Source organism: Myotis nattereri (assembly GCF_964212035.1).
Source record: "Myotis nattereri genome assembly, chromosome: 1".
In the NCBI taxonomy this organism is placed as follows: domain Eukaryota; kingdom Metazoa; phylum Chordata; class Mammalia; order Chiroptera; family Vespertilionidae; genus Myotis; species Myotis nattereri.
In genome coordinates, this window is record NC_138075.1 from 45,281,581 (window position 1) to 45,529,172 (window position 247,592).

At 47.9% G+C, this 247,592-nt stretch overlaps 4 protein-coding genes and 1 long non-coding RNA gene across 6 annotated transcripts; 3 read left to right on the forward strand and 2 right to left on the reverse strand.

Moving 5' to 3' along the window:
* Positions 1–4,063: 4,063 nt before the first annotated feature.
* SMAD6 (SMAD family member 6) lies at positions 4,064–83,107 on the reverse strand. 2 transcript variants are annotated; one of them, XM_081089336.1, is made up of 4 exons: positions 81,480–83,107; positions 73,221–73,277; positions 69,482–69,559; positions 4,064–5,027 (listed from the first exon to the last, which is right to left on the reverse strand). In XM_081089336.1, the coding sequence occupies exons 1-4, from the start codon at positions 82,291–82,293 to the stop codon at positions 4,486–4,488; spliced, it is 1,491 nt and encodes a 496-aa protein (XP_080945462.1). In that variant the 5' UTR covers positions 82,294–83,107; the 3' UTR covers positions 4,064–4,485. The 2 variants fall into 2 exon arrangements, with proteins under 2 accessions (XP_080945462.1, XP_080945463.1); XM_081089337.1 differs by lacking the exon at positions 73,221–73,277.
* A 1,443-nt stretch (positions 83,108–84,550) lies between these two features.
* LOC308519504 lies at positions 84,551–197,499 on the forward strand. Its single transcript, XR_013995995.1, has 4 exons — positions 84,551–84,964; positions 137,658–137,829; positions 195,810–195,917; positions 196,532–197,499. It is a non-coding gene; the product is annotated as an uncharacterized lncRNA (long non-coding RNA).
* Positions 197,500–202,032: 4,533 nt separating this feature from the next.
* Positions 202,033–214,924, forward strand: LCTL (lactase like; the record flags this gene model as incomplete). The annotated part of the gene is made up of 13 exons (XM_081091533.1): positions 202,033–202,162; positions 202,522–202,685; positions 203,365–203,452; positions 203,717–203,826; positions 205,257–205,385; positions 205,488–205,583; positions 206,779–206,833; positions 206,925–207,086; positions 210,300–210,574; positions 211,086–211,212; positions 211,396–211,595; positions 212,420–212,483; positions 214,809–214,924. The coding sequence occupies exons 1-13, from the start codon at positions 202,045–202,047 to the stop codon at positions 214,922–214,924; spliced, it is 1,704 nt and encodes a 567-aa protein (XP_080947659.1). The 5' UTR covers positions 202,033–202,044.
* ZWILCH (zwilch kinetochore protein) lies at positions 214,563–240,677 on the reverse strand. The gene is made up of 15 exons (XM_081091510.1): positions 240,480–240,677; positions 239,874–239,944; positions 239,404–239,559; positions 237,917–237,988; positions 232,562–232,655; positions 231,993–232,042; positions 231,084–231,189; positions 230,487–230,566; positions 228,193–228,349; positions 227,640–227,668; positions 224,561–224,697; positions 221,878–221,973; positions 220,365–220,477; positions 216,129–216,249; positions 214,563–215,056 (listed from the first exon to the last, which is right to left on the reverse strand). The coding sequence occupies exons 1-14, from the start codon at positions 240,655–240,657 to the stop codon at positions 216,155–216,157; spliced, it is 1,434 nt and encodes a 477-aa protein (XP_080947636.1). The 5' UTR covers positions 240,658–240,677; the 3' UTR covers positions 214,563–215,056; positions 216,129–216,154.
* On the forward strand, positions 222,401–224,509 carry LOC308519516 (eukaryotic initiation factor 4A-I-like). The gene has a single exon (XM_081091523.1). The coding sequence runs from the start codon at positions 223,120–223,122 to the stop codon at positions 224,338–224,340; it is 1,221 nt and encodes a 406-aa protein (XP_080947649.1). The 5' UTR covers positions 222,401–223,119; the 3' UTR covers positions 224,341–224,509.
* Positions 240,678–247,592: the final 6,915 nt, after the last annotated feature.

Sequence of the window (247,592 nt, forward strand, 5' to 3'; positions counted from 1 at the left end):
GTGTCACAGACTGGGAACATCCCAGTGGATCACCGTTCTACTTTCCCCCTGAGGAAACGGAGGATTTCACAGGTAAGGCAATTGCCCAAATTCATCAGCTTTTTTCACCTCCCTGAGCTGCCTGTCAGGCCCCCAAACAGTGAGCACTCCTGAACACTTCCTACATGCCAGTTCTGAGTGCGTAACATGCTGAGTTCATTTAATCTTCCCAAGAACCTCAGAGGTAGATGCTCTTATTTTGTTCAGATGAGGAAACTGCGGCACCGAGAGGTTACATAACCTAACGTGCCTAAGATCACATAGCTGGCCAGTGGCAAAGTCAGGATTATCATCAGGCAGCTGCAGCCAGAGGTGGCCAGAACGTTTAAGCCCCCTGAAATGTGCGTGGGGGACAGGAGAGGCGAAGGGGTGTATGTGCACGTCCTCCAGAGCACCGGAGGAATCTGTGCCCAGACAGAGGAAGCACCCAGACCGGAAATCCCGAGAGCTAAGCTTTAGGTCCAGCTCTGCCCTAAACTTGCTCTGTGACCTTGGGCTACTCACACCCCTCTCTGGGCCTAGAGTTTTCTCACATGAGGCATAAACACAGATCTGCAGAGTCCCCTCTCCTAGCTATGCTTCTCCCTAACCCCTCCACTCCCACATCCCAGACACTCCAGGAGACTAAGGCGGGGGCGGGGCTGGAGATGGGGTGCACTGTGGAATGGAGAGGAGGTGATGGGCTAATCCTTCTCCAAAAACCTAGTCAATTGCAGAATATCCTGCCTTCCCCCCCGCCCCCCCGCCCCCACCCCGACTCTAGGCCTGAGTTTGCGTTTGGGACAGTAAGCCCCACCCACATTGCTTCCCAGAGCCTGCAGGGACCAGGCTGCACAACACTCCCGAGGCCAGGCCTTGCTTAGAAAGTGTCTCCTTCGGAGCCCGAGTCACCAGCTATGTGGGTGCTACCAGGGCCGCCAAGCCTGGGCGAGGGGAAGGAGGGCAGTCCTGCCGCCACTTGTGACAGTAACTCGGCCTCTCCTGTCTGGGACTTGGTTTCCCCATCTGTAAACTGAGGGGCTGGACCTGGATTCTCAGACCCCCATGAAGAAAGGCAGCCATAGGGCCTCCCCCTGACACTTGAGGCCCCCCACGGACCCCAGGGAGGTCCCCCGCCTCAAAGCAGGGCAGGTCTGGGAGGTGAAATAGCTGTGAGGTTGATGGCTCTGGGTCCCCTGAGGTTAGCCCTGCAGCGCAGACTGTCCCCAAGGGACAGGCCATTCCGGCAGAGCCAATCACAGCTAGCACACAGGAGCCCAAATGACAGCAACTGAGCATCAGTTTCTCCATCTGAAAAGGGGGAATAACTGAGAACACTGCACGGAGATTAGGTGCATAAAAGACCCTTGGCACACAGGAAGGGCTCACAAACGGTTAGTGTTATTATCGACTTGAAAAGAGAAAATAATTCAGTGACTCCTAGCCCATCCCCAAGGAGCACAGCCCAGCTCTGCTCAGGCTCGAGGACCAAGGCCTGGGAGGTGCAGAACAGCAGAGGGAGTTGTGCCTCCCAGGAGGGCCAGGCCCAAGGCTGGCAGGGGAACCAGGACAGTTTTCTACGATAAACTGTGTGGTCCAAAGGGCTTAATTCTAGAGAGAAACAATGCCATCTGCCTGGTGGGCACCTCTGAGAATCTGGGAGATGGGGAAGGGATGCCACCATCTGGTCTGCATGAAGTAGACCCTGTGGCGGGAAGCAGGAAACCTGCTCACATCCCAGCACCCATAATCACCTGGCTTGAGATAAGCACTTCCCCACTTCAGGCCTACGCTTCCTCATCTATAAAATGGGAGAGTTAAGCTCCGTCCCTCTTGCTCACAGATGAAGGCATTGGGTGTGACTGGCTGCTGCCTCTAAGGGTAAGGAGTCTCTGTTAGTAGACTGGCATTAAGGGGCACCGTCTTAATGAGCCAGAAAGGGTTCAGGGCTCAGGTGACCTATTCCTGCCTGCAGCCTGGCCCTCCTCTGGGAAATCCCTTTAGTTTAGCTCTCATCAGCTCACTGGCCCACTCAGAAACCAGCCCATCCACCTTCTGAATGCCAACTATTCTCCTCATCTTAGCATTTGTGGGCCCCCAGCCTCCCTTCCAGCCCTGGCCCTGTATTAGTAACAGATGATAGGCACTAATGATGAACCAGGTACGATGTGCTTTGCTGGATTCTTCCAATTCACACCCACTTCTCAGGTGGGAATAATTTTATCCCCTGAACACCACCGAGGCACCTTAAGTCTCTGAAGCCAGTCTGTAAATGGCAGAGCTGGAATTGGAATGCAGGCACGAGGACCAAGGCCTGGGAGGTGCCGTGTCTGAAGACTCCCCTCTCCTGCCTCATCTGCACAGTGGATGCCTCCTGGTTTCTGCCACTCCTATGGCACTGCTCCTTTGCTCCTGCCCCCTCTGCCCCTCCTAGCCCGTCACCTTGCCACTCATCTCTCCTGCAAGGATCAGAGGTGAAGCACTGAGACTTCCTGGGAGGCCCCCGCTCCCTTCCCTCCGCACTCCCACGGCTCTGGCTCCTTATTCAGTCTTCCTGGGGATCCTGCTGTTTGAGCCCGAGGTGCCTCCACGGACCCCACACTGAGGATACCCCAGTGAGCAGGCATCCCAGAGGAGCGTCTTCAGGGCAGGGTTCAGTGAGGTGCCCTGGCCTGTCCAGCTGTCAGCAGTGAACCAGCCCACAGGTACTCCTGGGCCTTCGTATGGGGACAGGAGTAATGGGTGGGGAGTCTACTGGCAAATCACTTCAAGAAACAAAGTGAAATGATCCTTATTTTTTTGGACACAGTGGCTATGATCCCCACCTCTTGGCATTCACACTCTTGTGTAGTCTCTTCCATGTTAGCAAGAATGGCTTGTGTGACCAACAGAATGTGCAGGAGTGATGGGATGTCACTTCTGAGATAAGGTTGTAAGAGGTGACAGCTTTGATCTTGGTCTCTTTTGGATCATGTGCTCTGGGGAAAGCCATGCCATGAGTGGCCAAATGCAGAGGCTTCCATGGTGAGGCACTGAGGCCTCCAGCCAGCAGCCCCAGGAATAAGACTGGAAATGGGTCCTGCAGTCCTCACTAAACCTCGGGTTATTGCAACCTCATGGAACCCTGAACCAGAACCACCCAGCTAAGCTGCTCCCACATTCCTGAAGCAGAAACAGTATGAGATAATAAATGTTAGCTGTTTCAAGCTGTAAAGTTTTAGGATAATTTATGATGCAGCAACAGAGAAGCCACAGGACTTCTCAGAGCATTTGCTATGCTGATATAAATCTCCAGGAAAGATATACTGTATAACATAACATTCCCCTTCGCTATTTGGCCAAGGCGGCTTTCCTTTCTGAATTTCCTTCATCAGGGAAAACGGATGTAATATGGCTCTGGTCCTATAGTGAAATGCAACTTCTAACCTAGATCTGCCTCATGAGTGAGCCACTGACCCTTCCAGAACCTCAATTCTTCCCTGTTAGAGTAAAAAACCACCTGCCTTTGCGAAACTCATGAATGTAGCCCCAGACGGGCCGATGCTGAGCTACTCGGAGTGGGCGGGAGGGCGGCCTGGGGAGGCCCTAAGAGGAGCGTCACCCTGGGTTCTGCGTGGTGGTAGGTGAGCCTACAGCCCACCGCCTGCTTTTCCCCGAGTGAGATGTCGTGTTTTCTTCTAGCTTGTGCATGGCTCAGAGACAGGAGGCGTGGGCCTGAGTCTCCACCATCCGACTGGAAGTTCCTCTAGGCCAGAGCAGGAGCCTCCATCATCAGTCTGGGATGGGGCCCAAATACTCTCCCCTTTCCCTCCTCCTCCCATCCTGTGGACACACCACAGCCATGGGTAAGAAGGAACAGCAGAACTCCTGTGGTCTTAAGAGTAAACATGCCCTTCCTCCCTTTTTAGCTTATTCCCTCTACTCTTTATCTGGTAAAGGGATAAGTCAAACTTCAGGATATCTGATGGGTCAGAAACCCACTAATACCATGCATGTCCCTCTTTCTTAAAAAGAAGACAGTTAAAAAAAAAAAAAAAACCTAGAATGCGAATGCTTTATTATCAATGAGTGACTGGTTTAGCATTTTGTCTGGGCATTAATATTTCAAAAACCATACACCAAACCCAGGCTTTTCCACCTAGCTCTGCTGTATCATTTTCTTAAAAAAAAAAAAAAAAAAAAAGGAGAGGGAGGAGGGAAAGAAAGAAAATATATCTGTATTGAAAGAATTATAAGCCAAAGTGCGTCTTTCTTGTTTTGTCCATATACACACATTGCACCATACATAAATAATTACATTGTAAAAATGACTCCATAATTACAAGTATAATATATATTTCCATATAATATATAAAACTTTATATTAAATCTAGGTAGATGATATTTGGGGGGTTTCGTCCGTGGGGCTGTGTCTCTGGCACTGGCCCGCCTGGCGGTGGGCAGGTCGGCCGGGCCTCGCGGCTGCCGCTATCTGTGGTTGTTGAGCAGGATCTCCAGCCAGCAGGGGCAGGAGGTGATGAACTGCCGGGAGTAGCAGGGCCCCCAGCCCTTGGCGAAGCTGATGCGGACGCTGTTGGGGTCGTAGGGGCCGTCGGCGGCGTCGGGCTCGGGCCCGTGTTGGAGCAGGCCCGAGCGCTCGAAGTCGAACACCTTGATGGAATAGCCCGGTGGCACCTTGCGCACGACGAGGGCGCGGCCGCCGGGCGCGTCCAGCGTCGGGGAGTTGACGAAGATGGGGTGCTCGCCGCGGTTGTAGGCCCACACGCCGTCAGGCTCCTTGCTGAGCAGGATGCCGAAGCCGATCTTGCTGCGCGTCCGCCGCACCGACTCGCTGCGCTGATCCAGGTTGAGCTGGCCCAGGCAGAAGCCGCTGCCCTGAGGTAGGTCGTAGAAGATGCTGACGGCCTGGTCGTACACCGCGTAGAGGCGGCCCACGCGCGTTCGGTGCTCCCAGTATGCCACGCTGCACCAGTGGCTCGGCTTGGTGGCATCTGGAGACATGCTGGCGTCTGCGGGGCAAGCACAGGGCACAGGATGTTAGCGACTCAGGCTGGGGAAGCGGGTGGCCGAGGGGAGCAGCACTCCTGCCTGGACGCTGGGGGATGGGTGGTGTCTCTAGCAGTCAACACAGATGTCAGCAAATACAGTGGGGCCTTGACTTACAAGTTTAATTCGTTTGGTGACCGAGCTCGTAACTCAAATGACTCATATGTCAAATCATTAAAGTGAACGAGGGAGACACGTGATGCTGGGCTGATGTTGTGGTGTTCACTGTGACGTTCGCTGCGCCAACTAGCGGTGGGGTATCTGAAGCTGGCTCGTAACCCGAATTTTAGCTCGGAACTCAAAGCAAAAAATCGGCCGAGAGACGGCTCATATCTCGAAAAACTCGTTAGTCGGGACACTCGTAAGTCAAGGCCCCACTGTACTGTGTGCCAGGCTGTCCTCAGGAAATTTAACACACAGGAGGGCACCCCCCCCCCCCCCACACACACACACTCACTCACTCACTCACAGAGTAAAAACAGAGGTCATAAATGTACAGAGAAGGCAAGGCACCTACTGTGTGCTAGGTGTTGTGGAAACACAAACATGAACCACACCCAACTCCTGGCCGTAATATTTCTCAAGCTGGCAAGAGCTGGAAAAACACCCATGCACCCAAAGGAGGCGTGGACCTTGAGCGCCTGCAGGGTGCACCTGGCCTCACCGAGTCCTCCAATCACTCTATGAGGAGGCCATCTTCTCCTTTACAGAAGGACCCAAGACTGCAGGCACCAGCAGCCTGCTCTCGGCCACACAGGGAGTGAGTGGCATGGCCAGGATTTGAACCTAGTCAGTCCAAGCCTCCGCCTGAACAGAGCAGGGTTAAGTATTAGAGGGCATAGTCACCAATCAGGGGACTCAGGCAGAGGAGGTAAGTGGGGGGAGGGGGGGAGTTGGCCCCCAGGGTCCCTTCTAGCCCAGAATGGGAACTGCCCGACTGCTCCCAGCCTGGCCCTTGGGCAGTGTGCCCAGTTCCCCCAGTGCCCGCTGCACCCTGCCACTCGAGTTGGCTCTCTGGCAGAAAGTGCAGGTTGTCACCAGGACCGCAGCATCTCTGAGAAAGGGAAGGTGAAGGTCTCTAAAATGCTAGAGAAAGTCACTCCTCAAGGGCTTCGGAGTCTGCCAGCTCTCACGGTTGTGTGCTGTGTCTCTCTGGGCCTCCGTTTCCCCACAGACAAAAAGGGGTGCCCTGGAGGGTGACTGGCATCCTTTCTCCCTCCAGCCTGGGGCATCCCCGTGTGTCCAGGTGAATTTAAGTTTTCTGAGACCAGACCCCGCGCGCGCACACACACACACACACACACACACACACACACACACACACGCTGGAGTCTGTCTTGAAGTGCAGCCCATGCTCGCTGTTCTCGTGTGGGCAGCTGTTCAGAGTCAGAAGCCCTTTAATGTCTGCTCTTTCCCTGGAGCTCACAGCTCTGAGGAGCCGTGGGCACCCACGACTGCCCAGTCTGGTGACATGTTCCCACCCGGGCCCTGCTGGGGCGTCTGCCCAGAGGGAGAATTCTGCTGGAGGCCTGATGAGAACACAGCAAAGGCGCCTATTCTCCAAGAGAAACTGATTAAAGTCCAACTAAACCTGAGAGAAAAAAACCCTGCTAACAACTTCACTGAGGAGCCTGCGTATGGTCAGCTCTGACCGTCAGCTCAGCCTTACCCACAAGCCCCAGAGCAGCAGGGCAACAGGCCCCCTGACACCTCCTCCTATGTGCTAGGATGCCCGCCTGGCTACCTGGCAGGAAACTGTCTGCCTGAGGGGCCTCCCATAACCCGCCAGCTCTGCTGTGGCCTTGGGCTGGGCACGCCCCTCATTCTATGAGTGGCTTCAGGTCCCAGCCATAGGTCCCTAGGACAGCTCCTGAGGAGGCATCATTTGACCTCACATCCTCCTGGTTCCAGCTGACTGTCATGTGGGGAACGGAGAGGCCCTGCTCCCTGCCCTCACTGACCTGCCCCTTAGCCGGTGGACAGAGACCACTCTATCCCATGGTGAATGACCAAGCTGTGGGCACTGGGTCAGTCCCAGCAGGTGGGCAGCCTGTGCCCCTCTCCAACCACCCACCCACCCACCCACCTGGCACTGGTTGGGAGTTCCCAAGCACCATCCCAGCCTGGCCATCAGATTCCAGCACTAACCTTCTCACCAAGCAAAGAGAGTTAGCATAGTGCTCTCAGCAGAGAGAGGTGAAGAAGCAAAGAAGCTCTGCCTGGAGGGCTCTGGGCAATAGGAACTCCCGAGTGCCTTCCATGAGCTGGGTGCCTTCTGCACAACAGCCCTGGTTCACCTCTGTTATCACCCCATTTCACAGGTACAGAAACTGAGGCCCAGGGAGGTGCCCTAACAGCTCGAGGGCACACACAGCATCAGTTCCAGGCCATACTCCAGAAGGGAGTGCTTCTCCATACTCTGGGCAGACTCCCCCCTAAAACCCATGCACACTGAACAAGTCCCTCCCTTTCCCTAAGCCTCAGTCTCCCTATCTGTAACCATGACTATTCTCATGGTCTCTGTGTCCTAGAGGTGCTTACCCACAAGCCTATGAGTCACTCCCCTCTAACCCCCAAACAAAGGTCCTTCACTCCCCAAGGACTCACTGCAATCCCCCTTTCACAGATAAGGCGCAGAAAAAGCCACCTCTGCCCCCAGGTGTAGCTGCTCCACTGTACCAGAGAAAGAAACAGGTTCACAGTCAGAGTGTGGGGAGTGAGGGTGAGGATAATGGGACTGGGGTCGGGGTGGGGTTCCTCTCTCCCATCTCCCATAAGGCTTTCAATCCAAGGCCAGATGGGACTTCCTGTCCCCTCCTCCCACCAGCCAAGCCAAATGCCCCCTGATCATCTGCACCCTCTCCCTTCCCAATCAAGACCTGTGTCCCTGGCTTTACCCCAGAGCCCCTCACGGGGATGGTGAAATGTGCTTGGGGACAAACCTCACGGAGCTGCCCCTAGGGCCCAGCCTGCCCCTGCCCCAGCTCTCAGGCTCAGGGACACTGCCGGGGCCAGGTCTCGCCTCCTGCAGACTCTTTGGCTGAGCAGACTAGGTGACACCTCATCAGGCTTGGGCTCCTGGCCAAATCTTCCAAATTCCAGAAAATGGACGAGGCCTCAGAAAAGCCCTCCCTGACCCCTCCCTCCTGTGCAATTACAGGCTCAGCCCCTCCCTTGGCCTGAGCAGGTGTCACTGCCCCTGGCTAGGCTAGACTCTCAAATGGGAAGGGGTGGGTCTCAGTTCTGTCTGTCCCAAGGCTGCATGTATCCCTACTGTGCTCTCAAAGCCACTAAAAGGGAAAGAAAATACATCTCCAATGTTGGCACACTGTCCTCGCCCCCATCAGAATCCTGCTCAGCAGGTGGGGCCCATGGCCTGGGCCAAAGGGGATGGTGGGCAAGGACTTAAGTTGCAGGTCTGATCTGAGAACAAGCCAACAGGTGAGCCAGCACCATGCTCTGGGGAAATCCCCATCCCCATCCAGCTCTTGGGGGCTCAGGGCTCCAGAGCTTGAGGACCCCGTGACAGCATCTCATCCAGGGAGCCCCAATACTTTGGGCTTTCACAAACCAATACACTGTGTAACAGAGAGGTTGGGAATGTCACAGGGTTACCACTATTTTATTTTGTTATGACATTAAAAATCCCCAAGACCATCTACTATCACTAGCACAAAAAAAGTGTAATTTGCCCGGCCAGCGTGGGGAGGTCACGGTTCGATTCCCAGTCAGGCACATTCCGGGGTTTTGGGCTTGATTCCCAGTGTGGGGTGTGCAGGAGGCAATGGATCAATGATTCTCTCTCATCATTGATTTTCTATCTCCCTCTCCCTTCCTCTCTGAAATCAATAAAAAAATACATTTTTTAAAAAAAGTGTAACTTAACACTAACAAAATTACAGAAGTATAATTTGATACTAAAAAAAATCAGAAAGTTTGAAGTTAATACATTTAGTGATCAGCAATTTTCAACCGATGTGCTACAAGAATTTTTAAAACATGCAATACCTGACTATTTAGTCAGGGGCACTGACCTATTTTCCTTTAGATTGTCAAATAAACAAAATGACAATAGGCAACACAACAATAGCCATTCTGTGTGAATGCCCTGTCTCGAATCATACATATAGGTCATACAATAGAGCTGCATCTTATTGGTCACATTGCATAATAAGGTTGCATCTGATTGGTTAATTCTTGGTACTAGAAAAATCTTTATATAAAAGTATAGACACCTGATTTTTTTAAAAAGTCACTTTGGAGCAAAAAGGGCAGGTAATTACTACTATTATTTTCTTTTGTAAGTCAATCAAAATTATATCTATGGAGGGGAGGGGTGTCAGATTGGCAAAATATGTATGTTTTTGGTGTGCCGCAGTATTTTAGTAATTTATGTGCACCATGAGACGAAAAGGGTTGAAAATCACAGCATTTAGATTATAAGAAATTTTCTTATTTCTTTCATCATGGACCAATGAAAACTTAGTCCTAAAACTAGCCTGTGTGAACCACTGATTGAGTCCAATGTCCTTGTGCCCCAAAGATGGTGCCCCTGGGTGCAGGGCGACTCCCCTGAGGTCATACAGTGGGGTGTGGCAGAACGGGAACCAGAACTTGAAACCCCAGAATTCTAAGCTAACGCTTGCCACCTGATCTAAAGGTTCCAGAACTGCGATAGACCGAATGGAGGCAGACCTAAACTAAGGCTCTCACCACTGACTACATGTGTGGCTGTGGGCAAGCCTCAGTCTCCCCGTTTGGAAACAGGCTTATCCATAACTGAGTGCCTCACTTACACAGTCTACCTTGGGGTTTTCTGGGAACTCCCGGCAGATCAGCTGGGTGCAGAAAGAAGCAGCGGCTGTTACTGGTCCCAGCACTGGGCTGACTCTCCAGAGGCCTGGGATCCCCAGGGTGTTGGGAGTCACGGCCCACCCACAGTCACCACCATGGGAGGCTACAATAGGACCGGGGACAGCAATGCCCTTTGCAAACTGTTAAGGTTTAGCTCCCAGCCTGGGTATTCAGAAGCAAAATAATGAAGAATGAAGCAATGCAACTAAATGTCTAGAACAAAGGTGAGTAGTGCTGTGGCACTATTTCACTGCACACACATGTACATACGTACATGTGTATATTCATATCTCCTGCAGTGTCTGACAGAAGGTGGCACGCTGTCTTTGAGAGGGCTGGCGCCCCCAAACTGATGCAAAGCCCTATTCCATCCACCACACCACACCTCCCATCTGCAGCCTGAGCTGCCACTCGGGGTGCAGGGGGACAGCCTCTTGCAGATCTTTTTCTCCTCATGGCTCCACGGCTGTGGTCTAGCCATCAGCCTAATTAGGAACCGGCTCCTTAATTGCAAATAAATGCTGGGGAGTCAGACCCGAGTGAACAACATCAAAGATGACCGAGCTCTGACCGAAACTCCTGCTCACTACCCCTGCTCGGGGCCTGGCCTAATTCCCAGCCAGACTCTGGGTCCTGGCTGGGACGGTTCCTGGGGGAGGAGGGGAGGAGAGGCGCAGTCTGGTGCTGATCTGCCAGGAGTCCTAAGTCAGTTGTCCTGCCTCCTGGCTCTCATCAGGAAGGTGACCTCCTTCTCCTGGCCTCAGTCTGCCCACCGAAACAATCAGCCCTAAATTTCTGTGATTTAGTGAATGTTCACAGCAACTCTACTCATAATCACCCAATCTTGGAAAACTGCCCAGATGTCCAACAGAAGAATGGATGCTACAGACTGAATATTTATGTCCCCTTCAAATTCACATGTTGAAATCCTAACCCCCCAGTGTGATGGCACTTGGAAAGGTGGGGCCTTTGGGAGGTCATGAGGGTCATGAATGGGATGCGTGCCCTTATAGAAGACATACCAGAGCTCTCTAACCCTTCCAGAATGTGCGGAGCAACAAGAAGAAGCCATCTATGACCTAGAAATGGGCCCCTACTATATACACCAAATCTGCCAGCACCTTGACCTTGGACTTCCTAGCCTCCAGAATTGTGAGAAATAAATGTGTTACTTAAGCCACGCAGTGTATGGTATTTTGTTATAGCAGCCCAAATGGACTAAGATAATGAACAAAGATAAAGTACATCCCTGGCATAAAAACAGACACAGAGCTCAATGAAACAAAATAGAGCCCAGAAATAAACCCAGGCCTATATAGTATATGGTCAATTAATATATGACCAAGGAGGCAAGAACATATCATGGGGTAAGGACAGTCTATTCAATCAATGGTGTTAGGAAAATTGGACAGATACTTGCAAAACAAACAAACTAGACACCTTCTTACACCATATACAGGAATAAACTCAAAATGGATTAAAGACTTAAATGTACCACTCGAAACTATAAAATGCCTAAAAGAAAACATAGGTAGTAAAATCGCTAACATTTCTCTTGGCAATATTTTTTCTGATATTATCTCCTCAGGCAAGGGAAACAAAGGAAAAAATAAGCAAATAGACTACATCAAATTAAAAAGTTTTTGCACAGCAAAGGAAACCATCAACACGAAAAGATAGTCTACTGAACGGAAGAACATATTTGCCAATGAAACATCTGATAAGGGGTTAATATCCCAAAAAAACAAAAACAAATGAACAAAAAGGACCAATCCAATTAAAAAACAGGCAGAGGACCTGAATAGACACTACTCCAAAGAGGACATACAGACGGACAATAGATGTAAGAAGATACTCAATGTCACTTATCACCAGAGAAATGCAAATTAAAACCACAATGAGATATCACCTCACACCTGTCAGAATGGCTATCATCAATAAATCAACAAACAACAAGCGTTGGTGAGGATGTGGAGAAAAGGGAACCACTGTGCACTGCTGGTGGGTGCAGCCACTGTGGAAAACAGTATGGAGTTTCCTCAAAAAAAATTAAATATGGAACTGCCCAGCATTTCCACTTCTGGATATAGATCCGAAGAAACCTGAAACACCAAAAGAATATATGCACCCCTATGTTCACTGCAGCATTATTTATAATAGCCAAGATATGTAAACAACCCAATCAATAGACAAGTGGATGAAAAAGTTGTGGTATATATATACAATGCAGTATTGGTCATAAAAAAGAATGAAATTTGCCTTGCCAGTGGTTGAGCGTTGTTCTGTGCACAGAAGGAAAGGATGCCGGTCGATTCCTGGACAGGGCACATACCTAAATTGCGGGTTCAATCCCTGACTGGGGCACATACAAAAGGCACCAATTGATTCTCTCTCACATCGATGTTTCTCTCCCTCCCTCCCTTCCTCTCTCTAAGCATGTCTTCGAGTGAGGATTAAAAAACATAAATAAATCTTACCATCTGCGACAGCATGAATGGACCTAGAGGGTATTATGCTAAGTGAAATGAATCAGACAGAGAAAGACAAATGCCATATGACTTCACTTATATGTGGAATCTAAAGAACAAAATAACGAATACAATAGAAACAAACTCATAGATACAGAGACCAGACTGATGGTTATCAGAGGGGAGTGGGGCTGGGGGGCTGGGTAAAAGTAAATGGATTAAGAAGTACAAACTGGTATTTACAAAACAGTCACGGGGATGTAAAGTACAGCATAGAGAATATAGTCAATAATACTGTAATAACTATGTATGTGCCAGGTGGTACATCAGGGGACCCCTCTGTAAAGTATGACTGTCTAACCCAGTGGTCGGCAAACTCATTAGTCAACAGAGCCAAATATCAACAGTACGACGATTGAAATTTCTTTTGAGAGCCAAATGTTTTAAACTTAAACTATATAGGTAGGTACATTGTTATTAACTTAATTAGGGTACTCCTAAGGCTTAGGAAGAGCCACACTCAAGGGGCCAAAGAGCCGCATGTGGCTCGCGAGCCGCAGTTTGCCGACCATGGGTCTAACCACTATGCTGTACACCTGAAACTAATACAAAATAATATTGAATATAAACTGTAATTGCAAAAAAAGAGTTAAAAAGAAAACAAAACAGTAAAATAAACACACACACACACACACACACACAAAGAACAAGGTACATCCATACAATAGGATGTGACTTACCAATAAAAAGGAACTACTGAAACATAACAACGCATATCAGAAGCCCGAGTTGCCAACAGCCCACAGAAGTGCTATTTGTTTCTACTTATATAAAATTCTCAGATAGACAAAACTAACCTATAGTGATAGAAATCAGTACAGGGATTACCTCTGTGGAGTAGGGATGATTGGGAAGGAGCATGAGTGGGTGGGGTGATGGAAATGTTTGATATCCTGATTGGTACAATGGGAACTCAGGTATACACATTGTAAAAAATCATGACCTATACAACTAAGAGCTGTGGATTTCATTGCAGGTATGAGGCCATGAAAGAATTAAAATTAAAAAAGTAAAAATGTTCTGCCCAGGCCAGCTCTAGCTGTGGAGTAGCTCGGCAGGGCTCTGTGGTTGCCCGGGGGACAGCCCTGTGTTTCCAGACCGGGCAGGGGTGGCCCGGCTTCCTGGTGATGCCCACATTCCTGCCACCAGAGGGAGGTGGATGGCTGCGGTGGGCTGGAGGAGACGGGCTCACAATAGGCCCGCTCCCCTAAACTGGAGCCAGCCCCTCCAATGGTTGGCATTCCTTCCTCTTGGCCGCTCTGCCCAGGGAGGGTGCTTTGAGCACAACATGTAATTTTGTGGGGGTGCTGAGGCACCAAGGGGGCTAAGTGCAGTCTGGGGGAGGCGGGGAGAGCTGAAATCCCAAGAAAAGCCTTTAGCTTCTTCGAATCAGCAGTTTTCTGTCAAAACAAAGGGCAGGAACGTTCCTGTGTGCTCCCCCGTGGGCTGCACGCTCCAAAAGCTTGAGCACACGCGATGCAGCTTGTTTTCCTCTTGATTCCCCCCTTCCATTTGGCCAGACCGCCTTGGCCTCCGCCATCCTGTGAAGGGAACCTAAGACGTGCCGAGATTGTTTCTGATCCCTCAGACTCTCAGGGAGCTAGACATAAAGGCTCAGAGTATTTGCAGGAGGCCAGCCAGAGTCCTCTTGGTCTCCAGGGTCCTGGCCGTCCACCTCACCCCATGCTCTTCTATGATCATAGCCTTTGCTGCTGCTTCATACCCCTACTTGGGCCACAGCAGCCTCCCTGCCCCTCTCAGGTCTGGATGGAAAGGGTCGGCCCAGCCACACCTCAATGAGCAGGAAGCAAGGGCAGACAGACCCAGACCCCACTGAGAGCTGGGAAGGGAGCTTCAGAGACAGAAGCTCAAACAGGTTAAGTGACTTGCCCTGGATCATCCAGCAAGTTGGTGGCAGAGCTGGAGAGAAACCCAGGGCTGGCTTTTCCAATCCCCTTTTCACAAGCCAGGCCGGGGCCTCCAGTCCCCCTGGAAAACGCCTTTCTTCTGTCCCATGTCATGCCTGTGGCTTCAAGTTCCAGTCCAACCGGCAGCTTTTTCATCCATGGCTCCTAGGCCTGGGAATAATTACGTGGCCCTGCATCTGGTTAACCTAACACCCCTTTAAAAGCCTTGTTTGCCCATTAGATAAGTAGTTTTTGTTATCAAACTGAAGGGGGAAAAAAGAATTTCTACTTAACCTTCCTTTGTCATTTTAAGCTGCAGAAAGGGCTTCAGGTTTTGCAGTGAGTCCAAAGATGCAGCATTAATTAAAGGCTCTTTTTTTCTTTGTTAAGGGAGGGGGCGATCAGCCCTTTATTCACTGAGCTCGGGCAGTAAAAGCAGAGAAGGAATGTACACAGGCCCCATTAATGGTCAACAGCTTAGACCAAGGCTCTCTGCTGAACTCTTTCCAAAAGCAGGGCCCAGCTGACAGGAGTTTCCTCTTACTCGCTCCCACCCCCCACCCCCCACCTCAGAGCCAGCACCTTTGGCTCCTAGAGGAAGCCAGGCTTCCAAGAGGAAGTTCCTAATCGCTCATTACATCACGGGCGGTCTGGCCACCACTGCCGCCTACACAGGGTCCACCTTGGGGGCTCTTTCAGCCGCTGGTCACCTGAGGCCAAGGACTGTGCTTACCGGACAGTCAACCAGCCGCAGATTTGCTGGTGGCGGGGTTTACCCCCAAGACAGAGAGTAAACAGAAATGCAAAAGGAGAATGTCAGTGAGCAGAGGAGGAAGGCCAAAAATGGGACAGTCCATGTGGCCAAAATTCATTGCAAATGCAAAAACTGAGGCCCAAAGAGCTCAAGTGATTTCCCAAGGTCACAGCAGAAATTAGCCACATGCCTAGGACTGTCGGTTATCTCCTGCACAGGCTGGATTAATGTGGGCCCAGGAGCCAAACTGCCTGCATATAAAGCTCAGCTCTGCCACTCACCAGCTGTGAAATCTTGGGCAAGTGACTTCACCCCTGGGGCCTCAGTGTCCTAATCTGTAAAATGGGGATGCAATCAGTGCTTACTTCAAGTGTGTCTAATAATGCCTGGTTCAAAAAAAGCACTTCATAAGTAATAGCTACTATTATTTCACTAATATTATTACCACTGTACACCTACCTCTATATATTATTTGTGTAAATTATTTACTAGATTGATTCAGCTGGCATAGTTTCATAAGGGTATTCATATTAGGTAATAATACCTGCAAAGATAAGATGTACCAATGGAGTTGAGAACCAAGGGGAAATCATAACAGTAGTAGTGGTGGTGATAATAAAAACAACCAGCCAATAATAATAATAATAATAATGTCCGCTGACATTTAATAAACCTTTACCAAATACCAGGCAGAGTATGAAGCACTTTAAATGTACCATTGCGACATACTATTCATTTTCTCAGTCATTTCCCATTTTAAGATGAAGGAGCTAAGGCCCGAACATTCCACGTCCACAGTCCTCAGCTAGGAAGTTGCAAAGCTGGGATTTGAACTCATGTCTGTCTAGGCTTAGAGACAAGGGACTGTGCATTACTCCTATTGGGTGCAACCTGTGGTCTACAAAACCCCAGAGGACTGCAAGGGCAAGAGCATAGGGACTGTGCTATAATAACGTAGCTATGTCCACTCTACGCCGGCACATGGAGGCTCCATAAAGACCGGACAATAAAAGGGATCCTTGGGTGTGGCCACTGCCCCACACTCACTACCCACCTTCCCGTGAGGGCAGTGGGGTTTTCAAATAGCATGCCTTGTCACAACTGTCTATGGCCTCTATGCAGCCCTGCAAACACATACACTTTTTTGGTTTTTCAGTTTCTCCTATACACTCCATGCTCCCATCACCCCTCCAAACACAAGCAGCATTCAAACAGATCCTGTGCTACAATAAAGAACGAAGATCTTGAGAAAGGGCAGCTAATCCTGGCTGAGTCACTGGAGGGTGGAGGTTGCTGGGTGTCCTGTGCTCTTCATCAGTTCTCCCTCCCGAACTCCCCAAGCCCATTCTGACAGACCCCAGTGCAGCATGGGAGTCCGCCTACTGGCTGACGCTGAGCCCACCCTGTCCCCTTTTGTGCTGCCTCATCGGCCCCATGTCTCCAGCGGAACAAAGTGGCAGCCTGGCCGAGGTGGTAAGGTTTCCATTTTTTTATCTCGTGCCGTATTCAAACAAATCCTGAAAAGATGGACTCATCTTGCAACTTGACATAAAACAAGCATTAGCCCAGGCCCTAAGAGGCAGACCTGTGGGAGGAAAAAACCTGGGGCCCCGCTTTCATCAGCATCCATCTCGCCCTGGAGCCCTGGCAAGACTGTCCCAGCTTCCCTGGGCCCAGGGACCAGTGGCTTTTCTGCCTAGGCCTTGGTGCGTCCTTCTTTTCATTATTTATATATATTTCAGAAAGGGAGCAAGAGAGAGAAACATCAATGATGAGAGAGAATCATTGATCGGCTGTCTCCTGCACACCCCCTACTGGGGATTGAGTCTACAACCTGGGCATGTGCCCTGACTGGGAATGGAATCATGACCTCCTGGTTTATAGGTCAATGCTCAACCACTGAGCCACATCGGCAGGGCTCAGTGCATCCTTCTTAACACTGCAGGCAACTACGGCTTCTGAGAGCCACACTGAGGCTGCCATTAGACTGGCCTCCCCCATCACAGCCGATGGATCGGACTCCACGCCAGAAGCACTGGTGAGGGCAGGAACCGCTCTATCTCTGGCAGGCGGTGGAGGCAGGTGGGAGAATTCTGGTTCCTGTGCGCTGGGAGGGAAGGATGGTGACAAGTGTCTGAGGGAAGAGACTGTGATAAACAGCTTATACAATCAGCCCACATTTTTAGAACCAGTTTCAGCAACAAAAGGCTTCAGTGAACTCTGCTCCCATTCCAAGTCCTCTTCTGTTTTGTCAGAAAGACTCTGTGTTTGTTTGTTTTCCTACCCAGAGACCCTCTGGGCCCAGGGGCTGGGAAAGCCTGGCTTTTCATATTGGGCCTGCAAAGATTTAAAATAAGGATTCGGGAAGCTGATAAAGCTGAGTACCTTGGTCCCCAGGGAAGAAGGGAAGGGGCCCCATCTTCCTGCCTGGGGGTCTGCACTGCTGATGGCTGAATTCCTGAGTTCACACACAAACCAGGCCCCTGGCTGGCCTGGGTTCTGAGCCGAGTCTGGGTTTTCATCTTAGGCTTTAAGTGCCAAAGTTCACTGATTCGATCCAACTTTGACTTCCCTGCTGACTCCAAGACCACAGAGAACACAATCGGCCCTCTGGGGGTTCAGATGGGGACAGCCCAGGCACGAGTCCGAGGGTCCAAGGGGCAGGGATGCAGGTCGGTGGCAGACAGCAGTGTTGTGATTCAAGGAACATTCCTGCCCTGCAGGTTCCCAGAGTTAGGACAATTTGGGGCGCTTCCATTTTTCTTTTATTTCCCGAATACAATTTGAGTTTCATTAGCAAACCTCCTGCCTCAGACTTCTACTTGGACCCAATATAGAGCCATAAAAGCAAAGTACCTCAAAATTGCCCTCAATCATCCCGTCTCAATTCTAAGGGACAGGAACCCCCCACAGTGGTACACAAACATCCCAGTGGATGACCAGGTGAGGCCCCCACAAATCCTTGGCCTTGTCATCTCCTGCTATCAGGGTCCCTTAGCTCTCTGTGCCTTTAACACCCCACTCTGCGTGTACTTGGTCCATCCCACTGTCTCTGGATCTGTAAGGCTCCCCGAGACCAAAGGCAGTAGAGGTTGAACTGGTGCAAATCTTCACAGCTCTGTTCCTACGGGCAGGCGACTGCGTCTCTGTCTCCGAGTGCGGGTCTCTGAGTGCAGAGCGGGGAGTAGAGGGGGAAGTGCAACAAGGCTCTTGGTTTAAAAATCATCCAGAATTTCAATGGTGAAAGCAGAGCATTAAAGGGAGGGGAGGCCCCTCTGAGCACCGGCCTGAGCGAGGCATGTGCTGCCTACCTGCTCAGCAGGCCCTGCTCAGCACTGGCTTCCTCTCACTTCATACCTCACTCAGAGGGGTGGAGGGGATTAGTAAAGGGCCCAGAACAGTAACCAGCACTCAAGGAATATGAGCTTCCTCCCGTTCCCCCGTGTTTTCAGAGCTTACTCCACCGGCAAGACCCCGAAGTCACCTCCCTTGAAAAGCCTTCCCCAGTCCCTGGGTCTGAATCTCCTCTGTGACTGATGCTGTCATCAGGTGGGTGTGTCTCCACCCCACCCACCTGGGAGCAGGCTGGCCTAAGATCAGGCTGCTTTCACCTCTGCCCCCCCTCCCCTGGACCGGTGGCTGTGCCGCCTGACCGGGGTGCTCCTAACAATGGGAAATCATCAGGTTTTCCCTGCGTTTGAAAAAGGCACAGCCGCAGCGCTGTTCCCATTCCACAGGACACCTCTGATGCGCAGAGGCCAGGACACTGAGGCAGGGAGGGAGAAGCAAAAGCCCCTACGTTGCTGGTCCTCATGACGCGGCCTGGCCTATGGAATACGAGATGAGCTCACTATATGCAAGGTTTGTTTCAGCGGCTCAAAAAAACAACCACCAAAATCACCTAAAGCCTACAGTCATCTCATCTGGCAATGGGGGTGGATTTCATTTCTCTGTTTTGCTAAGTCAATCAGGTGAAGGGAACAGAGAGCAAGTCTCTGAATGGAAAAGCCAAAGGAGAGTGTGGGGGGCTGGCTTTCTTGTTTGCAAAGCTCTCAAAAACATGCCTCACCAGCACTAGCTTGTTGTTACTTACCAACAAGACAGTATCATGTGACCTTTGCAAGTCAAAATACACCTGCCTTATTTACATTAAAGATGCACTTCGGGATAAACAACCCCAAATTAAAGTCCCAGAGGTAAAGAAATTCAACTTTAAAATAAACCTTGCTTTAAATCATTTCCTTTAAAATATCCTTTTCTAACACAAAAGTCATAATCCACGCCTCTGCAGTGAATGCAGACTTCTCCACATGGGATTTTCTTCAAGTGAGGGTGGCCTAGATCATTCTTGTGTATTTCTGGAACACACAGGAGTGCTTTAGAATAACCAGAAAGCTAATATTGACTGGAGAGATCATTAAGCCACAATTAAATACTAATATTTGTTGTAAAGAATGCGGTGACATAAAATTTAAATGTTCCATGCAAAAGTGTTGCAAAATGACCCACGGGCTTGGCAGAAGCTCACCCCTGTGACCCCGTCTCCTGTCTGTGGCTATGCTACTGTGCACACTGAAGCAGCTAAAGCTGCTCGGGCCATCCTTGCCCAAGTTCCAGGATGCCTGAAAAGGGATAGCCTGTTTGATCTGGGGAGGGAGGTGCAGAGGAGAAAGGGAGCCAGTCTGCCGGCAAGTCCCTCAGGCTAGCGGAGAGACACAGACCTGAGCCCCATGCCTCAACCCCAAGTCCAATTAGCTCCTTTCCTGACAGGGTTGAAAAGTCACGGGTCTACTTAGAAAGCAGCATACACCTGGTGTGCATGGGCCAGCAAACATCAGAAGAGATTTGCTAAGTAATGATCCTGATTAAAGAGTTGTTGCAGGTGCCCTTTCCAGTCATCCTATGGGAATCCAGCTGCTATTGAGCACCAACTATCCATCTACCCCATCTCATTTAACCCTGAGGACAATCCTAGAAGGCAGACATAATCTTACAAAGGAGGACATGAAGGTGCAGGGAGATTAAGCCCCTGGTCCAAGGACACACAGCCAATTAGGAGGAATTTGAACCCAGAGCAGCCAGACTCCACAGCCACTCTTCCTTCCATTCCTCCTTGCAAAGTGGGCCCGGGTAGGCACTAAACTTCTAGCCTATACCTAGTTACCACAGGCAGTCAGTACAACCCCTCTCCCACGGGTGTGACTCGCGCCTCCTCCACAGAGGCTGGCGCCTGCCATGCTGCCCCCCCTCTTTCCTCCTCCCTTCCCAGCAGGCAAAAATGGCCCAATAGGCCTCCCAGTCTGCATTCCTGGAGCACAGGCCCAAGTTGGGGCCACTAAGGAGGATCCCAAGTAATTCAGCCCATAAATCATGGCCATTGTGAATTTCCCTTTTAGCCACAGGCAAAGTCAAACTTTTCCTTCCCCCACCGTAGTTAACCACTCTTTGTTCACTGTATCTCTCCCAACTCCGCCTGGCTGGGGGCCAGCTCTCAATTATTAATTAATCTGGGAGGCACAGGTTGCATTCCTGGCCACCTAACCACTTCCTCCTCAGTGGGGAACTCACAGGCCAGGCCCTTTCAGTTACATCAAACATCTCACAACATCCCAGCCCTATCTTGTGGCCATAGCTGCAATAAAGGACACTTAAAACCAGTTTAAAATAACAGCAGAAAATCCAAATACCCAGAAGCCTCCTTTCCCAAATCCATCCCGCAGGGCCAATCCAACATGTGTGCCATTATCATCATAAAACCACAACATGCCTGTTTCTGGAAGTCAGTGAAATGGGGATCCATCCCCCTGACCTGCAGGCTGCGTGCTGTGTGTGTGTGTGTGTGTGTGTGTGTGTGTGTGTAGGAAGGGGTACCTGGTACACCCTCCCCTCTGATACTTCTCACTAGCCACAAAGGGAGACACCAAGATTTAAAACAAAGCCAAGAGGCAAATCCAGAGGCCAGACTCTAACTCCATGGCTCACTATCCTCACTGGGTGAAAAAAATGACAGGCAGCTGGGTGAGCAGAGGGCAAGAGAGGCTACAGTTGAGTTCAGGTTATTAAAGTTGTTCAGGTGTCTTCAGGGGTGGTAAGGAAAAGGATGGACGTGTGAGCCCCTCTATGTCTGGGTCAAGTCTTTGGGAGGCCTTTGCATGGACAAACACCCACAAGAAATTTGGGATCAACAGAATGAGGTGACCTGCCATGGTGTGAAAGGTAGCCCCCATCTCACTATCCTAGGACCACACTCATGAACTGAGAACACAATTTTCCTAACATCAGTGCTGAACCCTTGGCTAATGGGGTAATAAGTAGGATCTTTAATTCCTAATCAGAAGTAACGCTAAAAGGTTGATGTCAGTGCCAGCTGGATGAATGTCAAAGGTAAGATATAACCCAGCGTGGGACAAAAATGATAGAAGGAATGTATCAGATCATAAAAAAGGATAAATGTTTGTTATTGGAAATTGCCATCAAGTATTCCCCACCGGTTCCATACACACCCTACCGTACGTAAACCTCACCTGGAGTGTCCACTGAGCCAGTCAAGCCAGGGACTCAAACTCTTAGGGTAATAGTCCAGGAAAGACCTTACACATCTCATGCTTTATCTACCCTGCAACAGGTCTACTTTTGATCTGGTAAGACAAATAACTTGTCCCCCAAGTCTTCATATAACACTGACACTCTTGTTTTTATCTTTTAAATATATTTTTTATTCATGTCAGAGAGGAAGGGAGAGGAAGAGAGAGACAGAAACATCAATGATGTTTCCTGTACACGCCTTACTAGGGATCAAGCCCGCAACCCGGCATGTACCCTGACCGGGAATTGAACCGTTCATAGGTTGACGCTCAACCACTGAGCCACTGGGGCCGGGCAGCACTGAGGCTTTTGGATAAAGCACTCATACTGCCAAGATAAATTATTGTACACATATAATAAAGTACCATTAATTAGGACTCATAAATCCAGACTGTAATAATTCCGAAAGCAGCTGGGTTCAAGTTAAAAAAAAGTTTTGATAAACAAATGCAAAATATAAACAAGGTTCAGGAGAACTGTTTATCCTACTAGCACTGTATAAACAACAGGCAAACCAATTACAAATTGCTCTTATCTGTTCACTACAGCAGATCTCCGAATGACCTCTAACAGTTAGCATCATAGTTTACAGTATTTGAACATCCCAAAACTTGGTTTATTAGACAGTATTCTTCCCAATCACCCACCCAATTCCCCTGAATTGGCGAGGAGTCGCCGAGTTGTCAGGTTCCCTTTTCAGTGTGTCTGGAAAGGAAGCCACCTGGACGGCTGAACCTCTAGTGTCCCCGGGACCTGCAGGCCCTTCGGTGGCTGCCCAGGAGAGACTGGTAGCCCCTGGCTGCTCCAGCACACCACTACGCCACCCAGTTATCTCCATACCCACCTTAAAGAAGCAGCGTTTCCTAGGGCATTTGTCCAGGGCACCCAGCCAACTGGGGCATCTCCAAGAGAGAGGCCCCTCAGGCGTCAACTGCAGTAGATGAACCAAGGACGTTTATGGCCTCCTTGGTGACTTACAAATTAGCCAGGCTCCATGTGTTCTCCCATGGAGAAAGAGACACTTACAACTCCAGGGGGGTCAATAATGCTTTCAGAGAAGCAGGCAAGGTGAGAGGCCCAGAGATAAGCTTGGGGAGTGTGGGGTGACAGGAAGAGGCCCCAGGCAAGTTGGGAAGCCAACCATCAAGCTGAGAGGGTGTGTTGGTCCTGGCCTGTGAGGGACAGACTGCAAGGCCCCAGAGGCGGGCAGTGGGCCAAGCTGGAAATACCGAGGGCTGCTCCAGCTCGAGGAGAAGGCCCTGCCAAGTTGGGGAGGCGGTACTGATGGGGGAATGGCAGGTTCCGGCTGGGCAGGTCCCCAAGGCCACCGAGGCAGGAGCAACCGCCTGAGTCTTTGGGCACGTGGGGGCTGGAGCCATGCCAGGAGACCCAGAGCCGCCAGTCTCCCCGGGGTGCCTCTGTCCTGGCGCTACCCTGAAGCCTGCCAGCACAAGGACCCCTGAGGAAGGCAGAGCCTCTCCAAGTGGCACTGACCTTGGGCAGGAAGTCAGAAGATTATTCACCCTCCACCTTCTAATTCGTGGGCATTTCAGACATCTTCTGGATTAACAAGACCCACTGGGTGACAGAAGCAGCCTCCGAAGAGCTCCCCAGGCTTGTGTCCCTGGGGGAAGACTCATCTTGGGAGGCAGGGAAGCCAGGTGTCCTAGCAGATACTCTTCCTCCCTCCCCTACCAACTCCTTTGGCTTCAAAAATTGTTATCAGGTAAGACCAACAAAAGCACTGAGGCCCGGCTGGCATGGCTCCATGGCTGAGCACTGACCCATTAACCTGGAGGTCAGGGCACATGACCAGGTTGCAGGCTCAATCCCCAGTAGGGGGCAGCTGATCAAAGATTCTCTCTCCTCATTGATGCTTCTCTCTCTCCCTCTCCCTTCCTCTCTGAAATCAATAATAAATACACACACATACACACACATATGTATGTATATGTATATGTGTGTGTATATGTATGTATGTGTGTGTGTGTGTATATATATTTAAAGCACTGGGCTGGGGCTTGCCACATCATGCATCCTGCCACCAGATGGATGTTCTGCCACATACACCACGGGTTTTGTAGTTGACCCACCGTTTGATCAAAAGGATCTTCTCTGTTCATATGGAATCTGAGCATCCACTTGGTTCAATCCTCTCCCTCCTCATGGCTTTTACTATAAAACGGGCACACCGACTCGCTCATTTATAAAGACCCACCAAGAACCTCAGCCTAGCAGGTCATTCACGTCAGAATCTGACCATCTCTACCTTCCCGAAGCGCCCCCTCCTGACTGCTCCGACCCAGCCACAAGAACTGCCCTGCCCAGGCCTTGAACACGTGGAGCTCCACCCTGAAACCCTGGGAGCAAATTCCCTGAGGGGAAAGAGTGGGTAGGATGTTTTCAAGAACCACTCATTGTTGGTTTGGGGTCCAGCCAACGAGTGCCACTGAGATGCGAGAAGAACATTTGCTTAGGAGGCACCTCTCTCATACTCACTAAATGCCTACTGTGTGCTAAGCACCTCCAAAACCAGGGGATGGAAGGTGGAGAGAGAATAATCTTCTGGCCCAGAGGCTGGGCCTGACCCCTTGCTCAAAGTCAGTGCCACTTGGAGGGGCTCTATCTTCCTCAGGGGTCCTTAGGCTGGCTGGCTTCAGGGTAGTGCCAGGACAGAGGCACCCCGGGGAGACTGGCGGCTCTGGGTCTCTCTGGCATGGCTCCAGCCCCCATGTGCCCATAGTCTTCCTGGAGGAATTTAATCCTGTGGAGAGGGACGTGCCGGAGGCTGAAGTCAACAGAAACGAACAGAGATGGCAAAGGAAATCAGATAATCTTGTTTTTTTAAACACCATTCCTTCTGGTCAGTTCCAAATTATTTGGTGGGCCATACACATATATTTTCTCCCCCAAACCAAAACTGCCCTCCCTGAGATTTCCAGTCTGAGAGGAAGAAAAGAAACAGCAGAAATGCTCTTTGTAGCTGGCCGATAGGCAGTGGGCACTAGCCTGGGCCTGTAGCGAACTGCAAGCCTGTGGAAAGCCCGCTCCCGGTGAGTTCTGAGGGTCATTTCCCTGCTCCCGTTCAAAACGGACTCTGTCACCTGGGGAATCCACCCCCACCCAGTGGGTCATGTGAATATCTTAGAGTTGAGGGTGAGGGAGGCATGCCACTCTTGGATGGGTGGAAACTAAAAATTATAGGGTGTTGTGGAACATACTAACAGCAACATCATGTTTATTTCCAAAAGAAGCTTAGGGGAATCTAGAGGATTCTTGGGGACTTGCTAAATGTCAGAGCTAGAGATCATTCAGCCCAACCTCCTTCCCTTTGCAGAAAGGGAAACGAAGGCTCAGGGAGCAGAAATCACTTGCCAAGAGCCAGGGCCAGGCCACACAACGAGGGCTCCTATCTCTTGAGGAATGACTTGGTCCTTGATACCACTGGGCTCAAGGAATAAATAATGCTGATGAGTCTGACCCACACGAATTATTTCTGCAAAAGGGCCTGTTTGTTGGTTCTTGTGGGTAGCAGGGAGAGAGTCCTTCCTCCGTCGCTGTCGGAACAACTCCCCGCCTCTGCCTGAGAAGTGACCCGCCCCAGCTGGCCAGCACCACCACAGACTCTCAGGCAAAGGATGTGCGTTGCAAAAATGGGGCAAAGTTTCCTATTCTGAAGATAACATTGTAAGACACAGGAAGTCTGCAAGCAGAGCCTGCATTTCCAGAAGGTCTCTGCACACCCATTCGCAACCACTTCCATTGTACAGGGTTTCTAGAGATCCGAGGCTGGGGGTGGGGAGGGAGAGGCGGGGACAATGCTGGGAAGGGGCAGCCCAGGTGAGAGTCCAGAGAGGACTGCCCAGTTCCCCAGACTCACTGGGCCTCCCCCAGGCTGGGCTTCTTTAACAGAAAGAGAAAAGGGTTAAAGAGCCAGTGATTCCCATACTTTAGGTCCTTGAGTCCAGATTCCCAGGCCCCACCCCTGGAGATTCTGATTCATGATCCTGGGTGGAGCCCAGGAATCTCTGTTTTTAACAAGATTTAAGAGGCCCCCTTTCTGGCTCTGATATGTCACCATCCCACAAGTGGAGGGTTCAACAGCCTGGCATGTTAGCAAGAGAGTTGGCTTCCTCGAGGGAGGAATGACAGGGGCAGGAAGGAGACCAAACCAAATCGACTTCCAAGAACGAGACAGACGTGGTGGTCCCAGCGCCAGGCCAGGAGACCAGCAGGGAAGCACACTCTGGAGCCACACGGATGGCCCTGACTCGGTGTGTCTGGGTGTATCTGAGGACAGGCCTTTGGGACGGTGTGCACCTCTCCATGAGATTTGGAATCAAAGACCTCAGTTCAAATCCCAACTCTGCCACTTTCTAGCTGTGTGTCTGGGAAGAACCGCCTTAGCCACTCTGGGCCTCAGGTTCTCTATCTGTGGAATGGGATCAAAAGCACCCATAACAAAGAATTGTTGGACGGGGACTACCATGCTAGTAATGTCCTGCAAGCTCACCACTTACTAGGTACATCTAGTTCCCGCAACAACCCGAGGAAGTGGATGTTATTTAATTACATTTTTTTTGTACACCCCTGTGACCAGATACTACATAACTTAATACGTGATCATCCCAATGATTGTCCCATTTTACAGATGAGGAAGGAAACGGAAGCCTCCTGACCAATCCCAGGTCACCCACTGGCGAAGAGGGTGGGACTGGGGTTCTCAGGCATTCAGTTCAACCTTTCTGCAGCAGGCAGGAGGCTCCCCACAGACACTGCCTTCCTAACACAGGCACTGCCTAGAGCTTATGCTGCACACAACACTGTTCTCGTGGGTGCCGGACCACACACCTCTGCCCTCCCAGCGCCAAGCTCAGGGGAGGAAAGAACACAACTGCAAAAGAGCATTATCAGTAAGGAGCAGTGAGACAAGGGAAAGGCAGGCTACCAAACCCACCTGGGGAGGACAGGGGAGTGCCATTACAGAAGGGGTGGAAGGGATGGGGAGGGAAAGTGATGGTCCAAGAACGGCCTGGGCAAAGGCACAGGGGCAAGAGAAGACAAGGAGAGAACAGTGTGCTGTGGCCAGACTACAGAACACAGAAGTGCTCATGGAGAAAGAAGAGTCTACAGAGGGCGAATAGGGCCAGACCATGCAAGGCCTTGGCTATCTGACTGGGTCTGAACACGTGTACTGTGTTGTATGCACAGGGAGCCATGGAAAGGTGCTGGGCAAAAAGGGTCAGGGCCCAACCAGTACATTGTTTCGTGGGTGCACATTCCAATTGACCATTAGCTCATTAAGGATACAAATGGGTGTGATTAATACTAAAATACAAGTGAATCTTAGAAGTGGGAACTCTAGGATAGTGCAAAGCACTCAACACTAAAGATACATATTTTTGTTTTGCTAACAATAGGAACAAGACAGGGATATCAGCTTTCACCACTCTTATTCAAGAAAATACTGGAAGTCATAGCCATAGCGATCAGACAAGAAAAGAATAAAAGGCGTCCAAATTGGAAAGGAGGAAGTAAAACTGTCATTATTCACAGATGACATATTGTACATAGAAAACCCTTAAAAACTCCACCAAAAAAACTACTAGATTTAATAAATGAATTTGGCAAAGTAGCAGGATACAAAATTAACATCCAGAAATAGATGGCATTTTTATACACCAATAATGACCTCTTAGAAAAAGAAACTGAAAAAACAATCCCATTTACCATTCCAAAAATAAGATACTTAGGAATAAACTTAACCAGGGAGGTGAAAGACCTGTACTCGGAAAACTACAGGACATTGAAAAAAGAGATAGAGGAAGACATAAACAAATGGAAGAATATACAGTGTTCGTGAATTGCTAGAATTAACATCATTAAAATGTCCATACTACCCGAAGCAATCTATAGATTCAATGCAATCCCTATTAAAACACCAATGGCATATTTCACAGATCTACTCCAAAAGTTTATATGGAGCCAAAAAAGACTGCGAATAGCCACAGCAATCTCGAGAAAGCAGAATTTTTTTTTTATTTTTTTTTTTGCCCTTACCTTTATTTGTCAAGCCCATTTAGAGATAGATAGACTATAGTTAAAAAAAATTACTCAAAGGGTAACCAAAGACCTCACATAGTACAGTGGGTCAAGCATCTATAAATACACACCTACCAACAAGTTTACAGTGTTCTTAATTCTCTGTCTACTGATCTGTCAACTTTTGGAAGCATTGTGTTATAAAGTTCCATTCTTCTGGGGTTTCTCAAGTTCTCTTTTTATTTCTATTCATCTTTGATTTAGATATTTCAAAGCTATGTTGTTAGTTGTATGAAAATCCTTGATTGTTATAGCTTACTGAACATTTTAGCTTTGATTATGCCAGGAGTCAGCAAAAGCCAAATTTGGCCCACCACTTCTTCTTGTAAATAAAGTTTTATTTACAGTCAAGCTCATTTTTTTATGTGTTGTCTGTGGGTGCCACAATGGCAGCATTGAGCAGAGACTGTACAGCCTGTAAAGACCCAAATGTTTACTACCTGGCCCTTTAAAGAAGAGCCTGACAACCTTGATCTATATAAAATGTGCCTCTTTGTTCCTTTTAATGCTGTTTTGCATTAATAATGCTGGAATTACTTAACCTCCTATTAATATTACTGTACTTGCTTGCTTTTGTTTAGCTTTGACTAGTATATCTCCCTTCCCCCATTCTCTTTAGTTTCAACTGTTCTATATAATTTTGTGTAGGTCTCTCTCCTCTGGGAATCCAGCATGTAGCTGGATTTATAGAAACACAGCCTGAGAGCTTTTGTCACATGTATTGTCACCCGTGTTTGGACTCGCCATATATATTTTTAAATAAACCATTCTTTGTTGATTTTTCATCCTGTTGAGTTTTAGAATAGTTAACTGTACTGACGGGTAAGAAAAAGAGGTTTCTGCTTTATCAGTACATCTTGAATCCTATAGAAAGAGAATATAACTATATTACTTGTATAAAGGCATACCGCTTTATATTTAATAATAAAAAGGAGAGGTTTAAAGAACCAAGAGCCAAGAATATACAAGGATCTGTATGACGAATTCTTCAGTCAAAAAAGTTCCAGTCACACTTTCCTTCCCACCACCTCCACCCGCAGACACACACAAAGACAACAACTTTATATAAATAGAGTTTATATAACATGGAGTTTGCTTCAAGGAGTGTCCCCGACCTTCTCAGACTAACCAGAAACCAGCCCCTCTGGCCGTGGGAAACTGCTCTCTGAGGTCACCACGCGCGCCCAGGCAGCTGCCCCCCTTCCTGGCCCCAGCCAGGCCAGCTCCACGTTTACAGAGACCTAATCCCCAGTGCCCAGGCCCATCGCGTTCCACCAGAGGCTCTGTTGTCCTGCCAGCACTTCCTTCACAGCTCGGCGGACATTCCGGCATCCAGGGTGTGTGTGCGGAATGCAGTGCTCGGGGCAAGCCCAGCCCGGGCGCCCTCCAACACAGAGCGGCTGCCCCGCTCTCCCTGCAGGCCCCACCTCCAGAATTTCCTTTAGCCTTTTCCAGTTATGTCGGGGCCAGGCAAGACCTCCAAGAGACTGGGGATGAGGGCCTGAAAGGGGCCCGAATTAAGATGAACCAATCCCCAGCCTGGGAGTTGGGGTCAGACCCATCCTGAGGGGTTGGATTCCCCTCAGCAGCCATGAGGAGTTGAGGCCCTGGGTTCAGGCTCTACCCCTGGCAAGTCTCCTGCCATCTCTGGGCCTTTGCCCCGCATTAAACTAAACAATTTGTCCACTCTTTCCTGACTCCAGTCCCTGTCATTCCGGGTGACTCCTCATTAAGGAAAGGGTGGCTGGAGGAGGTGGGTCCCTAACCAAAAGGGAAAGGGCATTTCCTGCTACGTCTGACATGGATCAGGGGCACCAGATTCTCTCTCCTCTCATGTGCCTCCCTGGGTGTCAGAGTTGGCAGTTTGTGAGGTTTTTACAAAAGCATTCCCTGGACACATGCTATGCTTCATACTAGCCCTTCCGACACCACCCTCTCCATTAGAGCCTTACAACAGGCAAGGACGACACTATCACCTATGCTTCACAAGTGGGGAAACTGAGGCTCAGGGAGATCACACAATTTACCCAGGTCATGGAAGCTAGTCTCATGACTCTCGGTGGGGGTCAGGGGTTTCCACTATGCCATAGCTGCCTCAGGTAGACATAAAGCGGAACTTCCCTCCCAACATGAGGGCCAAGCCCACAGCTCCCCGAGAGGAGGAGAAAGGTCTCTTCATAGGGAGAAGAAACAGCAAGATTCCCCCGCAACTTTCACTTTGGTCCAGAGGACCCAGCTTATATACCTCAAGTCACCCACTCTGTTCCTAATTTGCTGTTGTGACTTAGGCAAGTCACTTTCCCACTCTGACCCTCCATTTCCAAAACAAGGGGGTTAGACGATAAACTCTGGTGTCCCTTCCAGCCTCATCAGCCCAATTTCACCCATTACCAAACCTGATTATGTCTCCACTGGAAGATTGTAAAGTGTATGGGACCTCTCCTCCTTGAGGGGATGTGGGATGGAGGGGAGGGCAGACAGAGCAATGGAAAACAAATATTTTCAAGGGATGGGAGTAAACACCGCTGTTGGCATGGCAGAGCCGGTGGAGTTTCTGAACTAGAATCCTGAAACCGTTAAAAATAGGAAAAGAAACGGTACAGTTCACATATTTTGCAAAGCTAAGTTAAATCAACATCTGCAAAAAATATCCCCGTTAAACGGAATAGCAGGATTTCATTAAGTAAATTGCAAGTTGGCAAAAATTCTGAAAGAAAGGGGAAAAGCCACGGGCTGGCCTGTAATTTAAACCCTATTTTAACTGTGACAGCATGACTGCAAAGAGCTCCGTTTCCAAACGAAAGGAAAAAAATAAAACCTGAAAAAAAAAAATTTTTTTTTAAAAAAGGCCTCCTGCACTTCTGGGCACGCCCCTCCCCCTAGCTTCCACAGACCCACCATATTTTCAGTAATTATAATGTTACCTAGTTTTCCCATGGATATAACAAATGAGGGACAGAAAGAAGGGGGAGGTGTGGGGAAGAGGGAGGAAAAAGTGAGCACACAGACAAAGTCACCATTGTCACCTCTAATTAGGTCTTTTTTTTGTTTTTTTACCAAAATGGCTTGAAGCACAGAACTCTGGGAATCCTTTCCTTCCTCCAGTAGACCTTTCTGTTTAACCCCACTATGGGTTCCCCTGGCTTGAAACCCCATTCTGTGGTGGGAGCCAAGCCAGTCCTGCCCAGGGATGTGAGAGATTATTCCCAACAACCTCCCCACCCCCCAACCTTACCATCCCCACTGCATGGCCACTCCCTTAGTCCCTCACTTCCAGCAGGTCTCCTCCTTCCCGAGCCTCAGTTCCTCATCCTTAAAATGGGGTGGTAACAGCAGCATCCCTGCCCAGGCAATGATAGGAAATCATTTGCGAGCACCTTGAGAAACACAGAGCAACCGTAAAGCCCAGGGATGCGCTGTGTGTGGGCTCTTCACCTGGAGCCCAGGTAGGACCATGACTGCAGGTAATCAGATGGCTGCAGTGGGGACTTCATGGACTGGTAAGTTATTGCGGACACGGTCTTTACCACTTAGAATCCTGCCTTTCATCCTCTACCCAGCATGCCATCTTCCCCCTCTGAGATTCCCTTGAGGGTCATCCAAGGATGAGCTTAGCATAATAATATCCTTATGGATCATTTACTTGGTTCTTGAAATTTGTTTTCTTAGTTAGCAGGTGGAATACCCACTCCCCTTTCTCCCCCATACAGAATCTTACCGTGAGTCCCAGGATCTAAAATAGGGAAAAGTAGCCCGGCTAACGTGGCTAATGGTTGAGCATCGACCTATGGACCAGGAGGTCCCAGTTCGATTCCTGATCAGGGCACATGCCTGGGTTGTGGGCTCAATCTTGAGTGTGGGGCGTGCAGAAGGCAGCCAATCAATAATTCTCTCTCTTCATTGACGTTTCTATCTCCCTCTCTCTCTCTCTCTCTCTCTCTCTCTGAAATCGATAAAAAAAAAATTAAAAATAAATACATAAAATAAGGAAAAGTTCAGCTACCCCATCCCTCACGCTTTGTAGCAGCACCTGAAAGAGTTTGAAAACCACAGATCCAAGCTGTCTCCTCTCCTCTCCTCCGAAAGGGGAACTGAGGCCCAGGTACAGGGAGTCATCATGGTTTGTTGGTTTCAGGGCAGGTGGAGTCTACCTGGTTCCTTGATTGAGCTAACAGGAATGTCTGTCGGATCCCCAGCCTGGTGGTGGCTGCGTAACAGAAGGTGACCCTGAAAGCTGGACCATGATCCCCACATCCCTAAGGAGCTTTTGAAGAGTAAGGACTGTGCTGAAACTAATAAAGAGAGCTCCTTTCTGCACACAACTCATCTGCTGCCAAAATCCATACATGAACTGAGTAAGTGTACAGTCCTTATAGGCCCGGAGAGGGAAAGGGGCTTGCCTAACATCACACAGCAAGCAAGTGGCAGAGGAGGGACTAGGGACAAGAATAAAGCAGCCTATCTCTAGCCCCAAATGAAGTCATACTTCCTTGATGAGGTAAAACCTCCTTGTGCCCCCAAACCACAGAGCCATCCCTACCCCCTGCCACTGTTCCCCATGCTACTTTTGTAGGGAACCATAAGAACTCACCTTGTCCCTTGCAGTATTGTCTTAAATGGACTTCTAAGCCCTGAACTGTTTCCTTAAGTTGATATGTGCCTTTTCTCTGAGCCTCAGTGAACCTACCTGTAAAATGGGGATTATAATGAACTATACTCCCCTGACACCCCTATGGTTACAAGGATTATGAAAGACACTCTTGCCCTAACCGGTTTGGCTCAGTGGATAGAGCATCAGCCTGCGGACTCAAGGGTCCCAGGTTCGATTCCGGTCAAGGGCATGTACTTTGGTTGCGGGCACATCCCCAGTAGGGAGTGTGCAGGAAGCAGCTGATCGATGTTTCTCTCTCATCGATGTTTCTAACTCTCTATCTCTCTCCCTTTAAAAAAAAACAAACCTCTTTGTAAAGTGCCCAACTTTGTGCTGAACAGCTAGTAGGCTGTTACTCTGAACCACCCTACAATGCCCAGCACAGAGGGCACCCACCTGGTAACATCACTGCAGTGGGATAGAAAATAAAATGGGCACATGCATTATTGAGCTCCTACCAAGTACCACCAGTCGCCCTGCACAAGAGGCATGTGGATGAACGGTGTGTGTTCGTGTATAAGCAGAAGGGGGTCAGAGAGAAGTGGGTGTGATCTCTGCAAACTACAAGCCACGGCCAAGCCTTTCTGCAGCCCAACAAGAGCCTGCCCACTTCCAGGCAGTGTCACTGCAGCCTGGCCAACGCTGACCTTTCTGCAAGAGTTTGAACTCAACGCCTGCCGTGAACGGAGACCACAAGCCCGCGGCCAGCCCACTTAGTAAGAGTGGTGGCGGCTGAGGGCACCGGAGGAACACAGTCAGATAGAGAAAAGGAGGGGGGAGAAGCGCCCCCTTGTCTCAGGACCAGACAACAGCATCACCCATTTATGAAACATTTACTGTATGTGCAAAACTCATTCCCCTGAGGCAGGGCTACCATGATCCCCACTGTTACAGAGCAGGACAAATGAGACTTGCCCTTGGTGCATGTGTCAGAGGCCTCCCAAGGAAGCTAAGGCAGGAGGAGGGGAGAGGTGGCGAGATAGTGCCCAAGGGGCAATGCTGAGGTTCTGGGATCAAGGAGCCTCTGGGAATCCTTAAAGACGCCCAACTCCACCCAGATCCCGCAGCAGGGATGACTCAGGGGCAGGCTGGGGGGGACAAGGTGTTGGCATTGAGATCGCCCACTCCCATCCTGTGCACACCCTCTTATGGGACTGCTCAGCCTCATGACCTTTTGCAGTTCTCAGATCCTAAAAGTGCTGGGAAGATCTGCTCAGGCCTCAGGGCCTTTGTGACAGGGGTATGGGAGGCTGCAGGAGGTGGAAGGAAGACAAGGGGCTTTGAAACCCAATCCAAACAAGCCATCTCCCTTCTCTTAAGGCCCAATGACCTCACCTGCCAAATGGCAATAATTGAACAACCCTCCAGGCCTGTCTGTCGTAAGAACTCAATAAATAACATACGTAAAGCACCGTGTACATGGTATGTGTTTGGCGAATGCTACTGTCATCCCCCTGCATCTTCTCCTTTGAGTGTCCCTACTCAGCAGTAAACGTCACCTCCTCCATGAAGCCTTCCCACATCTACTTAGGCAATTTCTGCTGCAAACCCATAGCAATCTGTTCAGATCTTTAGTAGATTTCTGAAAACGTAATTTTTCATTAAGTGTCTACTTCCATTAAACTGCGAGCATTCTGAGAAAAGAGGCTTGACTGGTGGAGTGACCTGAGACCATCTATCCTAGTGAAAGAACTCAGAGCAGAGAGGTGATGTGACTTCTGGTAGTGATCAGCAAGCCAGGGGTGTCCTTAAATGACCCACTAAAGCCCCTTGTATGGCAGAAGAGATCACGGCTCTGGAAATTCCAAGGCCCAGGCAAACTTCCCGGGCCTCAGTTACTCCAGCTTGAAAATGGGTGATACTGCTGTTCCTTTCAAGGCTTTCCTAGAACCAAGTGAAAAGCTGGGTTGTAAACTGCTTTTATAAAAAGGAACCATTAAACGTAAGGGACTTTTATTATGTTTATAAGCAACTATAATAAAATGTATTCTACACAGCAGCCTCCTACGGAAGGAGTAGGAAGAAAAGCAAGCTGGCCCTGAGGGGCCCGGCTGCGGCTCTGGTTGTCAATAAATCACTGTGTGCCCTGGCCGTCATCCCAATACACCAAAGGTTGCAGGTTTGATCCCCGGGCAGAGCACATACAAGAAGCAACCAATACATGCATAAGTAAGTGGAACAACAAATCTCTCTCTTCCTCTCTCAAATCAATAAATAAAATAAAAAACAAAAACGTCACTGGGTGACTTGAGGAAGTCACTGGTGTCTCTGGGACCGTTTCCTCTTCTCAACAAAACAAAGGCTTGAGTGGCTGACGGCCAGAGTCCCACAAGCACCGATACCCATGCCTGGCACTGAGGATGCAGAGGCACAGATCAGAAGCTCCAGTTCTGATGAGCCTAAACATCTTGATGCGACAACCTGCTCCAGGCGGGTGAGTGGCACAGCCAGAGAGCACCCCACCCCAGGCAGGTGCACCCCACCCCAGGCAGGCTCTGCAATGTGCTTTGACCTTTGACACACACCTGTCATGTCAGGAAAGCAGTGTCACCCAGGGACACAGGAGACCCGAGTCTTGGTCTTAGCTGCTCTGGGCCTCAGTTTCCTACCGTGAAAGAGGCAGTGACACACACGGCATGTCGGAGGCCTATGGAAGGGTAGCGTATGTGTGATCAGCTTGTAAGGGATGGGAGTGGGAGTAGCCATTTCTTGGGCATCTATGTGCCAGGTACCAGGTGAACTATCATTTAATTTCAGGGTCACAACAGGCCAGCAAGGTAGGTTCGGTGGCTTCCTCAAGGCCACAGACTACCAAGTGGCCCTGACTTCTGATTCTAGAGCAGTGGTTCTCAACCTTCCTAATGGCGCGACCCTTTAATACAGTTCCTCATGTTGTGGTGACCCCCCGTTTCACTGTTACAAATTGAACATAATTAAAGCATAGTGATTAACCACAAAAACAATATGTAATTATATATGTGTTTTCCGATGGTCTTAGGCGACCCCTGTGAAAAGGCCGTTCGACCCCCAAAGGGGTCGCGACCCACAGGTTGAGAACCGCTGTTCTAGAGCAAAGTGCAGAGCTGTGGTCACCACCATCATCCTCTGACCACCCACAGAACAGAACTCAGCAACTGGCAAAGCATTTTCCCCCAGAGAACCTCAAACACAGGGCCCGTCTCACGCTTGTTCTGCAAAGGGCAGGGACTCTCTGTGCTTAGAAGAGGCTACTGCCCCGGAGGGCCAGTCGCAGGGATCTCTGGGCCACTTGGGACCAGGCAAATGGAGGGCGCTCAGCCCTCACCAGTTCAGTGCATGACCCAGCTTTCAAATACGTACCAACATCTGCTGTTGTCTGAGGACATGCCCTGAGAGCCGGGAAGGGCCAGGAATAAATGCCCAGGAGTGGTGAATTAACACCCCAGCTCCCTCACCCCTCAGATGGGAGGGACCACGCTGGGGTGAATTCTACATTGTTTCCCCAAGTTCCCAGCAGGCTTTAGCTCCAAGTGCCCCAGAGGCAACTGGCTTCATAATGCTCCCTGCACTGGTCTCCCGCTCCTTCCCTTCCCTACGCTCCCCCTGCTGTTTCTTACTGTGCATCCAAATTTTTGTCTCAGGGTCTGCTTCTAGGAACACCCAAACTAAGAATACCTCGCCTTGGCACCAAACAAATCGTAGCTTACAGTAGCTCAGTGATGGCGAACCTTTGAGCTCGGCGTGTCAGCATTTTGAAAAACCCTAACTTAACTCTGGTGCCGTGTCACATATAGAAATTTTTTGATATTTGCAACCACAGTGAAACAAAGACATATTTTTGATATTTATTTTATATATTTAAATGCCATTTAACAAAGAAAAATCAACCAAAAAAATGAGTTCGCGTGTCACCTCTGACACGCGTGTCATAGGTTCGCCATCACTGCAGTAGCTGGTCCCCAGCCCAAGCTCCTGGAGAGACAGGAGGTGCCACAGGGCAGGAGCTGGGTCTCCTCCCCTGCCCTGGGCACAGGCTGGCTCCCAGGAGGTGCCCACAAATGGAGCAAAATGAACTTAAGATGCCTCATTCACTGAGTACTCACTGGCCATATGGAATACTCGTCCTGTCCTGAGGAGCCCCCAGTCTGGCTGGGAGATAAAACATAAAACAGTTCATGAATATACTCAGAAAAAAGGAGGTATTTGGTACCAGGGGTTTTTCCTAGGCATCTAGATAAAAAGGTCATGATTCTTACTGAGAAAGGACTACCCAAGGTCACACAGCTCTTCTGTCTTATGTGTGAAAACAGATGACAAGCCCCTCGAGGGCAGGGTTGGGAGGCCCCTGTGTCTCCCATCGGGGCTCACAGCAGGCAATCAATAAAGGGCCACTGGTTAATTTTTAAGGAAAGACCTGGAGCCCGGTCTGTGGTGAACCTTGGAGGGAGTGCCTGTGTTGCTTCCCATGTGTACACATTAACCTCGAAGAACAGCACCTGGCCAAGTTTGAAAATGTGCTGCAGACCCATGATCTTCCCTTTCTCACAGATGCCAAACCCAATCTGTCAGCAGGCCTCACCGGCTCCGCTGTCCCGGCAACCTGGAACCACTGTCCACACACATACACAGACCCAACTCTAGGACATGGTGTGAAGGCCCCCTTCAGCAGGTATCGGTCCAGTCCACCTCCCGGACTTACAACTGCCAAGTCCCTAGATCCTAGAGGATTCAATGAGGTAACCCACAGCTAGCTAGCCCTCCCACCCCCGCCCCTGCCAGCACATGGCCCAGCCCCAGGAGGTGCCCAATGGCCACTGTGTCCCTACCCTCTGGATTCCTAGACCCGGAAGAGCAGCTACTCCAGTAATCTTTAACCAGGAAGGCACAACCTTGGCACCCAGGGGACCTGCTGAATCAGACTGGGCACCAAGCACGTGTGTGGTGACAAAGTTCTCCCGAGGCTCTCATCCAAGCCCCTTGGGAGAAACTGAGTCTCAGGGAGGGGTGGTGACTAACCCAGGGTTCCAAAGCCAACACCATATCCTGGCACACACAGCATCTGGAAAAGCACATCGCATGCAGGCCTCTCCAGATAGCTTTACAAGGAACTCCAGTCCAAGTGCCTTTTCCTGACATCTCCGGTAAAAGTGAGTTAGGGCACAGCAGGGAAGGGGAAAACCCGGGGAGGGGCAGCGGTTTGCCCCCTCCCCCCAGGAGCCCTGCCATCTAATGAAGCGAAGAGAACGCTTCAGGTGGCAGTTCAAAAGCTCACGTTTTAAAGATGAAAGTATGCGATTCAATTAAATGTTTAAGTAGTGTTTTCTCATACTAAATCACTGAAACATTTGTGCATTCCTTGAATTTCTCAGGGCACTGTTCATTTTTATTTATTGTTGTAACCCAATGCCCTTAGCAGCGTGAATGGTGCTATTCGAAGGAAACTTGTTTTGCAATGGGGAAAGTTGTCCCAGGTCTCTTAAAAGGTTCATTATGTACGTGGTAACTCTGTTCTATTAATAATCCCGGACTATATAGGCAGGGCTTACTTTCCATTTAGCATTATATTTTCCACAATTCTGTAAACAGCTCCTCCACACAAACCCTTTTGATATTTAATTTCTCCCTGCTTTTTTCCTAACCACTCTTCTCTCTGGGCCTACTCCTTATAAAAAAAAAAAGGGGGGGGGGGAGAAATCACCAAGCACACACATTTTTTCAATTAAGCCATGTTTGGTGCCAAAATATACGGATTGCACTAATAGCCATAAGTAATCTTAAGGTCTTTTCCCCAAAATATTTTGATTATTTTACAAATCCCCCATGGAATGTGCTCTGAGGGTGATTTATGGAGTCTAGGCAGGATCCATCATCCAGGGAGGGGTCTGGCTGCAGTGGAGCAAGTTAGGATATGGGGGTAGCTGTGTACGCCCCCCCCCCGCCCCCCAAATAATGCTAGGGCAAAGGGGAGGGGGACCCAGATGACTTTCAAGACTTTTAGGCCATCTCTGCAGGGGAGAGAAGGGTGAGTTAGTGGTTCCTACACAGGACAGATGGCTGCTGTCAGCCCTCTAAGGAAACAGCGGTTGGATCAAAAGTGGCCGCTCCAAAGAATTCCCGATGTCCAGGGATCCCCAAGTCACCCACTTTTGCCTCGCACTCTAAGGTCGGGTGTTTTGCTCAACCTCTATCAAAGGTGCACTGCTCACTTTTCAACTTTTAATAAGTGCATGTGACTAAGGGGAAAACCACGGTGGCAGAGGAAGGCTGACCTGAATGAAGAACTCCATGAACACTGTTCAGGTGAAGAAGCAATGCTGGTGGGCAGACAGGAGGTACCGATGGCCTGGTGGGCTCTGGCAACAGCATCTCTATGAAGGTCCCTGAGCAGGAAGCCCCTCAGTCCCCCAGGGAACACCCAGCAGACTGGGCCACAGATCTTCCAAGGCCCATTGGGACTGTTGGCTGGGTCCCGCCTGGGGCGGCTGAGGAGCTGACCAGGGGGCCCAAGTCCAGAACAGGCTTATTAGCAGGGGCCGATGAGGCTCTCACGGGAAGGGCCGGTGTGGCAGCCAGAGGCCCAAGGCCCATCCACACCCCCGTGCCTCACGACCTCGCAAGCAGGCAACCTCAGCCAAGCCCCAGTCTTCCCGCTTGCCGACTGGAGCCAAGCATTTCTGTCTTCCTGGCTGGGCCCTCTTAGGGAAGGTCAACTGGACTGTTCTTTGTAAACGAAGTCAGGTCAGAAAGAATTTTGTGTATTGGTATTGCTATGCCAATAACTGACATATTAAATGTCCAAATGCATAGTATCTCTCAGAAAGTAGCTTAAATGTACCTTTCCCTTATTTATGCTTTAGAGCAAGGCCAGTATCTTCAGATTACAGGAACCTACCCCCACCCCCAACTCTGGGGTACTCAGTTCTTCACACTTAATGCTGATTAGAATGTCCTGTGAATCTACTACACTGGGCGGACTTCCTGGATTCACTAGGGCAGTGGTTCTCAACCTTCTGGCCCTTTAAATACAGTTCCTCATGTTGTGACCCAACCATAAAATTATTTTTGTTGCTACTTCATAACTGTAATGTTGCTACTGTTATGAATCGTCATGTACATATCTGATATGCAGGATGGTCTTAGGCGACCCCTGTGAAAGGGTCGTTCGACCGCCAAAGGGGTCACGACCCACAGGTTGAGAACCGCTGCACTAGGGGATCATCATACCCATGCACATTAGAAGCCAGAAGCCAGCCCTCTCTGCATTACCTGTCAGCTAGTCAAATTGAACCTCATCCTTGACTGGCCGCCTGAGCAGTTTAATTATCATGCCCATCAAGGGCATGAAATCAGCAACAGACAGAAGTGGCAGACAATGTCTCAGCCTCCCACATAGCAAGAGGGTGCCCCAAAATGACATTTTCCCCGAATAAGCCAACAACTTTTCATAAGCAAGTATGCACAGATCCCAGTCCCCAGCCGCCCACCCCCCCACTGCCAATACCAGGAAGCCCCCACCCCCACCCCAGTGCAAATCCAGAGAGAAACTGGGAGCCTCGGTGTCAGCAGCGGGAACAATAAGCTGAAGTCAGGGTCCTTGAGAATGTGCAACAAAGCTGGCTCGCTGGGAAGGGAGACCTTTAACTTCCAGGAACTACACGCGTCCCATCCACACACTGCCCACATGCCAGGAGAGAGCCCCAGGGTCATGTGGCCTTTCAGGCGGCCCCAGGTTTGTTGAGGCCAGAAACGCCCAGGCTTGCACGCACATAATAGTGGAGGAGTCACCAAAGCTGCACAGCTGCAAGTCCCTTTCTCTCTGCAAGTCCAGCATTTGTCATGCAACCTCCTCTCTCACCTGAATGACAGAGCTTGGGGAGGCCCTGAAGGGGGCGGGCCCAGGCTGGTGAGACCAGTGCCAGCCAGCCCTATCTGCCCCCTGCCCCCAACACCTCCAGCTGATTCACAGGGAGCCACGGCTTCTTATCAGGGCCCGCCAGCCAGGCACCAGCACACATCCCTGCCGGCCGCACCTTCCTCCCAGAGCAGGCCTTTGTCTCTGGCTCCAAACTGGCTGCGGGAAGTGGGGCGCAAGGGAGGGGTGGGGGTGCCACAGGGCCCTGGAGGCACTGCAAGGGGCCTCCTCACCTGATGCCACAGGATACTCACCTAGAGAGAGACAAGCAAGGTGGAAAGGAACTTGAGAGGTCATCCACCACCCACCCACCCACCCACCCACCCCCTCTGGCTGAGCAAGCTGAGGCCCAGAGAGGGAATGGGACTTGTCCAAGGTCACACAGCGAGCTGGAGGTAGAGGCTTGGCTGGAGCCCCGGCTTTGCTATGCTAGGCTGCTGCTGTGCCATGCACCCTGAGCAAGTAGCTGCACTTTTCTGGTGCTCAGCGTCCTCACCAACAAAATGGATTCAGCACTCAGATCTTGAGGATACAAGTCCAAGATGGGAAAGTGTTCTGACAAAGTAAAAGTGCCCTCCTGGAGTGGGAAGCCCTTCTCTTCTTAACCTAAGCAGAGGGGAAGCTTAAGGAGCCAAGTGGAAGGGAACAGAACAGAGAAGGGAGAAGGGAGCCATCAAGAGCTGTTTTATTGTCAGGCCCAGGAAGCGGGTGGGGTGGGGCAGTCCAGCGGAGGGGTAGAGGCATGCCAGGCTAGGGGCTGCAAAAGAAGGGCCGCCAGGGATGGGGGTGGGGTGGAGGGACTGAGGCTGGAGCTCAGATTTTAAAAGCAGGATGTTTGGCTGGGGCCTCTCCTCTCAAATAAACAATCCACAATCTTATTCAAAACAGAGGGTCACTGCTGGGGAAAAGCTGGATCACCTTATTTCCATATCCCCTCCTCCCCAGGGACACGCCACCAGCCCTGCTGAGGGGTGGGATGGGAAGCAGCAGCAAGGATCTGGCTGGGAAGCAGCTGTCCTTGGCCCAGAGGTCACCTGGGGGAGCCCCCATCTTGCTGGCTGTGTGGGGCTAGAGTCTTGTCAACTGACACCCTCCCTTGGCTCCATCCTGACCAGAGGTACCCAGATTCTTGGCCTGAGAGCCAGAAGGGGGCCCTGAGAACAAAATCTAGTCCCTTCAGAAAAATGAGGCTCAGATAGTGAGGCAACTACCCCGTCACACAGGAACAGGGGGATGAAACCGACACCCGGACTCCCTGCCGGTGCACTCCGACATCAACAGCAAAAGGACTCATCCCATTTTCTTGGGTGATCTGGACCACTCCTTCTTCACTTCCTCGGAGTCATTTGTCCCAGAGAGCATCCACACTGGGTCCTAGCCAGCATTTATGGAAAAGGGGCGCTGTTCTAGGCTCGGGGTGCAGCCAGCTGTGAACAAGACTCAGGCCCCACTTCAAAGCGCTCACGTAGACTTCCACTGCTAACAAGCTGCTTTTTGTTATTCGACAAATATTCGCCACACTTCTGGTCCTCCGAGCACTGAACCAGACGCCGGGGGACGGAGGTGGCTGAGGCAGCGTGGCCCTGCCCACAGCCTGAACTCGCCGGTCCTGGGCTCGCACTCCTGTCGCCTTTCAGGGGTCCACATCTTCCCCGTCCCAGGAGCTGGGGAAGTCTCGGCACTCCTGCGTGCTCCCGCATGGCCTGACCCGAGGCAGGCCGAAGAGCATCCACTCAGAAGCTGGGAGTGGACTATTTACCAAATGCCTCCCTTCCTCTGGCAGGAAGTCGCTCCCAGCACGGTGGTTTTTATTTTTTTATTTTTTTTTTCCAACTCTTTCTGGGCTCGTGGTTTGGAAATAGCCAAGGGTTGTGAGTTACGAGATCCGGGCCCTCTCCTGCACCGCTGCAGGGAGAGAAAACGGATACAGCCTTTCCGGAGGGCACCCTGGTCCTAGTGTGCATGGCCTCTGACCTAGCAGTCCCACTTCTAGGAATTTATCCTAAGGAAGTCACCGGCGAGGCACGCAGAGATGTATGCCTGAGGGTGCGCACCAAGAAAGCACAAGAGTTTGTGACGGTTAAAACCTAAATGTCTAGGCCCCTGGGGGTTTGGTAAGTAAATATGGCACATCTGTGAGATGGCATACCTAAGAAGCCATTAAAAATCACACCGAATATTTGCTGAATTGAGGAAATGTTCTCAAGATTGCTAAGAGAAAGAAAGGGAGCTCCAAACGGTTATACGCACTTTTAATAGTGCCCTTCCTTTCATTTGGCAATACAGATGGATAAAGCTGATTTCTAGTTCCCACTTTTTTTGTTAAAGAGGATGACAAGAAAATTAATATTCTAAGCTAACTAAAAAATAAACATGATTTTCTTTCAGGGTGGAAGAGTTAAGGGTAATTTGTTTTTCTTTTGTGCTTTTCTTGTTTTCTAAATGTTCTGCATTAATCATGTATTACTTTCAAAAAAAAAAAAAAGAGAGAGAGAGGAAATGCTATTGGTGTGGGTCTTTATTCCTTCACTAACTGGCGGTATTAACCAGTCTTTTAATGACTTTGGGAACCTCCTTTATGCATCTGTATGATGAGGAAGGACATTGGTGAGATTGACAGCTAGGAAGATAATACCTGCATAGGTGTTAGTGTACATCATCTCATTTCAGTCACAAAAGCCCCTTCAAGTAGATACCCATTTTACAGATGCAGAAACTGACTCTATGCCAGCCCAGAGGTCTCTGGTCAGCATCCACCCCCAAAACAGCCACCCCAAGTCAATTAGTGGGAACTGCTCAGTAGAACCCTGAGAGAAAACTGCCCACTACAGAGCCACCGACCTTCCTAAAAAGCAAACTCTCAGGTGCTACATTCTCACTGCAAACTGCAGGGGACTCTCAAAATCACATGGGAATAAGGCACTGTAGGGTCTCTGGCTAGCAGATGCATCCAATCATTCCTCAGCCTTCCCTGTGCAGCTACCACATCCAGATCAGGGGTGACTTATGGAAGTACCAGTTACGACCTGGTTTGGGAACTGAGGCCCAAAGAGGAAAAGGTCACACATGCTGACCATGGAGGGGCATCCCCTCTGAAATGCCAGACCTCCAGGTGGGAGAATCCAAGGAAAAGACTTCCAGGACTAAAGCTTCAGGCAAGAACTCAGTAAAAGCACCCAAGCCCAGAAGCGAAGCCAGGTCTCAGGCCAGGGATCCCAGTGGGAAGTCCGAAGCAAAGGCCATGTCCTCTGACCCACAGGGCTTCATAAATAAGGGATACCGACTGTGGCAGGGTCAGAAATACCAATGGTGACCCTGAGAGCCAAGAGCTGCATCAGGAGAGGGCAGAAAGCCAATCAGCCACCCCTTCCCTGGGGGAAGGGTCAACCAGCAAGAGCCCTATGGCCGGGTGCCATTCCTGTGGCTGCCCATTACTGTCCAGGGGCTGGCTGCACAACGCATGGGGCCCCAAGACCACAAACATCAGCGCTACAGAACCCTGTGCAGGGTCTCACGGCCTGGAGACACCCGGGGGGAGGGGCCTGCCTAAGAACAGCAGACACACCCTCCTCCAGGGCAGCGCCTCCTAAACCATCTTCAGGGAGCGGAGGAAACCCCGGAAAGAACCTGCCCCTTTATTGACAGTTACTACAGTGGGAACTACAGTAACTTCTCCACCACCCCCACCCCTGCCTCAATTCTGTGGCCCTTCCAAAGACCTTTCTGCTAGGGGGTAAAGTTTCCAGGTGCCCCAAGTGTCTTGGAGGGGAACTCTCGAAGGGTGTGGCATGGGTGGGATTACTAGGACTTCACCCTTAATGCCCGGAGAAGGGGCGCTTGCTCAGGGCCACAGAGGACACTGACACACATTCGGGGTAAGCTGAGAAAGTGGAGAAGGGCATCCCTGGGGGGTGAGGAGCCCCAGGGTCATCACTGTGTGTGTGTCCTGGCTGTGAGCCCAAAGCTGCTCAAGCTGCCCTCAGAATCCCAGGCTGGGGGCTGAAGGGTCACCAGATATAAGTGACTACTAACTGGATAGCAGGGTGTGGGGTGCACTGCACAAGGATGGGAGAGAGCCTCTGCTCCCCTGGAAAGTTATGGGGAAACAGGACCACCTCTCCTAGAATCTGGCCCCTTCCTCTCTCAGAGACCCCTCATCCCTATTCACAGAGATCTGAGACACCCACTGATTCTCCCAGCAGGGAACCCAAGCAGCCTCGCCTGGTGCGGGTCCACCCCCATCCATGCCTCAGGACACTCTTACAGAGGACCCCAGAGGGACAGGTGGCATTGGAATCTCTTGGGGCACTTGTTCAAAATGTACATTCCTGCCCTGGCCGATTTGGCTCAGTGGATAGAGCGTCAGCCTGCAGACAGAAGGGTCTCAGGTTTGATTCCGGTCAAAGACACATCCCCGGGTTGCAGGCTTGATCCCCAGTAGGGAGTGTGCAGGAGGCAGCCAATCAATGATTCTCTCTCATTACTGATGTTTCTATCTCTCTCTCCCTCTCCCTTCCTCTCTGCAATCAATTTTTTTAAAAAAATTAAAATTAAAAACAAACAAATACTAAAATCTAAACTCTCCCTTAATTCTTAAAAAAAAAAAAAAAAAAAAGTACATTCCTACTGGATTTCCATAGTGATGATGAGTGCATACCACTGAGAATACACCAAAAAGCACCCAACTATACACTTCAAAATGGTGAATTCTATGTTATGTGAATTTAACCTCAATTTTAAAATTGCCCTCAAAGCATACTCTGCTAGGCCCTGCCCTGAAGATTCAGATTCAGGGGCCTGAGCATTTGCACTTAATACATGGTTCCTGTCCAGGACTGGAAACCTTCAACCCTAGATCCTGGTTTCCCTCAGTACTGGGCCTGGAAGTTACACATCCCCATTTTGCAGATGGGAAACTGAGGTCCAGAGCAGGAAAAGAACCCAAAGCTGCTGCAGGATCCTAATGAAACTCCAGTAATCCTTCCCTAAGGGAGTCCCTGGGAGGCAAAGCCCCTTGGCCAGCATGGAGTGGTGTGGACCGACCTTCCAGAAGATGAGGTGGGGAGGGGACCCCTTTCTGTCAGACTGCCCTGCACAGGGCAAAGACACCCACCAGCTCGCCACTTGGGACCCGAGGAACCAGAAGGCAAAGGAGATGGAGATTTTTTTATTATTGTTATTTTTTAAATACGAATTATTTCCAGCCGGAAGGCAGAGGGATGAGGGCCATTGGAGGCCTCCGGCCGCCGGCACCCAGCCAGCCTCGTAAATGTCTGGCAGCTGGAGGGAGACTCAGCTCATTGCTATCGAAATGAGCTCGTTACTGCTAATTTCCTTGGCTCACCAACTGATGTATCCAGTGTGTTCCTGAATCTCCAAAGACAAGTTTCCTACGCCACCCTCCAGAGACCTGCCAAGAATCATGGAGTGTAGGCGGAACTTCGGGGTGGCCTCAGTTTCCCCAACCAGAGTGTGGGCAGAAGGAAAGGGAGTAAAGACAGTTCATTCAACTGTAGCTGAGCCAACTGTACTTGGTTCAGGTTAACTTCTCCCCACTGGGCTGTTCATTTCTACGGGCGAAAGGGGCGATGCCAGGACAGTACAATCTCACTGTTGCCACTAAGAATAACCCCCACCCCTTACCAAGCTCCCACCATGTCCCTGGACACTACGAGGCACTTGGCATATATTATCTCTTTTCATCTACACAACAAACTGGCAAACAGGACATTTTTATCACTCGCATTTACAGAAACCAAGACTCAGAGAGTTCAAGGAACTTGCCCAGTCCGCACAGCGAGTGAAGGGCAAGGCCTTCCTCTAAAGCCAGTTCTTTACGAAGCAACGAAGAAAAATTGGCCCAGCGTAGCAGGGACGATGCCCACCCTGTAAGCACACAATCCAGGCAGATGTGAGAAGGCTCCTCCTTAGTGGGAGTTCAGAGGGCAAATACCCACTTGCCTCCCCAAGCTGGAGCGACCAGAGAAGGCTTCCTGGAGGAGCCATCCCATTCATGCCCAGGGTTGCCAAAGCTTAAAGGAGGGCGTGGTTAATGCCACCCATGATGGGTGTCCACCTTCCCGGGCCAGGCCCGGGCAGGAAGCAACACAGCCCAGAGGAGTGGTCGGGGAGGACCGAAGGAGCCAGAGGCACTGCCTGCCCCGGGGCAGTCCTCCTCCCAGCCTAGGCTCATCTTCCCACCTGGGAGGCCAGGTGTTCCACTGATGAGCTAGTAAGTCAGCCCTGGTCAATCCATAGGCCGGACTAGAATGAAGCCATCAAAAACAATGTTTATGAAGAGTGTTAACGACATGGGGAAATATTTATGTAATGCTGAGGGGGAAAGGCAGGATACAAAATTGTACTTTTTTTAACAGAAATAAAAAATTTAAACAGAGTAAGCCAAAATGTTAACAGTGATTCTCTCTAGATGGTAGGATTATGGGAGTTTCCTCCTTGCATCTCTCTGCACTTTTCTATGCTTTCCAAATTTCCCATAATGAGCCATATGCTTCGTTGAGAAACAAAGGCAAATAGGTAGGTGTATTTTACAGTGACCAAAGTGATGCCACTGCTAGAGCCCTCTCTCTCCAAGGGTCCTAAGCCCTGCACACCTGCATCCCCGCGCAGCTCCCGCTGGCCTGCCCTACCAGCTGTGCAGAGAACAAGGGAGCTGCACTGGGAGACAGGCAGCCTGGGTAAGGCTCTCTCTCCAGGGGGTCCTAGGAGTGGCAATCTGAGGCCTCGGGAAGATGGACACGCAGGCCACATGTTCACTGGCCACCTCTAGTGACTGGAAGGCTGCTGGGTTGAACGATCCACACCTGAGTTCTATCTGCAGTCAGATGAGAGCCCTAACTCCCCCCATAGGTGATATAGGACCAAGAGAGGGATGCCTGTGAATGTAATGCATGGGCGAAAATATGCTACATAACTATTCCCAGCATCCACTGTCCATGACCTTGCTCAAATGAGGTGCCCACAAGCTGCCGAGGTGTCTGGCCTACTTCGCCATGTCGGCCCATCCAGCTGAACCTGTTGTCTGGCGCCCAGTGTAGCCAGCACTCCCACACCCACCGGCCCCTCGGAGAGGATTAATGGTAGGAATGCTCCCTAGACAAAGCAGAGCTGATTGTGAACACTGGGAAGCCTGGGGGTGGAACACGGAAAAGTGGCTCCAGTAAGATGTTAGGTGAGAAGGGCAGGAAGGAAAATGTTATCTTCTATGCCACTGCCTTGAGACAATGTGAAAATACGACGGAGACGAGACCCTGAAGGACAGGGAGAAACCTGAGCATGGCCGTCAGTATGGAATGAGTGCTTTTTTTTCTATTTTCTGAACTTCCCGGATCACTGTGACACTCGTTTCACGCACTGTTTTCACGGGAGTGACATGAACAGATGGATTTACAGAAGTGGCCCGTGTGTGCCATCGCTCTCATCCCATTCTGGTAAGTCCCCTCCACAGCACACATCCACCTGGGCCCTCCACACTCACTCGTGTCCAACTTCCCTTGGCTCATTGGTCCAATCTGCCCCGCAAGAATGAGAGCCCCCTAAGGGCAGGGTCTGTGTCCGAAGCCATTGTAAAGTAGCCTCTCATTGTATATTTTCAACAGAAGTGAATACGAGGCGTTAAAAACCCATTCCCCTTAAAAACAAAACAAAACAAACAAAAAAAACCCTCCTCCTTTTGCAAGATGAAGACAGTTCTATGAATGGATGGTGGTGATGGCTGCACAACAATGTGACTGTACTTGATGCCAATGAGCTGTACACTTAGGTTAAAGTGGTAAATGTTGTTATGTGTATTTTATCACAATTTTTTAAAAAAGCAATTCTTTTAATACCCAGAGAACAAGTACCCCGCCTCCCCCCTCCTCCTCTTCCCCAGCCCCTTGGCCTCCTTCTGGGCCAGGGTCCCTTTCAGAAGGCTGGAGGCTTCGCTCCTCACTTCCGTGTTTATCCAGTGGAGTTCTGGGAAGTGGAGAATCAGCCCAGGCTGGCCGGGGCCTGGCTCCAAGGCTCCGGGTTTGCCACAGGGGCCTTTTTCCACCTACCCAGGCCCAGAGCTGGCACTGCACAACATCCTGGCTCACTTGCTTTTTTCTTCCCTCAAGTCATTATAAACCTATTTACCTTTGGGCTGCACAGGGCCTAGGCTCCAGGCAAACAAACGTAGATGCCAGCCCAGAAGAGGAGCAGCAGGCATGGGGAACTCGACTGGAGACAAGAGGGTAAGGAGGAAAGATGGGATCCCATTCTCATAAAATCCTTCTGTTTTCCTCCAATTCAATTCCCATTTTCCAAGTGCCTCCCCATGCCAGGCACCACCTTCAGACATGGACAAGTACCAAGGTAGCAATGCAGGGGGCCAGCAGACCCCTTAGCAGGAATGAACTGCGCTCGCAGAGCTGATGCCATCGGTCAGTGGAGGACAGAGAGGCCAGCTCCGCTGGGAGGGTCAGAGCAGGCTCAGTGAGGAGGAGACGGGAGCTGGACCTCCAGAAGAGGGCCGAGCATGCTGGCAGTGTGGGACAGGACCTGGGGCCAGGCTGAACTTGCTCCTGCCATGGGAGGGTGCTGAATTGGAGAGGGTGACCAAAGGGCTCCCTGCTTCTCCCGAGCACATTCCTGGGCCCAAGCCAGGGCGGGGGCTCCGCGTACTTTCCAGGTGCCAGAGGTTCGCTCTTGGTCTCTGGTGGACTCCTTCCCACATTCGAGAACAATGCGGTCCCTGGTAGTCTGGGCCAGTGATTCTTGGCCCTGGCTGCATGTCAGACTCACCTGCGGAGCTTTAAAAAACTACTGAGGGGGGGAGGGGTTGTCCAACAGAAGCTCTCATTTCATTAGCCGGGGTGCTCAGGCAGCAGTCATTTTCAAAGCTGCCCTCTGCTTTCAGGCAGCACCTTAGTGAGGCCCTGAAGAGAACTACCTCCAAAACCTCTTGTTAGTGCTGTACCCATCAGGGTCGAAAAACAGAAGCTTTAGTGTCAGCCCCAAACTGAGTATGAATCTTGGTTCTCCACCACTTACAATTAAGTGCCTTAGGTAGGATTGTCAGGTAAAATACAAGATGCCCAGTTAAAATCTGAATTTCAGATAAACAGTGAGAAACTTTTTAATGTATATCCCAAATGCTGAATGGGACATACTTAAATTTGTTGTTGTTTATCTGAATTTCAAATATAACTGGAATCCTGTAATTTTATTTGCTAAATCTGGCAACCCTAGACTTAGGGCTGATTACTTAACTTCTCCAACTCTCAACTGCCCCATCTGTCTCAGGAAAATAACCCAGGTGAAAGCAAGCAGAGAGCTCTTTGGCATTAAGCCAACCTTCAGAGGGTGGAAGTTACCTTTTCCTTTCTTCCTTCTCAGAATCTCATTTCACTAAAGATTTTCTTTTTCTTTCTTTTAAAAATATAATATGTATATATATTTAATATATTTTTATTGATTTCAGAGAGGCAGGGAGAAGGAAAGAGATAGAAACATCAATGATAAGAGAGAATCATTGATCAGCTGCCTCCTGCATGCCCCCCACTGGGGATTGAGCCCACAACCCCGGCATGTGCCCTGACCAGGAACCAAACCGTGACCTCCTGGTTCATAGGTCAATGCTCAACCACTAAACCATGCAGGCTGGGCAAGATTTTATTTTTCATTATGAAAAATTTTAAGTATACACCCAAAATTAAAAGAATAGTAAAAATAAAACTCCTATATAAATCCATGTAGTGGATGCTGTTACATGCCCCAACCAGGTCCCCTTTAGCCCCTAGGAGGTCAGGCTGCCACTGGTTCACAGATGCCCTTTATGGGAGAATTGTCCTGGGTCAGGTGATTAACTCCCCCCCCCCCCCCCCAACCACCAACATGGGAACAAAAGGCTGACCCTTGCCTCAACGTGTGACCAACTCTGGAGTGCAGTTCCCGCCCCAGAGCTCCCTGCGGATCAGGCTGAGGCTGGACTCCAGCTGAGACCAAATGCTTGCTGCCCCATCCTGCTTCCCTCACTCGCTTCTCCTGCAAACACCGCCCGCCCCAATAAATCACATGCATCCAAATCTGCACCTCAGACTCTGCTTTTAAGAACACAACCTAATTAACGTTCACTCATTTAACAATCACATGGATGGCTTCTTTTAGCCCCTGTAGTTAGTTATTTGCCTGTTTGTTTGGCTCAAGTGCGTACCTCATACCATTTCCCCCTACATCCATCATTACACATCTCTAAAAAAATATGGGCAGTTAGGTTTTGACTTCCTCCCCTGGTTTTCCTCCCAAAGGGGAAGGCTCTTGTGAGGGAAAAAGTCATACCTCCCATCAATGACAAGGAACAGGGACCAGAAGCCAACCAGGCGGGCACAAGACCATCCACTCCGGCTCCAGCCCAGCCCTGGACTGTGGTGTGGCTTTGGTGGCCAGCAGGCCCTGGTCACCCCAGGTCCCACCTCTTTTGTGTGGATCAAGAGTCCTCAGACCATGTCCCAGCATCCTCTTGGGGATGCTGTCAGGGTCTAAGTGTCTCTCTATCCTTAAAGAGGGGGATGATGTGGAAAGGCCAACCCAGTCATGGCTATCCACTGGCCAAAGGCCCTGCCCGCCCTTCTGCCTGGACCCTGGGCAGTCGCACCAACCAGGAGACATGGCTGCAAGGGCCCACACTCTTCATGCCAAAGATTGGGGGAAAGGGCACACCAACCTGTTATGATTATAATGCAATACAGATAATATAAAAATAACCATTTTGAAGCATACAGTTCAGTGGCATTAAGTACACTCACAATGTTGTACAGACCTCCCCACTACCTAGCTCATCACCCCAACGGAAACCCTGTGCTCATCAGTAATCTTCCCCATCACACCCGCTTTTTAGTTCCTTCACTTGCTACCTCTGTGACTCTAGTAAGTAAGTGAAACCTCTGAGTCTCAGTTTCTTAATCTGTAAAATGGGGTGGTAACGCATAGAGGTGCCATGAAAACCAAGGTTAATGAGCACTAAATGCTAAGAGCTGCTCCTGGCTCTATTTAGTCACAGCCACAGGGGCCTCTATGGCCATAACAGCTCTTCCCCTCCCTTCCCTTCTCCTCCCTGGTCATACTCCCCAGGTTCCTGGGTCATCCGCAGTGACTAGGGGGAGAGGAGGTTGCTCCCCCCTCCCAGAGGCAGAACAATGGGAATGAGCACTCATGGCTTCCAGTGTTTTCCCCTAGCCATGCCCAGACCCTGCTCCAAACCAAAGAGTTACAAAGGCCTTTAAACTCCACACTTGGGGCGAGGTCAGCCAAAACCCGAGCACAGTGCTCTGATACTCCGAAAACAGCCAAACGTGAACTGGCCACTCCTGAAGGCCACAGCTCCCAGCCGCCTTCTGGCAGGAGGCACAGATGGCCGCCTCTCCAGCCTCTCTCCCTCCTCCCCACCTCCCTCTTGGCTGTGGCAGTGCTGTCACCTCCCACTCACCATGCTGTGCTGTCTTTCCCCGTCCAAGTCAGGGGTCCTGTACTCCCATCAGCTGCTGTGCAAGCCCAGGCCAGTGTTGTACACTCTCAGTTCTGTGAAATGAGAGGGTTCCCTAAGACAGACTCAGCTCTCTTCTAAATCTCCCAGCCTGGAGTTTATGTGAACATCAAGCTCAGAGCTGGAAGGGACCTCACCACCAGGTCATCTGGCCCACTTCTCTCCACTGCCCTCATTGTACAGACAGGAAACTGACACCCAAAGCCTTAAGCAACTCACCCAAGATGTCACATCTGACTCGGTAGGATAAATTCGCACTTGACTATCTTAGGGAATGGCAGAAGGCAGAAGTGATGTTTCTGAGCGTCAAGGAGAAAAAATTCTCCATTTTGTAACTTCCTCTGGAAACATGGCACCCGAGGCAAAGCACCAGAGCCATTAAAATCCCAGGCATCCAAAAATAAAATAAAATAAAATAAAATAAACCCTATGCACCCAAGGACAATATATAAAAATTAAGTGTATGTCTATTTTCTAGTAAATAACTACAGTATGTTTTCCAATGTACAATACTACCATGAAGCATGAACTACACTGGTATAAATGTAACAATAATGTGCAAGATCTGTATTATCTGATGAGAGAAATCAAAGACCTAAATGTACAGAACCTGTACCATACTCATTGACTGGAAAACTCAATATTGTCAAGATGTCAATTCTGCCCAAACTGATATATAGATTCAATGCAAACCCAATGAAAATCCCAGCAGGCTTTTTTTGTATAAATCAACAGCTGAATCAAAAATTAATATGGAAATGAAAATGCCTAAAATAACCAAAACAACTTTGAAAAAGAGGACTCATGCTAATGGAGTGAACCTGCAGTAATCAAGATAGTGCAGCCCTAGCCGGCTTGGCTCAGAGGATAGAGCATCAGCCTGTGGACTGAAGGGTCCCAGGTTCAATTCCGGTCCAGGCACATGCCTGGGTTGAGGGCTCAATCCCCAGTAGGGGGTGTGCAGGAGGCAGCCGATCAATGATTCTCTCTCATCATTGATGTTTCTATCTCTCTCTCCCCTTCTCCCTTCCTCTCTGAAATCAATAAAGAAATATTTTTTTTAAAAAAAAAAAGATAGTGCAGTATTGGTAAAAGGATGGACACATAGACAACAAAACAGAGTAGAATCCAGAAAGAGAACACAAATGATCAATTTTTGACAAAGAGGTCAACATAACTCAACAGAGTTGTCTTTTCAACAAATGGTACTAGAACAATTGGACCTCCTTATCTCACATATAAAAATTAACTCAACATGATTATAAGCCTTAATATAAAACCTAAAACTATAAAATGTCTAGGAGAAAAATCTTTGTGACCCTAGGTTTGGCAACGTCTTCATACAACACAAAAAACCTGAAAAGAAACAACTAATAAATTGGACTTCAGAAAATTTAAAAACTTCTGTTCTTCAAAAGTCTCCATTACGAAAATGAAAAGACAAACCAACCATGGACTGGGGGAAAATAGTTATAAAATACATCTTTTAAAGGACCGACAGAATATGTAAAGAACTTCCAAAATTCAATAAGAAAGCAACCCAATATAAAAAATGTGCTAAGATCTAAACAGACACTTCACCAAAGAGGTACAGTACAGCTGGCAAGTAAGTATATGAAAAGGTGTTCAACCTCATTAGTCATCAGGAAAATGTGAATTAAAACCACAATGAAATACCACTACACATCTATTACAATAACCCAAATAAAAATAAACTGGCCATATCAAATGCTGGTAAGGGGGGTGATGAGGGGTGGGAGGGCTGGGGGAAATGGGAGATATCTCTAATACCATCAACAATAAAAAATATTTTTTTAACAAATGCTGGTGAGAATATGGAGTAACTGGAACTCTCACACACTGCTGATGAGATTGCAAAATGGTACAATCGCTTTGGAAAACCATTAGGCAGTTTTTTATAAAGTTAAGCATACCTTTAACCATACACCAGCAATCCTACTCCTAGGTATTTACTCAAGTGATTCAAAACTTATGTTCACTCAAAAACCTAAACACAAATGGTTATAATCAAAAACACTGGAAATAACCTAACATTCATCCATGCAAAATGGATAAATCTCAAATTATTATTCTGAGGTGTTTTGTTTTTTTTTAAGGGCATAATAAAAGTTACTTGCTGCCCAGCCAGTGTGGCTCAGTGGTTGAGCATCTACCTACGAACCTGGAGGTCACGGTTCGATTCCTGGTCAGGGCACATATCCAAGTTGTGGGCTCCATCCCCAGTGCGGGGCACGCAGGAGGCAGCCAATCAATGATTCTTTCTCATCATTGATGTTTCTCTCTCTCTCCCCCTCTCCCTTCCTCTCTGAAATCAATAAACATCTATTTGAAAAAATAAATAAATAAACTTGCTGTATGATTACACTTGTAGGATATCCAAGAAAAGGCAAAACCATCAAGATGGAAATCAGATGGTAGTTACCAGCAGCTAAAGGTTGGGGTAAGGGCTGACCATAAAGGGACACCAGGGACTTTCTGGGGCAATGGAAATGTCCTCTATCTTGATTGTGACAATGGTAACATAACTATCAAAATTTACAGAATGATACACTTTCAAAAAGTGTTACTGTATGTAGACTGTATCTCAGTAAAGCAAACAACAAACAGCAAACCTTATGCAGCCTCATGAGGACTTGTCTTGTTTCTCCAACCAGTCTGCAAACTCACTGAGAGAATGTGAGGGGGATTCCGGCCCAAACAGGTAGAGTGACCTGTCCAAGGACACAAGTTCTGGAGTCAACCCCACCTTTGCCACTTATTAGCTTGGTGCCCCTGGGCAAATTACTTCTCCTCTCTAAGACTCAGTTTTCTCATCTGAAAAATGGGGGTGATTAACAGAACCTACCTTATTGGGACTGAATGGGCTTAAGGAATAAGAAACACAGTGTCCGCTACATGTTTTGCTCTCAAATTTTAGCCATTATGATTACTTCTTTTACTGCTATTGACATTATTACTGTGAAAGCGCCTGGACTGAGTTGCAGGTTCCAATCAATCCATGTCTTCCTGCACAGGGTGGGCAATGCCAGGCACCAGGGACAGCAGTTTCCCTGAGGGGCAGAGGCGGGCCCAGGCCCTGAGGAGTCTGGCTGGGGACAGCGAATAAACTCAAGGAGGTTAACGCACTGCAAGGGAGTGGTAGAGAGATGAAAAGTACTGACAGTTCAGAAAAGAGAGAAGCCACTGTGGACTGTGCAATTCCTGACAGCTTCCTGGAAAAGGCAGGCTTTAATGAGCTCCAAAGGACAAATCGGGTATAATTAAACCAAAGGAGAGGAGCTACCAGGAAGGCAGGGCATCAGAAAATCCCTCTACCCCTAACTCCTCCCCACCCATCCCTGGCGAAAGGCAGTAGGCAGCCCGCATGCAGCCTCAGCATTTCCTCCCAAGGAACAGCCCAGGGCCAAGGGAAGGGCTAGGCATGACAGCACGAAGTCAGGCACCATGCGTCAGCCAGGCACCCACATGTGTCCCCACATCTGGACAGGAGGCTCCAGCAGAGGGCTGGCCTGGGATGCTGGGCTTTCACTTTCCCCCTTTTTTTCCCATGGACCTGAATTTGGGTTTGTCTGGGGAGTGTTTTCTTAAGCCCAAGTGTTTTTCCTGCAGCCCCGGCCGCCCCCTCCCTGCCCCTCCTGGCCTCGTCTGGAGTGCCAGTCCAGTGAACCGCTGCCTGGCTGGGCCGCCGGCCGCCTTTGATGCGCACCCCTCCCCAGACTTCAATGTCGCTGTGTGCACGGCCCCTTTAATAAGTTATTTCCGTGGAAAACCCTGGTAACTCCGTTGTGAATCAAGCCTATAAACACCTCAAACCCATCAAAGCACCCAAGAAAGGAAGGGGGTGGGCAAGCGAAGAAAATCTCTTACAGTAACTCACACACTGCTCCCTCACAAGGGCCTAGGCAGCTTGTTGTCAGAGGTGCCCCCTGGGGCTGAGCCAGCCCGCTGAAAAAATGGCATGCCACCCCAAAGTCCAGGGATCCAAAGCCCCAGAAGACAATGCCTGTCTGTGTGTCCTGGGGATGATGCAAGAGGAGAGTCCCGACCCAGCACCCAGCAAGATGTACACCCAGAGAAGCAAACCCGACCGCTGCTCCCGGGCCCAGGAATGTAATGTTTTGGCTACGGGTGAAAGGCCCGGTTTATTGGAAACACGCTTCTTTTCTAATGTTTGGTTTCCTTTCACTCTTTTCTCCTTTTTGTTTTTCCCAGAGTGCACTGCCCAGGGCCTTCAAAAAGGATATGGAGCTCAAACCCTGCCTCAGGGTGAAGGACGGAGGCAGCCCAGGACCAGAATTCCTCAGAGTGGCGCACTGGGCACCACCTCCACGTGGGCAGACTCTGGACACTGAGCGTGGAAACCCCAGGTCTAGATGAGCTCTGCCACTTGGGAGCTGTGGGGCCAAGGACAGGCACTGCCCCTTCTCAAGGTCTCGGTAAAATGGGTGGAATGAACCAAAGCGCCCCTAGAAGTGTTCCTGGCTGAACACTGTGGCCTTGGACAACGGTCCAGCGTGGAATAAAGCTGCCCACATGATTAATGGGGAGCCCAGAGGTCCCAGTCCCAAGAGAAGTGAGTCCTTATGTCCACGGACAGGCCTGCCCAGGAATATGTACTGTAACATCATGGACAGGCGCCAGAAAATGGAAACCTCCCAAGTGCCCTGTAGTAGTGAAAGGCATACGTTAGAGTAGGAGAACCGTGGTCTGCGCCCAGAGAATATTATCCAGCCACGAATGAGCGACCACAGGTGTCCCAACCATACAGGTGGGCTTTGCAAACATACAGAAGGGCCCAGAGGATTGGTGTTGCCAGAGGTGGGGTGGGGAATGGTGTGTGTGAGGTGGTCAAAAGGTACAAATTCCCCATTACAAGGTAAGTAAGTTCTGGGGATACAATCGACAGCACAGTGACTACAGCTCACGCGGATGTATGGTGTATACGGAAGTTGTTAAGAGTAGATCCTAAGAGTTCTTATCACAAGAAAATAAATTGTAACTCTGGGGAGTGATGGCAGTTAACTTACTATTGTAATCATTTTGTAATATATAAAAATATCAAATCATGATGTTGTACACCTGAAATGAATACAATGTATGTCAATTATATCACAAATAAAAGAAAAAAAGTAATAAAAAATAAGAACACAGTGTGTACTTCCATTTGTACCAGGTTTAAAACCAGGAAAATTCATGTATGGTGTTCCAGGTCAGAATAGAGCTTACTAATAGTTGCCCAAGGGGGGTTGGGAGTGACTGGAAGGGAACCTGAGAGGGGGCTTCTGGCACAGTGTTCTGTTTCTTGATCTGGGCAGTAGTTACACAAATACATTTGGTTTGAAAACATTGTTCACTTGTGCTGTTTGTGCTTTCTGCATATTGTACATCAAGCATGTCAAACTCAAAGGCTAACACGGGCCAAATAAACAAGGTTTAAGTGTATGTGGGCCGCAAAAATACAAAAGCTTCAATTTTCATAGAAACATGGGTTTATTTCCATAGAGACATGCTGAAAACAAAGAGCTGAAATGAGTAATCGTTAACATAAAATAATAAAACATTTTAATAAAAATTAATATTTTTTCTTGAACATGAACTTACCAGACACTGAATAACTGCACAAATTAGTAAGTGTAATGCAAATAAACCTATTTTTCTTGTTCTCTGAAAGCGAAATATTTCGTATTGCGCACACCAAACAAGTCAGTCCAAGACTAACGACGTGGCAATCAGCTGCTAAAATAGTCACTGCTTGTATTAGTGGAGAGAAATGGTGCGCCTGCGTGTAAGGCGTATAAGGGAAATGAATGCAATACGTTTATAGTAATCAGTCATTAGCGAACGTTGTAGTTCATTATTAATAAGTATAACAGGACATTGTAAAAATTAACTTAGGAAATTTTTATTAAAACGTTTCTTACATGCTGTTATATTGTCTGGGCCACAAAAATATTTGTTGTGGGCCGCCTGCAGTCCACAAGTTTGACATGCTTGTTGTGCATCAATAAAAAGTTTACATTAAGCAAACAGAACTCTACACTCCTGGGTCATGCAAACCTATTTCCTAAGGCTGCAGTCAATCTACCTATCAATCAAAAGGACTTCTGGGGCATGTAGCTGTGGCCCACCACAGAGGAAAGTCCCGCCCTTCCTGGGTAGCCTTCATGGCCCTCCCTCTAGGCCTCCCTTCTTACAGCCCTGCCAGGATCACTCCCCTCCCTAGAACAACCACTTCACATCACCTTGCCTTTGCCCAGGAGTTCCCTGGACCTGGGGTGCCCTGCCCTCTCAGCCTAGTGAAACCCTCTCCTCCTTCAGTTCTAGCTCTGCTCCCAGCCCACACTATTCACTCTGGAAACAGCATTCACCTGCCTCTCTCTAGGGTTACATTAGATTCCAAGGCATCTTCTCCTTCATGCCATTCTCTTCCTCATGCTAACACTTGGTTACCAATTCACTTAACTACCATCGACTGAAAACTGGGTGTGTGCCAGGCACTGTGCTATCGACGGTACTTGTGGGATCTCCAAAGCGTCCGAGAGGTGTTGCCCAGCCCACTTGCCAGAAGTGGAGTGAAGTGAGGCTGCAAAAGGGAGGCTGTGTGATTTAGACCACAGATCCGTCTGGCCCCAAAGCCTGGGCTTTTCACCCCTGACGTCTTGAGTCCCCAGCATCCCCGACATCTATACCCTTTACTACACACCTTACTACTCCAAGGTCTAGAAGCAGGTCTGGGCAGAGCTGAGTGGCTCATTTAATTCTTAGTAAAGCTACTGTGACCCAAGGGAGGTGTCAGGATAACAAGGAGGGCATAAGAGCTCAGGTGGGGCTGGCCAAGCTTCCTAGAGCAACCACAGAGAACCCGCCTTCCTGCAAAGACAAAAACCACATCTCCACGCGCTCACTTTCCGCTGAGTGTCTTTGAGCAATCATTTTTACCACCCTCCAGACTGAGCTTTCTCACCTGAAACCTGCAAGTACAACACCGGGTTGTAGCAAGAATCCAACATGTCGGGACCTGGTGACCCTCAGAGGGACAGTCCGACGTGACCTCACTGGTGCACTCATACCGCTAAACCCCAGGACACATACCACAGCTCAAGGGACCAGAGCCGGGCAGCTCACAAACAAAGCAGGCTGCTCTAAGATGCCATGTGTGCCCGTCCCCAGAAATGACAAAGTACAGGCTGGGGCCCAGATATAGAAAAGGCTCCTGCCTTCAGGGGAAGATGGCTGGATGCTCTAGGTCAGCGATGGCGAACCTATGACACGCGTGTCAGAGGTGACACGCGAACTCATTTCTTTGGTTGATTTTTCTTTGTTAAATGGCATTTAAATATAGAAAATAAATATCAAAAATATAAGTCTTTGTTTTACTATGGTTGCAAAGATCAAAAAATGTCTATATGTGACACGGCACCAGAGTTAAGTTAGGGTTTTTCAAAATGCTGACACGCCGAGCTCAAAAGGTTCGCCATCACTGCTCTAGGTCCATTCAGACCTGTGTTTTCAGCCCTGGCTGCATTTTAGAATCACTTGGGGAAATTTTTAAAATCCTGAAGCCCAGTCTTCCCCAACCACTCCTGGAATGAGGTCTCCACTATTTAAAAAGTCTTCACGGGACTCTGCAAAGAGGGCTGAGAATAAATGAGAGAATAAATGCCTGGCCCACTTACAGACGGAGAAGCTGAGTGGAAACAATTGGAGATCACCAAAAAGACGTGAGACGGAGCCAGGACTGGGACCTGGGTCTCCTGGCCCCCAGGTGTGTCACTCCCTGAGACTTCGAGGAAGCCCCTGGGGTTCTCTCCAGCCTTTGCTCTGTGAGGAAGGGGGCTGGCAGCTAAGACACAGCTGAGCAGCCAGGTAGGAGGAGTCTGCGTCCGTGTCCCTCGCACCTGGGGCCCTCTCTACCCTCCTCAGCTCCTCTCTCGGGTCAAATAGCAGCAGAGGCTCTGGAGGCAGGGCTCCTCCACCCTGAAAAATCAGGGTCTCCTTGAGCCTGAGACAGACAACGTGAGCTGAGAGTCAAGGGGTGTGGAGAAGCCACGGCCGCTCTGAATCACAAACACAATCCCAACACCCACTGCACACCAGACCCTGAGCTGGGCGCCACGTGGGGAAGACCCTGGCCCTGCCCTGAGTCAAGCATCCCCAGCCCCATTCCCAACATCTGCCCTCGGAGAGCAACCTGGAGTCCTTGTTTTGGCAACAGTGTCCCTCTTCTCCTGCGACCCTGCAGGCAGGCCTGGGAGGGACCTAAAATCTAAGGCCCAGAGCTGACACGTGGTTGGCAGGAAACCACACAGTCACTGAGTAGAAGGCTGGGCCCCAGCATGGAGGATGAGAAAGGTAGGCTCTCAGAGTCTGACATGAAGCAGTGGACGGGCGGGCTGAGGAGGCGAGTAAAGACAGGCAGAAGGGGAGACAGTCAGGGACTTCCTGGGGCGCGCACACCCTGATGGCCGATGCGGACAGCCTGCCTACAAAGGTGCCTGCTGGATGCCCATTTCACCCCATGCAGCCCAAAAGGCTGGAACCGGAGTGTGCACCAGAACAGCTGTACCCTGCCTCCATCCCTCTCCCAACATACCCCACTGGTCACATCTGGCTAGCAAAGCCCCTCCCCTGAGCTGCTTCCCAGGACTGCTGAGGAGCCACACAGCCCCCAGCCCAGGCCAGCCCGGCCCAGCCCACCCCAATCCCTCCTGATTTCAGGCCATGCGACTGTGTGGCAGAGCCCACCTCTCCACCTGCTCCCAGCTCTGCCCAGTGCTGGCACAACCCTGGGCACTCAGGGAGATTGAGATGGCTTCCAGGCTCCTATCTCTGAGCTATCCTCTCCTTTTAAGTATCTCTGCAGTGATTCACTTACAGTCTGAGATGGTGGCTTGGATGTCTGCTCCAGACCTGAGACCTATTCCACCCCAGGGTGAGGTTAGCATCCGTCCCTCAGGCCAGGGCAGCCCCTGCTTTTCAGAAGTGCCAGGCCCCAAGGCCCGCCTCACTCTGGCTGGGGGTGCCGGGCCCTGACTTGGGGGTGTGTGGGGAAAGGCCTGTGGACACCAGGAATTCTTTCCACAAGGGCAACTGGAAAAGCCATGCATCTCTGCTTCCCTTGGCGGCCAAGGACCACGGAGGGAGAATGTTTAATATAAAAACATCTGACCAAGTACCTTCGGGATACATTTTTTGCATCAAAGAAGAAGCTCTTGGCAACAGCCGCTCTACTCCGACAAGGAAACTTTCAAGTGCAGCTCCCGATTGTTACAGACGCCCGGGAAAGCGTGCCAGCAGGGACAGGAGGAGGGCGAGCCATGGGGCCTGGCAGACAGATGGTTGTGATTAGGCTGGATGCAACCAAGTGCATTTACTGGAATTTCAGGTCTCCGGAGAAAACCTGCCGGTTCCCTCCGTGATGCAGGCCGCCCAAAGTGTAGGGGCCATCTGCCTCCAACTCAGAGTCGAGCAGCCCTGGACAGGAACAGGACTCCTCTCAGAAGCCCACCCACCCACCATCTCACAAGTGATTCATTTATTCATCCAGCAACCATCCTATGAGCAGAGCTGCTCTGGGGCCCAGTGACAACTGTACACACTGAATCTGGAGTAACCAGGGACACAGAAGCCCCCAAGGAGCCAGAACTGTGTGAGTCCTACATCTTGCAGGAGACATAGAAGGCACCATGCCAGACACTAGGGAACCCAACAGGGGCCAGACTAACTAGGTTCTAATCCTAGTTCTACCGATTTCTAGCTGGGTGACCTTGGGCAAGTTATTTAACTTCTCTGGGCCTCAATTACTTCTCCTTTAACATGGCCAATAAAAGTGGTTACTTCAGCTCTGGCTGGTGTGGCTCAGTTGGTTGGGCATCATCTTGGGCACCAAGGTGTTGTTGGTTCGATTCTCAGCCTGGGTTGTTGGCTCCATCCCTGGCAAAGGGCATGCAGGAGGCAGCCAATGGTGTGTCACTCGCACATCGATGTTTCTCTCTCTCTCTCTAAAAATCAATTTTAAAAAAATCTAAAAAAAAAAAAAAAAAAGTAACTAATTCATAAGAGCTGTGTGGAGGATTCCATGAATGAATGTGTGTACGGCACGCACTTAGAGAGTATCTAGCACAGAGCTGTGTTAGTTATGATTCTTTAATATGTGCTATGATCTTTCTGTCTTTACCTTTGTATGTTCTCTCTCTCTGGATCTCTCTCAGCAACCATCCTATGAGCAGGATCCTTTGTCCCAGGCAAAGTCATTTACTTATTCCACAGTGACCTCTGTCTAGGGAGTAGGCCCTGTGCTGGATGCCAGACAAGGTCCAAGGCCCTTCAGGACCAAGTACATCCCAAAGTCCCCTTGACCCCAGTGACCAGTCCCTCTCATCCAGCCCATTCCAATAAATTCAAGATACCCTCTCTGGATTCATCTTTTCCTGTTCTCCCATCTCACACATATTAACCTTCTAGCCACAAACAAACAAAGAACACACGGTGGTACTGCACACCTCCCTGCTTCTGCATAAGCTGTTCCTTCTATCTGACAGGCTGCCTATGCCCTGCTGTCTTCTTGCCATTCCCACCCCAACACAGTCCCCTGCTCTAATTTCTGTGCTGGTGCTAAACCATGCCCACAGTTCCACAGCCTTTAACACACTCACTCACGATTCTTTGCTTGCTGTCTACTTCCCCTTCTAGACCATCAGCTCCTCAAGCGAAAGGTCCAGGCGTTTTTCACTTTGTATTACCTGATACCGGCATACAGTAGGTCCTTAATAAATGTTCAATACATGGACCTGTCACCCCAAAGCCTATAGTCAGGAAACATACCAGCCCTGGGGTCCTTTGTCAGAGATCCCAGAGGATGTAAAAGCTGGTGATCTCTGGCAAGTCCGTCTCCCTCTCTGGGCCTTGGATTCTTCATCAGTCCAGGGTACCCCCACTCCATTCCCAAGCTTTAGTGTTTTAGAAAAGGGGGAGAGGGAAATCCAGGCCACCAATCCCCTCCCTCCATATGGTCTTGTCCCAGACATTAGTTTTGCTTTGGGACAATGATGACAAGCTAAGATGCTGTAGGCCAGAAGCCTCAGTTCTCCACACAACCCCTCAGGGCTCAGGACCTGGTACCCTCTGCCTTGAACACATGAGCATCAAGGAGCCCCTGAGATCAGTGACCCAGTGGCCCCATGCACACCTGAGCAAACTTGAGATTAGCGAGTGAGGAGCTTACCTGAGATCACAGCAGGGGAAAAGGCAAAGCCAGGCCTGGAACCCACTCTGGCTTTGTGGTAAACCCCGTATGCTTCATGGCCAACCAGGCTGCCCAGAACCCTTCCACCACTACCTGTTCCTCCCAGAACTGCTGAAGCCACCTTTGTCACTCCTACCCTTCACCCCTCACCACCTCTATTCCAACTTTACACAACCGGCCCAGGAAGAATGGGTCCCTTTATGAAATATCCAGGAGGTTTTAAGGAGGGAAGAAGGCTCTTTTTTCCTTTGGTTGGTCAACGCTAAAAAAACGCAAGGCAGAGGCTTGATGCAAGTTCCAAATGCTGCTGATTTAGGCTCCTTCTCCCCCACCTCCGCCCCAAGAGGAGGCAAGGAGTCTGAGGCCATTTCTGAATCGGAAGCGGCAAGCTGGTCCTGGCCCAGGAGCTCAGGGTCCATCCTCAAACCTGTCCACCAGCCCTAGACGACTGGAGCCTGACTTGGGAGGTAAAGAAAGCGGGTATGGGCCATATCCAAAGGGCAGCTCTTAACCCAGGGGGACTGATCTAGGTTCTTATCTGATTGTGTCAGGACACCGGATGGGCCAAACTCCAGGCAAAACATCCCTCTTGCCCTTCAAAACCAAACGAAACCCTCTTTTTAGCTAAAACATTACCCCCTGCCCACTCACTGGACATGCAGCGGCCCTAGGCCACAGGCAAGGAGCACTCTCACGTGTCAGGACTGAGTATGGTCATGCACAGCAATGCTGTCCAGGGTGTGATCAGTCTGTAGAAATTCACCGAGCTGGACACTTACCTGTGCACTCCGGGTATTACAGTTTTTAACAGATACTGCCCAGGCCCTGGCCTCCCCTTGCCTTGTCTCCCACCAACACCTGGTGCTTTGCTTTGCAATCCGTCTGACATCCTTTGGCTTCTCAACATCAGGCTTGCTTTCACGCCTCCAGGCCTTCGCACGTGCTATTTCTTGGACCTGGAACATCTCCCACACCCAAACCCTGTCTCTTTGGTAGGCTCCTATTCATCCCATAAAAACCAACTTGGATGTCATCTCTTGCAGGGAGTCTTCCTGGTCTACCTCCCCACCACACCCAGTCGATCACTAATCCCTTCTTCTGGACCATTTGTTACACTACTTCTCATTACTATTGTTTGTCTTTACCTGTCTCTGAGTACCTTGAGGGCAGAGAGGATACAATTTTTATCTCTGTGCCCCCAGACTTAAACACAGGGCCTGGCTGCCCCAAAGTCCTACAATAGGAAAAGGCACAGCTGGGACTTGAACCCAGGGCCTTCTGGTGCACAGTCCATGCTCTTCGGTCCACCTTGCTATAGAGCAGTGGTTCTCAACCTGTGGGTCGCGACCCCTTTGGCGGTCAAACGACCCTTTTACAGGGGTCGCTTAAGACCATCCTGCATATCAGATATTTACATTACGATTCATAACAGTAGCAACATTACAGTTATGAAGTAGCAACGAAAATAATTTTATGGTTGGGTCATACCATGAGGAACTGTATTTAAAGGGCCAGGAGGTTGAGAACTACTGCTCTAGAGGCTCAGCACACACTGACTGAACTGAACTGAACACTTTGGAGAGCTAAGAGCTCAAGGGTCTGCTAGATGAGGGCATCCGAGGAGAGCAGGCTGGGGCCGTAGCATCGGGAAGCAGCAGGAGACAATACTGCATCAACACTCCTCTCCCAGCTCCTGTAGGCACTAAAGATGAACATCAGATAGCATCGACCCCAAAAGGTACCTGTTTAGGGACCACTGGGAGGAGAGGTGGCAGGTGGGTGGGCAGCACGGAGTCACCTAGGTTGTAAACTGGCTCTGCTTGCTTATGCTTGCTGTGTGGCCCTCAGCCACTCTCCTCACCTCGCCTCACCTCTGTTCCCAAACTCTGTCAATCTACACAGTGTAAGAATCCTAGAGAAGGATCTGTGCCCTCAAGGAACTTGCAGTCTGAGTGGTGGAGAAAATCCAGCTGCGACCCCACTCTCCATGTGTTCCTGCATAGCTCCCTTCCTTCCCCAGGCCTTCTCTTTAAAATGAGGGTTTGCCCTTGCTGGTGCAGCTCTAAAGAAACCAGCATGCTGCAAGGACTGAGATACCGGTACACACATCCTAGGTCAGCAAAAGGGACAGCCCAGTCCGCATGACAGGCAGCTTACAACATGGCTGGCACACAATGGGTGCTTAATAAAGCCCTGGAACTGTTACCCAATAGGCACTAGAACAGGATACCAGCGATAAGTCACTGGATCCTGAAGAAGCCTGCACCACCACCATGGAGTCAGGCAGGTCTAGCTTCTAAAGCAGCCCCACTACGCAGCCTCTCATTAAAGGACCCATAACTCAGCACCCAGCAGCCAGCCTGGCCTAGCTGCTCCTTGTCTCACAGAGCACAAAGCTCCTTGTGTTCTGCTCATTCTGTTCTTCTAGCCTAGAGCACTGAAGAGCTGAGAGAACCTGCCTTCTTCCCTCAGCCCTCCTCAGAATGGCCATTCCCACATGGCCCTTCATCCTGTAATTCTTTGAATTACGGCGTATTCTGCCTTTAAATTGCTCAGAATGAGGGTTGCCTACCAGCCACTTACACCTTAGTATGAATTTAACTAGCTAATCTTGCTTTTCCTCCCGGAACTAAACTGAAATCAAGGAAATAGGAAAGGGGTGGAGATTTTACAGAGAGGAAGATGGCTGGAGGAGACAGACCTTTAGGGGGAAAGCGCCCCAGGCCCTGAGTTAGGCAAAGAACCCAGAGTGTCAAGGCTCTCCGATTTAAATTTGGGGGTGATATAGATAGGAGATGAGAATATTGTGCCAACCATTCAGCAGAGAGCTGAAACAAGACAGTCTCCGGTCTGCCACCCCTGCCCTGCCCACCCCCCGCTGATGAGTTCCTGCCTGCCTGGCTGTGACTGAGCCTCAAAATTCCCACCATTCCTTCTAAAGTGGCCTCAACAACAGGACAGGAAAGTGAAGCAGGGACCTTGGACTGGATAAAAATAGACAGCCCCAACCCAGGCGCTGGATTGTCATTGTGCAAGACAAACAAGGGCAGCTCTGTCGTGGGGCTGCAAACACCCCACCCCGGCAGCACACCCATCCCAAGGCACTGAGAAGGGGCAAGCTCTCACGACAAAGGGAGACAGAGTGGGCTGGGCAGCTTAGGGGCGGAGGCAGTGCTCTGGGTGGTCTGCAAGGTTTGCCTGGTGGTGACATTGAAGAGCACAGAGACCGGGCCTCCAGCCAGCTCCTCACCCCATCCTTGGTACTAAAATTGGGACTGGCTGCCCGCAGGCTCCTCTGATCACCTATATGGCCCCCCAGGGTGTGTCTCCCAGTAGGGGATGGGGACCCTTGCTGTAGAATGCTAGGCAGGGCCCTCAGGATGGGAGAGCGGGGCAGTCACTGCTCAGGCTCCCATCCCACAATTACCACTTACTAATTTGTGAATTTGGGCAGCTGGCCCAATAATGAGCCTCAGTTTCCTCACCTATAAAATAGGGAGAATCGCATCTGAGTCTCAGGGTTGTGAGAGAGTCAAGGAGATGAAGAATGACCAGCACTTAGCAAAGTGCTAAGTAGTGAGTGTCAATACATGTCAACAGTTGTCACCAACAGCAGTAATATCTGTCCTTGAATATCAGACACCTTGTCCCTGGCCCTGGCCCCAGCCCAACACATTCTGCCCCTCACCTTTCTCACCTCGCCTCCCACCCTGCCCTTGGGCACAACCCTGCATTCCATCTTTGCAGGATGACTCCAGCCTTCACCATCCAGAGACCAACACAGCTCTGGGCCTTTTCCCAACCTGAGCCTGTGCTTCAGTGTGACAGCCACCAAGCCCCAAGTCTGTGACCTCCCTGGAGGCAGGGCAGTGCCAGTCCATTAGTCCTCAGACCCTCACAGCACAAGTAAACTGGAAAGCTGAACGGTGAAGTGAAACCTGGGAGGGGCGATGACCACAATGGGGAAAGCCACTGGCCTACTGGGACCACTGGAACTCAGACAAAAGCCCACCAGACCCCCTTCAATCATTCCCCCATCAGATACCCCAAACTTCCTCCCCAGTTCCGTCACCCCTTTAGAATTACAAAGCCACTGGATGCCAAATTTTCTCATGAGAACCATAAAGTTCTGGCCCACGGGAGAGAGCAGCAGGGGCCTGCTCAGTGGCCAGGACCAAAAACTGCTCTGGAATAACTAACAGGGACCCACTGGACCCCAAAGGCAGCCAAACACAATGGCCCAGGGTCTCCAAAGATCCCCCAGCCTCCAAAGGGCGCTCTCTCCTGGGAACCAGATGGGGAGGGGCCTCGAGCAGATGCTATGGAGTCTGCTCCTTCCTGCTGAGCCGGCTACACACCAGGCCCACTCTGGGAAGACAGAGACCAAGAGACGATGACTGTCCGGCCGCACTGGTTCAGTGGTGGAGCACTGACCTATGAACCAAGAGATCACAGTTTGATTCCAGGTCACAACTCAGGCCAGGGTTGCCGGCCTGATCCCCAGTAGGGGGCCTGCATGAGGGGGCCTGCAGGAGGCAGCCGATTAATGAATCTTATTGATGTTTCTCTCTCTCTCTCTCTCTCTCCCTCTCCCTTCCTCTCTGAAATCAAACATAAATATCTATTTTAAAGAAGAGTCTATGACTCTGAATACACCGTGAACTGTAAGCCATTTCCACACACTGGAGTTTCCACCGTTAATGACAGAGGGTAGGGGGATGTCAGAAAATTACCTATCCATCCAACCAATGCTACTGTGATCCACTAAATTACACCCACTCTCAAGATTGTCCGGGACACAGACACATGCAGTCAGACATACTTTTAATCCTCTTCTTCAGAATTATATGTAGCTTTCATCCCCACAGTCACAGAGGAAAAAGGATGGATTTATCTCTCCCCCCTCCTCTACTCCCTAACATCCAAAATGTTCACTCCTTGTGTTCATCTGGTTAGGAAAAGGCAGCATAACCAAATAGGGCCAAAAGGCAGAGAAGAAAACAAAGTGACCCAATTAGAGGGACCACCAGAAACCAAAAGGCAAGTAATATCCAGAAGACCTAGACCCCAGTACCAACGGTGTCCTGAGTCTCCAAATGTGACCCTCCACAAGTCACTTCCTGCTCCAGCTTCTAGTTTCTTTATCCTTGAAACTGATGTAGTCTTACGGTCTCCCATGGTTGTGACGGAACAGAGAATGGATGGGGAAGGGTCTGCAAATGGTAAGTAGCCAGGCAGGCCAGCTTCATGAAGAGTCATGGGGAGAATGAGGCAAGAATGACAGACAGAACTGTGTGTCAATTCAGTTTATCGGGGTACATTCAGCCCTTGCAGAAAAGTAGGGGGTGGGGGGACAAGGCAGAACAGTGGTTAGGAGCACAGTGACAAATGGTTCTGCTATTAGGTGCCCCTGGCCCAGTCCCTTTACTGCTATTCTGAGAGGATACAGATAAAGGGCCCAAGTACAGGCCATGCCCCAAAGTAAACACTGAATAGCTCTGGTCACTGTGGTAGCTATTATGACTTGGGCGTGGGTAGAGGAAAGACCGCTCAGATGCAGACAGAAGCCCTCAAGCCCTCAAGCTCCAGCCTGGGGGGCTGTCACCTCATGGAGCATAGGGCCAGGCCACAAGGCCCAGCTGTCCCAAAAGGTCCCACAGACATCCGGCACCCAAGTCCCTCCTGGCCCTCTATGCCCCCAAGTCACCACCAACCTCTTACTTCTTATGGAAAGCTTGACTCAGATATCCTTGGAATGTCCCTATGGCCAACTCTTAATTGCAAGGGGTGGGAGCTCCAAACCAGTGTTCTCTCTGCAAAGGAGCCCCGCCTCCACCGCTCAAGGAAAGACAGGGAAACCACTGGCCTCTGGCAAACTCCCTCCTTACCAGACCCTCCTGAAAGCTTGTTCCACCCACTCCATTTCCCCCCCTTCTGACCCTTCACATAGCTCCTTCCCCGGAGTGGGGATGGAAGGAGAAACCCATGTAGAGAAATGTATACAAACACATCCATTTGCTGCCTCCCAACAGCTGGGAGAACAGGATCCCTTGCTAAAATGAGAGATGAAGAGCTGTACTGGGCTTTACTCACTTCCACAAGACAAGGTAGAGACAATCGGTTAAAACGTGGATCGACAGACATTTTAGGTTACCATCTTTAGGTCTCATTCTTAACCCCAAGAACACCAGTGATGAAGAGATGGGCAGTCTTCCCATCTAAGGGCTGGGAGGAAAGCGGGAAAGAAAAGGAGTGGGAATATCAAAAGGGCCTCCATCCAGCACCACTCCCACCTGTCCCCCTCTGCGAAGTTCAACGCAACAGCAGCGTGCAAAGAAAAAAAAATGCCAACCTGAGAATTCACCCGGAGCAGTGATGAGGGAGTTGGTGGCCTCCGTTTCAGTGTAAGACAATGTGGAGTCAGAGAGATCTACGGGAGGAAGGAGAAAGAAAACTGAGTTGGCTGTGGGATGTGCCTCCCGTCCCGGCTTTCTCGTGCATCTGTGTGCACGTGTGTGCACGCAAGTGCTTGCAAAGGGCAGGGTGTCCCTCCCAACGGATGCCACTCTGTAACCCTGTCCCATACTTGTACGAGACCAGGCCAGCCAGCCCTGGAATTCTTCTGGAAAATGCCAACCACTGCAGCCCTGGCACCTGAAAAAGTTGCAATTGCTCTGACCACAGAAATAACCCAAGTTCAGGGGACTGAGCAAGTAGCAACTTGGAGCCTCGCTGGGTACGGTTAAATTAAGCCCCTAAACAATTCATAGTTGCTATACTTAATTACAACCATTAAAATTCTTGAAGTTGTTCCTTCTTGCTTCCTTCCTTCCTTCCTTCCTTCCTCCCGCTGGAGCTGGGGAAACTGTTTTAACAAGTTACCAGCCATCCTCCCTCTGTCCCGCTCACACCCCTCTAATTAAGGGCTCAAGCATTTGCTCCCAGATTAACTTTTTTTCCTCTCCCCTCCTCCACTCCCTAACATTCCAACCTGCTCACAGAGCGACTTTCAATGCCTGGACCGTTGTTTTTTTAAGGTGTTCATTTTTGTGTGAGTAGTTTTAAGTACTTCATATGGCGTGCATTATTTGTTTTCCCCGGTCTGCAGTGCTGTTAGATGGGAAAAGGAAAATCTTTTGCACGTTTTTTTTCTTGAACACTGAGCTGCTAGCTTAATAAGCCAATGCCTTTTGGGGCAGGCAGACTTGGAAAATTTTTCCTGGGCCTGTGCCTCCTGCTACCAGCGATAGGGTATTGGTCCCTGTTAAGGGACAGGCCTGTCCAGGAGTTGGAAGAGGCATGTTCTGGGAGGCCTGCAGCACTTTCATCATCTCACTCAGCACAACCCAGGTCTGGTTCAGCTGGTCCCACCTGGCTCAAGAGAGGCACCCAAGCTGGGGATTCCTAAGGCCAAACCGTTAGCCTAGGCCCTTGCTAGCTAGGATTCCATTCGATCCTGCAGGACATTTTTTTTCTTTTTACCACATGGCTTGAGAGCGGGAAGATGAAACATTAACCAATTTGGCCTCTTTTTTTTTTTTTTTTCTTTTTTCATTTCCCACTTGCCAGATGCTGACTGGGTGTTCTGGGTTTTATTTTGTTTTTGGAATCATGTGATCACAGAGGCTTGGAAGTGAACTGACTTTTTGTTTATGAAAAAGCAGCAATGCAAGGAAAAGAAAATAATACAAAAAAATAACTTGGACTATTTATCAGGGCATGAAAAAGTTATCTGCCGGTAAAATGTGTCTGGAGGAAAATAAGGACAGATGGAAAAATCTCTTTAAAAGAAAAAATAACCTCAACACCTCAGTGGGATCATCTTCTTAAAAGACTGTTCCTTTTAATACTGAATGTTCCCAAAGTGTGCGCCCCGAGATTCATTACCACAGGCTGAACCCCATTTCTTAGTGAACCACTGTGGAACTAACACAGACAGCTTTGTCACTCCTGGGAAACAACAAGAGTGACAACAACAGGCAGTTTCTACCTTTTGCAGCTAGTAAGTTCTCATAATGCACTCTGCAAACCCTCACATCTGGTGCTTCTAGGGAGGTCCTAGAAGTCTAAGTGTCTTCGGGCTGTTGTAGAAAAAGAACACTCCCCACCTCCATCATGGCTCCAGCCCCAAGGACAGACCCGGCTAGAAGTCGGAACCCCCAGGTTCAAGTCACACCTCCATTCTTAGCAAAATCAGGGGTCACCAACTTTTTCTACAAAGGGCCCAATAGTACGTGTTTTCAGACCTGCGAGCCACACAGTCTCTGCTGCAGCTCTTCACCTCTGCCACTGCAGTGTGGGAGCAGCCGCAGACAATGTGGAAACGGGTGAGTGTGGCTGTGTTCCAGAAGAACTTTATTACAAACACCGAAACTGGAATTTCATACAATTTTCACATGTCATGAAATGTTATTCTTCTTTTGATTTTTTTTAACCATCTAAGAAAGTAAAAACCATTCTTAGCTCGCGAGCCATACAAAAACAGATGGCGAGCTGTCGTTTGCAGACCCCTGGGCTGTATGACCACCGGCAAGTGTCACTTCCGCTCTCCAGGCCTCAGTTGCCCCATTCGTAAAATAACCAGGACACCTGTTGACTTCCAAATGGTCACTCTGCAGGGCGAAGCGGCCTCCAGTTTTTGGTGCTTCATCGCGGGCTAACCCACAATTCCTCCGGGCAATGACCCTTGACATTCAAACGGAGTTTACTACTTTACTAAGAACATTTGAGGGTGTGTTTTTTTTCTAATGAAACTAGGGACCCTCTAAGCGACTAGTGCAATGATGTTAGGGAATGCTGAGACAAGCCTGTGAGGGAAGGATGGGGAACCCGTGAGCTGAAAAGAGGGCGGCCCTGGGTTGATGCTCGTTAGCTGGGGGGGCCCTCCCTATCCTTCAGTTTATTTCCCCGTCTATGAAGTGACAGAGTCCAATCAGATGACCTTTCCAGTTCGCCAGAAAACTAAATAAAGCTCCTCCATCCATGGGATGACGGTATGTCAAGAAAAACAACGAGGAACTTGCTATCGTTAAGCCTCTGACTCACACACCATCATGGGACACCCTTGGTCCTCCTGGACAGAGGAGGTCAAACACCTGGAGGGACCTGGTGGGCACTTGTGGCTCCACAGGAGGGCCTGGAAGGAAAACGGGGCTGGATGCCTGAGAGCCGACGACACTGAGACGGGACCTCCCAGAGAATGCTGACACACGCTATTGAGAAGAGCCTTTACCAAAAAACAAAACAAAACAAAACAAAACACACTTTTTGTGGTCACTTGTGGGAATGTGTTAGCATCACTGCCACGCCATCTGACTTTTAAAGCCTAGCGAAGTCCCATGGGAACTGTCGGGGTCACAAAGCTGTTCTCCTGGTACTATTAAGGCCAAACTCACTCACCGCACCACTAGGATTCTCCACTGGAGGAAACAGGAGGACCAGGAAACAAGCCATCTCTACTTTCAGAACCACACACACTGACACAGAACACAAGCTGCTCATCTAGCCCCAAGGTCTGCAGAGAACACGTTCTCCCTCTGAACGGGACCTGTCTAAAACGGCGTGACCACCGGGCCAGCGGCTTTGTGTACCAATGCAAGTGCTTTCTTAGAAGTTCCAACTGTTGTTCCTGCCCAGGTGAACTTTTTGGCCTAAAAAGGGGGAAAACCTATAGCTCCTCTCAACAGTGACTTCTTGCTCAACCTATCTGTCATAGTAACAATTAATACTCACTAAAGGAGAATAATCTAAGACTGGGGGAGGGAGAGAAAGGAAAAGAGACAAATACCAACCCACCTCCAATGAGATGCTTAAATCCAAACCCATTCATCTCCCACTGGCCCATGTTTAAAGGTCACAGAGAGGTTAATGATGAGCGGAGGAATTTCAAGACGTAAATAGCCCACTGGAGAGGCTTTCTGCTTCAGCCCAACTGAGGGTGTGTTTGTAATACTTCACCCCGTTTCAGAAGCAGCCAGGCCAGCTTCCCCCCACCACCCGCCCCCCAGCCCTTCGGCTCGGAGGCTGGGCGCTGGAATGAAGGGGCACCCGGGATGGACATACCTCCCCCAGGGTCGGAAGGACACACTTACCCAGTGGCTTGTACTCGTCACGAGGAGACAGCCGAGAGTAGGGGGGTGGTGGTGATTCTGGAAGACAGGAGACAGCATGTCACTGCCAGGGTGGGAAAGGTCACACTGGGATTCTTCTACAAGATTATTGATTATTGATTCCCTCCTATAATAAACCCAGCTCACAGGAAACCCTCCTTTACTCCCATCACCTCTGCTACCCAAATCCACTGGAACATCATTGCTCAGTAGTAAGGCCCAGGTATAGGGTCCAGACCTGGGGTCAATCCCTGCTCTGCCACCTTTGGCTGTGCAACCTTGGGCAGGTTACTTTACTTCTCTGAGCCTGTTTCCTCAGCTCTAAAATGGTGACACTAGCCCTGGCCAGTGTGGCTCAGTTGGTTAGACATGGTCCTGTGCACCAAAAGGTTGCTGGTTCATTTCCCAGTCAGGGCACGTGGCCGGGTTGCAGGCTCGATCCCCAGTAGGAGGCATGTAGGAGGCAGCCAATCAATGTTTCTCTCTCCCTCTACCTTCCCCTTTCTCTTAAAAAAAAAAAATCAATAAAAAAACACTTCTTAAGAATAAAAATAAATAAAATGGTGACAATAATCATATGGACCTCCCAGGTTTGCCAGGTGGGTGAAAGAAGATAATGTATATAAAATGCTTCGTACAGCTCTTGGTACTGTGGAAAAATACCTCCACAAACACTTAACAGTTATTATTGTAATGAGAAACACAGGTGCAGAGAAAAGCCAGAGCCAGGGTTGTGTGATAAAATACCAGATGCTCAGGTAAATTTGAATTTTGGATTTCCGTGGCATAGCTTTTGGTATAAGTATGTCCCTCGCAATATTTGGGACATACTTATGCTAAAAAGGTATGTGTTGTTTACCTGAAATTCAAACTTAACTGACAGTCTGTATTTTTATTTGCTAAATTTGGCAACTCTAATCAGAATTGAGTCTGAGTGCAGAGTCTCAGACATAGAAGCTCATTTCCCAACAAGCTGCATCAGAAGTAGCATTCTTTGGGGCAAGGAGGAGGGCAAGATTGGCTGGGACCCGAGAAGCCAAACCCAGCTACCTAGATGTGAGACCTTACACCAGTCCCTGCCAGCCCTCGGCCACAGTGCCCCCACTCTGCAAAGGGGTGGGACACAAGCTCTCTACTGCCTTCCAGCTCAGACCCTGTGTGATTCCTTATTGTCTACGGTATTTTTCTTTTGGTTTCCTTTCATTTGCCTAAAATACTCCTCCTTAAAAACATATACTTTGTCTTCAGAAGAATTCCTTAGCCTCTTGCTTTAGGGGAAGTAACAATTTGCTAAACTAAGTAACAATTTGCATGAATGAAATGACCCTTCATTTTCCCTAAATGAAGCTAAACACCATCAAATCGCAAACGAAAACAAACTCTCAGTGGTAGTAAAGTGGTAATAACTATTATTAGGCAGGTATCAGTAATGACACAAGGGGTAATAAGTGTTTTTCGTAATTATAATAAGGCACAATTAGCTGTAGGAGCATTTGTTTTGCTCCATACACCCTATGCAGCTTCAGCTCTTCCCCACCCTGGCTTTTCCAGCCAGAAATTATTTCAACAAAGTGAAGGCTCTGAGGTCTAGAAACAGGGCATCTTTTGTGGACAGTATTTAGGGAGAAGGAAAAGTGAATCATGGAGTAGCTACTGGGAGAGAAGCAAACATTTGCTGAAAGCCTACCCTGTGCCTCCTCCATGCCAGGCATCTTCAATTTCATTTATTGTATTTTATTCTCTTGGACCTTAGGTACAGAGTTGCTCATCGGGCACTTATTTTTATCTTATCCTTTCACAGAGACAAAATGGTCAATATTCCCATTTTACGGAGGAGAAAACTGACTTGCCCCGTGTGCCCCAGCCAATCATGGTAAAACCAGGATTTGAGCCCAAGCTGACTCTGCTCTCCACCCCAACGAGACAGGTAATCAAAAGGCACCCCATCTTCTACCCCTTCACCCCAGCTAAGTCACATCATCCGCACAGAAAGTGCTCAGTAAGCATCTGTGGACTAAGACAACAGTTATGAGGACAATGGTAAAGTTGGGGGCATCAGTGGACAAAGGTGTGGAGAAGGAGGACGTAAGGGCCAAAGTGATCACAGGAGACCCCCACCAGGACTGAAGGAGGGAGTCATTTGCCTTCAGTAGGAGTCACCTCATCTACTGGTCCTCAGGACTTGGGAGGGGCTAGAGACCACACCTGAGTGAGAGCCAGCCTCTCAGGACAAGAGTCAAAACACAGGTAGGGCTAGAGTTCCCCAGGGAAGGAGACTTGAGGCTGGTGCTCCCACTGTACAGAAGACTGGGGCCTGGGCAGTGGAAGTGACTCCCTCAGGGCCAGATAGGGAGCTGGTTGTACAGCCAGAACCAGAAGCCAGGTCTACTGACCCCCAGCCTCAGGCCCTTTCCATAGTACCCCACTAACTTATCAGAAGGACTGCAATTACTGTGTTAGGGTTCCTTTGGCAAAAATCTGAAAGGCTGAGCCCAGGCCACACCAGGTGGGAGGCTCTGTACAGCTGCCCCCAGAGATGTCCCAAAAGTGAACCTTAGCAGCAGTGGACAGTGGTGGGAATCAAGCCTCTGTCAGTCATCAACCTCCGTGTCTCTTGCAGGAGCCACCTGGACCTTGAATTGTGACACCCACCACCCATGGCCACACCTGAGGTGGCAGGTTCTAACGACATGAATGAGACAGAAAGCATCTACAAACCTGAAATGTCTGACACACCAGCTGGCAGGGAACGGCAGAGATCTCGGGAAAGACTTTCCCAGGCCCCCATTTGCACCAGCAAAGCAGTTTGCACAGAACTGTAACAACTGTGGGGACTGGAAGCTAATTACTCACTTACACACACACACACACACACACACACACACACACACACACACACACACGGCAAGTGAAAAAGAATGAAGGCCTACAGACTTCACCCCCAGCAGGAGGAATTAGAATGTCAGAGGTTTGCCTTACTCAACTTCTTGGAGTTCACCCAACTCAACTTCTTTTAAAAGACGGGGCAACTGAGATCCAGCAAGATAAAGGACCAGCCCAAGGCCACATAGAAAAGTAGAAGTTACTCTTTCAATTAAACAAAGGGGGAGGCTAGTTGGGGACCAGTATCAAGTTATGTTTTCTTAAAAAATTTAATTATCATTCACACACTCTTAAGACTCACTCTTTTGAAGTATACAACTTAGTGGTTTTTAATATATTCAGAGTTGTGAGACGAACACCACTACCCAACTGTAGTACATCTTCATCACCCCCAAACTCCAAATGCTAGGCAATCAAAATAATCTACTTCCTCTCCATTTCACACAACTGTACACATGTATGACCTTTGTGTCTTGGCTTGTTTCACTTAGCATTATGTGTTCAAGGTTCATTCATGTTGTAGCGTATCATTCTTTTTTATGGCTGAATGGTATTCCATTGTATGACATTTCATTGGCTATATCACATTTTGTTCATCCATTCATCAGCTAATGGACATTTGGGTTGTTTCCACTTTTGGGCTATTAGGAATAATGCTATGAACAATACTGGGTAACCTTTTCAAAAAATATTTATATTTTTTAATTGATTTCAGAGAGGAAGGGAGAGAGACAGAAACAACACTGACAATAGAGAATCAATGATCAGTTGCCTCCTGCACGCCCCCTACTGGGGATGGAGCCCAAAACCCTGGCATGTGCCCTGACTGGGAATCAAACTGTGACCTCCTGGTTCATAGGACTCAACCACTGAACCACACTGGCCAGGCCTGGGTGACCTTTAACTGGCACCTCCACTTCCATATATCCAGGTCCCATGGGTCTGGGAGAATGGAGCTCCAGACATTAAATCAGGTGAGCAAGGTGGGCACTCAAGTCAGACACTTGATATGTAAAACAAAAGGTTAGATTAGAAAGGTGTGAGCTGCCCTCAGACCCTCTGTACCCACCCTTCTTAGAAGCTTAGTGCTTGTAAAAGTTGTGTTCTTTAAAAATAGTAACTTTTAGCCCTAACTGGTTTGGCTCAGTGGATAGAGTGTCAGCCTGGGGACTGAAGGGTCCCGGGTTCGATTCCGGTCAAGGGCATGTACCTTGGTTGCGGGCACATCCCCAGTAGAAGGTGTGCAGGAGGCAGCTGATCGATGGTTCTCTCTCATTGATGTTTCTAACTCTCTATCCCTCTCCCTTCCTCTCTGTAAAAATAAATAAAATATATATATATTTTTAAAAAATAGTAACTTTTAGAGTCCTGCAGACCTAAATGAAAGAAATGAACATGGAGGAGGGAGGGAGAGAATGGGAAAGAGAGAAAAGGAGAGGGAGAAGGAGAAAGACAGGCAGAAAGATCAGAAGCTCCAGTCCCCTCAGACATCCAGCCTCCGGCATCAACTTCAGGAATCTCCTCCAACTTTCTTCAAAAGTGAGAGAGCAGTCAGCCAGGGGCAGCAAGTACCAGGAGACTAACGCTCAACTCAGCTCAGCTCAGCCCAGCCTGCCTCTGCTTAGCCCCCAGAGGATACCTGGCCTTTTGGGATCTACCTCATTCTAAAGCCAGAAGAGTTCACAGCCTCTCTCTGGGGCTGATAAAGTTTCCATTTGGGGCACTACTTTCCACCCCCGATCCTTGCAGCTCAGCATCTTGCTTAGGAAAGGCTCCATGACCTCCCTGGGCCTCCCAGCTCCACCTTACCAAGTGGTGGCTGATGGTGGGGAGGTAGCCTCCCAGGGCCTGTCCTCTCCTCCCCCAGAAGCCATAGGCTCAACCCCAAGCCCTAGGGTGGGAGACACAAAAAGGGAGCTCCTGGCACTTTAAGGCCGGTGGAGCCTAATTGCCCAGATTCCCCCGGCAGCCAGATAAACAGCGCAGCCGGCTGGCGCCAGCAAGAGGCAAACTGCACATTATCACCCCTTCCTCACCTCCAAGGAGGAGCTCCAAGGAGCAGGGCGGGCAGGCCAGAGGGGTGGGGCGGGGGCTTGGAAGCCCAACTTGAAATTGATCTCATTTCAAAGGGATAATGCCAGGCCAAATAAAAGGAAAACTTTCTAGCCCATTCTAATTCCTATAGTCCTGGCCTGGGAACCCTGTGTTTTCCTAGGCGGCCTCCTACAGTCATTTAGAAGTTCTCTCTCTCACTCTGTCTCTTTCCCTGGCGCAATTTGGATAATAGTAATTTACTGAATATAATTACAGAAAAAAAAAAAGTGGTGAAGCAAAGAGCAGGAGATTTATTCCAAAGTTAATGGATACTTTCGGGAGAAAGGAGCTCTATAAACACAGGTTGGAACTGTGATTAAAGTATTTCTCCACATTTCCGTCCACATAGGCACCAAGCTCAGTGAGCTGGCTTTTCCCTGGACAGAAAGACACAGAAAAGACACAGAAGAGGGAGGGAGTGCTAGGGATTGACTCCCACGGGGGACAGGGAAGCACCAGAGCTGGGCAGAAGGAACCAACTTTCTGAGACAAGCCATGAGGGAGAGGGCAGGGCAGGGGAGGTAGGCCAGTGTCACCTGAAATCTGCCCGTCAGACCTCAGGGCTTCTGTCTACCCTTACCACTTTACAGATGGGAAGACATCCAAAGAGGAGAACTGGCCCCAATGTGCCAAAGGAGGTTACAGATGGAACAGGGTTTGCTCTGAGCAGCGAGGGTCTGCACTGCCCAGAAAGGGACTTCCTGTCACTGAGGATCCGTTTGGATTAGAGGCACTGAGGTGACCGGCACCGGGTGGGTGCCCCTCAGTTGGCCTGCTGGGTGTTCCAGTGACTCTCTAGCTGTCTGTCTGTCTGTCTGCCCCAGTGCCCCAGCCCTCTCCCCCAGAGCCCTGGAAGGAGCAGTCTCCTTATCAGGACTCGCACGACTGAGCTCCAGCTATGCACCCGCCCAGCTCTGCGAGCCAGGCTGGCGGCCAGCCGGTGGGGGTGGGGTGGGCAGTAAAGGGTTCCCCAGTTCTCAGTCCCAGTCTCCATGCCATTAGACAGAGGAACGAAGCAACAGGGTCCACCTGACATAGCCTGGAAACTCTTCCAAGACCATCAGTCCTCCCAGAAGCCCCCAGGATGGCTTAAAAGGGGGGCCCCTTGGGTTGGAGAAGAGAAAGGAGAATAGACATGGCCCCTGCAATAGTGCCTCCTTCTGGGGGCAGGAAGGGAGTCAAATGCCAGTGCTTACTCTAGAATCAGATGTGGAGAATATTCCTGGAGCCACCCCCACTGACCAGTAGGGACTAGCAGGGTAGGTTACTCATCCAAGGTCAAGTCCTGTTACTGGCCAAGCCGAGCCTAGGACCAAGTCTGTGGTTAAGCACCATCCCACTGCAGTTTGTCCCTCAACGTGTATCTGCCCAAGTCCACCAAACTCAAGTCAACACCCAAGATGACTTCTCAGACGAGGAGTAGGGACAACCCACCAATTGTCCTTGGTAAGGGTGGGTCCTATCTGTTGTCCCCAGCTTTTTCACAACCCCCCTTCCCACCCACACACCTGAGCTTGCCTGGCTGGCATCTTGACTCTCAGCTGCCCCTCTTCTCCCCAACGCCCACCTCCCCTTACCCACTCTCTAAAAGGCCTGCTCCAGGTTAGAGCAAAGGTGCTCCGGGAGGTGGCCCTGTTACATACACACCCCATAGTGCTGATAGTTCACACTCCCTGACCTGGCCCTTCTCCCCCCATCTCCACCCCAACTCCCCTGGGGGCAGGGATCCTACTCATACGTCCACTCTCTCTGCTACTGCATCCAGCATGGTGCCTGACACAGAATAAGTGCTCAATAAATATTTGCTGGCAGACTGACATGGTGAGAGAGAAAATACCTGCCAGGACTTTCTAAAATAGCAGAGTGGGCCCCACCAATTATCTGCCACTAAACAATAATGACCATTGAGGGACAGGGTGGCCACAGATAGGGCCCCCTTCCCAGAGGCAGAGAGGAGAGGGGCTAGCAGAAGGGAGGAAGCCACTTCCAGGGGATGCTGTGAGAAAGAGGAACAAGGGGCACAGAAAGCCATGGGCCACAGGTCAGGGACAGTCGAAGCTCCTGAATCAGGCCTGGAATGACAACCCATGTGGGGAGCAGGGCTGCCAGGTCAATGCTGCCTTTCACCACCAACCCCCTTCTGTGAACCACCATTGAGGCACCTTCCTTTCCCCTTCAGCCACTACCCCCAAGCACACTCATAGGCCCACCCCTCCCTTTCACGCTGGGAGTCAGGAGACCTGTGATCTGACCCTCTATGGACCCTCAGGCTGGGTGCTCACTCACTCCAGAGGAACCAGACTGGAGAAACTCGGAGCCCTCCAACATCCAACAGCCTGTAACTCTCTGATAGGCACACCCCTGCAGGACCCCCAAAGCCCCCTAAAATGCATACACCTCAAAGATGCTACAGGTTAAAATGTGTGTTCCTGCAAGCTTCTGGCCTGCTAAGAACCTCCACCTGTCCTCACCTCTGCTAAAGCACCCAGGCATCCTCAGGTAAGCTGGGCTGGGGGTGGTATGTGTGTGCAGGAAGTCCCAGGGAGGGAACAAAGACAGGGAGCACTCCTCAGATGTAATAAAATACCTGGCTTCTTCACCTACTCATAAATGCCCCCAGGACCCTCAACTGGACACAGAATTGAGAATGATGATGATGGAGAGCCCTCACCTTTAACACCCAAGGGATACTGGAAGCAATCAGGCCAAGAGGGTGGTATCCACCTTGAGAGGGGTTACCCTGAAAAAGCTTTGCTCCAAAGTATACAAAGGAACAAGTGGGACAGTTTACAAACACTTTGACTCAAGCCACGAATTGTCTACACCCAATTTCACAACATATACTTGCACTTGGTGGTAAGAAAGTACAGCTTAGGTATAGGCGTATGCACACAAATGCTACAGCCTGAGCACAGACTGGGGGTAAATGAGGGGCCGCCTCGCAATCTTTGGCTTCTCCTAGGGCCTACCCTCTCCCTGTAAAGTTGGAGCCTGAAGCTACATAAAGAAAACTCCACCGTGACCCTTTTTAAGTTTGCTGGTGCCTTGATGAAGTTGCCATTTGATGAGTGTGCCCAGATCCCCTCCCCGATAGGACCAGGTTGAGGCGCCTCCACTGAAGCTCCCACCACCCAGGGGCACCCACGGGAGCGGGAGCACCGCAGCTCTGCCCACCCGAGGTGTGCGATATAAAACGGCCACGAAAGGGGGCCGGAGGGGGACCCCGCGCCCAAGCCCGTCCCTCGCCCGGCGCAGCGCGCTCACCTGGCCCGCAGAGCCGGCTGAAGTGGTAGGGGTTGCAGCACACCGTGGGGCCGTCGGCGGCGGCGGCGAAGCTGTGGCAGCCGCACAGGGGCTTCAGCTCCACCGCGTGCTGCAGGTCGGGCCAGCGGAAGAGGCGGCCGAGCAGCAGCTGCGGGGGCGCAGGCTGGCCGCCCAGGCGGAGGTCCGCGCGCGGCACCAGCACGCAGCCACCCGGCACGCCGCCGCGGGACTCCACCGCCTCCAGCAGCGTGTCCAGCGAGCGCTCCTTGAGCCGCTTCAGGAGCGAGTACGTGACCGTCTTGAGTTCCTGCTCCAACAGCAGCAGCCGGGAGCGGGCTTCGCGACTCCGCCCGCCGCCCACCGGCTCCAGGGCCGCCCCGGCCAGGGGGTCGCTGGCGTCCCGGGGCGCGCCCGCCGCGTCCCGCTCCGAGAACAGACAGCAAGTCACCGTCTCGCAGTCACTTTCGGGCAGCCAGCCCGGGCCTCCCGGTTCCGCCACGTCCAGCGGGAAACCGCCAGCGCCGGCCCCCGGCTCCGACATGGGCCTCGGGGGGCCCCCCGCGCGCCGGCGCCTCACCGCGCCCTGGGCGCCTCGCTGTCCCACCGCGTCCCGGGGCCGCCGCGGGGCTACCGGGCGGACTTCCGAGCGGCCGCAGCCTCCGCCTTCTCGTGCCCGCGGGGCCGGCTCAGCTTGGCTGCCCAAGCTCCCATCCTGGTCGCCGCCGCCGCCGCCGCCGCCACCTTCCTCCCGGTCGGGGACCACACGACTTCGCCAAAGTCGCCGCACCAGCCCCGAGCGTTTGGACCTGAACATACGATATCCTTTGGCGCCGGGGGTGGGAGGGAGGCGGTCTCCGGTTACCGCGGGTCCGTTCCCTCAGCGAGGCGCCGGCTGCGCGGGCCGCAGCCCCACATGAAGCACCGCCGCCGGGCGCCGTGCAGACCGCGCACAGCCTGTCGTCGAAGGGGCGCCGCAGGGCTGCAACATGAGGGAGCTCGCCGGGGTGGGCCGGCGGGGAACACGCGCACGCCGAGCCGAAGTCTGCGCCCGGCCAGCGGCTACATGGACCCCGGTGGCCGGGCTGCTCAGCAACTCCAGCCCCGGCGCTTGAGGGGGACCGCAGGCGGCGCGCCGCCAAAAAGTCCCCGCATGGGCCGGCGAGCCTTCAAAAGTTGCGCGGCTGGCCCATGAGCACAAAGCGCTCGCGCCGAACCCCCTAAATGTGCCTGGGAAGTCCTGCCTGTAAAACCCAAGCGCTTAACTGCATGGGCTTTTCCTGCAGGATCCGAAAGGCAGGCTTGTTGATACTCTGAGTTTTCGTCTTACTCCCTGCAAAAAGGAAAAAAAAAAAAAAAAGGAAGAAAAAGAAACCCCAAACAAACCCCAAATCCCTGGAATTGCATGCATGAAAGGCCAACTCCGTCTCAGGTCCCAGGCGCTAGATGCACTTAGAGCGAGTTTCTCCCAAACGCGAGTGTCAACACATGAGTGGAAACTGTAAAAATCCCAAAGAGCTGCTGGGAATCCTTAATTAAAAATGCAATCCAGCGAGGCAGAGGTCGCAGCCCACCCCACACGGCGCTCGGACGCCCCGGGCGCCGCGGCTGCAGAGGTCGCTCCCCCTCCCCCCTCCACAAAAAGTGCCTCCCGGTGGCCCCGCGGTCCCGGCGAAGTCCAGCGAGGCAGCGCCCGGCGGCTCTTTCTCTCGGCTCGGCTCCCTCGCTCGCTCCCCCGCTCGGCTCGCTCTCTCTCTCTTTTTTGTTCTCCTCAAACGCACACGGAGGGCCCCCGGAGGAGCGCCGCGGAGTCATTGGCTGCCTCCCATCATATGCCAGTCTAGACACTTTGGCGGCTCCGCGGCGCTGATTGTTGCGCAAACAAGGTTTCAAGTTTCTTAACTCTTAAAGGAGAACACGTCCCTTTGCAGGGCCCGCGGCTCCGAGGGGCCGGCTCCCGGGGCGGGCCGAACCCCGGCCCCCGCCCCGTGCTCGCCCCGGCACCCCCGCCCGGGCCGGACTGCCCCCACCGCCCGCTCTCGGGCTCGCGTTGCGCCGCGGGCACGGATGCGAGCGAGCACACGCGCGCGCGCACACACGACACACGGTTACACAAACCACGGGCCGGTGGCGCGAGAGCTCCACGAACCCACCGAGTCTCGGACGCAAATGGGGCGCCTTGCCTATCTCTGGCTGGGGCACAAACTTACAAACACACACTGCACGTTAGAGTTGATGCAAACTCCATCACAGGGAAAGCTAATAAAAATGGGTGTGCGTGTGAGCCTTACTGGCTTGCGTCTCTTAGGAACAGGGGGTGCTGGTTTGGTGGGGTGGTGGGATGATGGCCGAGGTCTCCACACCTCCCGAGCCAAGTCAGGGGTCGCTGTACCGGGCCAAACGGGCTGCCGTGGGACGCTTCGCACGCAGGGGCCCGAGGTAAGGAGTTGCTGAGGGTGGGGTAGAGGCGGGAGCGTCTGCGCCGGCCGAGCTCCTCTCGGTCGCCACAGCCCTCCCTCGGAGCCAGCGCTCCCGGCCCCCGCAGCGCTGATGCTTCCTCCTCCCCCTTCCCCAGTTTCCTCTCTGCACCGCGGAGAGGGGTGTGGGTAGAGGTCGTGCTTTCTCCAGCGACATTTCACCACTGAAATGGGGACGGGGTCCTGCAGGGTCAGGGACGAGCTTGGGGGCGCGGCGGCGGCTGCGGGCCCGGCGCGGGAAGGGTTAAGGCCGCTCCAGGCCCTGGAGCCGGCGCGGCGGGGTACCTCCTCGGGCGCGCTCGCTCGTCCGTGGGTGGCAAAAGTTCAAGCTTGTAAAGTCCGGATTGGTCCCGCGCGGAGGGAAAAAAGGCCTGGTCCCCCCTCCCCCTCCGGGCGCGGCGCCGATTGGCCCGACCGCGGGGCGGGCACCGCCCTCTCGCCGGAGCACGGCGGCCCCGCCCCCGGCACGGCGCCCCGCCCCTTTCCGGGCAGGAGCCGGAGGCCGGCCCCTCACTGAATGAAAGAAATTCCGCTACTCCCATTGGCCCGGGGCTGGGCGCCTTCGGGGGCTCCCGCTTGGGGGTTTCCCTTCCGGGTGCCCACGCGTCGAGCTGGCCCAGCGAGTATGCGTCTGTGCGAGCACCCGACCCGGCGCCTGTGAACACTGGGGGAGGAGGGGGACTTGCAGGAAGGGCTCAGAGCCTTTTGGCGACCTTTACCTGGAGCCAGGTACTTTTCGCACCGCGCTCCCTGGCAGAGGCAGTTGCTCTTCCGAATGGAGCACGGTACTGAGAGGCTCCCCCCCTACTGCTTTGGCCAAATCAAAATTGTTGTCTTGGCCTCAATTTCTTGTTTGTAAAATGGGGACGAAGCCTGCCTTGTGTTCTTCACAGACGCATATAGATCCTATACGAGATAGTGCATTTTAAGGACACAAATCGCAAGCGATCGGCAGAATGAATTTTTCACAAGTGAACACAATACCTGTGTAACCAGTACCCAGGAGACAAGGTAATGGGAAGGGGGGCACACCCCAGAAGCCCCTTTAAGTCACTTCCTGTCCTCAGGGAAATTAATGCATCTTAAAATACAAGGAGAAACTCAATGTAACGTAAAGTATTTTTCTTATCAGGGTATTTGCTGTTTTGGCTGTTGATTACAATAATAATAGCTCATTGTATAGACTCATTACTATGGGCAAGGCGATGTTGGAAACATTACAAAGATTTTAGTCATTTAATTCTCACAACAACCCTGATTAGGTACTATTATCTCTATTTTACTGATGAGGAAACTGAGGCACAGGAACTTGCCCTTTCAATTTGCTGTTGAAATGAAAATAGTGTTGAGGGTGCTAAAATACTAAAACAGAGGGGCATAATAAACTAGTATGGATGTTCACCCCTAACAGCTAGAAGGAGGTATGTAGGTCAGAGCACATCCTTTGGGCAGTGATTTTTCATAATGTGATCCATTTGGCCTGCTGAATCAGTGCTATGGGGTAAAGGCCCCCGACTCCATACAACACAGCTTTGGAGGTAAGTACAATTGTTACCACCGGTTTTCAGATAAGACCACTGAGGCACAAAGGCATTCAGTAACTTGCCCAAGCTTGTAGTTAGTGGCAGAGGCGTAATTTGAACCCAGCCAGTTTGGGGAAAGGGTATGTGTGTGCATAATGAGAAGCAAAGGAAATGGGACAGCAGGCAGGAGATGGGCGATCAGCTTCCACAGATGCTCAGCACCTACCGCTGGGGGCAAATCTGAACTGTGGCTCTTCCCCCTCCATCCCCGTAGCTCCCTGGGATACTATGGCATTTCTTTTTGCAGGGTTCCTGAGGGACTGCTCTGAGGGATGTCAGGTGGAGTCTGAAGCAGCTGGCCTTCCTGGGAGAGCAGCCTTCTCCCCTGGGCATTAACTCGGATCAAGTATGGCTTCAGCTCTTGCTCACCCAGAGATGTGGTATTGGGGGGTGGGGTGCCAGCCGGATGAGCCTGAAGAGTGCTGAACCCAGAGTCATCCAGGCCTAAGTTCAGTACTGAGCCTACTTAAGCTATCTCAGCTCCGAAGCCTTGGGGTACTCCTCTGTGACATGAGAATAGGAATCATGCTGGAGGTGGTTACCACAATTAGGACAGCCTGACGGGAAGACTGCCTCTGAGGGGAGATAGTATCAGGAAGGAAAGAGCAGTGACAGTGAGTCCAAGGTCTGGATTCCCAGGGCCCATCCAGCCTAGCGCAAGCTGCATTATGACCACTAGAGGGTGTGTGCAGCAGGGTCCCAGAAGGGCAGGGCCTCTGACCTCCAGCTTAACAGCACCCTCCTAGGGAACAAGCTCCAATTGCCTGGGGGTGTAGGAGAGGTGGAAGGTGGGGTCCCAGCTGCTGCTCCTCAGGTGCCTGTAGCAAGTCACTGGCAAAGTAAATCACAGAGAAGTAACTCTAACCCCTCAGATTCAAATCCGCACCCTTCCCATTATTCCAGTCCCCCCCCCCTGCCCCCGTCCTCCCCCCACAAAGCATCCTGTGCTTCCCCTTTACAGGGCTTCTCACAATTCAGAACCATACAACTCCTTGTCATTCTCCTCTGCCTCTAGAGAGGAAGACCCGAGAGATGCTGGAACTATCAGGCACAGGCCTCCCACAGCAGTGCGAAGGAAGTAGAGTCAGAAGCAGGCCATTTGATGCCATTCTGCTGTACCCACAAAGAAGCTAACTCACATAAGACAGCACCTGACCTACTCCCCCCGCCCCAGTCACTAGCACAGAGCCTGCCACATAGTGGGCACTCAGTAAATATTGGTTGTGTGGTTAATTGCAATCCCTCACTTCACCAAGCTCCATGCTCATTATCCTCCTGTACCGAACACTTACATGCACTATCTCATCAAATCCCCCCATCAACATAATGAAGAATTTATTCTTACTAGACCAGATTTTAGAGAAGGAAACAGAGAGGTTAAGGAATTCATCTCTGGTCACACAGCCAATAGTTGGCAGAGCTGGTACTTGAACCCAGGGCTGCTTGAGGTAAGTGTGCATCTTCTTATTGCCTGTTCCTAGAAAAGAAAATATGATTCTTTGTCCTTGGGAAGTTTCCACTTTAGCTGGAAAGATATAAGGCACGACACAGAAACTTACAAGGCAGAACTTACTTACTTGGTGGTGGGAAGAGGCAGGCTCTAGGGGCCACCGGTTATGAACTGAGGTATCACAGAGGGAGTCGGAGCCACCTCTCACTACAGTCAAATGGATAAGCAGGGAGACTGATTCATCCTAACCCACTTTACAATAGACGGGTGAATAAACCAGGGCCCGACTCATTACTTCTTCTGGGAAATAACTATAGCCCCAACTAAGTCGGCCTCTTTGGAAGGTAAATCTACTTGGCCAACATGGCCCAAAATGGGGGAGTTGGGAGACCCTTGGGTGGTAGACTACCCTTCTGAGGCTTTGGTGAATGCTATGGACCCTCTCACTCTCTCTTGAAAAATGCATATGTGCATGAATGGAACTTTACGTTCATTCACTCAGCAAATACTTACTGAGCTCCTATTGTATGACAGGCTGTGTTCTAGGTGCTGCAGTCAGCAAAACACAAAAATCCCTGAGCTCCAGGGGGTCTCATGGGAGGACAGACAGACCATAAACAAAGTAATCAGGTATAAAGTGTTTGGGAAGGCAAAGGTGCCAAGATCGAAATAAAGCAGAGAGGGGGAGAGAGGAATTTAGGAGGGTATGTGTGGTTCAGGGAAAGTGGGCAGGGAATGCGTCCCCTGAGAAGGTGGCATTTGAGCAAGGTCTTGACAGTGATGGGTGAATCACTATGACACTATCTGGAGAAAAAAATGTTCCAGGCACAGAGAACAGCAAGGGTACTGAGGTGGGAGCATGCCCAGCACGTTCCAAAACTAACAAAGATGTGATGAGATGGGAGAAATACTGGAGGGCAGATAATAGGTTCATACTGGACATTGTTGGGTCTTTGGCTTGTCCTCTGAGTGGGCTGGGGAGCCCCTGAAGGTTCCTGGCCTGGGGCATGATCATCTTTGTTTTAATTGGCTCCCTCTAGTGGTCGTGTGAGGAATAGATCGCAGAGGGCCAGTGGAGCAGGGCCTTGGTAGGAAGGAGGCTGTTGCTGTGGTCCCTGCGAGGCCCTGCTGGGTTGGGGGGAAGTGAACGTATTTGAAGACAGAACCAGCATGATTTGCTGTTACATATCGAGAGTGTGAGAGAACATCTGAACAGTATGCACATGTTATTGATGCTTATTTACTTAATTTTTAAAATCAACTCACCATATGTATTTAGCCTTATCATAAGCAGTGATCTCCATGAAGTCACACATGTGCTAGTTATACTTATCACTTTAAAATAAATATGTATTTACCTTTGCATCACCTGAAATTATCCTAGGAACCACCAGGATGCATGAAATGTTGGGAATACTGGTTCAACCAACCCCTAACTAATCTCACCCACTTTTAGGCTTGTTTATTTTTTGACTTTTGACTACTTTCCCTCAGAGAGAATTACCATTTACCATAGCCTCTCTGAATTGACTTCTGGTTTCACTATTGCCACTCCACAGAGCCTGTGCTTGGGCAATACAGAGTAATGGTTCTGAACCATTACTTTGTTAAACCCAACAGACCTGTGTTCAAATCCTGCTTAGCCACCTCTGAGCTTTATGGACTTGGGCAACTTCCTTCACCTCCTACAATAATCCCCAATACTGCACTATTATTATTCCCATGTTGTAGATTACAGAGTTGCAGCCTGAGACTTAACTGGTAATAATAATATTGGGACGTTGTTTTGAAGATTAAAATGCTTAGCACAGTGTCTGGCAGCTAATAAGTGCTCAATAAATGGTAGCTATTATTAGTTATATGAAATGCAGTCCATCATTAATTACCAGTTTAAGCCACTAAACTAACCCTGGAAACTACTTAATATGTAGGAGACTCAATTTCCTCATCTATAAAATGTGCCTGTTTAATCAAGGTGGGAGTTAAATGAGTAAAGTTCTGACACACTGTAGGACTCAGCAGCTCATTGTGGGAAGTGACCTGGAGAAGAAACGTGGGCTATGTAAGGGAACCAACAGAAACTTCCCTGCCAATTGCTATTGGTCACACCCCCTGGGCTGCACTTAACCCTCTATCTTTGTAACCTTTCAGGAGTGCAGGGCACAATGGGGCAGAGAGCAGGAGCCTGGGTAGATTCTAGGACCAGGAAAGGAGAATGGCTTGTCCAAGGTCACAGGGCAAATTGAGCAGAGGTTTGCTGACTCCCAGGGCTCCTTGCCCTTTATCGCAGTACTTAAGGCTTCTCACCCCCAGCTGAGCAGTGCAGGTAATGCAGGAGGTAAGAGGACAGGCTCTGGGGTCAGACTGTTAGGTCCTAATCCCGGCTCTGCCCCTTACACAGTAGCCTTGGTCATTTTACATATCCTTTCTGAGTTTCAGTTTCCCCATCTGTAAAATAGGCTTAATAATAACAGCGCCTACCTCACAGGGTCTTTGAGAGTATTGATTGAGATCAAAATGTAAAGCATTTAAAGCTGCTGTTGTCATTCTGCTGTGATGCCACAGGAGAGGACAACACCCAGTGATCAGATAAATAGAGAGCCTCATGGTTGTTGAGAGGGCTGGAGGCAGCAGCACAAAGGTCAAGGTGAGAGCTGTGGATTTGCAACAGTGAAATTGAATTACCTGCACCCTTCTCTATCTGGGCAGGGTCGTGGGGTGGCTCTTGAAGTCAAAGGGTTTTTCTAGAGAACTAATTTGACCCAAAGATGTTGGGAAATTTATTTGTATATTTTATTTATAATATGTTTCATTTGTAATATTAAAGCTAATCCAGATATATTAGGGAATAGAATGCAAAATTCCTGAGTTTTGGACAGAAATGGGAGACTGTTTTTAATATATATTTTATTGATTTTTTAGGGAGAGGGATAGAGAGTTAGAAACATCGATGAGAGAGAAACATCCATCAGCTACCTCCTGCACACCCCCTACTGGGTACATGCCCTTGACCGGAATCGAACCCGGGACCCTTCAGTCCACAGGCCGATGCTCTATCCACTGAGCCGAACCAGTTAGGGCAGAAATGGGAGACTTCTAAAGAATGCCACTGTTGCTGTGAATAGCTTCAGATCACAACCCCAGACCTGACCTGACCACTCCCCATCCCCCTGCCCTGGAAGAGGCTCACTCCCCTCCACCTCAGGGTAATACAGGAGCTGTCATTTAAAAGATGATGCCCAGGGATGTAGCTCATCTTGGTGCTTGGTTATGTTTCTGTGGGGCACTTGCTACTGGCCAAAGGCATTTAGTACAGGGAGCCCTGCTTTTCCGCCTTCGCACGTGCTGGCCCATTCACCTAGAATGCCCTTCCTTCTTTTCCTCTAAGAAACATTTTTTCTCTCTCTTCCCAAGGGCAGGCCCAAGTCTGTCTTCCTTGCACTGTCCTGGCATTTATACATGCCTCCTTCCCAGGCTGGAAATGATGAGTCTGCCTCTGAGAGCCCCTGGAGCACAGCCTGAGTGCTCCTCATGTCTGAACCCCTGGCCCAGCACCCAGGAGGGACTCCGGAAATTGTCTGGGGAGAGAGGTTTTAATATTGGATAAATAGGGCCAAATTGGCCTCCCTATAGAAGTTGTACCAGGGACAGGAAGTTCCTGTCCCTGCAGCAACACCCACACCTGTTGATGCTGCAATTCCACTTAATAAATACATACACCATACAGATGTGTCTTTATACCGTTAAACAATGCACATCTTAAAGAGTGGGAGTTATGCTCCAGAATGTTACTTTGTAATAAAAGGAAAGAAACTAGAAACCACCTTTATCAATAGAGGATCTGGTTAAATAAATTATGCTAGATCATCCGGCTATTGAGAATGAGGCAGCCCTCAGTGTCAAAAGATCAAAGTACTAAGTGGCTAACAACAATGTATATAGGATGCTACAATTTGTGTACATTTTTTACAGAGCACATATGCTTGCATATGCATAAAATGTCTTTGTAAAGATACATTGGAAACTGGGAAAGATAATTGTCTCTTGGGGTGGGGTTGCTGGAAGCCAGATCAGAGGGAGATTAACCATTCAGTCCATACTTTGGGTTTTTTGTTTGCTTGATTGTTTGTTTTAATCATTCTATTAAGTAGGTAATACTTGCACCTTATACAAAGTCCAAACAGGACCGAAGGGTTAGTAAAAAGAAGCCTCCATTTCTCTCCTGCCTCCAGACTTCTTAATGTGTACTCTTCAGTACATTCTGAAGTTTTGCACCATAGGCTGAATTAGCCATTCAAAAGAAATCAAGTATTTAAACATAAAAAATATATTCTTTTTTAAAAATATATATATATTACTGATTTTTTTACAGAGAGGAAGGGAGAGGGATAGAGAGTTAGAAACATCAATGCGAGAGAAACATCGATCAGCTGCCTCCCGCACATCCCCCACTGGGGATGTGCCCGCAACCAAGGCACATGCCCTTGACCAGAATCGAACCCAGAACCCCTCAGTCTGCAGGCCGATGCCCCATCCACTGAGCCAAACCGGTCAGGGCTAAAAAATATATTCTTAAAATAGTAAACATTTATTGAAGAAAGGAATAAATCAACAAAAGACTAGTTGATTGAATAATTACATACATGAAATAGTTCAATCACCTGCAAGCAGGACCTAAGTGACAAATGAAATGACAAAAACAAGAAGAGATGGAAGAACTGACGACAATTGGAGAGTGCATCCTGTCTTGTCTTGCCCGGGGCTTCCTGTGTGTATATCTTCTCTTCCGAGCCAGACCAGGGCAGGCTTTATGCTCTTGTTTACTTCCCAGAGCGAGGCGTACAGAGGTATGTGATAAACATGTCTTGCCTTAATCCCCACTAGCACTAGCCATGCTCTGGGAAGGGCCTTCCAGAACCCATGACTGTATGCAGGGCTGCATCATGACTTCCATGGGCTTTAGACAGTTTTGGCTACATGGGTCTCCTGTTCCATTAAAAAATACATATTTTTTTTACAAGTGTATTGGCATAAAGATAAATGTAATCCACACTGACTTTCTTGTTATTATTCATTTTTTTCTTCTGGTTTCAAACAAAATTGAAATATTTCATAGGCCTCCCCTAGAATTATTGTGAGCCCTAGGTACTACTGTGTCTGCTGTGTCTAATGGATAAGTCTGCCGTGGGCTATCCCCTGGGCCTGTGACCTGGGCTTGGCTGGTGTTCAATAAATAGGAGCAGCCTGGCCAGGGAAATACACGAGGGCTTTATCCGCTCCAGCAATTCCCACTGGGGCTCTGAAGGCATCACAAGGCTTCCCAAGCTCAGTTTCCTCCCTGCTGAAATGCAGTGTTGCAGTGAGGATTAGAAATAACATCAGGTGCTTATCAAATCCCTAATATTATGGGTTGATTTGTCCCCAGCATGGAGGGAGCGCCCTGGAGGTGGGCCAGGGATGTGGCTGGTGTTGACACTGACCACAGCCAGGCGTCCTCCTCTCAGAAGGAGAGGGGAAGGAAGGTGGTGGTGGTGGAAGGTACAGTCACCAGGCTTCTCTTGGTAGAAGTGTGGAGCAGATAAAGAAAGGTTAAGAGGCAGGACACTGCTCAGGGGTTCTTGGCCTTGACTATGTTAGAATCTCCTAGGAGCTTGAAAAGTACTAAAACTCAGTCCTCAGTCAAGAACAATTATAAGTCAGAATATCTGCTCTGGGCCGGTATTTTTTTTTTTTAAGCTCCCCCAAGTGATCCTAATATGGGGCAAGGCTAAACATCCCCATGGCTATTCCTATGGATGGAGGGGTGAGCTGAAGAATAACCTGTCTTGTCCATCAGACAACTTCTCACCCTGACAACATCTAAGACCACAAACTCTCAATGGCTGCCAGGGGTGAATTGGAAATAGGGCAAATGTCACTTGTAGAGGGGTCTGTCCAAGGCTCTGCACCAAAAAGAGTATTCTTTTTCTTAAAGATAGCCTCCCAAACTGCACAGCTTCAAGCTGTACCAGCCTATATCCACCCCTGTGAGTGCCACTCTCAGACCAGAACCTTACTGGATCCTGAGATAAAGGGGCCAGATGGCCTCTAAGGGTTATACCCTCACCTAAGGGGGCAATAACGAAGAAGATACAGGACCTACCCCAGCAAGGGTAGGCTGCGGGCCACTCAGCCTAAAGATCTGGATGCAGTTAACCTGTCCTCCTGGGCTATCCCAGACCCACTAAACCAGAGATTCCTATGCACAGAAACATTTTTGAGTTAACCCATGTTTTACATCTTGGTTAGGAAGGGGGATTACGCAATCCTATATAATAAAAGGCTAATATGCAAATAGAACGAACAGCAGAACAACTGGTCGCTATGACACACACTGACCAACAGGGGGCAGATGCTCAATGCAGCAGTTGGACATCCCCTGAGGGCTCCTGGACTGCAAGAGGGCGCAGGCCATCTCAAAACTTTGCGAGATGGTTTTAAACTTGCTAAAAAAAAAAACAAAAAACGATTTTCATGCACCGGGCCTCTAGTATACACATACTGTTAAGTCAGTAGTCATCAAGGTTTACATTTAAAATGTATACTTTATGTATCTGATTCAAAAACAAATGAAAACAGCCCTGGCCAGTTTGGTTCAGTGGATAGAGAGTCGGCCTGCGGACCTAAGCATCCTAGGTTCGATTCGGTCAAGGGCATGTACCTCAGTTGTAGGCTCCTCCCCAGCCCAGGCCCTGGGCAGGGCTCATGCAGGAGACAACCAATCAATGTGTTTCTCTCACATCAATATTTCTGTCTTTCCCTCTCACTTCCTCACTTCCACTAAAAATCAATGGAAAAATATCCTCAGGTGAGGATAAAAAAAAAATGAAAACGAAACAAAAGAGAACCAACCTACCATGTGTCTGGAACTTGAAGGAGAGTCAATGGAGGCTGCCTGGAAGAGGGGCTCTTTGAGCTGGGCCTAGACAGGGAGAGGAGCAGAGAACAGGGTGGAGAGAGTTGGGAGGCCCAGGGGGAAGAGACTCTTGTAGACATGGCAGTGGGGAGGCAGGGGGGATGGAGAGAAGGGTGGTTCTGAGGCCTTGTCAGGCCACTACCTCACTCCCACCAAGGAACAGGGTGTCCCCAGAGGCCGCAGGCTGCTGTGGTCAGCATAGGTAGCCCATGTAAACTCCCCACTTGCTTCCAAGTGCATCCAGGTCATTCTCCCCAACAAGATGGCATTGTTTGGGGTTCCAATGCAGAGCAAGAAAAACAGAGAGCCCAATTGTCCCTGTCATAATGGGTATATAATTTATAATAATGTCAGCTATTAAAGGATTTTTGGTAATTAACTGACAGTGGTGTGCTATTTCACTGCATTTTTGCCTGTTATAATGATCTTGAACTTTGCAAGATGGTTTTGAACTTGCTAAAAAAAAAAAAAAAAGCCCTGAATACAAAGAAGGGCAAGATCATTTCAAATGAGGGGTAAGAAAGGTTGGACAAAATGAGACTGTTTTCCTAGGAAGAGGGGTGAGCTGTGCCGAACCAGGGAGTCCCACTGTCTTCCCAGGGAGCTGAACAACCAGTAAAATACCTGCCAGGCCAGAGTGATGAGTAACGCTGTTTCATAATGGTGTGTTAAGGTGCATTTTTTTTTTCTCAATACATTGTTTGCATGATATACAGGTAGGAATATTTTCTCTTCCCCAAATAAATATACTTCCACTCTCACTTTTCTTAAAACACATGACTCTCTTGGTATATCTTTTGTTCTTTTGATTTTTTAATAGAGACATAGGTATAGACGTTTTTTCCTCTTTTTGATTTCACTAAGAAATAAAAAAGCCAGCACAAACCCAATGGGAAACAGTTACTGACACTGAGTGCTGAAGAGGCATTAGGAAGTGGTGGGGTCTGTGGCAAGTTGGTGAATCAGGCCCATTGTAAGCAAGGCATCTATTACTTCACTCCAGACAATCAGGACGACAGATGTGAATGTTCCCCACGTCCCGCATGGTTCAGGGCTCAAGATCTGGAAGAGGGGCCGCACGCAAATGAAAGAGACGAGACAAGAAATAATTTGGAAATTGGGGGGCAGGCGAGAGCCTATCCCAAGAGGATGGACTCCCTTGTACTCAGGCCTTGCCATCCTTTTATTCAGTTTGGGATACACCTATAACCCTTAGGCAGGCAAGTTCCAGTAACAAACTATCTGATCAGTAAGGATTTACATGACTATCTGGTGGGGAAGTTGCTTCAGCTACCATTGTCTCCACTAAACAGTGGGTGCATAGCCCTTACCTTTGCCAGGGCTTCAGTGGTCACCGGCATTCCGGGCTCCATGTCCACACCTCTTCCAGAGAAGACAATGGGCGGCTTCCCACATACAGAGACTGTTTATGGCGACCTCAGCTGTCCCTCTTTCTCTTTAATAGCAGAATGAGGATATATTTTCAGCTGGGCAAATTTTATTTATTTGTTTTTGCTAATCCTCACCTGAGGCTATTTTTTCCATTGCTTTTCAGAGAGAGTGGGGTGGGGGGGAGAGAGAGAGAGAAACTTCGATGTGAGAGACATACACCAATTGGTTACCTCCCACACGCGTCCTGACTGGGGCCAGGATTGAACCTGCAACCCAAGTACGTGCCCTTGACCAGGAATCAAACCTGAGGCCCTTCAGTCCTCAAGCTAACGTTCTAACCACCGAGCAACACTGGCCAGGGTGCCCCTGATGACCTTTTTTAATCCACCACCCTAGGCCTGGACTGCCTATTTATCTCCTGGATCCTTTCATATAAAAAAGAGGCATCTATTTTATTTAAGCTACTGTTATTTGGTGTTTTTCTGTTATCATCTGCTCGACTTGATCTTAATACAACTGGGCTCACTATCACCAGATTATCCAACTTTTTATACAGATTTGCTGGTGACATACCTAATGTCATAAATGTTGGAAACCTTATAAAAAGATTTAAAATACTGAACAGGCCAAACAAACCACATCTGAGGCACACCCAGCCCAAGCGCCTGTCTGGCCTGTTCCATCGATGGCAGTTATTAGGACTGTTGACAAGCGGCCAGTCCTACTGGGAACATAGTAGGATTCTATGTACTTTTCTACCCACCCCCACCCCCCACCCCGGCCCGAACTCAAGCGTGGCCATGTGACTTGCTCTGGTCAATGAAACATGAGCAGAAGTGGTGTGAAGCACTCCTGGGCAGGTGATTTAAGAAACAGTGTTGGGTTTGCAACATACTCTTTTCCCTGCTGCTGTTATTAGGGAAGCATGTAAACATGGCGGTTCCTTCATCCAGATCTTTGAGTGATTGTGAAGAACAGAGCGCCCTGATAACCCACCAACTAGTGCATAAACAAGTAAAGATGAATGTGAAGCCATGAGCCTGGAGGATGTCTGTTGCCACATTACCTAGCCTGTCCTGACTGGCCTGCCATCTGCACCCTGAATATTGATCAGTGGAATTTTATGAAGCCTTCCTTCAGCCTTTTTCTCTGGGGTAAAATTTCTCCATGTTTCTAGCCCTCTTACTCATTCTTTCATTCATACATTCATACATTCTTACATCAAACCCTTGGAGGGCCCTTCTATGAGTTAAGTCAAATCACTGCTATCTGGGAGCTCATGCCCTGCTTCCGATTAGATTGTTTCTCTTTCTGATATCCCATTGGACCCTTCCTAGCCTCCCTCACATCCAACCCAGCAGGAGAAAGGAATAAGGAGAGAGGGATGAAACCCTTTGAGGGCAGCCTCTCAGGACTAGGACTTGCGTCAGGGTTTGTTTCTTTTACCTAAGTCAACCCTTACCTCCTCCAGTAAGAAAACCATGGTTCAGAGAGATTAACTAACTTGCCCCAAGTCACACAGTCAGCAAGCAGCAGGCCTGTGCCCTACAAATACTTTATACCACCTGCCTCCATGGAAGTCTCTTTACTGTGGTCAGTGCCACCACCAGAAGCCATCTCTGGCTACAGGGCAGCCTAGTGGAGGGTCCGTCTCCCATTTTTGATTCTTTCATCACAGATCAGAAAAGCATTTAAAACTCTGCACTCAATTTGATGCAGTCTATTCAAGCTCATGGTCAGCAGGAGGGTTGGGTCAGTGGGAGTCTGTGGGAGTCAAGAATGCTTGCCCATGGGCTTGGAGATGGTGGATGGCACTTGTGCCCATTTAGAAGCTGTGGGCTACAAGTAGTGTAACTCAAAGTGGTTCAAAAATAAGAACCTTTATTATTTCATTAAAAAATAACTTATAGGTAGGACAGGTTCTTGGAGAAGTTCCCCAAAGTCCTTAAGGACCCAGTTCTTTCTGTCTCTTGTCCATCCTCAGTGGGTTGGTGTTGCCTTGGGCTGGTTTTCCTCACAGGTGCAAAATGGCTGCTTCCATTTCAGGCATCAAATCAAACACAATAAGAACACCTTTCCTGCTGTCTCCTTCCTAAGAGTGAAGAGCCTTTCCTCAGAAACTCAAGTCTCATTTGCCAGAACAGGGCCACTGATGGACTTAAGCTAAGGAAATGTCATTTGTTAGGGGCTAGGCATCGTCTGTTCATCCCTCCCCTTCTCCACCCTCTCTGTGTCCTGTGAGGCTGCCGTGTATCTGTAGCAATAGGTCACCTTGCTCTCTAACTTCAGGTTGGACTCAGCCAATGCGGGAGATCAGAAAGAGGGAGCAGTGAGGGAATTGATTTCCCTGTGTCCTCCTTGCTGGGTTGTCATGGATTATCTGCATTTTCTGCTGTAGGTCAGAGTTCCTGTATGGCAGCCAGACTCTCCAGACCATACCCTCTCTTGGTTCTGGTTCCTGCTCCCTCCCTTGGGGCCTCTCAGACCTATGGGGTAATAGTTCCTCCCATTGCTAGCCCCAAGCTACTCCACTGCCCTTCCTGAAATGCCCAAACTCTTCAGGCACCTTTGTAAGTAGTTCTTTATCCACCCTTCTCAATTGCCCAGTCTGAATGTGCTATTCTCTACCCTTCCCCAGACCTGACTGATATAAAACTCCCTTTGCAGTCCTGAATCACTGTCTCCTGGGCCTCTTTCCAGAAGGTCCCTTCAGCACTTAACCCTCAATCTGTCCCAAGTACCATGTATCTCTTTACTCCCCCTCCCCACATGCTGACTTCCCCATCTCCATCACCAGCATCACCAACCATTCAGCCTCTCAGGATCAAAACTTGGGTGTCAGCTTCCACATTCCCACTCCCCTGCCCTCAACTCAATCCAGAACAAGTTCCATTGATTTCACCTCTACTCTCTCTATTCCATTCCTCACCCCCTACCCAAGTCTAGGACTTCATCACTGCTTATCTGCCTCATGACAGCAACCTCCGAAATGATTCCCCAGCCTCTGAGTCATGCCATGCTGCCTCCATGCTGCCACAGGAAAATCCTTAACCACAGCTCTGATCATGATCTTAGTCTCCTGCTCAAGTACCTCCTTCCATCGCCAGCAAATTAATGCCTTAATCTGACATCAAAGCCCTCCACATTCAGGCCCCTACCCTGCTACCCAGGCTCACTTCATACTGCACATAAAACCCTCTGGCTATGCAGGTTATATCAGCTATTCCTGGGTTAAAAATAACACCTCAAGTCTCAGTAGCTTAAAACAACAACATAGTATTGCTAACAAGTCTAAGGTCAGCCAAAAGTTCTGCTGATCTGAACCAGTCTCGGCAGACCTTGACTTGGCTCACTCACATGTCTACAAGCAGCTAACAGGTTAACTGGGGTTGGGTGGTCTAGGATGGCCTCACTCACATGTCTGGTGGTTGTCGGACTGTTGGCTGGGTGAAAGACGGGTCACATGTCACTAATCATCTGGCAGACTAGTCTGGTGATGTATTGGTTATCTATTGCTGTGTAACAAATTACAGAGCTAAAAACAACAAACTTATTTTCTGTTTCTGTGGGTCCGGTATCCAAGTGCCATTTAGTTGGGTATCTCTGGGTCAGAGCCTCCCACAGGGCACACTCAAGGAACTGACTAGGCTTCAGTCATCTCAGGGCTCAGATGGGGAGGATCTGCTTCTAAAGATCACTCGTGTGGCTTTTGGCAGGTCTCAGGCGCTCGCTGGCTGTGGACCAGAGCCATCATCTCCGTGCCACCTGGGCCTCTCCATAGACCACTCACAGCATGGCAACCGGAGTTCCTCAAAGGCTGCCGGGGGGAGAGAGAGATATCACAGTCTTTTCATAACTTAATATCCGAAGTGCCAGCCCGTGTCTTTTCTATTCGTTAGAAGCAAGGCATTAAGTCCAAGCCAACACTCGGCGGGAAAGGATTACATAGGATGTTAATCGCAGAAGGTAGGCATCACTGGGGCCATTTCAGAGGCTGCCTGTCACACCTGGGCTGGGTCATACCCTGGCGGCAGGGTTCTAAGAAGAGCATCGGTGACTGTAGAATTGTGCAATGCTTCTTGAGGCCCAGGCTCAGAACTTGCATATGTTTGGCAAAAGCAAGCTATAGGGCCAAATGCAGATTCAAGGGATGGGGAAATAGACTCCATCCCTTCACCCGAAGAGCTGCCCAGTTACATTGTAAGGAGGCTACTGGAAAGGGTGGCGAATCATGTCCATTTTTTGCAAAGACCCACAGTGTTTCCCACTGGTCCCCAAATGCCTACTGCTTTCTAACCTAAGGGCCCCTGGGTACTCAGTTCCCTCTTCCTGTGTGTTGTGGCCCATCTCTGCCTGCTATCCTGCCAGTCTAAAGGGACCAACTCACATCCTTTTTTGCTGCCATAACAAATTACTACACCTAGTTTTCCTTTTGTTGCTGTCACAAATTACCACGAATTCCATGGCGTAAAACAATTCAGATTGTATTACCTTATAGATCTGAAAGTCTGAAGTCCAAAATGGTGTCACTGGGCTAAAGTGAGAGCACTGGCAGGGCTGCACACCTTCCTGGAGGCTCTAGGGAGAAGCCGTTTCCTTGCCTTTTCCAGCTTCTAGAGGCAGCCGCAAGCCTCGACTCTTGGCCCCTTCATCCATCTTCAACGTCAGGAATGGCTGGTAGAGTCCTTCTCACTCATCACTCTGACTGACTCAGCCTCCTTCTTCCACTTATAAACTTAAGGACCCTTATGATTAGTTTGTGCCACCCAGATAATCCAGGATAATCTCCCATCTCAAGGTTGACTGATTAGCAACCTTAATTCCCAGTAATCTAACATAACTACTGGTTCCAGGAACTAGGACATGGACATCTTGGGGGAGGGTCATTATTCTGTCTATCCCACTCCCACTCCCACCACCATCCTATATAATAAAAGGCTAATATGCAAATAGACCGAACAGCAGAACAATCAAACAACCGAACAACCGGTTGCTATGATGTGCACTGACCACCAGGCAGCAGAGCGTGGAATATGGCAGGTGTCAGCCATGGTGGGATGGTGGAGCAGGTCAGCAGGGGCACTGACCAAGGCAGGGTGCCAGTTGCTGTCATTGGGGTGAGCTTCTGGTGGTTAATGAAAATTCTCTGCTCCTGCCCGGCGCTCACACCTGCTGCTGCCCGGCCCCAATTGTTCCACACCAGCGTCATCAGCCTGTGGGAGTGGTGGTGGTAGGAGTGGGGGCTGCCGGCAGATGGGGGACCCGGGGGGGGGGGCCACGGCGGGAGGGGGCCGTGTAGGGATTGGGAGGATGGGCCAAGACCCGCCCCTGTGCCCACCAGCTTCTAAAGCAGATGCTATTCTTTCTAAAGGAGGAAACTGAGGCTCAGAAAGGTGAGGTTCAGCCTTAGCATTCATTAGCATCAGTCCTGGGAGTTGAACCCAAGCCAAATTCCAAAGCCAGCTCTTTCCCTTTGCTAGGCTGCCTCTGTAGTTGTAAGCAGGGTAGAAATATTTACATTAGTACCTAACTTTAGGCTGGCAATGTAGCACAGTAGTTCAATTGGAGCTTCTGAAGTCTTACTTGCTAGGGTTCAAATCCAAGCCTTCCCATTTTCTGCCTATGTGAGTTAGGCAAGTTACTTAATCCGTGTTTGTCTCAATTTCTTCATCTGTAAAATGGGTATAATAATAGCACCTAACTCAGAAGGGCTGCTGTGAAGATTAAATGAGCTAATATGTATGCCAGGCTGGTGTGGCTCAGTGGTTGAGTGTCAACCTATGAACCAGGAGGTCACGGTTCGATTCCTGGTCAGGACACATGCCGAGGTTGTGGGCTAGATCCCCAGTGTGGGGTGTGCGGGAGGCAGCTGGTCAATGATTCTCTCTCATCATTGATCTTTCTATCTCTCTCCCTCTCCTTTCCTCTCTGAAATAAATTTTAAAACATTTTTTTAAATGAGCTAATATATTTAACATGTTTTCGACAGTGATTGCTACACAGCGAGTACTCTGTAAGTATTTGCTACCGGTTCGCTGAAGATCATTCAGGGTCTCTGCCCCAAAGTCTGGCCATGCCATTGGCCTCTGCTCCAGCCTTCTTGGCATCTCTCTCCTGTGAAACTTCATTAACCCAGACTACCTAAATGGAAGGTTATCTAGGAGAGCAAAAGAGATAAATGTTGAGAAAAGGCTTTGTAAACTAGAGTGAAGGGCCCATGTTGGCTATTAATGACCGTTATGAAGTGCCTGACAACCAGGCCTAAAAACCATGGACTCCTTGGAGGATCCAGTGCAGCCCTTTTCAGCTGTCATAGTTCCTCCTCCTCTCCCATCTCCACACCCACCCCGCCCCATCCATCCTGGGGTGGCCCTGGCTGCAGGAATGCGATGGTATCTCCGCAAACAGACAGTCTGTTCCCAGAGGAGCCGGGGCCGCCCCCAGGAGGCCCCACTCTCCCAGCCACAGTAAACACAAGGGTCTGTCCTCTTTATCAGCTCGGCTCAGCAGCAGCGGAGACAGTCTGCCCGCTGGAGAGTCTCTGTGGAGCGATAAGCTGCTGGGCCCCTTGTTGGCTGCCCTCCTGGGGCTGCAGCAGAGCTGCTCCGGAATAGGAATCTGGGGCTGGCCTGGCTTGGAGCCCAAACACCTCATCCCGGGGCTGGGGGCTGCGGGTGGGGGCTGGCTGCCTGTGCTGAGGATGCTGGCCACTCCACTGAAAGAAGCAAAGGCCCAGATTTGTGCCAAGGGGCCAGGGCACACTGTCTGCGAAGCTCCCAGGTGCTCTCAAAGACCTGTGAATCCTTTAGTTAACATTGCTTTGCAAGATATCATCATCATCTTTACAGACCGTATATATGGATGATCGTCCTCCCTCCAATATTTTCAATCCGCACTTCATTCAATAAATGAGTGCACATAAAGCACTTAGCACTGGGCCTGGCACGGGCTCAGTGATGGTTAGCTTGCAGTAGGTGCAGGGTAGGAACATCCTTGTCATTGTTTTAGTGGCACAACTGACCCAGTCCCTTAAAATAATAACAGCTAACTTTTTTTTGTGGGAGGGTCAAGCCCATTATGTCCCCAGTTTCTCAACTGACTGGAGGTGGGAAACACTGGTGTGCACAGAGTTCACATTTGATTGAGGAGGAAACTGAAGGGCACAGAGAGATGAAATGCTTTGCCCAGTGCTGCACAGCCAGGACATAACATAGCTGAGACCAGCCCCAGCCCTCGCACTCAAAATCTGATGCATCCTTTTCTACCTTGGCCACTGCCTGCCCTCAGCCAACCACCATGGAGCCTGGGCTGGGTCACTGGTCCATGTCCTGGATCATCTTAGGGGTCAGGCAGGGGCAGATTAAGATCCTGGGGGTTAGGAACTGGCTAACAGCTCTTCCTCAGCACCCTAGTAAACAGCAGTGAATGGAACTCAAAATAACCAGTGGCCACTGTGAGCCTGCAGGATGAGCACTTGGTTGGGAGTCCAACAGCCCTGAGCTCCAGTCCCAACTCTGCTGTTTTTAAGCTGGTGACCTGGGGCTGGGCCCTTATCCTCTCTGGGCTTGTTCCCAAGATCTTTATTTCCTTATCTGTAAAACGTCGCCGCCATTGCCTTCGCTACCTTCTCTCAGACTTGCTGGGTGAATTAAAAACCCCTAGTTAGGCGCTCCTGAGTAAATCTTCCCCTCCTGATTAGCTGACTTTCAAACCCCTGGCCATCAATCAGTGCCCAGCTCATATGCCTCCTCTTCCAGGGAGCCCCCTCTGGTCTCTCAGCTGGGCACAACTGCAGCCTCCCAGAAGCTGTCTCTTCTCTCCTAGGGTACCCTTTCCATTGCATGGGGTCAAAGTTCAGGACTAACTCCTCATGGCATCCCCAGATCCCAGCACAGAGTCCAGCACACATTAAGTGCTTAATAAAGTGAATGAATTAATTATGAGTGAAAAAAAATTAGTGAAATGGCCATTCTGTCCCCCTCCTCTGTCTACAAGACTCAGAGAGCATGCCTCCTCCTCCCCTTTGGGCAGCTCACACTGGCAAAGTCCCCTGAGTGGCAAGTCTTCCTGAATATAGCTTCTTGGCTTTGCCACCCCCTATTCTCAGCTCCAGATCCTGGTATGCTCCCCAGGGCCCCCAGGATTCTATGCTGACTCCTTGGGCTGGTCTTCGAGGCCCTTCCCAGACAGGCCTCAATGCCTGCTCCACCTCTTCTCTGGACCCTGGTCCTGAGAGTTCTCTGTTTCTGGATCTTGCTATCTGTCCTCCTAGACTCACACAACATCTGCTCAGCCTCTATCATCAAAGGGACTTCTGCTGCCTCTTCCCTTCTAACTGTGTGCGCATGCACGCGCGCGCGCACACACACACACATACACACTGTAGACCAGTGATGGCGAACCTTTTGAGCTCGGCATGTCAGTATTTTGAAAAACCCTAACTTAACTCTGGTGCCGTGTCACATATAGAAATTTTTTGATATCTGCAACCATAGTAAAACAAAGACTTATATTTTTGATATTTATTTTATATATTTAAATGCCATTTAACAAAGAAAAATCAATCAAAAAAATGAGTTCGCATGTCAGAGGTTCGCCATCAACTGCTGTAGACACTCTCTCCTAGCCAAGGGACCTCCAGTTCTGATGGATGGCCTTTAGTTCTCATGAATGGGTCCACCTTCACTTCATCCAACAAAGCAACGGGGCCCCTGACTCTCCCTCCCCCATATCAACTGGCTCTGATTCTCAGAGTACCAGTGGGAAAGGATGGGCAGAGCTGGAATTTCTCGTAGAACAGCCCCCAAAATGTCTGAGGTTTTCTCTAGGCCACATCTTCCTCCCTGTGCCCAGTGACGTGTTCCTGCCTCCACATCGCCTTCAGATACCACATCACGGAGTGCCCCTTCCGTCCACGCTGCAGCCGCGGCCCTCTGGCTACCTCCCCAGGCATGGCCATGGCCTTGCTGCCATCCGCCCCTGAACACCCACCCTCCCACCTCCATATTTACCAATACTTACTGAGTGTACACTCTGTGCCAGGTATTGTTTAGGCACTGGGACACAGCAGTAAACACAACAGGCCTGGTCCCTTCCCTCATGGAACTTTCATTCTAATGAAGGAAATGAGAAAAACAGACAAAACAAATGAGCAAAATATATAGCATTTTAATTTAGTTTTATTATAGGTAACTACTATGATTGAAAATAAGGGTTTGGGCTAAAATTAAAGCCAGGACGGGCTTGGGGATTGTGGATGGAGCTGCTGTTTATTATTATGGGGTGGCCAAGGAGGCCAGCTTGAGAAGGTGACATTTGTCCAAACAGCTGGAGGAGGCAAGGGGGTGGGTCTTGGGGATCCTGAGGGAAGAGCATTCCAAGCTGAGGAAACAGCTAGTGCAAAGGCCCCTCTTTAAATTCATGTTCCCTCCTCTGTGCAGCCACAGTTTTCATTCCTTGATGTGTCCCTTAGCAGAATTCAAGAGTGAGAGAGAGGAAGTTGTTCACTTGGCTTCCTGTCCTGCTGTATCAGGAGCTCCTTGGAGCAAGGACCCTACAATGGTCAGCTTCATCGTCACCCCATACCTCACCCTGACATGTCCAGACACTCACACACCCAGACCCACATGCCCGGACATACACACCCACACTTGCACAGAGACCCACACACTGTGGCCAGTAGAGAGGCCTCAGTTATTGTCTACCGAGGTGAGCTGAAGGGAGAGTAAATAATAATTAAGTGCGCCCAGCCTGTCTAGTTTACAAAGGTCTCCCTTGTGCCTACTCTTTGAGCTTAAGAACTGGGTGGTTATTAAAGTGAGGCTCCGAGAGACCAAGGTGAGCAGGTTGGTAATTGGTATTTGCAATACTGGAACCCAATTCTTTTGATTACCATCCAGTATATGTTTTCATTTAAAAAATATATATATAGGTCAGATGTGAACATAGTACAAAATTCAAAATGTCCAGAGAGGTAAGTGTCCCTCTTCCCCGACCCTGACCCCTGCCCTAGGCACCCAGCTGTCTCCCTGGAATCTGAGCACACAGTTTATTCCAATTTACTTAAATGGAGACTTGGGCTCCTCGCTCTCTGTGAAGAGAATCTGCCTGGCATATACATCTGACAGGATGGAAACAGGCTGGGAGCCCTGACTCTGGAAACACCTCCTCTTAGCTCCTAGAGGCTAGGCTGTCTGGAGCCAGGCTTGGCATCCACTTGGTTTCTCCAAAACCACAAGCCTCTTGGAGCCATGACATGGTCACTGCACGTCCCACATCATAGTCCCCGGGGAAGACTCAGTCCTCATGAGGAAAAGGAGCGGGGGCAGGGGCAGGGAGGGGCTTGCAAGGGGGAGGCAGGCACCGTGGAGGAAGCCATACTGGGCTGGAGTGTCTTTAAGATGAGAAACCCATTTAATGACCCTTGTGTTCTTCCCCAACACGTACGTGTTTTACAGACAATGAATTGTGAGCGCCCCGTGAAAAGGCCGGTGTTGGAGTCACTGGATGACCACCCCACCACACCCAGCACAGTGCCCCGAGCACACTCAGCTGCGACTGTGTGCTAGTAGTGCCTGCCTCTCCTTCCCTAGGAGCAGATGAAAATGAGTCAGCCATGGCCTGCGGTCAGGAGCTAGCAGTGTAGGGGAGGACACACATACACACACACATACGCACACACCACTGGGACAGTGCTCAGGGAGCCGGGCGGAACCAAAGGATGGCTCCTGGAGTGAGTGAAGAAGAGAGAACAAGAAATACACAGGATCCCAGGCAGTGGGGATGACATATGCAAAGAGCCAGGAAGAGTCAATAGGGGTCAGAAGTGAAGGGCTTGGATGTCATGGGGGGAGGGGGCTTTATCTTATAGGTGGAGATTTTCAAGCAGGGTTATGGCAGGATCCAGTTTGTGTTTATCTGGAGCTCTCACAGACTGTGAGCCCAGTAGAGAATGGGTTGGAGGCAGGAGATTCTAGAGGTTCCCAGGGCATGTATCAAGGCCTGACTAAAGTCAAGCAGAGAGAAATATATTTATAATACTTACTAGAGGCCCAGTACAGAAAATTCCTGCACAGGTAGGGTTCCTAGGCCTGGCTGATGATCAGGGCCAATCTGTGGGGCAACCAGCAGGGCGATGGGGGAGGGCTCCTTCCACCCCCCCCACCCCCCCGCTGGCACCCACCTTGGCTGGCCTGGCACCACCCACTCGCTGGCCCTGCTCCCACCGCTGCCATTTGGGGCCTGTGGGCTGGGGGCAGTTCCTGCATTGAGCATCTGCCCCCTGGTGGTCAGTGCGTATCACAGTGACTGGTCATTCTGCCATTTGGTCAATTTGCATATTAGGCTTTTATTATATAAGATTTCTTAAATAAGGTGATGGAGACACAATGTTTGTATTTCTTATGTCAGCTCATAATGGAAATGAAATTTTAAATAAGATATGTCCGTGAATATAAGCTCCAAGAGGGTGAAGATAACAATGATAACAACTAATACTGACGCTTATTATGCACTTAATAATAGTGCTTAATAGGCACTCTTCCTAGGACTTTAGACGTATACATTCATTTAATCCTCACAACCCTGTGAGGTAGGTGTTTTACTTCCAAATTATAGGTGAGGACACTGAAATAGAGAAGTTCAGTGTCTTGCCCAAGGTCACCCAGTCAGTAGGATGGAAGGCTGGGATTCAGGACTTGTACTGCCACTCGGGTCCCGTTCACTACCACATCCCCAGCACATGGCACAGTCACGACTACAGTCGTTTTCATTGAATGAATGAAGCCCTGAGAGGTTCAGCAAGTTCCATTAGGTCAAACAGCCCTTCAAGATTGGGCCCTCAGGGAAGCCTGGTTGGCAGGCTCCTGGTTCAGTGCTCCTTCCCCAACCTGGCTGCACCCTTCCTCCCTCTCTTGATCCTCTCACTGTCTCCATTCCCAGCTGTCCCCAGTCACTATGCCGGCAGCCGCAGCCTGACTCAGCCAGACCAGCAGAGCCAGGCTGGTGGCCACATACACATGACCCGGCTGAAACCAACACGGTGTGGGGAGGTGGGACCTGTGGTGGGGTGGGGCCAGCTGTCCTTGAGCTGTGCCTGATCTCGCTGTCCTGTCCTTCAAAAACTTTGGGAGACCTACAAGAGTTGGGCGAGGAGTTCTCTCCACTGCTAGTGCCTGGGAGGCCTAGGGAGATGTCTACCCACCCCCACTCTTGTCCTCTAGCAAAGCTTCCAGTGGTTTCCCAATACACAGACCAGCGCTAGCAGGATCCCCTGAAAACTTGTCAGAAATGCAAATTCTTGAGCCCCATCTCCAACCCACTGAATAGGAACTCTGGAGGCAGCGTCCAGCAATCTGGTTTAACCAGCCCTCCTAGTGATTATGATGCATGCTCAAGTTTGAGAACCACCGCTGTAATCTGTAATTTCCCTGATTCTAGCCTTAAGCACAACTGCCATCTTTCTTGTGTTCAAAATATCATACATGGCTCCGTACTGCCACAGAATCAAGCCCTAGCTCTTCTCCTGTCATCCAAGGCTATATATTTCACAGAGGAAGAGAGATGGAGAGAGAAATAGAAACATCAATGATGAAAGGGAATCACTGATCGGCTGCCTCCAGCATGCCCCCACACCAGGGATCAAGCCTGAAACCTGGGCATATGCCCTGACCAGGGATCAAACCATGACCTCCTGGTTCATAGGTTGACACTCAACCACTGAGCCACACTGGCCGGACCACCCAAAGCTTCTGAGCAGTGGAGGGGGCCAACGAACCTGGACGAGGTCCGGCCATGCAGAAGGGGCAGGAAGCTGCCTCAACCCATCTATATCCTTGCCTTCCTAGCTCCATCGCTTGACACACTCCCATGTCTACTCCTGATCTCCATGCTCTTCCCCACCGCACAGCCCTGCTATTTCCTTTGCTAGAAAAGTAGAAGAAACAAACATTGCTAGCCCTTACTAATGTGCCAGGCACCATCTAAGCACTTCACAGATATTTACTCAGGTAATCCTCTTCACAGCTGTATATGTAGATACTATTATCCCTCTTGTGCCGTGTGCTGGTGAGCAAGCTGAGGCATAGAGAGAAGGCCTCAGAATACTAGCAGAGCTGGGATTCAACTCTTACTCTCTGAGAGTCTTACCCTATCCTTCACCATCCAGCATAAAGTCCCTCCCTATGCACAGCACCCCTTAACCTCGGTGGTTTGGTGTTTTTTTTTAAATAGTTCATTGATTTTTATAGAGAGAGGAAGGGAAAGACAGAGAAAGAGAGAGAGAGAACACATCAATTGGGCTAAACATCCATTGGCTGGCTCTTGCATGCCCCCAACCAGAGATCAACCCACAACCTGCAACACAGGTATGTGCCTTTGACCGGGAATTGAACCAGCAACCTCCTGGTACACAGGACCAAGCCCAACCAACTGAGTGAGCCACACCAGCCAATAAAAATTTTAAAAATGAATAAAGTGGGTTTTTTATAGGTAGCATAGGGTGGGATATTGCTGTTGTTGTTTTTTTTAACTTCTATATATATATATATATATATATATATATATATTATTGATTTCAGAGAAGAAGGGAGAGAGAGGGAGAGAAACATCAATGATGAGGGAGAATCATTGATTGGCTGCCTCCTGCACCCCGCGCCCCTTACTGGGGATCCAGCCTGCAACCTGGGTATGTGCCCTTGACCAGAATCAAACCTAGGACTGACCCTTCAGTCCACAGGCTAATGCTCTATCCACTGAGCCAAACCAGCTAGGGCGGGGTGTTCACATTTAATGTGACTATTGATAGGGTTGGATTTAAATCTATTATTTTGCTATCTGTTTTCTGGTTGTCCCATCTGTCATTTGTTCCCTTTTTCACCTTTTTCTGACTGAAAAAAAAATTAACTGAGTACTTTCTTATGATTCTATTTTATCTCCTTTGTCAGCCTATTGGCTATAACTCTTTGTGTGTGTATGTTGTTTAGTAGTTTCTTTAGTATGCCTCTTTAAGTTATTATAGTCCACCTTCAAATGATACTATAACATTTAAGAGAGTACAAGAATCTTGTAATAGTACTAGAAGCCCGGTGCACGAATTTGTGCATGGATGGGGTCCCTCGGCCTGGCCAGCGATCAAGGCCTATCAGCCGGCGGTGGGGGAGGGACCCCAGGTGGTTGGCTGGCTGGCCTCCCCGATCAGGGCCTGGGGGGAAGGACTGCGGGAGTTTGGCTGGCCAGCGGTAGGGGGGCGGGGGAAAGGGATCACATGAGGTTGACCGGCCAGGGGGAGAGGCCGTGGGAGGTTGGCTAACCAGCTGGGGGGAACAGGCCACAGGAGGTTGGCTGTGGGAGGGCACTGACCACCAGGGGGCAGCTCCTGCGCTGAGCATCTGCCCCATGGTGGTCGGTGCACGTCATAGCGACTGGTCAACCTAGGTCATTCCGGTCGTCTGGTCGTCCCAGTTACTTAGGCTTTTATATATATAGATACTTACATTTGTCTCCTCACAGCCTTTGTGCTATTATTGTCAGACATTTTACATTTGTAACCCTTGTAATAAATTCAACAATACATTATTATTATTTTTTCTCTTTCCAATCAATTATATTTTAAATATATTAAGTAATAAGAAAATAGTCTTAACGTTATCAATGTAGTTACCATTTCCATTGCTCTTTATCCTTTGTGCAGATTAGGTTTCCATTGGGTATCATTTTCCTTCTGCTTGAATTTACATTTTACTTCAGCTTGAATTTTCTTCTTGAATCTGCAAGAATTAAAAAATTCTTGTAGGGCAGATATGCTAGTGATGAATTCTTTCCACTTTCCCTATATTAAAAAAAAAAAATGCCTTTCCTTCACTTTTATTTTTGAAGGAGGCTTTTGCTGGTTAAAGATTTTTCACTTTTTTCTTTTGATACTTTGAGAATGTTCCAGTCTTCTATGTTTCGTTTATTACAATGAGAGATCTGCTGCCATCCTTAGCTATGTTTGTCAAAATGTAATGTGTCTTTTCCCCTCTGGCTACTTATACATTTGTCTCTTAAGCACTAGTTTTAAGCAATTTGGTTAGGGTGTGCTTTGGTTTAGTTTTCTTTATGTTTCCTTGTTGGACTTTGTTGCACTTCCCAGATCTATAGGTTTCTAGTGTTCATCAAATTTGGAAATTTTTCAGCCGTATTTCTTTTTTGTTTTGTTTTGTTTTGTTTTGTTTTGTTTTAAATCCTCACCCGAGGATATTGTTTTACATTGATTTTTAGAGACAGTGGATGGGGGAAGGGAGAGAGAGAAAAGAGGTGAGAGAGATACATCCACTGCCTCCCGCATGCACCCCAACCAGGGTGAGGATCGAGCCTGCAACTAAGGAACATGCCCTTCACTAGAATCAAACCTGCAACCCTTCAGTCCTCTGGCCAACATTCTAACCACTGAGCAAAATCGGCCAGGGCCAGCCATTATTTCTTTAAATCTTTTCTCAATCTCACCTTCTCTTTTCCTTCAGTAATTCCAATGACATGTATTTGGCCTCTTGAGGTTGTCCCAAAGTTCACTGACGCTCTGTTCATTTTTCTCAATGCTATTTTCAAAATGCTGTGTTTCATTTTGGGCAGTTTCATTAGTTCTGTCTTCAAATTCATATTCTTCCATAACATTCAATCCATCATTAATTCTATTCAGTATATTTTTCATCTTAGACATTGTGCTTTTCATCTTTAAAAGTTTGACTTGGATCTTTTTTATGTCTTATATATCTCGACTTAACATGTTCAATCTTTAGCTTCTTGAACTTACGGTATACAATTTAATAGCTATTTTTATACGCTTTATTCATTATGTGTTAATGACCCTCTCTTTAATGAGTGTTGCATTTTCCTTTTCCTTTGCATGCCTAGTGATTTTTTCTTAGATGCTAAGCATTGTGACCTGCTGGATAAAATCTTTTTGTATTTCCAAAATTATTCTTGAGATTAGTTCTAGGACATGGTTAAGCTACTTGGAAAGAGTGTGACCCTTTCAGGTTTTGATCTTAAGCTTTAATGAGCAAAACAAGAGTCACATTTAGTCTAGGGTCAAGCCTCCCCGCTATGTATGATGTTTTACACTCTGGTTATTTGGAACAGAGACTAGTCTGAGCCATGTAGAGCTCCAGGTACTATTCTTTCTAATCTTTTGGGGTTCTTTTCTGGCCGTGGGTATTTTTCTCACATATATGTGCTAATCGGTACTCAACTAAATACCAGGGGAACTCTGACTTTCCTGATGTGGATCTCTACTATCCCGTGAATTCTAGCTACTCTGGCTTCCTTGGACTCCCAGCTTCATCTTCTCAACTCAAGATGACTGCTGAGCTCTTCCTAGGTCACTCAGTGTCGTTTGCTGTGGCCTGGAAATGCCCTCCCGGAAGTAATCTGAGGCAATTATAATTCATCTCATTTGTTTTTCATCACTGTCCTCGATTGCCTGATGTCCAGTGTCTTGAGAGTCATTGTTTCTTATATTTTGTCCAGTTTTTCAGTTGTTTTTAGATGGCAGGGTACATCCAATTCCTGGTACCTTAAAGTATCAATAATGAGAATTTGAAACTTAAAACAAATACTGTACATTTAAAATAGCATTTTATTTTTTATTTTTTTTTTTATATATTTTATTGATTTTTCACAGAGAAGAAGGTAGAGAGATAGAGAGTTAGAAACATCGATGAGAGAGAAACATCGATCCGCTGCCTCCTGCACATCTCCCATTGGGGATATGCCCGCAACCCAGGTACATGCCCTTGACCGGAATCGAACCTGGGACCTTTCAGTCCGCAGGCCGACGCTCTATCCACTGAGCCAAACCGGTTTTGGCTAAAATAGCATTTTAAAATATTAAGTACAGCCCTAGCTGGTTTGGCTCAGTGGATAGACCGTCAGCCTGCAGACCAAAGGGTCCCGGATTCAGTTCCAGTTAAGGACATGTATCTTGGCTGCAGGCTCCTCCCTGGCCCGGGCCGTGGTCGGGGCTCATGCAGGAGGCAACCAATTGATTGTTTCTCTCACATGGATGTTTCTCTCTGTCTTTTCCCCTCTCTTCAACTCTTCCTAAAAAATCAATGGGAATATATCCTCAGGTGAGGATTAACAAAAACAAAACAAGACAAAAACAAACTATATATATATATATATATATATCAGATCTATCTGACCAAAGATGTGCAAAACCTATACAGTGAGAACTACAAAACATTGCTAAAAGGAAATTAATAAAACATGAAGATAGATGTACCATCTTCATGTATCAGAAGACTCAATATTGCTAAGATGTCAATTCTGTTCAAATTGACATGTACATTCAATGCAATTTCAGTCAATATTCCAGCAGGCACTTTTTGTTGAAGTTGACAAGCTGAATATAAAATCCACATGGGAATGCAAAGAACCTAAAATAGCCAAAATAAAAATCAAAGTTGGAGGACTTACACCACCTGCTCTCAAGACTTTTTATAAAGCTACAGTAATCAAGACAGTGTGACATTGCCCTGCCAATAGGCAAATAGATCAATGAAACAGAATAGAGAGTCTAGAAATAGACCCAGGAGTAAACAGTCAATTGATTTTTGCAAATCTTCCCAAATAGCTCAATGGGGAAACAAAAGTCTCTCTCTCTCTCTCTCTCTCTCTCTCTCTCTCTCTCTCTCTCCCCCTTTCTCTCTCTCTCTCTCTCTCTCTCTCTCTCTCTCTCTCTCTCTCTCAATATATATATATACATATATATATATATATATATATATCCAATGTATTGAGAGTCATTATTTCTTATATTTTGTCCAGTTTTTCATTTGTTTTTGGGTGGCAAGGTAAATCCAGTTCCTGGTACCTGAAAGTATCAATAATGAGAATTTGAAATTTAAAACAAACATATATATTTCAGAAAGGAAGGGATAGGGAGAGAAAGATAAAAACATCAATGATGACAGAGAATCATTGCATGCCCCACACTGGGGATTGAGCATGCAAACCTGGCATGTGCCCTGACTGGGAATCATCAGGAATTTTCTTATAGTGCTGGTTGGAATGAAAATGGTAGAACCACATTGGAAAACAGTTTAGCAGTTTCTTTAAAAAGTTAAACATACATCTACTATATGACCCATCCTACCATTTCTAAGTATTTACATGAGAGTAAATGAAAACTTATGTTCATACAAAAACTTGTGTACACATGTTCATAGCAGCTTTATTTTTTATTTTTTTAAATATATTTTTATGGATTTCAGAGAGGAAGGGAGAGGGAGAAAGAGATAGAAACATCAATGATGAGAGTGAATCATTGATTGGCTGCCTCCTGCACGCCCCCTACTGAGGATCAAGCTCGCAACCCAGGCATGTGCCCTTGACTGGAATTGAACCCAGGACCCTTCAGCCCACAGGCTGACGCTCTGTCCACTGAGCCAAACCAGCTAGGGCCATAGCAGCTTTATTTATAAACTAGAGGCCCAGTGCACGAAATTCATGCATGGGTTGGGGGGGGTCCCTCAGGGCATGCAACTTGTCCCGCTCTGGGGCCGCAGCCTGGCTGGTCCCCATTCCTCTCTTGCAAGCTCATTTGTGCTTGGCTGGTCCCCATTCCTCTCTCCCCAGTGTTGAGTATCTGAGCCGTTACGGTGTGAGGGCATGAGGCCATAACAACCATTTGCATATTAGCTCTTTATTATATAGGATAGTAAAAAATTGAACACATTCCAAATGCCCATCAACAGGTAGATGGATAAACAAATTATGGGACATCCATTCAATGGAATACTACTGAGCAATAAAAAGGAATGAAAGATTGATATACATAGGATATACATCAGTCTCAAATAATTGTGCTGAGTGAAAAACGCCTTATACACAAGAATACATTCTGTGTGACTCCATTTAGGTACATAAAATTCTTGAAAATGCAAACTAATATATAGTAACCTAAAGCAGATCAGTGGTTGCCTAGGGACTGAGGTGAGGGGTGGGGAGAGAGGGAGAGAGAGAAGGAGTACAGAGCAGCACAAAAAAACTTGGCAGTGATGGACATGTTCATTCTCTTGATTATGGTGATGGTTCCATGAGCATAAACATATGTCAAAACTTATCATGTTATACACTGTAAATATGTACAATTTATTGTATGTCAACCACATTTCACAGAGCTGTTTTTAAAACCTGAAAGAAAGAAACACAGAGATAAATCTGACCTGGACTCTGCTTCCAGCACCCTCGAGGAGAAGGGGAGGAGGGCTGTGCATTATAACATAATCAGAGCCTGAGGCTGGAAGGGCGGAGTCTGGGCACAGAGCTAGGCTGAGAACCGGCTGAAGGCACGAGCCTTCTGAGATCCTGAAGTCACCCTCCCACATGAGAGGCTGGCTCTGCCTTATCTCAAATGGCCTTCTCTCTCCAACATTCTTTCATCCTAAGAACTTTCCAGCCAAAAAAGACTTCCTGAAATTGGGCAGGGCAGCCTGAGGAGGCAAGAACAATAGTAGAGCCCCAACTATGGGGCCAGGCTCTCTGTGCACATTATTGTATTTAACCCTCCCATCACCCCAGTAGGAGCTATTATCGTGGCCCCGTTTTGCTAATAAACTGAGGATGGGGAAGGAGGGGGGCATAAAAATGGAGGCTGAGAAAAGTGACATGACTGATCCGAGGACAAGCGCTGACAGCCTCTCAGCCATAGCTCGCCCTTGGGAATGTTCACACAGCTAGAGGACCAGTGGTTGGCAAGGCAGTTTTGTGTTTTGTTTTCTTTTTAAATATATTTTTATTGATTTCAGACAGGAAGGGAGAGGGAGAGAGAGATAGAAAGAGAATCATCAATCGGCTGCCTCCTGCACATCCCCCGCTGGGAATCTAGCTTGCAACCCGGGCATGTGCCCTGACCAGGCATCAAACCCTGACCTCCAGGTTCATAGGTCGATGCTCAACCACTGAGCAACACCAGCCAGGCTGGCAAGGCAGTTTTAAGACTTTTCTCACTCTGGGAATTCTTATTTTGGAGACACCACCCCACTCTGTATAGTAAATATGATTTTTGCTGCGATTATTCATTTTATTGCAGTGGACTTGTTATATTTGGGAACCAAGACATGTCCTTTCCTCCAGTTTCAAACATTTTCTTAGGCTCTAAGTTCTAATGGCAAAATGGTCCTATTTGTTGAAGATCTTTTCGGGGGGTGTGATTGGAGCCCTGGCTTTGTGGACAAGATGTGAAGACCTAGTAAGAGGCCCTGGGCTCAAATACAGGTATGCTTCGTTCCTGGGGACAGTGGGAAACCTTGCTGGGAAGCCTGGCTTAGCACACAGCTCGCGCACATTACCTCACCTCTCTGAGACTCAGTTTCTTCTTCTGTGAAACTAGGATTTTAATACCTACCCAATAGGGTCAGTGACTATAGCATGTTTGGTTCAACAGTGTTTAAGGTCCTTTGCTGTGCAGAGACGTGTGAAGACTCAAGAACTAATGTCTGAGGAGGTGCTGGAAATCCCGTCCTGTGGGCCATTTCAGCGTGCCCCTCACCCCCACCCCCACCCCTGACTTATACTGTTTTCCTTTGGAGTTATCTTACCTTATCAAGTCACAAGTCCCTGAGTCACCCCCAGCCCGGGACCAGCTCCTTGGCTGTCCCTACCGCACTTCCTGTGGCCCTCCTCCGCCCGCCCCATATTGTTCCCTGCCCCACCACAGTCAGGGACGTTTTGTCTCCCTCAGTCTGGCGGCTGTGAGCTGCTGGGAACAGGAACTGCAGAGAGCCCCCGGCCATTTCCAGGAAGTTCACGTGGAATGGAAGGGAACGTGTCAAGCGGCAGGCCTGTCTGCCCAGCCCGGACTCCAGCTTTCAGCCACTTTACAGCCCTTTCCCTCCACCCCCACTCACCCATGGGAAAGGGCAGTAACAAGATCAGAATTACAGACACCAGCCCAGCCTTGGGGCCCCTCCTGTGCCTTCTATAGTCACAATGTTCACCCACCATCCTAACAGGGTCCTGGACGTGCCATTAAGGTTTCTGGATATGGGAAGGTCCAGGGGTTAGGGGAAGGGCCAGGCAGTCTGAGTATTGGAGAGGGGAGGGGAGCATTGACATCAGTTATTTAAAACACATATAGAGCCCTGACTGGTTTGGCTCAGTGGATAGAACATCCACCCACATACTGAAGGGTCCTGGGTCATTTCCGGTCAAGGGCATGTACTTCTGTTGCAGGCTCAGGCCCTGGTCAGGGCGTGTGTGGAAGGCAACCAATCCATGTGTCTCTCTCACATCGATGTTTCTCTGTCTCTCCCTCTCCCTTCCACTCTCTCTAAAAATCAATGGAAAAAATATCCTCCAATGAGGATTAAACAAAAAAAAAAGTATAACACACATATATAAGTGCATTCATATCTTAACCATGCATGCCAGCTGAAGATCAGCCTGAAGGTTCAGTCCTGTGTAGCTATGAGGTGTCACCCCTTTCAGAAGCCCTGCCTGATCCCACCAGCCAGTATTAGGGGCCCTTTCCAGGGGCTGTGTTTACCCTCTGCCATATTACTTGTCACACCATGATCCACAATATATATTCCCTTATCTGTCTGTCCTTTGAGATATTCAAGGGAGAGGGGCCCAGGCTGTCTTTTTCATCTCTATCTCCATGAAAGGGGCTATATTTTTTTTTGTTAAATGAATAAAAGTCATATAGGTTCAGAGCCAGCCAGGCCTGGGTTCAAACATCTGCTTTCCCTTTCATAGTTATGCCATCTTTGGTATATTTGTAAACCCCCAGTGCCTCAGTTTCCTCCTATGACCAAGTGTCATCTGGAACCATTTGGACAGTGTCTTCCCTCTCTTTTCACTAACCTTGAGATGAAGCTGGAGCCACCGTCTGTCAGAGGTCCAGACAGAGGGGTCGCTTTGACATTCTGGTTGGAAGGGGAAGACCTCCCGAGAGTGCACGTGAACCTGGCTGCTGCCCACCCCCTCCTAACTCTGCTAAATGCAAGGCCCATCCCGCCTTGTTAATGGTCAGGCCTTGAGTTGTGCACTGACATATGTACTACATACGAAAGAGTCACTGTCATTGTCATGGGAATAACTTCCATTTACAAAGGGCTCTGGGCGTCGCACACCTGGTCCTAACTAACCTCCCTGTTATAAGCACCCTGTAACATCAGTAACAGGAGCCTCTGTACCGATGAGGTTCTAAGCGTCCCACAGCACGCTCACTAATGGGGGTTTCAGGCAGCAGTCAGTGCAGTGGAGTAGAAGAGGAAATTGAGGAATGGCAAGGGGCTTTCCCCAGGCTTTTGAAACCTGATCCCACAGGTGATCCTGCCTCCTCTACCTATAGTTAGACCTAGAAAAGCAAACAAACGCTGTGCTCTTGCTGACTCCCTGGCTCTGGGAGGATCCAGGGAAAAACTTGGCCCAGTCAATGTACTGAGCTGGCTCTCCACCCTTCATTTTTATAAGTTCAAGCAGGAGAAAAGGCCGGGAGAAAATCTGCTACTAATAAGGAAATCAATTAGTTGGTGTGCGTGTCACGAAATGCTTCAATAAAGATCTGCCTTTCGGGGATTTTTTCCTTTCCCTTTAATTTTTTCCCCCAAAGAGACCTGGCTGGGCCAGAGGCATTTCCAGCATCCTGCCATCAGAGGGGGGCAACGCAGCTGCGTCTGGAGCTGATTACCAGAGGAATATGCTCCAGTGCCCTGCTGGCATCATGGCAGCTATGCCTGGCCTGGCCACACCCATGAAGGGTCAAGGAGGAGGCGTCGTGCCCACCTTGGTCCCAATCCACCAGGCTGAGACGAGGTTTCATGGCCCTCCAACACATACACACAGTCACTCCGAAGTACCCACGCGTAATCACACACACATGTCCACACACACACATATAATCTCTCACAATAACATTTGCAGACAGCCCAAATTGCCCACAGACCCACATATCACAACTCACATACTAGTATATGCACACATACAATTACACACATACTCACACTCACCCCCAAACACACATATATGCAATTACCCTTCTCCATACACATATATAATCACACACACTCCAATCATACACATTCACATATACAATTATTCACACATAATCCACACACATATACTCTCACACATGTAATTATACCCTATACTCACCATCCCCCACAAAGAATCACATACCTAATCATACAGTTACTCACATAATCACACACCTAATTGCCTAGAATTGCACACACAATCACACACACATATTTGATGTGAGAATTCAAGGATATTTGAGCTAGGATGGATCTTAAAAGTCTTCAATTCCAACCCCTCCTCTCATTACCAGTGGAGAAACTGAGGTACAGAGAGGAGGCATGAATTGCACAAATGGCACCTCTCCATCCTTACCCACCCAGTTAAAGATGTCTTGGAATGAGAAATATTGACCAGGGAATTTGGGGCAGAGAGAAGGTGAGAGAGAGGAACTCATCTGGAGCCCAGCCCCTAAAGAACTTCAGTCCAATCTTCTAATACGGAAATGTAAAAATAATTATCAGGAAGGCTTCCATAGAGCGCCATAATTCCCCCACCCTCTGCCTGGCCTTGAAAACAGCACAGTCTAAGTGGAGAGACCATGGCCTTATTGGGGAGACAGCTCAGGCTGCCTGAAACTTGGCTCTGCCATTCGCATGCTGGATGACCTACGGTAAGGTCCTTCATCTCTCTGAACCTCAATTTTCCCAGCTATAAAATGGGAAAAAAACTGACCTCACAGGATTGTGGGGAGGGAGAGCAAGTTAATGTCTCCAGAGCATCCAGCACTGTGCCCAGCAGGGGTAGCAGGTACTCAAACAATCCTCCTTCCTTTTCCCTCTGTCCCTTACTCGGGCCACAGTTTTGCCATGTGAGCCGGGGAAGCCATCGGAAGAGATCTCTAAAGCCAGCAGCAATTAAGCTTCTCGGCTGAGGGCTGGTGTGGAGAGTGGGCCCAGGTGGTAACCACAGTGATGGCCTGGAACTTGCCCCTGAGACTCCAGGCCTCCAGGTTCCAGGGAGCAGAGCCCTTGCCCCTCAGAGAGAAGGCTTTGGGGGGAACTCAGCCTTTGTCAGCACCCGCCTGGTGAGGCTGGTATTTGAAATATTCTTCTGAGTGGTTGAGAGACGCTGGGAGGTCTCAGGGCAAACTGGGAGGAGGGATGGGGTTGCCTAGGAAACCATGTGTTTTCACTTTTCTGAGAGGGGGAGCCTGAAGAGGAAGGGCCTGGGGTACATACAAGTGGAGGGGAGTGGGGGGAATGTGTGCCCTTGGGGGGCAGGCTGAGGGGGAAGGGAAGGAAGGAAGCCAGTTAGGAAGGGGCTCAGTGAGAGGCTTGAGGGAAAAGTTTGTGGTCCCCAAATGACTGAGGGCAAACAGTAGACTCAGAACCACCAAAATGCTTGCAAAACTACAGATTCCCAGGCCCTGCCTGGGACCCACCAAGTGGGAGGGCAGGAGGTGGTGATGGTGAAAATCTGTTATTAACCAGTTCCTGGCCTGGGAACATTGGGAAGACACCAAGGGTGTCAAATTAGAAAGAAGGAAAATGAGGTCAAGCCTGGCCCCTCTTGGGACCTGGGTGTCTTCATCCATAAAAACAGGGTGGGAGGAGGGTGGAGCAAATGTCACCAAAGGCCTCTCCACAGCTCCACTCCCTGGGGGCTGTGGCAGGAAGGCAGCAGCCTGGGCTTCTGCAACAGGATGATCTGGGCTCAAATTCCAGTTCTCCCAGTTACTGACGTAGTCTTGTTCAGAGCATTTCCTCAAGCCTCAGTCTGCTCAACTGTAAGATGGGTATAACACCTATTATTATTATTTATCATCTTATTAATGTGGTGAAGTAACATGTAATATGAAACCTGTTCTTCTGTCCTTGCCTTGAGCTGCAAGAGCTTCTCAGTCTGGCCCCAGCTTACCTTTTATCTCCACCTCCTCCAACCACCCTACATCCTTCTGCTATACCCCCGATTCTCACAGGGGTCCCCAGGCCTTTGCCCATTCTGGCCTCTCTGCCTTCGTCCTTTTAACCATCCAGGACAACTCAGTCATCCCCTCCTGGGTGTTTCCTGGCTTCTCTCCTCTCCCAGGACTCCACAAAGCCTGCTCCCTCCCTGCCCACCACCCACTCTCAACTCAGCAAACACCCCCCCCGCCCCCCCCCCGCCCCCCCCCCCCCCCCCCCCCGCTGATACATGGCACTGCCAGAGGGCGGGGGAGGGTGTGGGGAGAAGCTGTCGGGTGGCTGCATGAAATCTGGGCTGACTCACCTGCAGGTATCCCCTGCAGGACTGACCCCCTTAGATCCCTCCCCCCATGCCAAGTGTCTTCACCTGTAACTTCCTGGGTTACTTCAGACCACCTGCAGCTGGAGGGAGGAGAGGTGGCTTTTGTCCTTTTTCATGTTTAGGTTCTAGTCCCCCCATCACCTGGGGGCTGCAGTGGTCTTTGGATGGCACCTCAGAGAGAGGAGGATCCCTATAAGCTGAGGTGAAGAGAGCAGGCACTCTACGGAGAGGAACAGCAGAGCCCAGGGGCCAGTATGGCTTAGAACAGCGGTTCTCAACCTGTGGGTCGTGATCCCTTTGGGGGTCGAACGACCCTTTCACAGGGGTCGCCTAAGACCATCGGAAAACACATGTATAATTACATATTGTTTTTGTGGTTAATAACTATGCTTTAATTATGTTCAATTTGTAACAATGAAAATACATCCTGCATATCATGCATTATGATTCATAACAGTAGCAACATTACAGTTATGAAGTAGCAACGAAAATAATTTTATGGTTGGGGGTCACCACAACATGAGGAACTGTATGAAAGGGTCGCGGCATTAGGAAGGTTGAGAACCGCTGGCTTAGAATGAGACAATGGCCACTGCAGAGGAGCCCAGTCATTTGCTGGGCCAGGGCCTGGGCCCCCACAGGCCTCACTGGAGGTCGGCACATTCTGGGGCTCCACTGGCCCCTGCCTCGCCTCTGGCACCCCAGCTTTGGGAAAGGAAAGCCTTCTAGACCCAGGATGGGGCGATCTTGATGGGAGGTTGGGGGTGGGGGTGACTTTGGCCAGTTACGTCCTTCTCTGGACCCCAAGTGTGTCTTCTATAAAATGGGGACGGGGCAATCTCCCACAAAGGTCCTCCTGGCTCCAAGTTGGTCAGTTCCTCCCACATCAGCTGCCAAGGGGGTGGTGAGGGCCTCCCCGAGTGTCTCCACCCGCCTCTCTCCCACACCCTCCCCAGGCCCTAGAGACTGGAGGCAGGCCTCCTCTCTGCTCTGCGGGGCACCCCCACCCCAGCTCTGCCCTGGAAGAGTCCGGAGGGACCAGCCCGCCAGCGTGGAGCCGAGCGGGAGCCGGGTGGGGGGAGAGGCCGCCCGCCTGGGAGGCCGGCCGGCAGGAGACAGCGCGGAGACAGGCGCGATAAGCCGGCGGCTCCGGGGCGGCCCCTCCCGTCCCGCTGGGTCACAAAACCCGAACTCAAACATCCGGCGGCTCGGCGGCTCGGCGGCTCGGAGAGAGGAGGGGCAGGGCGGGAAGGGGGGTCCACTCGGGCGGGCGGGTGCACCATATTCCCTGCGTGGTTTTACCCTGTTAGGGTTTTACACTGCCTCCACTCCGCCCCCACCCCATCTCCAGGAGGCTGGGGTTTGGGAAGTCAACTCTCCCTTCTCTCACCCTTGGGGGCTGTGGGGCCCAGAACGGAGGCAGGCAGGGGTGACTAGGAACTTGGGAATGGCGCACCCTGCAGCCACAGGCCCTACCAGCCCACTGCTGGCAGGCTTTCCTCAGCAGGGCTGGAGAGTCTTCCCATTGGGGTGGGCGTCAGGAGTGGGTGCTTCCTGTCCTGGGGACCATCCACCCTGAGATGATGGTGCCTGGGACCTAACCCCCAGCCCAACAGGGACTGCACTTTACTAGTAAGACTCCGGAAGTAGGTGAGGTCTGGGTACCATAATTTCCTGACCACACACTGTGTGCCGAACAATAATTATCTTAGAATCCTTTAAAACTGACAGACTGAGAGGGACTGGCTCAGCTTGACTAAGGCCCCTGCCCCTGCGAGTATCACACTCTCTCCTTTTACAACTTCGGACTCAAACTTCTCAAAGAGTCTGCACTTGCTCCATGCATGTCCTTTAATCCTTTTGCATCTGTGTTTTCATTCATTAATACTCATTCATTAAAATTCACTAGGCCCTTACTCCATGCCAGGCACCACACCTGGTGTTGCAATTTATGGAGGACATAGCAGAACCGGCCTCTGCCCCTCACAGTGCTTCACATTCTAAAAAGATAAGAAGCACAATTAAAAAGTTATTGACAGCTGTGGGAAGTATTCCTTATCAGGTACAGTGTGTACAAAACGAGGACTGACCTGCTTTGGAGTGGGGTGGGGGTGGTTTCAGGGACTTTCCTTTAGATTCTAGTGGTTCTCAGCCTTCCTAATGCCGTGACCCTGTAATACAGGTCCTCACATTGTGGTGACCCCCAACCATAAAATTATTTTCGTTGCTACTTCATAACTGTAATTTTGCTACTGTTATGAATCGTAATGTAAATATCTGATATGCTATATGTGTTTTCTGATGGTCGCGACCCACAGGTTGAGAACCGCTGCTTAGAAGGCAGTTTGTCTATGATCTGACAGCGAGGTAGAACCAGGTGAAGGGGATGAGGGTGTGGACCATGGGGGTATCCCATGTGGAGGTACTAAGGTTAGAAGGGATCCCCGCAGATCAGAGAAGCTGGAAATGAGGCCTTGTTCAGAGCAGGGGCCCAAAATATGAATGGAGATGGGGCAGAGGCCAGAAGGCATCGAGAGTGGCGGTCCATGGTAAGGAGGGTGGTGGAAGGCAAAAGACCGTTAGAAACCTGGGCACACCATGACCTGGGTGTGTTTTTAAGAGCCCCCTCCAGGCACTGTGTTGTGAATGAACTCTAGGGTTGAGGACCGAACAGGACACCACACAAGAGGCTGTGGCAGCTGCCTGTGAAAGAGATGCCAGGGTTTGGCCTCGTCTGGTGACCTGCATTTGATAGGTTCATCAGTGATCTCCATGTGACCAAATCCCCATGATCCTTTGTGCTGTTGGGCCGGCTGGCTACTCCCTCACTAAACTGTCCCTGTCCTGACATCCTGGGTCTCATGCTCTTCAGTACCTCCCCCTGTGCCTTCCAACCACTTCTTGCTCGGCCCCTGAACAGAATTCTTTCCTTCCACTCTACCGCTAATGTCAGGACACACTGGCTTCAGGCTCACCTTTCTGTCCTCACTCTCTGAAGACAGACTCACCCATACTCCCAGATTCAACCACTGCCTGGACGCAGATGACTTTCAAATATCTTCCCCTCTACTCCAAATGCCTGTGTCCGCTGCACTCTGGTCACCCCACCTGGCTTTCCTTGGGCTCCCTGAAAGCATCCTCCCCAAAAGGACATGTTTAGATTCCCCTGTACGCCCCCAGCCAGAAACATAGAGCCCTCCTGACCACGCCCACTCCCTCACACACCTGACCCCACCAGTCCCACTTCATATCTCAAATGCATCCACTCTTCTCCCTCTCCAATCAACTGCTTTTCTGAAACACAGATCTGTCCTCAGCTCTCCTCCATGTTAGTTCTCTGGTTCTCAATCAGTTTCAGAACAAGCCCAGGTTTCCTGGCACAGCTTCCCTGGCCTCGGAGATGAGATTTACAGTCTCAAGTCCCGCCAGCCATCTGGCCCCACAATGCCTCTCTCTAAGCACACTTCTGCACAGGCTATTTCTTCTGCCTGGTGATCTGCAGACTCTGCTCAGAGGCCTTCTCCTCCCAGACACCTCTCCTGGCCCCTGGTTCTGCTTGCCCCCTGTATTTCTCCCACTTGGTGTTGGCGACGGGTGAGAAAGACAGACTTTGCCCTTCCAATATGATCAAAACTACCTGGGGAAAAGGTCTGGCCTAACAGACCTGACTCCAACAGTCATGGCCACAGAAAGACATCAGGGACAGACAGAAAATGCAGCCCCAGGCTAAACCAGCAGGATGATCACAGGGGGAGCCTGTTTAAAGATGGGAACATCCCATTGGCCCAGAACCCTCCATACCAACTGGACTTGACTTTCATGAAGGTGCTGTGGGAGGCCTCAGGAAGACATCTCACGTTGCCCCTCTCCCATCCTGAAAATCCCCTCAGATCTCTACTCCTTTCTGATAAGCATTATCCTCCCGTCTTCCCTGATCAACTGCAAATGCTCCAAGGAGGACTTTATACATTGAACAGCCACTTCTTGCTAGATCTCCCCTAGAGATCAACCATCCAAACCTGATAAGCCGGCAGGCAGTCTAGGGCTGTGTCATAGGAGGGTATTTATGTTTAAACACTCCGTGTACACAAAAGCAGACCCTGATGAACTCTGTGTTCACAAACACACATTGGAAGGATTACCTAGAAGACTGATTTGATTACCAGAGTGGGTGGCCTGCTTTGCTCTGCCGATAGCTTGGCACATAAAGTCATTTGAAATTCCTACTGTTACAGAGACATGAGCTAATTCAAGGTGCCTTCAACTCTGCCTCAGCCCTGCAGCTGACAGAACACTCACAAACAGGACCAGGAGGGCGGGAAGGGCCTTCTGAGCTCACCAGGTACAACCCCTCATTGCAGATGGAGAATCTGAGGCCCAGAGCAGGGCAAGGGCTTGCTCAGGGCTACAGAACAGGGCAGTAAACCTCAAGATCCCAGACTCCCAGGCCAGTGCTCTCCCTGTTGCCTTGGTGCCTAGGCATGAAAACACTCTGAATTTGGTGGGAGCTGTGTTTTCTAAAGGCACCAGGGACTTTGTAGTTGGCTGTGGGGAGGGGAGACTGAGGAGCCTCTCTTAATAAGTTCTGGAGGTGGACTGCTGCTTAAAGAACGACACAGCTGGCTTGGGGGAGGGTGTTCAGAGATGCTTAGAGGCACTTAGAGATGCCTAAATGGCCTGTGATTAGTTTAAAATCACTAAAACACTTATACATACAAACTCACATACAACTGCTATTTTCATTTAGCTGATTACACAATATAAGTATTCCATAGTCATTGAAGAAAATTAGAAAATACAGATAAACAAAAATGATGTAATTCATCCACAAGTCTACCTTCAGCAACAAAGAGGCAGTATTGCCAAGTAGTCAGGAGTGCAAACACAAGAGCACCTGGTCATGAATCCAGTCCTGATTGTACTGCTTAGCAGCTGTGTGACCTTCATCATGTTTCTTAACTTCTCTGAGCCACAGTTCCCTCATTTATAAGATATACACTATTCTAGAAGTGGAGCACTTAGCCTTATGTCTGACATGTAACAACCACAAGGCAAAAGGCAGTTACTTGGTGTGTGGTCTTCCAGAAACTACACCCATTTTTGAGGACAAATGCAGAGAAAAACAATTCACAGAATTGGATTACATAACCTTTGTGTTTCCACCCCACTCAGCTTCTAGAATTCTATCACATTGATAATGGGCTCCGGGACAGGGGCCTTTGTTGCCTACAGGCCTCAGTTTCTCTGTCTGTATTCTAAGCTCAGGGCTGGAACAGTTACTCTCAGGAGTCATTTCCATCTACTGGCCAGCCCTGATGGCCTCCAGCACTGGCTGGGCCATCTCTGTGCCCTGGCCCTTAAAGATGTGCCGATGGCCAGGAGGCCGGTCCAGGCGGCTGGTGACCGGTGCAGTCAGAATCTTTAGACCAGTTGTTCTCAACCTTCTGGCCCTTTAAATACAGTTCCTCATGTTGTGACCCAGCCATAAAATTATTTTCGTTGCTACTTCATAACTGTAATGTTGCTACTGTTATGAATCGTCATGTAAATATCTGATATGCAGGATGGTCTTAGGCGACCCCTGTCAAAGGGTCATTCGACCGCCAAAGGGGTCGCGACCCACAGGTTGAGAACCTCTGCTTTAGACCATGGCAAGCCTTCCCTTTCCCACTTCCCCACGGTCCCTTTGAGTTAACCCAGACTAAGGCAGCATTGTGTACTGTGACAGGCCAACCAAGCCAAATAAACAGGTGCATGTACTTCACCCAGCCTTCCCAGCTGAGCCACATCAAATACTAACTACAGGCCAATTACACCAAGACGCTGAGACACAGGCAACGGGGAAGGCGTTCCAGGCCACTGTCTCACGGATGTGGAAGGAGGTACAGAGAGATTCATCTACTCATTGACTCACTTATTCACTGGTTCATTCATTCAATAAATTCAGAGCATTGTCTAAATGTCATGCATTGTGCTAGTGCTGAGGATTTAGATTGAGCAAAACAATTTTAGTTTGCCCTGGGCTGGCAAGGACACAATTCCCCAAGGTGCTGTCAAGATACACTGCAAGGTGAGATCCAGAATAGAGCATGAGCTCTTCCAGTTTTTGAGATCAGGGAAGACTTCCCAGAGCAGTGGTCTTTGAAGCAGGCCTTGAAGAAGAGTGAGCAGGGGTGGGCCAAACAGAAAAGAGAGGACATCCTGGCAGAGGGTACAGCATGAACAAAAGCTGTGATTGGTGAGTTGATCATAGAAATCACAGAGTGAGCACTGGAAAAAGCCAAAGAGATCAACCTGTCCCATCCCCTCATGTTACAGGTGGGGAGGCTGTGGGCCGGGCAGAGCCCACGTGCAGCCAGCATTGCCTTGCAGGAGGAGCAACCTGAAAACTTTGCTACAAGTGTTATGAGTCGCTAGGCTTAGCTGTCCAAAGGTTTGAGGTTCAGGGATAACTGAAGACAGGCGTCCCAGGCAAAGCCTGTCTCTTCCCAAGGAACCTGCAAAGAGTTGTTTTTATGCCCCACCTTTATTTGGTTAGTTGTCATTACTATTAGAATAAGCAGCCAAGAACCTGGGGCTCTTTCTACTATATACTTTTAGGTAGCACAGAGGGCAGGATAAAATATGCTTGGGCTTCCGCAAGAGCGTTTTAGGTAGATCTGAGGAAGAACATTCTAAAAGTGGGCCAAGTCAGACATAGGAACTAAGGCCAGAGAAGAGGCCCCTGGGAGCCAGTTTTCTCCCAGCTTGAGCTCTCTCTCCTGTCCCACAGTGGTGCCCACCCTGGTTCCCCCAAGGAAGCTGTGCGTCTGAGATTCCCATGAGAAGGGCCCTGTGTTCTTGAGGCTCTTTAGGGCCCACAGTGGATCAGATTTGGGACACAGACCCGTTTAGGAGTCTAGCAAAGAGTGTCAACCTGTCCCCAACACCTCTCCATCCGTCCAGATTCCGCCTGCAGCTTCAGCAGTCCCCGGAGCTCCCACAGCCTGTCTGTGCTTTCCAGTGTGTGGGGAGGCTCAGAAGACTGACAGGCCGAGTTCCAAGGCAGGCCCCACCACTCACCAGCTATGTGACTTAGCATCACCTAGCAGCTCTGGGCTCAGTTTCCACAGCGTTTGGCAAGAAATTAATTAATGTATCTGGGCACTGAGTGAGGATACCTCTGTGTGTCCTTCCCTCCCTCCTGAAGGACAGGCTCATCAGAGATAGCGGGAGATACAAATTAAAAAGACAGAAACTCCTTCAAAAATTCTCTCCAAAGTGGAAGGCTGGGGCTTCTGTTCATTTCTCAAGGCTTCCCAACCTTTTTACAAAGAATACGCATGACTTGTAAATAGAAAGAATATTACAGGGGACAACAGGACCAAAAAGGAAGTATGAATAAGGCTGCCCTGTGACTGCACAGGGTCCTCTCACCTCCCACCGCCTCACCATGGCACCTGTCCCACTCACAGCCCTCAGACACACTTCTGTATCTTTGTTCAGGTGGTTTCCTCTACCTGGCACTTCCTTCTGTCTTTTTCACCTAAGAAAGTTCCAGCCATCAAAACCCACCCCAAAGATCCTCTCCTCTCTGAGTTGGACACCTCGTCTGCCCACAGGGCTTTGCTCCCACCTCTGGCACAGGTTTGTCACATTTCCCTGCCATCTGTCCTGGCCACTTGCTGAGAGCTGGGACCAAGGTTGTCATTTTCCACCTTGTACCCTGGTCTGAGGAGTAGTTCTGTGACAATGGGCAAATGTCAAACGAATGAATGTTTCTGTGTCAAAACCTAGGTGATCCCACAAACCATTCCCAGGAGTTTTCAAGGTGAGCGTAACCTGACTCCCGATTCCAGGGAAGTGAGGAAAAGGGATGAACCAACTGAGCTCTAACTCAAGAGCTGTGATTCTCAACCTTTTGTCTAAATGTCATATATTGCCCCTCCCCAAGAGCCTTTAGAGACAGTTTTATTCCTACTCCCAGTACAAAATTCTAATACTCCAGGTACACTATATGTCTATTTATAGCCAAGATTTATGATTTTTTTCATGCCTTCTCCATGAACTAATTTTTGCCCCTTGAGGGACAATATCACCCCAAAAGGATGCCTGTTCAAAGGTAGAAAGTTATTCACATCGTCTCCTCCAGCCTTCAAACCAGCCCGCGAGGCAGGCACGTTATTCCTTTTGTACAGATTTGTAAACTGAGGCACAGGTGTTGGTGAACTTGCCCAGTGAGTGACAGGGCTGGGACACAGGCGTCTGAGTGGGATGGGGAAGCAGTCCTAAGCTAGGAGTCAGGACCTTCCATGCGCTTCCTGCTTTAGGCCTCAGTTTCTTTTCTCTTAAAGTGAGGAGGGGGCCTCAGTGTATCCTCAGTACCGCCTTGGTGGCCTCCCCCATGCTAGGAGAGGGCCTGGCTGCCTGGCTGGAGCTCCTGGGGTCAGGTGGAGGGAAGGGAGGGCTGAGCCGCCAGCCCCAGAGACTTAGACATGAGCTGGCGGCCTCCCAGGGGTGCTCGGCTGGGAGCCTGGCTGGCCCCAGCTTTCCCCAGGGCCTGATAAACCAGAAAAAAAGAAAGCACACTGTGAAGGGAAGGAAGCACCAGCAGACAAAGGAGGGAAGGGCACACTGATTCCATCGGCTCCAAGCCCTCAGCCACCCTGGCGGGCTGGGCAGGGCAGGACGTGCAGACGGGTGGCCTGGGGAGCTGGCGGCAGGATGCTGGGAGCCGGCTGCCCGTGGTCACTATGCCTGCCTATGCTAGTGCCCAAGCTGGCTGGGGTGGGGACTGATACCGGGCTCCATCCAGCACAGGGTCTCCCTGGACCATCCCCCCAAATATCCCCATGTCTTGGAGCCTTTGATGGGGCCAAAGTCACACAGCCAGTCATTGGCAAAGCCAGGTTGGGTCTCTGGCTCCAGATCTCAGAATCTTTCCCACCCCATATCTCACCAGAACCTGACTCTCTTGTTTGAGGAGGCAGGGAACCACTCAGAACATAGAGATCGAATAGACCTAGTTCACGATGTACCAGGCATTGACTTAATCTTCACAAGGGCCCTGTGAGGTCAGCTATGTTATTATTCCTACTTTACAAATGAGGAAACTGAGACCAGAGAGGTTAAGGAAAATGCCCAGGGAACTGAGCTTGGAATCTGAGCCCATGTTCCTAATGGCTGGGCTTCTGCAAGGCCCTCTTGGAGCAGCCAGCTTTCCCCTGGTCTGGGGCCAGGGATGGGAGGGAGGCTCCAGGGCCCTGGGAAGGGGGAAGATAGCCTTTTAGGCCCCTGCCCTGGAGCTATAGGACCTTCTCTGAGGGCTGGAGGGGGAGGGCTAAGAGATGGGGAAGAATAGCTACACTTTTTTTTCTAAAATTAGGAACCAGAAAATATACTCTAAAACTTACCAACAGACTGAGAAGAGAGGTGAAGCCTAGCTTGGCTCTGGCGCTTCCTTAGGGTCCCGATGGGATGGATGATGCCTGAGTGCACTGGGAATGGGCAGGTGGGGGTTCAGCGCCCTGCTCTGCCCCTACCTCCGGCTGCTCCAGCTGTTAGGACCATGCATCCCTCGCTCCCTGGGCTGATGAGCGGAGCAGAGTCTGGGTGCAGGCTCTCTGCAGGCCCCAGCTCCAGCCCACTGGGCTCAGCCCGGGGTTTTCAGGCACTCCTGCTCCAGCTCCCACACGGACCATGATCTCTGGGGATCTTTCTCAAAGACTCCGGCCTCTCCCAGATGCCCCCCCACCCCCCACCCCCGCCAAAGTCAGAAATGAGGACTGGAATGAGTGGAACTGGGGAGGAAGGAAAGCCAATGTGGGGCATTACCGAGCAAGTCACTCCTGTGGACAACTGGGGCTCCATCCTGCTGGGGCCTGGGAGGAGCTGTGTAGAATGCACCCAGAATCAGTCCCCTACCGGGGATCATTACCCATTGGTTCTCATCACCTGGGGCAGAAAGCAAGCACAAAGCTGGGCTGCAAGGCCAGGGGCCATCAGTATGCACTTGCACAGAGGTAGTTGCTTAGCAAGAGCTGGCATACAAAGGTGAGCTGAAGCCCTGGCCGAGTAGCTCAGTTGGTCAGAACATCGTCCTGTTACACCAGGGTTGCAGGTTAGAGCTTCTATCTGCGGTCAGGGCACATACAAGAAGCAACCAATGAGAGCATAAACAGGTGGACCAACAAATCAATCTCTCCATTTCTCTCTGCCTGCCCACTTCCTCTCTCTCAAATCAATTTTTAAAAAATATTTTTATTGATTTCAGAGAGGAAGGGAGAGGGAGAGAGAAATAGAAACATCAATGATGAGAGAGTCATTGATTGGCTGCCTCCTGCACGCCCCCCACTGGAGATTGAGCTTGTGCCCTGACCAGGAATCAAATCATGGTTCATAGGTCGACACTCAACCGCTAAGCCACGCCAGCTGGACTCAAATAAATTCACTTTTTTAAAGGCAAAGATGAGCTGAGATTATATAAAGTGGGCCTGAGAGGTACCTGATACTATGTCCAGTGAGACACAGCCCTTCTCAGTCAGTGGTCCCCAGGCCAGGGTCAGATCTGACGCCTCCCCTCCAGGAGCTTACAGCCAGTGAGGAGCCCTCACGTACATTCTCCCACAGGAGATAATGACAACCAGACCCACCGTTCACTCAGCACCTCCTATGTGCCAGGCACCATCGGCAGCCTACAAGACAGATATCTCCATTTGACAGAAGAGCACACTGGCTCTGAGAGGTTAAGGACCGTCCCAAAGTCTCACTCCAAGCCTGAAGCCTTCCTAGTGTTTCCCGTGGGACAGGAAGTAGCGGAGGTCCTTAGAGAAAAGAGGCTGCCTGGAGGAGGTGGGTCTGCACTTGGAGGCCAAGCACTCCTCACCCCCTGCCTGTTCTCTATCTCCTGTGTCTTCCCACAATCACCCCACCTGGAGTCCCCAAGAGCTTCTCACCAAGACCCAAAATCACAGCTTATCCGGCTGGAAGGCCCTCGGGGGCCAGCTGACTCAATTCCTCAGCCACCTTCCTGTGACAAAGCCTAGCCCCAGCTCACACAGCATGGGATGGAAAGCCAAGACGGGAGCCCAGGTCTCCTGACTGCTGGCTCAGTGCTCTCTCCTGTGCAGGTAGCAATGCTAGGTTCTCTAGGGTCCTGTCTCCACTCTCAGGAGTAGAGCTCATCAGGGTGACTCACATTCATGCTCTTCTATGGCTGAATCTCCTTCCTGGGGTGTGCGGGGCTCAAAGCAGAGTGCTAAAGGGAGCCTGAGAACCTCCGCTTGGGCCGGGGCCGGGGTGAAGAGGGGCCGTGAGTGAAAAGAGGGCGGCAGGGAGGGACTAAGGGACCCTGGATATTACAGCCAGGGAAAGAGTGACAGGCTCCTCCCTCCCCTGCTACCCAAGTGCCCCAGACAGCACACAGGGCAGAGAGAACCCCTCACTCACTCAGGCACGGCAGAACTGAAAATGGGGTTTGTGCTGAGGCTGCTAGGGTGACCTAAAGTGCCAGAGATAGGGGCTGGGGGGCAATCCAAAACACAAAACAAACTCATAACCGCCCCCAGAGGAAAAGTCCAGAGTCTGAATTTTAAACAGGAAGAACTAGGCGTCAGAGTCAGAGGAAGATAACAGGGCCCGGCTGAGCAAAGAAACAACAGAAGAAAAAAAAAAAAACAACTGAGAAAGCTGCGGGGGGGGGGGGGGGGTGCAGAAAGGGGAGGGTTCCTGCCTGGAGCCTGGAACCTTCCCAGGTCTCCCTTGTACCCAGGGTGCAGGGGTGCTGAGGTGCCAGCTGCCATGCCGTGGCAAGGACACAGGCTCACCCAAGGCACGATAGAAGGCCTCCTTAGAGGGGCACAGGGTATGCAGGAAAAGGCTGGTCCCCAAGGCTGGGGTCCTTGGGCAGGTGACTTAGGAGCCTGTTTCTCTCTCTGAAAAATGTGATTAGGAATACTTACCTTGAAGTGTAGTGAGAACTAAGGGAAACAGGAATGGCCAGGGATAGGCACACAGTAAGGATTATTTTTATTATCTTGCAGACCCCAGAGTCCACAGGTCCAACAAGTAAGGCCTCTCGGCTTTTCTGGAGGCACTGGGGCACACGATTCTTGCCCTCCGACAAGTCCTGGCAGCCTGGTATCAAAGACAGTCCTTCTAGGACCAGGCAGACAACATCTAACCCATAGCCTGCTAGGGCTGCCATAACGAAGAGCCACAGCTGGCGGCTTAAAAAACAGAAATTTATTTTCTCACAATTCTGGAGGCTATGATTCCAAGATCAAGGTGTCAACAGGGCTGGTTTCTTTTGAGGCCTCTCTCCTTGGCTTGTAGATGGCTGTCTTTTCCCTGTGTCTTCACTTGGTCTTTCCTCTGTATATCTTTCCTGTCTCCTCTTCTCATAAGGACACCAGGGCCCATCCTAGTGACCTCATTTTAACTGTTACCTCTTTAAAGATCCTGTATCCTCAGCTACCTTCTGAGGTACTGGGGGTTAGGACTCCATCATACGAATTTTGGTAAGGACACAATTCAGTCCATAACACTCACCGAGTCCCCATCTGTTAAGCTGCCCTTCTCCGGGCTCCATCCAGAATCCTCTGCATTGGCACTGGAATTAGCTATAACCATCCTGAAGTCCAATTCTTGTTTTCCAAGAAAGGGCAAGTGACCATCCCAGGTGACACACAAAGAAAAATGTCCATAAATTCCAGGCTCCTGGAAGAGGGCAGGTCTGGGGAGAAGACCATCCAACGAAGATAATCTTGAGTCCCTCAGCTGAGGGCAACCAAAAGGTGACGTCCTCGTGTCTGTGCAATCTGCCAGCTCAGGAAACTTTGGAATTGAAGACTTTGGTGAGGGTAGAGAAGGGAACACAAGTCAGCCTACAACTTTTCCAGAATGCCAGGAATAAAACAGCTTGTGTTTATGAGCACCTACTGTGTGCTGGCACCTGTTCAAAGCACTTTACATGTATTGACTTGTTTTAGCTTCACATCAGTCCTATAGTCTATATGTGACAATTTGTATGACCACTTTAGGGAAGAGGAAACTGAGGCACAGAGGAGTTAAGTGACTTGCCCACTGCCGCCCGTCTGACAATGATTGTGTGCGAGAGCTCCAGAGTTCAATCCCGGGGGCCTGTCCCGGGACTGTGATCTCACTGGCAATGCTTTACTGCAGGTGAGGTGGCATGGAATGAACCCTACACTAGGTATCTGGCCGGGATGTTGCCCTCAGTGTCCCCATCTGCCATAGGACGGTAAGAACAGATGACCTTGAGTCCAAAGCAAGCTATCCCTTCCCTCTTCCTTGCCCTTTGAGGCCTCCCCAGGTGCAGAAATCTGTCTCTGGCCTCATTGCCATGGAATAAAGTTGCCACTCAGGGTCTGGATGGGCAAAGCATGGAACAAGACAAGTCCTAGGCAACGTCTGCCTCTGTGCATCCCCCATAGCTGCTTGCCCACACTGGGGTGGCCCTGGCCAAGGAGTAGCACTCTACTGACTCAGCAAAGTGGTAAATTCTATTCTGGGGATTCCATCTCTAGCTCTGCAAGAGGCCCTATGAGCCAGCAGAGGAGGGTTTAGGAGCTGGCCCTTCTTCCTCCCCGCCCACTGCAAGTCCCCTCTCAGCCTGAGTTGTCAGGAGACAGACCTCACCTCCTGAAGGCCTCCTTGGCCTTTCTCTCTCCACTCCCAGACTCACTACCCAGGGCAGAGGCCTGGAGGTAGGAACTTTTGAGTGTTACTGTCACTTAAACCACATGGGCTCACCAAACCACAGTGTACCCATCCAAAATTCTCCACAGTGTACCCATCCAAAATTCTCTACAGTGTACCCATCCAAAATTCTCCACAGCCATGAGGGGGAAATGGGTGCTAGAGATAGACACTTGTTGACAAGGTGAAATATTACGAAAATATTGATAAGTGAAAAAAAGGAAACTTTATAAAACAACATATATGAGCGGGGGGTAGGGGGATAATGTGGAAATAAGGACACATGTGTAATATCTTAATCAATAAAAAATATATTTAAAAAATAAAAATAAAACAACATATAAAATATTATTCTATAGTCTTTAACACACATGTACATACAGATATTTTGAAACACATGCATGAAAAAAGGGAGTTCTACCAAAACATTATAGTGGTTTCCCTGGGAGTTGGCACATGGATTCTCTTCCTTCCTTTCTTCCTCCCTCCCTCCCCGTTTCTTTCCTCTCTCTCTCTCTCTCTCTCTCTCTCTCTCTCTCTACCTCCTTACACTTGTGGTAAAGTCCATTTTGGAAGCAATAAAAAGACAAATTAACTAACTATATAAGCAAGTGTGAAAAATAGAGCAGTAATGATAAAAGCATTCAGACTTCGGATACCTCCTGTAATAACCTCTCTCCTTAGATGATTATAACCCCCGGCCCTCTAATGTTTCTGAGTTCTCTTCACAAACCTCACACATGCCATTCATTCTATAATTTTAAAAAAAATTGTATCAGTCTTCAGGGCATGGGTGAGGCCAGTGATTGCCACTAACACATTACGCAGATGAGGAAACCGAGGCCCAGAGAAGGGTTGTGACTTATTCCAAAGTCACCCTACAAGTGTGAGGCAGAGTGGGCTTCAGCCCTGCCTCTAGATCCCTCTTGTCTTGGGGTGCCCTCAGGAATTTGGGGTAGCTGAGCCAGAGCTTTGGCCGTCAGGTGGGATGGACTCTTTTGGGCCCAAATGAATTACTGTTTTGTTTCTGAGAGAGAAGCAAGAGAGACTTAGAGGCAAAAGAGGCACAGTGGCACAAAGTGAAAAAGCAGAACTTAGCCCTGACCGGTTTGGCTCAGCAGGTAGAGCACTGGCCCTCAGACTGAAGGGTTCCGGGTTCCACTCAGGTCAAGGGCATGTACCTTGGTTGCGGGCTCGATCCCCAGTAGGAGGCGTGCAGGAGGCAGCCGATCAATGATTCTCTCTCATCATTGATTTTTCTCTCTCTCTCCCCCCCTCCCTTCCTCTCTATAAAATCAATAAAAATGTTTTTTTAAGGAGAATATAAGCAGAGAAAATGTGTTGGGGTGTGGTGACATTGAAAGGAATGACGAGGATTGCAAAGTTAAGCAAAAGCTAGACAGAGAGGAAAATTAAGTCACATGAAGGAGTTTGGATTTTACCCAAAGGCTGGTGGGAAAGCACTAGCGGGGAAGCTGCATGACCAGCTTTGGCTTTAGAAGGCTCACTCCGAGCTGATTGGCAGCATGGCGAACAGGTAGGAGTATTGCTTTACATGAGGTGAAAAATGAAGGCGGTATGAAGTGAGGTCGTTGTGGTGACAGTGGGGATACGTGAATGATCTGACAGCACAGGGTGACAGAAAAGGTCATATCAAGGTTGACATTTAGGTTTCTGGCTTGAGCAACTAGCTAGATGGTGGTGTGATTCACTGAGCTAGATGAAGAATAACAGGAATTCTGTTTTATACATATTGAGTTTGAAGTCCTTGTAAACTGAGTCCAAATGTCCAATGTTCAGATGGACACACGGGTTTGTTACTCTGAGCCAGAGATCCCTATTTGGGACTCAGCAGCAGCGCAGGGGTAATGATTGGAGATGTGGGTGTGAATTACTTAAGAGGAGAACAAGCATGTCAAACTCCTGGCCCGTGGGCCGCATGCCTCGTTTATTTGGCCCGTGTTAGCCTTTGAGTTTGACATGCTTGGCTTAGAATATGAATCACCAACTTGCTCTGAAGTTTTCTGCCTCAGTTTCCTCAACTGCAGAAGAGCAAGCAGTTCCTCAATTGCAGGAAGAACAAACCTGGCCTTCTCCCTGTTGGCCCCTCCACCCTGAGGTGGCTAGAGGGACCCCCTCCTGGAATATTATCTGAGGCTGAGCCACATCTTGTTCTCTATTTTATGCCTCAGGCCTGGCCCCAAGAGCCATCCTCCCCACCCTCACCCCCCACTCTGCTTGGCTCCCACATTCTCCTCACAAGGCCCTGGCTCCCTCATGGAGGTGCTCAACAAGTGCACTGACTGAACGGAAAGGCAGGGAGGAAAAGGCGGCACAGCACTGGCCAGGCACTGGGCTCTGTGCCCCTGCCCCAGTCCTGGCTTATCATGAGACCCAAACCAGTCAGCCAGTCTTCCTCTCTGGGCCTCTGTTCAAGGAGAGTGAAAGCCGCACCTCCACAGTCCTTGCCGAACAAGCATTAGCTGCGCACGGAGCTATGATAAAAGAATTTCGAACTAAGTGCTGGCAGCACCACCGCAGCACGATGGACCCAGAGATGAGTCTGCAGGCAGATCCCTGCCCGTGAATGGAAAAGTGCTCTTAGCCTGCACTTTCCACTGAACAGTGAGTGGGTAATGGTTCTTCACTTCTCTAGGCCTCAGGTTTCCTCTATGTAAAATGGGAGGTCAACTGAAAGGGCCCAGAACAGCCAATTTTTTAAAACAACCACCACAAGAACAACAGTGTTTCTGGCTCTGCTTCTGGCCTCTGAGATGGAAAGCCAGAGGTAGCCAAGAATAACAGTGGGCTTCCATGGGCCCAGGACTTTATAGGTTATACTGGATTCCCAAATACCTAGTGTGATTGCTGCCTCCCCAGGCTTGCCAGAGAGTGGGTGCTTCTGGTGAACAGATCCAGAGAGGGCACGTGTCAAGGAGGGAGGCGCAAAGCCGTGTGGGAGCCTAAAGCATCTGGCCCCAGACTAGTTTGGCCCCTGTGGCCCTGGAGCTGCCCTCTAGCTCCACAGACTGAGCAACATGACCACAGAACAGTAACAGCGGCATCAACAACAACCAACACTTACAAATCACTCAGCTTGTGCCAGAAATGGTAAGTGCTTTACTTGAATGAACACATTTAAACTTCAGGCAACCCTATGAGAGAGATTCTATTAGCATCCCCTGGTTTGCAGATGAGGAAACTAAAGCACAGGGAGATCAAGTAACATGCCCAAGGCGAGGCAGCTAGCAAGCAGCAGAGCTGGGACTTGAACCCAGGCAGCCTGGCCCCAGCATTGGCTCTCTTTAACCAGCGTGTTTCACTGGCTTCCAGGCGAATGGTCCCGTCTCAGCTGCAAGCCTTCCTGCTGCTCCTGTCTCCGCCTCGATACAGGAAGAACTTCCCAGCCCATGCCTGGGACACAACAGAGGGGGACACATTAGGAATATAAGACCAGCATTCCATTGTTAACCCGCCTCCAGGTGGCTCTGTGAAGCTGAATTAGGTGAGTGCCATGACATATTGTTCAAACAGCATCTATCATTGACCTTGTTCATGTGAAACTGAATAAACGCTCCCTCTATCTGCATAGAGACATGACAGGAAGGATGCTCTCCCATGAGACAACAGTGGTTACCTCTGGGTGGTAGGGTTTGTAGGTCTCTCTTTATACTTTCCTATACTTAAAAATATATTTTACAATCACTTACATCATGTCTGTCAAAATAATTTTTTAAAAGTTTTAATAAAGTATCTTAGGGCCAAAGCCAGGTTGGAACCCAGGTCTGTGGGGCTCCAACCCCTCAATTATTTTTTGTTTGTTAATCCTCACCTGAGGATATTTTTCCACTAATTTTTAGAGAGAGTAGAAGGGAGGGAGGATGGGGGAAGAGAGAGAAAGAGAGAGAGAGAGAGAGAGAGAGAGAGAGAGAGAGAGAGAGAAACATTGATGAGACATCCATTGGTTGCCTCCAGCACGATTCCTGACTGGGGCTGGGAATCGAAATTGCAACCCAAGTACATGTCCTTGACCAGGAATTGTACCCGTGACCCTTCAGTGCACAGGCCAATGCTCGAACCACTTAACTACACCGGCCAGGGCCAAACGCTTAATACTTTGATCCTGTCTGTCACACTTCACTGTAATGCTGCTGGGAGGTGGTCCGGCAGGCCATTCCTGCAGGCTGAGGCTGGGGGTCCTTCTGCAGCAGAGCCAGCTTCCAACATCACCACGTCAAGGATCAGCCACCCCGCAGGCTGCCCTCCTTTGGAGGAGGGTGGTAGCTTATGCATTCAGCCTAAACAAAGTAATTTGAGGCACTCTGATAATATTTATGCCATCAGCCCACTTCCAGTGCCTTAAATATCATCACTAACACTTAATAATAAATAACAATAATTAATAATTGGCAAAGGAGCTACCAGTGGCTTTCCCCTTATCTCTATATACTAATATTTTGACAACAATCTTATATTGCTTTATAGTAAGAAAAAATAAATTTTTCAAAATTATAAAATTAGCAGAACTTTAAGTTTTGATCCTTGCCCTGGAACATTAAGGTTTTCTTATTTTTCACATCTCCAGTGTAAAGGCTCAATGCTATAAACATTTTACACACATTATCTATAGTCCTCAGGGATATCTATACTAATAAAAGGGTAATATGCTAATTAGACTGGACATCTTCCGGACATCCTTCCGGACAAAGCCACGGTGGCGGGGGCCAAGGCAGAGGCGGTTAGGGGTGATCAGGCCGGCAGGGGAGGGCAGTTAGGGCAACCAGGCTGGTAGGGAAGGGCAGTTAGGGGGATCAGGCCGGCAGGGGAGGGCAGTTAGGGGTGACCAGGCCAGCAGGCAGAGGCGATTAGGGGTGATCAGGCAGGCAGGCAGGTGAGCGGTTAGGAGCCAGTGGTCCCGGATTGCGAGAGAGATGTCCAACTGCCAGTTTTACCGGCAGTCGGATATCCCCTGAGGGGTTCCCGATTATAGAGGGTATAGGCCAGGCTGAGGGACCTCCCCCCCACCAGGCCTCTAGTACACATATAATACCCTTGCCAAAAAAAAGATCTCATCTGCGTCTTTTAGTGGAGGAGCTGAGCAGCTACAAGGGTAAGTGACCTGCCCAGGGTCACTAAGGTGGGGAAGTCACCCAGTCTGGGTTCAAACTCATGTCTCAGGCCCCAATCAGGGCTCTCTCCCTGAGACTGCTCCTTCCCCCCTCCCCCGTCCCCCTTCCCCTCCACATTACACACATTACCACCTCACTTCTTCCCTGCCTTCCTTTCCAATCTGGCTGTCAGCATCTGCCAGTCCACCCCCTGACCGACCACCATAGAGGAATTGGTTAGTATTTCTTCCACTAGGAGCCTATAAAATGCTTGGGTCCAGTCAGCCACATCCATGCTATAATTAGAAGCACATTTCTGCGGCTCAGTGGTGCCCACACCAGACCTAAGGCCAACATCACACTCCAGTGTGCATGCCAGGAATACCCACCATATAATTTCTACCCTTCTACAAAAGGGGCTCTTTTGCCTTTCCAAAATCACACAAAAAAACCCTCCAGGGGGCAGAGCCCAGGCCCCAGAATTGAAGGCCAGCCCCCTACAATTGGGAGGGAGGCAGGGCTTGGTGGCCCAGGACTAGGCTCAGAACCTGGAACAGAGCACATGGGCACAGAGCTGTGACCCAGGCCCTTCCTCACCTGGAAGCCAGAGAGAAGGGAGGCCAAGGCCACATACTTTTTAGGGCCCAGTTGTTCTGACCCCCAGGACAGAACCTGTCCCCAACCCCACTTTGTGAGGAGGACAGGCCATTGTCCAAGCACATGCTGGGTGCAGGGAATACTGAGATGAAAGACCAGCTCCGCCCACAGAGGAGACAGACACATACTTATAAACCAGAGCCCTTCCACACTGCCTGGCCATGTATGCCTGTATATGAGGGCCCAGACTGTGCAGGAGTCAGGGGAGCAACCAGAGCCTGGGGAGAGGGTCAAGAGCAGGGCAATGAGGAGCCCCATGGGAGAAAATAGCAGGGGCACAGGCATGGGGGCCTGAAATAGGCCCTCCCACCCCAGGTTAGAGAACATCAGCAAGACCGAGACAGTCAGGGTGGGGGGGGGAGAGCTGATAAAGCAGTTGAGTGGGCGGGCAGGGGTTCCTCAAAGGCCATGCTAAGGAGCTTAGACAGTCCCTCTAGGCAACTGAGAGCTGTTAAAGGGTTTTAAACAGGGGGGCAAACGGGTCAGATGTGCATTATGGAGCTGGAACTTGGGAAATTCTGGGGAGAAGTATGAATGAGTGGGGGTGGGCAAGGCTGGGACAGGGGGCTTATTCGGGAATGGGCCCTAATAGGAGGAAAAGAGGCTGAGCCCCTCAGGAAGGGAGAGCAGGCCCAGGCTGAGGAGATATTAGGGAGGCAGAGTCACAGGACTTGGTGACCGACTGTTTCTGGGGAGCAGGGGCCAGCAGGACACCCAGAGTGCCTGACCCGGTTGCTGGGTCCAATGGATGGTGCACCTCCACACGAGCTGGGGCAGGTCTGGAGAGGCGATTAGTACGGTGTTGGACCAGCCTCGTGGGGATGCCTATGGGAGACCTTGAAGTAGTGAGGCCCAGCCCCAGTCCCCCCTCTGCCCTGACTCTACTTTCCCAACCCCAAACCCCACCTCCTACCTCCAGGCTCCATCAGTCTCAGTCCAAAACATCCCACATCTCTAGGGGGCTTTGAAGGCCCCTCCTCCTCCCCTCTCTCCTCCTCCCGCCCCCAGATGTGGGTTTGGCCCAGCCAGGCCAGTTAGGCTGAAGTATGGTCTTCCTGTGCAATAAGCCAGGGGATGCCAGGCGTGCTGTGTCTGGGCACCAAACCCAATGGGGATTGACACACCTTGTGCGACAAAGGCAGTGGTTGGGGGCAACCCCCCATCGGCCCCAGCTGGGAACGCTGGAGGAGAGGTGAACAGAGGAGGAGCCTCTACCCCTTCCTCCCTCGGCACACAGACAGAGTCCCTGCCCATCCTCACACCAACCCTGAGAGCAGGGCAAATGCTGGACCCCGCTGCTGAGATGAGGACACTGAGGCCCAGAGAGGCCCAAGGATGCTTTTATTTATTTTCTTTTTAATATATTTTTATTGATTTCAGAGAGAAAAAGGGAGAGGGAGAGAGAGAGAAAATTAATGATGAGAATCGTTGATTGGCTGCCTCCTGCACGCCCCTTCCCCCCCAACTTCTCTCCCCATCCCACCCCCCACCCCGCCCCGCAGGACTGAGCCTACAACCTGGGCATGTGCCCTGACCAGGAATCAAACCATGACCTCCTGGGTCATAGGTTGACGCTCCACCACTGAGCCACACCAGCTGGGCTGATGCTGTTTTTCTGTCACCTTCCCCTTTGGCCTCTGTGTCCGCCTCTCAATGAGGGGGCCCCGTGCGGCTCCCGGAAGAGACTAGGAAGGTGCCTTGGAGCAGGTTCTGCCGCTGCTCTGCCCTGAGGTCTAGAACCCTCCTGAACCCACCTGGGCCTCAATCTGCTCAAGAAAACGAGCACCAGGTGCCCACCTCCCCAGGGGCCAAGAGGGCTGAATGAGGGCACGGAGGTTACAAAGTATATTTCAAACCCACACACAACAGGTCTGTCTCCAGAGAGGGGGAACTTGTAATTCACATACTGATTATTCCATAAGGAGAATGCATTTTTGGATCACTTGTATAATTTTAAAATAGCACCAAAAATTCATTCTTAAAATCCCACAGCAAGTCTGTAGCAGAGCAACTCCTGAGCACCAGGCCTGGCTCTACACACTCACCAGACACCCCTCAACCCCAGCCTGACCCCTGGAAAACACCCCCCTTTGTTCCCCACCCTGGGCCAGTGCTGCCCCTGGCAAAGGGCTGGGGGCCACTTTCCCAGCACTGAGCCCAGCTCAGCCGGGTGGGACACAGTGGCGACAGCTGATAAGGCCTGTTTAGTTCTGTCTGCCGCAGGCCTGGGGGGAGGCCCAGGCGGCAGACAGTGTGGCTGTGGCCTCTTCCCCTTCCTGGGCCAGTGTGGTGCCCCCCAGACTGGAGCAGCCCTTGCCAGGCCCCTGTTTAGAATGAGCAAGGTGTAGGGGTGAGCACAGGCATGCATGGCTGTTGGTTTAGATTATTTTATATTTGGTGTAAGTACTACATTCTCTGAATTCAAAAAGCTCCATAGGGTTTCCCTCCCTTATTTTCAGCATCTCCACCCCTGGTGCTCTCTCCAGAGGCCACCACTGTGGTAAGACTTGCAGATGGACAAGCAACTATACACGTATGTCCTTGCCTTGCTGCCCCTGCCTCTTCCCTCCAGCCCTTGCACGAGGGTGTCCTGGGTGCATGTGCTGTGTTTCTGGACAAGCCCTGGTCCACATGTGCCACATTCTCATTGGCCACCAGCTCTGCTCACATGCCATTCTTCTTCCTGGCACACGTTCCTCTCTTTTCCCCCACCCATCACTCCCTACACCCCTTCTTTCCTTCTTTGCTCCGCTTATTCTTTTTTTAATAATTCTTTATTGTTGAAAATATTACGTATGTCCCATTTTTCCCCCATTGACCCCTCCAGCCCACCCTCCGCCCAACCCTAGGCCCTCACCACCTGATTGTCTGTGTCCACGGGCCATGCATATATGCATACAAGGTTCTTGGTTGATTACCTCCCACACACCCACCCTCTCCCTCAGAGATTCTGCACTCTGTTCCATGCTTCCATGTCTCTGGATCCACTCCATTCATCAGTTTATTTTGATACTTAGATTCCACATATGAGTGTGATCATGTGATACTTGTCTTTCTGTGACTGGCTTATTTCACTTAGCATGATACGCTCCAGGTCCCTCCATGCTATTTCAAAGGGTAAGAAATTCTTCTTTTTTACTGCTGTGTAGTATTCCACGGTATAAATGTACCAGTTTTTTAGTCCACTCATCTACTGACGGGCACTTGGGCTGTTTCCAAATCTTAGCTATTGTAAATTGTGCTGCTCAGCTTATTCTTCCTCATCCTTTAAGTATCAGCTTAAATGCCCTCCCTCTGGAAGCCCTCCCTGATTCCCAGGCTTTAGTCCTCCCCTGCTGGGAACTTCCCTGACACCCCAAACGCTTTTTGACCACGCCCACCGGGAATAGCACTCTCACAGTAGGGTGGCCAACTTGTCCCACTTTACCATAGACGTTCCCAGTTTGGGGACTGATAAGACCACAATGCAGGACAGCCCTCGGCTCTGACAAATGAGGACAGTTGGTCACCCGCGCAGACACAAAGCTTCGTGAGGGCCAGGAAGGACTCTGCCTTATCCATCCCAGGCTCTCCAGAACCTACAGGCTCCATAAGTATTTGTTGCATCATAAAAAGAACAGCCCACTTACGTAGCAATTACTCTATGCTGGGCACTGTTCTGAGTACGTTATACACATAAACTCATATAATCTTCAAAACAACCCAGGGAAGCAAAAGAAGGCTCCAGGAGGTTAAGGCACTTGCCCAAGGTCACACCGTGAGTGAGGAGTAGAGTGAGGATTCAGGGTCTTTACCGAGGCCACTCTGGGTCACCCAGGCTGACAGGAAGAGGCTCCTGCAGAGGAACAAGCCCCAGGCTCCCACACCCTGCAGTGTGCAGGATTCCAGGGACCTCTCTGAGTCTCTTTCCTCAACTGTCAAGTGAGAATAATAATATTTATCTCATAAAATTGTTTGTGGATTCAGTGAATTACTAATGTAAAGTCCTTAGAAGACTGGTGACTGCTATTTCATTTTTATGCTGTGCCATCTTCCTAAAATGCCCTTCCCCACAATACGGTGAAATCCAGTGCTCTTCAAGCCTCTCCTGCCCTGTGACTCACACCTGCTCCTGTGTGTCTGAGATCAGGGAACACTCTGCACCTTGCAAGCTACTGACTCATCTATCATTTGTCATAAAGAAAAAAAAAAAAACAAGTAACACAACCAGACCTTTAACCTAACCAGTTACAATAAACCGGCCATCACAAGGCAATCCCAGGATTGTGGAGACCTGGCTGAGTGGCTTCTGTCAGGAGATTTGGGGTATGAGTGGGGAAGGGGAGGGTGTGGTGAATAGGAGTTGCCATGGTCAGGGGTTGGGTCCCAGCTCCTTTATTAGTTAACGGTGTGACTCTGTGCTCAGAGACTGCTGTTCTTCGTCTGGAAAATGTGGTACAAGCCCCATCCTCACAGCGCTATGAGGAAGATGCGTTTCGGTAATCCACGGAGGCACTTCCTCAGGACCATGAATGGCCATACTATGTGCAGCTGTGTATCTTTAGAGAGGAACTAGCCCTCTAAGTACCAGTTTCCTCACCTACAGATCTGCTGAGGAAGAAATGGAGGCAGTAAACCTAGCTCACACCATGGTTGAGAGCAAAGTACCTACCAGGGCATCTGGACAACGGTAGATGCTGCAGACAAGGTGCTTCCTTCCTTACTCCCTCTCCTTCCTGAGGGGAGAGACACAGGTGGGGAGGACTGGGTTACGTGTCACTCCTAAGCTACGTTAGGCAAGTCACCCAGTTCAGCTGGACTGGAAAGGGAGAGGAAGGAGAGAGGGGGAGAAATAAGGGAGTGAGGAAAAGAGGGAGGAAGAGATGGTAGGAGGTAAGGGGGAAGGAAAGAAGGATGGGAGGAAGGAGAGAAGGAAGGAAGAGAGAGAGAAGGAAAAAAAAGAAGGTAATTAAGAAAGAAAACCAGAAAGTAACATCACCCACATCAGTCATCCAACATAGGGCTGCTGCAAGCCCAGCAGACCAAGAGACATAAGGGTGGAGGGCTGGGTGGGCAAATAATGTTATCTGTTCAATCTGTACTAACATGAGCTTCCCAAATTGGGAATCAAACTCCATCTTCTCCCCCTAGATCTTCCCAGCCAGCCATGCAGGGATACCAGTTCAAAATTTCCTTGACAGAAATCTGCCACATTAAAATATGGGGTAGAAAAAAGGAACAAAGTTGGATGCCTCACACTTCCTGATTTCAAAATATATTACAAATCTACACTAATCAAAACAATATGGTACTAGCTAACGACCAACATACACCAATGGCATGGAATAGAGAGCCCCAGAGCAAACCTTCGCATATATAGTCAGATGATCTTGGACAAGGATACCAAGGCTGCATAATGGGAAAAGGATAATGACTTCAACAAATGGTGCTGGGAAAATAGGGTAACCACATGCAAAAGAATAAAGATCCTTACATTTCACCATATACAAACACCAAATCAAAATGGGTTTATGACCCATGTAAGACCTGAAAATATAAAACTACTAGTATAAAGCATAGGGAAGAAGCTTCTTAACATTGAACTTGGCAATGATTTCTTGGATATGACACAGGCAACAGAAGCAAATATAACAAAGGGGACTGCATCACACTTGGAAAGTTTCACACAGCAAAGAAAATAATCAACGGGGTGAAGAGGCAACCTACAGAATGCAAACCATATATCTAGTAAGGGGTTAATATCCAGAATATATAAAGAACTCCTATAACTCAATAGCACACACACAAAAAACAAATAACTCGATTTAAAAATGGGCAAAGGACTTGAATAGACATTTCTCCAAAGAAGACATTCACATGGCCAATGAGCATATGAAAAGATACTCAACACCACTAACCATCAGAGAAAGGCAAGTCAAAACCACAATGAGATGTCACCTCACACCCGTTAGGGTGGTCACTATCAGAGAAACAGAAAACAGCAAGTGCTGGTGAGGATGTGGAGAAACCAGAACCCTGTGCACCGCTGGAGGGAATGTAAGAGAGCATAGCCACTGTGGAAAACAGGAGGGTGGGTCCTCAAAAATTAAAAATAAAATTACAGCCAGTGCAAATAATCAAGATTAATGAAGGGGTGGGGGAGCTCATGAAGACAGATTTCAGCTCAACGTAAGGGAGCATTTTCTAGTAACTAAAGGGTCTCAACAAGGGGATGAGTTAAAACAATAAAATAACAGGAGTGTTTCCAATCTGCGGCCCAGCAATTGTCATCAGTTTGGACTCAAATAAACTCATAAAAATTCAAAATAAAATAACGTAAGATCCAGCAATTCCACTTCTTGTATCTTGGTCCATATATGGCTGCGTAAGGAAGTAGTCTAGACTGAGCGGCTTATAAACAACAGAAGTTTACTTCTCACAGTTCTAAAGGCTGGGAGTCTTAGGTCAGGGTGCCAGCATAACCAGGTTCTGGTGAGAGCCCATTTCTGGGTTGCAGGCCATTGACTTCTCACTATATCCTCACCCACTGGGAAGCAGAGAGCTAGCTAGTGCTTTGGTCTCTTCTTCCAAGGGCACTAGTAACACTGATGAGGGCTCCACACTCATCACCACCCAAAGGCCCCACCTCCAAGTATCATCACATTAAGATTAGGGTCTCAACATCTGAATTTGAAGACACAAATATTCAATCCATAGCAGTATGTAGTCAAAAGAACTGAAAACAAGCTCTCAAAGCTATATTTTCACATCCATGTTCATTGTAGAATTAGTCACAATCACCAAGAGGTGAAAGCAGCCTAAATGTCCACTGGAGAATCAACAAAATGTAGTATACACAGGCAGTGGAATGTCATTCCACCTTTAAAAAGAAGGAAATTTGTCATGTTATAACATGGATGAACCCTGAGAACGTTATGTTAAGTGAAACATCCATCACAAAAATACAAACACTTCATGATTCCTTTAATATGAGGTCTCTAAAGTAGTCAAATTCATAGAAACAGAAAGAATATGGTGTCCAAGGGCTGAGAGGAGGGGGTTGTTCAATGGGTACAGAGTTTCAGTCATGTAAGATGAAAAAGTTCTAGAGATCTGCTGCACAATATGCATAGAGCTAACACTAGGTACTGTGCATTTAACAGTCATTAGGATGGTAATTTTATGTTATGTGTTTCTTATCACAATAAAAAAAATAGAAAGCACAAACCTAATTACACACACACACACACACACACACACACACACACACACTAGGGAGAGAGTGCCACCATTCTACCTCAATTTCTGGTCCTTGTCCATATTTCCTCCTTGCAATCACAGTACACAAACACCACTGTATAGTTCAGGGGAAAAAATACTCTATTGTTTTTTCACTGCAAAAGTAATAATGTTCATTGTGAAAAATGCAAACAATAGTGACATGTAAAAATAAAAACCCACTTCAGCACACCCTCCAGCTCAGAAGTGACCTCCCACAGTCAGCCATGTCCTTTCCCAGCCTTCTTTTACACACTTACAAACACAGGCTCTTTGTTTTCACACAATGGAGCCACAGGGCTTAGCTATTGCCTTGCAACTTTTCTTCTTCTTTTGTTTAAATATATTTTTCTTGATTTCGGAGAGGAAGGGTGAAGGAGAGAGATAGAAACATCAATGATGACAGAGAATCATTGATCAGCTGCCTCCTGCACGCCCCCTACTGGGTCATGTGCCCTGACCAGGAATCAAACCATGACCTCCTGGTTTATAGGTTGATGCTCAACCACTGAGCCACACCAGCCGGGCAACAACTTTTCTTCTTTTGTTGTATGTGATCAATATTACTTAACTGCAATTCTCCAGACTACAACGATTCATGTGCTGGAACAAGCCAGAAGTCAGAGAGATGGGAAGCAGGAAAATGCCATGCCTCTCTCTTCCCATCACCAGCAACTATCGAGAACAGGCTGGTAGAAACCTTTCCTTAGGTTCATATGCAGGGAAGAAAGGGTTTACTCCCCTCATATGTAAAATTCCTACAAATGAAATGGAAAAAGTCAAACTATCAAAAATGGGCAAATAGATTGGTGGTTACCAGAGGCGGTGGGAGAAGTGGGTGAAGGAGGGCCAAAGGAACAAACTTCCATTATAAGATAAAGAATCCTGGGGTCCAGCTGGCGTGGCTCAGTGGTTGAGCATCGACCTATGAACCAGGAGGTTACGGTTAATTCCTAGTCAAGGCACATGCCTGGGTTTTGGGCTTGATCCCCAGTAGGGGGCATGCAAGAGGCCGCTGATTACAGAATCTCTCATCAATGATGTTTCTCTCTCTCTCTTTCTCTCTCTCCCTCCCTCCCTCCCTCTTCCTTTCTCTCTGAAATCGATAAAAACATATTAAAAAAAAGAAGTCCTGGGGATGTAATGTAGAACATGGTGACTGTAGTTAATAATAATACTGTATTGCATATTGGAAAGTTGCTAAGACAGTACATCTAAAATGTTCTCAATACAGAAAAAAATCTGTAACTATGAGATGATAGACATTAACTAAATTTATTGTGGTAATCACTTCACAATGTATACATATATCAAATCATGTTGTATACCTAAAATTTATACAATGTTATATGTCAATTATATCTCAATAAAAATAAAAGTGAAAAAAATCACTTGCCACTTTTTTCAATATATGTACCCACTTTTCTTTAAGCTCAGACAAGCATAACCAACATATTTACCCTCAGGAAGGCTTGGAGGCTTCCTTCTGTCACACACACACACACACACACACACACACACACACTTTTCTTAACACAAAATGGAATCATACTTTACACACTACTGCATAACCACCTTTTGTTGCAAAACAGAATATCACAGACAACCCCGAAAGTCACTGCATGTAGATGCAAAGAACCTACCAGCTCATTCTAGTGGTCCACAATATTCCCCAGGACAGATGTAACCAAATGTATCCACCCATATCCCTAGCGGTGGACACTGAGATTGTCACTGTGAAGAACTTCACAATTGAAAAAGTCTTTTTATGGATAAAGTTCTGAAAGTGGGATTGGTGGAGCAAAGGGCATGCCCATTTCTTTTTTTCTTTCCTTTTTATTTCTTTTAGTATGTTTTTATCTATTTTAGAGGGAGAAAGGAGAGGGAGAAAGAAACATCAATTATGAGAATTATTGAACAGCTGCCTCCTGCATGTCCCCTACTGGGGATCGAGCCCGAAACCCGAGCATGTGCCCTGACCAGGAGTCAAACCAGTAATGGGTTGATGCTCAACCGCTGAGCCACACTGGCTGGGCCCCATTTCTATTTTAATAGTGCTTGGTGGAGAACGGTATTTTGTTTATATTTTTATTTGCATCTCCCCAGCAATTGGAGTGGTCATGTGTTTTTCTCATGTTTGTATTTTCTCTTCTGTTTCGTGCTTTGTCCATTTTTCTATTGTTTGGCTTTTCTAATTAATCTGTAGGAATTCTGTATGACGAATTATGAGGGATATGAGGCATGGACACTATCTATCCTATGCACAACAAATATTTCTCCCCATCTATTATTGTCTCTAGACTTGTTTGTGGAGTCTCTCACCATGTTGACATTTTAAAATTTTATATGATCTAATCTGCCTTTTCCTTTATGGTCCTAGTTTCCGGGCTTGCTTGAGAAGATACTCCCTGCCCCCACGATTATACAAAACTTTTCCTAAATATTTACCATGCATTATACTTCTAATTTTTCATATTTAAGAAATTTACCCAGAATGATACTACTTTCTATCTTATCATGGGCAACCTTCCTAATTAGCTTACACTGTTTATCTCGCTCTTTTTAAATGCTGCATCCTATTCCATTGAAAGATACACTAACTTATTTAATTTGGGGTATTTTTGGATACTGAAGTTATTTCCGGTTTTAAATACTCTTTAATAACAGCTACCATTATTGAGTGCTCATACATAGCGGCGCAGACATAACTACATTGCACTTAGCTTATTTAACCTTCACATCAAGTGTGGGGTAGGTCCTACCATCTCTTTTTATAAATGAGGAAATACATCTTGTCAAGCTCACACAGCTGAGAAATAAGTGGTAAATCTAGGATTCTGATCCAATCCAAGGTGAAAAGACTCAAAAATCCCACTCTTAACCACCATATGCACCTTCGCTAGTATTTACAAATATGACCTGAAATATCCCATACTTTGGCTTCTGTAAGGACAGAGGAAGGGGGAAACAAACATTTCTTATGTCCTTCCTCTACCCCAAGCTCTGTATTAGAGACTTTCACAGGTTGTCTCCTGGAGTTCTCACAAAAGTCCTTTAAGTGGTGGGTTATCCACTTCAAAGCGGAAACTCAGCGAGGTTACGCCACTCACCAAGCTCTGTCGGTGACTGTGGTGGGTTCAAGCCCAGTTCTATGCTACTCGAGTCTTCCAATGTTCACTTAGAAAGATGTTCGCCAGCTTTACAAACAACACATTGATGAACCCATAGCTTTGTTTTTCCTTTTGCTACTGCTGCACCATTTCCTTGGGATACGCTCCCAGAGTCAGAGAGTATGACTGCTTGAAGGGCTTTCCACCTGTACTGCCAAATTGTTATCACAAAGAGCTGCTCCTCCTTCTCTCCACCAGCACGATGGGGGGCTTCGTGTCCCACAGACTCAAACATTCAGGTGGGAAACTGAGCTTCCAAGAAGGTGCCACATTTAACTCATTGAGCCCCTAGCATAAGCATTTTAGAGCGAACTGGGGGGGGAAAGGCCGTCTTTTAACTAAAGGGCAAATCTGACCCAAAAAAACCATTACTGATGCGGTACCCCTTGGGGAAAGCGCTCCCATCAGCTGGGCCCGGAATGGGGGAAGCCAGGGGAAGGGCCAGCCCAGGGTGTAGGGCCCGGTGGGGAAAGGGGGGTGGGGGGCAGGGCCTGGACCCGGCTCTGCCCCCATCCCGACGCCCGCGGGGCCTTAGGCCCTGGCGGGGGAGGCGATGAGTGGGGAGCGCCTGTCACCACGGCGGCCCGGCCAGGCGGGAAGGCGGGAAGAGGCCCGGCCCGGCGAGAGGAGATAACGCGCCAGGAGCTCCGGCCGCCCCGCCGAGACTCAGAGACGCCGCGGCCCCGGGAGATAGAGTCGCCCGGGCCCGGGCGGGGCTCCGGGGCCCACGGCCGGTCTCCTGGCCGCCCACGTGCAGGGCCGCCGCAGCCGGACCACCGACCTGCCCCCATCCGCGCGGGATCCTGGCCCCGCCGGTACACCCCAGTGACCCAGACAAAAGTTTTCTCCCGGGACATCAGTCAATAACCCCTCAATGCAGGGCGTGTGGTGGGCGCTTTGAGTGCGCAAGGGCCCCTCTGTCACCGAGCGTGGCCCTCCCAGGGCTCCAGAGGAAGGCGGTGGTGACGTGACCCCTCCCCACAGATGGGGTTAGGTGGGGACAGGGTCCAGAACCCAGAATGCCCTTCTCTCCTACAGCCCCACCATGAGGGGCTTCTCCCCCTTCAAGGCTGTTGGGAAGTCTCTAACAGTAGCATTTGTATTCTGCCTTTTCAGATTCCTCAAATTCCCAACATAAAATTCAGCTGGCGGCCAGACAGCCAGGGAGGAGGAGGGCAGGGAGAGCGCACAGGGGCAGCCAGGAGCCATAAACTGGCCCCAGCCCTCTGCACAGAGAGGGGGTGGGGAGAAATTCTCTCATACACACACACACACACACACACACACACACACACACGGAGCCTCCCTTTAATCACCCCACTGCCAAAACCAAACGTCTGGAGACAACAGCAAACCATCCTGACTTCTCTGCCTGGCATTCAAGGCCCTGCCCATCCTGGCACTGACCGTCCGGTACCTGCCAGGCCTCCATAGCACCCCTTCCACGGCACACAATTTGCCTGCTGCAATGTCTCGCTCGCTGGCCCTCTTGGTTCCTTGGCAATCCTAAAGGGTTTAACTCTTCATGGTACTTTCCTAAGAGATTTTCAAGTATTTTTGTTGTTTTTGTTTGTTTTGCATTAAACTGCCTTAAGAACCATACTGTCTGGGCCCTAGCTGGTTTGGCTCAGTGGATAGATCCTAGGCCTGTGGACCAAAGGGTCCCAGGTTTGATTCTGGTCAAGGGCAGGTACCTTGGTTGCAGACTCCTCCCAACCTGGGCCCTGGTCGAGGCTGGTGCAGGAGGCAACCAATCGATGGATTTCTCTCACATTGATGTTTCTCTCTGTCTTTCCCTCTCTCTTCCACTCTCCCTAAAAATTAATGGAAAAACATCCTCGGGTGAGGATTAAAAAGAAAAGAACCATATTCACTGTAACACAGCTATGGTTGATAGCGTGCCTACTGTGTGCCAGGCCCTTTCATACACTATCAAACCTTGTCAACAACCCCAGGAGATAGGTGATATCACTCCCATTGACACATAAGGAAAAACTGGTTCATTAACTTGTCCAGGGTCACAGAGCCAGGAATTGGGTTGGCCTAACTCCAGGTTCAGGCAGAACATGAGTAAAAGGCACCTGACTAGGAGACCTTTGTTCTACTAGGTATCTGGCACTAACTCGGTATGACTCCTCTTGGACAAGTCCCTCCCTTTCTCTGGGCCTCAGTCTCCTGGGAGAGAAGTGGAGACGATGAGCGTGCCTCCTTCCCAGGGCAGTTGTGGGCTCTGCAGAGAAGGATGTGGGGCTGGGCCCACAGGCCATCCCCTTCTCCTGGAGAAGTCTGGTTTATAGGCATGCCCCTTCCCCGCTAGCTTTTAGGCACTGACGCATGGAAACTGAGTTATCTGTGTCCCCTGCAACCCAGGCAGGCCTCTCCTGGAAACAAGTCTCCCATTTCCTTCTGGCACATGGGTAATACAACACCATCAGTCTCTGGGCCCTCGGCTTCCATTCTCTGTGCCTGGTCCTGTTCCTCCCTCCTCTCTTCCCCCAGACGCTCAGGGCCCTGCTCCCCTCTCCTCCCCATTCAAACTTGCTCCAGGATAAGCCACTCATCAGTCAGTTACAGGCCATCGAGTATGACTCCAGTTACCAGGAAGCTCTTTCCCAAAGAGGCATGTTATCAGCCTGGGACTCTGGACAGTTACTAATTTGGGGGTAGTAGGCCCCTCCCTCTCCCCAGGCAGGAAGGCTGGTCCTGCCCAGTGAATCTGGAATTCCATATTTTTATATTTTTATTGGTTTTTTTCCCCCTCCCTCCCTCCACATCCTGAGCTGGGAAAGAGGGTTTATATGAGCCCACTAATTAACAGAGAACAGAAGCCTTTTTATTTCATAAATAAAAACATAGATACACTGTATGAGTAGAAATGCAGAATGTTCCCTGGAGAATGTTTAAACTTTTAAAAATATTCCCCCAAGGGTCTGGGTAGGTGAGTCCTGAGGGTTTTTTCCATGAAAGACCTGGGGGGGGGGGGAGTGGCTGTCCCTTAGGAGAAGGGACTTCGGTGGGCTCTGAGCTGGGCCCTTTTGCAGCGTGGCCCCAGCTCATAGTGGCCCTCTGTGTGCTCCTTCCCGCCCAGCTGTACCAGCCTCTCTCCACATGGGTTTCTTTGCTGGGCTCTGGGCAGAGGTGAGAGAAGAGTTAGTCACAGCGGGCTCCAGGTCTAGTGGGCCCGGTTCCGGTGAGGTCAGATCACTGCTCTCTCTGGACTTTTCTCCATCTGAGGGATGGAAAGGGCAGGTGAGATGAGCCTTGGGGTCTCCTACAACACTAAAGTCCTGGGCTGCCATTCAGAGGCTGTTCTAGCAGCTGAAGGCAGACCCAGAGCTCCCCTGTAGGTGGCTGGACTTGGACATACAGGCAGATGTGGGTTTAACCTCATGACAACACAAAACAGCCTCTCCCTTTCTGCCAATAGTCCGGACACATGAACGGAGGCTCAGTGCTGGCCACCAGGCCGGGAAGAAAGCCGAGCAGAAGTGAATCATACCTTTCTGCAAATTTGGAAACAGGTCTAGAGCAGCGATTTTCAGCCAGTGTGCCTCAAGCATTTTTAAAACATGCCATACCAGACCATTTAATCAGAGGCACTGACCTCTTTTCCCTTAGACTGTCAAATTTAAAAATGACAACAGCCAACACAGTAATGTCTGGTGTGAATGAATCAAAATTATGCCTTTTTTGGGGGTCAGATCGGCAAAAATTATATTTGTGGATGTGCCACAGAATTTCAGTGATTAGTTTATGTGTGCCATGAAATTAAAAAGATTGAAAATCTCTGGTCTAGGGAAATCAACTCTGTCACAATCCCAGGGCCTTGGGAAGCACAAAGTACAAGTTGAGTGATCATGACTCAGTTTCCCTGGCTGCGACCCTTGGCTAATGGGAAGGTTGTGAGGACACATTGGAGGAGAGGCCACTCTAAAATACAAGATGAAACCAGCTCCTCTTCCTTGAGTGCAATGGCCTGAGTGGGGCCATCTGGTGGCCAGGCCTCATCACTACAGAGCTCCAAAGGCTGGGAGGCTCAGAGTTTTCTAGTTTGATTTCCCAGAGTTTCCAGAAACAATCTGAAAGAATTTTTAGCCCTGATCATGATGCAGCCGGAACTCAGAGGAAGCCGAGTTGGCTGCTGGAGCAGCTTCCACTCTGTCTGACACAGGAAGGGCTTCTTCCTACCTGGTCTCCAGGGATCCGGAGTGCCAGGCTGCTGTGGAAACATCTGCATCCCACCCCAGAGATCCCTGTACCATAGCACGATGGGGAGACTGAGGGGCTAGAAAGTCCAGTCTTTGGCTGCAGACACATAGATAATAGGGAAGAGGACAGGCCCCAGGAGTAATTGAGTATTTAATGTGTACAGCAAAGCCTAGCTTGCTGTGTGACTTTGTACAAATGACACACCATCTCTGAGCCTGTTTCATTAGAAAAGGAGGTATGCTGTGCAGATCAGATAACATCATGTGTGCAAGCGGCTTTGCACATCATGATAATGAGCTGTGCTTAATAATTATTTTTCCAGTAGATATTTCCACTGTTACTCCTCATCCTCTCTGGTGAGGGGCCCTCCTAGCACCACTTCCCGGAATAGGACACAGGACACTTGAACAGCTTGCTCTGGAATACGTTTAGTAAGTGGCCAGTCAGGAATTCAAACACCGGCTATTTCAGGAAATGCACACTGAAGTCAGAGGGGCACTGAGGTGTGATGCTAGAGGACTACTTCCGTCTGGTTCCAAGAAAAGAAATAATATGGGCAAATGAGAATAATGAAGCAAAATGGGACAGAATGTAAACAATTGGTGAATCTGGCTATACAGGTTATAGGGGAGTGAGTGCTCTGTTTTCATTTTGCAACTTTTTCATAAATTTGAAATTATATCAAAAAAATGTTTTAAAGCCCTGCTATTTCAAAGCTCTACCTAGTTTCCTCCTCGCACTCCTGGGGAGCAGATGAACCCAGGCCTCTCCGAGATCTTTGCTCCAGACCAGTGGCCAGTTCCCCAGTCGTCTGGTGGAAAACGTGACTGCTGGCAACAGCCCTGCAATCCCTCCGTGGAGAGCCAGAGGCACCCTGCCGGGCAGCCAAGCTTCCTCAGGGCCTCTCCCAACCTCCTGTCTCCCAGCGCCCCCCCTCCCCCCAGGTCCCAGCCAGGCTGTGGTGCAAGGCTGAGGTGGGGTTTATTTATAAGTTCCCGCTGATTATGAATCACTGGAGGAACTGCTTGCAGACTGGAGACAAAAGTCTGGGGCCGCCTGGCCAAGAGGAAACACTCTTTACATTCGACTTTCCCTTTGGCACAGGCCTCCCCACGCCGGGCCGGGCCAGACTCTGCCAGCCCCTTCTGTTCTCAGAGGCAGAAGTCCTGTCGGGCTGTCCGCCTTGCTGTGTAAACAGGACCCAGGGATGGCGGCCCGGCCCCACACTGGAAATGAGCCTGCCTTCCTCCTCACATCCGGAGACTCCTCAGAGTTCAGATGAGGGCTCTTGGGTAGGAGCAAGGAGAAGCTGGGGTTTTGCCCTCTGTGGTCTTCATCAGACTTGACGAAGGGTCAATAGACACATGGAGGAGCAGAACCACCCGACCACGCCCCGTCCGCTCCCTATTATAGTTCACAGTTTAGTTCATTCAGTGAACATGTACTGAGCACCTACTATGTACCAGGCTCTGAGTAAGGTGCCTGTGAGGCAGGGGAGCATGGACATATCTTATTCATATCATCATTAATTCTGTTCACTCAACTGTAAGCTTATTAAGAGCAGAGTTAATCTTTTTTTTATCATTTTTTAAATAATTATTTATGATCAAAGTATTACATATGTCCCCTTTTTCCCCCCACTGACCCTCTCCAGCCCACCTCCTCCCCCTCTGCCCCGCCCCAGACCTTCAGCACCCTACTGTCTGTGTCCAAGGTTATGTTTATATGCATACAAGGTCTTTGGTTGATTACCTCCCACCCACCCACGCAACCTCTCCTGTCTTCCCTCTGAGATTCCACACTCTGTTCCATGCTTCCCTGTCTCTGGATCATCAGTTTATTTTGTGACTTAGATTCCACATATGAGTGTGATCATGTGATACTTGTCTTTCTCTGACTGACTTATTTCACTTAGCATGATATGCTCCAAGTCCCTCCATGCTGTCTCAAAGGGTAAGAGATTCTTTTTTTTTTTTTTTTTACTGCTGCATAGTATTCCATGGTATAAATGTAACACAGCTTTTTTATTCACTCATCTACTGATAGGCATTTTGGCTGTTTCCAGATCTTAGCTATTGTAAATTGTGAAGGGAAGAGTTTATCTTGATTCATGATTCATCTGGTCCTAAAAAGTGCCTAGCATGGTACCCACACATAGTAGAAGCTTGAAAAGTTGCACTGACCTGGATTAAACCAGGGCAGGTAAACTAGAAGGAGTCCAGCCCACTCCCCTTTCAGGGCCTCTGTCCCCACCCTGCCTTGGCATTCTGTGACCTATTCCTCCTTAGAGCAACTTGGTTTCCCTTTATGAATATCTTGTTTTAAATGTGTTTTTATTTGTTTTAGGGAGAGACAAAAGGAGAAATAGAAAGTGAGAGAGACAGAGATCAGCTGCCTCCTGCATGCCCCCTACCGAGGATCAAGCCCAGAACCCAGGAATTGAACGGTGACCTCTCCATGCAAGGGACGACGCTCAACCCACTGAGCCAAACCGGCCAGGGCCCCTTTATAAATATCTGAACCAGGTTTCTATCTGAATAAATAATCATGTAGGTGATTTGATTTTAGGAAGTGCTAGAAACCCTCACCTCACCTCACCCTGAAAGATCCCTACTGCTCTGAGATGTCACCAACATTGAGGCATTTTCTGAGTTGAGCATTGCCCCCTCTCCAGAAAGTCATCAACCTGATGGTAAATCTCTCCTCTGGTGGGTAGCATCTCTGGGTGAATGAAGGCAGTTCACTCCGGGTTGTTGGCATTGTATCCCCATTTTACAGATGAGAAAACTGTGGCTTAGAGAACTGACATACTTATCAGGGCTGATGCAAGAATTGTCAGGTTTTGAGCTCAGCTCTCTACAGGCAATGCCAGGGATTCTTCACACAGAGTCAAACTACCTTACCTCCCCTTTATCTGATGCCATCTTTAAGCAGGAGGAAAGGAGGAAAACTACATCTCCTTAGATGGGGGCAAGAATGAAAGTCAAGTCCAAAAGCTTGCTATGCCAACCGTTCCAGGCTATGCCCAGTGCAGTCTTCTCATCACCCCATTTATCGATATCCCCATTTAACAGAGGGCAAAACTGAGGCTTGGAGAGGTTGGGATGGGCTCAACGTCATCAAGCTGATGATGGCAGCCAGGAACCTTACCAGGCCCCCAACACTGTCTGGAGATCCTGGGGTTGGTGCAATTCCATGGAAAAGTCACCTGATGGCCAGGGCACTGGGCAGAATGACCTGCAGCGAGAGGGCTTTAGGGTGGATGTGACGCAGAGCTTCCTTATGATGGAGAGTGTGGGGGATAGGCAAACACCTGACGGGTCTTTATTACAGTGGCTTCTGTTTTACCTGCCTCAAGGCTTGGGCAGGAGTCCTGCACAGCTGCCAAGAGCACGGCCTTCTCCTTTTCTCAATGGGAACCTACTCCCTGCACTGCCTGGCTCTAGAAGCCTCTCCCAGAGGAGACAGGTTGACCGCCAAGGCTTAAATCCCACTTACTTACTAGCTCAGGGGCCTCTGGTAAATCTATTCAAGGGTCAGTTTCCTTATTTCTTCACCTGAAAAATGGGGGTAATATTAGCCTCACAAAGCTGTCTTTGGGATGAAATGAGTTAAGACATGAAATATCTTCATAAAGCAAAGCGTCAGCAAAGAGATGATGGCCTGCATGGTCTCATTATTTCACACAACCTCCTAAAGTACCTGAAGGAGGACAGAAAGGGTGACAGGGATGCTGTGTCCTCCTGTCTTTTATCTGTACTTTTCCCTCCTCTTGTTTCGGCCTGTCCTTGCCCGTTATACCAAGCAAAATGGTATGCACCCTATCAATTCTTACTGATGACCAGAGTGATTAGACCCGGAGGTATAGGAGTGGGCTCAGGACTTCTCCCGGTCCTGTGTGACCAGAGAATTCTGGGAGCTGAAGATCTCCTAAAGCCTCTTGCCTCAGCCAATGAGGGACATTCATTGTCCCACTTAATTCACAGTAATCCTACTGATTAGACACCATGAGCCCCATTTTACAGATGAGAAAAACGAGGCTCAGAGAGGCTAAGGGACTTGCCCAAAGTCACTAGGCTACTAGGTGGTTTCAAATGGAGGGCAGGGGCTCAGTTGTACTAGTTTCAGTAGTTGAGCCTTGGTGACTAGGAAAGGCCTGGGTCTAAATCCTGGCCCTGACTGTTATGAACTCTGTGGCCTGGAACAAGTTCACTCGCCGAAGACTGTCCGTAAATAGGATGATGCCACGCTATTGGTTGTGAAGAAATTTAAATGACACAATAGGTGTAGATGCCCCAATGGAGCACTTGGCCCACATGGGGTCAAATTTATGTTCGTGGGCCATCCCCTCACCTTCACCCCGACTCCCGCCCCTGGAGTTCTCTAGAGAAATCTTCCTTGTCAATGATGACCTCAGCGTCCCAACCAAAGAGCCCTAAGGAGGTTTGCACCAACTCCAGGTGGAGGGGCTTGGCTGGAAAACATAGACTCATTAGCCGCTGAGCTCCAAAGTTTCTCTCTGTGCTGGTGGTGCCTGGCACAGTGCCCACACTAAGTGGGTGCTTGGTAAACATCGCTGCATGAATGGATGGATGTTGTTTGGATGCCGAAGGTCCACCGCCACCCATTCGCTGTTCCAGGGGACAATGGGATGGCCTATTTTGAATGGGGGGCTGTCCTGGAATGTCTGAGTGGTGAGGTCACTGGCTTGTGTGCACTGCTTACAGGAAGCATGCTAGCTCAAGAACGCCTGATGCCAGCCGGCAGACATTTCCTGACTGGCCACAGCCCCCTATCTCTTCCTCCTCCTCCCCACTGGCCCCCAGGCCTGGCCCCAAACTGGCTTCTCTCCTAGTCTCAAGTCCCACCCTGAGATTGTAATGCCTGTGAGTCACCTGAGATCCTTACCTCCCTCCTCCCTCCTAAGGACCCAGGACCACCACTGGGTCAGAGGAGACAAAGCTGCTGTCCTCTACAAGGCCACCTCCTTCCTTAGAGGCCCTGGGACCCCACTGGGAGAGGCTCCCCAAATTGACCCGTACAGCCTAAGCCTGGCCCTGGGGCAACACTTCAATGGATCCTTGTGTTATCCATGAGACAAGGGGGCCACATTATGCAAATGATGCCCAGGTGCTTCAAAAGCATAACAGCCCTCCCCGTGGCTGACAGAGGGTCAAACTGAGGCCCCTAGAGGTTAAAACAGTTTTCCAGGACTGACCAGAAGTCGAGAGGGAACTCCTGCCAAGAGCCGGGACTGGCTCCTGCTTCTCCACAGTCTTTGAGCAAAATCCTCCTCTGGGCCTCTTCTTCCTCCTTTGAGAAATGAGCAGGAAGGGTTGGACAAGCCAGCCTTCTGCCCCTTCCAGCCTTCTGACTAGAAGTACATTCTCCCTCCCCAACAAGCCACCCGTACCCCCTCTTGTGCAAGTCACCAAGGCCCCTCAGCCATCCTCTTCTGTGCTTCTCCTGCTTCAGTGACAGAGACTTGGTACAGCTCAGCAGTGTTAGCAATCCCTCACTTGCCTCTATCAGTACAGTTTTAAAAATCACTTTCACGTACAATACTTTTTAATTTTTCCTACACTCCATTTTACAAATGAAGAAACTGAGGCCCCTCAGAGGGGCTGCCCCTATAGCTGGTCAGTGGCAGACCTAGGTTTGAACCTGTGCCTGCAGGGGCTGTGTCTGACTCATCTTCCCTGTTCCCTGGGCATGAGCTCTGCCAGGCACAAACCAGATGCCCAATAAGCCTGTGTGGGCATCATTAGCCCTTCCAGGTCAGTCTGCCCATTGAAATGAGGGTCTTCTGGAGAGGGACCCCTGCCCAGGGAGTGGGTGGGACCTTCAGACCCACAGCAGGACCAAATCAGGAGGCACTTCTGCCTTCCCATATGCTCTGGTGGTCACCATAACTAGAGAGCAATTTCCTCAGTTTCTCCATCTATAAAATGGGAATAGCAATCATGCCCTCAGGGGGTGGTGTGAAGACCTACTGTGCCAAATAGCCTCTCTGCCCTGGCGCAAGGCAGCTGGTACCTTCCAGGTTCTGGGGTTTAAAAGAAGGAGCTGGCCCTAAGCCACCAAGGCAGGCTGGGAGCCCACATCTCCATCTCCCAGTTTCAGCACCGCTCACATCAAAGCCCAGCCACTCACCCTGCCAAACCCAAACCTGGCTGGCTGGAGGGGCTGGAGCCAAGAAAAAGGCTGGGCCTGACAGGGGATATTTGCTGTCCAGGGCTCAGCGATTGTGGTATAATGACCTCGGTGGCCGGCAGAGTCAAAGGGGACTCTGTTCTCTGAAGCCAGGACTCCCCCAGGGTAGAAGGGAGACAGCTACCCACGGCCTGAACTCAGAATTGCCGGCTCTGGGCCTGGCACAGGCCTCCATTTTTCACACGCATGACCTCATTTAATCCTATGACAACCCTGCCAAAGTGGTTTGACTATTTGCATTGAACAGACAAGCAAACGGAGGTGCAAGGATGAGATGACTCATCTATGGTCCCACTGCTAATGAGGAGCAAACCAGGTCCGTCTGACCCTACTTGGCACAATATATGGCCCCAGCACCAAGATCTGGTCATAACCTGTTTCTTTTTCTTTTTCTTTTCTTTTTTTAAGCTTCTTAAAATATATATAATTGATTTCAGAGAGGAAGGGAGAGGGAGAGAGAGATAGAAACATCAATGATGACAGAGACTCATTGATTGGCTACCCCCGGCATGCCCCCTACTGGGGATCAAGCCAGCAACCCAGGCATGTGCCCTGACTGGGAATTGAACCTGGGACCTCTTGGTCCATGGGACAACGCTCAATCCACTGACCCACCACAGCCAGGCTAAAGCTTCTTTTTTGTTGTTGTTTTTATTTATCCTCATCCAGGGATATTTTTCCCATTGATTTTTAGAGAGAGTGGAAGGGAGGAAGGAGGAGAAAGAGAAACATTGATGTGAGAGAGACACATTGATTGGTTGCCTTCCACAAGCACCCTGACCAGGGCCTGGGAACAAACCTGCAACCCTGGTATGTGCCCTTGACTAGGAATCGAACCCGAGACCCTTCAGTGTGCAGGCCGACACTCTACCACTGAGCCACTCTGGCCAGGCCCATAATCTGTTTCATTGTAAGCCCCCAGCAAGGGCTGACTTGGATCACCTTGTGTACCTACCATGTGCCTGGCTAGCTGCTTTTTAAAAATATATATATTTTATTGATTTTTTTACAGAGAGGAAGGGAGAGGGATAGAGAGTTAGAAACATCGATGAGAGAGAAACATCAATCAGCTGCCTCTTGCACATCTCCTGCTGGGGATGTGCCTGCAACCAAGGTACATGCTCTTGACCGGAATCAAACCTGGGACCTTTCAGTCCAAAGGCTGACGCTCTATCCACTGAGCCAAACTGGCTAGGACTGGCTAGCTGCTTTTTACAGACACACCAGTGTGTATCTCTCAAATCGATATTTCTCACTGTGTGTCTTTCCCTCTCCCTTCCATTCTCTCTAAAAATCAGTGGAAGATGTCCTCAGGTGAGGACTAACAAAAAAAGAAAATATGACTTGGCAAGAAATCAAAACTCCATTAAGGGAATACTGATAACTGGTATTACAGAGATTTGAGGAATAAACAAAAAAATTCAGAAAAATATTTGCCAATAATTATGACAAGCCAGAGTGTAATTTAATGATGTCCTTCATGTGTAAAGCACTTTACAATCAATAAGAAACAGAACTCAAAAGTGTGCCCGGATGGCATAGCTCAGTGGTTGAGCATCGGTCCATGAACCAGGAGGTCACAGTTTGATTCCCAGTCAGGGCACATGTCTGGGTTGTGGGTTCAATCCCCAGTGTGGGGCATGCAGGAGGCAGGCAATCAATGATTCTCTCTCATCATTGATGTTTCTAGCTCTCTCTTCACCTGTCCTTTCTTCTCTGAAATCAATAAAAATACATTTTTTTAAAAGTGAGTAATGGATATCAGAAAAGTTATAAAAAGGCCCATAAATATAAGAAGAGGCATTCAATTTCACTTACAGTTGAAGAAATGCAAATTAAAACACTGAGATACAATCCTCACCCATCGGGTAAATAAAGATTTTTAAAGAAATGACTTGGTAATGGCATGGGGAAACAGGCAATTACACACACAGTTTGTGAACATTTAAATGTACAAAATTTGATTTTTGCAGTGTGGTGACATCTATGAACATTTTAAACTTGTATATTCTTTGACTCAGTAAAAATTCCCCTTCTAGAAAGCTACCTTGCAGATAAATTCATATGCATGCACAAAGATTACGTACAAAGTGTCATATCAGCATTGTTTGCAATAATGGAAAATTGGAAATGACCCAAATGCCCATTAATGCGGTCATTCAAACAATGAAGGAGACTCGTGTTCCAACTTGGAAGGGTATATATGTTACAGAACAGCATGTAGGTTATGATTTTGTTTGTACAAAAAACATATATAAATATATACATAGTGCATATATGCATTGCACTATGCAATGTATAGTCTGGGTTGGTACACTGAACGGTTAATATTAAACAAAAGAGATGGAGGGCGAGGGAGAGTTTTCACTTTTTAAAAAAATCTCATAATTCTGCAATGTTCACCCAAAGAACATACTATCCTATATAATAAAGAGCTAATATGCAAATGGTCATCACGCCCTCACACCGGAACGGCTTAGACACTCAACACTGGGGAGAGAGGAATGGGGACCAGACAGGCACAAATGAGCTCGCGAGAGGGGAATGGGGACCAGCCAGGCTGAGGCCCGGGAGAGGGACAAGTCGCCCGTCTCACAGTCCCGGGCACCAGTGCCTGTACCTGCGCCTGCAGCCCAGCCCAGGAAAGGGACAAGCCACTCGCCCCACGGTCCCGGGCACCTGTGGCCCAGACAAAGCTGCCCACCCATGGTCCCCTGCGGCTGCGGCTGGCCCAGACGAAACCGGCCTGGGTCCTGGGTGCCTGCGGCTGGCCAAAGGGAGGGAAGCCTGGGTCCTGGGTACGGGGTGAGGCAGAGGTGGTTAGGGGCGATCAGGCTGGTAGGGGAGCAGTTAGGGGCAATCAGGCAGGCAGGCAGGCAGAGGTGGTTAGGGGCGATCAGGCAGGCAGGCAAGTGGTTAGAAGTCAGCGGTCCCAGATTGCAAGAGGCAGTCAGACATCCCCTGAGGGGTCCCAGATTGGAGAGGATGCAGGCCAGGCTGAGGGACCCCCCCCCCCCCGTGCACGAATTTCGTGTACTGGGCCTCTAGTTTTTGTTATAAGTAATTTGTGATGCAATTGGGTTATACTTAGTACCAGTTCAGTGGTTGCTGGAGATAGTGCTGGTTTAAGGTGGAGGCAACAATGCTAGAACTTTCTCAGGACACATGGAAATCTCATTTTAATAGTCATCAGTCCATTGTTTAAATTAAGTGATACAATATGTCTAATTATATGCCTGGATATGTCTTTATATCAGACTATAGGATAAAAGTAATTATCAGCTCACTCGAAGAAGTAGTTCAGGGAGAGAATACAGAGAAAGGGGAGTGGTGGTGGGCATTAGTATTTCATGGCTTTTGATAGCACAAAGCTAAATGAAAACTCCATTATGTCAATCCCGTCTCTCCAGGGTCACGGGGGATATGAAGGGCCCAAGGGGTGGAGCAATGGCCCAGCTAAAGACCGAACCTCTTTCCCCCAGGGCTTGGAACAGGGCAGCATCTTGGTGTTTGCCTAATTTGCAAACTGAGGAGAAGCAAGTGCCTGCAGCTCCTTCTGCCGAGCAGGTGAAGGGCTGAGGCAAGGGGAGGGGTGGGATAGGAAGGCTGCCCCTTGTGGGTGGCAGCAGAAAGTTGGCCACAGTCCACAGCAGCCAAGGTCTGGGCCTGGGTCTGGGCCTCTCCATAGAATGAGTGCCTGCCTGCCATGCCCCCACGACATGGCAGCCCCTTCCTGTCTCTTTCAGATCCCCTGGACTTCTCATGCCCAGCACTCTGGGGCAGGGGTCATGCTTCCCACAAATGCAAAGGGTGTTAGAACTGGATAGAGCCTGGAGACTCCTTGGGACAATTCCCTCCTTTTCTAGATGGAAAACAGGCCCGGGAGGAGATGAGACTTGCCCAAGGTCACCCAGAAAGTTGGTGGCAGAGCTAAAACTGGCTACTGAGTGAGAATGTCACAGCCCCTTCCTATGCTTGGCTTTCCTGGATATGCTTGGCTGCCCTTTTCCTGGATATGCTTGGCTGCCCTTTTCCATGGCTCCATCTGTTATGGAGCAAATGCTTACTGAGCACCTGCTATGTGCCAAAGAGTGTTCTAGGCCTTAGGACACAGCAGTGAACAAAACAGACAAAACTTCCACCCTTATGGAGTTTACATTCTAGCTTAATTACACTACCTACCTGTTACCTTTTTGGGATTGTGCAGCGGGAAGTCCTAGTCAGCAAAAAATGCTCTGCCTATGTCTCTGTTCTGTAGGACAGAGGTCCTTGTCCCTAGAGAAAAAGGATCATCATCCAGGAGTGGCCCCAAAGGCCCCCCAGGGCCCAGCTCTGCAGGGGTAACAGACCGATTTTTCTGTCAGCCTCCCACTTTTGGAGAGGGGAGTGGGGGGCTCTGTTGGCATTTTCTCAGTGTGCTCCGAAAAATTCAAGTTGCCTGCCCTGCCTGGGGCATACCAAAGTGACCGGCCATGGCTCAGGAGGTAGCACCCTGTCCTGGGACTCTGGTACCCAGAGCAGAGTTCCTAACCATGAGGGAGCACCAGAGGCCCTCTCCGTAGAAACACTCTATACATACCCCTCACATCATTTCGCACACAGATTCCCTGAGGCCCCATCCTTGCACCACGCTGGGCAAGGTGGACCCTCAGTGGAGCTCTCCTAATGGGAACAAATCATCTCCTGGAGTTGAAAGTTCAACACCCCTCCATCTCCTGTCCCTCATTAATTGAGGGGCCTGCAGTCATTATGAGAGGTCTCTCTGGCCAGATTGTGCTGCCCAGATGGGACGTGAGTGCCCCCTGGGGGCAGCTCATCCAAGTGTCCCAGGAAATATGAAGCTATCCACTTCCCTACTAGTGTTTAATTTTATGCCAAGATTTGGTCAATAAAAGTTGTCATTTAAAACACTGTTTTTAAATTAAAACTGTCACAGGGGGTGTTAGAAGGCAAACTCTGTTTAAATGTAGGACCAAACTTATCAACCTACTTCAACCTGCCTTCCCCTGTCTTCAGTGGTGTGACCACGTGATAGGATCTACCTCTTTCTGCCAAGTTTTCTCATCTTTAAAATGGTTTGGCTCAGTGGATAGAGCATCGGCCCTCGGACTGAAGGGTCCTAGGTTCGATTCCCAGTCAAGGGCACGTACTTCAGTTGCAGGCTCAATCCCCGCTTTGGTTGGGGCACATGCAGGAGGCAACCAATGGATGTGTCTCTCTCACCTCAATGTATCTTTCTCTGTCTCTCCCTCTCTCTTCCACTCTCTCTAAAAATCAATGGAAAAATATCCTTGGGAGATTTTTTTTTTTTAAGTCATAATAATACTCCCTCTCCCACAGGGCTTCTGTGAGCGTTAAATGCGCATGAAGCACGCAGAATAGAGCTAACTCCTGGTAAATGGAGTCTTTTATTACTGTTACTACTTTTATTATTATTATTAAAGTTCTTAGGTGCTAAAGTCTAAGAACCTCTGCTGGAGCCAAGCTCCTGCTAAACAGAAGGACTAAGCTTCAGACCCCACACCCATTAGGAACCCAGGCTCCACACACCCCCAACTCCCCCAGCTGCTCCCCACTTCCCAGCTCCCCCATTCTATCAGGGCACCAGTTCCAACACAGCTCCTCCAGCAGCTCAGAGGCGAACCATGGCCCCATGTCTGTGGGTCTAGATCTAGGTGCTACAGGTCCAGGAAGCTGAGGGATAGGACGTGCTGGGCAAAATGAGGACAAGAAGGAGGAGACACTCCGTGTGAAAAGCACTTAGTAATACTCATGACCCTGAGAAGGGCCCGAGACAGCCCTGGTGAGGAGCCAGGAGACTAGGCATCTAATGGCCACTGGGTCACCCACTTGATGTGTTACCTTGGATAATTCACGTTCCCTCTCTGGGCCTGTTTGCTTCCAGCAGTGAGGAGAGTTGAACTCACTGGATGACTCCAAGTCCTAGCAGAGTCCTGACTCTAGCCACTTGGCATGGGACTAATTTATCTCTTTGTCCAGACCTGTAGGGCAGTGTTCTTGGCCTGTGCTCCTCAAAGCCTAATAGCTCAAGCTTGGCCTCCTGCTGTATTTTCCAGGGCTAAATATGGGGAGAGTATCAAGGTTCTCATCTGTGTGGGCTCAAATAAGTTGTGAGCACTGGAGGGGGCTCAGTCGATCCTCTAAATCCAACCCTCCATTTCACAGCCAAGGAGACTGGGGTCTGAGGGAAATGCAGTGACCTGCCCAAAGTCACAGAGTGTGACTCGATGGGCCCAAGGGCTCTGCTTCCGGGTCCTGTTGATTCATAAGCCCCTGGGACAACCTTCCACGGAGGCCAGCTTGGCAGCGGCCTAGCATGGAGGCACAGGGCACCAAAAACAACCCTTATACCTTCACTGGGAGTGGGGAGGGCTGTGGCATCCTGCCCAAGCATAGAACACAGAAGTGAAGGAGGTTGGACCCTGTTCTCCTCTCCCCGCTGGCCAGCCTCCAGGCTGAGAAAAGGGAAGTGAGGGAGGGAAAAAGATATGGTGATAGCTCGACTCAATTTACCTAAGACTCCCAGGAACTGCAAACCAGGAACAGACAAGCCAGGACCACTCTCTCTCCTTCAGGGAAGTCAGCCTACACCACCTCCCTTGACTTGATCAGGGAAACGAAGCCCAGAGGGCTTTCAGAGCCTAGCTGGGCCACAGACCCCATGGTCCTGGCAACTCATGGTTGATTAATGATGTCAGAGTATTATGTGACCTGCTCCCCAAGAAAGACAGTGGAAGACCACCTTGACCCTCAGAACACTGCTGCTTTACTCCCATCAGCAGAGTTGCCAGGAACTAGGGTGGGTGCTCTGCCCACACTAGTGGTCAGTCTCCAGGAGCCCAGAGGCCCACCTCCCTTGCTGCTCACCAAGCCTGCAGCCCCCAGCCCCCTGGGTTGCAGGGTAGGTAGATGATGGAACCCTGGGAAGTGGCTGAGCTCAAGGTACATTTGAGGGTCCAGGCACCAAGGAAGCCTCCCTTAGAAGGGGAATCTCTGGGGGCAGCATGTCTAGACAGACAGCACTGTTAGCACATCACAGACGTTTCTGGGTCCCAGCGAGGCCTCAGAACGGTCTGAGGATTCCCAGGTCCATAACAGTGGCACTGAGTTGGGAGAGAGCTGCCTGCAGAATTGAGACCATCCTTTGGGAAAAAGAGGAAAAACCCAAACAGCTGAAGAATAACTTTGCACCACTTCCCCCTTCCGCTTCCCCTCCTCAAGGAGGGCTTAAAGTAACAGTAAGTGGAATGACGGAACAACCTCTTTTCTATTTCTTGCTCACCTGAATCACTGGCCTGAGGCTTACTCCTGCTACACTGCCCCTTCACACCCTGAAATCCTCCCTCCCTGTTCCCAACCCCCCTCAAACATAAGGAGAGGATAGAGGAGCTGAGGGAAAGATGAACCCCAGCAGGAGGCACAGATGCATCAACTATACTAGGGTTCAAATACCTGCTCTGCAACTTACCAGCCATGAGTCTCTGCCAAGCTCATAAAGCTTCTGAACCTCAATTTTCCCATCTATAAAATAGGGATACCAAGCTCCATGTCAGGGACTTATAAATAAGCTAATTCCCATAGACCAGTGGTTCTCAACCTTCCTAATGCCACAACCCTGTAATACAGTTCCTCATGTTGTGGTGGCCCCCAACCATAAAATTACTTTCATTGCTACTTCATAACTGTAATTTTGCTACTGTTATGAATCGTAATGTAAATATCTGATATGCTATATGTGTTTTCCGATGGTCGCGACCCACAGGTTGAGAACCGCTGCCATAGAGTGACCCTGATTCAGTATTCATTTCCTCCTTCTACCTGGGGACTTTGCCCACCTGTACCATGAGCAGGCTGCACCAGCTGGTCAGCCAGGTGGCCTCTGGCTCTAGGGTCAGTTGGCTCAGACTGGCTGTGACCTACAGAGGGTTCCAGCATGAAATAGTGACCTCTGCCAGAGCACAGCCCCAGCTTTCAGGGGGAGGGGCACCTCAGCCCTGATTAAATCCTGCTGAAAGCTCTGGTTGGCCCTGGCCAGGCCCAGCACCCAGCACACACCTGTCAGGAATGAATGACCCTTTATACGAGAGCTGTCCTACAGACCCCAGCCATCAACCCTGCACCCCAGACAGCCCCCTCTGTCTGGGAGTCCTCCTTCACACACTCACATTCATTTAGGAGTGATTCTGAATGGAAGGACTAGTGTTTGAAGCCACAGACAGGTGGGCTGGGCTGCCTTCCCAATCACAATGCACAGATGGGGGAGGGGCCGCCCAGAGGTGCGGTCAGGCCTCCAGGTGGACCGAATCTAGCATCTGCCAGTCTCTTCTCCCAGCATGTTCCTCTAGAGCAGCCGTGGGCAAACTACGGCCCGCGGGCCGGATCCGGCCTGTTTGACTGTTCTATCCGGCCCGCGGAGCCGAAAGAGCGGAGGGTTCTCTTGCTCTCCCCTCCGCTCCTTCACCAGCAGCAGTGTTAACATGTATTAGTTCACACAAACACTCCGTCCATGCTTTTGTTCCGGCCCTCCGGTCCAGTTTAAGAACCCATTGTGGCCCTCGAGTCAAAAAGTTTGCCCACCCCTGTTCTAGAGCCAACAGAGCCTGGGCGTTCAGAGAAGGAACAGGCAGATACAGCCTTTTCAATGGGCACCCACCTCATTAATTCTGGTGCAAGGAGACGAAGGGGACATGAGAGAAAAGAACAGAGGGAGGTACTGAAAGGAGAAGGGAAGAGATCCAGCTTAGACACGGCCCTCTTCTAGAAACACTGCCTGCTACTCAAAAGAGGACGTGGCTGCCCCAGCCAGGACTCCACAGGGATCCAGAGCTTGGCACTGACAAGAGCCCACTGCCCTGTCCTCCTGGGTAATGAGCTGCCCTAACAATGCCAACCCCACCCCAGTGCAGCCAGCTGGTCCTCTTCTGGGGACCCACATCACAGCTTCTCCTTTTTTATTTTTGAATATATATTTTAATTGATTTCAGAGAGGAAGGGAGAGGGAGAGAGAGAGAAAACATCAATGATGAGAGAGAATCATTAATCGGCTGCCTCCTGCACACCCCCTACTGGAGATGGAGCCCGAAACCCAGGCATGTGCCCTGACCGGGAATCAAACCGTGACCTCCCGGTTCATAGGTCAACGGCCCGCTTTTCCTTTTTCACCTTTGAACACAAAGGGCGGCCCATTCCCCACTTCCTGGACAAGAACCGGCTGCCCCCTAGGGGACCCACCACTCTGAGACGCACACGAAGCTTCTGATAGGCACCACTTACCTCTTCCCTGAGAGAAGAGCAAAGAAAATCCACAAGTTTATTCTCCAACAGGGCCTTCTATTACACTTGCTTCGTAGTTACTCATGCAGTTTTTAGGGCTAACAGTTGGGAGTTTGGGTTAGGCCTGAGCTGTTCAATATGGAGGCAACCTGCCTTGTGTGAACCTGATCTGGCCAGTCTGGGTAGAGATGTGCTGTTAGTGTAAAATGCACATGAGATCTCCAAGACTAAGTTAAAGAAAAGAATATAAAAATCTCATTAATAATGTTTATATGGATTACATGTCAAGATGACAACATTTTGGATATAACGGGTATGAAAATTGGTTCTACCTGTTTCTTTTTACTTTTCTTTTTTTTTTTAATATGGAATGCTTCACGAATTTGCATGTCATCCTTGCCCAGGGGCCATGCTAATCTTCTCTATCATTCCAATTTTAGTATATGTGCTGCCAAAACAGCACTGTTTTACTTTTTTAATATGGCTACTAAAACAATTAAATTACACAATTACATTTCTATTTGGATGGCACTGGGCTGAATATTTCCTCCCTTCAAGACTGAGTTCTCTGAGGGCAGCAAGGACAGTGAGGGCAGCATGGGGATGGGGGGAGAGGGGGTTGTGGGAGGGACAAAGCCTGAGACAGATCATGAAAGGCCTGAAAGCCAGGCCTAGGGGTCTGGAGTTGCCTTCTCAGCACTGAGTCTTGGAAGAGGTTCTCATAAGGCCAGCGCCATATACCAGGAAGGTAGACTCCCAGCCCCAAATCCTGCCCCACTAGGGAGAGGAGGAAGCGGTATTTGAAAAGAGAGGAAAGAAGACAGGACTTCCAGGAGAAGGCAGCTGTCTGAACAAAGGCTCAGTGGCAGCAGAGTCAGGTCAGACTGGGAGGGGCCAGAGAGAAGGGAACATAGAGCGGTCAAGAGGGAAAGAGAAGAACCGAGGGTGGGAAGAGGAGACCAGCTAACAGTAGAGAACGGAGAAGAAAAGGGTAGCCATCTCTCAAGGGGAAGTCAGTGCAGTCCTGCTCATCTGAGCTCTCCACACTATGAAGTTGGTTTTCAAAGAAAATCTCCCAACCGCCTACTTCCCAGAGGAAGCAAGGCCCCAGGTAACACCCGTGGCCTCCCCCAACAGCCCTGGCCATCTCTCTCCCCACCCTCTCTGAGCCTGCAGCCCCATCCCACACGGGCCCAAAGGCAGGCTTGGAACTGGTGGAGAACAGGGCAGAAGAGGGGCAGCTTTAGGGCCAACTTTTGCCCCTGCTTCCTGCCCCAAGACAGATGTCAGACGTGGCAGAGCCAGGCCCTAGAGAAGACCTGTTTAAGAAGGAGCTGGGTCTTCAAAGGACTTGGACTTAGGGAACATGGCTCAGTTCATGAACAGATCATGAAAGGTCTTGAAATCCAAGCCTAGGGGTCTGGAGTTGCCTTCTCAGCACTGAGTCTTGGAAGAGGTTCTCATAAATCCAGTACCATATGCCCCTTACGCTTCTATTCTGAAGACAAGCATCCCGACAAAGGGACAAGTATAGTATCATGGCCACTGGCCTCTGAGAGGCAAAATCCCAGACCTAAGAAGGCATTGGTGCCAGTGGTACCTTTTCTGGTTATCAGAGGACTTAGGGAGGTGTTTGTAGAGACTGTGAGCTAAGAATAGTTTATGTATTTTAATAGTGGGAGGAATCATAAGATAATTAATATTTCGTGACATGAAAATTATATCAAATTCAAATTTCAGTGTCCCTAAATAAAGTTTTATTGGGACACTGAAATTCATTTATGGATTGTCTATGGCTACTTTCACAATACAATCACAGATTTGAGCAGTTATGACAATGTGTGGCCCACAAAGTCTAAAATATTTACTTTCTGGCCCTTTATAGAAAATAGTTGCCAACCCAAAAGTCACTGATTTTGAGAATCTGCTGTAAATCTGGGTCCCAGGTTCTAGTCAGACAGACCTGGGTTGAAAGCCTTTTCCTAATGGGATAACTTTGGAGATAATAAGTCAACCTTGAAGGGTTGCTGAGAGGTTTAAGTGAGATAGTGCATGTCATGCTCAATAATTGTTATTATATAACAAATATTATTATAATTATGATTCCTTTTAAGTGGAAGTGTCTGAAGGCCCTCAAATATCGATCCCCATCCCAGATATTGAGTTCTGTAGGATTGATGCTCTGTGCCCCCAAGTCTGCTCCTCTTGTTCTCCTCAGCATCTCCCATCTTGGCTGGGAATCATGTCAAGTGCCCCTGACTTTGACTCCCAACACCAGCAAATCTGAGGTGGGCAGCTCACATCTGCAAGCAGGTGAACCAGGCAAGGCTTGGCAGCTGGATGATGAAGGAAAGAAGAGATGAGAGGGATGTGTATGGCATTACCCTGTGCTAGGCAACCTTGATCATCCTTACAAGGCCAGTGGTGTTATCACCATTTTACAGAAAAGGAAACTAAGGCTCAGAGAAGCCAGGTGACTTGCCTAAAATCACACAGCTACAAAATGGCAAGACTGGGATGTGTGTGTGTGTGTGTGTGTGTGTGTGTGTATAAAACACTGACTTAATTTGAAATTCCAAATGTAGAAAATAATACAGTAAAAAGTCTGACCTCCAACTCTGACTCCCAGCCACCAAGTTCTCTGTTCAGGAAGCAACTGGCCTCGTGTGTCCTTCCAAAAATATTCTACTCATATAAAAGCTATGAAAAAAATATACACATACATATTTAGATAGATAAGTATAGATATCCTTCCCTCTCCATTTTTACAGTAAACTATATTCACTGATCAATGTATTGCTTTAACACCTACAACATATCTAAAGATCTTTCCATATTACTACACTAGACGCCCAGTGCAGAAAAGTTTGTGCACTCGGGGGGGGTCCCTCAGCCCGGCCTATGCCCTCTTGCAGTGTGGGACCCCTCGAAGGATGTCCACCTGCTGGCTTAGGCCCACTCCCTGAGAGATCGGGCCCAAGCTGGCAGTCAGACATCCCTTTGGCAGCCCGGCAGCCCTTGGGGGATGTCCACTTGCCAGCGGGACACAGGCCTAAGCTGCAGTTGGACATCCTTAGTGCTGCTGAGGAGGCGGGAGAGGCTCCCACCACACCGCTGTACTGGCAGTCATCAGCCTGACTTGTGGCTGAGCAGAGCTCCCCCTGTGGGAGCACACTGACCACCAGGGGGCAGCTTCTGCATTGAGCATCTGCCCCCTGGTGGTCAGTGTGTGTCATAGTGACCAGTCATTCCCAGTCGTTCTGCTGTTAGGGTCAGTTTGCATATTACCCTTTTATTATATAGGACAGAGGCCTGCTTCATGGGTGGGGCTGGCTGGTTTGCCCTAAAGGGTATCCCGGATCAGGATGGGGTGGTCCCGCTGGGGTGCCTGGCCAGCCTGGGTGAGGGGATGATGGGTGTTTGCAGGCTGGTCACACCCCCTTCAGGGTGGGGGTCCCCACTGGGGTGCCTGGCCAGTCTGGGTGAGGGGCTGAGGGCCGTTTTCAGGCTGGCCAAACCCCCCGGCAACGGAAGCTCCCAGCCTCTCCTTTTTTTCTTTTTTTTTTTCTTTTTTTTATTCTGGGATTTATTTACCTTCTATAATTGAAACTTTGTTGCTTTGGGTGGAGCTCAGAGCCACCCGCAGCAGGCAGGAGGGAAGCCTCCTGCTCGCTCCAGCTCTGTGGCCACAGCCGGCTGAAAGCAGATGTCTGGGGTTTATTTACCTTCTATAATAGAAACCTTGTTGCTTTGAGTGGAGCTCAGAGCCCCCGCGGCAGGCTGGGAAGCATGGCTTCCTCCATCATTGGGACAACCAAGCCTCCTGCTTGCTCCAGCTCCATGGCTGCCGGCCGCCATCTTGGTTGGGTTAATTTGCATATAGTCACTCTGATTGGCTGGTGGGCGTGGCTTAAGGCATAGTGAAGGTATGGTCAATTTGCATCTTTGTCTTTTATTAGTGTAGATAAAGAGTAATTTCATTCTGTTTTGCACAGGATTCCATTGCATAAATGTCAGTTTATTTACCTAATCCAATAATGATAGACAGTTGGGTTGTTTCCAATCTTTTGCAATGACAAAAGTAATGCTGCAGCCCAACTGGTGTGGTTCAGCAGTTGAGTACTGATTGACCCAGGAACCAAGAGATCACTGGTTCAATTCCAATCAGGGCATATGCCTGGGTTTTGAGCTGGATACCCAGTAAGGGGAGTGCAGGAGGCAGCCCATCAGTGAAGTTTCTCTCTCATTGATGTTTCTCTCTCTCTCCCACTCCCTCTCTCTTTAAAAAAGTCAATTAAAAACATATTTTAAAACAAAGTAATGCTGCAATGAATAGCCTTATATATATGTTGCTTCATATATGTGTGAGTATATCTGTAGGATAAATTCCTAGAAGTTGAATTGTTGAGTTAAGGCATATGTGTGTTTGTAGTTTTGATAGATAATGTCAAATAACCTGCAATAGAGATTGACCCAATTTACAATTCCTTCAGCAACAGGTGAGCACAGAGTCAGGATTTGAATCCAGGTCCATCTGGTTCCAAAGCCAGTGCTTGTTCTGCTGCAGTGTGACCATCAATGCCATCACAAGAAACTTTCTCTTGATAACAGGCCACCTCCAAGTCTTGGGTCCTCTTGCTCACTCACCTGGAATGTCAGGCTCCTCCTCCAGGAGCACTCAGTCCTACCAAACGCCCCCATCCCCCGGCCTGAAGGTGAACTCTACTTCCCCTGAAACCCTGGCCACCCACTCAGTCCTAACTGATTTCCAAGCATCTACAGCTCTCTCCTTGTGTCCTGGAGGAGAGAGGTGGTGCCACACATCTTCAGACAAGGTACCTGCCATGTGGGATGGATTCAATAAATGTTTGCTGAATAAATGAGCCCAGTTTTTAATCCAGATGCCTGGAAGTTGTCCCTGTTTCCTCCTCCTCCTCCCTCAATATTTAACTGATACCAAATCATATTGGTTCTACCTCTTAAATAGTTCTTGAATCCTTCCACTTGTCTCATCCGAGCTGACCCTTCACAGTCCGGACCATCTTCATTTCTAACTTGGATTATTCTAACAGCCTCTCACCTGGTCTTCCTGCCTCCATGCAGGAGGCAGGCTTTCCAATCCACTCTCCACATCTCTTGCTTTATGGACAAAACTGCTAACTGTTCTCTAATATCCAGCCTCCTTTTCTTTATTAACAGAACCCCTGTGTTTTGGCTGGGCACCTTTCCCAGCCTGCCTTGTAGCTAGGTGGGACCATGTGACTGAGCTCTGGCTTCCTGGTATGAGCACTAAGACAGGCAGGGCTTCCATCTGCCCTTAAAGGGGAAAGGCACACTTTCCATCCCCCTCGACCCTCCCCACTGCTGGGACTTGATGAACAGTCAACCTGGACCTCGAGATGGAGGCTTGGCTTTGAGGATGACAGAGCCACAAAATAGAAGGAGCCTTGGGAGGCCTCTGGGCAAAGGGCAGGGCACCTGACAGGGACACTCCAGGCAGGAGTCCTGGCTGATGTACCAGCGGCACTGTCCACCCTGCCTCAGTGCCTGAGAGCCAGCCAGCCAGCCAGCAGGGATACGGAAGGAATCAATACTGTAAGTGTCTTTTAATTTATAAATTTCTTGGGATTTGACTTGGAACTCAGCCATTGAAATGTCATTCTCTTGGGTTCCTCACACACACGCGCATGCACAAATGCACATGCTCACACCTGGCAGCTCTCTGCTAGGAAAGAATGCAGCCATTTCCCTTTCATCCATCATCACTGTGCTCTCAGGCAGCCTGCATTCCTCCTCCCTGAAGTCAGCAGCCTCTCACTCTAAGCAGTCACTGAGAATCTACATACTCAGTGGTCGATTCAGCTGGGCCAACTCTCTACTATCTAGGCCAAAGGAAAAGCAATGATCAGCACATACACACATATACACACACACACACACACACATACACATAGTATGCATGTGCATGTATCTCCTTTATCTGTAACCAGGAATGTCCACTATGGGCTATATACTTAGCTGGATCTTACAGGACCCATGAACAGGGAGAAGCAATAGCCCCTGCTCCCCAGAGAGAGGCCAGTATTGGTGACATCGTGTCATTCAAAGCTCAAATCTGTGTATAACCCATCCATTTCACAGGCTGTGGCCCCCACCTGCCAAGGCCACCTGAACAATCCCCTGCCAAGTTCTCCTAACTATGTCTTAGGTTCCCAAAGCATACTCAATGTGATTTCAATTATTCTGGCTTTTCTAATTTTCTTGATTTTCTCTATAAATTTTAGAATCAGCTTGTAATTTCTACTGAAAATATCCCATCAGAACTTTAATTGGAATTGTATTTAATCAATAGACCAGTTTAGGAAAATTTGACATCTTGCCAACCTTGAGTCCACCAATCCATGGACATAGTATATCTCTCCATTTGTTTAGGTCTCCTTTGATTTCTTTCATCATTTTTTAGTTTTCAATATACAGATCTGGCACAGTTAAAGTGCTGCAAGAGAGGGGCAGGTCAGACTGTGGATGCCCAGAAGGATCATGCCCTGGTGCAGGCATAAGGAAAGGCTGCCCGGAGGAAATAGACCCAGTACATAGTGGGCAGGCAATAAATATTTTTCTTAATTTCTTTAAATGTCCCAGGAGACATCTGTGGACTAATTCTCTGAATCCCTGAATGGAGCTAATGGTGGAGAGGCTGCCACTGCCATTACTTTGCATTCCTGAGCTCAGAGAAGCAACTATGTCCTCCCAGCGGCAGGGAGATGTCTGTCCTCAGCCTGGGGGAAGGTGCAGGAAGCTGTCTGTACCAGGCAGCAAAGGGCAGAGGGATGGTAAAGGCACGGAGACTAGGGGAACGAAATGGCCTCAGGATAAGGGCCTTAAATGTCACTCTAAAGCCAGCAACTCCGTGATGACTGCCCGAGCACAGGCGGATGTCCATGTGCTGCAAGGCCCTTCATGCACATGTCTTCTGTGCCTGTCGTGTTTGAGGCTGTATGTCCAGAGCCCAGAACTGCACATGGCACAGAGTGGGTGCTCAACAAATACTTGTTAGGTCTCTAAACTAATAAATATAATCCTCACAATACCCTTGTGTGAATATAATTATCCATATTTTGCAGAGGAGGGACTAGAGTCCAAAAGTATTCAGATCCAGCTTTTGTGGGAGGCAGAATTCTAAGCATGATACCCAATGACCCTTGACCTTGTAGAATCCCTACCCCTTTGAGTGTGGGTGGTACTTATGAATATGATGAGATATTCCCATAGTTATGTTGTATTATATGACAAAAGGGAGATTATCTGGGTGGGTCTAGTCCAGTGATGGCGAACCTATGACACGCGTGTCAGAGGTGACACACGAACTCATTTTTTTGGTTGATTTTTCTTTGGTAATCCTACCAGACCACTGTACCAATTTTTCGGTAATTTCTGAATTTGCCGCTATACCGCTGCCCCTAATTTTTGGTACTTTGCCTAAACCTATTTTCTACAATGTCTCCAAGTTCCATCTTATTCTAACCACTTGTTTGCATGTAACTAACATTTTTCTATATCATGTTTGTTTTTTCTCTTTAATGCTCAGGAGCCCAGGTATAGGGGACAGTTAGATTCAGGGCCTCAGGTCTGGTATGGTTAAATGGCATTTAAATATATAAAATAAATATCAAAAATATAAATCTTTGTTTTATTATGGTTGCAAATATCAAAAAATTTCTATATGTGACACGGCACCAGAGTTATGTTAGGGTTTTTCAAAATGCTGACACGCCAAGCTCAAAAGGTTCGCCATCACTGGTCTAGTCTCATCATGTGAGTCCTTTAAAAGCAGAGTTTTCTCCAGCTGGTGGAGGAAAAGTCAGAGATTTGAAGCACCAGAAGAATTCAATGCACTGTTGCTGGCCTTGAAGATGGAGGGGCTACACAGAAGGCCAGAGAGTGCCTTCTAGTTGCTAACTACCCCCAGCTGACAGCCATCAAGGAAATGGGACTTCAGTCTTATAACCACAAGGAACAGAATTCTGCCAACAACCTGACTGAGCCTGGAAGTGTATTCTTCCCTAGCACCTCCGGAGAAGAGCCAGCCACGACTTGATTTTGACCTTGTAAGAAGACTCTAAGGCTTAGAATCTAAGCAGAGAACCCAAACATCTCCAACTGGATTTCTGATGTACAGAATTGAGAACTAATCAATGCACGTCAGTTTAGCTGCTAAGTTTGTAATAATTTGTTAAACAGCAATAGAAGATGAATACCGCCCTGTACACAACACATAGAGCACACAAATGCCACATCACACATGGTGTGTAACGATCTCACGCATGCTATAGCTCCCCACTCAATCCAGCCTTCTCCTCCATCAGAGCCTCAGAGATGGCCCACACCTCACCGTTTCCCTCACTGGCCTCAGTGCTCATGTGAAATGTGTAAATAAAGTACCTACCACAGAGGCACATCATTAGCAATGATAATGACAGAGATCAGCTGAAATGACCTTCTCCTCCTCCCAATCTCAGATTGTAAAATACCTCCCTGTCCTTCACAATGACCCAGGAGACATCTCTAGGGAGCCTGTGATGATTAATTTTGTGTCAACTTGATTAAGCTTAAGAGTGCCCGGATAACTGGTAAAACATTATTTCAGGGTGTATTAGGGAGTGTCCAAAAGAGATTAGCATTCAAATCAGAAGACTGAGTGAAGAAGACTGCCCTTACCAATAAGGATGGGCCTCATCCAGTCCACTGGGTCTGAACAGATAAAAAGGCAAAGGAAGGGCCAATTTGTTCTGTTTGAGCTGGACATCCATCCTTCCCTACCCTTGGACATCAGAGCTCCTGGTCTTGGGCCTTCAGACTCGAACTGGGACTTATACCATTGGTTCCCCCAGTTCTCAGGCCTTGAAGTGTAGACTAGAACTACACTAATGGCTTCCCTGGGCCTCCAGCTTGCAGATGACAGATCATGGGACCTCTCGGTCTCCCTACTTGCATGAGCCAATCCCTCATAATAAATCTTTTTCTATAAATCTATACATTTCCTTTTCTCTGAAGAATGCTGACTCATACAGGGCCCTCCCAAGTGCTCCCAGGAATCATGATTCCCCCTTTCCAGCACTTGGGTCACACAATTCACCAGCACTGCCCATGTGTCACAGGTTGGGTTCTCTGAGAAGACTCTAAGATAGAGTTTATGGTGCAGGGTGTTTATTAAGGAGGCCCTTGGGATCAATACCTGTGGAAGGGAGGTAAAGAAGCAGGAGTGGGCAGAGCGAGAGACGTTGAGCTGTGGTGCAAGTCCAACCCTATGGGAGCTCTGGAGCACATGTGCCCTTCAGGGGTGTCTTGAGTGGGACTGAGATGACCAGGCCTTTATATTCCTGCCTCAGTAAGTCAGAGGTTGTGGGCCACCTGGAGAAGGGGTGTAACCTACCACAAAGGGACATCATTAGCACACAAATGCCACATCACACATGGCCATACAGATCTCACACATGCTATAGTGAAGCAGCTCTTAGTCGCTGGGGCCATCCCTGAAGACCTGCCAGCGTGCCCAAAAGCTGGGGCAGCAAGTCCTTCCTAGTCCTTCCTATACCTCCTTGTCCACCACAATTTGTCATGTGGCTGTCACTTCCCCCACCTACTCCAAAGTCCCTGGAGGGGAGCGAATCTAGAAGCTGAGTCAATTATACATATATTTTTTATTTATTTATTTATTTATTTACATTTCAGAGGGGAGGGGAGAGGAAGAGAGAGAGAGAAATATCAATGATGAGAGACAATCACTGATCGGCTACCTCCTACATGCTCCACACTGGGAGTTGAGCCTGTAACCCAGGGATGTGCCCTGACCAGGAATTGAACCATGACCTCCTGGTTCATAGGTCGACGCTCAACCACTGAGCCACGCTGCCAGCTGGGCTAGACGCTGAGTCAATTCTTTATCCTTTGCCTCCCGCCTCCCACCTCAATCTACAAGGCTGTCATCTTTAGTAAAAACCCCTGTGCTGGCCAAGTTCAGAGGGTGCCTCTGAACTGGGGCCAAGCAGGAAGTCAGAAACTCTGGGTTCCCTGTGTGGCCTCTCAATGCTGATCCTCAAAGAGCAGATACTGCCCCAGGACATATTGTATAGAGTTTGTGGGTATGTGTGTTAGTTGTCACAATGATGGGGAATAGGGCATCACTGGGGGCAAGAAAATTGTCCCAAGTCCCATATTGGGGAGAAACTTGTTTATAAATCTCTAAGTCTAGAACCTATTTTATATATAAACACAAGTATTTTGTTGTATGACTTTAAAAAGCATACACTGGAATTCAACCACTCTGTAAATCAAAGAAAGATAGGTACTTTGTTTAGTTTGGCATTTTATCAAGAAATACTCCTCTTTCAGAAAAGCATGTCAGGTATTTGATTCACAAGAACAACACCCCTGTATTCACCTGCATTTCACCAGTCACATGCTCAGTGCTTCTATTTATAGCTAAAAGCCAGGGGTAGTGAAAAATTACAAGGTTTTCTAGTATAGCAATGCTTAAACATTTACAGCTGAAATACTTTGTATTTTATTCTCAACTGATTTCTTTCTATTTCTCCTTCTATATTACCATTAAGGTAGTATATTTGTTTTTTCATTCTGTCTCTTGATTGGTGGTAATATCTGTGAATTTTATTTCAGGATGGTAAAAGGGAATCCAGAATATTATCTATTAGAAGGAAGGTGATAGGTCTGACAGGCTAAGAGTCTCTGACCTGGGTGAGTGTCTTCCTTATGGGCCTAACCTATCTCCAGTACACCACCACCAACACCGGGCAGATGGGCTTTGAAACACGTGGAGGGAGGGTGCCCTCTTGAGGCCTAGCCCTTTAATGGGGGCACCTTCCAAGCTTCATTTCCTTTTACTCAAGGCTTCCCCAGGAAAGTGCCTCAGGACTAAGAAGTAAGGTTACCAGGTAAAATACAGGATGCCCAATTCATTGAATTTCAGATAAACAACAAATAATAAACCTATATAATAAAAGCATTATATACAAATCAACCGAACAGCAGAACAACCGGTCGCTGTGATGTGCACTGACCACCATGGGCCAGAAACTCAATGCAGGAGCTTCCCCCTGGTGGTCAGTGCGCTCTCACAGGGGGAGTGCGGCTCAGCCAGAAGCTGGCTCACAGCTGGCAAGCACAGTTGGGGGTGGCAGGAGCCTCTCCTGCCTCCGCTGCAGGTGGGCAGTAAGGCGTGAAGGGCCCCAGACTGCAAGAGGGCGCAGGCTGGGCTGAAGGACAACCCCCAACCCCCCGTGCACGAATCTCGTGCACCGGGCCTCTAGTTTTCATATAAGTATGTCCCATGCAATCCTTGGAACATACTTATACTAAACAAGTATAAATTGCTCACCTGAAATTGAAATTTAACTGGGCTTTCTGTATTTTTATTTGCTAAATCCGCAGCCCTACTCAGGAACCACATCTACATGTTTGTGTGTGACCCAACACTGTCAGTGTGAGTGAGTATGGGGACATTGTGTGTGCGGGAGGGAAGCTGCTGGTACAAATCCCAAAGGCACATGGGAAGGTGGACTTAGAGAATGATATTACAGTGAATGCCAAGCCTGAGGTATGCACCTGTTAAGGAAACAAGGGTGTTCAGGAACAGCCCATGTGGACCTAGCCTTGAGTCCTGGGCCTATAACCCGGCAGTTCTCAATCCCAGCAGGGCTCCAGGTTCCCCTAGGGTTCGGATTCCCAGAAGTGCCTCTCCACACACATATACTCGGATTCTGGTTTGTTTGGTCTAGGCTGGAGCCTGGCCCCTGTTTCTCACATACCCTTTACTGGGTTGGTTGACAGTTATGTCATCAGTGCAATTTAAGGCCTAGATCTGGGCCTCAAGGAATGGGGAGCACCCAGGGGACTTCCTCAAAGGTGAGTGGGCTCAGACCACCAGTAGATGCACTGGCTGGAGCCCAGCTTACCTTCTGATGTCAGCAGTCCAACCTCCTGAACATAGTCCATTCTCCCTGCTCTCCGTCTCCTGCTTCCCTGTAGAGAGGAAGGTTCTAGTATGAATGACATTGTTCAGATGAAGATACTGAAGTCACAAGACAGGGCTGGGCCTGGAACCCAGCCTGCCTGAGCCCAGGCTGACAGAAGGTCCAGGTTCCCGAGGGTGCCTACCAGCCAGCACCAGATCAGGTCTCCCTCCCTGCCTCCTCACCAAGGGCCCTCAGGCCTGGCAACCATTCATTCATATTTCTCAGCCTGGCCAGGTCCAATTTCAAATAGTCTGTGTGCTGTCCCTTCTCAGCCCATGCATTTCAAGTTCCTGACTACATCTTCCTCCCTACCCTCCTCCTCTCTGCTGTCCCTGCTCTTACTGCACCATATCATGATTATCTCTGGCTCCCCCTACAGGTGAGTGCTTTGAGGATGCAGACCATTCCCATTCACTGCTGTGTCCCTCTGCCTGGTGTTCTGGGAGTTCTTGGAGAATGAATGGAGCAGCTGTCTCATAAGCAGCCTACAGAACTGACTTCCACAACTGTATTCAGTTGCCAGAATATTATCAGGGAGCCCAGTAGCTTCAGACACCACCTTCTAGGAACCCAGGACTGCCAGCTGTAGAAAGTGAACACTGCCTGGTTAGAAACGAACCAAAACACTCCCGTGAGCAAGTGCTTACATAGCCACACAGGAGGAATTGTGAAGAATATAACTCCATGTCTTCAGAACAGTGTGCTGGGCAAACACACTGTGTAGAAAACATGGAACTTCCATTAATTTTGTTGTTGTGGTCATGCAAAAGTCCTTAAAATTCAATGGAATGGAAATTTACACATCTTAGGATCACATGGAATTCAGAAGTCCTAGGGCTAAGTAAAAAATTCTATTTATATAGTGTATTAATTTCCTACTGCTGCTTTAACAAATTACCACAAATTTAATGGCTTACAACAACACAAATTCATTATCTTACAGTCCTGGAGAACAGAAGTCCCAAATGGGCCCCACTTGGCAAAAATCTAGGTGTGAGCAGGACTGAACTCCTGCTAGTGGCTCCAGGGGGGAATCAGTTTCCTTACCTTCTCCAGCTTCTAAATAAAGCTGCTCTCATTTCTTGGCTCCTGGCTCCCTTTCAGTCAGCAATCCCAGCACTCCAGCCTCTGCTTCTGCTACCACATCTCTCTCTGTGACTCTCCTGCCTCCCCCTCCCTCATAGGGCCCTGTGATTACATTGGGCCACCTGGATAATACAGGCTCATCTCCCCATTTCAAGACCCTTAACTCAATCACATCTGCAAAGTCCCTTTTGCCATGTAAAATAACAAACACATTCACAGGAATTAGGATGTGGACATCTTTAAGGGGGTGCGGGTTATTAACACCTAGTTTAAGGTTCAAAATCCAATCAGGTTATCAGCGAGAGAGGGAGCTGCACCAGAAGAACTGGGAAGTATTTAGAAAATTTGGCACCAAAGAAGTGGGCTACTTGATTTTATTTTTCAGGGGTTTTTTTTTAAATACATTTTATTGATTTCAGAGAGGGATAGAGAGATAGAAACATCAATGATGAGAGAGAATCATTGATTGGCTGCCTCCTGCGCCCTCCATACTGGGGATTGAGCCTGCAATCCAAGCATGTGGCCTGACTGGGAATCTAATCATGATGTTCTGGTTTATAGGTTGATGCTCAACCATTGAGCCACACCAGCCAGGCTAAATTTTTATATTTATTTATTGAATTTATTTAATTTATTGGGGTGACATGGGTTAGTAAAACCATATATAGGTTTCAAGTGTACAATCTACACTAATAAAAGAGAAACATGGTAATTGGAGTACGACCGCTACCCTTTTCATTGGCTAATCAGGGTGATATGCAAATTAACTGTCAGCCAAGATGGCGGCCGGCAGCCAGGCAGCTTGAAACTGACATGAGGCTTGCTTGCCTCAGTGACAGAGGATCGTTGGAGGAAACCAACGTTCCCCGCCTGTGGCTGCAGGCCTCTGAGTGGGCAGTTTAAGAAACATTGTAACAAATACCTCCGGACTTCAGCCAGCAGATTCGCAACATTGTAAGCAAAGGCCAGAAACCTACTTTCAGCCGCAGAGGCAGGCCTAAGAGCTGGAGCCAAGCCTCAAGGTAAAGCTGGCCCAGAATAAAAAAAAAAGAAAAAAAGGAGCGGTTGGGAACTTCAGTCACTCCCAGCCTGAAAACAGCCCTCAGCCCCTCACCCAGACTGGCCAGGCACCCCAGTGGGGACCCCCACCCTGATCCAGGACACCCTTCAGGGCAAACCAGCCGGCCCCACCCATGCACCAGGCCTCTACCCTATATAGTAAAAGGGTAATATGCCTCCCGGCACCGGGATCAGCGTGACAGGGGGCAGCGCCCAAACCCCCTGATCGCCCTGCAGCTCTGTGTGTGACAGGGGGCGGGGCCCCAACCCCCTGAGCAGCCCTGCTCTGTGCCTGATAGGGGGGAGCTCCCCAACCCCCCCTCCACAGGCCCTGCTCTGTGTGTGATGGGGTAGAGCCATAACCTCCCCATCGGCCCTGCCCTGAGTGTGAGAGTGGCGGAGCCCCAACCGCCTGATCGGCCCTGCTCTGTGGGTGATAGAGGGCGGCGCCCCAACCCCCTGATCAGCCCTGCTGTGTGTGTGACAGGGGGTGGTGACCCAACCTCCCCATCGACCCTGCCTTGAGTGTGACAGGGGATGGTGCCCCAACCCCCCAATTGGCCTTACCCTGAGCGTGACTGAAGGTGACATCACAACCTCCCAATCTGCCCTGCTCTGTGCATGACGGGGCAGCGCCCCAACTCCCCAATCGGCCCTGCTCTGAGCCTGACCAGGGGCTGCACCTAGGGATTGGGCCTGCCCTCTGCCACCCGGGAGCAGGCCTAAGCCAGCAGGTCGTTATCTCCTGAGGGGTCCCAGACTGCGAGAGGGAACAGGCCGGGCTGGGGGACCCCCCCCCCCCCGAGTGCACAAATTTTTGTGCACCGGGCCTCTAGCCTATATATATAAAAGTCTATTATACTAAGTGTCCCTCCAACTGTCCGACTGGTCGCTATGATGTGCACTGACCATCAGGGGGCAGACGCTCAATGCAGGAGCTGCCGTGACACGCACTGGCCATTTACAAAGAAACAGCACTGCAGACCTGGCACCGACAAAGTAACACTGGGCTTCCCCCAAGTGGGACACAGGCCCCACCACCACCCCCGAGTGACAGCCCACCAAATTGCAGCCAACGCAGCCAAGATCCCATGGCGCAAAATGCGGCCCACAGCCCAGCCCAGCCCAGAAACGGTGGCTGTGGGTGCCGGGAAATGATGTCATGTAGCAATGCCTGGCTTCCTCTCCCTAGCGACTAGCCCAGGGGTGGGCAAACTTTTTGACTCGAGGGCCACAATGGGTTCTTAAACTGGACCGGAGGGCCGGAACAAAAGCATGGACGGAGTGTTTGTGTGAACTAATATAAATTCAAAGTAAACATCATTACATAAAAGGGTACGGTCTTTTTTTTTTAGTTTTAGTTTTATTCATTTCAAGTTTGCCCACAGCTGGACTAGCCTCCTTGTAGTTTCTTCAGCCCAGGAACACAACTGTATAGCCAGGTGCAAACATTTTATACTTTATACTTTATGCTTTAACCAAATGTCCATGAAGCATTTTCCTGTGCCTCATCTCATTTGATCCTCACAGAAGTCTTGGAATAGGTAGATAGGAGACTCAGTAGAATCCTATTTTCTTTTCATTAGCTGGAAAACGGAGATTTAGAAAGTTTAGAAACTTGACCTGACTAAAAAGAAGTAAGAAATGGTGGACCTTGAAAATGACTTCAGGTTTTCTCACTGTGCAGAATATAGTCAAACACTGCTGCAGTTAAGTATTTTACCCTTTGTTCTCCCTGCATAATCTACAATAATCTGCTTCATGTTGATATTTACTGCTGTGTTGCTGACAATTACCTGAAAGAGAAGTTGGGGTGCTTCACTGGACTGGAAAAAGTTTAGCTAAATCAGAAAGCAGGTCTAATTAAGCAAGTATAGTCTATATATATAAAAGGCTAAGTTGACTCATACATGCGCAATACATATAAAGCTCTCACTGGTGCCAATCGCACGCATGTGTTTCCGTCTGTCATTATCAATCATGAATTTGGTTGACACTTCTATTATAGAGAAAGAGTGAATAGCAATATTAAAATATTTCTTCTAATTAATTTCCTTTCATTGTGCACGAATCTGTGCACTGGGCCACTAGTTCTATAATAATACATCATCTGCATATTGTATTGTGTGACCCTGATTTTTTTATTAAGAGACGATCTTTATATATTTGGTACTCTATAATGCTTGTAATGTATAATATAATTTGGTCTTTTAGAGTGATGGCTTTTTAACTAATTATTGAAAGTGTATAATTAAATAATTTAAACTGAGGATTTTATATTGAACTCTTACTGAATTTATACACAATATCTATCTATATAAAAGCCTAAGCAACCATCGCAACCAAACGGACGACCAAACAGACTGCGTGGGGTGACCAGGCCGGCAGGGGGGTGAGGAGCGACCAAAGGACCGAGCAGCAGGCTGCGTGGAGCAACCCGGTTGGCAGGGGGGTTCAAGAGGGGCGACCAAACAACTGAGCAGTAGTCCGTGTGGGGTGGCCAAGCCATCAGGGGGGTTAGTGAGGGGCAACCAAGTGACCAAGCAGCAGGCTGTGTGGGGAGACCAGGTCAGCGGGGGGGGGGGGGGGGAGTTGGGGGCAATCAGCTGGCAGGCAGAGGCAGTTAGGAGTGATCAGGCTGGCAGGGGGGCAGTTAGGGGCTACCAGGACGGCGGGGGGGGGGACACAATGAGGAGTGATCAGGCCAGCAGGCAGAGGTGGTTAGGGGTGATCAGACTGGCGGGGGGGGGGGGGCAGTTACGGGTAGTCAGGCAGGCAGGCAGGTGAGCCGGTTTAGGCCCAGGATCAGGCCTAAACTGGCAGTTGGACATCCCCCGAGGGGTCCTGGGTTAGAGAGGGTACAGGGGACCCTCCCTCCCCCGTGCACAAATTTCGTGCACCAGGCCTCTAGTTAGAACATATAAGAGAACTTTAAATTTACCATATTTTAATTTTCACTATTTTTCAATCCTCATCCAAGGACATGCTTTTATTGATTTGAGAGAGAGAGGAAAGGAGAGGAAGAGAAAGAGAAACATCGATGTAAGAGTGAAACATCAATCAATTTGCCTCCCACATGCACCCATACTGGGTATTGAACTCACAAACTGGGTATGTGCCCTGACTGGGAATCTAACCTACCTTTCCTCCTTTTTAAAAAGAAAAAATAACATCATTACATTTTTCTATTGATGTCAGAGAGGAAGGGAGAGGGAGATAGAGATAGAAACATCAATGATGAGAGAGAATCATTGATTGGCTGCCTCCTGCACACCCCCTACTGGGAATCGAGCCCGCAACCCGAGCATGTGCCCTTGACTGGAATCGAACCTGGGTCCCTCCAGTCCACAGACCAATGCTCTTTCCACTGAGCCAAACCAGCTAGGGCTAACCTACCTTTCAATGCACAGGACAACACTTCAAACAACTGAGCCACAGTGGCCAGTGCAGGACGCCTAACTATTGAAGTTTAAAGTATTTTAAGATACCTGGTATTTGATTAACTAACTTTATAAACTGATCAAACATTATTCAAAGAGTTGTCAAAGGAGATTGTTAAATTTGCGGCACATAAAGAGAATAGTAAGATTTTCAAGCTGAATTTAAAGTCTGAAAGGGAACCCCCAGTTTTACTACCCCTGGAAGCATTAGCCTAGAGGGGAAAAGTGTTGCCCTAAGGAAAAGCTGGAGGGAGGCCCTAACCAGTTTGGCTCAGTAGATAGAGCATCGGCCTGCGGACTGAAAGGTCCCAGGTTCGATTCCAGTCAAGGGCATGTACCTTGGTTGTGGGCACATCCCCAGTAGAAGGTGTGCAGGAGGCAGCTGACTGACGTTTCTCTCTCATTGATGTTTCTAACTCTCTATCCCTCTCCCTTCCTCTCTGTAAAAAATCAATAAAATATATTTTTTTAAAAAAAAGCTGGAATGAGATCCCACAGAACTGCACAGACTCAGGACAAATTACATCTAGATGGATGCTGGGTTTTTTATTGTTCATATTGGTATTGTTGTTTTGAACTTTTGTGTGTGTTGTCAGAAAAAATAAATAAATACTTATTTTTTTATATAGTTTCAATTTAAAAGAAAAAGGGGTATAATTTTAAGATAAAAAATTAAGCCCTGACCAGTGTGGCTCGGTTGGTTGGAACATCATCCTGTGTACCCAAGCGTCGTGGGTTTGATTCCTGATAAGGTCACCTACCCAGCTTTCAGGCTCCATCTCTGGTTGGGGCAGGTACAGGAGGCAACAGGTTGATTTCTCTTTCTCTCTTTCTTTCTCTCTCTCTCTCTCTTACTCTAAAATCAATAAAAAAAACATATCCTTGGGTGAGAAAAAAACATATTAAGTAAGAACACTAGCCGAAACCGGTTTGGCTCAGTGGATAGAGCGTTGGCCTGTGGACTGAAAGGTCCCAGGTTCGATTCCGGTCAAGGGCATGTACCTGGGTTTCGGGCACATCCCCAGTAGGAGATGTGCAGGAGGCGGCTGATCGATGTTTCTCTCCCATCGATGTTTCTAACTCTCTATCTCTCTCCCTTCCTCTCTGTAAAAAATCAATAAAATATATTAAAAAAAAAAAAAAAAAGAACACTATCATGTTAGAATCAAATTGGAGAGAACCTCTACTTTCAGTAAAGACAGACTTAGATGATTCAGACCAACTTTACTACTGAAAGCAACTTTAAAAAACTGGCTACAATCTATAATAAAAGCGTAATATGCTAATTAGACCTGGCGTCCTTCCGGATAACCTTCCAGGCAAAGCCGGGGCTGCTCGGGAAGCCCGGGTCCCAGGTGCCGAAGGGAAGCAGGTGCCGGCAGCCGGGGGAAGGAAGGCCTACTCTTGCACGAATTTCATGCATCAGGCCTCTAATATTTTAATAATCTAAAAAGCATCAAAAAACTGACAGGATACAAAGAAATTGCCTGGCCAGCAAGCCTCGTATTGGGAGGCACTTCTGCAGTAGAGTTGGCCAATCAGGGTGAAAAAGCTGAGAAGGCCGAAACCGGTTTGGCTCAGTGGATAGAGCGTTGGCCTGCGGACTGGGAGGTCCCAGGTTAGATTCCGGTCAAGGGCATGTACCTTGGTTGCGGGCACATCCCCAGTGGGGGGTGTGCAGGAGGCGGCTGGTCGATGTTTCTCTCTCATCGATGTTTCTAACTATCTCTCTCCTTTCCTCTCTGTAAAAACTCAATAAAATATATTAAAAAAAAAAAAAAAGAAGAAGAAGAAGCTGAGAAGCTGAGCAGAACCTCTGAGAGCCTTGAGGGGGTCAAGAACAGAATTTAGGGCAGAACTGGGAAATTGCCCCACATTCAGGACTGGGAAATCCAAGCGGCTGCATTCTAAGAGTAACGGTGAACCAGAAGTAAACTGGTTCCAGCAAGGCCTATGCTCTGGCTTTGAATAATCTGGGTAAGCCACAAGCCTTAAAATTGGACCAAGGTGGTCCTGAATTGCTAGTACCCCAGATGCCTGGCAGAAGCTAATTAAACTCCTAACTGAAGGAAGATGACATCGTTTTTGGTCTCCAGTAATTACTGAAGGTCACGTTTCAAACAAATGTCTATTTTACAATCAAAGATAACCAGGCATACAGGCAGCAAGACAACATAACCAAGAGTTGGCTAAAACAATAAATGTCAAAAACAGACCCATGCTGTAAAACAAATGTGTTTGTAATTTCTCATAAAAGGCATCATCCAGTATGTCCTCATATATATGTTCCCACGAGGACAGGGCTGGAAGGGAATGCCGGCCTCCTGCACTCCGGCCTCCTTCCTCTCCCATCCCCTCCACTCACAATCCACACCCTGGGAAGTCTTGATTGAACTTTCATTCCTGCCTTTATGCCTTTGTTCCAGGGGTTCCCAGGTCCTAGTGGAGCCCCCAGGATGAATGCCATTTCCTACAAGAAGCCTTCCCTACTCCCTCCAATCTGGCACCTTTTTATCCTTCTGCCTTGTAGTTTGAGCTGTTGTATTCCTGCCCCTCTCCCCAACAGTCCAAGAGCTCTTTGGGGCATGGATCTGGGGTGCCCCGGCTGCTTTCACCTTGTACTTACTCTGCTCAGGGCTGGACACTTTAGAGGACGACCACAGGGGGACAGTAGACAGGCTCGTTCAACATGCTCATCAATATCCCGTTAATGTCTACCACTGTCATTCTGGCCATGGCTCTAAAGGCCCTCAGAGTATCTCACGTCCGCCCCAGCCCTACCACAGGTGGACATGTACAGACTTATTACCCTAGCGCTACATTTTCAATGAGCCTGAATAAACCCAGGGCCCCGGCTGTTTCTCAGCAGCTGTGGAGAATAGGCATCATTAGCCCCATTTGACAGGCAAGAGACTGAGGCTTGGGGATGACTAGCCCAGTGGATCTCAAGCCTGGATGTACTTTGGAATCACCTGGGAGCTTTTAAAAATTAAGTCAGAATCACTTGGGGTAGAGCCCAGATGTCAGTATTTTTTAAAGCTCTCCAGGCAATTCTAATATTTACCCACTCTTGAGGACCATCAGACAAGCTCAAGGCCCACAGCCAGTGGGAAGCAGAGCCAACTCTAGAATTCCAAATCTCAAGACAGTGCTCTTCCTTTATCCCAAGAAGAATTTGGGAGGTTCCTGGACCGTTGGCTATTTGGGGTCCCACAAGCTGGAAGACAGTGTTAGAAGAGTGGGCTCTACAGAAATCCTGGCTTCTGTGAGACCAACCTCTTCCCTCCTTGTCCTTCCTTGACTCCAAAACTCGGGCCCAGACAGCCAAGGCCCAGGGGACAATGGGTGACTCAGATGCTTCCTGTTTTCTTGGCCACAGTGACAGGGGGATGGAAACAGCATGGCTTGGGTTCATGGCCTAAGAGAGGGGCCCTGGAGAGAGAAGGAGGCTGAGCAGTGGGGCCAGCCTGCCCTGAGATGTGGGAGAAGTGAGCTAGGCAAAGTCACACGGGGTGTTTACTGGCCTGGTTGGTGGAGACAAGGGTGGTTTGTTGGGTGGCCAGGTCAGTAAAAGAAGGGAGGATTTGGGGCCAGTTTTTCTTAAAAATTAGGGATTTTCTAAGTTCTCAGGTTGAAGGAGAGATCTGCAGTTCCGCCTGGATATTTGGTTGAGGCAAAGCTGCAAGCTGGGAGGCTGTGCGGGTCAGAGGGAAGAGCTCTACCCTGGGGGCAAAGGATCCTTGTTACCTTATCCAAGCCCTGCCATGAATTACCGTGTGACCCTGAGTAAGCGCTGCTCATCTCTGAGCCCCTGCTTCCTCTCCTATGAGATAGGGAGGCACTGGAATAAACTGAGCACTGAGAAGCCCTGTGATTCTAAGAAAAACCACAACCTCTCCCAGCCTTACAGAACACAGCACAGCCTCTAGGGGACTTTTCATTTACGTGATTTTGATTTCAAGTCCGACAGTAACCCTGAGAGGTAAGCAAGGGAAGTACTAGAATTACCTAATTGCTGTTGGAGACATTAATAATCAGGAAGACTAAGAAAAATGCTGGCCAAGGGAATGTGAAAATGAGGGCCTGGACACTCCTGGTGACCCCACTCGGCCACACCCATCCTTGAAGGACAGCACTTTGGAGATGTTTATGAAATAGCTTGCATGCTTGAACCTTAGCTTCAGTCATCTCCCTGTTGGGGTCACCCTCAGGAAATGATCTTACATTCAGAAAAGGCTTGTTGGACCGGAAGATGTTCACAAAATAATTTTGTATTAGTGAAAAGTTAAACACAGCCCAGGCATTCAGCGATGGGAAAATGTAGACCACAGAATGTGTTTTAGCTTCCTATTCCTGAGTAACAAGTTACCCTCAAACTTAGTGGCTTAACAAGCACTTATCATTATCTCCCAGTTTCTGTGGACCAGAAAGCCAGGTACAGCTTGGCTGGGTGCCTGTGGCTGAAGGTCTCTCTGGAGGCCGCAATCTGGGTGTGGGCAGGGGCTGCAGACATCTCAAAGTCTGACTGGGAAGGGATCCACTTCCAAGTTCACTCACAGGGCTCTTGGCAGCCTCTGGTCCTCGTTGGCTCTTGACTCAGCTCCTCAACTTGTGGGCTCCTTGGTAGAGCAGCCACAACATGGCAGCTGGCTCCCCTCAGGGCAAGGGAGCCACCCGCAGGCTCTCAGTCCTTCTGTAACCTGATCTTGGAAGCCACCCCACCCCCTAATTTTTGCTGTACTATCGTCCCTTGGTATCTATCTGTGGGGGATTGATTCCAAGACCCGCCCAGAAACCAAAATCAAATGGGGTCTGGATGATAAAGCACCTTCATACATTGGGTCTTTTGCTTTTCCACACATGTACTCATTTATGTACTCCTCCCCCGACTGCCCTCGCAATTATTTGTTCTCCAAACTTAAGTTTGTAACTCCTTTTCTGGCCCTGGGTGCCAAGGGGCCGTGCAGGAAGGAGTCCAGTCCAGTCCCACCTTCGGTTCTTGAGCCTGTGGAGCAACAGGAAGCTATAAATTCTCTTACTGGGGCAGCCGCAGGGGATGTGTTCCAGGCAAATCCTAACCACCTCTAATTCTCATTGCATATTCCTGGGTTCCGTGGAGCCCGAGGAGTGGGCTTTGGGGTTGACTCTGAGGAAAGCATTGCTTGGGGAGGATCTGGTTGTAGAGGAGGTGGCAAGGAATGGGGAGACAGGAAGTCACCCAGGGAGAAAGGGGAAAGCGGCTGGAAGTTGAAGTCCGGGCCTGCCAGTCACGTGAGGGTGGGACTCATTCAAGGCTCAGTTTCCTCATCCATAGAATGGGATGAAAATAAATAATACTGCCTCCCTCGGAAGTTCAGCTGGGTTAAATGAACTAAAAAAACTCTGTAAACTATAATGCTCTGGACCAGTAGCGATTTCTTCTGGGATTAACTACTGAGCTCCCCGCAGGAGTCAAGCCCTTCCCCAGCCACCAGCAGGCGCCCTGTTGGCTCCCACATCCTGAGCCACAGGCCCATTATCATTCTAACTGATTATGTCGGTTAGATGTTGACATTGACTATATTCTGGTTAAAAAGAATGAAGTTACCTCTAAAGAAAGATGATTTGGCAACATCCATTACAATCAGAACTGACTCAGCAATTCCACTTTTAAAAAAGAATAGATACACACACACGGGTATGAAATCACATCGCTGCAGCGTTCTTTGTGAGACAAAGCACTGAAAAGGAAAAAAATGTCCCTCCACAGGAGACGGGCGAGGCCAATTACGGGACACCCATCCATCCAATAAAATGCTGTGAAGCCATTAAAATGAATGAGGCCGCGCTGGGCGAACTGATCCAGAAAGATCTCTAATATATAACATGAAATATTACCCATCTCCACCCATGTAGAAAGGCAAACCAAACTGCATATGTGTATATTACCTGATTTGTAGGAAAATACAGAGGCCATTCGGGAGGGGTTCGGCCAGCTGTCAGAGGGCACCTGGGGAAGGGAAGGTGACGGGGGACAAGGGCCTTACCCTTTTGTACTCCATAGACTTCAGGTACAGTTGCCATTTCTTTCTTTTCTTGCTTTCTTCTCCCCCCGACCCTCCCACCCCCTTTTTTGGTTAAAGGAACTATTTCGTTTTTGTCAACCTTATTTTCATTTAACGGCCTAAGGCCCCTCGGTGGGCTGCCTCCCCATTCCGTGCCTGCACAGTGGGGGCTTAGGCGGGACCAGCTGCACAGGCACCGGCACCTTTGTGCCTCCGGACTGTGGGCGGCCTCGGGTCGAGCAGCAGTAAGTTTGGGGGCTGAAGCGGTCCGTTCACCCTGAGACTTGCCTTCAGCCACAGCCTTTCACCCTGAGACTTGCCCTCAGCCACAGCCTTTCTGCAGCGGCCTGCTCCTTCTCTGTAGAAGTAGAGCTCAGGCTGGGCCTCCCGCAGGTGCTCACGGGAGATGGTGCGCGCGTGCGCAGAGCCTCCTGGGCCAGGATCCTCCACGAAGAGCCTCCTGGGCCAGCATCCTCCGCGCAGAGCCTCCTGGGCCAGCATCCTCCGCGCAGAGCCTCCTGGGCCAGCATCCACCGCGCAGAGCCTCCTGGGCCAGCATCCTCCGCGCAGAGCCTCCTGGGCCAGCATCCTCCGCGCAGAGCCTCCTGGGCCAGCATCCTCCGCGCAGAGCCTCCTGGGCCAGCATCCTCCGCGCAGAGCCTCCTGGGCCAGCATGCTCTGCGCAGAGCCTCCTGGGCCAGCATCCACCGCGCAGAGCCTCCTGGGCCAGCATCCACCGCGCAGAGCCTCCTGGGCCAGCATCCACCGCGCAGAGCCTCCTGGGCCAGCATCTTCCGCGCAGAGCCTCCTGGGCCAGCATCCACCGCGCAGAGCCTCCTGGGCCAGCATCTTCCGCGCAGAGCCTCCTGGGCCAGCATCCACCGCGCAGAGCCTCCAGGGCCAGCATCCACCGCAGGCCGGAGGCGTGAGTCCCCTGTTGCACGGGGATGGCCAGGTCCACACGCGCGGAGGAGAGTCTGTTTCACAGGGCGATGGCGGGCAGGTTAACCTAACACGTCTCTGTGGGAGGCTGGTGGCCAGCGGGCCATCAGTGACCACCGGAGCAGCGGCTCCTGGCAGGCCGCCTGGAGCTGGTTAGCGCGTTGCAGGGGTGAGGCCACCAGCAGCCCGAGCGGCTCCAGGGCCGCAGCGAGCGGTAGCACGCCTGGCCGCGGGCCGGCATTGCTGCAGGGCAGGACACGGACTCCAGCGGTTTTCCACGGCAACAATGGCAGAGCCTCCGGTCCATGATGCAGGTGCCCGCAGTTTTCCTCTTGTGATGAATTGTTCTATTTGAAAGTCAAGGTTGGTGCCACCTAAGTGAGTTCCTCTCGCGAGGACACTGCCGATGCCAGTGTCTGGACTGAGAAAAGAATCGTGTATGTGTACACTGCATACTCGCGAGAAATGTGAGGACATCCTCCTACTTCGTTTTCAGGACTTCAGGGGCTCGAGTCATCGTGCAAGTTTCCCTTTAAATTAGGAAGGAAAAGCAGAAAGACACGCTGTGGACAGTCTCTGGGTAGCATGGAAAGGGGTTGCCATTTCTCTGTGATGTGAATATATTAATATATTTTCCATGTAATTCTTAAAACAAAATGTAATTTTACTTTTATATTTTTAATTTTATGTAGTTATGTTTGTACTTTAGTAATAGTTGAGTTTTATAGAATTATATAAAATCACTGTTTTTAAAATTTTAAATCCCTGGCCCTGGCCAGGTAGCTCACTTGGTTAGAGTGTTGTCCAGATATGCCAAGGTTGTGAGTTTGATCCCCAGTCAGGACATATACAAGAAGCAATCAATGCTTGCATAAGTAAGTGGAACAACAAATTGATGTTTCTCTCTCCTTTCTTCTCTCTCTTTAAAAGTCAATCAATCAATAACATTTTTAAATCCCTACCTGTTGTTTCAGAGAACTTCTGAGATCATCATTGGGCCTATGGGTACTTATTCCCGAGGATGGAGTCGCCTCTCTAGAAGAACCCCGGCTCCCCTCTTCCAAGATGGTGCCCCTTACCAGGTGAGGTGCTGTATGCATCTATGAGGGTTGTCAGACTGGGACCCCAGAACCCCCACTCCCTGTCCACGTAGGATCCCTTGAGCTTGTTCTCACATCCACTGTGCAGGGATGAAATACTAGTAAAAACAAAAAAACCTTAATCCCTTCCTTGCTTCCTTCCTTAAATAAATAGTATTGTCTGAGCAAAGCCACAGGGACTCGATGGTGAATAACAACAGACAAGATTAGAATCTAGTGAGGAGACAGACTCTAATCAAACAGCCTCCTAAATCAAAGTGAAATGAGGCCTGTGATGGATGCTAAGCCGGATCCAGAGCATGTCCTGAGGAGAGAAACGCTGCAGAGGCAGCTTTTCCCCTCTCCCCACCCGACATCTCCATCCTGCCCACCTTTCATGAACTGGAACCAGAGGGCTTGGCTGGGGTCTTCAGCCGCCGCCCCAGGGACTCCCCACGAGTGGAGATGGGGGGGGGGGGGGACGGGGGAAGGGAATGTAAGTCAGGACCCAGGAAATCACAGCAGCTGAACTCAGACCAAAGAGCCTGGTGGGGCTGTGCTGTCCAGCATGGCAGGCTGGTTCCAGACCCGTCACCATCATCGTCTCCCGTTCACAGGCGCCACCCTGAGGCCGTCCAAGGCTGCTGCGCAAACCATCCCCCCAGCAAGGCCCTGCTGAGTGGGACCTTTGAGTTTGGAATGGACGGTGTCACTGCCCATGCCAGTGTCTGGACTGAGAAAAGAATCGTGTATGTGTACACTGCATATGATACACACAGGTCCGTTCTCTGTGCGTAGGGTGTCAATTCATTCCAGATTTACTGGGACAGCTTCCATTTTCACATATTTGGGCACCACAAACCATTGAAACATCCTGAAAATTCCAATATGATTATTTATGCAGCACTCCTTCAGTTTCTTCCAAAAAAAAAAAAAAAAAGGATTTGAGAACCAGCTTGCAGAGTTGTATATAGTTCAGAGGACTTAAAAATAACAGACAAGGGAATTGGGGAGAAGAGAGAGTAAGATGACACACAGAAAGGCTTTGCTCAAGTCCTAAGTGCGTGCCGGAAGCAGGCTGTAGCGGATCTCGGAACTTCCAAGCAGCCAGAGCTAAGAGGGAGACAAGACAGCGTGGATCCCTGCCGTTTTGACCTGCAGGAATTTCCCCCAAAAGTCCTCAGAAAGATGCAGTGTCACTCAGAGTTAGAAAGGAATAAATGCAATGTCCATCTCTTAATAGTGCTTTGGTTACACAAATGACTGCATTTGTCAAAACTCACCGAAGAGTGCACTTAAGATTGGTGCATTTTACTCAGCAAACTTTACCTCAAAAAGAAAAGAATTATAAACAGGTGTAGTTAATGATATGCCGGCTGAAGTGTTTATGGGTGAACGGACATCGCAGCTTACTTTGAAATGCATCAAAAAAAGTCAGATGAATTGCTGGGTGGAAGGAAGACTAGAGGGATTGACATGCAATGAAGCACGTGTAGTAAAACGGTGGTGGGCACACAGTGTGGGCTGTACAATTTTTTCAACTTTCTGTGTTCGAACATTTTCTTAATAAAAGGTTGGAGGCTCTAAGAAATGAAGTGGACACAGAGTGGTGATGGGGGGGGGTGGAGGAGAGTACAGAGGGGGATAAATGGTGACGAGGAAAACTGAAGGGGACTTTGGAAGTTGCCATCAACACCTCAAAGGAGAGAGGGCCTGAGTTTTGTTCCCAGAGACAGAGCCAGCGGCTGAGCCCTGGGCACGGGGGCCGTGGGCAGAGTTGGGGCTCTTGGGTGCAGAGCTCTGGCTTCAGCAGGGACAGAGGCCTGGCTCCTGCACAGCCCACAGCATGGCGGGATTTTGTCATCTCCCAGACAGAACACTCAGATCATGGAAACTGCTTGTCAGGCATCAAGGAGCAGCTCCCCTTGGAGGCCTGTGCCTCGCCAGAGCGCCCTCATAAAGGGCAGCGTTGGATTTTAGCCTTGACAGTAGGGTGGCGTGGATGACCGGGGTCATTTAATGGGGCTTGTCTCTGCTGGCACTGCATTAAGCATTTACATGTCATGTAATGTTTAAGTGACCCTAGGACACAGGTACCATTGTCATTCCCATTTATATGTGAAAAATGCCTTAGAAGAGTTCAGTAACTTAATGTAATGCTCAGCTGGCAAATGCTAAGCTGGGATTCAAAGTTCTATTTGACTCCAGAGACTTCCATCTGCCCTCTTCTCCACAAGCTGCTGCCCCATCCCTTCCACTTTCTTTCTCACCCCCACCCCCACCCCCAAAGGCCTGTCGCAGACTGTCTCTGCTCTGGCCTCAGAAGAAAGCGCAGGACAAAGTCTGGCTCGGGCCCAGGGTGCTCCTTATAAACCAAACACCCCCTCCTGCCCCTGAACCTTTGATCCCCAGGAAGCTGCTCTGACCAGTTTCCCTGCTACCACAGAATCAAAACCTCGACACTTGAAATAGCCTGTTCCCTCTTTAATAGAATCCCAGAGCTGAGCCAGGCTCCTTCGATTTTGCAGAGGAGGCAAAGAAAGCCCAGAGAGGGGCAGTGGCGGGCCTGATGTCACACAGCATGCCAGGACTGAGCTTTGTCTCCTGGCTTTTGTCCCCTTAGCTCAGGGCTGAGTTCAGCTGCAGGGCTGGTGGAGGCGGGGGTAGGGGAGCAGGGTGAAGGGAAGTGTAGATGGGGCCTAGAAACCCCCCTGGAAAGGGCAAGACTAGCTCCTAGGGCCAGGGAAGAGCATTACTGGGCCCTACAATGTCAGCCGGGAGGTCCCTGAAAGAGCAACTTTCATTCATAGATGGGAGATTCCATTCCAGAGAGGAAGTGCCTGTCCTGGATCCCACCGCCAGTTCCTAGCCACATGGAGGTAGGAATTCATTTTCCTGAATCCCCAGTGTCCTTCCCACTTTGCCCCTAGGTTTCCTCTGAGGGATCCTCAGGCACAGAGCAGGCTCGGGTGGCCCGGTGAGACCCAGATCTGCACCTCCCCTGTGTCCACACTTGCACGCATTAGTGCTCCCCAGGACCCAAGACCAGACCTTTGGCTTTTACCAGGTCCCTTCAGTAAACACAGGCCTGGGCCCCACAGGGACTGTTGGCAGAAGGGCCCCCAGCTCTGCAGCCCCTGGCAGGGAGGGAAGAGGAAGTTACAGGGGCTCAAGAGCGCCCCCTCCAGCAGCACACTTGCTCTTCAGCCAGGCCTGGCCCAGGGACATCAGACCCCCACCCAAGAGAGGAGGCCTGCCCTGCTTGCTCAGGCCTCAGGGCCCAGGCAGCCCCCAGAGTGTGTACACGTGGGGGAGGGAGTCTGTAGGGGGGTCACCCAGCTGTGAGGCCCACGTCCTTCCAGCCAGAGCCAGGCTCCGAGTCATGGAAGAACAGGATCAGACAGTGGAGACCGAGTGCACAGACAGACCCCAAGCAGCTCCGGCTATGCCAGGCCAACCAGCAGACCCTCCAACACAAACACTGGGCCCCTGGCTCTGGCTCTGGGAGGAGAAGGGGGCATTTTTCAGAGGTGACATCAGCTCTTAAAGTTTTATGTTTCCTGCCTGCTCAGCCCAGAGAGCAGAGTCCCCAGAGCCTGTGAGCCTGGAGAGGCAGGCACCAGCTCCAGAGCAAACAGCACATCCCTGGCCCTGGGCACCTGAGCAACCCCACGGCCAGCTCACCCTGAGGACACAGCCCCGCCTCCCAGGACAGATGCCAGAGGAGAGGTCTCCCAGGTCCCAGACACGCCCTGGGGTCTTTGCTCATGTGTTCCCTTTATCACGTACTCTGCCCTCTAGCAAAAGCCTCTCCATCCTTCAAGTAGCATGGCCAGTGTTCCCTCCTCTGTGAGGCAGCCCCACCTCCCCAGCCTCCACAGTGACCTGTCCATCCTCCCATTAGAGGCCTGATCACTCTGAGCCATGTTTACAACCACCTCCCTTCCTCTCTACCCCCCGCCCCTCCCCATCAGACCAGAGCCCCTGGAGGGCACAGGCCAAGTCCCAGTTCACTCTGGTCCCCAGGGCCTCTGTTAGCACTTGGTGGGGACTCAGGAAGTGTGAGGGAAAGGATGGAGGTGGTGGGGTTACTCAGCAACCCCCACCCCTTCATTGCATATTTGCTGAGGGACCAGCCCTGGCATCCACTCCAAGAAGCAGTTTCTGCCCCATGAATCTGCCTGGGCACCTCTGAGTCCAGGAGGAGAAAGCCCTCATCCCCTTTGGCAGTGGAAGCCCAAGGGAGCCAGCTCCAGCCCCTAGCTGGGCCCCTGGGGTGAAGGGTTATGAGTAGCCCCTGCCTGTGTCCAGGCACCTGCCCCTAGGCCTCCCTCAGCAAATCTCTGGAAAATTGCCGGGGCGGCAAGGCCTGGAGGAGCTCCGGCGGGAAATGGCGGAGGCGTTCAGAACAGGTCCAGTAGTGGTACCAGCCCCAGAGCACGGTCACCCCCGGACTGGTGTCAGGCAACAATCCTGCCCTTGCGGGGCCAGGAAATCCACACCCGCTCCCCCCATCAAGGCTGAGGTGCTGCTGTTGCACGGGGTGCTGAGAGGATGACATGGATCAACATGTGAGAAGACTGGACTGCAGGAAGCACCCAGTAAGTGTTTTTAGAATAATTACTGTGTTATTTAGATTGAACTCACATGACTGAGCATCAAGTAAGTGCTGGCGCTGGGAATGCTGGGTGAACAAGGCCGGCACGCCCTCACCTCCCAGGGGCCTGCAAGGGGGCAGAGGCACAGATACACAAGCAGCGGACATGGGCGTGCAGGGCTGGAGGTAAACCCACGGCTCCTAACCTGACCTGGGGTGGGTGGGTGAGGGAAGGCTTCCTGGGGGAGGAGGTGCTGCTGCCCGTAGAGGAGCTGAAGGATGAGTAGAAAGAAATGAATCAACTACATAGAGGTAAACCCTTCCCAGCTGAGAGAGCCACCATGAGGGCTCAGCTAAAGGCAAGAAGAATGTGGGCCGGTGAGGTGCAGGGAGCAGCAGGCCTGGCGAGTGAGTGAGTGAAGTAGTAAGCGAGGAGTCCACGCAGAGGAGGGCAAGGTGGGAAAACCAGCTTTACCGTCAATAGTGAGCTCTCTGGTAGCAGGAGAGGGTAGACACAGAGACATATGTACCCCCCCCCCCCCCGCGACACACACACACACACACACACACACACACACACACACACACACAGATTCCCACTCCGATACCTCTTCCCTAAGCTCAGCAGGCTAAAGTGTGGCACATCAGGCTCAGAAAGGGTCGGCGGGACTAGGTCACTGCCCTCTGCCCTGGGAGGGGGCGGCCTGGATTCCCCTGGACCCAGAGCCAAGCTGCCCAGCTGCTGACTCAGGCCCCACTAGCCAGCTCAGCATTCCCAACCCCCCACTGAATGGGGTTATTGAAGCTCTTTGTAGGGGGCGGGGGGGGGGGCGGAGTAGGCCACTGACCACGCCCCCAACCAGAACCTTCGGCAGGGCTGTGGGCTCTGCTGTGAAGGGGCCAGTCTGAGAGCCCTGTGGCCACCAGGTACTGCTCTGGGGGTATCTGGGACCAGGAACAGTCCTAGGTAAGCTGGCCAGGCATCAGAGAGGGGATCCCAGTGAGAGGGAATTGCCCTGACCCTCAGAACTGGAGGCCCCAGGGTGGTGACCCTGCTCACCGTCCCCAGCTTGAAAATGGGGGTGGGGGGGTCCATCCCTCTGCATGCACAGTGTGTAGGTGGGGGTGCTGCAGAGGCGCTCTGGTTGTCCTGCCTGTCCCATCACACATTTCTCTAGGGAGAGGTGGTTTCCCATTAGACCGGGTCTCTCACAGGGTGTGGGCTGGGTCCCCTGTCACACAGGGAGTGGGGTTGATGGGGGGCCTTCCCCATCAGACCCAGAGCTCCCCAAGCCCAGCATCCATCTCCTCCTTAGTGCTTCACATCTGCAGGAATTACATCTGGTGCCCAGCCTCAGCCTCCGCTGCTGGGCCCCAGCTGAGCCAACGCTGCTCTGGATAAAGCGCGCCTACCTCCCCTCCACCTCCCCTCCTGGCCTTGGCCCCAAGCTGGGGTCCGGCCCCCCATCCCTGGCTGTGTGGGCCTACACCTGCCAGGTGCGCTTTTGCAGGAATGGGGGCGGGCCAGGTGCCATGAAGCCAGTGCCGTTTGTCACCCTTTGGTGGGTGCTGCTTCTGGTGTCTGGGCTGGGGGCCACCAGGAAGGGATCCCCAGAAGAGGCCTCCTTCTACTACGGAACCTTTCCACCTGGTATGTCCATCCCTCTGTTGGTCTGTCCGTCTGTCTGTCGGCTTGTCCACCTTGGCTGGCTTTGCCAGGGGATTTGGTGTTTTAGCTTCCCGACAGGTAGAATGTAGAAAATAACTCTCTGTAGTGTTCTCAAATAAAAGAAGTTCCTAACAGATTTGTTTAGTTACTCTACAGATAGCATGCTGTGAGAGCTAACACTGCAAGAACATTTTTAATGCATTCTGTCTCCTCCCATCTACCCACCCACTCCCTCTCCTAGAGATGGGGAGGGGCTGCCCTGCGGCTGGGAGCACAACCCTACTCCCCAGCTGGACAGTGGTGGGAGCCCCCTGAGCCCAGCCTGGGGTCTCTACTTGCAGGATTCTCCTGGGGTGTGGGCAGCTCCGCCTTCCAGACGGAGGGCGCCTGGGACCAGGATGGGAAGGGGCCCAGCATCTGGGATGCCTTCACGCACAGCGGGAAGGGGAAAGTGCTCGGGGAGGAGACAGCAGATGTGGCCTGTAATGGCTACTACAGGGTCCAGGTGAGTGAAGGGTGTGCGTGTGGGTGGGTGCTGGAGCACGCAGCTAGCTGAGAGGTGGGAAGTGACATCCTGAGGGAGCCCAAGTGACAGTCTCAACCCAGTGCTCTGCGAAACACTCCCCACCAAAGGGGATGGGGCGAGTGGGGATGGGGACTGGGTGTGTGGGCAGGATGTAGGACGGTAGATGTAGGAGGAAAGGAGAGCAGGGCCCCACCTGACTCAGGGCCCTGCTGTGGTAGCCAAGTGAGGGGTAGCCGAAGGGCAGATGTTATGGCCCAGGGCCCACAGGCCACAGTGGCCTGAATCCCTGATCCCTGCATGTGAATCAGCCCCTGTGGAGGGAGTGGGACCAGCTCATCCTCAATCCCTCTGCTCAGCATCCACTCTTCTTCTCTGGACTGACGTTTTTGGGGAACTCATCACCCACATTTATTAGGAATACCCTATGGCCCTCGCAAAGCGCCCCATATCCTGCATTTTATTTGACTCTATCCCCAGGAGGAAGCAGGGGCGGGTGGTATGTATCACACCTGTTATATAGATGAGGAAACAGCTGCTTCCTCACCCACGAGGAGCCTAGACATGAGTGAGCCTTGGCCTGGGGCCCCTCAGGGTGCCCCCTACCTGCCCACCGCGGGGCCCCAGGCCACCTGCCCTGCCTCCCGCCCTGTCTGCACAGGAGGACATCACTCTGCTGAGGGAGCTGCACGTGAACCACTACCGCTTCTCCCTGTCTTGGCCCAGGCTCCTACCCACTGGTGTCCGCGGTAAGCTCGGCAGCCCCTTCCCGGCCCCAGCGTGGCCCCTTTAGGCCACGGAGAGGGAGAGTCCTGGGGACGGAGACCACGGACAGTTTCTCTGGCAGCAGCTTCCACAGGCTCTGCAGGCAGCTGGGCTCCCAGGAGTCTATACCACCCCTTTGAGGTTCACGTGCTGGTGGTCTGAGGTACCTTCAGCCCTACGAGTGCAGCATTTCAGAAGGCCCAGGCCACGGTCCTTTCTTGTCAAGCCCCCTTTCATCTCACCTTCAGGTGACCAGGTGAACGAGAAGGGAATCAAATTCTACAGCGACGTCATCGATGCCCTTCTGAAGAGCAACATCACCCCCATCGTGACCTTGCACCACTGGGACCTCCCGCAGGTGAGGGCTGTGCAGGCGCAGAGGCCCATGGGGAGCTCAGCTCGGCAGCAGGGGGCCTGATCTGGGCCCTAGGACGCCAAGGTGGGGGCCAAGCCTGGGGTCCAGACACAAAGATGGGAAGGAGTCAAGAAGAAATCTGACTCACTCGTGGCTGGGAGGTCGCTGGTTTAACTGATATTTGTAGTAAGTGATTAACTGCGGATTTTGAGGTTTTCCAGAACATTTGTCCTAAAAACAGCAAATCAAACTATAAAGAGGAAAACATCTTTTTGAGTAAGATCTGATGACATGCTATAATTAACAAGTTTGTTTAGCCTTTTCCCCAGTTTGTTTGAGCCAGCGCCATATGTGCTCACACGCGAGCCCCACCCCCTCCCCAAGCAGTTTCCACGAAGTGTGAACACGCTTAAGAACATCACTGTGAGACATCACTGTTCCTTCAACAGGACCACCCAGAGCTCACAGCCCAGCCAGGGGAGGAGCCGTGTGTGTGACCCTGTGACACAGGGTGCTGGGAAGGCAGAGGATAGGACATGGCCTCGGGGAGGTGCTGGGAGAATGAGTCTGGTCAGTGCTTTGCAAGCTGGGGCATGAAGTGGGAGGAGCGGTGTTCTGGCAAGGAGCAGGGAGCGGCTGGGCAAGTGATTCGGTTAGAGTTTGGGGAGCAGGCTGGAGGGGGCAGGATAGAGATGGGAGGGGCAACTTGCAAGGCCTCAACCGCTGAGCTGAGGTGACAGGGTTTGTTCTATGGGAAGGGAAGTCTCTAAGCTGGGGCTGGGGGCAGAGAGCAGCCTTTAAGCAGATGAACTGGAAACCATCCCCCAGCTTCGTCCTTGGCTGGTTGCCTTCACTTACCTACCATTTAGCATCCCCTCAAACCCCCCAAGGAGAGCTGGTAGGTAATAATGATGGAATGCCGAACCCCGGGAAAGCCGGCCCTCGTGAGCAGATCCTCTGGCTGGGAGAGAGCCCTGTGCTGAAGGAAGCGGAGTCCTCTCTCATAACAGGCTCCTCTGCGGTTCTGACAGCGGCACGGCCCTCAGAATCCCAAACAGAGCTTTCCTGCCCAGCGCCTTATTTCTTCGGAATTTATATTTACGATTATTTCCCCATGATCACGCTTCTTTCCCTTGGCAAATTTTCTTAAATATGCACTCTATCCAGTTCCTTCGAAGCATGAATCTCAAACCTTCCCTGCTCCCAAGGTCCCTAACACAGTTCGTCCCCACATTTACGTGTCATGGTCCATCACCGCCATCATCTTCAGTCTTAAATGCTCAACGCCCTGCGTCTTTGCCGCCCTCTCCTCCCAACATCCTCTGTAGCTGTACTCGCCCGCTTCTCCCACACACTGGGCCGATCAGCTCCGAGTCTTTTCTGCAGACAGACCCTTGGGGCACCAGCTCCTCTCTGCGCCCCTCTGTTCGCAGCTGCTCCAGGTCAAGTACGGCGGGTGGCAGAACGCGAGCATGACCAACTACTTCAGTGATTACGCCAACCTGTGCTTCGAGGCCTTTGGGGACCGGGTGAAGTACTGGGTCACTTTCAGTGATCCGCGGGTAAGCAGGGCCCCTCTCCAGGTGAGAAAACCCACTTCCCAGGCCAGAGCGTCCCTGCCACTTCTCACAGGCCCTATCGGTCCCCGCTTGCCATCCCTGTAGACAATGGCAGAAAAGGGCTATGAGACGGGCCGCCACGCACCAGGCCTGAAGCTCCGCGGCACAGGCTTGTACAAGGCGGCTCACCACATCATCAAGGTGAGGCGGGCTTTCTGGGAGGGAAGTCTGGGTTCAGGGTGGAGGGACAAGCCCCAGTGTCCGCTCTGCATGCCCAGGGGTCCGAGCCTGAGCTCTGTCCTCTGTGGCCCCACCTCAGAGCCAGCATCTTCCATAGCCCTTTCTCACCGTCCACTTTCCTTCCATGAGGACTGACCGGAGTGTCCTGTCATCCGGTGCTCTGTGGGACACTGAGGCTGAGGTGTATCCTGGCTGCTCGCTAGGGCTTACAATCCAGCCAAGGGGTGGAGGGCGCGCATGGGAAAACTTGTCCCCTGTAGGTCTAAACTGTCTTGTGTGGAATGGTGACAGGAGCGGAGGAATGACAGTGAACTAGAGGCTGAAAACTTCAATGAATGAGCAGAAGTAACTGGAGGACAGTTAGTGAAGGACAGTAGTAATTTAAGAGCACTCCTCTGATAACATGGATTTCAAAAGGCCTAGGGTTTTTTGTTTTTTTCTTAAATATGATTGATTTCAGAGAGGAAGGGAGAGGGAGGGAGAGATAGAAACATCAATGATGAGAGAGAATTATCAATCAGCTGCCTCCTGCATGCCCCACACTGGGAATCCAGCCCACAACCCGGGCATATGCCCCAACGGGAACCAAACCATGACCTGGTTTATAGGTCAATGCTCAACCACTGAGTCATGCTGGCCTGACAAAACCTAGGGTTTTTGAAGGAGGAAGGAGAGATGGTTTAGAAGCAGCAATAAAGAGCAACTGTGAATATTTAAAGGTCAGAGCTCTGGAGACATCAGTTGGTCACTGGGAGAGAATATAAAAAGAAGGTAGGCTGGCACATTTTGAATCCCATTTCTCAAGGATGTGCCAGGTGCTTGGTATTTTCCTAGCTTCCTGAGCTCGGTAGGGGAAAAGTACTGCCTATCACTGCAGTGGACCACCAGGAACATGAGAAGCTTTAGCAAAAACCTTAGAAAAAACAGACAGGTAGTGGTGGTTTATGTGTTTATGCCAGATTTAGACCAAGTTTCCTGTATCGTACAAAGAAAATAAGTGCCCCTGGAGGTCAGAGGATGGGAGACTATGGATTGTGATAATCAAGGCTAGACTCATGAGAATGATGGGACTCCATCTGGATGTCTAGAGTTAGGAAGGAAAGGGAGGAGAGAAATGGATGGGTCAGGCCTCCTGATGAAGTCCTTCCTCTTTCAGGCCCATGCCCAAGCCTGGCATTCTTACAACAGCACATGGCGCAGCAGGCAGCAAGGTGAGCTGCACCGCCACACGTGCTGGGAATCACGTGTCCGGAGGAGTGATGGTCACTCCTGACTGCCACCCCTTCTTTCTTTTCCTTTAAGGGCTGGTGGGGATTTCATTAAACTGCGACTGGGGGGAACCAGTGGACACTAGTAATCCCAAGGACATAGAAGCTGCCGAGAGATATCTACAGTTCTGCCTGGGCTGGTTTGCCAACCCCATTTATGCTGGTGACTACCCCCAAGTCATGAAGGAGCGTATTGGTGAGCCAAGACCCATTTTAAAACTGCAGATGCCAAGACCCATTTTAAAACTGCAGATGTTCAGTACAGCGACAGTACTGAACTTAGGTGAAATGAGCAAAAGGCAGGAGGGTAGAACACCCTGGGGTTGGGTGAGGCTGTCAAGAACTGAGAACTAGTTGTTTAAATTAGGCCAGTGTGTGTATGGGGGGTGGGGGTGGAGGGCGGCGCGGATGACAACACCCAAACAAATCACAAGAAGTTCAAAACCCAGGAGAAAAATGTAGCAGTTCTCTGGGCTGCTCTCTTTTGTGTCCTGCTGTCCTGCCTTTTGCTCCCCAATCCACTCCTTTTTAACTGCAGGAAGTAGAAGAGAGAAATCAAAGACACAGTCATGGGTGGTGTCAGTTCTATTGCCAGTTTTTTCTGTCACTTGAGAAATACTTCCCAAGCTCTGGTTTCCAGTGTCAGAGAAGAGAATAAAGATAGGTACAGCGCACATGGCCTTATCAGTTTGGATGCTTTTAAGTGCCACATAACAGAAAACTCCAACTAAAGCCACTTGGAAAGTAGGGAATTTATCATCCCAAGTCTAGAGGAGGATGATCCAGGGCTAGGTTAATCTTTGAGGACTCAGCTCATTCCACCTTTCCCCTCGGCACCATCAACTACTCCCAATGCCAGACGCTGCAGCAGCTCCAGGCATCACATCTTTACACGTCAACACGCAGGGGCAGGAAAAAGGAAATAGCTCTGTCATATGTTTTTAAGAACAAGAATCTTCCCAGGAAATAGCTTCCACCCAAAGCTGCTTTCACTTCGTGCCTTAAAGGACAGAACCACGTGCCTTAGAGTGCCCTAGGCCGCCAGAGGTAGGACCTCAGAGGCTAGGGAGGGACCATAAAGGACATGGCACCTGGGAAGAGGGCAAGGAAGACAGGCCTGGGACTAGAGGGCAGGCATCCCGCAGCGCCTGGCCATAGGAATGTAAACGTATTATCTCTGTGTGATTTAGAGGCCTCAGCTCACACTCCACTACAAAAAAGACAAGGATGGCATTGAAATAGGTTACAATCGCACGTGTAATGAGGCTATTCTGGATGTTTGAGAACAGCCAACATATCAAAACTTTCCCTTTCTACAGCACCATTCATCAGACTTATCTGATTCCAACTCTGCAACTAACCAGTGAGTGACTGGACGAGGTGCTTCACTTCTCTGAGTGTCAGTTTTATCATATGCAATGAAGGATCAGACAAAATAATCTCTCAAAATCTCTTGGCAGTAACAGTTCTGTGACACGCCTGTACACATACACGCAAAATCTTGGGAATGATTTCTTCAAGATGCACAAGGAAGAAGCGCCATGGCCACAGCGCCCGTGTTCCTGCGGCACGTCCATCATTCACAGGCGCACTCACTCTCGTGACCCTGAGGGCATCACAGGAGCCACAGGACTGCACCGAAAGCCAGACTGATGATCTGTCATAGAGCAGTTTTCTTGGGCTTAAGGCCAATCATCCCAGACCCTACCAACTCCCACTCTGTGATAAGTAGAACTGGGCTGAGGTTTTCCTTTACACAATGTGGAAAGAAGGGACCTCTGAGCAGTTGACATTTTCTTTAGGAGTGAAAGCATCTGCTTGAAATCTTGTTCACAAATTACTTCCAGGCTCCTCCAGCACCTTTTTATTCACAATAAACATATGGACAAAAGTAATTCTACACCAGTGCTGACCAATAGAACTTTTGGTGATGACAGAAACATTATGAATAATGTATATATATTTACACACAGATATATAATGATATATACAGATACACATTACACACACACAATGTATGTCTATGCTATCCAATGACAGCCTATAGCCATTTGTCTACTAAAATTAAAAATTCAGTCCTTCAGTGTGACTGAATTAAAGATGCAGTCACAACCTGGTCAGTGTTGCTCAGTAGAGTGTTGGCCTGTGCATCAAAGGGTTGCAGGTTCAATCCCAGCCCCAGTCAGGGCCCATGGGGGAGGCAACCAATCCATGTGTCTCTCTCACATCGATGTTTCATACTCTCTTTCCCCCTCTCCCTCCCTTCCACTCTCTCTTAAAAAGAAAAAAACTCAATGTATGTGTCCTGACCAGAGATGGAACCCACAACCTTGGCATATCAGGACAATGTTCTAACCAACTGAGCTACCTGGCCAGGGTGTTTCAAATTTTTCTAAGTACAAGATAGTACAAAGTGAAAAGTCAAGCTTCTGTCCCTCCCTCCCCCTCCCCACCACTCTCATCCTCCCGGGAGGAAGCACACTCCAGGCATGGATTGTACATGTGTGAGCAAAAGCACTGCTGTGAGGTGGTACCTGGTATCATAGGCAACGTTCTGCAGCTTTGTTCCATTTAAACATGTACCTGGGCATTCTTTCCATGTTGGTATACAAAGTACTGCCTCATTCATTCCAATGGCTGCAGGTGTACTGATAGATACCCCATTTATTTAACCATTCTCTCCTGATAGACATTCAGATTGTTTCTAACCTTTTGCTACTTAATCTACAATGAAGGTCCATGTACATACATCTTTTTACAAGAGTGAATAAAAGGTAGGATAAACAGATTTGTGATTGATCAGTGAAAGGACATATACCTTTATAAAATGTCCAGCCCTGGCCAGGTAGCTCAGTTGATTAGAGTGATGTCCCAATATGCCACGGTTGTGGGTTTAATACCCAGTCAGGGCACATACAAGAAGAGACCAAAATGCATAAATAAGTGGAACAACAAACCAATGTATCTCTCTCTCAAAAAAAATCAATTAAAAAAATTTCTAGCACAGAGATGTACCAGCTTACCCAGCATGAACGTGACCATATGCCCCACCTCCCACTGGCCTTCCTGTTCCTTTCCCAGGGGCGATTAAAATTACCAATTTTTGATGTAAGGAATAATATAGGAATCCAACACTACTATTTTCCAGATGGCTACACACTTGTCAACATACCACTTACTGAATAATCTATGAAAGTATTACTTTTAAACAATACAAACGTTTACATTTTTGGATCATATTCAAATGTCAAAATTCCAGTTTGAAAAGCTAAGGTTACATTTTCCATACAAATGAATCCCAAAGCCCATGATCTGGATAAAAGGTTTTATGTCCAACATGCCAGTATCATCATGGTACATAAAATGATTGTGAGAATCACTGTTAACTTCTATTTTTCTCTCTCAATAGGAAGAAAGAGTGCAGAGCAAGGCCTGGATGTGTCGAGGTTACCTGTGTTCTCACTCCAAGAAAAGAGCTACATTAAAGGCACATCTGATTTCTTAGGATTAGGTCATTTTACAACCCGGTACATCACAGAAAGGAACTACCCTGCCCGCCGGGGGCCCAGCTACCAGAACGATCGTGACTTAGTAGAACTGGCTGACCCAAACTGGCCTGATCTGGGGTCTCAGTGGCTATATTCTGTGCCATGGGGATTTAGGAGGCTCCTCAACTTTGCTCAGGTGACTATTACATTAAGCTATTTAAAAGGCATTTTTGACCTGAATTCATGGTCTTAGAGCTTAAGTACAGGTGCTTACATTTAAAATTAACAACACAAAACAAATGCAGTTACTCATACTTCAAAGGCTAATACAGACCTTACAGTCGAATGCCTACTGTAAGTAAGCATTTCAGTGTGTGTACCCTGTAGCTAAAAGTCTTATCCCACTTTTAGTTATTCTGCTGCCCTTCTCACCTGAAATGGAATATGTGGAAAGAACAAGATATGAATATATTATCTCTACAATGATGCTGATTTACTGAGAAACGTATTCTTTTAAATGAACTTGCCTCTTGCCTGCATTCATCTCTAAATATATTTAAATGTGTGAACTGGAATTTACTAAACCCTAAACACACTCGATTAAAATATGGCAGGCTTGAACATGTGTGTCTATAGGTACCTCAGACTCAGAAACCCACCTGTAAGTTGGATTTTTAAAGATATTTGTTACTATGACTCACTTTCAGACTCAATATGGTGATCCTCCCATATATGTGATGGAAAATGGAGCATCGCAAACATTACACTGTACTCAATTATGTGACAAGTGGAGAATTAAATACCTTAAAGGATATATAAATGAAATGTTAAAAGGTGAGATACAAACCAAGACTGTCTTCTCATATTTTTCTATTTAACTTGAACAAAATTTGATAATACACATGCTTGACAAAAACTTGTTTCTAAATCTCATAAATGAAAACATTTAAGATTATCTTCATATTATTTTTCCAAGTAAATGTAATACATTAAAAATGGAATAAAATGTCTTTGCAGCTATAAAAGATGGTGCTAACATAAAAGGGTATACTTCCTGGTCTCTGTTGGATCAGTTTGAATGGGAGAAAGGATATTCAAATAGATATGGATTCTACTATGTCGAATTTAACAACAAAAATAAGCCTCGGTATCCAAAAGCTTCAGTTCAATATTACAAGAAGATTGTCACTGCCAATGGCTTTCCCAACCCAAGAGAGGTAGGACTAATCCCTGTTACTCATTCTGGACTTAGAAGACCTGGGCAGCTGGGCACACAGAGTTCGGCAAGCACCTCTCTCCCCTTTCCTCCCTGAAAGAGGACAGGGGTCTGTGGGAGCATGGCCTTTCGTCTCTGACACTACCTCACACAACCTCTTTGCTCATTTGCTTAGAACAGGGTATACACACATTAAAATCAATCCTAACATGCAGAACATTAAGGGCAGACTATGATAATGCAGGAGTCCTGTTCGCTTTAGGCTGTATTAGTCAATAAAGACTTTAAGTTCAATGTTCTTCTAAATGTTATATCTTAATGTAAATAAATATTGCAAATTCTTTAAGAGACATGAAAAGTCAAGGAAGTCAAATGTTCATTTCTCTTCCCACCAAATGGCAGAGTCATACAGATGCACTGGTTCCAAATGAGATTAAAAATAATTAAATGTAATAATCCTTTAAAACATACCAAACATTTTCAATAACATATAATTTTTTTCTATCAGCTCTTTATGTTGCTGTACCTAATGACAGGGAATAGAAAATGTAATTTAGAATGTCTTAATGAAAGTCATTTTTACACATTTCACTTAGTTCCCAATTCTTTTAGGGGGACCCCAGTGAGACGTGGAAACAGTGACGGACAGCGATCGGGCATTCTCTAGTCTTGCATTACTAGGAAAGCACTAGATTATAAGCTCCTTAAAAATAAAGACTGCGTTTTGACCCCCTCACAATGACTCACATAGGTATTTAATAAGTGTTAACTAATTTAATCTACAAGCAGATTAAAAACATTAATTACCAAGCGGCTTTTTTTTAGGTGGAAAGTTGGTACTTCAAAGCCTTGGAAACTTGCTCTATCAACAATCAGATGCTTGCTGCAGGTGAGTATATTTTAACTCTTCCCTTTGAGAATTAAACTACATAATTACATAGATAATAACATTACCAAAATCTCAAAATGTGGACCTACCCTATGTCAATCTTCCAAACCACATAATTAATAGTAATTTATTTTAATTACAAATGTCTATTTTATAAGCATTTAAAATATATTTTAAAAACTTACCAGAAAGAGAAATTTATCCACTTTATTCTTATTCTCCCTGAATCATAATGTAAACTTATATATCTTTAAGTTTTGTTATAGTAGGCTTTGTGGAAAGGGGAAAATTCAACCATTATACCAAATGACATAAAGTCAAAGAACACTATATATTTTATTCACTCATTCAGAAAGTGATTGTTAAGTACTCACTTTTAGGAAGGGGGTGTTTTAACCTCTGGGGATACAGCAATGAACAAAACAAGGTCCCTGACCTCACGAAAGGCTTTTTTTCCCCCTTTCCTTTTATGTTTTTATTGATTTGAGAGACAGGAAGGGAGAGGGAGATAGAAACATCAATGAGAAAGAATCATTGATCAGCTGCCTCCTGTAAGCCTCCTCCTGGGGAACGAGCCTGCAACCCAGGAATGGGCCCTCACAGGGAATTGAACTGTGACCTCTTGCTTCATGGGTTGACGCTCAACCACTGAACCACACTGGCTGGGCAGAAGGCATCATTTCTTATGCAATGGGATTTTAAAAGCTCAGAGATGTAGAATAATAAGAAATGCCAACACATACCATTTGTTTCTTTGAATTTTGTCATCTTTTTACAAGGGCAGAGAAATACACTTCCTGATTTTTAAATATATATATATATATATATATATATATATATATATATATATATTCTTTTTTAAAATTTTTATTGATTTCAGAGAGGAAGGAAGAAGAGATAAAAACATTAATGGCCAAACCGGTTTGGCTCAGTGGATAGAGCGTCTGCCTGCAGACTGAAAGGTCCCAGGTTCGATTCCGGTCAAGGGCACGTACCTTGGTTGCGGGCACATCCCCAGTAGGAGGTGTGCAGGAGGCGGCTGGTCAATGTTTCTCTCTCATTGATGTTTCTAACTCTCTATCCCTCTCCCTCTCTGTAAAAAATCAATAAAATATATTTAAAAAACAAACAAACAAACAAACAAAACACATTAATGATGAGAGAGAATCATTGATTGGCTGCCTCCTGCACACCCACCCTGGGGATTGAGCCAACTCGGGCATGTGCCCTCACCAGGAATTGAACCGTGACCTCCTGGTTCATAAGTCGACGCTCAACCACTGATCCACACTAGCCAGGCTAAAGATGTGTTTTAATGAACACATCTTTAATGTGGTATAGAGGTGGAAAGTGCTAGACCAAACCCTACCAATTCAGCTATTTTTATAGGCCAATATACCACTGTGCCTATCACCCTTCCCACATCTAAATAACCAGGCAATATTAAGGATGCATATGCCATTCAACAAAAATAAACTTTTGCCAGTACCGGTTTAGCTCAGTGGATAAAGCTTCGGCCTGTGGACTCAGGGGTCCCGGGTTCGATTCCGGTCAGGGCCATGTACCTTGGTTGCGGGCACATCCCCAGTGGGGGGCGTGCAGGAGGCGGCTGATCCATGTTTCTCTCTCATGGATGTTTCTGGCTCTCTATCCCTCTCCCTTCCTCTCTGTAAGAAATCAATAAAATATATTTTAAAAAAATAAAATAAAATAAACTTTTATCATGTACAGACATGATGGGGAATTTGTTGAGCTTATAAGCTCTTAAAGAGCAGGGCCTGTGCCTTATTCACCTTGGTAACCAGGGTGACTACACAAAACCTAAAGGCTGGTATTGTATCAATGTCCTCTACTATATTCACATACATGAAATATGCTTAACATTTAACTCTTCAGGAGTAACTATGTTAACTATGCCACAATAAAGAAACTCCTATACCTTTTAAGATACACAATAACATCTTTGAAAGACTGGAAGTGTTTCCTAAGGATTTTTCTTTCACAAATTCCCCCAGTGAAAATTATAAAACCATGGGATATAGCTGCTTATAATCTGAGATTAATTATGGTCAGCACAAGGACACTTAAGACTTTATTACAGTACCTATGGAAGAATCAAATTTAGGCATTCTTTGTCCTGTTTTCTGAAATATTTTCAAATACCTCACATAACTTTTTATAACATTTAATTCTTTAATAGCAGGGGAGAATAATTAGACAGTGTGATGCCATTTTCCAAGGTTTTCTAATACAGCTAAAGCTTTCAGGATGAACTATACTTGCTGAAATGATCATGTTCCCATTTATGGTGGTGTTCCATTTCAGAGCCTTTGCTAAGTCATATGCAGATGGTGACGGAGATCGTGGTACCCACAGTCTGTACCCTCTGTGTACTAATCGCTGCAGTTCTCCTAATGTTCCTCCTGCGGAGCCAGAGCTGAGACAGGGTTACCCATTTTGCAGCTTCATCTTTCAGTAATCTTCAGGCTCTTCCTCCATTTTCTGCTTCAAAAATTTACATACCTCTGTTTCAGCCATAGTAATGTTTTTCTTTTTGCTTTTTTGGGCTTATGCTGGGATTTAAGAATTAAAAAAATAAAAAATAAGTATTTAATAAATAAAATAAAAATCACCTGTCATTTTACCATTCTCAAAGTCAAAGTTAATATTTTGCTGTCTAATACGCACCTATTTTCTTTTTTTGGAACCTATTTTCATTTTGCAAAAAGGGATCACAGTGTACAAACTTTTATAACTTGATTTTATTTTTAAGTCTGTCCAGAAACATAACTTTAATGTAGAAATAAATGCCATCTAAGCACTGTCTTACACATGATGGATAGTCAATCATCTATAAATAACAATCCTTTCAGTTTATAAATCCTATAAGGCAACCAGAGAAAGCTTAGGTGGGTACCAAGCAAATGAGCACATACACTTTCCTAATTTCAATATCTCGAAGAAATATAATTAGTTTATATATATTTTCTTTAACTAGTTATTTTGCTTTTTAAAATTAGGATTCTTTTTATTCTTAACTATGCTAAAATTATTCTCCATTTATCTGAGGACAAAACATGGCTTAAGAAGGCATAATATCAGGCATTTTATTCATTATCTTACTACTCATTATTTAATGTTGTTTCTGAAACACAAAAACATTAAGATAGTAGGAATGCTATTCCATTAATTCTTTTGGTTGGTTAATACTGTCAAATTAAACATTTTTTAAATGGGGTTTATTTAGTCTTACAATTGGGCTGGGGTAAAATTGCTTTTAACAAATCTTTGTTTTCAATGTCAAACTGATGCACCTTTCCAGTGTTTTTCTCTTCCATTAATATTTTTAAAATCAAACTCTTTCTACTCTATATCCAGCTTTAAGGTACAATATTTCCACTCAAAAAAAAAAAAATTTTTTTTGTTTCCCTGGTTTTAGAATTAAACTGACCTAGTAAGTTGACTGCAGAAAGTAGACAGGAAATTAAAGACTTTACACTGCTCAGTAGCATCTGGTAAGTCTTTTATATGATTACTGATAAGTAATCTATATTCCTAATGTATTAAGTCAGCATTTATGTTGTAGGGGGAAAAAACATAACACATTACAAAGTATTCAGAGAGAACAAACAGTGACCATACTACCTGACAGAGGAGCCCATCAGCACACTTCACTTGAAATGCACCTGGCTGCAGGTAACCATGATAGTATAGGATATCCTTTCTTCCAGGCTACTGTTTAATATGGATTCAGAAAAATCTGTAACTAGAAGGACAGTGAGATCAGAATTGTTTGCACCCTGCTGACTTTTCTACCATATACACTGCTGAATTTTACAATAATAGAGGGGTAGCCTGAATGATGTGTCTTCTACTTTAAGAGAATTTGTTAAACCAAAAGCAGCAAGAACAATTCCTTTAAGTAGTGAACACTCTTGGTGCATTGAAAACATGACTAAACAAATTAAAATATAAAGATTTTTTTTTAAATTACATATTTTTTATGTTTGTGCCTCATCCACTACAGTTAAATAATTTTTTCCAATCTTAAATATGTATCTCAGAAAAAATATTCTACCTAGGATTTGTAGTTTTAGGGTTAGACACATACCTGTTTTTTCCTCCTGAAGTCTGTTGTATTTCAAAATAAATGGTACAATTAACATTTAGATGAGATTGTGTGCACTTTCTTGAGGGTCAACATTTTGGTTTCCATATTCTCACCATTATCAACAATCATTTCCTGAACACCCTCTGGGTGAGCAATAGTCTACTGGACACTGTCTTTGTCTCCCATTAACTCCAAACTATTATTCTCTCTTCCCGTGGCAGATAAAGGTACATTTTTCTCTCGTAAGTCTTCCTGCTTTTGATATCAACTGTTCTACTCCAGAGTATAATACCACTAGATATCTTGAAAAACTAGTATTCAACCAAAGTGTTTAGTCCAATGAAATAGAAAATCTAACTTCTTAATACATATGACCTTTAGAAAAAAAAAAATCATTACTGGGCTTTAATATTTACAATCAGTGTTTTTGAATATAAATGAGGTCCTTCAATAGTGGGTCTTGTTTTGGGCCAAAGGTCACTGAAAAATTTCTAGACAAACACATCAAGAATATATGATGGGTAGAAGAGGTTATATTATCCAGGCCAAAATGAAGTTTGCGTGTATTTCTAAGCACACAATTTCATTTATATACATACAATTTCATTTAAATTTTATTTTCATAGACTCATTACACCAATGCATTAACAAATTGTTTTAACTCTAACATTAAAAATCACTTTCACTCTTTTTTTCAAACGAACTGCATCAAAAAGACTGAAAGATATGTTCAGTATCCTTCACTTATTCAGCATCATTGGAAAAAGGTGTTTAATGTTGCATGAATTTCCTCATGACAGAGGTCATTTAATCTTTATGTAGTAAAATTTTAAAACAGCATTTTCAAAAATACATCACATATGTTCATGTGTTTAAAACTTACTTTTTAATCATAAAAGTAATATATATCTTAAAAAAAACACACACCAGAAACAACATGGTAAATAAAATAAAATGTTTAAATCGGTGGTTCTCAACTTAAGTTGCACAAGGGAATTACCTGGAGAACTTTAAATATTACTGATTTCCAGGCTCTTCTTCCAGAGATTCTAATTAACTTGGTCTGGGTATAAGAACTTTAAACTTTAAAAATTCCCCAGATTGCCCTGGCTGGTGTGGCTCAGTGGATAGAGCACCGGACCTGCAGACTGAAGGGTCCTGGGTTCGATTCCGGTCATAGGGCACATGCCTGGGTTGCCGGCTTAGTCCTCAGTAGGGGGCGTGCAGGAGGCAGCCGGTCAATGATTCTCTCTCATCATTGATATTTCAATCTCTCTCTCCCTCTCCCTTCTTCTCTAAAATCAATTGAAAATTAAAAAAAAAAAAAATTCCCCAGATGATTCTAACATTCAGCCAAAGATGAGAATCACTCCTGCCCTCACCTTGCTACACCTCAGGAATTTGGGTGTATCCTTCCAGACCTTCGTCTATGCCCGTCCTTATGTTTTCTCCAGTATTTTGCTACTGTAAACATTATGTACTGCAATCAATAATCTTGTTCATAGGTCTTTTTGCACATCTGGTTATATGTGTGGAATAAGTTCCTATTAAGGAAACTGCTGGACCAAAAATATGTATTCTTGTAAAATTTTGGTGGATATTGCCCTCCAAAGAAGCTGTACAACTTTACACTCCACACAGCAATGTGTGAAGTTGACTGACCGCCTGTTCCCCCATGTCCTTGCCAGCACTGACACCTAACTTTTTGATCTTTGCTAAACTGATAGGTGAAGGTAGGTAACATGACATATAACATAAATTTGCATTTCTCTGATTATACAGAGTTGAGCACCTTTTACTTATTTATTTTTAAATATTTTTATTGATTTCAGACAGGAAGGGAGAGGGAGAAAGAGATAGAAACATCAGTGATGAGAATCATGGATTGGCTGCCTCCTGCAAATCCCACACTGGGGATCAAGCCCGCAACCTGGGCATGTGCCCTGACCGGGAATTAAACCGTGACCTCCTGGTTCATAGGTCGATGCTCAACGACTGAGCCATGCTGGCTAGGCTGAGCACCTTTTATTTTTACTTTTTTTTTTGTTAATACTCACCCGAGGATATTTTCCATTATTTTTTTTAGATAAAGTGAAAGGGAGGGGGAGAGACAGAGAGACAGAGAGAAACATCTACATGAGAGAGACACATCGATTGGTTGCCTCCCACATGTGCCCCAACCAGGGTGGGAATTGAGCTTACAATTGAGGTACATGCCCTTGACCACAATCGAACCTGTGTCCCTTCAGTCCAAGGGCCGACACACTATTCACTGAGCCAAACCGGGTAGGGCACCACTTTTTATTTTTTAAAAGATAATTTTATTGATTTCAGAGCAAAAAGGAGGAGAGATAGAAACATCAATGATGAAAGTGAATCATTGGTCAGCTGCCTCCTGCACGCCCCCTACTGGGGATCAAGCCTGAACCCTGAGCATGTGCCCTGACTGGGAATTGAACCTCCTAGTTCATAGGTAGACACTCAACCACTGAGCAACACCGGCCAGGCATCACCTTTTATTTTTTAAATGACATTTGAATTTCCTTTCTGTCGAACTGTCCATATTACTTGATTATTTTACTAGGGAATGTAGCCCCTTTTCTGAACTTGAGCTACAAATTTCTTTTCCTAATTTGTCATTTGTCTGTTGTTTTGCCTCCAGTATTTTTTGCCATGCAGAAATTATTTTATTTTTATATAGTTTATTTTCTATCGTTTATATAGATTCCATGTTTTCTATCACACTTAGAAAAGACAGCATGATTCTAACTGATGATTTTTAAGAAAATTCTTTCTGTTTCTTTAGGATTTATACAGTTCAGCCATATGAATAGAGAAGTTTCCATTCTAGTTAAGAGAAGTTTCCATTATGCTTGAATTAAAATATATTTTGGGGAGAAGGATAAACATTTTCTGGAAATAATTTTGCAAGGTATTAATCACTTAAATAGGACTATTTGTATTCCCAGCCGTAGTTAACTATAGGCTTTTGAAATCTTGGATTTTTTCTTATAACCACTAGATTTGATTTTGGATAATACTTGCAATATTTGAATTCAGTCATTTAAGACAGATACAAGTAGAAGACTACAGCACCACACAATCCACATGTGTGAAGATGACAGTTTTATACGTGTTTAACAAAGGAGGCAGACTTTATAGGCCAGCTAATTACACTAGGGGCTAAAAAACATTCTTTAATAGAATACTAGAAACCTCAACCCTTATTCCAGACACAGAAGACATTTGGGCAGAAATATCACTATTTTAAACAGTGCACAAAAGTGTGAAGTATGGCATTTCAATCTTTTAACTTATTTTTATTCCTATTGCTTGATCTCACTTAATAAAAGCTCCTTTATCCAGGTTAACGAAAAAAGTACTCTTTCATGATTCCTTTTTTCAGAATAAATATGTTTACATGTAGAGTTTAGGAAAATCATTTAAATGGGCACAAGAGCCCAGCAGGTGTGGCTTAGTGGTTGAGCATCGACTCATGTACCAGGAGGTCATGGTTCGATTCCCAGTCAGGGCGCATGCTGGGGTTGCTAGCTTGATCCCCAGTAGGGGGCATACAGGAGGCAGCTGATCAATGATTCTCTCTCATCAATGTTTCTATCTCTCTCCCCCCTCTTTCTTCTTCTCTCTGAAATCAATAAAAACATTTTAAAAATATTAAAATTGAGCACAAGACCTAAAATAATAATCTCTACCAGTAAAATTTTATTTTCATTTTCAATTTCTCTAAATAGATTACAAACCATATTTACCAGATCTGTGGCAATTCAGATGGTCTACAGGTAGACTGTCACTCAGTTGCCAAACTGTTTTCACCTTTTTCTGACCACTGTTTATTTCCACTCTCCATTTCTGTGGCTTCTCACTAAGGAAATAAAAAACATCCAAGGGGAAAAGTAGTTACTTCCTTTCTTCCTTCCTTCTGCAGTCATCAGTGAAATCCTTATGTGATAAGCACTAAGGAAGAAGAGACAAACAAGTCAGAATTCTAAATTTCAGACTTTAGAGGACGCTGAAGTTGGGGGCTCACTCTAAAAGGCATTTAGGAACATGGGTCTGAAACTCAGGAGGAGCTAGAGATATGGGCTGTGAATTATTAGCCCAGAGGAACTGAAACCTTGAGTATGAATGTAATCACCCAGGGAAGATAGAAAGTAAAAACAAAAGAAGTCAGAGAATATAGAGTTCTGGTGAAAACTCACATATAAAAAGCAGACAGAGGAGGGAGAAATTGATAGGGAACTATTCTCAGTCTAGGAGGTGGACCAGAAAGTTAGAATTAAAATTAAGACAGAACCTAATGTCACAGAAACAGAGGAAGGGAAAGGTTCGAGAAAGCAATTGTGTTAAACGCCAAACTGCCTTGTAAGTGCTTACTGAAGGAGAAAGAATTGGTGGGCCAGCTAATTGCACAAGGAGCTAAAAAACATTGTCACATTGGAAAGTGTCCACTGGATATGGTAATTATAAAGACAATAATAAGCCCTGGCTGGGTAGCTCAGTTGGTTAGAGCACTGCCCTGATATACCAAGGTTGCAGGTTTGATTCCCCGTCAGGGCACATACAAGAATCAACAAATATGCATAAATAGGTAAAACAACAAATTGATGTTTCTCTCTCTCCTTCACTCTCTCTCTCTCTCCCCCTTCCTCTATCTCCTCCTAAAACCTAAATAAAATAAATCTTAAAAGAACAGAGAAGGCCACTGATGGCCCCTGCCAGAGCAGTTCCATGGGAGTGCTGGGGTTTCCATCGGAGGGAACTAAATAGAGGAGGGTATAAATGAGAGTGACTTTAGTACAAGAGAAAGTTAAGTGTATTATATGCTAAGGGGAGACCATCATTTGAGGCAAACTCAAGTGTTCAACTGGATGGCTAATGTGTCTTCTTAGCCTCACAGTTCTCTACCTCCTCAATCCCATACTCTTCTTTCACTCCCACTGCCATACCTTTGACTTTATCATTACCCTGATCACTCTTTTTCCACTGTCATTTCCTTTCTGGTTATACTTTCTACACTGTTCAGCAAAGAAATCACAAATTGAGAGAAAAATGAAAGACTAGAGGCTCAATGGTCGAAAGGGAGTAGACAAAAGGTCTGGGAGAAGGCAGGGCAGAGGGGGAACTATCAGACTATGAGCAGAGAGGGGGTAAGATGATGAAGGTTTCAGAGGAGAAGCAGCTCTGGGTCCTGGGGAACAGACACCGAAACTGCCTGGAATCATGACTGGACTTAAAGTACAATTTAATTATTAAATTGCTTACCTTTGATACAAATTTTTTACAGCAGTTGGTCGGACTGGCAGCTGAAAAATGTGTTGCTCATCAAGAGGATTTTGTTTATAATATTTTATGCAGGATCTATAAAAGTAAAAAAAAGACCCTATTTTGGAAAAAAATGCCACGTGGAGATAAAGGCTTTCTGGTAGTCTAAAATGCATAAGGGAACCATTTTTTTGAATGCTACTAACCATAACGTCAACAACAGATTAATTTCAGGGACACAAAAGTAAAAAACAAACATACAATACCTCTACTCCCAACAAAACATTGGTTATTTCTCTTTTTTCTTTTTCTTTTTTGATGGAAATATCATTTGCTTTTAAAAAATTAGTAGTAGACATATTTCTCGTAAATATAAAATACATTTAAATTGAGCCCAAATAAGGCTTAAGTGGCGAGGGGGTGGGGGTGGGAGCAAGAAAAAAACAAAGAGGCAAAAGAGAAAGATACAACCTCCATGGTTTTCAGAGTCTGGGGAATTAAAGAATTAACTTATTTATATACTTATCTTTAATGGAGAAAAAAACAATAACAATTTCTTAGTACCTTTCCCTTCACAACTGAGGCAAATTCTAATTTTGGAAAAGGGAGAGGTACATTTCCTTTCAAAAGGAAAAAAAACCTCAATTCTGCCACTGGATGGTTCACTTACTTCTGGTTTGAGACTCCAATACACACAAGACACCAGCAATCCATGTATGAGAACTATTTCGAACTAATTTTAGTCAAACTGATGGACAGAAATCTCTAAATTACAGTAATGCTGTTGACAGAGGTCTGGTAATATTTAATTCCATTTAGTTACCATATAAATGGCTAGCAACTAGTTTGGCCCAAATGTATAAAAATGTAAAAAAAAAGACAAGGAACTAATATTTATTAAGCACCTATTAAGTGACAGGTACTGTATATACATTATATCACTTAATCCTGACAACAAACACATGAGGTTATTAGATCCTTTTATAGATGAGAAAATAAGATGCAGTGAAAGGAAACTTCCTCTGGAAATTAGGAAGTGCTAGAGCCGAGTGTTAAACTTATTCCTTCTGAACTCAAAGACTTTTCTTCCTATGACAGTGACTTAGAACCATTCTGCTACTGTGAAGACAGGATGTGCAGATTCTATCCTAACCAATAATAAAAAGGCACATATTTTGGCTGCAACTATTTCAGAAGAGAATGCTATGTTAGTAAAAACAACAGAGAGAGTTTCTAAGGATCATGTCTGCGAGTCAACATCCCCGATCCAGAGACAATGGCCCCGATGGAATGGAGCCTGAAGGCGTCATCGAGAGTAACTGGAATGAGATCGTTGACAGCTTTGATGACATGAACCTCTCAGAGTCCCTCCTCCGTGGCATCTACGCCTATGGTTTTGAGAAGCCCTCTGCCATCCAGCAGCGAGCCATTCTTCCTTGTATCAAGGGTTATGATGTGATCGCTCAAGCCCAATCTGAGACAGGAAAAACAGCCACTTTTGCCATATCGATTCTGCAACAGATTGAATTGGATCTAAAGGCCACTCAGGCCTTGGTCCTGGCACCTACTAGAGAATTGGCACAGCAGATACAGAAGGTAGTCATGGCTTTAGGAGATTACATGGGTGCCTCCTGCCATGCCTGCATTGGTGGTACCAACGTGCGTGCAGAGGTGCAGAAGCTGCAGATGGAAGCTCCCCATATCATCGTGGGTACCCCAGGACGTGTGTTTGACATGCTTAATCGCAGATACCTGTCTCCCAAATACATCAAGATGTTTGTACTGGATGAAGCTGATGAAATGTTAAGCCGTGGGTTCAAGGACCAGATCTATGACATATTCCAAAAGCTCAACAGCAACACCCAGGTGGTATTGCTGTCGGCTACAATGCCTTCCGATGTGCTTGAGGTGACCAAGAAGTTCATGAGGGACCCCATTCGGATTCTTGTCAAGAAGGAAGAGTTGACTCTGGAGGGTATCCGTCAATTCTACATCAATGTGGAAAGAGAGGAGTGGAAGCTGGACACATTGTGTGACTTATATGAAACCCTCACCATCACCCAGGCAGTCATCTTCATCAACACGCGAAGAAAGGTTGACTGGCTCACTGAGAAGATGCACGCCCGAGACTTCACCGTCTCTGCCATGCATGGCGATATGGACCAAAAGGAACGAGATGTAATCATGAGGGAGTTCCGCTCTGGCTCTAGCAGAGTATTGATTACCACTGACCTGCTGGCCAGAGGCATTGATGTGCAGCAGGTTTCTTTAGTCATCAACTATGACCTTCCCACCAACAGGGAAAACTATATCCACAGAATCGGTCGGGGTGGACGTTTTGGCCGTAAGGGTGTGGCTATTAATATGGTGACAGAAGAAGACAAGAGGACTCTTCGAGACATTGAGACCTTCTACAACACCTCCATCGAGGAGATGCCCCTCAATGTTGCTGACCTCATCTGAGAGGGGCTGGCCTGCTGCCTCATCCCAGCCAGGGTTCTCAGTCCTTGGCAGGCTGAGGAGGAGCAGGAGGGGGGAGGGAAGGGAGCCAAGGGATGGACATCTTGTCAATTTTTTTTCTTTTTTCTTTTTTTCCCTTTGAATAAATGTCACTTTTTGAGGCAAAGAAGGAACCGTGAAAAAACAAAAAAACAAAAAAAAACAACAACAGAGAAATACTTACTGTGTTAAAGAAAAGAGAAGCTCATGTTGAGGTTTAATGAAAAGCTTGCAACTGACTATTATTTCTAGAATATGGTGGAGTTTTTGAACACGACAAACTTGCTCTTGTATATCTACTGATGGAGAAACGAAATATTCCTAGAATGAAAAAAAAAAGTATAAGCAAAACAGGGAGTTAGTTAAGGGAAATCTTTAGAAAGAATATGGGTATGCCTGCTAAACCTAAGTCTAGAACAGGGGTGGGCAAACTTTTTGACTCGAGGGCCACAATGGGTTCTTAAACTGGACCGGAGGGCCGGAACAAAAGCATGGATGGAGTGTTTGTGTGAACTACTATAAATTCAAAGTAAACATCATTACATAAAAGGGTACGGTCTTTTTTTTCAATAGTTTTATTCATTTCAAACAGGCCGGATCCGGCCGGCGGGCCGTAGTTTGCCCACGGCTGGTCTAGATGCTTAATTCATAGGTGGGAAAAAAGACAGGAGGCAGCTAGATAGAATATACCACCTTTCAATAGTATTTCTCTAATTAATCTGTAAGTAAAGTCTTCACTGAGGATATTCTCAGCAAACCATCCTACATATTCTCTGGTGAAGACAAATCACAGAACTCCTTCACTCAAGGAGGCCCAAGAGGGTGGCTACTCTACCGACTAACCTCTCCAGATGGACTAAATGGCAAATCCAGATAATTCTTAACTTCAATACTCTTGCTATGTTGATGGACGTGTCCACCTCTAAAATAGGTAGTAAACCTGAAGTACCAAGAAATTAAGCAAGTGTACGGGTAAGATTCCACTCACATATATCACTGGTAAATTGGTACAACCCTTTAGAAATTTGGCAATGTATGCCAAGCATCATAAAATGCTCAGGCTAATATTATTTCTGAGAACCCATCCTAAGGAAATAGCCCTTGGCAAATATGGTAGGTGGAATTCTACAATGGTTCCCAAGATTCCCACCCCTCGGAGTGCACATCTTGTATAATCCCCTACCCTTGAGTAAGCCAGGACCTCTGAATATGATGGAATGTCACTCCTGTGAATAGGTTCCTAACTGATGGACATTTAATCAATCAAGAGACAGATCACAGTCATTACTACGGCCTAATCAGGTGAGCCCTTTAAAAGGTGAAGATGCATTAGCGATATCTCCCACAGGCTCTGAAGAAACAAACTGCCTGTCATGTTTGGAGAGGGTCACATGGCAAGGACCCACAAACAACCTTTGGGACTTAAGATGATCCTGAGCTAACAGTTAGCAAGAAAATGGGACCTTTGTCATAAGTCACAAGGAAAAGAATTCTATCAACAACAAATGAAGGAACTTGAAAGTAGATCTCGCCCTTAAGCCTCTGAAAATGCAGCTGACACCTTGATTTCAGCCTTGTGAAGACCGGAGCAGAGAAGACTCAGCTAAAATGTGCCCAACTCCCAACCCTTGGAAACTATAAGATAAATTTGTGTTCATTTAAGCGTTTAAGTTTGTGGTAATTTGTTATGCAGAATAGAAAACTAACATAGTAAGGGAAAACATCAGTTATTTGGAATAGGAGATGGCTTGTTTAAAAAGACAGTTACTGAGCCCTGGACTTACCCAGTTACTGGGCCCTAGAAATTAGCAATTTATCAATCCTTCTAGGAGATTTTCAAGTTTAAGGACTATTATGTCAAAAGTTTGGAGTCAAAACCATATTTTTAAAAAACAGGCATATGAAATGACTAGAGGGGAATTCATAAAAATTAGAGTACTAATATTTGGGTGGTGAGATTAAGGGTGTATTTGTCCTATAAGTATTCTAACTTTTAATAGTGTTATTACTTTTCTAAGTTTAAAAAAATTTATCAAACCATTCCCATCTGGGCCCCCCATTAACATATATACATATGTATACACACACACACACACACACACACACACACACGTATGTTTCCACTAAAAAGATATATAAAATGTTTAAAATTTGAAAAGCAAAAATTAAACCTCTAAAGAATCCAGCTGAATCTTACTTTGCACAACAGACCAGCTAGAGTTTTTTATCTTGTATTTTTCTAAGACAAATGACAAATGAGTTGGTACTATAGATTCATTTCTAAGCCCCACTGGTGTGGTTCGATGGTTGACTGTTGACTTAGGAACTAGGAGGTCATAGTTTGATTCCCAGTCAGGGCTCATGCCAGGGGTTATAGCTTGATCCCCAGTAGGGAGTGTGTGGGAGGCAGTTGATCAATGATTCTCTCTCATCATTGATGTTTCTCTCTCTCTCTCTCTCTCTCTCTCTTCCTCTCTCTGAAGTCAATAAAAACATATTTAAAAAGATCTTCCATCGAATGTCAAGGGTCAGTACAGATGCTGTTTAATTTCCTAAACTTCCTAAATAAAGACACTAGAAAAATACAGAAGTTTGTAATCATGACCCTGAAGCCCAGAAGTCTATTTTGAATCAATATATTAAAGAATACTGTAAATTTTTTGGAATTTGTGTGTAATAGAAATGAGTTGAGAATATAAAGCAAAAATTCCTTTATAGGGCCTATAAAGAAAGGCATTCTCTAACCATTTTACTTGTATATGTTTTTTAAAATATGTTTTTATTGATTTTAGAGAGAGAAGAAGGGAGAAGGATATAGAGATAGAAACATCAATGAGAGAGAAACATTGATTGGCTGCCTTCTGCATGTCCCCTTACTGTGGATCAAGCCTGCAACCCAAGCGTGTGCCCTGACCAGGAATTAAACTGGTGACCTCTTGGTTTGTGGGTCGATCTTGAACCACTGAGCAACACCGGCCGGGCCCTTACCAATTTAGATAAATGGGAGTTGTGAGAGTACACTGGCTTCAGCAGGACACAACTGTATGTCAGTAAGATAAATTTAAAGAAATGATAAATGATACTAAAAGGGCTACTTTTTTGTCTGTCTAGTTACTAGACAGTAGTAATTAAGGGCATTGACTGTCTCATTTATCTGTTTCCTAGGACCTAGGATAGAGGGACACAGATTAGGCACTTAATAATTTTATATAGAGTCAATAAATAAAAGAAAAACCACATTTTGATTAAAAAAATAAACTCACCAAATGATTCAAAGATGCAAGTTCTTGACCTATTATGAAAAAAACATACATGCAAATAAGATTTAGGTATTATCTGTTGCATGTTAAAGAACCTAAGTAAAAATTTTCATAGTTAATATATAAAAGAGATGCTCAAGCTAAATAGTTTCTCAAAAATAGTCAAATTTTCTGACACATTACACCATAAAGACATACTATTACTTATTCTAAGAATGATCACAGTTTGCCCTAATAAAAACAATGAAGTGTTGGGTATTAAAACAGCATCTCCTAAAATCGTTTTTATTAATTACATTATACTCATAGAATCTCAAAATGAGCAGAATCTCAACTAAAAACAATCAAGCAAGCATTATAAGTATCTTTAATTTAATACCTTTATCAAGGGAGAAACTAAAGGGCCAGAGAATGAAAGTGTCTGTCTCACAGTGAACCAGGGGCAAAGCCAGAACTACAAATGACTAGGGACAAGTAGAAAGATAAAATCTGAGAATACCTATGGGCTGACAACTGTGGTGTACTTTTTAATTTTTTGAGCTGGGCAGGTACTTACCTATGAAAAAACTGATATAATCTTTCTTTAGTTTGTCCAAACCAATTTCCAAAAGCATCTGAACTGGAAGAGTCCCACTGAGAGAAACTGTGTCCATGGCTCCATGGTAAGACTGATGAATGAGCTTACTTAGCAAACTGTTACTTCCACTATGGAGCTAGAAATCAAGAAAATTTTATAAAGCCATAAATAAATCCAATAAGCAAAAGAGAAGCAAACTACATTAGCTACAAGCTAAAAATTATAAACTTGCATCTTTAATCTCTTGGTACTACAAATTGTTTGAATAAAAGCCCCCAAGTTGCTTTCTAAGGTGCCTTTCCTGCCTCATTTGTTCAAGTCCAAAGCCATTAAAAAGGGCTTAAACTTATTACTCCCAGATGCAATTCCACCAAAGAGAAGGCAGAGCTGGGCCTTTGAAGCTTTATAACTAGGAATTCTCTTCTCCTGGCTAAGTGCTATTGAGCATCTTTGCCCAAATCAAACATTTTCAACTACACTAAAAATCTACTGTAGCAGAAAACTCTCTCAATGGTCCATGAACATGCCATAAGGAACTCCTTATTGACTACGATATCCAACATACTAACTTGATCACTTGCAAATTAAAAAGAGCTGCAAACTTACAGATCTGACATATGTTCCAAATGTTAAACAATTAATTTTAAACATATCTAAAGTATTTTCTCACTACTGTCTTTTTATGATCTCTAATTTTCATCACAATTTTTTGCATTTTCTTTTTTAAAACTACTTTCACTTTGTACTCATTGGACCTGGCAGGGATATACTGGTAAACACTTCACAAAAAAAGTCTCAAGGAAAAAATCCAATGGCCAAGACTACACTGTCTAGAATCACTAATGCCCAATTAATTAGAGTTTGCATGTCTTTGCTCTGGAGTGTACATTTGTTCACACTTATGAGTTTCAAAGCTTTACAGGCATGAATTAGCTGTGACATTATTTAAAACTAGAGACCCGGTGCATGAAAATCTGTGCACTGGAGGGGGGTCCCTCAGCCCAACCTGCCCCCTCTCACAGTCCAAGAGCCCTCAGGGGATGTCCTACTGACAGCTTAGGCCCGCTCCCCATGGTCTGGCCTCCCTCTGCAGGAGGCAACCCAGCTGATCAGGGAGAGGCACCACCCCCATCACCTCACTGCTGCTGCTGCCACTGCTGGGCTGTGGCAGCTGCGAGGTCTGAGCCCTGGGCATCGCAGCTGCCAGGGCGCACAGCTGCCTGAGCGCACGGCTGCCGCAAGCCCCAGGCCTCACAACTGCCTGAGCCCACAGCTGCTGTGAGCCCCAGGCCTCACAACTGCCTGAGCCCACAGCTGCTGTGAGCCCCAGGCCTCACAGCCGCTGTGGCTTTGTCTGGATGGAAGTCTGGAAGATGTCTGCCCTAATTAGCATATTACCCTTTTATTAGTATAGATAATTCCTATTAAATAAGGACTCTTTTTGTTTCTAGCTTTTTATATAATCTCTTCTTGATTGTAAAAGCACAAATTCATTATGGAAAATTCATAAAGTATAGAAATGTATAATGCAGTTAGAAAAACTCACTTGTAACCCTAATACCAAAAGTACTGCTAAAACATTTATTTGCTTCTATGTTTTCGTCTCCAAAATTTACATTCTTTAATACAATAGTGTATATTCTTGTCTTTTTACTGAACATTATAAGAATTTCTCCATATCTGTCAGCATCATTTTTAGCAACTATTACATGTGCCACATGTGGTTGTATTATTATTTACTTAGTCATTTCATTTATAGTGGAAATTTAGGTTACTTACATTTTTTTCTACCATAAATGAAGCTCTAATGCCTATTCTAATACATAGAATCTTGATACACATTTCTGTATGAGCTTAGGATGGATCTTAACAAAAGAATTATTGATTCAAAGGGCATGACACATTTGCAGGATCGTTATGAAAATTGCTTTTAAGAGTGTTCCAAATTGTACCCTCATTAGTATATGAGAATTATCATTCATAACAATAGTAACAATGACAATATTGGTAGCTTACAAATACCAAGTACTTACCTATGAGCTAGGTGCTAAGAGCTTTACATGAATTAAATTATTTAATCCTAAAACAACACTATGAGGTAAGTATTATTCCTACTCCTGCTTTACAGATGAGGAAACTGGCACAGAGAAATAAAGGAATCTGCCCAGCTAGTGAGTCACAGGGCTAGAATTCAAGCTCAGGTAGTATGCTCCAGAGCCTATGTCTTTAACCATGATGTTGAGAAAACATTCAACACACACTACTAAACCTACCCATGGCTGTATGTCACCACGTTGTAGACTCTGAATGATCAATGTGAAACACTTCACCAAGTCTTGATATGATATCACACCTTGAAAAACAAGTCAGTCTAACATTATGTTCATGGTATTTCTGCAGATGATGTATGTCATTAATCTTAAGGACACACAAAGAGGCAGACAAGAATCTGTATTTTATGGATGGAGGAAGAGGAAAGAAAAAGGCAAAAGACAATGTATTTCTAAAGAAAGAACTTAAACTGCCACAAAATAACACACTTAGTAAAATATTAAGGAATATCTTTTCCTTTCTCTAATAATTATAATTTCACTAAGGTATATGTTTTGATTCATATAAACACAGCTTAAAAACCATCTACCTGGTAAATCTTAGCAGAAAAGGATATTCTATGAACAGCTTTATATTATTAGTACAATTCTTGAGTAGAATGTGCCGGTGCGTTACTAGAAATGAATTTGTAAAACAGGAACTAAACTTGCACACAAAACTAGTAGAACGTACTGTGTTATTTCCAAAAGACTTAGTTAAAGGTAAGCCTAAGGAGTAACAGGAAGAAGTTTTATTGTACAACCACGATGAACACCTACTACTACTCATTTTGCACCACAGCTGCTCAGCAAAATCCAGATCGCCCCGTACTGTGAAAAGACACTCGATGGAACGATCAAATGCAGTACTGTCGGGCTTCACTGTCTGAAAAAGAAGTGCCAGAGAATACTCAGTTTAGTTTTTTTATTTTATTTAATTTTTAATATATTTTTATTGATTTCAGAGAGGATGGGAGGGAGGGAGGGGGGGAGAGAGAGAGAGAGAGAAGAGAGAGAGCATCTGGCATATTAACACGCTGTCTTATGTTAATATACTAAAGGTATACCATGTTACAGTATATTAACATATTCATTTCTACTTCTCTACAGTTGAGAATTAATAATACATATGTATTGGTTCTATTTAAAACTATCAGCCCTTAAGGCAGTGGTTCTCAACCTTCTGGCCCTTTTAATACAGTTCCTCATGTTGTGACCCAACCATAAATTATTTTCGCTGCTACTTCATAACTGTAATGTTGCTACTGTTATAAATCGTAATGTAAATATCTGATATTAGGCGACCCCTGTGAAAGGGTCGTTCAACCCCCAAAGGGGTCGCGACCCACAGGTTGAGAACCGCTGCCTTAAGGAAAACAATGCTGACATTAAAGACCAAAACAAGACTATCTTCAAAAGACTGCCCATGCTGTATGTACCAGATCCATTTGACATGGATGGTACAGCATGAAAGATAATACAACCACATTTAAAAGCTATTTCAGTGTACATTTCTTTTTTGTTCTTGAATATGTATTTTTTGCTGAAAAATATCATTAATAAATTAACATACAATATGTACAAACACATGAGTAAATAATGTAATGACAAAGGACTATCTTTGTGGAAAGTGTTTTTTAAAAAATATTTAGATTTCAGTGAGTGTACAATGTAAATGCTATCACTTACCTCTGTGTCTTTTTTTGTAGAATCACCAAATCCATCCAGCTTATTTAAGTCTAGAAAGTGGCAACAACTTATTAATTCTGGATTTCATTTTTCTGCTTTCAAAATTATTTCCATCCTAATCCTATTTTCAAATGACAAATGAGGACAATAAAAGCATAACTGGGGATTTTAGCAAATTACTTAACTCTCCATTGGAAGTCATAATAGATAACCCCTGGGTAGGGGTGTGAGGATGAACTGAGGTACAGTGAAAGCTCCAACACAATGCTGGACATCTGGTAGGTGCTCGAGGTTACTGTTGCACCCCTCTTCTACGACAATCTCAAATATGGTTGTGGTATATTAATTTTAAATTAAATCTTACTCTTAAAATTACTTAGGCTATTACCATTAGCAATTCAGAATGAAAGCCATCCTCTGACCATGACAGACTTCATAGTTTACTAGTATATATCCCAACCAAAAAGAATACCAAGCCTAAAAAGACAACTTCATTTAAAAATAGCAAGTATAAATTCCCAATTAAGAAAAATAAACAATGTAGAAGCATGGATTAGGAAAACAAACACCATTTAGAAACTCCTGCACAAGGTCAACAGCAGATTTTGCTTCCAGAGGTGCAGGCCATTCGGTTACACCAGTCCTCAAACCAATAGCCAAAACCTATAGGAGATTAAAAAACCCAAAAGCTTATTAGCAGAAAGCACAGTTTAATCAATAAGAATATATTTAATAATATTGTTATTTCTTGAGTATTTACTCACATGCCAGGACTGTCCTAGTGTTTCATATGTAGTATGTTATTTAATCCTCACAAAATCTCTACGAGGCAGATATTACTATCTACCTTCATTTTATTAAGAAGAGACTAAGATAACCTGCTTAAGGTCATACAATTAGTAACTGACAGTACCAGGACATACACGCAAAGATGGTGTTCTGAACTATGATGCCATGTGTATAAATACTACAGGATTCAAGACTGATGAGCCTGCCCTAAAGATGCTTGTTATTTTGGTTAAGGACTAGTAATACAGATGAAATAATTGGGAACAACAAATGTAAAACAAGTTGGAAATTTACATAAAAATAATATAGGCCCTGGCTGGGTTGCTCAGTTGGTTAGAGCATCATCCCAATATGTCAAGGTTGAAGGTTCAATCCCCAGTGAGGGTACATATAAAAATCAACCAATGAATGCATAAATAAGTGGAACAACAAACTGATGTTTCTTTCTCTCAAATCTATTTTTAAAAAAATAATAAAATAATCTATATATATAAAAGGCTAATATGCAAAGTGTCCCTTTGGGAGTTCGACTGAGAGACTGGGAGTTCGATAGCTTGCTATGACATGTACTGACCACCGGGGGGGGGGGGGGGGGGGGCGTGGAATGAAGAAAGGCCCCGGCCAGCGGTCAGCAGCTGCTGGCCAGGGGAAAGGAGGCCCTGATTGGCCCTGATTGTGGGCCAGGCCTAGGGACCCTACCTGTGCACAAATTTTGTGCATCAGGACTCTAGTCCATATATATATACACACACACACACACACACACACACACACACACACACACACATATATATATTAGCCTAAGTGACCATTACAGTGGAATGACCAGAACGATTGGTTGCTATGATGCGCACTGACCACCAGGGGGCAGATACTCAATGCAGAAGCTGTCTCCTGGTGGTCAGTGTGCTCCCACGGGGGAGCACCACTCAGCCAGAAGTTGGGTTCATGGCTGGTGAGCAGAGCTGTGGCGGCAGGAGCCTCTACCGTCTCCGTAGCAGCACTACTGAGTGGCGGCAGCAGGCCAGGATGAGTGTAAGCAGCATGGCGCCTGGCCCCGGTTTGGGCTCCTCCCTGGCCACTTGCCACTTGGCCCAATGCTACATCCCCCAAGGGGTCCTGGACTGCAAGAGGGCACAGGCTGGGCTGAGGGAACCTCCCCCTGTGCACGAATTTCATGCACCAGACCTCTAGTAATAATATAAATGCATGTGCCTATACATACAATAATTTAAACTGAAGAAAGGAGGTCAAGATGTCCTGGAATAGCCAGGGGAACAATGTGAAACCTCAACTCAACTCCAATCCAAATGTGAGAACTGTCGGCTACAGAGCAGAGAAGGAGATGAAGAGGGTGGGGTGATTCCAACCAGTGGAGTATAACACCTAGAGGACACTAGAAGATTACAAGGAATGGGAGCTACACAGGAATAGTGATGTTAAAACTTAAAAGGATTTTTTATTTCACATGGAAGACAACAGCCACTGTTGATTTTTTGGCAAGAAAATGACATGACCAAGTAGTTACGAATTCCTCCATCAGAAATACCTAGGATTTTAAGGAAAAGAGAAAATATAATATTTCTCAACAAAAGTGATCTCACCCTCGACCCCCAGGGGATACTTGAAAAAATGTGCAGATAAGTTTTGGTGTCACAATATCTGGGGGTACAGGAGCATTTAATTTGGTAGAGGCCAAGGATGCTAAATATTTTGCAACATGTACAAAGTCCCAAACCACAAAGCATGGTCCTGCCCAAAATGCTGAAATGCTGATACTGTCCCTGTTGAGAAACAATAAATGATCATTAGAGTGGTCCAAGAGGGAGATAAGAGCTTTAACTAAGATGGGCACGGTGAGAGAAACTTCAAAGGAAGAAAAGAACACTATATTTCAGAGAGAGAGAGATAGGTAGGTAGGTAGGTATAGAGGTATATACGTGGAATAAAACAAAAGAAAAAAATCCTACTCATTTATAAAAATACAGAGGACTAAAATTGGAGAGCCTATGTCCCTGTGCATATCTAAGATTCTGTGAATTTAAGGGAGATTACAACAAAGCATGGACTTTCCTTCTTTTTTTTTTAAATTTTATAGAGAGGGAGAGAAACATCAATTTGTTGTTCCACTTATTTATGCATTCATCGGTTGATTTTTTCAAAAAATTTTTTTATTGATTTTAAGAGAAAGAGAGAGAAACATCCATCTATTGCCTCTAGTATGCACCCTGACTGGGACTGAACCTGCAACCCAGGCATGTGCCCCAATAGGGAATCTAACCGGTGGGTGACCTTCCAGTGCATGGGACAACACTCAGCCAATTGAGCCACACTGGCCAGAGTCATTGGTTGATTTTTGTATGTGCCCTCACTGGGGATCAAGTAAAACTTGGCATATTGGGATGATGCTCTAACCAACTGAACTGCCTGGTCAGGGCCACAAAGCATGGACTTTCAAGTTAGACAGACCTGTATTTGAATGAGTTTTGAACCAGCTCTCCCACTTGCCAGTTGCTGATGCCTTAGGCAAAATAACTAAACCACCTAGCACACGTTTGGCACACCGCAGAGTGGCAGCTTCCAGCTGTGGTGGTAAGTGGTGGTGGTAGAAACAGTTCTTACTAAAGTAAAACACAGCTGACCAGTGAACAATATGGGTTTGAACTGCTCAGGTCCACTTACATGCAGATTCCCCCCCCACCCCCAATAAATACAGTAAAAGTATATTTTCTTCCTTATGATTTTCTAAAAATTTTCTTTTCTCTAGCTTACTTTATTATAAGAATATAGTATAATATATGTAACATAAAAAATATGTGTTAATCAACAGTTTATGTTATCAGTAAGGCTTCCAGGCAACAGAAGGGTATCAGCAGTTTTGTGGGAGTAAAAAGTTATACATGAATTGCTAACCATGCAGGGGGTATGTGCCCCTAACCCCCACATTGTTCAAGGGTCAAGAGAAATGAAGGAATGGTGGGATCATATACGGGTTTCTAGTCTGAAGATCTAGTCTGGAGAAGATTTCATGTTTCATTTTGGATATACTGTACTGAGTTTGAGGCCACAGCCTGTACTCAAGTTAGAAATAATTTGGTGGAAGTAGGAAAGCTGGGAATTAGTATCAGCTTAAAGAAGGGATCTGGCCCTGGCTGGGTGGCTCAGGTGATTAGAACATCATCCTGTACACCAAAAGGTTGTGGGTTCAATTCCTGGTCAGGGCACATACCTTGGTTATGGGTTTGATCCCTGATCAAGGCGTGCATGAGAGGCTACTGATCCATGTTTCTCTCTCTCTTCCTCTCTCTCTAAAAATTAATAAAACATATTCTCGGGTGAGGATTAAAAAGAAAAAGGGAAAGAAGGGATCTGGAGTTCCTTCATAAAGGCATTAGTCAAATCACTGAATGTGTAAGCTCTCTGCCAGGGTGGACAGAGAAGGGCAGAGAGACATAAGGGTAGAAGTATGATGGCAGCCCACAGTAATGATCTTGGAAGAGGAACTTTTAAGAAGAAAAGTGAGAAAGGTAGAAAAAGTACCAAGTTTTACACAAAAATAATATGAAGGAAATGTATTAGAATGCTTGGTACTACACCAGATGTGGAAGGTACAGCAGGGTACCTGGCACTGAAGTCCAGTAAGGAAAAGAGATAAGTAAACAAATCACTGTGATTGATAATCACTCTAACAAGAGGTGTGTGTTGAGTTCTCTAACAGCACAAAGCACAGGTACCATAAGCCATTCTGAGAGGTCAGTGCAATCATCCTAAGCAAAAGATGTCACAGAGAGCTCACCCAGAAAAGAGGTGGAAGGGCATACCAGATCAACACACACACACCAGAAAGTGACTAAGTGTGACAGAATCAAGCTACTGATTTACAAGCAGGGAACTCAATATAGGCAGGGTTGGGGGTTCAGTGGGAGCGAAAGTAGGGTGTTAGATTAAGCTAAAGAAATAAGTAGGCACCAATAGGAACATGAAAAGATACTAAACGCCATTAGCCATCAGGGCAATGCTACATAACAAGATACTACTTCATCTCCAGTAGGATGACTATGAACAAAAACAAAAGCAGAAAATATCCAAGTGTTGGCAAGGATATGGAGAAATTGAGCCCTCATACACTGCTGGTAGGAATGTAAAGTGGTGCAGCCACTTTAGAAAATAGTTTGGCAGTTCCTCAAAAGATTAGAGTTACCACATGACATAGCAATTCCACCCAAGAGACGTGAAAAGACATGTCACACAAAAACACGTACGTGACTATTCATGGCAGCATTACTCAGAATAATTAAAAAGTAGAAACAACTAAAATGTTCATCAGCTGATAAATGGATAAACAAAATGTGGTATATCTATACAATGGAATGCTATTCAACAATAAAAAGGAACAAAGTACTACAGAAAGTACATTGGTGGTTGCTAGGGGCTGATGGGGGTGAGAGGTGACTGCTAAATGGGTATAGGGTTTCTTTTGGGAGTGATGAAAATGATCTAAAATTAAAGGTGGTCATGGCTGTACAACTCTATAAGTATATTAAAAACCACTAAACAAGTGAATTTTATGAAATGTAACTTATATCTCAAAAAAGCTGCTAGAAAAAAGAAAAAGGTAGAGCAGTGATTGGATATAACTGACTTTGTATGCCAGGCTAAAACACTTGGAATTTCTACTGCATTAAAATGAGGCACCCCCTTGAGATTCAATTTGTAGAGTGGAGCTAAAATTACTGAAACATAAAATTCTTGAAACACATGCTCATTATTCTTTTGCATCAATCAAAACCCAAGTTATTAACAAGCAGATTATATGTGCATCTGAAATAAATTGGCATCTAACCCACCTGGAAAGCGAGAAATCCATCATATAAATAAAAACCAAACACTCCAGTAAAAAAGGCAGAAGAATGGTAGCTATTAATTATCTAACTAATGCTCCCTTTGAATGTAAGAACCACTACCACATAGTACTAGTAAAATTAAGCCGCCCAAATTGCCAAGAGTATCCAATGCATATATAACATTCGGAACAATTTTTGAAGAACACAAAACTAAATAACAATGATATTAACAAATATTCTTATGAAAACATGAGATTTAATGCAAGTAACAAATTCCAGAAGGATACTCACAAGGAGAAATTTCAGTTCTCTGTGAAGATGATTCAAAGGACTTCTGGGATCTCCTGATTCCACTTTAATATTCTAAAAAGTTCTCAAAGTCAGTTTTCACTGGTAATCCCATCTTTTTGGCGTAAGGGTCAGAGTTACTTGCATTTCAAACTACCCACACATTAAAAAATATATTTTATAAAGCACTAATAGATTGAAAAAGTAGTGCAAAACTTCATTTAGAACATCTCAGAGATATCCTGCCCATCCTGATATAGTAACTTAAATTCAGGCCATCACACTCTATTTCTATACCACAATTGTACCTACATGGAACTAACTGTTCTTACACGCTCTCCTGCTCTCTCCTACTGAATTTTCAAAGGACAAGTAGGAGAAATATAAATACAGCTCAGGACTCAATGATAAACTTAGCATTACTACACACCAAAAATAACCCAGCCTCCCCAATATATATGCTCCTTAGAAACAAACTAACTAAACCAGTAAGTATGCTGTCCTACCTGGAGGTAAGGTTTTACAATTGCAAGATATTATTTAAAAAGGGGGGGGGATTAAAAAATTCTGTTGTATGTAAATTTCTATTGAAGGAAAAGCATTAAGAATATGATTATCCATAATCCCACCATCCTGCGGAATCACTATTAACCCTACCCAGGCTTCTGTGTACCCATTTTTTAAAAACATAGTTGAGATTCTACTAAATGTTCAATTTTGTACTTTTCTGCTTTTGTCTGCTTAATAATAAGCATTTCCTATTATTATTAAAGACACTTTAAAGATTTTTAAAGAATGTGTAATATTTCATCATGGAAATCTATTTTAGTGATTATCCTACTTGTTTTGAATATTTTGGAAACACAGCTATATCACTGCAAATAGCTTTGTACATATATTTTTGTTAGCAATTCTAATTAACTTCCTAAGACAGATTCGTAGAAATGTTAAAAGGTGAAAGGCTTAGTAATATAATAATTCTTGATGTATTGCCAATACATGCACTCTCTATTTTAAGACTAGCAGATGACAGGGATGTGAAGTACAGCATAGGAACACAGTCAATAATATTGCAATAGCTGTGTATGGTGCCAGGTGGGTATTAGACTTACCAGGGGGATCTCTTCGTAAGTTATATGAATGTCTAACCACTATGCTGTACACCTTTAATTAATATAATTTAAATGGCAGCTATAATGAAAAATAAAAAAAAAACTATAAAAACGATAGCAGAGATAATGTCCCAACTCAAGAGACTATTAATCACTGGAAAATCTTAAGTTACATACTTCCAGTGCTGTGAGCAATTGATAGATCAGATCACCTGTAAAACCTCCACTGGCTTCTCTAGCTACTTCAGGGGTAAGCTGTCAGAGCTCAGAGAGGGCAGGGGCTGGGGGTGGGACAGGAGGCATGCAACCCCAGCAACAAGCAAGTTAAAAGTAAACCCACACTGAGTAAACGCAACAGAAAACAGGGCTTACTCCTACCAGAGTTGCAGTTGAAGAGAGTGGAGGGATTTGAAGAATCTCATCCACAGGACTCCAGGAAATATCCAAAGTGATCGTAGTTTGTGATGTGGGGACTGTATCATCCAAGGTAGTGGACTTCAAGAGCTCATACTGGGCAAAGCCCCTGGCTGTAACCTGAAAAGAGGGCATCCAGCACACCAGCAGCTATGCTTTCACATGACCAAAGGCCATTTTCAAAACTACTTTGATTCTCTCCTCAAAAGAAGAAAAAGTAGCATACTTTATCCCAAATGGAAAAATAAGACAATTATTCTTAATCACAAAGATTAGCTAAAAGGCAAGAGGGCATATATTTTAATTTCAGTCATTAGCTGATAGGAAAATAAATACAAACATTTTGATATTACAGAAAAATATGTAGTCATATTAGGAGTGAAAGGCAGGTCAATACAGTTAGAAGAAAATAATATGAGAAGAGAAATACTTACAGCAGACAATTGATGTCTTTTCTTATGTGAATTTTTTAAGTCTTCAAGATTTATAGAATAATTTTTATCAGCTATGGGACATGAAAAAAAACCACATTTAAATATACAATTCAAAATTACATCTTAATGCTAGAAAATTCAAATTCTGAGGGTACCGTAGTTTAACACTAATAATACTTGAAGTTTTAAATCACAGTTGAATGGAATGTTTATAAAAGAATGAAAGTGGAACAAAGCTCAATACTATCATAAAAAATATAACTGTATGCCTACTATAAAACTGGAATTATATTGTCATTATATTCAATTTTTGATCCTCTAATGAAAATTCCAAAAAATATACCCATACAAATAAAATGAAACACAAACAAAACAGCTATAAACTCCTATCCAGACTTTTGGAGATCTGTTTCTGGTGTTTCTGGAATATCACCTACATGCTGCAAGTTTATACAGTAGACTAGATTCCTGGCGGCTAACATGAATTCCATTGTGTGCACTTCCCCTATAACAATATACACTTTCAGTAAAACCACAAAACAGTAACTATCAAATAAATAAACATATATACACACACCCATACAAGTAGTAAGAGCCAGCTCTCACCTTTACAATTGACCGCATATAAGACAATTCCTGTGATGCTGTTACTTGTTGTGATAAGCTCAGCTCCTAGCCAACAGGTCGCTTCAGGATCTGAACTGTCACACCTTACCCAAAGGGGAGGAAGGGCAGTAACTGGCCGATTAATCTTTATGTGGGTCATGTTAGGATTGTGAGCCATGGTGTAAAGTCCAATTAACTGCCTTGAAAATAAGAATAGAAAGAATAAATTATAGTTAGAAATTGCCATTCAGTCAAGAATTTTCTTTTCCAAAGATATCATGAAGTGTCTCCCAGAAACAAAAATCTGAAAAATGCACATAAATATTTCACCCAATGTAGAAGTGAGAGACAAGCACACAAGGCAGATCAAGACTCACACATCAAGCCGGGACCGGTTTGGCTCAGTGGATAGAGCGTCAGCCTGTGGACTGAGGGGTCCCGGGTTCGATTCCGGTCGAGGGCATGTGCTTGGGTTGCGGGCACATCCCCAGTGGGAGACGTGCGGGAGGCAGCTGATCAATGTTTCTCTCTCATCGATGTTTCTAACTCTCTATCTCTCTCCCTTCCTCTCTGTAAAAAATCAATAAAATATATTTAAAAAAAAAAAAAAAAAAAAAGACTCACACATCAAAAAATGACAACGACAGGTTCAGAGCTACTACGAGCAGGGAGTTCAATACAGTGACGGAAAAGGTTCAGTGAGAGTGGAAGTAGGGTGTGAGTTCAGGCTAAGGAAATAAGTAGGACATATCAACTATCTATACTAAGGGTAATATGCTAATTAGACTGGGAGACCTTCCAGACATTCTTCACATTCTTCTGGACAAAGCAATGGTGGCGGGGCAGAGGTAGAGGTGGTTAGGGGCCAAGAGGGGAGGGCAGTTGTGGGTGATCAGGCCAGTGGGGGGGGGGAGGGGGGGGAGCAGGCCGGGGGGCGGGCCAGTTGGGGGCGAGCAGGCCGTCAGTGGGGGTCAGTTGGGGGCGATCAGACTGGAGGGGAGGTTAGGTGGGGGTGAGCAGGCTGGCAGGGGGGAGAGTTGGGGGTGATCAGGCTGGCGGGCAGGCAGTTGGGGGCAAGCAGGCCGGTGGGTGGGGGTGGGGGGGCAGTTGGGGGCGAGCAGGCTGGCAGGCAGAGTAGTTAGGGGCAATCAGGCAGGCAGGTGAGCAGTTAGGAGCCAGCAGTCCCAGATTGCGAGAGGGATGTCCGACTGCCGGTCTAGGCCTGATCCCTGTGGGCAGTCAGACATCCCCCGAGGGGTCCCAGATTGGAGAGGGTGCAGGCTGGGCTGAGGGACACCCCCCACTCCCCCCAACCTCCCCATGCATGAATTTTGTGCACTAGGCCACTAGTATCTCAATAAAGCTGGGGGTGGAGGGAAGAAAGTAGGAGCCAATAAGCACATGAAAAGATGCTTGAAGTTAATAGTCATTGGGACACTTAAAGAAATTAGAATATGAACTGTGAATTAGATAACAGTATTGTAACAATGTTAAATTTCCAGATTCTGATCATTGTTCTGGGTTATACAAGAGAATGTACTTGTTCTCAAGAAATATATAGTAAAGTACTTAGGGGTAAAGGAGTACAATGTCTCCAACATTAAAAAAATTTGTGTGTGTGATATGTGTATATTATATAGACGGTGGCAGTGGGAGAGGAAAAGGAAGAGAAGGATTAAAAGAAAGAATGGCAAAGCAGATATAGCAAAATGTAAACAATTGTTGAATCTGGGTTAAGGACATACAGAAGTTCCTCTATTATTCTTGTAACTGTTCTGTAAATTTGAAAGCATATCAAAATTAAGTTACCAAAAATGTGGCTTAAGTTTTTTTTTTTAAAGAGATGAAAACTGAATTTATTATCAACAGATGTTCAGGAAAGGAATTTCTAAGGGACTGTACTTCAAAAAGGAAATACAATAATCCCAGAAGGATGGTCTGAAATGCAAGAAGAAATGGAGAGCAAAGAAATGATAAGCATATGGGTAAATCCCAACAAACACTGGCTGGAGAGCACAATATAAATAATAACATTTAATCCTGATAGCTAGGATTTTCTTGTTTGGGAGGTGGGGGAGGCCAGGCAGAGGGAACTGCATGTGGCTACACAGGGAAGAAGCAGGAAGTGAAACTGGCAAGGCAGACAGAGGCAGCAGGGTTTCTAACAGGGGAAGATCATTCCTGATTGGGCTGCAGAGCCCTATGCATGGCAGGACGTTTACAATCCATGGTCCAGGCCAACAGCTCCCCTCGTCTTCATGACGGCAAAAAGTACCCCTGCAATTTCCAAATGCCCACTAGGCATGGTACCCTTGGTAGAAGACCACTGAACCAGACAGGGAAGGCTCCTATGTATCACTCAAAAGGAATTTGGATGTTATCATGAGGCAGTAAGAATCGCTGAGGGACTTTCTTGGCAACAGTGAGGAGGAAAGATTGGAGGGGAACCAGATTAGACACAAGGAAAACATTTAAGAAGCACCAACAAACAGTATAGGAGACTGGAGAAAAGGACAATCACAACAACCTTCTTGGTCATGTCTGAGATATCAATGGGGCATTCAGTAGAGAGTTGGGTATACATATGTAGGGGCAGGGGGAAGAAATGAGGGACAGATCTGCGCTAAATACATAATTGTTTTCTAATGTTTATAAGAATGCTTCAATTTAAATTCCTACCCTCCACCCCTATTCCTATCCCAATACTAAGAAAAAACTTACCTTGCCCTCTCAACTGGTAAAGCAAGTGGCCCAACATTCTCACCAGTAGAGAAATCAGAAATAGCAGTTTCTTCAGACTGTAGCTCTTCAACATGACTTGTTTCTTCCTTTTCCAAAGGCTTTAAAATTTTTTTAAAATTATTTAACCAGGTAAAAGAACACAAAAGATAACAGTCAACTGTTCACTATGCTAAAACATAATGCACTGATTCCAAAACTTTGAGCATAAATGACTGGGCTATGGCAAGAATCATAGCTACACACCAGTTTGGTACCAACTCATCTTGCCATCAGAAGCATTTCCACTGTCCTATCAAGTTCCTACTAATAAAGGAAGCATCTGATGTCATTAGAGAAAAGTGTCCCAACATGCACAAAATGCTAAAGACAAAATACCAAGGGGAAAAACATCGGAGACTCCCTGATACTCCCTGATTTTGTCAGATTCTTCATTTCCCAAATGTGAAGATTCCTTAAAGTTATTCCTCTTAGGGCTATCAAGTCTCTGTGTTACAGGGTTCTGATATCTATGTGTTTAACTACTTAACTAGCTCAGAATTGCCAATAATAACAATAATTATGAGTTAACATTTTCTGAGCATTACTAGGTACCAGTTACTGTTCTACGTTTTCTTTTATTCTTCATAAAAGCCCTGAGACTGATACTATTGTTAACTCTGTTTTAAAGACGGAAGAACTGAGATAGTGAATGGTTAAATAACTTGTCTAGGATAATAACACAGCTGCTGAGTGCAAAGCCAACATTTGAATCTAGGCAGCCTCTCCTAGCAGTAAATCCTCTGCAGAGTTAATAGGTATCAGACCTAGATGTTTCCTCAACTTTGAATTTCTTTTGCAAGATTTCAGATTTCATTCCCTTGCAGGTCTGGTTTTCCAAAAAGTTCCTTAAACTAGAGCTCCCAAGAAATATCATTTTTTCCTCTACTCTACTTTTCAACAATCATGCATTAAGCTCCACTGATCTTTGCAGAAACAAAGGCCATTTTAATTGTTCTTCGTCCAAAAATGCCAGGGCCTCAATGAATTACAGGTAACTCTTTAAAACTCAAAGCTGCATTCTCCCTAGAATCCTAACCCAGATTTCCACAAATGCCCTCTGTTCATCTTTACCATTTCCAAGATAATTTAACTTTTTCAGCTTTTCTCCTACATACATGCATTTCCCATTTCCCCATAACAAAAGTCTAAATTCAACCACATAATTCACCTGTAGTTATTTTCCAAGCATTTGCCCATCACAGACAAGCACTAATACACCCATTCATGAACTCAAAAAGACAAAGAAGTTCCCCTCCTCAGAAAGGAGTGTTCTTGCCCCGGCTGGTTTGGCTCAGTGGATAGAGCACTGGCCTGTGGACTCAAGGGTCCCGGGCTCGATTCCAGTCAGGGCACATGCCTGGGTTGAGGGCTCCGTCCCCAGTGGGGGCTGTGCAGGAGGCAGCCAATCAAAGATTCTCTCTCATTAATGATGTTTCTATCTCTCTTCCTTTCCCTTCCTCTCTGAAATCAATAAAAATATATTTAAAAAGAAAGAAAGAAAGAGAGAGAGAGAGAGAGAGAGAGAGAGAGAGAGAGAGAGAGAGAGAAAGAAAGAAAGAAAGAAAGAAAGAAAGAAAGAAAGAAAGAAAGAAAGTTTTCTTGTGTGTGCATTTAAAATAAAGAGCTCCTAGTTCATTCACCACAATGTCTATCCAGACTGCATGAGGGTCGTAAAGCAGACAGAGGTGTTCCTTCTAAAGAAACGTTCACTTTCCCTTTTAGAGCCTGTTCCTATCTACTTCAGGAAATGATGTAAGCAAAGGAATGGTTGCTCCAAGCAACCATTAACAGCACTCAATAAAAACCACAACTGCCAAAACAGTTACATAATTAAAACAAAAAGGATTAAGGTTGTAATTATAAAATGATACAAACAATAAGAAGTTCCCTCTTGTTACAGTTAATAAAATTAAAGAAAAATTTCCATGTGTCATAGCTACTTATGCTGTGCTGTTCAACACAGTAGCCACTAGCCACATGTGGCTATTGAGCACTTGAAATGTGGCCAGACCAAACTGAGATGTAAGTGTAAAATACACACCATATTTTAAAGACGTAGTATGGAAAAAGAACTTAAAATATCTGATTAATGATTTCTATATTAATTAGGTTTTGAAATTATAATTTCAGATATATTAGATTAAATTTTTAAGAATTACTACACCTAATTTCAGATCCAGCAATCCCACTCCTGGGTATTTACTGTAAGGAAAAGTTATGTGCAGCCCGGCTGGCATGACTCAATGGTTGAGCGATGACCTATGAACCAAGAGGTCACAGTTCAATTCCTGGTCAGGGCACAGGCCAGGGTTGCAAGGCTCTGGGGGTGTGAAGGAGGCAGCCAATCAATGATTCACTCTCATCATTGATGTTTCTATCTCTCTCCCTCTCCCTTCCTCTCTGAAATCAATAGAAATACATTAATAATTTTAAAAGAAGTTATGTGCACACAAAAATTTGTACAAAAATGATTATAGGAGCTCTTTTCATGATTGCTGAAAACAACCCAATTGTCCTTCAAAGGGTGAATGAGTAAATAAGCTGTGGTATATCCATACCATGAGACACCACTCAACAATTAAGAGAAATGAATCACTGATACACACACAACTTGGAAGAATCTCAAAAGCATTAAACAGTGAAAGACATACTGTATGATTCTATTCATAACATTCTTTTTTTTTCTATTAATAACATTCTTAAAAGTACATTTTACTGTATGATAATTTCACTCATTTATATTTTAATGAGTTACCAGAAAATTTAAATTACATATGTGGTTCACATTATATTTCTATTGGACAACACTGTACTTACTTATTCCTAAAAGAATTAGAATCCATTTTTTAAAACATGTTGCCCTGGCTGGTTTGGCTAACTGGTTAGAGCGCCGACTCACTGACCAAAGGGTCGTAGGTTTGATTCCCAGTCAAGAGCATGTACCTCGGTTGCAGGTTCCCAATCGCCAGTAGGGGCATATGTGAGAGGCAACCAATCAATGTCTCTATCTCACGTCAATGTTTCTCTGTCTCTCCCACCCCTACTCCATCTCTTCCACACTCTCTCTAAAGGTCAATGAGAAAAATATCCTCAGGTGAGGATTAACAAAAAAAATGCTGATAAAAAAATGTATACACTTGAGTTTATTCCCATTAAACCTAATTTGGCTATCAAGAATAGAACAACCACATAGCCCAAGCACTACTTACCACTTTTTCCAAGATGAATACAATATCATTTTCATTTAGAATATTTTTCAAAGGATTTGGTTGGCCTTTGCCAATCAACTGCACTTGGATATCAGCCTATTAAAAACAGATAATGTTTTATGTGATTAATATTTGTACAAATATATAAAGACAAGTTTCATGCAAGTAACTGGAAAGGAGAATTTGAACAGACACAATGTTTTAAAAGATTTCATTTACTCTTTGCCCACATTATTTTTCCTGTGTAGAAAATGTAGTTCATATCTATATCTACACACACTTCAAGGCCCAACTAAAATGCACCCTGCCTTTTAATTAGGATCACGCTGACAACCTTTTCCTCTAATCACACGGTATTTATTTTTAAGTACCACAAAATTAACCCTTTATAAAATGTTATCCTTTCTTCTGATAGAACTATGGAATTTAGAACTTTATCAGTTTATAGGAAATGCAGTCTTTCATTCCAGTCACAATACATGTTTATTGTAGAAAAGTTTGAAAATAGATAGCTGAAAGAGATTTTAAAAAACTCACCTATAATTCTACTAGCCAGGGTAATCATTACTGTTATTAGCCTTACTGGTACATATTTTGCCAGCTCTTTTTCCAGGCATATAAATAAATCTATTTAAATTAAAATGTATCTTATTATTTAGATATAGATAAGATTTTGCTTAATAAAAATAGAATATTCTAATAGTTTTTATACCATGAAATTCCATGCCATTAAATGTTCTTTGTCTGGTATCATGGCTCTATCATCATATAAATAATTTCACATTGTTTGACATTTAGGTAGTTTCAAGTTATTCCCTATTAAAAGAACAATTGGATTACTTTCTTAAGATGGATATATAAAATCATATCGATATTGTCAATTCGCCATTCAAATATACCATACCCACACATTTGTATTCCTGTCACTTACGTCAACACGGTAAGTATTTTCTGAGCATTTTCATTATTTTTACTGTCTCGTAGCAAGAATATAGTATCCTGCCCAGCTGGCATGGCTCAGTGGTTGAGCGCCGACCTATGAACCAAGAGGTCACAGTTCGATTCCTGGTCATGCCATTTATAAGCTCTATCCACAGTGGGAGGCATGCAGGAGGCAGATGAT

Coding starts and splice junctions, on each gene's coding strand:
- ZWILCH (XM_081091510.1), bottom strand. CDS start 240,657: ATGGCTCACAATCCTAACATGACCCACATAAAGATTAATCGGCCAGTT. Junction 230,567..231,083: donor GTGGTGCAAAATGAGTAGTA/GTAGGTGTTCAT, acceptor TTGTTTTTCAAG/GTGTGATATCATATCAAGAC. Junction 228,350..230,486: donor GTGGTGACATACAGCCATGG/GTAGGTTTAGTA, acceptor CTTGATTTCTAG/CTCCATAGTGGAAGTAACAG.
- LOC308519516 (XM_081091523.1), top strand. CDS start 223,120: ATGTCTGCGAGTCAACATCCCCGATCCAGAGACAATGGCCCCGATGGA.
- SMAD6 (XM_081089336.1), bottom strand. CDS start 82,293: ATGTTCAGGTCCAAACGCTCGGGGCTGGTGCGGCGACTTTGGCGAAGT. Junction 73,278..81,479: donor CAGCCGGCTCTGCGGGCCAG/GTGAGCGCGCTG, acceptor CCTGTCTTCCAG/AATCACCACCACCCCCCTAC. Junction 69,560..73,220: donor TGACGAGTACAAGCCACTGG/GTAAGTGTGTCC, acceptor TTCCTCCCGTAG/ATCTCTCTGACTCCACATTG.